We start from the raw sequence: 225505 nt of genomic DNA, 5'->3' as shown, positions 1-225505 counted from the left end.
GATCGGAGCCTTTTCTTTTTCCTGGACAGCACACCCCCACTCTGGGCTATCTTGTACCCCACACCAGAAAGACGGTCGGTCTTATGCTTCCCAAGGGGCAGTGGGGTACCTAGCATGAGAGCTGGCTCTAGCACCAGTTCAGTTTCCAACTGTCATTGGCAAGCCATACAGAGATCATTTTGATCATTCTGATTTATGGCACTAGTCAGCGCTTTAAGACCTTCAGATGACAAATAGGTGATGTTCATCCCCCATGTTCTGAACCAGCCAGAGAGGCTACAGTGGGCCTGGCACAGTGGACTTGTCCTGGCCTAGAGGCTCTCCACTTGGTTAGGGTACCTTCGGAGGGCAAGATCCCCATCTGGGACTCAGTTAACCCAGGTAATAAAGCTAGATGGTCCCTAAGGGTTATCTCTAAGAACCACTTTCAAAATGGGGCCTCAGCCCTGGATCTGCTACCTGTTCCTGGTCTGGACTTAGATGTCTCTTCACCTCTTTGAAGTCTCATTTGCTCCATCTGTGATGGGGGACAATAATCTCTCATTAAAAAAAAAAATTATTCTGAGACCAAAACGAATTATAGATGTACCTCCTGCCCTCAAGGGGTCCCAGTCCTGTGGGAGACTTAAAACACACCAGAGATCATTTTAGTTAGCATTCAGACTAGTATTTTTCTGTGTTAATTGCATATTTAGGCATTTAAGATGTCTCAAGAAAAACATAACACAAGAAGCAATCACAGAACTCATGGATACTATTGCTGAGAATAATACATTTTAAAAATGGGAATCAAAATCCAACTTAGAATGTTCACGTAAGAAAAAAAGCCAGAATAGCTAAAGCAATCCTCAGCAGAAAGAGCAAAGCAGGGGGTATCACAATACTAGATCTTCAACTATACTACAAAGCAATAGTAACAAAAACGGCATGGTATTGGTACCAAAATAGACAGGTAGATCAATGGTACAGAATAGAGGACACAGACACAAACCCAAATAAATACAATTTTCTCATACTAGACAAAGGTGCCAAAAATATGCAATGGAGAAAAGATAGCCTCTTCAACAAATGGTGCTAGGAAAACTGGAAAACCATATGTAACAGAATGAAATTCAACCCCTATCTCTCACCCTGCACAAAACTCAACTCAAAATGGATCAAGGACCTCGGAATCAGACCAGAGACCCTGCATCTTATAGAAGAAAAAGTAGGTCCAAATCTTCACGTTGTTGGCTTAGGATCAGACTTCTTAACAGGACTCCCATAGCACAAGAAATAAAAGCAAGAATCAACAACTGGGATAGATTCAAACTAAAAAGCTTTCTCTCAGCAAAGGAAACTATCAGTAATGTGAAGAGAGAACCTACAGAGTGGGAGAAAATCTTTGCCACTCATACTACAGATAGAGCACTAATTTCCAGAATATATAAAGAACTCAAAAAACTCTACACCAAGAATACAAATAATCCAATCAACAAATGGGCTAAGGAAGTGAACACACTTCACAGAAGATGTACAAGCAATCAACAGATATATGAAAGAGTTCACCATCTTTAGTAATAAGAGAAATGCAAATCAAAACTACCCTAAGATTCCATCTCACCCAAATTAGAATGGCGATTATCAAGAACCCAAGCAACAATAGGTGTTGGAGAGGATGTGGGGAAAAAGGTACACTCGTACATTGCTGGTGGGGCTGCAAATTAGTGCAGCCACTCTGGAAAGCAGTGTGGAGATTCCTCAGAAAGCTTGGAATGGAACCACCATTTGACCCAGCTATCCCTTGGCCTACACCCAAAGGACTTAAAATCAGCATGCTACAGAGATACAGCCACATCAATGTTCATTGCTGCTCAATTCACCATAGCCAGATTGTGGAACCAACCTAGATGCCCTTCAACTGATGAATGGATAAAGAAACTGTGGCATATATATATACAATGGAATATTACTGCGCCATAAAGAATGATAAAATTATGGCATTTGCAGGCAAATGGATGAAATTGGAGAATATCATGCTAAGTGAGATAAGCCAATCTCAAAAAAACCAAAGGACGAATGATCTCGCTGATAAGCAGATGATGACATATAATGGGGGGTGGGAGGGGTTAGTGTTAGGGTTAGGTTTGGGGTTAGGTTAGGGAGGGGGGCAAGAATGGAGGAAGGAAGGACTATAGAGGGAAAAGAGGGGTGGGGGGGAAGGGGGAAAAATGGCAGAATGAATCAAACAATATTGCCCTGTGTAAATTTATGATTACACAAATGGTATGCCTTTACTCCATGTACAGAGAATCAAAATGTATCCCATTTGTTTAAAATTTAAAAAAAAAAGTTAAAAAAAAATAAAGAAAAAAAAGATGGATATTATAGGGAAATCTCAAAAGTGAAGCTTTGTAAATGCTGAAAGCAGAAGTCCTCGAAGTGGAGGCTCCAGGCTCGTTCGACTGATCTGTGTAGAGTAGTGGGCAAACTTGAGCTTCACGCATTGAAGACCTGGACAGCAGTTCTCCCTGTCCACCAGGGAGGGGGCTGCAGGGAGGGGCTCTTGACAGAGTCGTGCTAGGTGCCACGAGATCAGTTAGCATGCTTTGGGCCGAAAGAAATGGCACTGTGGCTGAAAGTAGTTTAAACTGGCGCGATTTTATAGGCCTCATTCCTGGAAGCCCAGAGGCGGGGTGGGCCCCAGGGCTGCTTGTGTGATGGCCCCACAGTGTCTGTAGGTCCGCGTTCCCTTTGCTCTCTACTCTGCAGTGCAGTGTTGACCCCACCTAAGACTGGCTCCTCTCAGCCACCGAGGGATGGCTGCCTCTGGATTCCCTGCCTCCTCTGGCTACACGCCTGCCCCCTTCTTCATGAAAGGAAGAGAGACAGCCTCTTACAGCCATCAGACAAAAGTTCTTCCTTTCAGTCTGACCCAGATGATGTGGGTCCCCTGCCCACTCTGAGCCAATCACTGTTGCCAGGGGAAGGCCATTCTCCGCTTGCCTTAAGCCTGGGTTTCTGAAGCAGTCACCGGGAGGGGTCACCAAGGATGGCCTGGACCCAGCTGGGCTGCAGTACACTCCTTACAGTACTACTGCTGCTCCCCAGTGGAGGAGGGGCAGAACAGTGGAGGAACAACCTCATCGTCACCATCATTGCTGTGGCAGGTATTGCCAGATGATCACCAGGCTCATTTCCTCTGCTTCCCAGACACACAGCTGGACTACACTTCCCAGACCCCCTTGCTCTCAGAAGACAGCCACATGACAGTTTTAGCCAATGGCCAGAGGGAGGAAGCAGATCTGTGCCCCTCTGCTCTCCGGAGTAAAAATGTTCCTCAGGCGGGAGCTGGTAAACATTGTAATATTAAATTAATTAATTGATCAGTTTTTTGCAGGGCTGGGCATCAGTCCAGGTCTTCATGTATGCTAGACAATTGTTCTTCCACTAAGCGACTCCTGCAGCCGTCTGCCAATATTTCAGAATTTGCAGACCACATATGCTTGCTGTCACATTTCATTCCACAAATATAAAGATTAACTCAGAATGGATCATAGGACCTGGGGGTGTAGCTCAGTTATAGAGTGCCTTCCTAGCATGCATGAGGCCCTGGGTTTGATCCCCAGCAAGACACACACACACACACACACACACACACACACACACACACACGCTCAAAGAAAAAGAAGACCATATACCTAAATATAATACCTAAAATCATAAAATTTGTTGAGGAAAACAGTATAAAACCTTTGTAGGATATTTTTTCCCCCAACTGCAGCAGAAGACTTTTGTGACCTTGGATTAGTAATAAGATTTCTTAGTTACCACAACCACAATTCAATAAAGGGAAAATTGATAAATTGGGTTTCATAAAAATTAGAAACTTATATTCTTCAAAAAAGGTAATTTTAAAAATTTAGTTAATATTTGCAGAAACAGCTTACCAGCCCTTGCTTTAGAAACGTTTTTATTGCAGAGAGCTGAGTGGAACACATCAGTTCCACCTATATTACACTGGGTGGATGTGGCCCTTTAGAGAATAAAAAGACAAACTACAAAATCAAATACAATGTCTGCTGGTAATGAACCAAATAATAAAATACAAAAAGATAGAAGTAATAAAATAACATAAAATATAATAAAAACAGTTAAACACACAAAAAAGATACAAATGCAAAATACAAACAATATATTTACAAATCATTTGATAAGAGACTTTTGTTCAGAATAGATAAAGAACCCTTAAAACTCAGTAATATGAAAAGAGATATCTCAAGTTAAAAAATGGGCAAGAGATTTGATCTTTACCCAGTCAGATGGTACATGAAAAGATACTCACCAGCACATCATGGAAATCAACAGGACTGACTTTATCAAGTATTTCAAGGATGTGAACAACTGGAATTCTCATACACTGCTGGTAGCAATGTAAAATTATATAACGGTCTACATTAAAGTTTGCTATTTCCTTGAAAAGCTGAATATACCAGCCCTATCATTCAGCTCTTCCACTCCTAGGTTTTTACCCAAGAGAAAGGGAAGCTTATGTCCATTCAAAGACTTGTTCATGAATATTCATGGCGTCATTCTATGTCATAGTCCCAAACTGGAAATAATCTAAACATCCATCAGCTGACCCACAGATACAGTATGCTGTAGCCATCCACTTCAGCAACAGAAATCACAGAGCTATTGATGCATGCAGCTTCAGGACGGGTCTCAATATCACTGTGCTGGGAGAGAGAAGCCAGACAGAAGAGATTTCATTGATACAGAATGCAGGACATATAAACTAAACTATGGTGACAGAAAGCAGATCAGTCCCTGCCTAGTGATGGTGTGGCAAAAAGGGGTAGGAGAAAGGGACTTCCAAGGGGTTTCTAGAGGTGATAGTATCATTATCTTTATTTCGGTGATTTTTATAATTGTGTGTGTATTTATAATTGTGTGTGTGTGTGTGTGTGTGTGTGTGTGTGTCTGTGTGTGTCTTACAAAATCATATACTTCCAATAGGTACATTTATCATTTATCATTACCCCTTAAATGCTTTTAAACAAAAAAAATCAAGGTGCAAATATAGAATTGGTAGTGACAGGAAAGATAATCCAAATATGTTACACTCTAAAAATAAATAACCTTACAAGATAGCAAATATAATATGATCTCAATTTTATAAACCCACAAACACACAAGTCTTAAAGAATATTTTACAATTAAAAAGACTATTTGTACTATAGCTATCCTATTTGTCCCAACAGTCTTATTTTTAAGAATCCATCCAAGCAGTGGGAGGCTGGGGAGAAAGAGTGTAAAATGAGACTATCATGTACATATGTGTAGGTTGTTCACTGCACAAGAACATCAGGCAGAGGGACCTTGTGGCAATGGAGCCCAGCCTGCGCTCTGCTGTGTACTCTGTTGCAGGCTGGTGTGTAACTGGAAGGTGGTCTTATTCTGATGTGCAAAAAGCTTCTAGGTGGACTGGGCATAGCCCAGTTGTTAAAGGTGTAACTGTGTTGGGATGACCATTGTAACATCGTCTACAACAAATCAGAAACCACCTGGATGTATACCAGTGGGGGAAGGTGGTTGGGTGAAGTTCAACCCAGCACTACAATGAAAACACACAGTTATTATTAGAGTCGCAAGAGTCCACTAGAGAGGTGTCCTGAAAGAATGTGAACGGCGGGAAGCAAACCGCAGGGTGACTGGGCTCAGTGTCTGCCAGGTCTCTTGGAATTTGCTGGATGATCCTTCAGTTCCTTGCATATGTCTCCATTTTCCCTCTTGCTTCTCTGGACATTTTCCACGTTGCTGGTTGAAGACATTAAAGCAGCTGCCTGTCGGCCTCCATTGGCAGAAGACGTCCATCTCGGACACAGACTGTTGTGCGTGTAACGGAAGTTTTGACTTAAGGCGAGAGGGACGTGTTTGTGCAAATGCATATGCACGTGCCTGCTTGAGGGCTTGGAAGAGACTGGCGCGGGAGCTGAAGGGGAGCCAGACCCCGTGGCCCCTTCCCCTCCGCCAGCACCACTGAGTGCTGCAAAGATGCCTGCTACTTTTGTAGTTAATAAAACAAAACCGGGCATGGAATACCTTGCATTATTTGTGCAACTTCTTGTAAGTTTGAAATTAAAGCTTAAGATCAAATTTTAAAATTTAACCATTTAAAAATGAACAAAATTAAAGTCAGTTTGGGGTTTTTTTCATAATTTTAAAATTTGTTCTAATTAGTTATGCTTGACAGTAGAATGCATTTTGACATATCATACATAAATGGAGTGTAACTTCTCATTTTTCTGGTTGTACACGATGTAGAATTACATCACTCATGTAATCATATATGCACATAGGTGATAATATCCAACTCATTCTACTGTCCTTGCTACCCCTTTGCCCCCTCCCCTCCCTCCACTCCCCCTACCTTGTCCAAAGTACCTCTATTCTTCCCTAGCAGCCCGCTTATTGTACATTAGCATCTACATATCAGAGAAAACATTCACCCTTTGGTTCTTTGGGGTTGGCTTATTTTTGCTTAGCATGATGTTCTCTAGCCCCATCCATTTACCTGCAAATGCCATAATTTCATTTTTATTAAAGGCTAAGATTCCATCATGTGATATACCACAGTTTCTTTATCCATTCATCAGTTGAAGGGCATCTAGGTTGGTTCCACAATCTAGCTACTGTGAATTAAGCAGCTATGAACATTGATGTGGCTGCATCACTGTAGTGTGCTGATTTTAAGTTCTTTGGGTATAAACCAAGGAGTGGGATAGCTGGGTCAAATGGTGGTTCCATTCCAAGCTTTCTGAGGAATCTCCACACTGTTTTCCAGAGTGGCTGCACTAATTTGCAGCCCCACCAGCAATGTACGAGTGTACCTTTTTCCCCACATCCTCTCCAACACCTATTGTTGCTTGTGTTCTTGATAATCGCCATTCTAATTGGGGTGAGATGGAATCTTAGGGTAGTTTTGATTTGCATTTCTCTTATTACTAAAGATGCTGAGCATTTTTTCATATGTTTGTTGATTGCTTGTACATCTTCTTCTGTGAAGCGTCTGTTCATATCCTTAGCCCATTTGTTGATTGGATTATTTGTATTCTTGGTGTAGAGTTTTTTGAGTTCTTTATATATTCTGGAGATTAGTGCTCTATCTGAAGTATGAGTGGCAAAGATTTTCTCCCACTCTGTAGGTTCTCTCTTCACATTACTGATAGTTTCCTTTGCTGAGAGAAAGCTATTTAGTTTGAATCTATCCCAGTTATTGATTCTTGCTTTTATTTCTTGTGCTATGGGAGTCCTGTTAAGGAAGTCTGATCCTAAGCCAACAACGTGAAGATTTGGACCTACTTTTTCTTCTATAAGATGCAGGGTCTCTGGTCTGATTTCAAGGTCCTTGATCCATTGTGAGTTGATTTTTGTGCAGGGTGAGAGATAGGGGTTTAGTTTCATTCTGTTGCATATGGATTTCCAGTTTTCCTAGCACCATTTGTTGAAGAGGCTATCTTTTCTCCATTGCATATTTTTGGCACCTTTGTCTAGTATGAGAAAATTGTATTTATTTGGGTTTGTGTCTGTGTCCTCTATTCTGTACCACTGATCTACCTGTCTATTTTGGTGCCAATACCATGCTGTTTTTGTTACTATTGCTTTGTAGTATAGTTGAAGATCTGGTATTGTGATACCCCCTGTTTCATTCTTCCTGCTAAGGATTGCTTTAGCTATTCTGGGTTTCTTATTCTTCCAGATGAATTTCATGACTGCTTGCTCTATTTCTGTAAAGTACGTCATTGGGATTTTAATTGAAATTGCATTGAATCTGTATAGCACTTTTGGTAGTATGGCCATTTTAACAATATTAATTCTGCCTATCCAAGAACATGGGAGATCTTTCCATTTTCTAAGGTCTTCCTCAATTTCTTTCTTCAATGTTTTGTAGTTTTCATTGTAGAGATCTTATACCTCTTTGGTTAGATTGATTCCCAAGTATTTTTTTTGTTTGTTTGTTTGTTTGGTTTTTTTTTTTTTTTTTTTTTTTTTTGAGGCTATTGCAAATGGGGTTATTTTCCTCATTTCCCTTTCAGCTGTTTCATCACTTGTGTATAAAAATGCTTTAGATTTATGCGTGTTGACTTTATAGCCTGCTATTTTGCTGAATTCATTGATGAGGTCTAGAAGTTTTCTGAAGGAGGTTTTTGGATCCTCTAAATATAGAATCATGTCATCCGCAAATAGTGATAGCTTAAGTTCCTCTTTTCCTATTCATATCCCTTTAATTTCTTTATTCTGCCTAATTGCTCTGGCTAGAGTTTCAAGGACAATGTTGAATAGAAGTGGTGAAAGAGGACATCTCTGTCTTGTTCCCGTTTTTAAAGGGAATGGTTTCAGTTTTTCTCCATTAAGAATGATGTTGGCCATGGGCTTAGCATAAATAGCCTTTACAATGTTCAGGTATGTTCCTACTATCCCTATTTTTTCTAGTGTTTTGAGCATGAAGGGGTGTTGTATTTTGTCGAACACTTTTTCTGCGTCAATTAAAATAACCATATGATTCTTATCCTTAAGTCTATTGACATGATAGATTATGTTTATTGATTTACGAATGTTGAACCATCCTTGCATTCCAGGGATGAACCCCACTTGATCGTGGTGCACAATTTTCTTAATATGTTTTTGGATACGGTTTGCCAATATTTTGTTAAGGATCTTTGCATCTATATTCATCAAGGATATTGGTCTAAAATTTTCTTTCCTTGATGTGTCTTTTCCTGGTTTGGGTATGAGGGTGATATTAGCTTCATAGAATGAGTTCAGTAGGGTACCCTCCTTTTCTATTTCCTGGAATACTTTGAGAAGTATTGGAATGAGTTCTTCTTTGAAGGTCTTGTAGAACTCGGCTGAGAATCCGTGTGGTCCTGGGCTTTTCTTGGATGGTAGATTTTTAATGGCTTCTTCTATTTCATTGCTTGATATTGATCTGTTTAAATTGTGTATGTCCTCCTGGTTCAGTTTGGGAGGAGCATATGTCTCTAGAAATTTGTCAATGCCTTCGGTAGTTTCTATTTTGTTGGAATACAGATTTTCAAAGTAGCTTCTCATTATGTTCTATATCTCAGTGGTATCTGTCGTGATATTTCCTTTTGCATCATGTATTTTAGTAATTTGAGTCTTCTCTCTCCTTTGTTAGTGTGGCTAAGGGTTTGTCTATTTTGTTTACTTTCTCAAAGAACCAACTTTTTGTTTTGCCAATTTTTTGAATAGTTTCTTTTGTTTCAATTTCATTGATGTCAGCTCTGATTTTAATTATTTCCTGTCTTCTACTACTTTTGCTGTTATTCTGTTCTTCTTTTTCTAGGGCTTTGAGCTGTAATGTTAGGTCATTTAGTTGTTGACTTTTCATTCTTTTCTGGAATGCGCTCCATGCAATGATTTTTCCTCTCAGTACCGCTTTCATAGTGCCCCAGAGATTTTGATATGTTGTATCGTCATTCTCATTAACCTCTAAGAATTTTTTAATCTCCTCCTTGATGTTTTTTGTTATCCATGTTTCATTCAGTAGCATATTATTTAGTCTCCAGGTGTTGGAATAATTTCTCTTTTTTATTTTGTCATTGATTTCTACTCTCAGTCCATTATGATCTGATAGAACACAAGGCAGTGTCTCTATTTTTTTTGCATTTCCTAAGGGCTGCTTTGTGGCATAACATATAGTCTATTTTCGAGAAGGTTCCATGTGCTGCTGAGAAGCAAGTGAATCCTCTCGTTGATGGATGGCATGTTCTTTATATGTCTATTAAGTCTAGGTTATCGATTGTGTTATTGAGTTCTATGGTTTCTTTGGTTGGATTTTGTTTGGAAGATCTATCTAGTGGTGACACCAGTGCGTTACAGTCACCCAGAATTATTGTGTTGTGGTCTATGTGATTCCTGAAATTGAGAAGGATTTGTTTGATGTACAGGGATGCACCGTTGTTTGGGGCATAAATATTTACTATCGTTATGTCTTCCTGATTTATGGTTCCCTTAAGCAGTATGAAATGTCCTTCTTTATCCCTTCTGACTAACTTTGGCTTGAAGTCCACTTTATCTGATATAAGGATGGAAACCCCCGCTTTTTTACTGGGTCCATGTGCACGGTAGGTTTTTTCCCATCCTTTCACCTTTGTCTGTGGATGTCTTTTTCTATGAGATGAGTCTCTTGCAGGCAGCATATTGTTGGGTCTTTCTTTTTAATCCATTCTGCCAGTCTATGTCTTTTGATGGATGAGTTTAGGCCATTAATGTTCAGGGTTATTATTGAGAAATGATTTGTATTCCCAGTCATTTGGCTTATTTTTGGTTTTTAAGTTGGCTTGGTTTCTCCTTTGAGTGGTTTTCCTCTAAGGTAGTTCCTCCCTTTGCTGACCTCCATTGTTGTTTTTCATTTCCTCCTCATGGAATATTTTGTTGAGAACATTCTGTAGTGCAGGCTTTCTATTTGTAAATTCTTTTAACTTTTGTTTATCATGGAAGGATTTTATTTCATCTTCAAATCTGAAGGTTAGTTTTGCTGGGTATAGGATTCTTGGTTGGCAACAATGTTCTTTCAGAGCTTGAAATATGTTGTTCCAGGCCCTTCTAGCTTTTAGGGTCTGGGTTGAGAAGTCTGCTGCTATCCATATCGGTCTCCCCCTATATGTAATCTGATGCTTTTCTCTCGCGGCCTTCAAAATCCTATCTTTATTTTGAATGTTAGGCATTTTCATTATAACGTGCCTTGGTGTGAATCTGTTGTGATTCTGTGCTTTTGGTGTTGTGTAAGCCTCTTGTATTTGATTTTCCATTTCATTCTTCAGGTTTGGGAAATTTTCTGATATTATTTCATTGAATAGGTTGTTCATTCCTTTGGTTTGTATCTCTGTGCCTTCCTCAATCCCAATAATTCTTAAATTTGGTCTTTTCATGATGTCCCATAGTTCTTGGAGATTCTGTTCATGATTTCTTACCATCTTCTCTGTTTGGGCAACTTTATTTTGAAGATTAAATATTTTGTCTTCATTGTCTGAGGTTCTGTCTTCCAGGTGGTCTAGTCTTTTGGTGATGCTTTCCATTGCGTTTTTTATTTGGTTTATTGTCTCCTTCATTTCAAGGATTTCCGTTTGTTTTTTTGTTTGTTTGTTTGTTTTGTTTGTTTTGTTTTGTTTTTTGAGAATCTCTATCTCTTTGTTGAAATGATCTTTTTCTTCCTGCAGGTGCCCTTCCAGCTTATTGGTATTAACATTCATTGCCTGCATTTGCTCTCTTATCTCATCCTTTGCTTTGTGAATCATCTTAATCATGTATAATCTGAAGTCCTTTTCTGACATTTCTTCTAACATACTGTCATTGGATTCTATGAATATAGAATCTAGATTTGTTTGGATCATTTTCTTCCCTTGTTTTTCATGTTGTTCATGTATCTTCCCCTCCAGCAGTGCAGATCTGGGGTATTGCAGATTTCCCCCTATAGGCTTATAGTGGCCCTATAGGTTTCCAAAACCCTTTCTTTAAGGGGAGATCAAGATTAGCAATGCCCAAATCAGACACTAAGCAATCCAGACCAAATAGCCCCTATGGGGACAATAACAAAATTGTCATAGTAAACAAAATGAGTTCAAATATTATCTTCAGTAAAACAAACAGGTTTGCACTAAGGTCTGCAGTTTCTAATGGAGGACAAAGAGGATGCAGAGGGATGTAGAATGTGGTTGTTAATGGGATAAGAAAAGAATATACAGAAGTTCTAGAAAATAGAAAGGGTGAGAGTGTAATCAAAAGAAATCAGATGTTAGCATGCAAAAAAGGGAGAAAGACACTCTGAGGGAACAGGTAAACAAAAGGAAAAGAAAGCAAGAAAAGTAAAGAAATAAAAACTTAAATTTTTTAAAAAGGAGAAAAAAGAAAATCTACTGTATAACAGTCATATATTAATGAAACCTCCCAGTGTTCAGTAGCCTGATGCATGAGAGGTACCTGACAATGAGCTGCAAGCCTCCAGCAGGCGTCTCAGGATGGGATTTGCCCCACCCGAAGATCAGAGCTCCGGCTTCCAGGATTATCCAAGATGGCCGCTCTGGCTTCCAAATGTGTCGACAAATGGGGAGCTGCAGCTCAGGGGTGGGCGTGGTCAGCAGGAGGTCCTGGAGGCGGGATGCGGTTAGGTCAGGCAGGGGTCCTGGAGGTCGGGTATGTTTGGTGTGGTTGTGGGATCCAGGAGGCCGGGTGCAATCAGTTGGTCTGGGTTCCCGGTGATAGGGCACAGTCAGTTGGTCTGGGGGTCCTGGCGGCAGGGAGCAGTCAGTCGATGTGAGGGCCCCAGAGGCAGGGAATGATCGGTTAGGCTGAGGGATCCTGGAGACGGGGCTCAGTCAGTCTGGCCAGGGGTCTTACGGGGCCTGGCTGTTGTCTCAACATGGCGGCAGCCACGTATAATCAAACCTGCAGGTACTGTGACAGTGAACTTCCAGGCGACAGCAGGCAGCTGGTGCTCCACTGGTTGTCGGTGATCAGTTTACTGACTGTTGTCGGACGATCGGGAGGTGAACTTCGTGCGTTGGGTGATGGATATGGGCAAGGCAGGCGATGGACAGGTGAGAGGCAGGCAAATGGTGGATGATAGATGCCTGACAGCAATCTGCACTCAAAAAAGGTGTCGATATGCTGGCAGACTGCAGGTCACCGCAGCAGACAAATGGGGTAAACACCAGGGGATCGATAAGCAGCAAAAACTGCCTCACCGAGAAACAGATATCCTCTGCTTGAAACCGGAGTCACGGAGCGACAAGGAGACCATGCTGTTTTTGTCACTATGACTCTGTAGTATGATTTAAGGTCTGATATTGTGATGCCTCCTGCTTCACTTTTCTTACTAAGGATTGCTTCAGTTATTCTGGGTCTCTTATTTTTCCAAATAAATTTCAGGATTGCTTTTTCTAGTTCTATGAAGAATTTTTTTTTCAAGAAATAAAATATTGAACTAGTACAAACTGTGCTCCTGAGCAGCCAAGTACACTGCAGGGGCCTACAGAAAATATTCAGATGGAGGGGGTCGGGGGTGGGGGAGGTGCTGAATGTGACTGTCCTGCAGGCTTGAGGAATCCGAAGCCCTGTGTCCCCAGCTCAGACTCAGAGGGCCTGTGACCTAAAAGAAGTTAACATCCAACAAGTTTGCTCTACCTTTAAATTCTGTCATTGGATGACGTCAGTTAATCAGCCTACATCCTGAAAATGTGTCAGCAAGAGTGGCAGATGGATGTTTACGAATATATTTGTTATAACCAAATTCACAATTAAAAAGGGAACAACCTGGAGAGTCATGCCATCTGAGATTAGAACTTACTTCACACTTTCGTGCATTCCTACTCTTAATGTTACAGGGAACGTGGATTATTTTGCCAATAATAAAATGTTATTGTGAACACATCTATTATTATAAATATAAATATGCATATGAAACGGTGCTTGGACAAAAGGCTACCCGGAACCGCGCCCAAAGCACTCAGCAGTGTTTATGGGCTCCTGGGTTTCTACGCTCTATTCTTTGGGCTTATTGGGAGTTCCTGAATTTTCTTTATTACTGTGGAATAGGAGGAAAGTTATTTCAAAGCAATAAAAAACCACTTCCCTCCCCCGTTGCTCATCTAAGACCTTTTACTTCTGCCCCTGGAGTCGGCAGCTTCTGGCAGCTGCTCTCACCCCACACCCAGCGCCTTCTGGGGGAGGGGGAACGAGACAGGAAGGCCCGCCTGCCCGGGCATGCCAAGGCTGCCTCTCCTCAGAGGCCCTGCCCTGAGTCACGGGGGACCTCCAACACCTGTAGAGGCTTCCCTCTTCTCTCCAGCCTGCACTCTCTGGGGCAGTAAAAAGTTTGAGAGCCCTCTCTGCATTAGGGTAGGCAGGGCACTGACTGGCCAAAGGGAAACAGCCTCCCAGTTTCAACAGTTTCTACTCCAAGAGAAGCAGGGTGAGGTTGTGAGCTTGGGCTCTAATAGCAGGCTGCCTGAGTTCCAAGTTCAGCTCTCCTACTTACCAGCTGTGTGACCTCAGGTGGGTTTCTTAACCTCTCTGAGCCTCAGTTCTCTCATCTGCAAAATGGAGTAGTGATCGTATCAATAAGGAGGTCCTGTGATGCAAAGACAGATTAACAAAGCATCACACAAGATTCCAATAGTGTACCTGTTCCCTCCTAAGTGAAAAAGTCACCAAGAGGCACAAATTTCACAGCAGGCAGACAAGCAACCAGCAGTCTGTTCCAGCCCCAGCCACAGCCCCAGCCACAGGGATTACCACTGGGCTGGTAAACACATGAGCCCACTTTGAGGGATTATTCTTGAATGACATGAGTTGGGAATTGGGCAAGGTCCCCTCTGACTGCACTTCACCTTTACAAGTTGATCCCGTATCTCCCAGGATTGCAACATTCCAAGGAGACACTTTCTGTCCAGTGCCCAGGTGGTGCCACATGCCAAGAGCCCTCGGATTCAAACAGCTATTGGAAAAGACGGCTGGGGCTGGGGCTGCAGCCCGCGGCAGAGCACTCGCCTAGCATGCACAAGGCCCTGGGTTCCACCCCCAGCCCCCCAAACAAACAGAGTAAGAAGGGAGCTTGGCCCCCTGTCCCCTGGACCTGGCAGCTGGTGCAGACCCAGCCTCCACTTCGGGGAAGAGGCAGCTGTTCTCCCAGCGAGAGCGGCTGATCCTCACTCCACACCTAGAATGCGGGGGGCGGGGGGGGGGGGGGGAGTAGGGGGAGCTCGCGCTAGAAACCCTGAAACTCCTCCTGGGCCCAGAAGTGGCAGCAGGGTCCTCGGGTGCTCTTCCTCTAGTCCAGAACCATCCTCTTCCTCCTCACTGGGCCCACCCTGTCCCCTCTCCCCTCTCCAATGGGGCCTTCTCTGGCTCCCTCGTTCCCTGCTCACCCCAGCACAGCTCTTGGCCCGATAAATCCCAACCCCCGGCTTCTGGCTCCCCTGCTCGAAGCCCTGTGGCTGCACCCCCCCAAGGAGGCTGAGCGGCGGGGGCGTTTTATTGCTCCGCATCCCTGTCACCTGGCACGGGGCTTGGCAGGCCCTGGCCAGTCCAGCCCTGCAAATCCGTGTGTCCAGCTGACGGCAGGGCGGAGGCTGGACAACCCTAGCTGCCATCCCAGCGTCCCAGCGGACACGTCCTTTCCTGCCTGGACCTCGCTGGCCTCCTGGATACAATGAGAGAAGTCCCTCTCCCCGAGCTCGGGCCCCTGTGGGGCTCACACGCAGCAGGTGACAGGGAGTCTGCTCGGAGCCTCGCACACAGCAGGCGCTCCATGCGTGCTCTGTTACCTCAGTCCCCACAGGAGGGGCAGCTGGAACCCATGGCCCTGCTCCCAGAAGCATGGAGCCCAGGAAGGGGCTGGCCTGGGGGTGCAGGGAGCCTGGCCTCCTACAAGCCTCCTGACCCCGTTCCCAGCCCCTTCTCGGGGCCTCCACGGCTGGGGCGCCCTCTCTCCTTGCCAAAAATTAGCCTATCACATCCTGTGAAACTCAGGTGGGTGACGCAGAGACAGGCGGACCACCTTGATCACTGGTCCCAGGGCCGGGCTCCAGGGCAAAGCCAAGGTGTGGGCCCTCCCCACACGCCCACGCCGCCCGGGACCCCCAGGCTGCGGGAGCACCCCATTCCTCCCCCGCTCTGTCCTTTATTCCCACTTGTCAGGCTGGTGTTCTCTTGGCTGCAGTGAAACGTGAGATCTGTCACTGGGTAAGTCACCAGGACTGTTTAACCGAGGCTGAGGGGGGCGGGAGGGGGCTGCAGCGCTGGGCCCAGGCCACCAGCACTAGGTGGCTGCCCACCAGACCCTTCCCCACTGCCTTCCCTCCCCGCAAAGCAGGCAGATGTGTTCACGCCACAGCCCGCTGCTTGACCTGGAAGCAGTCCCCAGGGTCTTCCCAGAAGCCCTCAAAGAGGGGCCTGCGGACCCTTGGTGACGTGTGGGGGCGGGGTGGGGGCGGGGATGAGGCCAGGACTGTTGTCACAATCTTGTCTTCTTTACTCTCGCTTGCTCACAAGTATACGGCGGAGGTTTCCAAAGCTCCATGACGCGACATTGCAACGGACTGGGGAGCAGAGCCGGCTCCAGTCTTGGTTCTGGTTTCTGGCCATGCGGGGGATCAGACCAGGACCCTCCTGCATGCCAGGCAAGCACTCTACCGCTGAGCCAGACGCCAGCCCAGAACCCAGCTGTCCTCCAACGAAGCCAGGCATCAAAGAGAGCGGCAAACAGGTAAAGCAATGCCGCTTCTCTAAGTATTAAGTTCGGAAAATGCTACTACTTTTATCAATATATTAACATGTGGTAAGTTTATTATCCTTATTTTATTTTGTTACCCTCACCGGGTTTCTCAGCCTGTTGGCCTGTTGTGCTGGCTAATTCCATTTAGAGGGGCCTGTCGTGTGTTAGATGATCCGCAGCATCCCTGGCCTCTACCCACTAATGCCAGCAGCACCCCCGTCCCCAACTGTGATGAACAAAGAACATGTCTACCAAGTGCCTCGTGTCCCTGGGAGGCTGAATTAATCCCCCTCCCCTCCCCCATCAACAGCTACTGCTCTCAGGTAGGTGCAGTGGCGCATGCCTGTAACCCCAGCAACTGGGAGGCTGAGGCAGGAGGATGGCAAGTTCAAGGCCAGCCTCAACTATCTAGTGAGGTTCTAAAAGCAACTCAGTAAGACCCTATCTCAAAATAAAAAGGTATGGCGATTTAGCTCAGTGGTAAAGTGCCCTGGGTTCAATCCCCAGTACCCGGGGGCGGCGGAGGGGGGCTACGGCTTCACGTGACTTCATGCGTGCCCGCGATGAGGTCTTCTCAGTTCTAATCTCTGGGAGGACAGTTAGCAGCAGGTATAAGCCACGGAAAGTGCCACGGTCTTGAGCATCAAATGGTCCTGAGAGGAGAAGTCTGGGTCCCTGGCCCTGAGCCACCGCAGGCACCCCAGCTTGCAGACAGGCCGAGGGCGCCCGCCCGGTTCTCACGGGCCCACGTCGCAGCCCGGGCCTCTCCTCCCTTGTTCCCACGCGCGAATGGGAGCCCGCCTTTGTTTTGCACATTTATTTTGCTTTTTCTAAAAACCAAAAACCAACCCGTACTCAGGGTAGAAAACACGGGTGAGGAAGAACCTCCGACCCCGCCGAGGGCGCAGCTCCGTCCCTGTGGGTGTTTGTCCGGGCGTGGAGGGACTGAGGCTCCTCTGGCGCTTTCCCCAGCGGGCCCGCGCTGCAGCCCGGCCTGGCACCTGAGGCCCCGGCGTGGCCCGGAGCTCCCACCTGTCCCGGGCCACCCTGACCTCGCGGGGCTGAAGCTCGCCATCTGACTCTGCCCTTGACCTGGGGCCTCTCTCCCCGTCGGACCCCGAGGCACTTGCCCAGCGGGCCCCACTGGCTGCAGGTGGGAGTCCCTAGTGTCCGCACCCTCCCCTCCGTAAGAGTCTCCCTCCCGCGGGCTTGCTGTGTGCAGGGCACGGCGCCCCGAGCTTCGCGTCTCATTCACTTCATCTCATGACCTGCCAGAAGCCGGCATTGCCGCCCTATTTTACAGACGATGAAAACAAGGCACAGAGAGGCTAAGCAACATGCCCAAGGCCACACAGCCACTAAGTAGCAGGTTGAACCCACTTCCAAAATCTGTGCTCCTGATGCCACACTGCATGCACACGTGTCCCCGCTGGCCCCTGCTTGCTCCTCCAGCCTCTCCGCCCAGGAACATCAGCATGGCAGCTTTGGATACAAATGAATTCCAGCACTGACTTCATCTCAAACAGCTCTGTGGCCAGGGAGAGATCACTCAGCCTCTCTGGGCTTCCACTGCCCTGCCTGTTTACAGAGTGACAATGATAGCAACTTCAGAGGTCCGTGGCGAGGGCTCAGTGGTGTAAGGCCTGACGAGCCCTTAGCACTGAACTGGCCACTAATACACGTTCAATAGAAGGACCAGGTTCCTTCGCCCAGCCACACCGGAGCCTTGCTTTCCCAAACCTTTCCAGCTTCTCGGGCCACTCTGCCTTTGCGTCCTGTTCCCTCTGCCCGGATGCCCTCTGCTCTTTCACTTTTAACTCCTATTCATCCTTCAAAACCCCACTCATGTTCCATCTTTCCTCTGGTCTTTTTTTTTTTTCTTTTGAGACGAAGTCTCACTATGCAGTCCAGGTTGGCCTCAAACTCCTGGCTCGAGGACCCTCAAAGGCCCTCAGCCTCCCAGTGCCTGTGACTGCAGGCCCAGGCCACCGTGCTGGGCTCCCAAGTCTCCCTTGCCTTCTCGTGCACCCTCTGCCTCGCTAAGCACTCCTCCCTCAGACACCCACGACGGTGGTCCCAGACCCAGCTGCGCTTGGGAGCCAGTACCCCTGTGCACCCCTAGCCCCCAGCTGAGTCAGGACTCCGGGCGGGGCCTGGGTTCCCTGTTGGTGAGGACACTCCGCCAGTGCACACCCTGCAGGCCAGCAGCCCCAGCCTGTAATGACCTGTTTGCAGGGTGCTCAGCACGGTCTTCCGCAGAGGGTGGGGAGGACCGGGAAGGCAAAGGGTGGCCTCCTTGTCTTGCAGTCCCCAGCATTTGCTGAGAACTTACTCCGTCAGGCTCTGTCCTAAGTCGCTGCCGTGTTATCTCGTTAACCCTCAAATCACCCCAGGAAGCAGGTCCTGCTCTCAGGGCGACTTCTGCGGGTGATGGTGCCAACGCCCTCCCACCCCAGCAGCCACGGCCCGGCCCCACCCGCTCCTTCTGACAGGAGCTAATTCCCTAAAGGCCCCTGCGGCACTTTGAAATCCATCCTCCTGCGGGGGCCCAGCGATGACTGAGTAGAACAGGGACACGAGGTGGCGCAGACCCCTCCTGCAACTCCTCTGTCCACCAACGTTGGTTCCAGGCCTTGGGTGGCTTCATGGAAACCGCCCTAGTCCCCGTCCAGTGGCGCCTCCGCCCTGCCTTTCCTTGCCTGCCACCTGAGAGCGCTCTCAGCCTTACCCGCCGCCTCCCGCTTTCTCTTGGGTGGGCTTTTCCCCAACAAGACCCTCGCACGTGGAGTTCTGCCTGGGCATCTCCTTTGTCTAAGCGGACCTGACCTAGCCGCGGTGGCCCCACGCTCCTGGGCCTGGGTGTGAACCACGTCTGCCCCGAGAGGCTGCAGCCTGACGTCCCGGGTGGCAGAGGCAGAGCCTCACTCCCTCTCCTTGGTTTTCTCTGGCCAGCCACGTTGGAGAAGTCCGAGGCTTCCCTCTGGCAGATTCCAGCGCCAGGTGCACGGTGCCAGCAGGCGGTTGAAGTGGTGGCTCTCGTTCAGTCTTCCGGTCCCGACAGTGGTTAGGCTGTGAGTCTTGAGTACAGCCTCAGGGGTGTAGGTCAATTCTGGAGGGTCAATTCTGGACATGTTTCTGGAGGCCCAGTTTAAAGCCTGCTTCCTCGGCCCTTCTGAGGATTTTGTAAACCCCCAATTCCCTGCACTAAGTCCCTCCCGTTTAATATACCTTGAATGGCTTCTGTTTCCTGACTAATATTGCATTAATCCTTCTTATCTTTTTATAGATGAGAAAACTGAGCTCAGGTGTTTAAGAAACTTCCCCTAGTGATCCGTGGGAATTGGCAATAGACCCTGGAAGTCCAGCTTCAGAGCAGTGTCCCTAGCCTCTGCCCCCACCCTGTCCAGAACCCAGCTCAGCATTCCTCACACTCTGGGGACATCAGCAAAAATGAGATTGGAGGAAAACATATTTCCTCTTTCCAAATGTATTACACTTGGTATTTTTAATACAATCTTTTTTTTAACCCTGCCTAATTCCTTAAAAAAAGTCAAGTAGTTTTTACACACACATGCACAAACACACACAAAATAACTTCCCAAATACAAATCAAATCAAATTTTATTTAAGAATTGCCTTAAAGTATAAGATGAAAAGAAAAACTCAGCAAAAACCTATACCCTTCTAAAACCCAAAACATAATTGGCTTTTTCCTTATTCCAAAAATAATAATAAGAGTTTGTCAGATTATGAGGCAAAGATGCAAGCAACAGCAAAAGAGAAAGTCCTCAAGATTCTATTCTCCAGAGAAAAACCACTCCTAATGTAGTGTGGTGTGGCTTCTGAACTGAGAAAAAAATCTAAATTAATACCTTTTCATGCCCTGTCTGTCACCTCTCTGCCCTCACCTCCTCTATGCCTCCACCTATTCACTCTGATTCAGCTTCTGAATGTTCCCGAGATGAGGCAGACACAGTGCTGCCTCAGGGCCTTTGCACTTGCTGTTTCCGCTGCCTGTCATGCTTATTCCTCTGTATCTCACCTTCATTCCTTCAAATTTTACTCAATAATCACCTCCTCATCACCCTCTCCCCTGACTGGAGTGTTTAAAATTCCGCTTCTCCTCTCCTCTTCATTTTCCACCATAATGCTCATCACTATTTAATATATCTTTGTTTTACTTTTCGGCTCAGTCTTTCCCTGTCTCTGTCACCAGAGTGTGGACTACAGGAGGGGGGGTGTTGCTCATTCAGTTCACTGGTGTATGAAGACCGGTCTTGGCCCACGGATATGTTCCACTCATTGAATGAAATGATCTGTCACCTAGAAAATGTCCCTGCTGGCCACTGCTCCAGACCGTGATCACTTCACAGTGCAGAATGAGAACACTGGGCTCTTTGGAAGGGCTGCCCAGAAGCTCTCGGGCCTGTAGTTACCAAGCCCAGGAGCAGCGAGAAGGGTTCCCAGCAGACTTGATGTGTGTCTGGAGCCAGGCTTTTTCCAGCTGGGGACTGTTCTGCCCCAGGAGCATTGGACAGTGGTCTGGAGACATTTTTGCTTGTCATGATTTGAGGGAGGGGACGTCACTAGAATCCAGGGAACAGAGGCCAGTGCTCTGCAGGGGGGAAGGCCAGACTCGCCTCAGCAGCAACCGCGGGACTGCATGAGGCGTGCCACCCGTGGTAGGTAGGAAGTCCCCCACACGGGACACCACACCTCGCAAACCCCACCACAGCCGCCGGCCTGTGAAACGCAGCGTGTTAGTCAAGGCTGAGCCCGTGTTGCTAGCAGTGGCGACTTCCTGGGCACCCGGAGCCGAGGCTAAGGGCCCTTTGCCAGAATTTGCGTTGTCACAGGATGTGATTGAACTTTTACTCCTGTCGTCTGTGCGAAGCCCCACCCCCTGGGGAAGCCTTGCTGCCAGGGCTCCTTCAGCTCTGAGGCTGTGGTCACCCGCTGCCCCTGGACTGCAGGTGCCTGGGAAACCCCACGAGACCGTGTGTGAACCAGGAGCGACTCGGTCAAAGATGAGGGTCAGAGGACACTTCTAGAAGACGGGCTCCTGGTGTGTTCAGAGGCCTCTTGGGCCCACTTCCTGGTTCACGGGTCCCCAGAGCAGAGGCACAGTCACCCCCGGATGAATTCTATCTGCTTTGGAATGTGGTGCATGATTTTTTTTTTTTTTATTGTGCTTATAAACTACTTCCTTAAGTTGGACTGAGAAGAATTTTTTTCAGCAGATACACTGCAGTGACCACTTCACGCCAGGCACAGTGGAGACAGAATCAGTCAACCCTGTAGGATTAGACCTGGGGACACACCTGGACATGGCCAGCGGCCCTCCGCCATTCATTCCCTCAGTCACTCATTAAGAGATATTTGGCTGGATGCTGTAGCACACACATGTAATCCCAGTGACTCAGGTGGCTGAGGCAGGAGGATCACAAATTCGAGGCCAACCTGGACAATTTAGGGAGAACGTGTTTCAAAATAAAAATTAAAATGACTGTGGATGTAACTCAGTGGTAGAGCAAAATAATATTAAATGCCAATATGTGAGGAATAATTTTCTAATAATGTCACTAAATTAAACCCTTTATCCTCAATATCACCCTACAAGGGAAGTCCACTCGACAGATGAAACACTGGGGATCAGAAGGTGAAGCCCCTATTCAGGACCAGGGCTCCAGAAACAGGAAGAGCCGGGCGAGCCCCCCACCTGCTCCTCCCTCTGCCCCCCCACGGCAGGGCCTCCGCCACCCAGAGGCTCGTCCCCATCCTCTAGGAGCCCAGCCTGGCCCGGGAGCTGAGAGGCGCGTTTCATTCAGCTCTTCACAGACTGCGTGGTTCCACCCATGAGAGATACCTGAACGCCAGCCTCCCATGACAGAAGGGAAGCCCAGCAGCTCCGGGCCCTGGTGACGCTGGCCTGGTGCCAGCTGTCCCTAGTCCGCAGTACAGCCTACCGGGTTGTGAGGACGGAGGGCTGGCAACGAGGGAAGGCTAAGGGAGGGGCCGGCGATGCGTCAGGAGGGAAGAGACCTGGAAACCTGGGACAGGGGACAGTTTCACCTCGGAGGAAACACTGTTCTTGGCTGGTTTCATGAGAAAGTGTGGACTTGGGGCCACAGACCCTACTCTGGCCCCTCTCTGCTGAGGGAAGGGGCCTGCTACATGATCCCTCTGTTCCGCAGTCTGGGTTCTACAGTGAGGGTAGCAAGCCCCACCTCTGAAGGTTGAATGACTTCGTGCTCCACTGTCCTTGACACACAATGGCCAGGACTGTGGAGAGCGTAGCACAGGAGGCTCCTGACCCCCTGCCCTGGGCCACAGCAGACATCACCAGTAGCTCACAGAACCCTCCCCACCCAACAAACCCAGTCACACTTCCGACGCCTTCTGGCGATGGCGTCCGGGGCAGTTCCCCCAGGAGACCAGAGCTGACATGTGTCCTGGTGACCTATCACAAAGTTGGTGACTTAAAGCAGGCATCTTATCACATCTGGTGATTCTGTGGTTAGGAATTCAGGCAGCGCCAGCTGGCCGATGCTTTGGCTCCGTGTGGCCTTGGCCGAGGTTGCTCGGGTGGTACCAGCTGGCGGCTGGACGCCTCTAAATGGTCCCCCAGTTTCTCACACAGGACGGACGCCCTGGGCCGGCTGCTTCTCACGTGGCAGCTCAGGCCTCCAAGGCACAGGAGGTGGACCTGAGTGTCCTGGGCAGAGCCGGGACCTGGCCTGGTCCCTTGGGTCGTATTCCATTGGTCCAAGCAGTCACAGCCGCACCCCCAGGCTGACGGGGCTCTCGGGAGACCCCGAATGCCCTGGGCATTGTCCCCCCTCTGGGGCACCCGCGTCCCCTCTCCATTTATTCAGAGCCTTCTCCGCACCGTGCTCTGTGGGGGTGCAGATGTGGCAGGGCCTGTCCCCACCCTCGGGAGATGACCGTGGGCCGGTCCCCCTTGCGCAGGGGCAGGGACCGGTGACAGTGGCCGCTGGGAATGTGGACACTCGAGGTAGCTGGCATCAGGCTCCCACGGGGTCTTTACTGCATGCCTGCTCTGTGCCAGGCACGGTCTTTGGCCCCCAGGAAATGGCAGAGGGCAGGGCAGGGTCCCTGGCATGAGAGGCTGGCCACCGGTCAGTGGGGTGTCGCCAGGGGAGGAGGTGAGTGAACGCTGAGCGCAGTTCTGGATCTTGACAAAACCGTGAGCGGCACGGAGAGCCACCGGGTGGGGACACGGGGACGCGGGCAGGGCTCCCCAGGAGGTGGCAGGGAGCCAAGTCGGCATCCCCAAGTGCCAATGCCGCGAGGTGGCCGTGGTCACAGCTCCGTCAGAGGAGCAGGGCCAGCGGGGACAAGTGGAGTCTGCAGGGCCCGGGCAGGCGGAGGCCCGGCGAGGCGTGTGGGGCGGCAGTCCCGCGGGCGCCTGGAGGGGCAGTGTCGGGGGAGACATGGGGAGCGCCGGATGGGGTGCGTGGGAAGTAGCGCCGGACGCACTTGCGGATGTCCAGAGGCGAGGTGGTCATCGAGGAGGCCGCAGAGTTTGGGCTGGACAGAGAGGGTCCGGGCAAAGGGGCGCCATTCCTGAAGTGGGCAGCCCGGCCGGGTGCCTGGCCCGAGTCCGAGGCGGCGCTTCCCTGCGAGCTTTAGCTTCGGCTTTCCAGGCACCAATTCTAAGTTCGCCGTGGTACCTTAGGACAGCGTCCCCTGTAAGGCCATCGTGGCCGTCCTTCTTGTGCCCACTTTGCAGACAAGGAAACCAAGGCCCTGACTACTCCATGCAGTGTCACTGGAAGCAGAGCAGAGCCAGGTGTGAACCCAAGGTCAGCTGCTCCCTTCAGGGCACCGCTACCTGCCAGCCTCAGGGGCATGATAGGCAATGCCTGGAGACACCTTGCTGAAGAGGCTGCTGGTGAGCAGAAGCCAGGGGTGTTGCTGAAGACCCTACGGAGCGCGCACCGTCTCCCCAACAAAGAACGCTCTTGCCTCAAATGCAGGAGTACTGAGGCCGAGAGACTGGTGTGGACCATCCGAGAGAGGCAACACTCAGCGGGGGTGGGCGTGGGGTGGGGCTGTGCAAAGGCACTGGGGCCAGAAAGCCCACGTTGCGGTGGGAAGGAGATGTCCAGGCTGGCCAAGGGGTTAGGGAGCAAGTCCAGTGAGACGTGGGTTGAGACCCAGATGCCAGCTGAACTGCCCAGCCAGACCAAGACGCCTGGATTCCCCTCAGCCGGCAGGAGGAGGTCTTATGGAGCTGAGCCCAGGCGAGGGCTGTGCTGGCAGCCCATGCTTACGGCCAGTGAGCACCCTCACACAGAATGACAGACTGGACCATAACCCTTTCTGGGTTATCCGCAAGGTCTCAAGTCAAGGAAGTGGGGCAATCATGGTGGGGGCTCCAGCTTCACTGGGCTGAGTCTGGTCAGGTCTGCTAAGCACTCAGCCAGGGCTGAGGGGGCCAGAAGCCCAGGCAGGAATTCAGAAGCCCGGGTAGGGAGCGTGCAGCTCCTCATCCATCAGCACCCCAGTCCTGGGGCCTCTGCTTGGCAGAACCACCAGCCCCATGAACCCCTGCAAGGTGGCTTCTGCTGTAGGCCCAAGGAACTTGGGGTGGGGTGGTAAGAGGTGGCACTGTGCTCAGATCCCCTGGGGCTTTGGCCAAGCCCGGGAAATCCCAAGGACTGCCGCGGTTTATTAAGCACTTACTACGTGCTGCCTCTCACTCAGCTTCCACTCATCCCCTGCCACAAACGTGGCAGGCAGTGCTGTTATCATCCCCCTTTTACAGATTGGGAGACTGAGGCACAGAGAGGGCAGCGGAGTGCCTGCGGTCACATGCAGCTGAGTGGCCAGTCGGACTCAGATCTCTGCAGTCTCGTCCGGAGCCCACACAAGTCGCTGAGCCAGATGCCAAAAGCCCAGGGCCTCGTGGGAGGGCGGAGATTACAGCCCCCAGAGGCCCCAGCCTCTCCCGCGGCTCCCCAGCTCCGCTGTCTGGCTGGGAGATCAGCACCCGGGGAATCTCAGGCCCAGGGACGGGGTGGGCGTCAGGGAGGGACCAAGGACACATTCTTGGCTTGAGGCCAGTTGCAAAAGCTAAAGGAAAGACCAAGGGAGTTCTCCTGGGGGCCGGCGCCTCTTCCCTGAGTGCTGTGGGCTTTGCCGAGCGGACGCCTGGCTTTGTGAGGCACAGCAGCCTGGGGAGGGGGCAGGTCTGTGTCCCCGTCAGGCCCACCTGGGCTGGGGCCCTGGAGCAGCCAGAGCACAAGACAGGCGGGAAGAGCTGGGGCCTCGAGTCCCTGTCCCTTTCCCTGCTGATCGTTCCCAGCGGGGCTCTTTTTGGGCTTCCCTCCCTTCCAGCCTGGTTCGCAGCGTCCGCCCGCCCGCTCACCGCACCGCCTGGTTGTCTCATCAACGTCTCACACTTGACAAGAACCCCGACTGAGCTCGGGTCGTCACCTGCTCACCCCAACCTTCCTGTCCCCCAAAAGGTGGCTCCATGCCTCTGGTGCTCAGGTCCCAAACCCAGGCAAGGGTGGTCCTGGACACCTCTTGGCTCCTACAGGCCCCAACCGTCCATCGCAGCTTCTGTGGGGGACCGTCATGAAACATCCTGCATTGGACAACGCTCACCAGCGGGTCCACGTCATCCGTCGCTTCTAACCTGCTGTCCTGTCCACCTTGCCCCCGCACAGTCCTGCTGCACGTGGCAGCCACACTGGCCTTTAAAGAATGTGAATCAGATGGCCTGACCAGTGACCTTTCCACTGGCTTCCTGTCACACCAGCAATAAAAACCACTCCCCTCACGGTGGCCTCAAGCTCCTATCTGCTCTGGCCCTGCCACCAGCCCTGCTCGTAGGCACTGGGCCCTCGGGCCTTCTCTATCCTCGTCTCCTCCCCGGGAGCGCCCTCCCCCCAGAACATCCCGTGGCTCCCTCCTTCCCATCATTCGCATCTCAAACGTCCTCCTCAGGCCCTCTCTGACCACTTCTGTCAACTACTCCCTGTCCTTTTTCCTCTGCTGAAGGTTCCTTCATAACATATCATATTCTGAAATTATTGATTTTATGTACAATCTTCCTCCTGTACAATGTCAACTCATTGAGATCAAGAGCAGAGTCTGATTTTCCCTGTGTCCTCAGTGGTGAGGACTAGGTTCATGACTCTCAGGGGGACACTGAGAGCAAGGGTGGGCACACACGCCCTCATTAATATCCATTTAAGTTGTTTCTCATTTTTAGTGTTTGGCACTAGCATTTCTATGGGACTGAATCGCAGAGACAGAGCCGCCTGGCGGAGATGTCTGAACACCTACGGCTTCGCCTCGAGTTCCAGTCGGTCCTCAGAGGTGCCTCCTGGGTGGTTCATAAACAGGAAATCCATCGCTCACGGTTCCAGAGGCCCAGCAGTCCAAGACCAAGTTGCTGGCAGATTCGGTGCCTGGCGAGGGCTGCTTTCTGGTCCACAGATGGCGCCTTCTCCAGGTGTTTCCACACAGTGCAAGGAACAGGCAGCTCTCTGGGGCCTCCTTTCAAAAGGCACCGATCCTAGCCAGAGGACGGGCCTCATGATCTAACCACCGCCCAAACTCCACCACCTAACATCGTCACCTTGGTGATCAGGTTTCAGCTCATGAATTTGAGGGTAGACACTCAAATGGTTTCACCTACCAATTACTCCCTACCATCCCCCAGCCTCACCTCCACCACCATCACCACCTAACCACCTGGCAGTCTCCACCTGGAACACACCATCACCTCCATCACCTCCCCCATCACCACCTCTATCACCTCCTTCATCACCACCTCCACCTCCTTTATCACCTCCTCCATCACCTCCCCCATCACCTCCTCCATCACCACCTCCATCACCTCCCCCATCACCACCTCTATCACCTTCTTCATCACCACCTCCACCTTCTCCATCACCACCTCCACCTCCTTTATCACCTCCTCCATCACCACCCCCATCACCTCCTCCATCACCACCTCCATCACCTCCCCCATCACCACCTCTATCACCTTCTTCATCACCACCTCCACACCTCCTGAATCACCACTTCCACACCTCCCCCATCACCACCTCTATCACCTCCTTCATCAGCACCTCCACCTTCTCCATCACCACCTCCACCTCCTTTATCACCTCCTCCATCACCTCCCCCCATCACCACCTCCATCACCACCTCTATCACCTCCCCCATCACCACCTCCATCACCACCTCTTTCACCTCCTTCATCACTACCTCCACCTTCTCCATCACCACCTCCACCTCCTTTATCACCTCCTCCATCACCTCCCCCATCACCTCCTCCATCACCACCTCTATCACCTCCCCCATCACCTCCTCCATCACCACCTCTATCACCTCCTTCATCACTACCTCCACCTTCTCCATCACCACCTCCACCTCCTTTATCACCTCCTCCGTCACCTCCCCCATCACCTCCTCCATCACCACCTCTATCACCTCCCCCATCACCTCCTTCATCACCATCACAACCTCTAACATGTTCTCCACTCACCAAACAGGCAGTAAGCAGAGTGCTATCAACACAGATGTAGAAGAGCCCTGTGTAATAGAAAGGTAATATGAACCACATTTATATGATTTTAAACTCTCTTGTAGTTACATCAAAAAGTAAAAAGGCAAAAATGAAACTAATTTTAATAATGTATTTTATTCAACTTAATATATCTGAAATATCATTCTACCATATAGTCAACACATGGCAGCGCTACAGACGATTAGCTGCTGTTTTTTCTCCAGAAACGGGGAAGAGGGTCCACGGTTCTGGACTCACAGGTGGACGCCATCCAGAGGAAAGGGCTTCCCAAGGCCTGGCGAACCAGGAGGGGCTTTGGGCTTCATGGAGGAGGGAACGTAGCCAGGTCTGGCCTCTCAGCTATCACCGGCAGGGGAAGAAAAGTGGAGAGGGCTCTGGAGCGGGGCTGGTGGGGACCAGGACCAAAGGCCCGGGCCTGCCTAACGGAGGGGGTGCTGCTGAGGAGCAGAAGGGGCAGTCAGGCAGCAGCAGGGACGGAAAGCAGGGACCCTGCAGGACCCCGGCACTCAGTCCCCAGCACCCTCATCTGACACAGGGGCGCTGAAGCCAGGGAGGGAGAGTGACTTCCCCAGGAGCCTGGAGGCACAGTCTGGACCCCAGCCACATTTGCTACCCCCGGTCGGTGACAGGCTCCCCGTCTGTCCGTCCCCCTGCCTCTGAAGCTGGATCCCACCTCCAGCCAGCTGAGCTGGGCAAGCATCACTCTGCTTCCTCGGCCTGAGGAAGACGCCCTGTGATTCCCCAAAGCCCCGGCCCAGGGCCGGAACACCCCGGAGACCTGTAAGTCTTCCTTGAACTGAACCCAGATCCCTGCGGCCACAGTGGGTGAAGGTGCCTCTCTGCAGGGTGGGCAGAGAAACCGGCCTCCAGGCTGCAAGCTGCCTTGGGCCGTTCAGAGGCAGAAGTTGGTGCCTCTCTTCTTGGGACGGGAATTAAGCAGGTCACATCTGTGCAGTGACAAACAGGTTCGGTCTGTCTGCTGAGAGCAGTGGACACCATCCCTGTGGAGTAGGATCACCCCAGATGTTGGCTCCAGGCAGAGCAGCCGCCTGCACCACCTGGCCTTCTCCCCGGCGACTGGCCTCACAGCAGGTGCGTCTGGACAGAGGACCCAAGCCTCCTGTGGATGAGCCCTGGGCAGGAGGCCGAGGGGGCATTCGCCAACAGCTGAGGCCACGCCCTGAGACGGGGCAGGCGCAGCGGGCTGGTGAGGCCCCCTTGAGAGTCGGCCTGGGGTGCTGCCTACTTCCATCATTTGATAGCCTGCTCCAGTTTTCTGCTCAGTACCCATGCTTTCCAGAGCCCATCAATGGGCAAAGCCATTTCAAAAATTGCCTTTGTCAACGAAATACAAAACAATCTTTATTCTAAACAACACAAATGTTTTTATTATGAGTTCTTAATGTTGATTTACTTTTTTTTTTTTAAATCAGGGATTGAACCCAGGGGTGCTTAACCATTAAGCCACATTCCCTGCCCTTTTAATTTAATTTTTTTTTTTTTTTTTTTTTTTTTTTTTTTGAGACAAGGTCTCCACAAGTTGCTTAGGGCCTCACTAAATTGCTGAGGCTGGCTTTGAACTCAAACCCTCCTGCCTCAGCCTCCCAAGTCACTGGAATTACAGGTGTGCGCCATCACGAATGGCTTGATTTACTTTTAAATTTACGGTTTACGATTACGGATCACTTAGATTGTCTATGAATAAGGAGTTCCCATGAGCCCATGCTGGGGATGGAAGCCAGGGCCTCATACGTGCCAGGGAAGCACTCTACCACTGAGCTGCACCCCAGCTTCCCTTAATGCATGTGATAGCTTGTAGAGACCAAGCAGCGGCTCCGTATTGTGTGGCTCGGCCTGTGTAAGACAGACCCAAGTTCTTATTGGGCAGCCTCCACAGGCTCAGAACACTGCTGCGTTCTAATTGGATAAACGGCTGGGGATCTGGACACTGATCTGTTATTGATCGGGTAACAGCTGTGAAGTAGGAAACTGTAAAGTTCTGATTGGTTGACAAGTACAGATCAACACAGTGCTGAGCTACTATTGGACGACCTGTAGTGGAACAGCCCATTGCTAAATTCTGATTGGCTAACAGTATTTCTATGCAGGCATCCCAGGAGGTGCCCGTGCAGAACAGCTTGCTGCAGAGACCAATCGAAAAGCAACAGATTTCATTCAGGGCTTATATTCAGCACCCGTGCATCTAAAAGGCCGGCAAAGCACTGAAATCCCTACAAGTTGCTTGGTAAAAAGTTTGCATCCTAACCCGTCCCTGCCGGATCTCTCACCAACCTCCCTGACACCCCAAGGTTCCAATCCCCAATTCTCACATCTTGTACACCTCCCCAAAAGTCAATGAGTAAAGAGCAGTGCCCCGCTTTCTGGGGGACATCAGCACATTCCCATCTTCAATGACTGGTCCAGGCCTGGGCCACACGGGTTGATAACTATTTTGACTATCACTCTGACCTAGGCATTCTTCCTTGTTCCAGTTTTAAGAATTGGGAGAAATCTAGCATATAAAATCTGGCATAGAACAAGCCCTCAATCCATGGAAGTATGTGATGTTGCTTTAAGTCATCACTCAGCTGGATCTGTCCTTTCTAGAATAGTCTGTATTCCAGCATTTCCCAAAGATGCTAAATAGCACTCTATTTAAAAAAAAAAAAAAATCTAGCTGGGCGTGGTGGCACATGCCTATAATTCCAGCAACTTGGGAGGCTGAGGCAGAAGGATCACGAGTTCAAAGCCAGCCTCAGCACTTAGCAACTCAGCGAGACCCTGTCTCTAAACAAAATATTAAAAAGGGCTGGGGATGTGGCTCGGTGGTTAAGCATCCTGGGTTCGATCCTCAGCACCAAAAAAAAAAAAAAAATCTGAGGTGAAGTAAAGCCGGGAAACTGCAGATTTTTGGATATTCACAGTGTCCATTAACTTTTTTAGAGATCTGAGAAGTTCTGGGATAAAGAAATTGAATTAGCATCAGTGAAACCCTAAATCCTGCAGTCCCAGATCTACTTGACCACAGGATTCCCTTGTTTTGATGGGTCTGTTCAGTGACTGTGTAAATATTGATAGACTTCATCTGGAATTAACTTTGGAAACATCTATTCCTAGTCAAAACCAAGATAGGGACGCCAAATAATGATAGAGGTGTGTGTGTGTGTGTGTGGGTGTGTGTGTGTGTGTGTCACCTGCAGGGTGATTTCCAAAGAGGGTCTTGAGCACACGTAGGAACAGCACTTCTGCCTGCATGGGCTTGGGGAGTCCAACCCAGCCTCGTCTCCCTCCCTCCCTTGAAAGAGGATGTGACTTGGGACAGGACCTGTAGGTGGGGCCAACCCGAGAAGGCTTCCTGTAGGGGGAGCACGAAGTAGCCTAGAGGAGGGTAGGGCCTGGGTGGCAGAGCAGAGGGCGGGGTGAGACGCCCCACCCGGGACACTTGGCACTGCCACACCATGCCTGTCAGCGCCAGCTGCTGGCTCTGGCCCCGGCTTCCAGCTCACCTAGGTCACTGCTCCTTCCTGCCCCTCCCCCTCCCGGGTCTAGAACCATCTGCTGAGTCAGCTCGGGGCTTCCTGCTGGAAGGGGAGAGGGTCGGCCCTTCTTGTTCAGGGAAGGCAGGGCTGGCTTTAGGGGAGGACTGGAGTCTCAGGGAGCCTCAGTTTGCTCAGTCCTTGGGTTGGAGCTGAGGCTCAGCCAGGTCACCCACCACCTCTTCCTGACGTCAGGGCTGGGGAGGGCCCCAGGATGGGGACCTGACTCGTGTTAGAGGCAGGACCCTCCTTTCTCGGGCCCCACCAGAGGCCCCAGAGCCAGGCCTGGGAGCGCAAGGTGAGCCCAGAGAGTAGCAGGAGGTGGGAGAGGCGCAGGCACCCCCCCACCCCGCCCAGGGGAGCGTCCGTCCTCCCTCCCTCCCTCCCTCTCAGCTGACAGGGCAGGGCCCCAGGAGCATGCAGGGACCTGGAACCGAAACTCACCTCAAGGACCCTCGCCCATGCGAACCCCAGCAGGCCTTGAGCTACCCTGGAGCCTGCCCTGCCCAGGGCTGTGCCTCCCAGGAAGGGGGCCACTGTCCCCATCACTAAGCAGCCACAGAGCAGTGGAAGAGAGAAGTCCACGGGGCCGGCCAGACAGACATGTTTACTGGGTACCTGTTCGTTCCTGGGCCTGAGTTTGGTTCGAGAAATACAACGGAGACCCAGATCAGACTTGGTTTGATCCAGGCTGTGTGGCCTTGGCCAAGTCACTCCACCTCTCTGAGCCTCAGCTGCCTCATCTGTAACAGGAGGCTCCCAACAGTGGGGTCTGGGTTGCACTGAGAACTAACTCGCCTAAGCCTTGTGCTGTAAGGGTTGTGGTACCCTGAAAAGAGTTGGTGTGTGACAGATGCTGCGCTGGACTAAGTTCCTTTTGCAGAGGCCGGCTGGACTCAGGTTTGCCCTCAGAAGACTTCCAGATCTTAATCTCTGTGGGCCCGGGGACCCCAGCAGGGCCTGACCTGCACCTCTCCAGCCCTCAGCTCCTCCCTCTGCACTGGGGTCACAGCTGGCTGATTCCCTGGATTGAATAAAAAAAGGCTTCGGGCCCATTAAAATGGGCCTGTCCCGGCGGAGGTGCGCTCGGTGGTAGTTTGGCGTGCGAGGTCTCCGCCCCAGCACCCCAAAGGAAAGGACGGGGGTCTCCCTGGGCAGAGCGAAGGCACTGCACTTCCATTTCCCAAACTTCGGTCCAGCCCATCGTGAGTCTTGAAAGCAAAGTAGTGAGCGCAGCCAGCTCGCTTAGGGGCCGGGGATGGAGGAACTCGGGACGGGCAGTGAGGGGCGGGGAGGGGCGGGGAGGGGGAACGGCATGGACATCGGTCCCCAGGTCCTTGCGTGATCCCGCCAATGGCGGACTCCATCAGGTACAACCCGAGAGACGGATGCTGTGTCCATTCGTGCGCAACGAATCGGTGCGTTCTGCTGTCCCAGGTAACACGATATTAAGAGGACATCCAGGGCCGGGTGGGTGGCGCACGCCTGTCATCCCAGCAACTCCGGAGGCTGCGACAGGAGGATCTCCAGTTCAAAGCCAGCCTCAGCAACTTAGCGAGGCCCTGTCTCCAAGAAAAATCTAAAAAAGGGCTGGGGATGTGGCTTGCTGGTGAAGCGCCCCTGGGTTGGGTCCCTGGTACCAAAAGAGAGGAGCCAGGAGAAAGAGAGAGAAGGCGGGGGCGGGGACATCTGGGGCTGGGCTGCTCAGTGGCAGAGCACTTGCCCAGCACGTGTGAGGCACTGGGTTCAATCCTCAGCACCACAAAACAAATAAAATAAAGGCATGCTGTCCATCCACAACCACAAAAAAGAGTTAAAAAAAAAAAAAAAAAAAAGAGAGAGAACACCTCGTGCGGTGAGGGTGTGTTCATTTCATACAATTTTTATTCCATTTACATCTGGGTGTGTGTTTTCTGGGTCACCATGCAAAGGCACTCGCCGTGGGGGAGGCCACGCTGGGGACAGGAGGAACGCGGCCTCCTGGAGTGGCTGGAGGGGAGTTGGGGTCCCGGTTCTGCCCCCTACAGATGGAGAGAGCTGTGGCTGGCAAGTTGTTGAGCCCCGGGCCTCGGTTTCCTCGTCTGTAAAAGGGGATGGAAATAACATCAGCCTGGTCAGGGCTGTGGGAAGAGTCAAGGAAGAGCTTAGAACAGGGCCTGGCCGTCCCTGTGCCAGCCCCAGCCTCCGGGTGAGGAGAGGCCTCACAGGAGGGAGGCCCCCAGGGCGGGGCTCTTCTCCATCCCCATTTTACAGACGAAAAGAAGGAGGAGCGGCTCATCCAGCCACTGAGGAGGGCTGTGGCCTGGCAGCCAGCCTCCCAGGACAGGCTCTGTCCGACTTCGACCGCCTCTCGGGTCAAGAAGGCATTTTTCACTCAGATGTCCTCATATGTAAAATAGGGACAGTAAGTAATCAGTCCCGATAAAGGTCAGCTACTTTTACTCTTCCTATATAGTTTTCTATTCAAAAAGGGCAGGTTAGGGGGCTGGGATGTGCTCGGTGGCATGGAGCTTGCCTAGCAGGCTCGAAGTCCTGGGTTTGATCCCCAGCACCGCAAAAAAAAAAAAAAAAAGTAGAGTCCGCGGGCCCCTCCCAAGATGTCCCAAGGGCTGGCTTCCAGGTGGTGGGTGACAGGTACACCCTGGCTTCTTGTTTGCTGTAATTATTCCACAGCTAATGTGCATGGCTCTTTCCTGAAGGAAGAGAAGAGACGTTTCTATCCACATCAATAAGAGCCACTACCCACCTCACTGACTCATGCGACATCCGCAGGCCAGCGTGTGGGCTGACACCCGCCGCCTTCCCCCAAAACCACCAGGTGTGTCGCTGTGGTTCGGGGCCCTGGGGCACCAAGAGGCTGCTTTTCATCTTCTTTTTCTTCTTTGTTCCCAGTGACAGCAGATGACCTACTGGTGGCATTATTCTGCAAAACAAACATGCCAAAGATTGCAGATGTCACACAGGGAAGGGCGGGCGGGCGCGGCAGAGGCGTGCTCACCGGGAGGTGAGCTCTGGTGCCTCTCATCGCCACAACCTGGGCTGAGAGTGGAGGCTGGCGAGGCCGGGAGAGGGTCCTGGAGGCTGTGGATGCCAAACCAGCCAGCGGTGGAGAGCAGGGTGCATGGAAGAGGTGGTGGGCAGGGGGCTGGGAGAGAAGAGGTGTCCCCAGCTGAGTCCTCTGCCAGGGCCTTCCCTGAGGTCTCTTGCCCTAAGCAGCAGCGAGTGTGTGTTTCCAGGGAGGCAGAAGAGACATATTTGGCCAAGGAAGAAGTATCAAGACTTAGAGGGCAGAGGGAGCCCATGTTGAACAGGGTGTGGGCAAAGGTGGACCCTTTACAAAGGCACAATTTTCCTAGTGAGGCTGCAAGACCGCAGCACGTGGCAGGAGCCCAGAGTCCGTCTGCGGAGCCACACCCTGGCCTCCTGTCCTCTCATAGCACAGACAGAACCGCAGCTCCCACCCATTTGAGCAGCTTCTCGCCCTCCCAAGGGAAGCTCCTTGAGGCCCAGCACTGAGTCCCCCTCCCTCCTGGTCTAGCCCAAGCCCAGTGCTGGGCTAGCCCCGTGCTGAGAACAGAAAGTATGCAATAAATGTCAACTGAGTGCCCGAGCCTGGGGCGAGCGAGGTCTGACGGTGACGGCCTGCGTCCGGGACCCAGATTCGAGCTTCCCTGTAGCTGGTCTGCGCCCCGAGCGTGGGTGTTTAAGGGACACGTACCTCCCTTTAGCTGTGCACAGTGGGGTTAGTCACGGCCACCTCCATCTCTCAAGAGGAGGAACTGGGGAAGAGACTCAGAGTGGAGGCCAAAGAGGCAGGACGCAGGACCCGGAGTCCAAACAGGCACCGCCTGCAAAGGGAAGGTCACCCGCACATGCCTAGTCACTCTGGGGAAACTGGCAGCAGCTGGGAGGCAGGATGGGCCAACAGGTTGGCTGGATGCCTGGGGGACCAGATCAGGTGGCTTGGCTTGAGCTTATTAGCAGGAAGAGTCTGACCAAGAGTGGAGTCCAAGGAGAGAGGACCAGACCCAGGGAAGAAGCCGAGACTCTTGCTTGGGAGTCAGGGGCTCAGCTTGTTGCACCAGGAGGGGGCGCAGAGGCTGCTACCAGGACACTCCTGGGTCAGTCTTGCTGCGGGGAAGACTGCTTCCCACCTCCTGGACCCCTACAGGCAACAGGGAAGGAAATGACAACAGCACCTCCTGCTGGACACTCTCGGTATTACAACCGTGTTGGAGAAGTCCAAAAACGGCAAGGGAGATAAATTCTAGAATGTTCCATCTTGAATACCCCAGTTCAGCAACAACTATTATCGCTGCTGTTGCTTTCTTTGATTAAACAATTAGAATATCCCCAGAACTGTGCTAAGCACCTTTTTTGGATGATCTCATTTAATCCTCACAACATCCCTATGTGATAGGAGCCATTATTAATTCCTTTTTTTTTTTTTTTTTTTTTTATAAGGAAACTGAGACGGGAATAGTTTTTTCTCAGGTCTTAAGTTAGTTTTTCTTTGTTAGAAAAATTTGTCTCGGGCTGGGGAGATAGCTCAGTTGGTAGAGTGCTTGCCTTGCGATCCCCAGCACCACAAAAAAAAAAAAAAAAATTAATTAATTAAAAAAATAAAAATTAAAGAATTAAAAAATTAAAAAAAATTTGTCTCCTAGTCAAGGTCTCTCTGACTGAAAAGTCCCTGGTTCTAAGTATATTCTTGGGCCTCTCCCTTGGGTCACTTTCCTTTGGTGTGTGTCACCTTTGCAGGGCTAATGTCACAGCTGCCTAGCAGCCTTGTCACCTGTGCCCCTGCCCTTACAGGCCCAGCTCAGGCCCAGTCACCCTTAGGCTTTCTCGGGTTTTCAAAGCACCATTGCCTATGTTACTTACACACACGTAAAGCAGGGCAGGGAATTGTCACTCCCAGTGGACAGATAAAACTGAGGTTCAGAATAGTAATGTGATTGTCCCGCAGACACACAGCTCAGAAGCGGCTCTTACCCTTCCTCTCCCCAGCGTGCATCTCCCATGCCCAGAGCTTCCTGTGGGCATGTCTGAGGGCCCCCTGAAAGGCTGCGGGAGGTCAGGTAAGGAGGATGTCAAGGCAGCAGGGCGATGTCTTCCCCCCATCGGGAGCCCCCCAAAGGCTGATCGCCAGACCAACCTCAAACAGCCTGGTCACTTTCCTCTAGTGTGTGGCGCCCCCTGGCGTCCAGGCTTAGCAAATGCTGCTCTAAGGCTTCTTTAAGACGTTTTGGAGATGATGTGGGGGAGGGGGGCTCTTTTGACCACCTCTCTGGGATCTCCCTCCTAGCTGGGCTCTTCCATCCCCTAGCGACCAGCGTGTGTCCAATGGGTAAGGACCACACCGCTCCTTTCAAAGTTTACCCATCCACCCCTTCTGGTGGAAACCCAGCTGGGTACAAACTTTCTGGACACAGTCCTTAAAAAAATAAAAGCAAGGCTGGGTGTAGTGGCCCACAACCATAATCCAGCGATTTAGGAGGCTGAGGCAAGACGATGGCAAGTTCAAAGCCAGCCTCAACAACTTAGGGAGACCCTGTCTCAAAATAAAAAAATAAAAGGGCTGAAAGGTAGAGAGATCATGCATATGAGTGTACCCAGGACCAGAGAGGGCACTGGATATGCCTAGAGTCACACAGCGGACGGTAATACAATTGGGTCTAATGTTCAAGTCACCAAACTACAATTCCTGAGTTTTTTTTCCCTAACATCAGCAACTTGGAACTTCCAGAAAACACCCATATAAGTTTTAACACAAATTAACAGTGAGAAACTTCTATTGGTAAAATGTTTTAAATTTGATGAGATTAAAAGTCAACAAGGATGTTGGGAGGATATCTCGTTGTGTTCTACTGGTAGGAAATAAGTTGCTTCAGCCACAGGGGAGAGCAAAGTGCAATGTCTGTTAAATTTTAAAATATAACTGAGTGGGTGTTGCACATCTGTAATCCCAGCAGCTTGGGAGGCTGAGAGAGGAGGATTGAAAGTTCAAAGCTGGCCTCAGCAACTCAGTGAGACCCTGTCTCAAAAATAATACATAAGAAGGGCTGCAGGTGTGGCTCAGTGGCTAAGTGTCCCTGGGTTCAATCTCTGGTACCCCCTCCCAAAAATGTATTCAGGTATGATTTGTGTCACTAAAAAATCATTAATTAGCAAGACAGTGATAAACTAGGCATGGTGGGGCATGCCTGTAATCCCAGGGGCCGAGAAGGCGGAGGCAGGAAGATTACAAGCTCAAAGCCAGCCTCAGCAACTTAGTGAGACCCTGTTTTAAAATTAAAAAAAAAAAAGGTTGGGCTGGGCTGGGGATGTGGCTCAGTGGTTAAGCACCCCTTGGTTTAATCCCCAGTATTAAAGGAAGGAAGGAGGAAGGAAGGGAAGGAGGGAGGGGAGGTGGGAGGAAGGAAGGAAGAAAGAAAAGAAGAGGAAGACATACTAAAGGGAAGCAAGGGAGATCCCTGAGGATGCAGCACACAGTAGGCCCACAAGAACCAGCTGTTAGGACCCGAGCCCCCACCCCCACCCCATGCTGGCAGGGCCTGAGCTCGGGCCCCAGCTGCCAGTTCCCACAGGCCCCGCTTTCCCAGAAGGAGCCAGCGGGCCTCTGGGCCCCGGGCCATGTTGGCACCTTGCGGTGTCTGTCCCTGCACGCCTGCACGGGGCGGCCAGCGCACCTGGGAATGCTGTCAAGTGCCTGGGGCTTCCCAGGCCTGCAAGGAGCAGATAAGCTTTGCACAGAGCCTGGCTGTTCTTACGGAGAGGGGGAGGGGGTTCCGATGGGAATGGCCCTCCCCCTCCACTCCCATCCCCTCCACCCCCACCCGCCCCCACTGCACAGCAGGCTGAGGCCGAGAACTGAGAAGGAAGGCTGGCCAAGGTCAGGGGCTGAGCCCGGTGCGGCCGTGCGTGTCACCACCACCCGCCTTTAACGGAGACGTGAGTCACGTACGGCAAGATTCGCCCTTTAAAAGCATAGTTTTAATACATCTGCTTAACCATCTAGTTTGAGAGCACTGTCATGGCTCAGGAAGACCACATGCCCGCTGGCCCCCGCTGCCGGCCCTCCCGCCCGGCCTCCCCAGTGTCTCCGTGGACTTGCCCGTTCTGGACATTTCAGAAATTAAACCTGCACTGTGTGGTCTCTTGTTGGTTGTTTTTGTTTGTTTCGTATTTGAGGTACTGTTACCAAAAGCTTGGTCCTTGTCCCCAGTGCCAATCCAATCATGAGGACACAGTTTCGAGAAAAAGGAAAAAGAAGGTTTATTGCTTTGCTAGCAAAGGGGAGACACAGGAGACTCCCGCCCCAGAGGCTGTGGTTCTGCCCATCAGGGGGAACAGGGGGCTTTTAAAAGGGGACTCAAAGGCTACGTGCCTGCGTTCTATGTGGAGTCGTAATTCGCTTGTTAATATGGGAGCTGGTCATTTCTGAGGTCTTCTGGGACATCCCCTAAGTCTGGATTACTTGTTCCTGGGGTGGGTGTGTGCTCAGGGACAGAGGACTCCGTCTAGGATGGAGAAGAAAAGTAATCCTCTCTCCCCTGAGATCAGTTAGGGGAGAGACCAGGGAGGCGCAGGGAGAGAGAAGGAGAAAGAAACATGTCCATTCTAAAAGTAAGTTGCAATGGCAGAACAGCAAGGGCTACAGTCTCAGCATCAAGTGGACCAGGCTACAGCACTTGGGGATGGAACACAGGGGCCCACACACACTGAGCTCCCTCTCACTAAGTTACAGAGGCTGGCCTCGAACTCGCAATCCTCCTGCCTCAGCCTCCTGAGTTGCTGGATTGCAGATGTGCACCACTGCACCTGGCCACATGTGGCTCTTATCATCTGGCTTCTCCCGGTCAGGATAGTGTTCTCACATTCATCCAGGCGGTGGCGTCTACAGGTGTCCATTCCTTTCATGGCTGAAGAGTATCCATACCACAATCTGTTTATCCATTCTTCGGTGACGGAAGTTGGGTGGCTTCTACTTTGGGGCTACATGCTTAATGCTGTTATGAACATTCATATAGTTTTTGAGTGAATGCATATTTTCAAATCTCTCAAGAATACCTCTAAGAGTGGAACTGCTGGGCGGTGTGACAATTCTGTTTTGCCCCTTGAGGAACTGCGAAATGTTTTCCATAGCGGCTGTACAATCTTACATTCCCACCAGGTATATTTCTGACCCCTCTGGACCTCAGCTTCCCATTGGCAAAGCCTTGGTTATTGGTATCCACCTTACAGACGAACTGTAAGATTTAAATGAGATCCTATTGGAAAAGCAGCTAGGGCATAGCGGGAGGTCAGTAAACCAAGTCAGGACCTGTAAGACTCTAGGCTCGCTCCTCCGGTTTCCTTCCCATCTGAATGGGCAGCCACTCTTTATTCTTCTGTCGTTTGCCTCGTTCTTGAACTTCCTTTGATGGTTTGGATTAAGCTGACTGCGGACCTGTCACGGGAGAAGAGATGTCTCTGGAGAAGGGTCTGAGGAGTTCCCCGAGGAGAAGGGGGTCTCAGTTCTTGGTGTTTTTGAAAAGGAGTTCAGCAGGAGAGAGACAAAGGCAGAGGCAGGTTTATTTAGGAGGTAGATCCACATGCAAGGGAGGATGCGGGCAGACTTGGACTGGGGGTCCAGTATTTATAGAAGGGCAGGATCAGGGGCTGGGCTGGAGGTGGACCCGGGGTGCAGCCGCACAATTTCCCGCCAGTGTTCCCTGCGTGTGTTTCCCTCATTTTACAAGGGCCTGGCCAAGGGCTGGGTCACGGGCTGGGTCAAGGTTTACCACCGTACTTTCTGCATCTCAATGGCTACGGAGTTTCCTTTAAGAGTCAGCCCTTCTCTCTTTATCCTAAATCCCTATCTCAGAACAAAATGCCCGCTGCCTAGGCTCAGGCATCCGTGCGCGGGCACACACACACACCATTTAATAGAGGCCAAACTGAATGGAAAGGGAGAACCCCCTCACCCCCCACCATGCTCGGTACCTACGAGCTAGAATCCAATACCACAGTGATTCTCAGTGTGGAGCCCAGACTGGCTGGCAGCACGCCCACCAGTATCGCCATCAGGTCTGCCACCTTGCTGCCGCCACTTTATACCCAGGGCGCCAGCCTGCGCACCTCCTAGCCAGCCATTGGCCCACTGCACAGCACACGGATGTTCTCGGCAGTCATTGGTCCAGAGTGTTGGCCGCGAACTTCCTTCCTCGTCAGCCATTGGCCCGTTGTTCTTAGCCCGTGAAATTCCACTACTAAAGAATGGCTCCCCCCACCCCCACCCCCGTCATTCCCACTCATTCTCCTCTCCCCCTCCCCCTCTCTCCCTCCCCCTCTCTCCCTACCCCCACCCTCCCTGTGGGCAGACACTCTGCCTGTCTGCTTAATAAAATCTCTTGCGTGAGCTCCCTTGTCCCGAGTGGTTTCTGGGTGCTTTCAATGAGAATCACCCAGGAACTGGCTAAATGAACCCTCCGTTCCCACCTCAGAAAAACAAGGAATCAAGGACTCTGGTAAGGAGCCCCAGCAAGTCCGTGTTCCAGCACACCCCACAGGTGCTTCTAATGCAAACGAAAGTTCCCAAGTCACAGATGAGAAAGCTGAGGCCCAGAGAAAGGACAGAACTTGCTCAAGGCCATAAACAGTGGGAGCGTTGGAACCGTGTGCCCAGCTTCCCCAGCCCCACCTGTGTGACCTTGGTCGATGCCCTTCCCTTCCTTCTTTCGCCATTGCCCTCTGCAGCGGGGGAGCGGCCACCCTGCCTGCCTGCACCGAGTTCCAGGCAGCTGAGGGCTGGAGCCCCAACCTCCTGCTTCCCAGCCTGGTTCTCTTACTCCAGGAAGTCGGCGTCCTCTCTGCACCGCCTGAGAAGGTTCTGGGGAATCTCAACATCTGAGAGGCAGGCAGGAAGAGGAGAGCTTCGCTTCATTCTGAGGCCCCCAAAGGAGACAGAGGACCAGAGGGAGTTTCGGGAGGAAGGTCAGCCTGAAGCCGACATCCCAACCAGAACTGCTCAAAAGGAGGATCGGCAGCCCCCAGATGCAGAGAGCTGGTCGCTGGAGGGGCCCGGGCAGCATCGGATGCCTGTCTTCCCGGGTGGAGAGGAGAGACGGGAGGAAGCTGGTGTGGTCTCCTAGAGATCTGCTCACCTGCCACCCTCAGGGAGGCGAGAGCTGTTTGTCTTCACAGCTTCCCTGTCCCCAGGGGAGGGCAGTGGCAGCAGCCCATACCGCAGAGCGTTTCTCTGCTGGAGTTTCGCAGCACCACATCCACCTGGTGAGCGCCGGGAATTCCTCTTTCACTCAAGACTGGGGTCTCTGCCTTTGCAACTGGCAGATTCTTACCCCCACATACAAATGGGCCTGTCTCCCTCCAGCCTGAGAAGAGCGAGAAAAGCAACAGCCAAAACAGGAGCTTAAAACCTTTTAAAGTATTTAGTCTCTTGGGGGGAAAGTGCCCAGAGGAATTTCCGTTTTAACAGAGCCAAGTGTTCTGCAATCCGTTTCCTCCATCTTTTCATCCGTTTGTACCCAGGGCAACTGGACCCTACCCTTGGCCCTTTCTCCTCCAAAAGCCGTAGATTCTCCTTTCAAACCTCATCCCAGTGAGCTGTCACCTCCCCACCTCTGCCTTTTCCAATGACTATCACCCCAACCTGGCTGGACCCCCTGCAGCCTAGCGATAATCCACCCTCCGACCCCCTCTTTTTTTGGTTTGGCTTTGATTAGTTTTGCGCGGCAGATGGTAGAAGCCAGGGCCTCACTGGAAGGCTCCACCATGAGCCACACCCCAGCATCGCAGGATCCCCCCACTGCGCTGCAGGCCGCAGAGGGAGACTGAATGCTTCCGCCCGAGGTGGTCCGTGGTGGAAATCAGACAGGACACAGCACCCCGCGCTTCAAGAGCGGGGCGACTCCAGCTTTCACAGGCGGCCCCGAGAGCAGGCTGCGAACTCCGAGCTCAGCACCAGTTCTCACCACATCGATAGGCTGTCTGGTGCCATGACATTTCTAGTCTACAAGAGACATGGTCGCGCGGGGGGTCTGTAGCAAGAAGCGGGTTCAGAGAAGCAGAGTGGGATACGCGGAAGAACTGCTCCTCTGACAGGGCCTTTGACGAATCTCTACCTCAGGCCCAAAGCCTCCACCCGGGCGTCTACACTTCAAAGGGGAGTAGTTAGATACCTAGGGGGATCATTTACAATCCAAAAGGTAGGGGCCACAAGGGCTGACTGGAAAGGGGAGGAGACCGCTCCCTTTCCCAGGCACTAATTCAGATATGTAAAATTCTCTTCTAGTGTATTTTACCTCCAGGCCTTGTTCTGTCATCCAGTACAGTTCTATTTCCCCAATTACACTCTTTTTCTTCTGGGTAGTGGGGATTGAACCCAGGGGCATTTTATCACTGAGCCACATCACCAGCACTTTTTATTTTTTATTTTGAGTCAGGGTCTCACTAAGTTGCTTAGGGCCTCACCGAATTGCTGAGGCTGGCCTCAAATGTGTGATCCTCCTGCCTCAGCCTCCCGAGTTGCTGGGATTACAGGTGTGCACCACCATGTCTGGCTGTTCCATGGTATTTGTAAACATTCTTCTTGAGGTTGGTTAGTGGAAGATGGAAAAATTCCAACTATGGAGGGAAGCGTGATTATGAAGTCACACTTTCAGAAGAGATACTGAAGTCTTATGAGTCATATGAGAAGTCTAACTCTACCTGGTAAACATTCAGTGGCTACTGGGGCCCCTCTAAGAGTTTGGAGTAGTAGGGCTGAGTCATTTGGGGTCTATGGAATTGTGTTTGACTGAGCCCCAGACATTTAAGGCTTGCTTATGCCCCTTTCATTGAGATTTGTTTGTTTGTTTATTCATTTGTTGTTTATGTGGTGCTGGGGAATTGAGCCCAGGGTCTTGCCCATGCTAGCCAAGTGCTCTACCACTGAGCTACCCCCTCCAACCCTCACTGAGCACTTACTCTGTGCCAGTCCTTAAGTCACTGAGGATATATTCAGGAAGAAGGATAATAAATGCACTAATTTCTATGAAATTGTGATTACATACCACCAAAGAGACTTCTATGGCTAGAATGTGTCCCCAAACACGGTACGTTGGAAATGCAGCAGTGTTGGGCGGTGGGCTGATGGGAGGTGTGTGGGTCACCAGAGCCCTGCACTAAGGCTGCCATGGGAAGGGCCTCTGGAGGGGGCTGTCCCTCCCCTGCCTGGCTCTGTGCAAGGACAGGGTGCTTCTTCCCTCCAGAGGGTGCAGAGTTCAAGGCGCCATCTTGGAAGCACGGAGATGGGGCCCTCTTCTTTGGGCACATTGGCCTTGGACTCTCCAACCTCCAGAACTGTGAGAAATACATTTCCGCTGATCATAAACTACCTCATTTGTGGTATTCCATCACACCAGCACAAAGGGCTGAATCAGAAAGACACACAGGGATCGGGAGCAAACCCAAGCCCAGGTAAGGAGGGAACGCGACCTGAGGCTGAACCAAGAGCAGACTGCGATGGCAGACCGGACCTGGATGTGAGCTGGGATTACAAAAGGTTTAGGTAAGACGGCCAGGCCGGAAGCGGTGGGCGCTCCTCCCTCTCTCAGCCTTTCTCCAGGAAGCCTTAGTAACCCTGGGTCCCCACCTTTAGGATTGTAAATAACTGCCCTAGGCATGCACTCCTGAAAGGTACCAGATGCCTCTGAAAAGAGCGGTTTCTTCTGTCTCCGTGAGCGCGCTTTATGTCAGAGACCCTGCTCGAGGCCTTCAGCCGCATAGATTCAGAATTGTTTTAAAGAGGAAAAAGGTCAAGATGACACCAGATCACCCATAAATGTTGTGAGAAACTGTGGATCAGGGCTCAGAATTTGGAGTTTTGTTTCCTTCTGGGCCCCTGGGCGTAAAATGAAGTGCTCGACCAGCCTGTTTCCAGCAACAAGATGTTGTCTACAAGACCAGCGTCCGGAAAGGCCAGGAGGCAAGGGAGCCAGAGGACCTGCGGACTGTGTCTGGGGCACAGGCCCGGAGGGCAGCTTCACGGAGCAGGCGAAAGCCTCGGACTGCTACTTAGAGATCTTGGGCCCCGCTGGAGACGGAGAGCCCTGGCCGGGGCTCTAAATGGAAGAGCTTCAGTTATGTGGGCTCCTCTGCCACCCAGGGAAAGGGGCTTCTGCCACCCAGGGGCGTGTGGGAACAGCAGCAGGAGCCCACTCCTGTTCAAGGGCACGTGCTGCTGGCCTCCATCAGGATTCACACCTCCCTTGGAGGCTGCTGAACCCAACCAAGCAGGGCCCCCAGCCCAACTCCAACCACCACTTCTACCTACTATCCCATCCCAAATGGGAGGCTGGCACCGGAGTGCCCACTGTGCCAAGCGAAAAGACACCGACCACAGCGAATCAGGAAGTGATCAAGATCGGGGGACTTTCTTCTCACTTGCCCTTAACCATCTGAATAGCAGAAGTCTAAACCACAGTTTCGAGGACAGAAAGACCAGGGCCCAAGTGTCAGCCGTCACTATAATTAGCCACGTATCACAGGAAACATTGTAACCTTTCTGAGTTTCATCTATTAAAAGACAATATTAGCCAGGCAGGGAGGGGCAGGCCTGAGATCCCAGCAACTCAGGAGGCTGAGGCAGAAGGATCGTTAGTTAAAGGCCAGCCTCAGCAACTTAGCGAGGCCCTAAGCACTTAGTGAGACCCTGTCTCAAAAAATAAAAAGGGCAGGGATGTAGCTCAGTGGCAAAATGCCCCTGGGTTCCATCACCCTCTCCCCTGCAAAATCTTGTAAGTACTGCAGTATCCTGAGTGCCACTGTATAGCAAGGACTCAGTAAAAGTGCTATTGGCAGATCTCAGTAAAAAGATTTCAATAAAGATATAACCCCCCATGACTTTATTATCAGCACCTGAGATACCTGAAAGAAGCTAAAGCAGTTTACTGAGGACCAGGGTAGACACGAGGCTGTGCTAACGGCTGCAATTTCCCATTTGTATCTATGTGACATTTTTTAAAGGTTTTATGAGATCCAACTTGCCCAAGCCTGTGGTCACAAAATGTCCTTTCAAGGACCCAGGCATCCCAAATCAGTGTGCTAACTTGACATTCCAAGGTGGGGAGAGGGGCGAGCAGGCAGAACAAGCACGAGGCACGTTTTGTCTGAAAGAGCCAGGCCCAGAGGCGCAGCCCAGAGGGGGCTCCAGGGCCCAGCTGCTCCCGGCTCAGCCAGCCTGGCTCTGATGGAAGAGCAGCAGTTGCTGGGTGGAGACCAGGCCGACATTTCCAAGGACATCCCAAGACACCAAAGCCTTTCGCACTTCAGGTCTCTTCCTTCCCCAGGCTGCAAAGGCAGGTAACGCATCCAAACACACCTCTATGGGTCCCTTGTGACAGGCTGATTGAGCCAAAGGCATGCTGCAAATTCTAGAACCTTCCTTCAACTTCCAAATACCTGCCACCACCAAAGTCAACCTTAGAGCAGCTTCTGGACCTACCAAGCTCTGTGACAATCCATCTTCTCCCCAAGAACTGGGGGCACTCAAGCTGGGAGCCGGTATTTGACTTAAGTATCAGCTTTCTCTCTGCTTCGTGTCTCAACCCCATTCATGGCTTGGTCACACCTGACCAACTGTCACTGATACCCAAAGAGAACAGAGCAGCTACCCAGAGGCAGGGTGGCCACAGAGTCACACAAGCCTGCAGCTGGACCAAACCCCAGCACCTGCAAACTGCTCAAGTTGGTTGGGCTCTCAGATGACACTTTCCATATCTGTAAAGGGGAAGCAATATCTCCTTCAGGAACCGTGTAAGAGACAGGTGTGGTGGCACATGCCTGTACTCCCAGTGACTCCAGAAGCCGCGGCTGAGGATCGCAAGTTCAAAGCCAGCCTCAGCAACTTAGTGAAGCCCTAAGTAACTTAACGAGACCCTGTCTCAAACTAAAATATAAAAAGGGCTGGGCATGAGGCTCAGAGGTTAAAGTCCCTGGGTTCAATCCCCAGTACCCCCCCCCCCCCCAAAAAAAGAATTGCATAAGGACAGAAAATATCATAGTTCATAAATGACAGCTGACAAGAGAAAAATTCTAGCTGGGATTACAGACATGTACCACCATGCCCGGCTGGACTGTTAACCTCAAATAGTCTGGATGCACCCCCTCTTCTTATGGATTGCCCTCCCATTTACAGTCAATGTGGGTTCAATGTAAACAGCTTATAATTTCCTCCCCCAAATATTCATTATAAAAATGCTTTTCCACCTGCTTTCTGACCTTACTGCTGGTGTTTTCTGGAAGCTTCCCAGGAGCTGGTCCTTACCTGACTAGCATCTATAAAGTCCCAATGAACTTTTTATTTCGGAGATCCCTCAATCTTAAGAGTTTTTGATTAACACAGCTACAATTTTAGGATAAAAATAAATTTTCTTGTTGGGAAAACAATACATGTTAATTATTGAAAAACCTAAAAACTACACATGATCAGAAAAAGAAAACTTAAAAAGGAAATCGTAGCCTGGTGACGGCCTTCATCTGTAATCCCAATGACAGGAGGCTGAGGCAGGAGGATCGAAAGTTTGATATCAACCTGAGCAACTTAGCTAGGTCCTGTTTCAAAATATAAAGTGAAAATAGGCTGGGAATATTGCTCAGGGATAGAGCAACCCTGGGTTAAATCCCTAGAACCACAAAACAAAACAAAAACCCTAAAAGAAAAAACAAAAAAACTTACCACTCAGAGGTAGAAATAACACCATTAATTATCAATATATTAGACAGTATTTCATATTTGTATCTATGCAAGTTGACACACTTTTTTAACATGTTCAATTTTAGTATTTATTTTTCTGCAAACATCTCCCTACTGTTAAAAATGACAGGAGGCCATTGTTACATTGGACCTGAACAGAGGAGACTAAAACTCAAAATAGAGTCACCAAGGCTGAAGTTTCAGTCACCGAACTGAAACTAAATTGTTTATCTGACCTCAGAAATCAAGAGAAACGAAAGATAATAGCCAGATTCCCAAACAGGCCAGTTTTAGTTGGCATGATAATGAAGTTCCCACTGAATTATTCCTGACACACAAAATACTAACCTGATGTTTTAAGCCAACGAGTTATTTTTCTGTCTTCTTGTCTCCACCTTACAGGAAAAGTCACTTTGAAATGACCAATATGCTTTTAAATTTATATTTTTTTTAAATTCTGCTTTCTTCAGCCCTTCCCTGTCTATAAAACCCACTTGCTCTGCTTGGCTCATTGGAACACTTACTCTGTTTTGTGGAAAGATTCAAGAAGAAAAATGAAAGCCAATCAGGGTCTTTAAATTTGTTGTGATCGTGTTTTGTGACACTGCATAGCTTTGACAACATCCTTTTTAATGACTGCAGATCATCTGGAAGTGGCCTGTGTTTCTTGGAAGCCTTTACCATTCTGGTTAAACAGGCTTCGGTGGCAGTAGGGCACCCTGCCCCGCCCCCATCAAGTCCAGGAAGTTCTGGGTCCGACTCCCCGGAGCGAAGTCAGCGGCTCCTGCGGAGATTCGGGCAGAAAACGTGGGCGCAGCTGGCGGCTCAGCTCAGCGCGTCGGGGCTGCCGCGCTGGCCTTGAACTCTGCTCCCAGGCCCCGCTCTAACCCTGACCGTGGCGATCGGCCCATGCAGCTCTCCGCCCCCACCCACCCCCCGACCTCCCGCAACACGTCCTGTTTTCCACCCGACGCCCCGAAACAGCGGGCCGAGGCGGGGACCGCTGCGCGCCGCTCCCTCCTCGCGGGGCGTCCCCGGGGATCCCCGCCCGCCGCTCCGCCTCCGCCCGTCGCCGCCCGCGTCACCTGGCGGCCCTGGGCCCGAGGCGGGCGGCGGGGACCTGGGCCCGGCCCCGGCGGCCGGTGGGGCCGAGATGGCGGGGCCCGGCCGGTGGGCGCCCCTGCTCCTGTGCCTGCTGCTGGCCGCTCCAGGTAAGGGCGCGCGGCGGGGAGGGCGCGGGGCGCGAGTGTCCCCGACCGGGCCGGGGCCCAGGGCCCCGGGGAGGGGACCTGAGCTGTAGCCCGCTGAAGCCACGCCAGCTGGGGCAGCCGCCCTGCCCGCACGCCGGGTTCGCTGCTTCTTGGGACTAAGCTGCCCAGAGTCTTGGAATTCCCTTCCGGGAGGAGATGTTCCCAGCTCCAGCCCAGCTCCAGGTGAACGGGGACGGAGGCACAGGGCAGCTGAAGAGGCTTTTATTGCATTCTTCAAGTTTCCTGCCAGCTTGACCCTCACTAGCGACCGAAGCGGGGCAGAAGTGAACTGCCCTCCCTCTCCTCTGTGGCTGTTATGCCCCACGGTCGGGGGATGGCGCTCTGGCAGAGCCTGGGCCCTGCTGTGTGACTCTTCTGAGTCCCCACTGGTAACTGAGGTGGAAGGGTACAAAATACCTTGGGCTGGGTACCCCACTGAACCCACACCTTCCGCAGCTCCAACCAATCCAGGGAGGAGAAGGGCTAAAAGTTGCTCCCCACCCCCGAGTCTTTCTAGTTTTAGATACACAATTAAAAGAGCTGGAAGTGTCCTTGAACACAATCAACTCCAAGCCAACCTCTTCTGAGCCGTCTTTGTGCCCAACACTGCCTTGTCTTATTTTAAAAGCATTGCAACCCACGAGGCGGATATTCTCCTTTTTCACATGGGGAAACTGAGGCTCAGAGCACTCAAGGGTGATGCCCAGGAAGGACAGCAGAGGTGACAGACACAGAACAGGGACTCAGCCTGGGACGCTGGGGGGCAGCTGGAGCAGGGCATCCATTCTCTAGGTCACCTGCCAGCTCTGCAGCAGTGTGTTTGCAGCTAATGAGGGACAGTAAACCTGGGGATGGGGCAGTCCTGTGTTTTACACACACACTGGCTGTGTACTCTTAGTCAGTAATTTAATATTTGTCTCTGAGCCTAGTGCCGGTTCTAGAAGGGGGATGAAGGACACCTACCCTTAGGGTGGTTTGTCCTGAGGGTCACATGAGGTGTTGCATATGAAGTGCCAAACCAGTGCCTGTCACTTGTGTTGACTTTAGCTGTTGGTCTCCCCTGTGGACAAGCTCAGCCTTTGGGTCTGTCCTGCCCACAAACTACTCCACAAATGACTTGCAGACAGACTGGCCCTGCTGGGCACCTGCCAGAGCTAGGAGTTATGATAGCACCAGTATAACCATGATCCAGGTCCAGCTAGAGGACACAGGTCAGGGCGGATGCAGGCATCCACATTTGGATCAAATGTCAGGGGCAAGACAGCCCAGGCTGGGCAGCGGAGCTGAGGGCCATCAGGAGACCTGGGCCTTCCCTCCCGGAGGCCATTCTGCAGTGGGTATGGATTTCCATCATGGCCCATGTGGACATCCCATGTGGACACTTCAGGGTTCAGAACCCACCAGACTATGAGCTCCTTTAAGACGGGAAGTGGAACTGTGTTTCTGTTTGAAATGCTTGGCGTAAGTGGTCAACAGGTGCCATTGACTAAGAGTGGTCAGTAAGTAGAAGAAGAAGGCAGAAAGACGCAGGATCCCTGGAGGGGGCAAGCCGAGAGCTTCGACTCTGCAGGTGGCTAGGCCTGGATCTGAATCCTGATTCTACAGCTCACTACCTGAGGAGAACCTGGGTGCCCGCCTGCGGCGTGAGGACCATAATCAGTACCTACTCCCAAAGGTGGCAAGAGAGAACTCAGCTGAAGCGTTTGGCGCATCCTGTCTCTATGTGGCAGTACCATACACGTCAGCAGCTATTATCATCTTCATCCTCATCGTCAAAGCCACCACCTCTTAGAGATGTCAGGGAAGAAGAGGGACAGTCAGCCTAGCCAAGGAAACAAGATCGACGATTTGTTACTTGCACAGCCTGAGCAGGAAGGGCGCTTAGGACCAGGGGTCCCTCACACAGGAAACTTGACATTTGAATCATGACAACAGTCAGATTTCCTAAACAGGTCAGCTTTAATTAGCATACAGATGAAGTTGCCTCTGCATTAATGTGAATCAAGTCTTTCAAGAGTTAGATGGTGAACACCAGTCAGGTCAAGACGCCTGGGTCCAAAGACATCTAAAAGAAGGTGGTGGTTTGGAGACAGCAGGAAGGAGAATTGGCCACAGCCTAGTGAGCTTGTGCTGGGCATGTCAGGGAGACATCCACTGAATGGCCAAGCCAGGTCACACTGGGCAGGGCCTCCCATGCCTCGATAAGGAACGTGGACTTTATTCCAGCACATGAAACTGGAGAGTGGTGTAATCAGGGGCGTATTTCAGAAGAGAAAGGTGAACCTCGAGGAGGGAAGTAGAGGGCAGTTAAAGGTGGCCAGAGAACTTGGCACCAAGACAGGAACATCAAAGAGTGTGACAGAAGCCAGGTGGACATCTGGGGAGGACTAGCCATCCAAGCAGAGGGAACAGCACATGCAAAGGCCCCCAGGGCCCAGGAGGCGTGGGGGGACCCAGAGGAGGGAGCAAGGAGAGGGGGTGGGTCAGATTGGGTGGCTCCTGGGAGGTAACAGGGAAAACTTTGGAGTTTATTTGGAGTGAAATGGTTCAAGAGATGGATTAAGCAAAACAGGGACATGGCCCGAGTATTTCTTTTCCTGCTTTTTTTGTTTGTTTGTTTGTTTTTGTTTTTCCCATGGTGCTAGGAATCAAACCCAGGACCTAAGTGCTTTACCACTGAGCTGTACCCTTGACCTTGACTTTTATTTGAACCCTTGCTGCAACACGGAGGGTAGAATGAGGGGAAAAGTTGTTTTGAGAGCCCCCAGCTAAGTTGGGGTTCTACCATGAGAGCCCTAGCAGCCCGGTCCTCACAGGAAATGTAGGGGAGCTGGCCGTGAGAGCTGCCCACGTACTTTTTTGGGGCACTGGGGATTGAACCTAGGGGCCCTTAACCACTGAGCCACATCCTCAGCTCTTTTCTGTATTTTATTTAGAGACAGGGTCTCTCTCAATTGCTAAGTGCCTTGCTAGATTGCTGAGGCTGGCTTGGAACTCGCGATCCTCCTGCCTCAGCCTCCTGAGCCACTGGGATGACAGGTGTGTGCCACCACCCCCAGCCAGCTTCTCATGGGAGACTTCCTGTACCTGTCCACAACCTGAGGCCTACTAGTCCCGCCCATGACCAGAGGTCCCTCACATGTTTATACTGGAAGATGTCCTGCAGATCTTGTCTGAGCTGAGTTCAGCTTTTGCTTTCCTGATCATGCCCTGCACTGGGACCCCCACCTGGTTCTTCAGATGAGGACCCAGATCAACCCACTGCCACAGTAGGAAACAAGATCAAGGACTGGTTACTCACATGCCCTGGTTCAGTGAGTCAGGAGGGCAGTCCTCCGTCCCCAGGTCAGGAGAGACAGGAATGCAGAATCAGGCCCAGAAGCCACTGACGGTCTGTACAGGGCGGGGACCACTTTAAGTTCGTGGGCAAGTACCGAATGGTCCATTTACTGACATTGCAGGCAAGTGGAAAGTGGGGAGCCCAGTCTGCTAGTGGGAAAGATGCCTCTAAGTTCCTTTCTCTGCCTGCCCCCGGCATGGGTCACTTCGAGGTGGTGTTCTGCTTCTAATGTCTGGGAGGCATCCTTTGCTAGTTCAATCCAGTTACATCCAGTTGGAATTAGAGGGCAGGTCGGAAGTCTTTCTAGTGACCCAAGTCATCATAATATTCATCCACTCCGCAGGTACTTACTGTGCACCTACTGAGTGCAAGAGCATTCCAGGCGGGCCCTGGGGACTGCTGAGAAAAAGAGCCCCTGCCCCTGGAGCCCCTCAGGGCTGCTAGCCCCAGGAGTCCAGGAGAGGAGCAAGGCTATTAGATCGTTCCCACTCCACGGAGCTCTGCCGGGACCCTTGGGTCTGGAGTGGACAGAAGCCTCCTTTCGTGGCACAGATGGGACACTAAGGCGGGGGGGGTGTGGTCGGTGGCTTTTGGTTCCTCAAACTCCGTGAGCATCTGACACCTGTTGTGACACGCTTCAACCCTAAGCGGCCGAGAGCTCCAGGTCTCATGGCCTCTTCTCCCCGCAGGGAGCCCCTGCCTAGCCCCTCCTCGGAACGTGACACTGCTCTCCCAGAACTTCAGCGTGTACCTGACGTGGCTCCCTGGGCTTGGCAACCCCCAGAACGTGACCTATTTTGTGGCCTATCAAAGGTAAAGTGAGCAGTTGGTAGCGTGTTTGCCTCTTGTGCAGAAGGGCCCTGGGTTCAGTCCCCAGTACCACCAAGAAAAAAAAAAGTAAAGCCAGTCTCTGGGCTGCTGGCTGGGAGCCTGCGGAGCTGGGTAAGGAGAGAGGGACTTCCCTGGGGTGTCTGCATTGGGCGTGGCCGACATTCGGTGAGTCTCTGGGTCCCGTGGGAGATGGCACGTGCAGGTATGTGGGGAGGGGCTTTTGAGAAGGTGGGATGGTAGGAATGGTGTTGAATGAACTGCGTGCAGGTGACAGACCTGCGCAATGTGGTAGGTCTTGAGGAACTTTGGAGCAGATCGGGGCATGGGACAAGGTGCTTGAGTCCCACCCCCTCCCGGAAGAGGAGCTCCTGAGTTGTTCCAGCTGATTAGTGAGGGTGCACCAGACCTGCAGAGCCTGCAAAAGGCAACATTGTTAGAAATCCCAGTTTCCCCCAGGGGCCGAACAGGGCCTGGGTGCTTCTCAGTCTGGAAGCCCATACAGTCACTACAAATCTAAAGGAGCAGATGCACCAGCTTTGAACATAGATAGAAATTATGTGGAGTTTTTGTTTGTTGTTTGCTTGTTTGTTTACAGTGCTGGGGATTGAACTCCTGCATGCTTGGCAAGGGCTCTATCACTGAGCTTTGTCTCCAGCTCTTTTTATTTTCTATTCTGAGAAAAGGTCTAAGTTGCCCAGGCTGGCTTTGAACTTGAACTTGCAATCCTCCTGTCTCAGCCTCCCTAGTCACTGGAATTATAGGTGTGTGCCTCTGTGCCCGGCTCCTAGTGTTTTGTGAGATTTTTTTTTAAGCACTGGGGATTGAACCCAGGGGTGCTTAACCACTGACCCTCATCCCCAGCTCTTTTTATATTTTATTTAGAGACAGGATCTTAGTAAGTTGCTTAGGGCCTCATTAAATTGCTGAACCTGGCTTTGAACTCATGATCCTTCTGCCTCAGCCTCCGGAGCCACTGCAATTACAGGCGCGCACCACTGCGCCTGGCCTATAGAGTTTTTAGTGGACAGTAAGATGATAAAAGCGGATACATGGGAAGATTAATCTGGAACTGGTGGTGATGGAGTGAAGCAGGAAAGGCAAGGAGGACCATGTCCTCGGTCCCAACTGGGCCCTTGCTGAAGGCCTTCTGGGGAATATTTCTCTCCCAGGACCCCCAGGCAGGCACTATGCCCCCCCCCCATCACAGAGAGGTGCTGTAGAGGATGAACCCAACCCATCTGACCACAAAATGTGTGCCCTTCCTGTGCCATCATGATCCCTGCATCTGCAGCATCCAGCTGTGAAGAATGGGACCCGGGCTTGGGTGTGCACAGACTACAGGAGAGCTTGCAAAAGCAAGAGCCGCCCCAGCCGGCAGGGGCACCTTCCATTGGCTGTGCGTGCTGCGTGGCCGCAGCCTGTCAGGCCCTCACTGAAGTTTTTTCATTTGTTTGTTTTGATTTGGTTTTGCTGGTACCAGTGATGGAACCCAGGGCCTTGTGCATACGAGGCAAGTGCCTGAGCTGCACCCCAGCCCTGTGTCGGTACGTTAAATGTATTTAATTTCAGAGTAGCCCTAGGAGGATGGGCCCGCACCCCACTTTACAGATGAGGAGACTGAGGCGTTGCTGAAAGTGTCTTTTGCTCAAAATTCCACTGTGGAATATTGTGTAGCTGGAATGACTTTAGAAGGACTTGCAAGTCAGAGGAGTCTGGACCTTTGCAATAATTTCCTTCTTTATATGCTTTTTAAAATACCTGTGAGGCTTGCAAAATGGTAATACTCTAATTGTTACTTTTCCCTTGTGTTCATTGGAATCATTTCATAAAAAGCTATGTCCCCTCATCTAGTATTTGAAACACAGGTGTTCAGATAGGTAAGACGGAATAATTGGTTCCCTATCTTCCCCCAAAGGTGACTACTTCTTTTATTATTTTTATGAACTTCTATTATTATTAAGTATATCTGATGGTGTCAATTCATTTATTGTATTTAATTATTTTGGGTACCAGGGATTGAACTCAGTGGGTGTTTAACCCCTGAGCCACACCCTCAGCCTTTTGTATTTTTTATTTTGAGACAGGGCCTTGCTAAGTTCCATAGGGCCTCACTAAGTTGCTGAGGCTGGCTGACTTTGAACTTGTGATCCTCCTGCCTCAGGCTCCCATGTTGCTGGGATTACAGGTATGTGCCACCAGGCCCACTGACGGTGTCTAATCCACTGCAATTCATTCTGTACATTGACCTTGAATTGTCCCGTCTTTAGCCAGTGGGTTTCTTCTGAGACTTTTAACGTTAGCCAGGTGCAGTGGCGCACACCTGTGATCACAAGTACTCTGGAGGCTGAGGTTCAGGGCCAGCCTCGGCAACTTAGCAAAACCCTGTCTAAAACAAAACAAAAAACAAAACAAAACAAAAAAAGCCCTGAATCATTTTAACTTGACTCTGGTAATCTTTGCTATCTTTCTCACCATTTGTAATGACAAGGTGTCCCAGGCTCATCTTGTGGGGTTCCTGACCTAAGATCTGCAGTGAGCCACTTCTCTGTTTAGTAGGAAAAGGTTTTAAAGACCATAGTCTATGTGCTGGCTATGTGATCTTTATGTACCTATGACTTTTAATCTTCTCAGTGAACAGTGATTTATGTCATATAGACACACATTTGCTTCTCTCTCTCTCTCTCTCTCTCTCTCTCTCTCTCCCCCCCTCTCTCCCCTCTCTCTCTCTCTCTTTCCCCTCTCTCCTCTCTCTCTCTCCCTCTCTCTCTCTCTCTCTTTCCCTCTCTCTCTCTCTCTCTCCCTCTCTCTCTCTCTCTCTTTCCCTCTCTCCCTCTCTCTCTCCCCTCTCTCTTTCCCTCTCTCTCTCTCTTTCCCCTCTCTCTCTCTCTCTCTCTCTCTCTCACCCCTTCTGTACTGGGGACTGAACCCAGCAGCACTCCACCACTGAGCTACATCCCTAGCACTTCCCATTTTTTTATGTTGAGACAGGGTCTCACTATGCTGCCCGGTCTGGCCTTGAACTCCCCATCCTCCTGCCTCAGCCTCCGGAGTAGCTGGGATGAGAGGTGTGCACCACCACACCCAGCAGGACCCCACTTCTTAACACCACCACCTGTGCACTTTGGAGGGACATAAACATTCAGACCATGGCAGTGCCCCTACCCAGTCCCCAGCGGCTCGCCAGCACGCTCGAAGTAGATCCAGACTCCTCAGCAAGCCCGGGAGCACCACCTGACTGCCCACTCCCTTGCCCCTCGTCTCTGGTCCGTCTGGCCTCTCCCACCCTTGCCCACTGGGCTTCGACCATGCCGGCCTCCTTGCCATTTTCTGGACAGGTCAAGCTCCCCTTCCTATGACAGGGCTTCTGTCCCTGCTGTTCCTTCCCCCAGCCTTCAGCTGGCTCCTCCTCCTCCTCATGGAGGGCTCCTCCTTCGACACTGTCTTCCTGGCCTTTTCTGAGCCACTTTTGAAAGCAGTCACTCCATGCTGCCTGGTCCTGTCACTGCACTTACCAGCTTCTGGGTTTATCTTGTTGGTGTGATCCTTATCCTTTGTACCCCTCCCCCACATGTAGGTTCCCGGGCACAGACCTTGTCTGCCATGCATTGCCAATTCGCCAGTGCAGGAGCAATGCCAGGGTGTCGGTCTCTTCTAGACCTCAGTGTTCTCAGGAGGTTGGAGTCATGGACCTGCGTGTTTCCCCCTGAGATCCACACAGCACTGAGCACGGCATACAGCAGGTGGCTCATAAGTGCCTGAATAAACAAACATATGGAAAACATTCACCAGTACTAGCGATAGCTGCGGCTACATCAGCCCTGTGAGAGTCATGGCAGATGAGGAGACTGGCTCAGGGTCAGTGAGGTCCCAGAGCTGGTGAGAGGCAGAGCCAGGGATCCGTCCGCCTCTGTCTGAGCTCCCAAGCAGACTGTCCTGCCTCTGTCTCAGCCACTGGTGCCTGGCTGCCTGGACTGGTGGCTGAACGTGTGTGTGTGTGTGTGTGTGTGATGTTCTCTAAGTTCCCTGACCGAGGCTGAGTCCGCGTCTCACGCGCTCCTGTCTGCCCTCAGCTCTCCCATCCCCAGGAGGTGGCAAAAAGTGGGAAAGTGTGCAGGAACCCGGGCCCTGGAGTGTCCCCTGATGTGCCTGAAGAAACAGGACCTGTACAACAAGTTCAAGGCACGTGTGCAGGCGGCTTGTGCCAGTGCTCGGTCCCCCTGGGTGGAGTCCAGGTACCTGGATTACCTTTTTGAAGGTAGGTCTGCAGGGAAGGGACGTGGGGACTTCCCTCGGTGGCGCTGCCGTCCTAACGGGGTTAGTCAGGGTTCTCCAGAGAAAAGAACCAATAGACTCTGCAGTGATGGGAGAGGTCAGTTCCAAGTGGCTCCTACGATCGCAGAGGCTGAAGAATCCCACGGTGGCCGTCTGCAGGCTGGAGAGACCTGGGCACCAGTAGTGGCTCCGTCCAAGAAGCCTTAGAAAGACAGAAAGCCCGCCCTGCGCTGCGGACCGAAAGCCTCCCTCCCCAGCTGGGCCGGCCCTGGGCGAGGGGGGAGCAGGAGCCGGGGAGGGAGTTTCCCCTCCTCTTCCCCTTTTCCGTTTCGCTGGCTCCAGCCTGCCGGGCGGGGCGGCCACACCCGGGCGGATCTTCCCCGCAGTTCGCTGATGACACACCAGCCTGCCTCGGAGACACCCCTGAGACACACCCGGAAGTGTGCTTTGCCAGTTCCCTAGAGATCCCCCGATCCACTCAAGACGACCCTGTATGGACGTCACATCGCCTGCCCCCACTTCCCTGAAGCAGGGCACCTGAGGGAGGCGGCCCTCTGTGGCCCTGGCTCTGGAAGAAGCCTTGGGAAGGGCCAGGGGCCAGTGCGGCTGGAGCCATGGCTGTAGCCTGCCTTCTGTGGGAATTATGGGCTTGCAGGGAGGGCCAGGAAAGGGCTGGACTCCCCGACAGGGCCTCTCTCTTCAGCAGAGCGTCCCTTGGTACTTCACTCCCACTTTTGTTGACTCTAGAAAAAAAAATTTTTTTTTTTTTTTAAAAATGTAGTTGCCCAAGTATTTTTCTATACACTAGAAATTTGGGGAGGGGGGTGAAGAAATAAAACGGGGGAAATTCCCTCCCCACTCACTGCTGGCAGCCACAAGTGTTCACGCTGGGGGAGGAAGGCACTTTGTTTCCAATAGATTCTTATTTCTAATCCTCACAGCAAACTTATGCGGTTTGTTTGCATCAACTCATTTAAAAAAATAGTAGCAATCAAAGAGAGACTCAGAGATGCTGGGTGACTTGCCCAGAGGCCCTGTGAGCAGTTGGTGGAGATGAATGGGAGTCTGGATCTTGATCTTGGGCAAGGTGGAGAGATGGGTGGGAGGCACCAAGGGAGGGCGAACACCCAGACAGGAGCCCTTGAACCTTAGCTCTGTCCCCGGCGGTCCAGGGTTTCCAAAATGAGCGCAGAATAGGGTTCCAAGAGAGGAGGATGGGGTTGGAATGGAGAGGGGCGGAAAGGACAGGAGGGAAGGAAGACTAGAGGACTGGGGTGAGAATAGGCTGGGTGGGTGGGTGGATAAAAGGAGGGACAGGTCTGGGTAAGAAGGAAGGAAGGATGCACAGGGTAGAGGAGGAGGGATGGAAAATGGGACAGAATGAAGGGAGGAAGGAAGAAAGGGATCTGGGTGGAAGGCCAGGTGCTGATTAAGAAAGAAACAAGCAGAGAAGGGAAGATGGGCAGGAAGGCAGGTGTCCATCAAAGTTCTCCAGGGAAACCAAGCCACTGGGACAGCTCCAGGTGTGTAAGAGACTTATGGTGACGTGGGTCCCCATGGTATCCACAGGAGCTCCGTAGAGTTTGTGAAAACCTTATATCCATAGCTGGCAGTGCAGACTCGTGGGGTCGGAGAAGGTATGAAGTCACAAAAAGGGACTTCGCCATTTCTCCTGGGAGATGCAAACTGAAACAAACTGCTCGGGGCAGATACCTGCTGCCCTTAGTGAGGAAGGACGGGTGACTCGGAGGGTGGAGCCAGGAGCTCAAGGGCAGCACCAGGAGCCAAGGAGAAGGACTCCCAGACCTCACGGACTTCTGGTGGCTGGAATTCAAAGCCGCTTTGGACCAGTGACTCCATTTTATCTTTCCGGGCCCCTGTTTGAACGGGAAGGCCTGGAACTGCGTCCTGGGCCTATCCCACCATTTTATCCTTTAGTTTCACCGGCCCATAGACAGAGAAGCTCTGTGTCCCACCGATGGATTATACTGAGTCTCATCTGAGTCTGGTTTAGATTCTGTCAGTGAAACTTTGGAATTTGAATTGATACCGTAATGAGAGGTGAGCCCCGAGGATCTTGGATGGGGTGAATGTGTTTTGTATTTAAAAGGGACGTGATTTGGGGAGGCCGAGGAAAGACCATGATAGGCTGAATGACCCTCTGGAGAGGTTCTGGCCTCATCCCTGGAACCCACAAGTTTGTTGGATGTGTATATTGTGTGGCAAAAGGAATTTTAATTAAGGCTATGGGTCTTGAAAGAGTAAGATTATTCTGGATTGTCCGGATGGATCCACTCTCATTCCAAAGCCCTTAAAGCAGAGAACCTTATGCAGCACAAGGCAGAAGCCACAGAGCAGCAGGGAAGTCAGTGATTTGAAGGACGGAGAGGACTCAGGTGTGCCATTCCTGGTGTGGCGATGGGGGCAAGGCGAGGAGAAAGGCAGGTGCCTTCAGGAGCCGGGAGAGACTCTCGGCTGATGAGCAGGGACCTCCACGGGACAAGCTGAGTGAGCCTGAAGGGAACTCCACGAAAGGTCCATGTGTGAGACCTGGGGCAAAGGTGTGGTCATTTGTTATAGCAGCCAACAGGAAACTAATACGTTTGGGCAGGATTCTGATAGGCCAGTGGCACGTGAAGGGCACCCAGGTGGAGGAGACCATGAGTAAGGGCAGGTGCCCTGGGAGCTTGGCCAGAGACGCTCACCCTCCAAGCCCCAGTGTCCCTTCTACCAAAAGAGAATCGTGAACTTCCCTCCCAGGGTCAGAGCAAGGCCATGTGCGAGGTGCTTGGTGCACACAGGTGTCCACAGCAGCTAGCGTGCTTCTCCCTTCCCCAGAGGCCTCTCGGGGCGGGAGGAAGGCAGCATGGCCTCCAGAGGGTGCTGGCCCGTCCTGACCCTTCCTGCTGTTCCTTCCAGTGGAGCCGGCCTCACCCATCCTGGTGTTCACCCAGACCGAGAAGGTCCTGAGGGTCAACGCCACGTTCCAGCTGCCCCCTTGCATGCCCGCCCTGGACCTGAAGTACGAGGCGGAACTCTGGAAGGAGGGCACCAGAAACAAGGTGCGAAGTCCCGTCCCTGCCCCAGGCCGGTCTCCCCGCTCCGCAGCCCCTGCTTCTAGCCTCCCCTGCTCCCTGCTCGCTGCGCGCGTCTCCCCGAGGTCTTCTTTTTTATGAGCCCTTCCTTTTTTCTTTTTCCAATAAAATCTGATTAAAGTCTGATGGGCTATGGGAGGCTTACTTGACAGGCTAACAGCTTCATCACAGAACATACAAGAAGCCAAGAAGCCGCCAGTCCAGCAGGGCCCAGATGGCCACGAATACCCCGTGGGCGTAGACCCAGTTTCAGACCTGGCTTTGGCGCCTGCCTGTGAATGTGCCCTTATTGATTTACTTACGGCAGATGTCAGCAGACTTTCTCTGCACAGGGTCAGGGGGTGGCTATTTTTGACTTTGTGGGGTCTGTCAGGGGCTGAACTCCGCAGCCGGGGCTCACATGCAGCCACAGACAAAGTGGAGATGGTTCGCTGACCTCTGCTCTGGTTCATTCTTTCTCCCACAAAACCAGCCTTCACCCCGCTCATCCTCGGGATAAGACCTGGGTGCAGCGTGGTTCTGTCTTCCGGAAGCTCACACGATGCGGACACATCACACAGTACCTACGGCTATGGACGATTTTTATGGGTCAATTTCAAACTTTAAAAAAAAAACCTTATGAATTTTCTAGACCAGCACCATTCAAAAGACATAGAATACAATCACGTCTGTCATTTTAAGTGTTCCACATTAGATTTTTACTTTTTTTATTTTTAATCCTTTTGGCGGTGCTGGCATGGAACGCAGGACCCCATGCTTGCCAGGCAAGTGCTTTACCACAGGGCTGCAGCCCCCCAACCCCAACAGACTTCAGTTTCACTGACAGATTTTATTTCCTGCAGTGGAATGTTGTCATTTCAACATGAAGTTAATACATAAAAATTACCGAGCTGTTTCCCCTTTTATTCTTCACTGATTCTTTGGAAGTGGGTGTTTCATACGTGGAGCGTGTCCATTTGGGCCAGCTGCTTCAAGGGCTTGGTAGCCGCAGGTGACCACCGCCTACTGTATTGGACAGAGCAACTGGAGACTTTTCTGAGCTCAAAACTGCTGAACAACCCCATCCCCAAGAGGTTGGGAGGCCCACGGGAAGGAAGCCTGGGAATTGGCCTCTCAAAGTGGAGACTCACTGGCCCTGGTGGGGTGCACATGGGAGTGACCCCAAAGGACAGGCTGCTGTGGACCCCAGATGTCCCTACTTTGACATTCAGCCGAGAGGAAACAGTTAGTGTTGGAAGTGCACCCTTGACACTGAACTTCAATTTAGAAAAAGAAAAGAAGGTTTGGGGTCCCCTCCTACCCTGCTTGCCGGTGCCACCCCATCCTGACCGTGTGGAACAGGTCCCCCCAGCAGCTCCACTCATCTCTGTTCCTTTCTCCAAACAGACCCTATTTCCAGCCACCCCTTATGGCCAGCCAGTCCAGGTGCCCCTACAGCCAGGCACCAGCGGGTGCTACTGTCTCAGCGCCAGGACCATCTACACCTTTGTTTCCCTGAAATACAGCAACTTCTCCACCCCTGTCTGCTTCTTCCTGAATACCCCAGGTGAGTACAAAGTGGTGCTGTCCAGGGGACTTTCCTCTGGGGCCTCGAGAGTTTCATGTTGTAGTGGTTGAAAGTCTGAATCTGGGGACAGACTCACCTAGGTGAAAATCCCCGCTCTGCCACACTCACTGTGTGTCTTTGGGCAGCTTACATAACCTCTCTGAGCCTTGGTTTCCACAGTCTGTAGGAGGGGCTTATTCTCATGAGAACTGAACAGGACGGTGCATGTGAAGTGCCCCCACACTGGTAGAGGGGCACCGTTGTGTGTCTGAAACTAATGATATTTTTCCTCCCTAGAGACCATCTGGGCAGTCCTGGCCTGGCCGTCACTTCTGCCACTGCTATTAGTGATTGCCACGGGGGGTATGATCTGGAAGAGTCTTCAGGGCAACCTCTGGTTTCAGCAGGCAAATATGCCACAGGCCCTGGTACGGCAAATCTGGGGGTGTGCAGAGGTGGGGAGGGAGGGGTAGCGCAAGGCAGGAAGGGCTGGGGTTTGCGTAGTTCAGATGGAATATTGAGATGGCCCAGCCTCTCGTGTCTCCGTGTGGCGTTTCCACTAGCGATACGGTCCTTCAGCACCAAATACAGTAGCACATCTATCCATGCGGGAGAAGGGACTTCAGCGCCTTTTAGTTAGGTCACTTCACCTCTAGTAAGGATTTTTCAAGGGCAGAGAGCAGAGCCCTCAGCCCTGGGACTCTGGAGCGATGGCCAGAGGGGTTGGGGAGAGGAGCGCCCGCAGGGAGACTCAGAGGCTCTCCATGCTTGGTTCACAAGTTGACCAAGGCGAGCCTTGCCCAGGCCACCTTGGGGTGCCAGACCTCTCCCTGGGGGGGGTCAGGGCACCTGCTCAGACGAGGCCTGGCCGTGGGTGAGGCCCAGGGATAGGGGGGAGTGCTTTGAGGAAGGATTCCAAGTGTCCCTGTGCCACAGCTGGGTGGCAGCGGAGTCTTTTCAAAGTCCCAGGCTTCAGGTCCTGTGAGAAGTCCTGCCGACTGCCTGGGGTGGACGCCGGCCTGCCCCCCACCCAGCGCCAGCCCCCGGCAGGTTTTCTGTGCCAGCCCACCTGTCAGGGAGCCAGCACCACTGCCAGCCCTCATGTCCCTCAGTGGTGGCCGAGGGCTGGTGGACAAATACCCCAGGTGCCTCTGCCCTCTGAGGGGCAGCTCTGGGGTGCACGTCCCTGACTCCCTGGGTTCCAGGCAGGATGGAGGCCCAGATGCAATGTCCTGCGAGCACCTCCCAAGAAGCAGCAGTGTGTACTTGAACCCTGCCTCAGATCGGCTGCCAGGGGCCGTGCTCCGGAAAGCCGCCTCACCTTCTCCTCTCCCCCGTCCCTATCAGGACTTTTCTGGATACAGACGCTCCGTGGTGACCTTTCAGCACAGTGGACTCGAGTTCCCAGATGTCTTGTTCCTCTATCCCCAGAAGAAACTGACCAGAAAGGTCAGGCTGACCCCTCAGGTCAGGGCCCTGGACACCCTGCAGGCAGGGTCAGAGGAGGACATCACCGAGGACGAAGATGACAGTGCCAGCTTCCAGCCCTACATTGAACGAGCAACCTTTCTGGGACCAGAGCTCCGGGATTCAGGGCACTCTGAGGCAGGAGAGTCTGGCGTGGACTCAGGGCGACCCTGGACACCTGAGGTCCCTGGAGAAGACTCCTCTGCCTGGGATTCCTCAGACAGGAGCTGGTCCAGCACTATGTATTCCTCGCCCTGGGACAAGGCTGGGTCCTCCGGCTATTTGGCCAAGAATGGGCCGGGTCAAGGGCTTGGTGGGGACCGGCACCTGGAGCTCCTGTCACACCCGGAATTCTCTGAGGATATGGGCTTCCCGGAAGAAGCCCTGCAGGACAAGCTCTCCTCGTGGGCCACCTGGGGCTCCTTGTCCCCACAGCGGAATCTGCTCCCTGGGGAGCCCCAGGTGTCTCTTCGAACACTGACCTTCTCCTGGGACAGCAGCCCGGAGGAGGAGGAGGAGGAGGAGGAGAAGCAGGAAGAAGAGGAGGGGGAGAGGGAGGCAGAGGTGGAGAGCCTCGGCACCAGCAGCCAGGGGGTCAAGGGCTGTCTGAGGACCCAGGGCAGGAGTGGGGTGCTGGGGCACTACATGGCCAGGTGAGCTGGCCCTGGCTTCCTGCAAACTCGGTGCTGCAGCTGTGGCTGCCTGGCTTCCCAAGAACCAGGACACCGGAGACTGGAGAGCCCACCTCCTCACCGAAGCAGCAGAGGGTTCTCCCAGCATGTCAGGGGGTCCCAGCCAGAGGCTGGTTGTCGTCTGGGTTGAATGATAAGATGCCACCGCTTCCTATGAGCCACCAGCTTTGGGCTCAGCTGTAGGAGGGATGGAGACAAGAGCTGGCCACATGCAGAGGTCTGCTGGGGTCAGGTCAGTGCATTGTCCCTGGTGATGGGCAAGGTCAGGTCACTGCGGATGTCAAGGCCTGCACCATCCAGGGGCCATCTGGGACAGGGAAAGGATTGGCCCTGCTGGAGGGACATCTGCTGTGCCAGGGTCTCAGCTTTCCCAGCCCTGAGTTCCCTCCTCCTGAGTCTCAGCCTCCTGATTGGCGGATTGCGGGGCCCCTAGGGTGAGCCCCTGATCAAGATCCAGCTGGCCGAGGGAGCCGGAGGAAAGGGAAGCTGTCCTTCAGAGCCCAGTCTCTGGAGTCACGGCACTGCACACTTTTTCAGGTCAGACAGACCCGGGTTCGAATCCTGCTCTGCTGTGTACACGGTGTGTGGCAGGTGAGGCACCTCGCTCTCTACCTCAGTTTCTTCATGGGCAGCCACTGCTGGGGTGGTGAGGCTCGGGGGATCTCAGAGGGGTGTGGCACAGAACCCGCCACGTCCCTGGTGCTGCCTCCGTGCTGGCTGGCCAAATGCTCCTTCCACACAGGCTCCAAGGAGAAGCCAGGAATCCCCCACAGTGACCAGGTGCACCCCCTGCCGGCCTGTCGCACCTGTGGGTTCCTCCCTGCCCACTGCCATGCTCTCTGCCCCTGCTCACCCAGGTCAGGGGACTGAACCCGCAGGGGCCAGTGCCCAGCCGTGGGCAGCCCTGGGCCGCTCCTCTTCCCACAGTGGGAGCCCCATGACCGGCCTTGCAGAGGCCCGAGCAGGGACTGAACCCTTGTTGACTGCCGTGGTTGTAAAGGGGTCCCCGGTTCCTGCTGTTGTGAGAAACCAGTGTCTTCTGGGAACAGGCGACTGTCCTTTCCTGGGGAACCTCAGTTCACCTAACCCACCAGATGTGGGCAGGCAGAGCTGAGTTGCCTGAACAGCAGTGGCTATTCACTCCGCTATGAAGGAAGACCTGCACGGCCACTGTCCCCGGGGAGCTACGTTGGGCTGCAGCGGCTGAGGGCACAGGGATATGAAGTATGAGCAATTGGCTTTTAATTGAACACCTACCTTGTTTCAAAGAAGCTGAGGTTCAGAGTGGCAAAGGCACCCGCCAAGGTCACCCAGCAGTGTGTCCCTAATGACTTATGTGTTCCCAAGGGTGAAATCTATGGTCTCTGCCCAGCTGAGCCAACCCTTGACCCCGTGGCCATCTAAACAAAGTATGTAGATCTCTGCCAGAATTTCCAAAGGCCAGTAAGCTGGCAGGAGACCCTCACCAGCATACATGCACACGCACAAGCACGCACCTCCTCCCTGGGAGTTTTACCTTCAGTGAGACTTGTCCACATGGTTGAGCCCAGAGAGGAACAAATTGGAACATGGCTCCCTGGAAGGCCATGCTGAGGGCCAGGTCCCGGAAACACCCGTCCCAAGACTGAGGTTCTGTCTGGGCCTCACTGAGATGCTTCATGGAGGGAAGTTCAGAAAACTCAAGGTTGTCATGGCTGCGGTATTGTCTGTATGAAATACCCTCTTGATTTCCATTCTTCAGTCCTGATATTTTTAAAAGGGTTTTTTTTTCTCAAAGTTGAATTTCTGAAATTTTTGGTAATTCTAAATTCCAACACCTTTCCAGTCGTTAGCCAAAAAACTTGGGAGACATGAGGAAAGGACAAACCCTGCAGGAAGGTGTCATGTGTATGAGCAGCGACAGTTTACAAGGCCCTGTCACCGCCACAGCGGCTGGGGGGTGCGGGTGGGGTGGGGCCCTACTGAAGGGCGTTAGGGGAAGAGTGTGTCGCCTCAGGTTAAGGTGACACGTATCATTCTTTAGAGTGCTGAGAAGATTATGTATTTTTTTATGTATTTGTATTTATATCTAATTTTATTGTACATTTATGTCCTATTTAAATAACACCCGAATGGTCTAGTACCCCAAACTGTTTAAATAAAGAGCCCTATTTTTAGAGCAGAAAGTGTAATTGAGTGGAAATGTGTGTGCGCGCACCTTTCCTTGCCTCTCAAGACGCAGGGGTCGTGGGCTGGGTCACCGGAAGCAGACCCCAGACCTGGGGTGCAGAGCAGCACGTGATTCCAGGTGACCCCAGGAAGTAGAGTGCGGCAGGGGAGGGGAGGCTGGCACATCCCAGGGGGCACCTGGGCTCTTGTCCCTGCAGAAGGCGGTGTCAGGCCCTCTTCCAGGACAGGAGTTGGGGGATTGGTCCACCAAGAGCCTCGTGCTGTGTGGGGGCTTCCCTGTCCCCACCCCAGCTGGGCAGAGCCAGGATCGTCACACCGACGAGAGAAGCGAGCCACAGGGCCGGTGGGAGTCTCCATGGCCTGTGCCACAGCGCGGCTGCCTCAGCCAGGGCAGCTGGGGCCCGTGGGAGGACGTGGAACAGGCTCTGCGTGGCCCTCAAACCCACTCACTCCTCCTTCCCGCCTCCAGCCACGCTCCCAGCATCACACGGCAACGGTCCAACATCGTGCCTGCAGTGGTCACCATTCACCGGCTGCAGGTGGGCACCAGCCTCAGCTGAGCTGACCCGACAAGTCCCTCCCTGGGCTTCGGAAGCCTTCCCGGCTGGCTGGCCTGTACCTTCCTCCCTGTGGTGGCCATGTCTTGCCCTCAGGAACAGGGAGGCCATCAGCAGAGGTGTCAAGAACGAGGCCATCACATGGGCTGCAGGTTGACAAGTGGCAAGCCCTGGTTGCGGTCCATCCCTGAGGTCCAGGGAACCCTGGCCTTTGCTCCCTGGAATCCTCATTTTAAGCCAGTGTCCTGCTACCCATGACCAAATGTCCTCACCGACTCATGAAGAGCCAGTGAACATCCCAATGTGTGGCCAGGTTCAGGTACCTGCCCCCTTGACCGCATGTGCAGTAAGGCCTTGCCAGGAGATCAGGCAGCGCTTCCTCTCCAGGGGGCCCCACCGACTCCCAGCCGGGCCCTTCTGCCAAGCCTCCTTTCAGGCGTCTCTTGGCCTGTGTGCTGCCCCCTTCTGGACAGCAGTGGGATGGCATGAGTGTTCTCAGGAGTGCTGGGGCCCTGGGTGAGGAGGGGAGAGGCTGATGTTATCTCCTGAGAACCCCATTAAGGGAGGGGCTCTTTCCACCTGGCACAGCACCTGGCAAAGGGTAGAATCTTGGCACTGGATAAGTGAATGAAACAATAAAGGAGTGAATTGTGTATGAGCTGGGGTCAGTAAGCCGCTAGGAGAGGCTGGCTTGCATACAGGGTGGTCAGAGACCCCAAAGTCCTGCCACACGGTGACTGTCCTGCCTCCCCCAGCATCTGCTCTAAGTGGGCGACAAGCCAGGACCTTAGTTCCCTGACTGTGACTTACTGTTCCTAACTTCTTCTTGCCCACGTGATCCAGGACTTGATGCTGCTTCGCCAACCGAGTCTTCCATGAGCTCATTCCTGTGGACATAGAGTGGGGCTAATGTCATGAAGGTTAAAGGTTAAAAACAAAGAAAAACAAACCAGAAGTTCTATCTATATCTAAACAAAGTGAGTCAGTTCCATGAGTCAGTTACTCAAAAGACACTGGTCAGTGCTGGGACCCATCCAGCCCAGACAGCCCCGCCCCTGGGCCACCACGGTGCAGGACAGGGAGGGGCTGTGACTTTTCAGAAGCACTTCCTTTCTTCTCCCCCTTACGGCCTCTTCAGGTGCGTTAGGAGGAGAAGGTGGAGGTCCCCAGGAGCCCTGTCCCCAGGGGCAAAGCCATCAGCCGGAGTCCTAGGGGCCTCTGGGCATGGGGGTCTCTGGAATGAGATATGCCCCCCGGCTCTTTAAGCCTCGGTGTCTCTGGACACTCATGGGCCAACTGCAAAGCCAGATTTCAAAAGGGGCTTGGAGCCCCCACCCTCCCATCTCTGAGCCCCAGGCCCTTTCCTGGACCTTCCTCCTCTAAACAACCCTAACTCCTAGGGGCTGAGCCACAGGTGCAGCTGGCACTTCCCATCCCTGGAATTGGCCTCAGGAACTGCTGCCAACCCGAACATCTAAGGGAACACACGTCCTCGTTGCCGCCTCCCCCGGCCCCACACCTGCACACCCAGGTGATTTTGCAAAACCTCACTGGAACCTCAGTGTCTCATTTTGTAACAGAGGCCACCTGCTGCAGGAGACCTCTCCGTTAACTGTCCAGAGAGGGCAACGCTGAGCAGTGGATACCATGACTTCCATTTTGCAGAGAAGAAAGCTGAGGGCGTGGGGTAAGTGACCAGCGTGGCAGAGCTGGGACCTGTGCCCCCTCTGCCTGCCCACAGCTCATTTCCATTCCCTTCCCCCGGCCCCAGGGACAGCCGGAGCTCTTCCTCCAGTCCTGGCATGAGATGCAGGATGTTCTTCCTGTGCTTGTGACGGAGCCTGTCCTCAGAAGCATCCAAGGGGCTGCTGGGATTCCAAACAGCTCAGGGAGAGCTGAAATGACAAGCAGCATCAATAAACGCTCAGACGAATCCGTGCTTCAGCGACAACAGTCATGAAAGGCATTCTGGGATGTCGGGAGATTTCCAGCCCCAAAGTAGAATAGAAACAGAGATCGTTCATTCGAGCTCCAAGGGCCCTGGAGGACTTCTAGACCACCAGCCTTCACACACAGAGAAAACGAAGCTAGAAAGGAGGCAGGACTCCTTCACGGAATCCAACTCAGGGACCATCCCCAGGTCCTGATCTGGGACCTCTGTGTCAAAGTTCCTGATTGACACAGCTCATGCCTTGTGCTCAGATGACCTTTGGGTCAGACTCCAAAGTGTCTGATTCTCTAAGAAGAGGCAGCAGGGAGGGGTAACCAAAATCTTATTCCTTGCTCCTCTTATCCAGGAGCGGCTGGGAACCCCAGCAGGCTCTCCTGCTGCTGAGTCTGTTGCCGCAAAGTCAGCGCTCTGCCCTCCCCCAAGGACTTCAGGTAAACACCAGCTAGCTTTCGATGTTGTTGCCTCTGCAGAAAAACTGCCAGCATCCCTGGGTGTTGAGAGAAGGGACGGGAGCAGGTCACAGATCTAAGTAACCGTCATTTCAGGATATGCTTTTTCTACAGCTTCGGGATGTTTCAGGTTGTATTAAGACCTTGGCCTGCGTCCCCACCTCGGACACTCAGTCCATCAGCAAACATTAGGGGAGTCTGTTCTGCATCCGCCCATGCCAGACATGCAAGGCCAAGGAGAGCAAGTTAGAAGCCTTGTCCGCACCCACAGCAATATAGGGACAAGGAGGACACAGTGAGATGCCTGTTAGTTTTAACCAGGCGTGGACAGCACCTGGGATGTTCAATCTGCTTTTCATTTGGCAATATTTGGTGAGTCTTTACCAGGTCACAAAACATTTTTCTCCAGCATTATTTCAAAGGCTGAATTTGTCGCACTTTGGGTGAACGTTCCATTGTTCATTTAACCAAAGCCCTGGTGTTGAACGTGGAAGCTGTGCCCGCCACCACCGCCACCACCCTATGAGAAACGAATCCAGATGTTCTCAAGTTCTAACAATCCAGTAACCGTAGACCATCACAACTGTAGGACTGGCGGGTTGCAGCTTACACCCCCCGGCCTGCCGACTTAGTCCACAGCTGACTCAGATCCCTGTGGTCCCTTCTGTGACATATTCCTCTGGGGGCAGCCTCCCTGCTCCACCTCGTTCCTAAAGTTATCAAACACTGTTTCCCATCGTGGACCCTTCAGGTGCATGGAAGCCTCTCAGGTCTTTCCAAGCAAGGGACCTTAATACGACGGAGTTGGTTACCACAAAGGGGAAAGGAGATCCCAGCAGGACTGGGAAGAAGTCAGAAGCTGCTCCAACCCGCCAGCTACAGGGTCAGACGCAGGAGGCAGTTACCTGAGTTACCAGCCTCCAGACAAGGCCAGGAAGAAGTGGAGCTGCCTCACTGGAGGGCCCACCCAGGGAGAGCTTGTGCCCCCATGGAGACGAAGCAGAGAAATGCCCCGACTTCTCCAGCCTTTTAACCTTCATGACTCAGTCTATCAGGAAACAGCTGACAAAGGAGTCTGGGAAATGTAGTTCTCCGCCATAACAGGAAATGATTGGCACGGGCCCTACCTTGAGTCCCCCGAAGCATAGCTTGGTTTTGATTGCTTGGTCAAATAAACTTCAGCCAAGGTTCAGAGTTGATAGCAAACAATGACAACACAGATAAGGAAACTGAAGCTTAGATCCCTGGATATCACGATCCACTGTATCCAAAAGCCAAGCGCAGGGCTGGGGTGCAGCTCAGTGGCAGAGCAATTGCCTGGCATTCCCCAGGCCCTGGGTTAGATCCCCAGCACCACACGTGCAAAATAAAATAAAGCCAGGCCCTCCCGGGATCCCTGTGGGTCTGACAGTGAAGTGGGGCCCAGTAAACCCACCCCAGGGGCAGGTCCCTAACCTGAGTCCATGTCCCTTTGACCTTCTCTGGTCAAGAAGGGAAAACACTTTCCTAAGCACCTTCATCACCAGGAAGTTCTCGTTCGTCTCTGCAGATGCTGCTCTTCATGGCAGAATCACAGCTCGGGAGCAGTTTCTAGCTTCACTGCCCCCATCCAGGGACCCACTCCTGCGTTTCCAGAACCCTCTCTAACACAGCAGGAAGAATCGTGAAGTGTGAGATCCATTTTTCTCTAACTTTTTGCAGATACCAGCCCCAAAGGCTCAAGGGAAGTGTCTGAGCATCTCGCCCCAGCTGCCTTGCCAGCAGGAAAGCTGTCCCCAAGCCCACTGTCCAGCCTGGGGGTCCGGATCTGGGCACAAGGACAGGCATCAGACACCCATATCTTCTCCTGCCAGAACAAAGCCAAGGAGTCAGGGCTTCTCCTTTGCTGCAAGAAACATTCTGGATTTTTTTCTTCTGTCTTGCCCGTTATTTCCTCAGGGTAAATCCCCTAGGAATAGAATTACCCAGGCAAAAGGTACCCTCGCGATGTGGGCTTCGATACGGCGCCAGTTGCTCTCAGATAAGACTGCTTGTTGGGGGTCATTTTTGCCTCTTCTGCCTCTCAGCTCCTGATAAACCACTGAAGAGTCTTGGGATGAATCAGCCAACCAGACCAGATAAACAAGCCAGCCGGCCCTGGTCGCTGTTCTCTGCAACAGGGAAGGGAACTCCCTTGGATCCCACCCAGGACCTGGAATTCCAGAGCACCGGGCCAGGCACCTTTGTACCCCTGCCCCCACTGGCCCAGGGCCTCCCCTCCCCTCCCTCGCCTCCCCTGGCTTCCCCGCCTCCCTTCCCGGGTGGAGCCAGCTGCCAGGGCGCCAAGACTTCACAGCCTGCCCTCTGTGCAGGGCCCGGAGTGGGGCCCCAAGGGGTCCCAGGCAGGGCCGATGAGGACGCTACTGACCATGCTGGTGGTGGGATCCCTGGCCGGTGAGTGTCCCTGCCCTGTGGGAGCCCTGGCCACCCAGGCCAGCCGTCAGGGCTGTCTCCCTGTGCCCTGGGCAGCTCCATCCGGGCGCTTTCATTTTCTCCTCTGCTTGGGTTTGACCGGGTGCCGGGTTTTCCTGGAGATACAGGTGGCCAGCCCAGGTGGCTGGGGAGGACAAGAGGGTGCCCCAGAGCCTGACCTGCAGGTCTTAGGGGACGTGGCCAGCAGTTTCAACCGGGGTGCTAGACACCCCCATCCCAGTGGGTAGAGGCCCGGGCTGGGGAGCAGACCCCCTTTGCCCACTCGAAGGGTTCTGGCAGAATTGAGCTCCTCTTCCTCTCCTGGCACCAGAGGGGACGAGGGACCAGTGGGTCAAAGCTGAGTTGGGCCATCGCCTCTCTCCATGTCCCTGTGGGGCCTCTTCTGGCCCCTCTGCTGGACCTGAAAGAGCATGTCCTCCCAGAGTGGCCAGGTGGGCTGCACTGACAGGTCTTCAGACACTAGTTTAAGTCTTAAGCCAGGACAAAGGGGCATTGGTCTCAGACCCAAGAAAGCGGACTTGGGACTCGTCACTGGGGAGAAGCTTACGTGAGGCCCAGGTTGCCTCTCTTCTCCTGAGGTGATCACGGGGGATCTGTCAGGAAGTGGGCGCACAGTCCTGGTGGAAGAGAGATGTGTGACCTCTGCAGGTCCTGCTCCTCTGATGCAGGGTGAGGCCCACAAAGGCACAGGCCCTGGCCAGCTCTGACCGAGTCCTTGCTGCTTCCAGTCTGTTCTCCCCTGGCGTCAGGGGGGATTCCTCATGCTCTGGGTCTGTGATGGACCAGGGAGGCTTCCTGCAGCCTCAGAGGCTCCAAAACACATCCCTTTAGACCCTCCTATTCTGGTCGGAAGCCCCGGAGCTCCTGGCCCCTGAAGACGGGGACCCACAGGAGATGGTTAAGGGCTGGTGGCATCTCTGCGGACCTGGCCCCTCGCCCTGTGCTCTCGGCGGATTCCAGAGCCTGTGGCACCGCTGTTTGTGTGTTTCCTTAGCTTCCCTGCTGGTTGACATATTGTTTTTCCACACAAATGTGAAAACTTGCCTTTTATAAAGTCTACTCGGCAGCCAGGCTGCACACAGCATATGTCTTCCAGCTGTCACAAGGCAGACTGTCAGCCAGGAGGGCAGAGACGACACCGGCTGGGGAGAGCAGGACGGACTTGGGGAGGAGAAGGAGTGGGGAGGCTGGGAGAGGGGCAAGGCCTCATCAGCCCCTGGCACCCCCTCCAAGAGGGGTCCGGCGGTGCCCCCCACCACTTCAGGAAGCCAGCCTCGGTTTCCTCTCGAAAAGTGGTGTCAGCCAGGCACAGTGACACGTTGATCCCAGCAACTCAGGAGACTAAGTAGGAGGATCACAAGTTCAAGCCAGCCTCAGCAATTGAGCAAGGCCCTAAGCCACTCTGCAGGAACTTGTCTCTAAATAAAAAATGAAAAGGGATGGAGATGCAGCTAAGATGAAGCATCAGGGTTCAATCTCCAGCACTCCCACTGCCCAGGACCCTTCACCAGCTTCAGCCACCTGCCCCTGGCACAGGTAGCCCACACAGGACACTGTCCCCAACCAGCAAGCTTCCCACTGCAGCTTCCAACCTGCCCCTGGGGGTGCTACCCCGCCCCCAGACTGACCGACCGTGGCTACCTCTCAAACCTCAGCCTCTCCCCTCTGCCCTAGACCCCACCAGTAGCCACTCTTCAGGCTAACTTCCACTGCACTCCTTCCACCCCTTTAGACCCAGCCCTGAGTCTAGGACCCTCCCTCCAGACACCAGTGCTGCCCAGACTGGGATCCACGCGGGACGTGAGCCACATCTGGGGTTCAGCGGTGTAGCTATCACCCGGGGTAGGGGCAACGAGAGGCCCCACGCTACCCCTAAAGCCCCAGGTTCAGAGAGCAGGGGATGTGCAAGACTCTTCCCACCCACAAGGGCCTCCCCAAGCCCGGGCCCCCTCTCACAGAAATTCTGTGTGTAACTTGGGAATAAATAACTCTGCCCCCTCGTGCCCCAGACCTGCTGGTGGTCGTGGTCATGTCCAGGGGAAAGGAGGCCCATACCCAGTAAAGAGGCCTTGGGGACTGGGGAGATAGCTCAGTTGGTAGAGTGCTTGCCTCATAACACAAGGCCCTGGGTTCAATCCCCAGCACCGCAAAAATAAATAAATAAATAAATAAAAAATATACAGAGGCCTTGGTGCAGCTGAGTCTGCACCTGCGCATTTCTCAGCCCACCAGCCGGGTGGTTCTGTGCCAGCTCAGAGCCAGTAGCCACCTTCCTGCACCCTCTTCCCCTCCACTGGCCAAGCGTGGAGGGCCGAGGGACGGGCTTTGCAAGTCAAGGTTTGCAGTGAAGATTCAGAGCAGCGGCCCCTCGCCAGCCCCGTCCTGGGGCTCAGGCCTTTGCTGTTCTTCCCCGTCATAAGCGGCAGTAGACGGGCAAAGGCCTGGACGAGAAGAGAGGGCCTTAGACGCTGCTCTTTGTACTGGGGTTGAACCCAGGGCCTGGGGCACGCTAAGCACGTGCTCCACCACTGAGCCCCATCCCCAGCCTCTACTGTGGACTCACTAAGGGCCATCTTCTCCCCTCCTCTCTCTGTCCCTCTTCCAGGGCTCAGATCACTAGAGCCCCACCTCCTAATAAAGGGTGAACAGCAGGGCAGCCCCCTTCCACACACGAGTCTCTTGCTTTCCAGGTCCCCGCCCCTCAGACTCCACCCAGGACCTGTTCCATGCTGAGCATGCCCACAGACATCCCCCTGCGGAACCCACCCCGCAACCTGTTACCCACAACCTGTCCAGCCTGGGCGAATGCTGCAGGCTGTCACAGAGCTGACTGTGACACTGTGTCAGCCTTCATGGGCCTCAGTTTTTCTCATCTGTCAAATGGGAGAGCAATAGAAACGCTCTCAGCAGGTCGTCTTGGGAAGTGAGGGACTGAGGCCAATACCGGGCACCTGCTGTGGCCTATATGTCAGCTGCTGCTGTGGCCATTTTTGTTTGTTGCTAGGTGAGTCCAATCATGCCCACTTTAAGATGAGGAAATTGAAATTTGCTTAAAGAGTTTCCCCAAGGTCACCCTGCCCACATGGCCTCAGTCTGCATCCCGCCCCATCACGAAGCCTGTGTGCAGAAGGTGCCCTTGTCTTTGAAGAAGGCGACATGGGGGTGGGCAGAATTCACAGACAGCTCCTCCGCCCTTCTGTGAGGGAACGACTTTGGGCAAGTTACTTCTTGGGTATTTTAGCTGAAGCTCTTCAAAATGAGTAAAGACACCAACCTCAGGTGGCATTAAACAGTGAGGGAAGGAGAGGCAAGGAGAAGCAGGGCCAGGGCGAGAGAAAAACTCCTCAGATGCTACTGGGCTTAAGAAGGCACGGCCACTTTGAAAAACAGTTTGGCAATTCTTCAAAAGTTTAATGTAAGGGTTGGGGCTGTAGCTCAGTGGTGGAGTGCTGGCCGGTCATGAGCCCCTGGGTTCCATACCAAGCAGAGAGTTACCCAGAAATCCCACCTGAATATACAACCAAGGCAACTGCAAACTATGCACTTAAATTTTTTTGCACCAATGTTCGCAGCAGCATTACTCAAAATAACCAAAAAGTGGCTATCCCTGAATGGATACACAAAATATGGTCTATCATTCCAGTGGAATATTACACAGCCATTAAGAGGAAATAAGTGCTGCTTCAGGCTACTGTATGAATAGAACTTGAAAACTTTGCATCTGGAAGAGCCAGACACAAAAAGAGGGCAAGATAGACTGTAATAAAAGGTCCGGAATAGGCAAATCCATAGGACAGAAAATAGGTTTGCCAGGGACCTGAGGCAGAGGGAAGGGGACTGGCCGCCATGGGGGTGATGGGAGTGTTCTGCACTTAGGTAGGGGTGATGGCTGCACAGCTGTGAGTCTTCCGAGTAGTCACTGGGTGGAATTCCTTAAAATGGTGACCGCGATGCCACGTGGCTTACGGCTCAGTGGGAAGGAAGAGAGCAGCTGAGCGCAGGGACGGTCGGGTGGCCGGCTGGCGCGTTGGAGGCTGGGGTCCGGCCTGCGAGCCCACCTGCTCACCCTGCTCCCGCCCTCCAGCAGCTCCCATGGCTGAGGACGCCGCCCATCTTCTTCAACACGTGAAATTCCAGTCCATCAACTTCGAAAACATCCTGACGTGGGACAGCGGGCCGGGGAGCGCCGGCGACACCGTCTACAGCGTGGAGTATAAGACGTAGGCGTCCTGCCCGCCCCGCTCTGCGGGGCAGCCCCTTACCGCGCATCCCCGGTCCTGCACGTCCCCGGGCCCCACTGGGCTGCCGTCCCTGGCCCGCTGGACGAGTTGTGCGTTTCTTCTGCAGAGGGACGATTAGTAAGGATTAATACTCCAGGTCAGACTGACCAGCTCCCACCCACGTCACCCTGGTCAGTCGGGCAGCTCGCCGTGACTCAGTTTCCCCATCTGTGCGGGGAGGGTGACCTAGCTCCTTCCTGATCAGGTCGTCAGTAGGTTAACTAAGACCAAGTCATTAGGACCCATGCCCACAGTCAGGTACTGAGGACTGGTCGTTTACTGTTGGCGAGAAAGATCGTGGGCGATGTGCGCCCCCGGCTCCAACCTGTCCCCCCAGCTCTTCTCTCTCACTCCGGGTGAGAGTGACATCAGAACGTGGACTCAGACTAGTTGGGTTCATATCCAGGTCGTCATGGGCACCATTGGGTGCATTTTACTCCTTTGAACCTCGGCTTCCTTGTTTGAACAAGAGGGAGAATAATGTCCACAGCCCCCCAGGGTCGCGGTGAGAGCCACCCGCGGGCCTGAGCTACAGCGCCAGCTGAGTACACAGGAGAAACCGTTATATGAATAAGCCACAGGCCCGGCACTGCGGGCACTGCGGTTCCCTAACGGCCTCCCTCCTCCACAGGTACGGGCAGAGCCAGTGGCTGGCAAAGGCGGGCTGCCAGCGAATCACTGGGAAATCCTGCAACCTGACCCTGGAGACAGGCAACCTCACCGAGCTCTACTATGCCAGGGTCACGGCCGTCAGCCCTGGAGGCCGGTCAGCCACCAAGATGACCGACCGGTTCAGCTCTCTGCAACACAGTGAGTGGGGTCCCCAGCTCAGGCCTGGAGGCACCAACGCATGGGGGCCTCCTCCCCTCTGGCATGGGCGGAGGGCCAGGAGCGGGCTGCACCAGGGCCAGAGGGGGAAGGCAGCCCCACCGGAGCATGTGCCCCAGGGACCTCTTCCTCTTCCCCAAGCCGCACTGCCCTCCTCTGCAGCCAGGGCCTCCCAAAGTCCCTGTCCCTCTCCCAGCCCCTCCTATCCCCAGACCATTCCTTCTCAACACCTAAACCCCACCTTCCCATCGTCCCCTGCTGAAAACTCTCCAGCATTTTCTCATGATTCTGAAAATAAGACCCAGCTCTTTGCTGTGACCTGTGAGGCACTGTCTGTCCCAGCAGCTCTGTCTACTGCTCCAGTCCAGCCTCTGAAAGCCCCAGCCCAGGGCCTTGCTGCCCAGCTCCATGGAGGCTCTTCCTGGCTCCTCCCCCATGGCTCTTTCCAGTCCTCGGGGCTCAGCTCAGCGTGGACTCCTGAGTGAGTGTCCCCACCCCAGCCCTGACTACTTGATCTCGGTCAGTGGTCACCGGTTACCCTCCCTCACAACACAACTGGTCCTCAGCATCTGCAGGACCCATATCTGCAGATTGAACCAAATGCTGGTGGGAAATATTTGAAACAAAATTGCATCTATACTTGAACATGCAAAAGCACACTTTTTTCTTGTCACTGTCCCTAAATGATACAGTCTAACATTTACCTAGCACTTACTTTGTATCCAGTATTAGAAGCCACCCAGAGAGGATTTAAGGTGTACCGAAGAATGTGCGCGGGTTATACACAGACACTATGCCATTTCCCGGAAGGGACTTGGGCACCTGGAGATTGTGGTATCTACGTGGTGTCCCAGCATCTCTCCCCATGGATACCGAGGATCCACCGTCCACTGAGCTTTGTCCTCAGAGCTCAGGTCTCAGAGGGCAGCTATGGTGCTTGCTCACAGGTGCATCATCTGCCTCGTCCATTACCACGTGCACTCCAGCAATGGCTCCCTCCGAATTCTCAGCCCTTAGCAGGGTGCTCGGCAGACAGAAGAGGCTCCATCTATAAGGGACAAATAAACCAGCAAATCCCAGCTGCCCGACTCCCACACAAGCCAAGCACGTGGTGACGTTCGCTAACTGGCCTTACGACCACACGTGACTTCTTAAGAAAACAAAAAATAAAATTAAGGAAGTGACTGGTTTTCTTCCTGGCTTGTTCACTTGCAGAAAACTTGGGAAATACAGAAATAGGCAAAATAGAGGAAAATCTATGTTAACGTACAGAAAATCTGGAAAACACAGAAATATGCAAAGACAAAAAAATGTCACCCACCCCCTGATCATTCCAACAAGCCCTCACTAGCAACTGAGTCTTATTTTTTTTTCTTTTTTAATCTAGCGTTGTTTACTTATTTTTGAGCTTCACCCTCTGTATAAAAAACTTTTACCCATATTATTCAGTGTTTTTCCACAATGTGATATTTCCTAGCTGAAGATGACCCATTCTTTAGAGGGGCTCTAATTTATTTATCTAATTCCCTTTCTGAGGCTGTTCTGCTCAGTTTTTCAATTTTATAAACAGCACCCAAATGCGCATGCTTCTGTCTCGAGTGTTCTGAATTTCAGAGGTCTCCGGACCCCTGGGAGATTTCCATAAGCCAGATTCAGGGTGACTGGGTGCCTGAACCCCTGGAATCGGAGATGCGAGGTTTTTGTATACCTACATTTTGGGAGAGAGAAGGGCACTCATCAGATTCTCGAAGGAGTCTGTATTCATTTCGTTATTTGGAAAATTCCATCTTCAGAGGGACTGAAGTCCTGGGCCTGGCCTTGTCACCGGATGGGTGATATCAGCCCCTGGTGCTGTTTAGGACACATGGCTGAAACACTGTGTTGACATGCCCTGAGCTGTCACTGCCTATGGACCAGGGGATGGGTGTCCCCGGCAGACGCAAGCTGGGACGCCTGGGAGCAGGGTCCGGGCTTGAGTAGCCCCTCGCCCTGGGTTCCTCCTCTTCACCTTCGCCAGCCCCACACCTGGACACCAGCGGAGTTCAGGGCTGTTTTCACCAGGTTTGGCTGATGCATTGGGAAGCATTCTGGGCTCAGCCGGGGGCTGGTGGGGGAGCAGCCACCTCCCGCCTTCCGGGCAGCCCAGACACCAGCCGCGTCTGACTTGCTCTTCTTTTTTCTCCCCTTTATCCCAGCTACCATCAAACCACCTGATGTGACTTGTGTCCCCAAAGTGAGATCCATTCAGATGATTGTCCATCCCAGCCCCACGCCCATCTACGCAGGAGACGGCCACCAGCTAACCCTGGAGGAGATCTTCTATGACCTGTTCTACCGCTTAGAGCTCCAGGTCAACCAGACCTACCACATGGTAAGTGCGGGCTGCACCCTGGGAAATGCCTTCCTTCCATTAGATCTGTGCTGCTCCAGACAGAGAGGGGACATGTTGTGTGAGGCAGAACTCCCCGAACGTGTCCCTCCCGGAGTCGGGGGGCAGGGGCTTGAGTCCTAACTAATGTCACAAGCCACAACCTCCCTTTTGTAGACTCACACACACAGTAGCTTGTTAAAGGCTCTGACAAGTCCTGCAGGGCCAAAATTCCAGTTCCTATTTGTTTCATACAACTTTTCTCAAATTTATTTGGCCACAAAACTTTTTTTGCATAGTACAGATTTTGTCATCTAATACTTTGTAACATCCTGGAGGACAGCCTATTAACATCCTCAGGTGTTGACTTTAGAAAATGCTAGAGGCCTTTCTAGCAGGTCTCTACGGCTGCATTTCTTTCAACTGATTCCCCACTACATACAGTTTCAGGAACTATCTACAGGGAGTGTCCTAAGATCAGTAATAATGAAATGTGTCAGGCAACTGACAAATGGTACACAAATTATTTCCTTTTGCTTTCAGAAAAGATGTGGTATCCCCCCCACTACCACCCAGCACGTGCCATTAACCCATAATTCAGTTGAATGAATGTTATTTCCTACTATGGTTCTCAGAATCAAGGGGCTTATACTCTAGTGGGTGGGGAAGGAGTTGAAAGAATTCCAACAGGCAGAGGAAAATAAGCATATTACAAGGTGGAGCAGATTGTCAGTTCAGCAAGCTCTAAAAGATTTCCAGCAAAACTTTCATTTGCCAATGCCAGTCTCTGAGGTATACCAGGTCATATATAGATATTACATCATTTAACCCTGAACACAGCTCTGTGAGGTAGGAGCCACTGTCTCCCTTTTCCAGATGAGAAAACAGAGGCTCAGAGAGGTTAAGTCACTTGCTCATGATTGTTCAGCAAATTAAAAGCACAGACAGGATTCAAATCCAGTTCAGTTCAAAGCCCACCTTTCTCCCCTACTGGCCTACATAGCCCCACCATGATCAGAAAGAGAAGTAAAACGAGGGCATTTTTGAAAAGCACAAAACCGCCCACTTTGACTGGAGCAGTTTCTCAAAAGATGGCCCCAGATCAACGGCAGGAGAGTCACCTGTGGCACTTCAAAGTGCAGGTCCTTGGGCCGCCTACCACCTTCGGGTCCACTCAGTCCAATGCTTGCGTTCCTGCCCTGGGATGTGAACCTCAGAGAACAATACCGGTGTCTCTCCCTCACCTTGCAGTTTGAGAACCTCCACTGTGGGGGCCCCAGCGGGGGTGGGGGGGTGAACCAGGGGGGCCTGGGGGGGCCTTGCAGGAGAGGCGGGGGTGGGACGGAGGGCTTTGTTTGCCACCGTCCAGTGAGTCCAGCAGTGAGAGCTTATTGAACAGGCAGGGTCCTTATCACAGCTATTTTTGGTAAATATTTGGTGTTTGACTAAATATTTTATCACCATTGATTTCTAATCTAATTCATTTCATGGTCAGAGAACATACTGGACATGATTCAGGTCCTTTCAAAGTCACTGAGGTATTTTATGGCGCGGCATATGGCCTGCCTGGTGAAAGTCCCACGTGTAAACTTGGAGAGAACATGTGTCTGCCGCTCTCTGGTGGAGGGAGAGCTCTGTAGAGATCAATCAGTCAGGCGGCTGACGGTGGTGACAGGTCCTCGCCTTTCCTGATTTGGGGGAGGTGATCTAGTGCTCTTTCAGTTGCGCAGAGTGCTCAGCTGATTGTGGGCTTGCCTATTCTCCCTTTAATTCTGTGTGGTTTTCTCCCACGCGTTTTGAAACACTATTAGGCATGCCTTTATGATTGTTAGTTACAGCTTCGGCATAAATTGACCATTTGATGATTTGAGGTGTCGCCTTCATCCCTAGTAATACTCTGATTTTTCTCATAACTGCACCCAGCTCCTTACATCCATTTACGTATTTGTTTATTTTGGAACTGCTGATTGAATCCAGAGATGCTTAACCACTGAGCCACATCCTCAGCCCTTTTTATTTTTTTATTTCAAGACAGGGTCTCACTAAGTGGTTTAGGGCCTTGCTAGGTTGCAGAGGCTGGCCTTGAACTTGAGATTCTCCTGCCTCAGCCTCCTGAGTCTCTGGGATGACAGGTGTGGGCCACTGTGTCTGACTCTAGTGATCTATCTTCAAATTCTCTATTTCTTTTGTCATTTCCAATCTGTTGCTAAGATCATTTTATGCCTTTTTGTGCAAATATTGTACTGTTCAGTTCCAAGGTTCCCAGCGTTTGTGGTTCATATATTCCATTGGCAGGTTCTTATTTCCACTGGAGAGTTCTTATTCACTCATTCATTGTGGAGATATTTTCTTTCACTTCTTTGAGCAAAGTTTTACAACTGCTTTAAAATGAGTGTCCAACAACTGGTCATCTTGAGGTCAGATGCTATTAAGAGTCTTTTCTCCTGAAGATGGGTCCTAATTTTCTCTCTACATGCCTGACAATTTTGTAACGTGCCCTGGACACTAAGAATGATACGATGAAATGAGTCTGGATTCCATTCCATCAGGCAGAGGGTGTTGATTTTTTTTTTTTTTTTATAGTGTTTTCATGGATGGTTAACTTGGCTGAATTCCAGACTTCAGAATCTCAGCTCACTTTATTTTTTTAACTCTCCCTGTGCCATTTGGAGGCTGCGCATTGGTGCACGCCCGGAGCTGGCCCGGGCTTGGCACAGAGTTCACACACGGAGGCTGGCGTCCCTCTCTACGCCCACTCCTGTCTCTGGTTTTCCCCTCGTTTTCCAGTCACTGTGATCACATCAAATTCTGCCCTCTGGTTTTTCAAGCCAGCAAGAGGACAGAGCTCCTGTGTAGGTTTTAGTCACCCCAAGAGGTGTGGACTGGGGTCTTCCTTCAGGATGAAAGACAAAAAAAAAAAAAAAATCACCTGATGCCGTCCTTCTTCCTTTCTCCGTTATCTACTGCTCTGTTCTCTCTCTAATACTTTCACAGAGTTGTTTTCCATTTTGGTCGTGATTCATAGTTGTTTTGGGAGGTTGGTCCAATAGAAGGTACGAAGCACCAGAATCGGGGTGAGAAGAGGTCAAGTGTGGAACCGGGGAGGGCAGGCGGTGCCCGTGTGATGGCCAACGTGAGCAATCTCAACTGGACAGTCCACCCGGCGACCCAGTGGAGTGTGTCGATGTGCTCCGCCCAGTCTCCACACACACCTTCCCAGCTACCCCTGCAAAAAAACAGAACAAAACAGTTACCCTAAACCTCGGCTTCTCTGTCCCTCAAAAAGGGAAGGCAGGGTCAAAATGCTGAGAGAAGCAGAAGAAAATTCTTGGCTTTTGAACTCCCAAGGACACAGGCTCCAGCCCTTTAATGGAAGATGTGGGGATCGTTTCAGGGCAACAAGGTCTCAAGGATGTGAGAGGGCCTTTGTGGAGGGTGGCTGTAAGGTTCAGACTTTGGAGATGAGAGGAGGAATGATGCTCTTAACAGAATCCAAGAATCAGAAAGAGGTTTGGGCTCGGGATGGGGCAGCAGAGGAGGCGGGTACGCAGGATGCTGTGATCACAGGAGCCCAGGGGCCAGAGAGGACCTGGGAGAGAAAAAGAAACAGAGCAGAACGTGCAGAACAGCAAACTCAGGGCCTGAAACCAGGCAGGAAGCTGTCAGAGGCCGGAGAAGCAGGAGGCATGGGCAGCCCAGGGAGGAGTTCCAAGGGACAAGGTCAGAGGCAGTGGGAGGCTGAGAAGGGAGGACCGGTCACAGCAGATGGGCAGATGTAAAGCCACAAGGGCAGCAAGCAGGTGGCGATCGTCACCCAGAACAGGAACTACTCTGCATTGTGGGAACCAAAGGACCAGGTGGGCTGCAGAGAGAGAGGGGTCTGAACGGGAGACAGGTGCCAGGATTTCATCCTGGGTCATCCAAGATGGAAAGCTGAGTCCTTGTCCCCAAGGCCAATTCAATCATGAGGACATGGTTTTGAGAAAAAGGAAAAAGAAGGTTTATTGTTTTGCTAGCAAAGGAGAAGCACAGGGGACTGTTGCCCCCGCGGCTAAGGTTCTGCCATCAGAGGGAGCAGGGGACTTTTCAAGAGGTGATTCCGAGGCCACATTCCACCTATTCTCGATTCTCCTGTTGGGTCGGGAGATCATCATTTCTGAGATCTTCGGGTGCCATCCCTGAAGTCTGAATTACTTTGTTCAAAGATTGACAACTCTGCCTAGGATGGGGAAGGAAGGTAATTCTGTTTCCCCTGAGATGAGAGAGAGGGAGAGATTAGGGAGCAGCAGGGAGAGAGGAAAGGAAAAGAACGCATCCATTTTTAAAGTAAGTCGCAGCGGCAGAGCAGCAAGGGCCAGATCCAAAGCATAAAGTGGACCACGGTTACACAGGATTTGGAAAAAAGGGGCGTGTCATTATATTGATCTTTTAGAAAGATGGTGGCAGCACTGAGATGAATATGGGAAATGGAGAGTGGGGGCGGGGAGGGCAAAACCAAAGACAAGCGACAAGTACAAGAGCCACAGCCGTTGTCCAGCTGGAGGCTAGAGGCTAGAGGCTGGAGGCTGGAGGCCCAGTCCAGACAAAAGCAAAGAGGCAGGCAGGGGAGGGTGGATACTGAAAGGTGTCTGCTGTTTGATAGAGAAGGAAGAGAACCGGAAGGTGGTGGAGGAGGGAGCAGGGACCTAGGTGATGTGGTCTCACAGCAGAGCTTGCAAGGTGCCAGTCGGGTCCTAAGCGAAAGGTATGCAGAGCGTGGCGACCGGTTGGATTTGAGGATGAAGCGCGAGGAGAAAGGAATGGGGAGCTGCAGGCGGATCCTCTGGTTCCTGGTCCCGGCAGCTGTTGGGACCATTTTACTACATATGGCAGGTAACCCAGGAGGTCTGCGTGGAGGAGGACTCACTCCGGGTTCTCTGTCCTTCTCAGCACCTTGGAGGGAAGCGGAGAGAATACGAGTTCCTTGGCCTGACCCCCGACACGGAGTTCCTGGGGACCATCACGATTTTGGTTCCAACCTGGTCCAAGGAGAGCGCCCCCTACGTGTGTCGGGTGAAGACGCTGCCGGGTGAGTGCCCCAGAGGAGGGGTCCCGAACCCGGCTCTTAACCCCACTCCTCCCTCCCTGCAAGCACAGCCAGGCTGGGCAGCGCTCTGGCCCGGGAAGGGTGACGAGTGTACCATGAAGGCCCGTTGTTCACCCTCAACGGAGCGAACGGCTGGGTTGTCACCACGAACACTGAACCCTTCCCTCAGCCTGGGTCTGAATTTCCTCTCGGCCGGCTTGTGTGCACCCTGGCCACCACACTCACCCCACTACCAACCCCAGGGATGACACTGGGCCAAAATCTGCAGGGAGAGAACAGAGAAGACAAAAGGATCCCCCAGTATCTCCCCAAAACACAGAATAATGACAATGATGATGGCTAGCATTTCTGCAGCATTAACAAGGGACCAGGCACTAGTAAGCACAGTCCTCCTGAGCAGTCTGAAGCAGGTAATGTTATCATCCTCATTGTATAGAAGAGGAAACTGAGGTTCAGAGTGGTTAAGTAACTGGCCCAAAGTCACACAGGTAGTGAGGGGTGGGGAAGCAGAGCGTTGCTTCAAGCTGCAAGGTTAGATGGTGAGAGGGAGAGCAGTGGATTGGACGGACCGGGAAAAACCGTCCCCTCCTGACCATCGTGTTCAGATTAGTGATAGGAGGGGATCTCCATTCCAACTGTGCCAACCTCCAGAGCAGGGTTTAGTTTGGGAGCTGGACAGAGCGCTTGGCCCTGGGAGGCAACGGCTCCCATCCTCAGCTGCATTTGGAAGCTGCCCTCAGCAGTTTCCCTGAGAGCCTGTGGAGACTGGTTTCTCCACCTGAACCCCAGTGTGTTCCTTTGCAGAGGAGATATGCCCAGAGGCTCAGCCAGCTCTGACCACTTACATGGGGCACGTCCTTCCTGGGCAAGGGTCCCAGGGAGACCAGAATAGAACTTGGCAAGAGGGACCTAGAAAAAGGAAGCCAGCTTTATGGGCACCAAGCTGGGGTGTATGTACGACGGAGACTCTCTCCCCAACTGTGCTAGACACACCACACCCACTCCTGGCCCACCCCGCCCTGCCCTGGTTTCCCTTTCTGTCAGCCTGTCCTTACATGATCTCACTCATGGTGTGACACCAATTTTTTTTCTAAGACGGTAGTGGATGGGGGGTACAGATCAGTGACATTTATTGTTACCCAGTGTTATGTCAAATGCTTTGCATATATTATTTAATCTTTAAAATAACCCTGCAAGTTGGGCAGTACGGTTCCCATTTTATAGAGGAAGGACTCTGGCTCAGAGAGGCGCAGTGGCTGGTCCAAGACCACACAGCTGCTCAGTAAACCTAGGTAGGTTCATCAGAAGCCTGGGATCTAACCCTAACCTTGAACTTGGTTTATGGGTCGTCCCCTAAACACTTATTCCCCTTACTTCCACTTCAAAGTGATAGACCGACCTTGCTTTTAACCTGGTGTTCTAGAGTCTGCTTAACCCCAGAGCCCAGAATCTCCACTTCATTTCTTCTCAGGATGTCTGGGAGGGTCACAGAGCATGGTCCCAGCATTTTGGTGCTGGAAAGTGGTCTCAGGTTCATGTCACCCCAGCTCTTAATTTTACAGGTGAGGAAACGGAGGCATGATTGAGTAATGGCTGTGAGGGTGAGCTTTGCAGTCCTACATGCCAGTCTTGGCTTCTCCACTGAGGAGCTGTGTGGCCTTGGGCAAGTCACTTAATCTCTCTGAGATTCAGTTTGTTATCTGTAAGAAGCACCTGAATCCCTCTGTGTGGCTTTAACGATTTCCTGACATAACACGGAGAGCACCCAGCACACTGCATGGCTCATGGGAAGTGTTACACTGCCACTGGCAACTGCAATGAGTAAATGGAAGACCAGAGAGGGTCATGTTGCAGGAAGGAAGCTCAGCATATCAAAATTCCCCACACTCCTTACTCTCAACCTGGTGTTATTAATCCGTCCTGCCTCCCCCTGGGTGAAACAGCACGTGGAAAGTGTATCAGGCCAGGGAATGTTCCAAGGCCCTCTACTGTCCCGGGACAAGAAGCAGGGGTTTCCAATGACATTAGGTATGTCACGTAGGGACATCCAGGTCATGTCTCCTCCCAGCAGCAATGGGGGTATCATGTGACAGGTGACAGGGCATCAGCTATGGGAGGCTGACCCAGAGGCCGAGCCACACCGGCTGGAGGAGCGAGGAGTGGCTGCAGTGGAGGCTCAGAGATTCCCAGGGGCTCCTGGCGATGAACAGCCCAAGCCAAGGCCACAGGGCTCGGGAAGGAAAGGAGGGTGGCTTGGAGGTCAGACCCTGGGGAGAGCAAATCTGGTGTTCAAAACCCTCCCACCACCTCTTCTTCCCCGGGTGCTTCACGAGTCCCAGGTCTGTTGACGGGCAGTGTCACACCGCGAGCTGGCTGTGCCTGTCCCAAAGACACCGGGCCACAGAGAGAGCCACCAGAGCCCCAGCTGTCCCTGTCCTTGCCTTTTAGAAGGGGCGATGCTTTCCCAGGCCCCCTCCCGGAGCAGGCAGAGAGGACAGGCCCTCCTGCTGTCCTTTCTTACCTCCCTCCTCCTCTGGTTCCTGCTGGCAGGGGCGGGGGGGGGGGGGGAGGACTGCCCTAGACCCAGGCGGGAGGGGCCCCTGCACCCTGCCCTGTAGGTGGCCCTGCTCTGATGCCCACCCCCAGCCATGCCCCTCCCACCAGAGAAAGAGGCCATGCAGCCAAAGGGTCAGGTCCACCTGGAGCCCATGGTCTCCCTTCTGGACCCCATCCTGAGTCCCGGGCCCTGAACTTCCTGTACGTGCGCCCAGCCTGCATGCTGCCTCGGCGGGAGCCCTCTTCCTTGGGTCCTTCCTTGGGGGCAGACACTTGCTCATGTGCAGACCTTTGGCCTAAAGGTGGCTATTTGTGGGGGCACGGAGGCACTTGGCCTCCAATGCCAGGCTGGGGCCATGGGGGGCTTTTGCCCCTGCCTCAGACGTTGTCCTCAAGAGCCAAGGACTCTGAATTCAAACCTGGCTTGGTGGGAGCGAAGGACACTTTTTTTTTCCTGATGTAAAGACATATTTGTAGAGTCCAGCTACCTGGATGTGGCCTTCGCCTGTGAGCTGGCCCCAGCCCTGTGGATACGGAAGGTAGCAGAGGCCGTGCCCGCCTGGCCGCAGTCTGGCCTGGCTGGATCCCAGCCTCACTTCCCTCTCTGGCTGCTCTCTCACCAGATCGGACGTGGGCCTACTCCTTCTCTGGCGCCATCCTGTTCTCCATGGGCTTCTTGGTGGCTGTGCTCTGCTACCTGAGCTACCGATATGTCACCAAGCTGCCTGTGCCTCCCAACTCCCTGGTGAGTTGGTCCTCCTGGGGCAGGAAAGAGGTGGGGGGGGGTCCTAGGTCTCCAGAGGGCATGGCAGGCATGGCAGGCATGGCGACCCTGGTTCTCTCCACGGAGTCCCTGGAGCAGAGCCAGCCCCACCCACTGTAGCTAAGGCAGGGTGGATGGAGGTCTGGGAGGCGGGGAGAGGGCAGCAGGGGCCGGGAATGGCGGACACAGACTGGGAAAGCCCTTGGGCTTGAAAGCATCCAGGCCTGGGGGGGACCCAAGAAAGGGAGCAGCAGGGGCCGAGCAATGGCCGCCCGAGGGGGCTGTGGAGCTCTGGCCCCTGGAAGTGGGCAGCCACACACTGTCCCTGGGCTCCTATGGCCCATCTTCGCTGTTTTTTGTTTGTTTGTTTGTTTTTGAGAAGTCAGTATTTCCGATTATAATATGAAATCTCCCCAGTTTTCAAATACTGTCAACGAATTTTAAAAACATGCAGCACCACGTGAGTCAGATCACGGGTCACGTCTGCAGCCCCAGCGGCCCCTCTGCTGTAACGGCAAGGGCATTTTGCTTCATGTCAAAGTCCACATGGGCCATTGTCCCCAAGACTCTCCTGGCCTCCCGCTTCCATCCTGCCCTGACCCTGCCGATGGCCCCAAGAGCCGGGCGGCACGGCACAACCACCTCCCGCAAGCTATCTGGCCCTCCACCTCCTGGATGAGCTACCCCTGGGGAGGCCAGAGCCCGACTGTCCCTCCTGGAGATAACCTGGACTTCAGGCGTGGCCCTCACCAGGCTGGGAGCCCGGGCCTCCTTGGAGGCCTCACCCCAGAAACTCTGGGGTCTCTGGAAAGTGGGGCTGGGAGGGGGGCATATGCAACTAGAAAGGGCCCCAGCTGACCCCCATCCCTCTGCCACCTGGAGGCCCTCGGCCACCCCGTCGGCTTCAGGGGCAGAGGCCCTGCCCTAAGAGGTGGACTGTCCTTGTCCCACACAGAACGTCCAGCGCGTCCTGACGTTCCAGCCACTGCGTTTCATCCAGGAGCGCGTGCTGATCCCCGTCTTTGAGCTCAGTGGGCCCAGCGGTCTGTCACAGCCCGTCCAGTACTCCCAGGTGGTGGTCTCCGGGCCCAGGGAGCCCCCAGGAGTCGCACAGCTGCACGGCCCGCCCGAGATCACCTACGTGGGGCAGCCAGACATCTCCGTTCTCCAGCCCGCGAGCGCGACGGCTCACCAGACACTCTCCCCACCGTCCTACACCCCGGAGGCCACCCCCGAGGTCAGGCCCCCGTCCTATGCTCCTCAGGTAGCCTCTGAAGCTAAAGCCCCATGCTACGCTCCGCAGGCCATCTCTAAGGTCCAGCCTCTCTCCTACACCCTGCAGACCACTCCAGACAACTTGTCTGCTTCCTACGGGGTGTGTATGAACGGCTCTGGAAAAGACTCCCCGCCGGGGACACTCTCGAGTCCCAAACACCCCAGGCCTAAAGGACAGTTCCAGAAAGAGGCACCAGCTGGGAGCTGCCTCCCGGGTGACCTCGCTCTGCAGGGAGTGGCCTCCGCGGCCCTGGAGGAGCCCCAAGGAGCAAAGACATTCCACCAGCCTCTGGGCGTCTGCGCTGACGAAGGACCTGACCTGAGGGGGGAGCCAGGGACACCAGAGTACCTAAGGGGCCAGCTCTCCCTCCTCTCCTCTGTCCAGATCGAGGGCCACCCCATGTCCCTCCCTTTGCACACTTCTACCCTCTCCTGCTCCCCTTCAGATCAGGGACCCAGTCCCTTTGGCCTGCTGGACTCCCTTGTGTGTCCCAAGGATGAGGGTCTGGTGTCCAAGGCTGAGGCCAAGAGCCCAGCCCCTGGGGCCTCAGAGCAGGACCTGCCCACTGAGCTGGGCTCACTTTTCGAGGCGCTGGCCCTGACCGTGCAGTGGGAGCCCTGAGGGGAGGTGGCGGCCTGGGATTCCTTCCCTCCCCCCGTGCCGCCCCTCAGCCGTGGACCCCCACTCAGCCCTGCTGCAGCCGCCCAGGTGGGCGCCCTGGAAAGAACCAGAGATGGAGGCAGGGCCCCCATGGGAGCAGGAGATCATGCTGAGGACGCCGGCCAGAGCAGCCCAGGGCGCAAAGAGGCGTCTGCTCCTCTGTGATCGCCCAAGGGGGAGAGGGCCACACCGAGTCTGGGTGGAACCGGAATAACTTATACTTCTGCCAAGAGCGGAGGCGGCACAGTGGCAAGACTACAGGGAAGGGCGTGGCCTGGGGCTCATCCCCCCGGGCCCCCACCCAGAACTGCACCATTCCAGCTTCATTTCCCCTGCTGGAGGTTTTACCCCAGTGAACTGCAGGTCCAACAGGGAGGAAGCCACAGAAACCTTTCCTGCAGGCAGGAGTTCCACACTCTGTCCTGAGAACAGGGTTTGAAAGGAACGTGGGGCCATCTGGACCCTGAAGAGGACACGAAGCAAGTGATACTTACTTCTCAACTTTGGAGACTCAGCTTTGGGTTCAGCCCATCCGGGTTCAAACTCCAGCCTCACCACTTAGCAACAGGGTAACTTTAAGTTAACCAACCATTGCTCAGAACCTCAGTTTCCTCATCTGTAAAATGGGGACACCACCACCTACCCACAGGGTTGTGGTGAGGACGTTGATGTCTGTAGTAGTAGTGCCTGGCATGTGGACTGGGCCTAATGAATGGTAGCCATCTCCTATTGTGATTTTTAAAATACCTGGTGGCACAAGAGTGACTCCCTCCGTTCAAGTTGACTTCAGATCACCTGGAATTTTGTCAAGGGTTCAGAGGATCCAGATTGCCCCAGGGTTGCTCTGGGCCAGGCTAGAGGGCTGGACTCTCCAGAGTGGACCACGGGCAGCCTACAGGGCCTTCTGGAAACAGCCCAGAGATAAAAGCTGCAGAACCATCTTCCTGAGGCTACAGGCAGGGTGGTTTCTGCAGCAGTAAATTCCAAGGGCCTCCTCTGCGCCCCGTTGCCAGTCTCCTTCTGCCTGGCTCCCAACACGGCCCCCAAGAGCCCAGGCTGCCGGCTGTGGGCTCCTGGCCCTGCAGCAGCTCCCAGGAAGGGAGAGCACCATCTGTGCTCCAGGAAGGTGCCAGGGCCTCACTCATCTCAGACACCCTTACGATGAGGAAACCGAGGTCCAGAGAGGGGAAGGGACCCACGCAGGGTCCCCCGCCCAAGACCCCACCGTGGGGGCGCGACAGAGCCAGTGTCAAGGCTAGGGCTTTTTGCCTCATCAGGAGAAACTTGTCTGGATGCTTGGAGGATGAAACTAATGGGCTGTAGGGAAGGAAGGACTCGCTAAAGGTCCCGGAGGAACAAGCAACCTGCTGGCCACCCTCCTGCCCCAAGCTTTAGGGAAATAGGCCTAAGGTCCAGTTCCCCGGGTGTGACCCTTCCCAGGGTGCCCAGTGTCTCTGCCACCCTCTCTTCCTGTCCCTCTCCCTGCCTGGGACAAGGTGACAGACAGAATTATTCTTATCTATGTGAAATTAATATTTAACATCGCTGCAGAGTCACTGGCTGGCTATCTCTGTAACAGAGGGGGCGAGTTGCCCTCCTGAGAGACTCAGCCCCAACACTGCAAATAAGTCTACTTCCTGTCCCTCAAGGCACCCGTGGCCTAAGGTCAGCTGTCTTTACCTTGTTTACTAGTGAAAAACAAGGGAGCAGCAGCTGGCCATTCTCACCAGGTCAGTGGGGGGACAGGGAGCCATGGAGATGCTTTCTGGTGTGGTCGGAGTTGAGGGTTTCATCTTGTTTTTGGGGGACTGGGGATGGAACCCAGGGCCTTGCACCTGATGGGAAAGTGCTCTACCCCTGAGCAACACCCCTGGTCCTCAGAGAGGTTTTTAAATGAAGAGCCACAAGCACCTCTTCCTACTCACAGGACATGTGGGGTGAAAATGGTTCTCGGAGGGAGGAGTCCAGCCATCTGGGGAAAGAGGTGGATGTCTCCCATCTGTGGCTCTCCTCAGGCTAACACAGTCCCCACCGAGGGGGAAAGTTCCAGGATACGCCCCGAGGTTCCAGGCCCCAGGCAGCCCAGGGCTATAGAGGAGCTGGAACCAGCAAGAGGACAGGGTGTTCGTGTACCTCAGCAGCTGGCCGGGGCCTCGGCATTTCTGGGAGAACTGGGCTCTGACCCCATTACCCCAAAGCTCCACAGCCCTGCCCTGCCCATTTTCTAAGGTGTCACCTACCTACAGTCATGGCAAAGCCAAGCCCAGGAGTAAATGAGTAGTAATACAGAGTTCCTCCTAGCCCCTCGGGGAAACGCCCCAGGATCACTAGAGTATTACAGTACTGACCCTAGAGATACTTCTCCCCCATATTTACATACCCAGGGTAAAGTTTAATTTATAAATTAGTCACAGTAAGAGACTAACAAAAACTAATGATAAAATATAATAATTACTGCATTAAGTAAAATAGGGTTTACTTGAACACAAGCCTCCCATGATAGTCAATCTGATAACTAACAGGACTAAGTAACTAGCGGGTAGGTAGCATATACAGCATGGATACATTGGATAATGGAATGATTCACACCGGGGGTATATGGAGCAGGAGGGCATGAGATGTTATCACACTATCCAGAACAGTAAGCAACTTAACACCTCTAATCCCAGCTCCTCAGGAGACTGAGGCTGGAGAATTGCAAGTTTGAACCAGCCTGGAAAACATAGTGAGATACTGTCTCAAAAAACTAAAAATAGGGCTGGGGATGTAGCTCAGTTGGTAAAGTGCTTGCCTCAGAAGCACAAAGCCCTGGGTTCAAATCCCCAGCACTGCAAAAAAAATTAAAAATTAAAAAAAAAAAAACTTGTGAATTGTTTATTTATGGAATTTTCCGTTGAAGAATTTTGGACCATCACTGACCAGAGGTAATAGAAACCACAGAAAGTCAAACCACTGATGAAGGGGAATCCCCATAGCAGCAGCCTTAGTGTTAATAAGAAAGAACAGGAAGAATCCAACCCTGTCACCTAGCAGTTTCCATCTAGATCACATCCTCCTGCCCACCTCCCTTCCATCATAGGTTGTATGTATTAGTAATATTTTGCAAAGGAGGGAAATATAGCTCAGAAGGGTGACTTACCCCCGTCAGTTTCCCAAAACAGCTTCATCGTGAAAATCCCCAACCCCCGCCCAGCCCAGCTAAATCCACTGCTGCTAGAGAATCTAGATTTCCAACAAACTCTTCCAGACAGGGAAACTGAGGGGACTGTACCCTCATACCAACAGTGTCTGTATCTACAAGTCACAGCCCTAGAGTCGGCCCATCACCCCTTGGACGGGGTGGGAGGCCTACAAATGCCACCCCCAAGCCCCAGCTCCAGGAACGCACAGGGGCTGCCCCGAGTTTCCACCCAGAGAACGGGGCTGAACTCCTCCAGGGTTCACAGAGGGCCAGGTCCGTCTGTGTCCCTCCCTCGTCTAAGTGACAGCCTGGGCAAGGAGGCTACCACCTGATCTCACGCTGAGCCTTGTCCCCTGTTGCTGTCCCCGCCCTACCTTCCAGACAGCGGGACAATGAAGCAGGCAGGGCCAGAGAGGAGAGACTGTCCCTGCCTCCCCAATCACGCTGATGCTGGGGGACACAGCTCGGAGACCTCAGCCTCCTGCTCAGCCCCTTGGCTGCCTGAACCCATTTTCCCTTCCCATGGTATGGAGGAGAAGCACAGGGAAGGTAGGGCGGGGACAGCAACAGGGGACATACACATGAGGAGAACAGTAACTGGAATAAACTGGCGAGTGAGAGCCACAGAGCAGGAATCTGGGTGGAGCGGGCTCAGTTCTCCATTTATGCCACCAGGTGGAGCCATGAGCCAAGGACAGTTTGGTCGCTCTCTTGGTAGATGAAGCAGGGTTGGGTCCTAAGAGCAGGAAAAAGAAGGAAGGAAGGAGGGAGGGTGGGAAGGAGGGAGGGAAGAAGGAAGGGAGGAAAGAGGGAGGGAGGAGAGAGTTAAGGAAGGAAAGAAGGAGGGACAGAGGGAGGGAGGGAGGGAAGGGAAAGGAGGGAGGGAGGGAGGGAGGAAGGAAGGAAGGAAGGAAGGAAGGAAGGAAGGAAGGAAGGAAGGAAAGAGGGAGGGAGGAAGGGAGGGGGGGAGGGAGGAAGGAAGGAAGGAAGAAAGGAAGGAAGGAGGGAGGAAGGGAGCCAGGCACTATACCAGTATTCTTACACATTTTTTATTGCATTTGAGTCTCACAACCATTTTGGAAGGTTAGTTGCCATGGTCTAAATGTTGGTTCCCAAATTCCCATGTGGAAGTCTAATCCCCAACACAATAAGGTTAAGAGGTGGGGACTTTGGGAGGCGATTGCCTTGTGAGGGCTGCTCCCTCCACAGTGGGACGATTGCCCCTATAAAAGAGGTTGAGGGGAACGCCCTATCTCTTGTGCCTCTTCCGTCACGTGAGGATGCAGCAAGGGGTCCCAGCTATGAAGCAGAGCCAGCCTTCACCAGACACTGAGTCTGCAGGTGCCTTGATCATCACCTTCCCAGGCTCCAAACCATGAGAAACATATTCCTGTTATTTACAAACTACCCATTCTAAGGCATTTTGTTATAGCAGCCTGAATGAGGTTAGGTCAGTGTTTGTTCATCCTTCATTTCTAAGTAGGTTTTGATTCACTGCTGTGCTGGGGATTGATCTCAGTACCTCACACGTGTGAGGCAAGTGCTCTACCACCGAGCAACACCCCACCCCCCTGCTTCATTCATTTTCAAACAAACCCAGATCAAGGGCCCAGTTGTACACCAGGCACTGTTCTTGGGGCTGAGGATAGAGTAGACAAGACAGGCAGGCTAGTTCCCCACCATCTTGGAACTTATCCCAATTCACAGATGAAGAAACTGAGGCCCAGAAGGCCAAGGTGCCCCCTCATTAAAACAGGTAGAGGTTTGACGTTGTGCACAAAGTTTGTGCAGCTCCAAATCATCTTGTCTCAGCCTCATGAAGGAGATCAGCTGCATTTACAGAGGTCCCAGTGATGAGTGGGTACATCACAGGTGTGTGGCTGGCCAGGGGGTACCGGGGAACCCCACCGTTGGGCAGACATCTATTGGACGTATGTGATGGAGACTCTGTTCAGTCAGACAGTAAGCAGGCTTAATTGTTCCCCCTGTGCAGATAATCAAGCCAAAATGGCTATTGCCCAAGGTCATACAGCTAAGAAGAGGGGGACAGGTTGGGAGCACAGGCCAGTCAGACTTGGGGTGCCCCTGACCCTGGTGCGCACCTGGTTCATCCCAGCAGGATGCCTTGGAGGGGAAGGGGCTAGAGGACCAGCGTAGCTGTCCTGCTGGACAGAGGAAGTCTTAGCTGAGCAGATTCCCGCTCAGCTTTCATGGGGGGTGCATCCTGGAACCCTGTCCTTGCTGGGACAGTGGAAGATGGGCAGGACACACCCGTGTTCCCATGAGATGCTGTTAACACTGAGGTCAGAGGGAGGACAGAAGCAGGGGCGTTTAGAAGGCTTTTCACTGGGACACGGAGGTAAGACGGGCTGAAGAGCTCTCTGGTGCTTCCTCTCTCCAGGGTGTAGCCCTGAGGCCCAGAAGAGCAACAGGCCCTGCTGTAGGTGGCCACCTGTGGCCAGCGGGGGTCGGAGCAGGTGCAGCCTTCCCAGACCCACTCACCCTCTGGACGGGGCCCAGGTGTACCTTCCTGATGGCTCCCAACTCCTCTCCAGCCTCCTCCCACACAGGACCATGACAGGGGGCAGGCTGATGCTGGGGTGGTGGAGGGCGGAGAAGCCACATGCCTCCTCCACAGCCAGGGATCACCCACGAGCATGGCAGACTAATGTTTAGGTCACCTTCCCTCCACTGTCTCCCACCACTGTGTCTCAATTTCAGAAGGGGGATCAGATCAGAGAGGCTGAGCCCCATTCCCAGGGTGCCCAGCCAGCCGAAGGTTGAGTTCTTTCTGATCAGGACTTCCACAGCTGGGAAGAGCCGGGGAAACCAGCCGCTGCCACCTTCCATGCGACCGGCCAGAGCCCTTGCTCTTCCCACTAGAATAGGGGCTAGAGCTGGGCACAGCCAGAGGAGGAGCGGCATGTGGGGTGGGGCCGCTCCACCTGTTGCTGCCACCCCGCAGGGCTGGATGGACAGCCCTCCCCCCGCCTCCCGCCCTCCCCCGTCCCCAGCTCCCACCCATTGTCACCACAGTGTCCCAGCCCTGCTATATTTAAGATCGGGCGCGCTCCAGATCACATTCTTCTCCCAGTCCTTGCTGAGCCGAGGGCAAGAAGAGACAAAAACCCTCTCACCCTCTGGAATTTTCTCCCCAGAGACTCCTGAGTGGACACAGCTGCCTCTGTGAGTCACTTTTAGAGATCAGGGTTAGGAGGGACAGCTCTGGGAAGCCAGACCCCAGCTTCCCACGGGGGCGTCGGGTGTGTGTGTGTGTGTGTGTGTGTGTGTGTGTGTTGGAACGAGCTGGGAGACTGGTGCTCAGGCAGCACCCCGTGAAAACGGGAGAAGAGGGATCCCAGAAACCTTCGCCCCATCCCACCTTCCTGTGGCCTGGTCACCTGAGCCAAGTCCTCTGTGATGTGAAAGGGCCACATAAAAGGCCCTTCGGGGATGCCCTGGGACTGGAGTCAGCCTCAGGATGGCTGGCAAGTCCCACAGAGTTGCTGGCCCAGCGAGCCCTGCTGGGCTGAGCCCACAGGCAGAAAAAGAGAGGGAGTCCTGGGACCCCCATCTCAGGGCTGTGGGGGTCAGCCTCAGGGCCTGGGTTGACTGGCAGGAAACGGGCCAGCTCATCAGGCCAGGCCATTGTAGCCTCTGGGAAGCCAGTGGCCACAGCATGTCCCAGCTAAACAGCCCACAGGGCAGGACGTGTCCGCCTCTGTGCTCAGCTCTCTGAGGGGCCCGCCAGCCACGTCTCTGTCCCTCTTGGGGAAGGGGAGGGGTCTCCTGGGGCATCTGCAGGAGAGCCAGGACCCTTCCCTGCCAGGCCCACACAACACTCTGGGAAGAGGGCGTCTGGTCCTGTGGGAAAAGGGCAGCGCAGGCCACAGACTTGTGCCCGCTTAATCCCACGCAGCAGTCAGTGCTTTAAAAAGCATCAGTGGCTCATCCGCTAAAGCGGGGGTCTGATTGCTGGAGGCCCCGGAGGTCAGGGATGAGCACTTGGCCCAGTCCCACCACTGTGCTAATCAGGACAGCGCAGCCCCCGGGAAGGGAGCCAGGGCTGAGGCCAGGGACAGTTAACCCTTGGCTGCTGGGGCCAGGGCCACATGTCCCCGGAGAGCAACGGGACACAGGGCTCACGCAGGGTGGGGTCCAGCAGTCTCCTCGTGGCTTGCGAGGACGACAGTGGGGATGAGCAGGTTGGCGACTTCTCGGGGTGCAGAGTCCTCTTCCATTGGGAGGAGCCAGGCAGGAAGCCAAAGGGGTAACTGTCAGCTGTGTTGTGCTGAGATTCTCAGCAGGAGCCAAGGGATCTTTAGGGACAGGTCTCGGTGGTGGCTGACTCTGTCATCGCTCACTCTCGTCACCCACTCTCCACCCTGATGGCCACGGCTGTAGACACCCAAAGGGAGCATGTTTAGGAACTGGAAGGAGCACGTGCCCACGAAGACCGGCCCAAGGCAGCCGGAGCCCCTGACACCCTAGGCTGCTTCCAGGCCAAGGGATGTCCAAGGAGGCCACTGGACTCAAGTCCCCTGTCATGGACCCAGAGAAAGGGTCCCCTGGTGCTTTGTTCACACCCAGGTTAGAGGATAGTCTGCACACACGGCCACCTGCAGTGCGCCCCTCAGGAGGTAAGGACAGGGCAGCAGGAAGGCTGAGGGGTGGTCTCCTCCTCCACCTCCTTCTGAAGTCCAGGCAGGCTGTCCCAGCAGAGGCCTGCCCACCAGAATCCCCACCTGGAGAGGGGGTGGGAGCCTTCCAGGGAGGCCACCAGGTGACCCGGAGCTTGGCTTCGGAGGGACCTCAGGGACACGTGTGGTCGTGGCTCAGCCCCAGGCCTCACCCAACCTTTACAGCCAGTGGGGAGGGGGCCCGTCTGTGGTGGAGGAAACCAAGTCACGGAGTCCCGGCCACACGCTGGTAAGCTGTGTAAGGGGCGAGGATCAGAGGGTCGTGCCCTGCAGGCTGGCCCTGGAGTTCCTGCCATGAACCGAGGTGCCGCTAACACCCTCAGGTCAGACCGGAGAGCAGGAGACGGGGACGGCCCTCCAGGGGAGGAAGCCGTGGGGCAGCAGGGCGCCTGACGGTCCTGTGTCCTGGACGGCCTTGGGAGTGCCAGTCACTCCCAGCGCTGCCCTCCTCTGCCACCACGGCAGGTCCCTCTCCCTCACAGGCCTCGGGTCCCCTGCTGGTCCCCAGAGAGAGACCCTCACCCTGCAGCCCTCACAGAGGCGTGGGCAGATGCCGGTGGGATGACCGTGCTCCTTGGCCTTGGCAGGTCGTCGCTCCCGTGGCCATGACTCTGCCCCACAGCCCCGGAAGCGTGGGGGAGCCGGCCCCGCAGGCCGTGCAGGTGCACAGGCTGGAACGGCGGCAGGAGGAGGAGCACAAGGAGGAGCGACAGCACAGCCTGCACATGGGCTCCTCCGTGAGCAGGAGGACCTTCCGCAGCAGGTGGGCAGAGGGACCCCCAGGCTGAGGGGGACCCGCCTCTGGAGGGCCCCACCCCAAGGGGCGGCACAGCCCCACCTTCTCCTGGGGCTTGGCCTTTCCCTCTAGAGGCCTCAGTCTGACGGGGAGGCCCAGCCCTGCCCTCTGAGGACCCCCATCTAATGGGGAGGCACAGCCCTGCCCCCTGCCCTCCGAGGACCCCAGTCTGATGGGGAGGCCCAGCCCTGCCCTCCGAGGAACCCCATCTAATGGGGAGGCAGAGCCCTGCCCTCCGAAGACCCCCATCTAATGGGGAGGCACGGCCCTGCCCTCCGAGGACCCCAGTCTGATGGGGGAGGCACAGCCCTGCTCCCTGCCCTCTGAGGACCCCAGTCTGATGGGGAGGCACAGCCTTCCTTTCTGAGATCCCAGCCTGAGGAGGGAGGCCCAGGCCTGCCCCCCCCGGAGGCCCCTGTCTGAGGAGGGGGCTTGGCTGTGCCTCTGGTGCCCTGGGGTACAGCAGAGTCCCAGGCGCCCCCAGCCAGTGCTCAGGAGTCATGAGCCCCCTCCCCTGGTGCAGTGAGGAGGAGCATCAGTTCAGCGCCGCTGACTACGCCCTGGCCGCCGCCTTGGCCCTGACGGCCTCCTCAGAGGTGTCCTGGTAAGTCACATGACCTTCCCAGGGAGCCCTGGCCGAGGAGGGTCCATCCTGTCCAGTCCCCTGCCTCCCACACAGAGCTTACAGAACCCGCCCAAAGTTACAGGTCAAGAAAAGGGCTAGGCAGGAGTTTAAGGCCAGAGCCGTCTCAGCCCCAAACCCACACACTGCCCTGCAGAAGGGTCCCGCAACGGGAAGGGGCCAGCCCATCACGACGGTGAGGGTGGGGCTGAGCCCCGAGTCACAGACGGGTTGTCCCCAGGGGGGAAGGTCTCCGAGGGTGACACCCCAGAGGCAGCCTCTGGCTTTGGGCAGGGTCCTGGGTTGGGAGGTCTCGGCCACCACCTTGCTGGCCTGAAGCAGGTCACTAAGCCTAAGTTCCTATCTAATGGGGAGACTAAGGGCTGTGCACTCGGCCGCAGGGAACACAGGCCAACAGAGGTTTGTATAGGCGCCTTACAAACTCTAACCACAGCCAAGCTTTCGTTAAGCACCGGCTGCAAGCAGGGCCCTTCCGGGGTGTTTGGAGGCAGGACCAGAAGCAAAGTGGTCCTTTTCCTCAAGACGTGTGACGTGCCGCTGGCATTGCCGGCCTTGGGGACAGAACTGGTCAGGACACCCCGGGCCCCGCCGGCCTCCTCTGAGACCTACTGGCCTTCGCCACGGCAGGGAAGCCCAGCTGAGGCGCCAGACCTCGGCCGTGGAGCTGGAGGAGCGCGGGCAGAAGCGGGTGGGCTTCGGCAACGACTGGGAGAAGACAGAGGTGGCCTTCCTGCGGACCCAGCGGCTGCTGCGCCAGCGTCGGGACAGGAAGGCACTGAGGCTGCGGGTGAGGCTGTGGGCTGCGAGCCCCGCTGCTCCTGTGACCCACCACCTGGCACCTGCACTGTCCCCTTGTCCGGAGGCACACGGGGAAGGACCCAGGCCCTGAGCCTGAACCCTGGCGTCTCCACCCCCTCGCTGTGTGACCTGGGGCAAGTGGCTTGCTATTCCTGAGCCTCGGTTTCTAGACTGGTGGAGAAGACTCTCAGTGTCGAGGCGGAAGAGCGGGTCACGTTCCCAGTGTTTAGAACACAGACGAGCCCCAGGGAACACCTTCCTGACAGGCGGCATCTGAAGCCACGCCCCGGGCCCCTCAGGTCACACCTCCAAGGGGTTTTGCACGTACGTCACATATTCAGCTCTAAATCCCATGGGGTTAAACAAATAGTATCGTCACGCACACTTTTCAGGTAAGGAAACAGGCCCTGCCTGTGGCCACAGCTAGTGGGGGACAGAGTCAGGCCCCATCCCAGGCCAGGCGGCTCCAGAGTCCATGCCCTACCCGCTGGCAGCACTGCCCCTCCACTGGAGGCCTAGCCCCAGAGGGCAGCAGGGAGGGGGTTATGGCAAAGATGGGGCAGGTGGTCGCAGCTCTCAGGAGTCACACACGTCCCGCCCCCTCCAGACGGAGGAGAAGGTCCAGGAGGCCAAGGAGCTGAGGGAGCTGTGCTCTGGCCGGGGACCCTGGTTCTGGATCCCACTGCGCTCCCACGCCGTCTGGGAACACGCCACCGTGCTGCTGACCTGCACCATCCAGGCCTCTCCGCCACCCCAGGTCACCTGGTAAGCCGCCCAGGCCCCAGAGCACCCCAGAGTCCAAGGCCTCCCCGGGGGCTTTTAGCAAAGCCGCACACCCACAGACACTGCGCTCTGCCCACCCCCCAGTAGCAACAGCTGCCGGGGAGCCGCAGACCCGGGTTATTCTTAGCTGCCTCCCTCCAGCCCAGCAGGAAGACTGGGCCTCTGAGAGCCAGACTTGTAAAAATATGATTCCAGTGGCAGGAGAAGGCAGCTGCTCCCCATCTCAGGGGTTGGAGGAAGATGGCAGGAGGCAGGACAGTGGCCAGGGGAGCAGGCAGGGCCCCAACAGGGAAGGAACGCAGGCCTCGGGCAGACGTCTGGGTTCCAGGCTTGACTCCCTCTCCTCGCTCGAGGATGGTCTCGGCCTGTGTCTTCACCTTCCTGGTCCTGCCTCGGTTTCCTACTCTGTAGAATGGGCTGAAGACCTGTCCCACTTGCCTGCAGTAAAAGGGCTGGGGAAGCGGGAGGTACCCATTGCTGGGAGACCGATCATGGCAGAACCCCAGAGCCAGGCCCAGGATTGCGGGGAGGGGTTCCCTGCACAGGCGTGGTGAGGAGGGGTGGCACCTCCCAGAAGGAGACATGTCATCACACAGTGGAGCCACGGATACCGAGCTCTCCTGCACCTGAGGCCCTCTGCCAGGCACCTCGGGGCAAAGAAGGGGGTTTGACAAATATGTGCCCAGAGTGTCACCACCTCAGGGCCGGAATGGGACACTGGACGCAGGGAAGACCCAGAGTCTCACCCTCAGGGGTGCTCAGCCCCGAGAGAGAAGACACAGAGAGGGGCACTCGTGGGTCACATTTTAGATCAAAGAGGTGAAGGGCAGAATTGGCTGCCTCGGATGGAAGGCTCCTCGGAGGCTATGGCATAGGGGCCAGATCTCGAGGGTGAACAGAGAACGCAAGGAAAAAAGCGGCCTTTTGTGCTCGGGCTCACTTGACGTTGACCCAGCACTTTTCTCGCATTTGAGCCTCAGAGCTATTCACAGGGTGAGACTGCTGCCCTCCCACAGGTGAGGAGATCCAGGACCAGAGAGGTAATGTGAGTTGCCTAAGGTCACACAGCCAGGATTCAAACTCAGGGCTCCTGCCTCCAAGCCCGTAGCTCCCCCCACTGGCCTAGAGAGCCAGACAGCAGCCATTATGCCGTCATTTCTCATAAAGAGCACAGAACGCTCAGGAAGAGAAAGTGGCTTAGGCCAGGAGCAACCAAGGGAGGCTTCTCCAGGGAGTCGGCACTGGGCCTCGTCACTGGCAGCCAGCTGGGCACTGGGCCGGGAGCTGGGGTTCCAAGGGCCCAAGGAAGTCCCTACATGCATCCTAGTCCGCATAGTAGGACAGCGTCCAACACCAGCGTGGGCTAAGCGGAGGTCAGAGCCTCAGCTGTCCGGCCCCGCAGCCAAGCCCGGAGGCCCCCGTCTCAGGCATTCTGTGGCAGCCTCTGGTGTCCGGGAAAGGGGGAAATAGCTTCCACTCCTGCCAACAAGGTTGCCACACAGAGCCAGGCATTCCTGAAGAGGGTGGAAGCCGGCGCGGCCCCTCCTGCCCAGGCTCGGGTGCCCCACAGCTCCTGGCCCCACACGCTTCCACCCCCACCCCTGGGCAGGGAGGGCCTCCAGAGGCTCCGTCCAGGCCCTGCTGGAACCCAGCCCCAGGTCGGAGGATCCCAGCTTGTCAAGCGATCCTTTCACTCAGTGAGGACAGGAAGGGATCTGCTCCTGAGGGGCTTAGGGAAGGACCCCGGGGCGGCTCCCAGCGTCCTGCTGGAGCCCCAGGGGAGCAGGCGGAGCCCAGGTCAGGGCATCAGGGAGCCCCACACCCCGAGGGCACCCAGGGCACAGGAGGCGAGAGGAGAGGAGAGGAAGGCAGGGCTGGGCGGTGGGCTGGCGCCCTAGGGACCCCTGACCGCCTAGCCACGGATCCCTGGAGTGTGAGAGCCAGGGACACTGGGACACTAGGGACCCTGACCACCTAGCCACGGATCCTGGAGTGTGAGAGCCGGGGACACTGGGACACTAGGGACCCTGACCGCCTAGCCACGGATCCCTGGAGTGTGAGAGCCGGGGACACTGGGACACTAGGGACCCTGACCGCCGAGCCACGGATCCTGGAGTGTGCAGAGCTGGGGAGGGCGCCAGTGCCCCCATGCTGGCCACAGGGTCAGAACGAGGTGAGGCGTCCACAGCACACCCAGAGACGACCCTCGGACGATGCTGGGCCAGCATGCTGAAAGCCCCAGGCTCTGGGGTTCTGGCCGTCTGTAGCTGAGGCAGTTAGAATCTCCCTCTCAGACCAAGCATCCTTAAAAGTAAAATCCAACATCAAAATACGTGCCAAAATATAAACTTAGATAAATGGTAGAAATCTCGCTCTTTCACCAGGGCCTCTCTGAGCCAGGTTCTGGGCGGGTCTCCTCTCCTCAGTGGTCTCAGTTAATGTCGTTCTATTATGGGATGCCACTTTGGACAGTCAGCAGAGCCTGGGCCTTCACAGGCCTGGGGGTACAGGGGAGACGGAGGCCCAGGGGCAGGGCGGGCTGAGGATGTGTCCAGAACTGCAGCTGCTACCATCTTCTCAGCCAAGCCAGCCTGGGGTGTCTGGAATGTTCCCGACAGGTGTGGGGTGGGGTCTAACCCTGGCCCAGGGACCTGTAAGAGCCAGAGGGATGGGGTGCGCTGAGTAGGCCCCGCCTTCCCCATAGAAGTCTTAGTTGGGCCTCTTTCCTAAGAGGGCACAGCCAGGCGACTGTGTGGGTGTGGCTCTGTTTGGTTGCCATGAAGACAAACAGCCTGACCAGATCAAGGAAAGCAGCACCCTGAGGCTGGGGCGCCCTCTCTTGGCAACGAGGAGCACCCTCCTCTTCAACCTTAACCACCAGCACTGGGTCAGAGAGAGAAGCCTCACACAGTCGCCTCAGGAGATTGTCCATACAATGACCTCTGGGACACAGAGACCCAGAGAGGGGCACCGATTTTTCCAATGTCGCACAGTATGCGGCGTCAAGAACCCAGGCTTCCTAACTTTTATTGACATCTACCCTCTTCACAGCCTGAAACCCTTATGCCCCCAGACCCCCGCCACTGTCCTGTCCATACATCAGGGAGAATGAAACCTCAGAGGTCACAGAAAACAGAGGTAGTGTCCAGGGCAGGGTGATCTGCTTGACCACCCCGGGGAGTTCACAAGGTACAGATGCCCATGTCCCACCTCTGATGTTCCGGCCTCATCGATCTGCGTATGTCCTGCATGGGCTTCTCTGTGTCTTAAAGGTAGGAGGTTATTTTTCTCTCCTGTGAGCATCTGGGCTCAGGGGTGCCCCTTCCCAATCCCGCTCGGGTGCAGCCCTGGCCTTCAGGGTGCTGCAGGGCAGTGTGCCAGTCATGAGAAGTGCCCCGTGCCACTCATCCTCACCCGCTGTCCTCAACGCTGGCACGTGGCCACGCCTCCCAGGACAGGGGCGAGGAGCCATGCTGCAGGCCGGGTGGCCAGGGTGAAGTCCACGTCTTCAGGGAGAAGTGGGGAGCCATCAGCAACGCCAGATGCGAGTCCCCGAGGCTCCTGCTCGGGTTTTTGTCTGGTTGGGGTGCTGGGGTGGAACCCAGAGCTCGCAGTAGGCCTTCCACTGAGCCTGTGTGGAGGTTTTGCCTCCCCCGTGATTCAAAGGAGAGCCAACATTTAGACGGCTTGGAAAAGCTAACCTGAGGAGCTGGCCAGGGAGACAGGGGCAGGGCAGCTTCCCTGCAAGGCCCCTCGGAGAGGAGGGAAGAGCCGGACAGGGTCCCTGGGGCACCCCTGAGGTGCGCCTGGGGTGAGCAAGTGCCCAGTTGTGGGCTGAGCGTCTCTGGCCCCAGAAGGGGGCGAAGGTCTGAGCGTCTGCAGCCCGCTTTCCACACGCCCTCGCTTCAGCCTCGGGTGCCCTGTGGGGCCGGGGCTGTTCCACTCCCATTCCACAGGCCAGGACAACTGAGGCCGGGAGCAGTGAAGCCCCTTGGAGGCCCAGGTGTGAGCAGCACCAGGCTGAGGCTGGAATCCGGCCGGAGGGGCTCAGAACCACCCAGCCTGCCACAGCCCCCACGTCTCCACAGGTACAAAGATGACGTGCGCATCGATCCCCGGCTGTTTCCCGCGGGGAAGTACCGAATCGCCAACAACTACGGGCTGCTGACCCTGGAGATCAGGAGGTGAGGCTGCGAAACCAGGAGAGACCCTGACCCCGGGGTCCAGGAGCAACCACGCCCGAGCAGGACCCCGAACCCTTCTTCCAGCCGTTCCCCACGTTCACATGTTGGGTGCTGTGAACATAATGATCCCCAAGATGGGCCTCCCCTGCCCCCAGATACAGCCTAAGTGGGTCTGAGGGGACCAGGAACCAGAAACACACACACACACACACACACACAGCCTGCCGTGGGACACAAGAGGAGACAAGGGGACGCAGCAGCAAGGACCGAGGGCCGAGCCCAGCTCGCAAAAGCTCCTTCCCCCAGAGGGAAAGCACTGTGCGTCTGCGCACACCTGCACAGACCTGTGCATATGCGCACACCTGCACACACCTGTGCATATGCGCACACCTGCACACACCTGTGCATATGCGCACACCTGCACACACCTGTGCATATGCGCACACCTGCACACACCTGTGCATGTGTGCACACCTGCACACACCCACAAGGGAAGCAGTTGGGGGGAGCGGCCTTGCAGGACGCAGTAAGTCTTGAGCAGGATTCTGAAGGAAGAGGCAGGTGCTTGGAGGGAGCGCCACGGGACAGGCAGGCGGGACTGTCCCACATAGGTACGGTTGCATTTCTCCCTGGGCGAGGAGCTTTGCACCCACGATCCCTGATCCCCTCCACCAAGCACTGCTGTCCCATTCACAGGTGAGGGAACAGGCGAGGATCCTGCCCTCCAGAAGCAGAGTGGGTGTCAGGACAAAAACACCCGAGCAGACAAGGCTACGACAGGGAGGTGTACCCCGGCCCGCGCAGCCAGGGAGGGCAGGCAGGGACAGGGGCCTCAGGGCCAGGCGAGACTGGCCCACAAAGCAAGAGGGATCTCCACCCTGGGCGGTGGGGGATGAGGAGGCACCGGGGAGCCTCTCAGCTTGCTGATGGGGCCACATGTTCACATCCTACCACCTACTGCCAGGGTCACCAGGTGCCCTGGGGTAGAGCCCACACTTCCTCTGGGAACATGACAGAGTTGGACTGCTAGTGAGATCCAGGCTGAGACTGAGAACACCTGGGCATCTGGCCCGGCTCTAACAGATTAGCATAGGCCTTGGGCACATCTGTCTGCTGCTGTTAAGAAGGGAGGAGGCCTGGGCAGGCGGCAGTGCCAGGAGAGGGCTTATCACCTTGAAGCCTGGTTGAATTCCAGTTGCTGTGTGACTCTGGGCAAGTCAATGCACCTCTCTGATCCTCCAGAGTCACTAACAACCATGCAATGTAGCACATGATATTTTCAAAGCACTTTCCCCTGGGGAGGCTGAGGCTGGTGTGTGTCCCCAGTGCTTCAGAGGCCATCAGAGCATGGAGAAGGCACTTTTCCTTCTCTCCTTTTCAGGTGTACCATCGAGGACTCCGCCACCTACACCGTGATGGTAAAAAATGCCTACGGCCAGGCTTCCTCCTTCGCCAAAGTCCTCGTCCGCAGTAAGTCTGCCGCCCGTGGCCCACGAGTGCAGCAGACACCCACAGGCAGAGGAGTCTGGGGGCCTCTGGCCACCCGGGGTCAAGCTGGACCCCCAGGGGTCGACCTGCTTCCCTGGAGGCCTTTGGAGCACGTGGGCGCCTCCTCCCTCAGACTGGCATGGGCAGCAGGGCCTGTGTGGCGGGCTGATGGTGGCAGGCATGGCCAGGCAGGATCCTCTGCCCCGGACTGGTGTCAAGGAAATCAGGAGGAGAGGGGAGGCGGTGACCTGCCCTGACCTCGCGCTCGGCACCAGCACTGTCCCCAGCGACTCCTCCATCCTGAGCTGCCTGCAGGGTCATCTGGGGCACGGATGGCAGCTTGGTGTGAACTGGGAGAATGAATCAGAAAAGGGGGCTTTCCTCCAGGTGGGTGCTGCCCCACACCAGGCCACATGACATGGCAAGTGGATTTCGGCCCCACCTGCCCCGGCAGGAGACACCTTTGTGCAGAGCACAACCCTGCGACTGTTTAGGGCCACTTGCCTGCCTGTCTCCCAAGAGCATTCTTGTCCCGCCAACTTGGACTCGGGTCCAGATCCAGCTGAGGGCATGGTGGTCTGGCCCTGCCAACCCTGCCGAGGGGGTCTTCAGGGGCAAAGACCAAGCCTCCCCACCTCCACCTGACCCCGCTGGCCTTCTTGGCTTCTGATGTACATTTCCCAGTTGAACTTGGACCTAGAGGTCTACCCTGTGGGCATTGGAAATCACAGCTCAAAGCAGGGCACCCAGGAGTTTGCTAAACCCGAGTTTCCATCCTGGCCGTGCCGCTGACCGACTGTGTGACTGCCTCTCTGAGCTACAGTTTGCTCACCTGTGCAAGGGGAGCCTCCTACCTGGCTCAGGTGCTCCTGTGGATTAAATGAGATGATGCAGATAAAGCCTGGCACCCAGTAGGCCTTTGGGAAAGGATAGCTCCGTCCCTCTGTGCAACCAGGGCCGAGCACTGCCCAGGGGTCACACCTGTGGACCTTACCCTCAGGGCCCCTAGAAGTAAGAAGCCTCCGCCCCCAACCCAGGGCGACTGTCCTGGGCAGCTGACAGGCGGGGGCCAGCCCCACCCGCCCCACAGCTCACAAACCTTGTTAACTGTCCTTCACAGTCTCCCCGCCCTCTGCCCTGTTCCTCAAATAGCTCTTGGAAGGCAACTGTCCCTGCTGCCAGGCCAGGCTCTCTGCGAGGAAATCTGAGCTGCCCTATAGGCCTTGGCCAGAGCCAAGTCCAAGGTCAGACATCAGAGCCAGTGTCTCTGTCCACCCGTTCTTCCCCTCACTCCATCCAGATCCTGTCCTTCCCTCCGTCAGGGCCGACAGCTCCAGGGGCCACAAGGCCAGACTCCAGCCAGCCCCTGCTGAGGACATCCTCTCACCCCCATTACTGCCCACCCTCATCTGCCCGGTGACTTCGGGGTCTGAGTGGAAGGCCCAGGCTGGGGGGCAGGAGCCCTGGTCTTCCTCCTTGGGTTCCTCTATACCATCTGGGGTACCTTCTGCCCCTCTGGACCTCACTCAGGAAGGACCTTTCCAGGGGCCAGATGGCATCATGGCTTCTGGGGTTAGCTGGGTGACTCTGCTCCAGGTTCCTCCTCTCTACGGGGACAATGGCAGCAACCAACAGGGCTGCTGTGAGGAGTAATCAAATTAGTGTGCCGTGCTTGGTAAGCACTGTGTGCGCCATGGCGGCTCTTGCCCTTCCCTGGTGGTCACGTGGACGGTACCCTTAAGCCTCTGGTCGGCTGTCAGTGCTGATCCCACCAGAAATCCCAGAGTCCCTGACCGGGCTCCACCTCTGTGAAGACACTGTGATCCTGGAGCAAGTTGGGACAGAAGAGGGAAACCAGCATTTACTAAGCACCTACTGTGTGTCAGGCTCTGGCTGAAGACTTGACTCACATGATCTCATTCATTCCTAACCCAACCCACCACCATCAGGTAGGAATTACTGACCCCGAGCCACTGACAGAAACTGCCACAGGGGCCACTAACCGCCCAGGACCTGAACCCACATCAGGGCCCATGCCCCCACATCTGGTAGGAATGTGGGGTCTGGACGCTCCCCAACTCTGTTTGTGTTGAATTTTCAGCCTACCTGGGGAAGGACGCTGGCTTCGATTCAGAGATCTTTAAAAGTAAGTGGGCAACTCCGGAGGCCACAATGGCAAGCTCCAGGCCACCCTTGGCAACTTAGCGAGACCCTCAAAATAAAAAATAAAAAGGGCTGGGGATGTGGTTCAGTGGGGGAGTGCCCCTGGGTTCAATCTCCAGTACGGAAAAAAGTTTTTTCTTAAGGAAGTGGGCTGAGTGGGGTGGGCCTTCACCAGGGGCGGGCGTCTGGGACCCCTTGTTCAGGCTTCGGTCTCCCTGTGGTCCTTTCCAGAACAGAGCCATCCACTGTCCACTAGGAAGGACACCCACGACCACCCCCACAGAGGCCCCAGATGCTGAGCTGTCCTCTGCCCAAACCTGGGTCACAAAGGCAAAACCAAAAGCCCCGAACTCAGCCTTTGAATATTGCTGTTTGGACTTGTCTGATCCCTACCTAGACCAGACCCTCCCCACGGCCCAGGACCAGGTCCCGTGCCTCATCATACTGTGTTGGGAGCTGAGTCCTGACCCAGAGGAGCAGGGATGCCCAGGGCCCTCACTCCCATCTGGGCCCCAGGTCAGGATGGCATCTCAGAAAACTTCTGCCCCAAATTTCTGTCCCCACCCCAGGATGGATGTCTGGCCCCTGCGTGGAGTTCACGTCAGTGCTGAAGCCCGTCTTCGCCCGTGAGAAGGAGCCTTTCTCCCTGTCCTGCCTGTTTTCTGAGGACATGTTAGACGCTGAGCAGAACATTCAGTGGTTCCGAGATGGTGAGGACCCCTGGCCTTCGGAGGCACCCCAGAGAGGCCCCAAGCCAGAGAAGGACAGAGCCTGGCTCCGCCCCGGGACCCCCCCACCAGACTCAGCTGTGCCCCTCCCCCATCCAGCACCAGCTGCCTTGTGGGTGCCAAAGAGGCCAGGGAGGACAGGAGCACAGCCAGGTGGGTCCCCAAGCACCGGTGGGTACCAGGCCTGAGCCGGGGCCTGGGCAGGCAGTGGGTTTAGATGAGCGATCTCGGGAACCAGGGAGGAAGCCCCCAGCACAACTGCGGCCACGGCCCGGCCACGCCCACCAGGCACTGGCTCCTCCCTCCGCGTGCCCCAAGACCACCCAGGGCCAGCGATGGCATTTGCAGCGATCCGACCAGCAGCCAAGGTCAGGAGGCAGGACAGCCCCACACTGCTCGAGCTGCTGTGGCTTGTTCAGGACTCCTCAGAGTCAGGGCGTGAGTGCCAGGCAAATGACCATTGGGAGGACTCTGGGATGTCACAGGCCAGGGCTGTGACAAGGACTCCACTAAGCAGAAAAATGTGACCCAGCGAGGGCAGAGGACAGCTGGGCTTCCTGCCCCATCAGTGACAGGCCTGCAGCCAAAGGTCAAGGAACTCAGCTCTGCCCCTCCCCCCAGCACCCTCGGCTGCACCTGCTAGGGGGAGGGGGAGGGGTGCAGAAGCCACTGGAGTCCTGAGGAACAAGGCCAGGTGTCCCCCAAACCTGTCGTCCAGAATAGAGGTACTGCCAGAAAGAGGAGCCTCTGCTTACAGCAGAGAAGGGATGGCTCCCCAGGGGCCAGGCTGGCCACTCCTGGGTCCCACAGAGCCTCTGAGAGTCCCCATCAGCCCACTGACATCCGCCCAAGGAGCCCAATCTCTTCACTGACCCACAGCCCCTCAACTGGCCCTCTGCCCTCCTCACCCAGAGACCTCCGCGCGCTCCATGGGACCCTGGCCCCTTTACAGAGCCCCCTCAGCAAGCCTTACTTCCTTCCTTAAGCCCCAGGTCCTGCCCCTGAGCCCCCCTCGTTTTCAACAAGCCCCCCTTCTTTGGACCCCATCTCTCTTCCTCACAGAACCCTCAATTCCTCCCCTGGCTAACCATTTCTCTGGACCACCACTCTCTCCTGGAGCCCACCCCGGCCATGCCCACCAAGCCTTGCCCCTCTCCCCCACCTTCTGCAGAGTCCAGCTGCTGCCTTGGCAGAGTCCTGAAGTCCCCACCCCTATCCTGAGCTGATCCTCACACTAGTCATGCCAGCCAGCCAGCCCTGCAGTGCTGGTAAAGCCAGGATTCCCCCGAGCTCGTGCTGGACCCTCTTCCCCTCCACAGGCAGGCTACTGAGGTCCTCAGGACGTCGGCAGATCCTCTATGCAGACCGAAAGGCATCCCTGCAGGTGTCCTGCGCCTATAAGGAGGACGAGGGACTCTACACCGTCAGGGTGCCCTCCCCCTTCGGCCCCCGGGAGCAGAGCACCTATGTGTTCGTGAGAGGTGAGGCATGGGGTGGGAGGGTCAATGGGACCCAGAGACCAAGGCTCCGCCCTGGACTTGCTGGCTGTGGCCAAACCCCGGGGCTCTTGGGGCCTCAGTTCCTCTGCTATAAAATGGGAACGTTGGGTTAGATCCTGTCTAAGGATCCCTATGGCTGCCTGGGACTCTCCAGAAGGACACAGCCAGAGAGGCGGACTTGGTGGGGCTGGGAAGGTGGGCTGCAGGGTGGTTGGACTATTCTTGTCACCTGTGATTCTGCCGCCTAGACCCTCCCCACTGGGCTTGAATGCTGGCGTGGCCACCTCTCTAGCCGGGTGAACTTGGCTACGTTACTTAACTTCTGGGAGACTCCGTATCCTCACCTCCAAAGTAGAAGTTTGCTGTGGAGCTCAGGGGTTAATTCTGCCACTGACAGAGCCTTCTGCTGTCCCCCTCCGTGTCAGATGCCGCAGCTGAGAACCCAGGGGCCCCAGGCTCCCCCCTGAACGTGAAGTGCCTGCATGTGAACAGAGACTGTCTCATCCTGACCTGGACCCCGCCCAGCGACACTAGGGGCAACCCCATCACGGGCTACGCCATCGAGAGGTGAGCTGGTCTCTGGGGAGGCCGTGTCCCCAGGGTGGAATTCTGCCTGCGAGTGAGAACCAGAGCAGCAGCCACTAGAAAAAGCAGACCGTGCCCGGCCCCCAGGAACCCTGCCCCTGCTGCCTGGACCAGGGCAGGAGGTTGACCGTGTTGTATGATTTAGGGGCAGAAGAGGGGCGTCCATGCTTCAAGTCTCTGTCACACTGATGCCTGGAATTCTGGCCAACACCCTGGGTGCTGGAAAGCCTGAGCCCGTGTGAACCTGCTGGCCATCCCCTGGGTCAGGCCCTGCAGGGCGGGGGCGCGCTAGGAAGCGGAGGACAGGCCGGGGACAGGAAGCTCCACCTCCTTCATACGCTGCCAGCCCCGAGGCCCCAGCTGGACAGAAACCTGCCTAATTCTACCCCTTTAAGGCAGTGGCCAGCCATGTGTCCCTGGGGCTGCGCCAGAACTGTGACTTGCCTCACAGTAACCTCTACGTAAGGGGCAGGGGGACTTCCTAATGTCTCTCCAGGTGTGCAGAAACCAAGGTATCTGGAGAGATGACGGTGCCTGGGTCACGTTGCTCATCCATGGTGGAGGCAGGACGTGGATCCACACGTGACCACTGCCCCATCCAGCCTGTGACAGCCACACATGCTGCCCCACCGGGCCCAGGGGTCCACTTGGAAGGCGCCAACTTAGGGAGTGGCCAGTGCTCAGTGGAGTCCTGCCTCTGCTGCTCAGGAGCGGGTGACCCAGGGCCAGCGCTACTGCTCTCTGAGGGGATACCCCATGGGTGGAGTGGCGGTGCTCACACCTCGCTTGCAGGACGGTCGAGAGCAGGAGGTGAGGGTGGCATGGGAGGCACGGCACAGCCCCGGGCTCACAGCAGACTCCAGGAGAGGCTCGAACTGGGACAGTCTAAGGTGTGGGCAGGGCTGAGCGCCCGGGCCTGTCTCCCACAGGTGCCAGGGTGACTCCAGCGAATGGGTGCCCTGCCACAAGGCCCCAGGGGGGACCTGTCGGTGCCCAGTCCAAGGCCTCGAGGAAGGCCAGTGCTACCGGTTCCGGGTGAGAGCCATCAGCAGGGCCGGCAGCAGCCTCCCCTCTAAGGCCTCAGAAGTGGTCATCACGGGTGACCGTGATGCAGCCCAGAGGAAGACAGGTAAGTACAGAGGCCCTGAAGGCCGCTCTAGAGCATGCATCAGGTGACACAGCCTCACTCTAGGTCCTCAGGAAGCCCTAGTCTAGTGGGGGAGGCCCAGCCAGTCTGATGGAAGGAACGGCACCTGTCCACAGGCGGCACCTGTCTGAGGGAGGACCGTGGCCTCTTCAGATGTCCTCAGTCTGATGGAGGAGAATGAGCTGGTCCTCAGGACCACCACCTGGGGGTGTGTGGGGACAGGCCCTCTCAGCCTTGGGTGTCACCCTGACCTAGGTTTGCCTCCTCTTGTCCCCACTTGCCTCAAGAGACAGAGCATCTCAGCCTGAGAGCAGCAGGGCTCCGTTTTGGGCTCCAGGGAAATCTGGGCCCAGAGAGCACCTGCCTGGGGTCACACGGCCAGGACCGCCTGGCCAGGACCAGGCTGGATTCAGATCCTGGGGTGGGGCAGGCCCTGGCTGATGCCTGACCCCACCCCACATGCTCCCTCCTCTCTCCTAGAGATCCCCTTTGACCTGGGCAGCAAGATCACGGTCAGCCTGGATGACTTTGAAGGTATGAGTACCCCTCCCGAGCTCAGTGTCTCCAGACAGCCTCCTGCAGTCCTGGACCCTCTGGGGCGTAGGCTGGCAAAGCGCAGAAGCTGTCAATGCTCAGGGGCCGGGGACGTGAGGGTCGAGGGTCCAGTCGAAGGAGGCGCGGGGCAGGAGGCACTGTGGCCTGCCTGGCTCTGCCTCTCCTGGAGGAAGTGGTCCCTGGGGCAGAGCCTGAACAGGGCACCAGGAGACCAAGGTTCAGGCATCAGCTTGGCCTGGCCTTGCTGGGTGGCCTGGAGCAAATTCCTGCCCCTCTCTGGGCCCCAGTTCACCCCTCTGTGGAATGAGGAACTGAGATTTGGGGTCTCTGCGAGCCCACCCATCTCTGCCCTGGCTCCAATTCCAGATGCTGTGACCATTCCTTCACCCCCAACCAACGTCCACGCCAGCGAGATCCGAGAGGCCTACGTGGTTCTGGGCTGGGAGGAGCCACAACCCCGGGGCAAAGCCCCGCTGACATACTCCCTAGAGAAGGTAGGAGCTGGAGGACTCAACCTGAGACAGGAACGCGGGGTGCGAGGAGTACGGGGTGCTCAGCAACCCCAGGCAGTGTCTCTTCAGAGAAGAGAAAAGAATTCCCTGCCTAGTACAGAGGCAGGGGGATGGATTAAATGGCCTTTACCACTAACACCGAGAAATCAGTACTCACTGATAGCGGTCCCTACGGCTGTTCATGAGATACACAAAATTAAGAGGGCGGACGACAATATCCCCATTCCCTGAGCCCCTCCCTGCCCCCCCCATCACTGGGATCAGGTCACACTTGGGTCAGGTGCCCCTTCTTGCCAGGGCCATGTTGAGGGGGAAGCCAGGCTTTTGCCCACCAGCCAGTGACATGGGGAGTGTCCAGCACAAGAGGACAGTCCTTACTGGGGACAGGGCACACCACGATGAAGGTGGAGCCGCTCTTCCGGAGTGGATTCAGTGCCGTGGAGTCAACATGGCAGAGTGGAAGACAGCAGGGTGTTAAGACCCATTCAGATCCAGGTTTCCACTGTGTGATCCTGAGCCAGTTTCCTGACTCCTCTGAGCCTCAGTTTCCTGCATCCCAAAATGGAAAAACCTGCCAAGTGAGAGGAAATAAGACACCGCACACAGAGGCAGCAGCCCCCAGGCTGTGAGTGCTTCCTGAGAGGCGTTCTTGACTGCTCTCCCGAAGGAAGAGACTGAGTTTCTCTTCCCTTGACTCAGTGTGCCCAGAACAGTGCCTGGTACACAGTAGGTGACAGTAAAGGCTTTCCAGGGAGGAGCCCCTAGCCCTGCCTATCCGAATGGGCCATGTCACTTGCAGGTCACCGTCCTGATTCTTAGAAGCCGTAGGTGATTAAGATTGGTGTTATAAGCCGTAGACTGAGACAGTGAGACCTGGAAGCCAGACTGCCCGGGTTCAAGCCTGTCTCTGCTCTTCCTAGCCATGTGAACTTGGGCAATTTCTTCAGTCTCCTGCTGCCTCAGTTTCTTTATGGGCAAAACCACGCACAACTTACAGAGTGCGTGGGAGGGCCAGACAGCCAGCGCCCCGTGCTCAGCAGGGCTCCTCGAAGCTGCTTTCTGGGCCTAGCTGAGTTCTAGGCCCAGAGAAGAAAGACTGGTGAGGCAGGGACAGGCTCCCCTGGTGCTCCTGGGCCCCAACACTCAGGTCCAGAGTCAGCAGAAGCCATCTCCCCCGGCCTCACTCGCCCATGTCACGTCATCCCAGGCTCTTCACCCTCCACTGCCCAGAGGCTCAGTAATCATGGATGCCTGTTGGGTCCCGGGGGTTGTGGAGAGTGAGCAGGTTTCAAGACCACATCCACCATATGCACAAAATTTCAAGCAAGTTACCAAAAAGTCTCTGAACCTGAGTTCCCCCATTGGCGGGAAAATTAACACCTATCTGGCAAGGCCGTTGTGAGAACTCGTCCATTCGTTCAATGATTCATCCCAGGCACCGGGCTATTCTTAGCCCCGGCCACACAGTGGGTAGGAAAGCCTGATCAACGAGATAAAGCAGACAGACATCAAGCACTTCAGTTCCTCAGTTGGTAGAAACACTAAGGAGAAAGACAGACCTGGGAGGACCAAGGCTGAAAGATCTCCCTGGGAAGGCGAGTTTTCAGTAAAGGGAATGAGGAGCCAGCCAAGAGATTTATAGGGAAAGAACATTCCAGGCAGAGGGTCCAGCAAGTGCAAAGGCCCAGAGGTGGGACCTGGGCCATTGAGAAGCAGCAGGGAAGCCCAGGGCTGTGGCTGGTGGACAAAGAGAGGACTGGATCATGGCCAGACAGGCAGCCGAGCTCAGGTCATGGGGAAGCATTTTCTCTGGGGTCAATGGGGGCTTTGGAAGGTTCTGAGCAGACGGGCCTGATCAGGCTTGTACCATAAAGGATGCTTTTGATGACCATATGAGAAAATATGGAGAGGAGTTAAAGGTAGAAACAGGCCAGATAAGGGACTAGTTGAATAAGTAAGGCGACAGACGATGCTGGTCTGGCTCAAGGTTCTGGTGGGGAGCGTGAGGTGGCGAGCCATTGCTGAACTCTGGGGAGGTTTTGAAAGTGGAGCCGGATGGATCTGTGGATGGAGCGCGTTTGGGTGTGAGGGCCTGAGCCACGAAGGACTCCAAGCATTTGGGCCCAAGTCACCGGAAGGGTGGGTGCCTCTAGCACAAGGTGAATGTCCCGGTTGGAGAACCCCAGGTTGAGCGCTGGACATGCGAGAGCTGAGGGCTCCATAGGCATCCAGGTGGGGAGATGGAGGGGGCAGGCGGACCAGAGCTCTGGGGTGCTCAGGGCAGCCCCCGCCGGGGAGGAAAGCTCCTGAGAACGTGTGTGGGAAGGTCCCGGCCCAGCGCCAGGCCCCAGCCACCGCTAACCAACGCCGCTCCTTCTCTTCAGTCAGTCATAGGGAGTGGCACCTGGGAGGCCATCAGGTCAGAAACACCTGTGAAGTCCCCAAGATTCGCCCTTCTCGACCTGGAGAAGGGCAAGTCCTACGTCTTCAGAGTGCGGGCGATGAACCAGTACGGCATGAGCGACCCCTCGGAGCCCAGCGAGCCCATCACCCTGCGGGGCAAGTCAGGTACCGTGTGATGCAGCGGGAGGCAGCAGAGGCAGGCTGGCTGTCGGCCTCCGGGACAGAGGACCCAGTGGTGCAGGGTGGGAGCCTTCCCTGATCACGAGGCTGAAAAGCAATATGATCTCAGGCCTGTAGTCTCACCACGTCAGAAATCCCATTCTCCTCAGGCTCGGTGGCCCACGCCTGTAATCCCAGCAGCTCGGAGGCTGAGGCAGAAGGATGGCGAGGTCTAAGCCAGCCTCAGCAACGCAGCGAGGCCCTAAGCAACTTAACGAGACCCTGTCTCTAAATAAAATATTACAGAAGGGCTGAGGCGTGGCTCAGTGGTTAAGCATCCCTGGGTTCAATCCCCAGTACCAAGAAAAAAAGAAAAGAAGAGAAATTCCATTCTCTGAAGAGCAAGCTCAGGGAGGCGAGGACATTTTTTTTTCAGATCAACGATTTACAGGTGATAGAGCCCAGCGGGGTCCAGCACAGGAGCTGAATGTGAACAAGTGTCCCTCAGATCTAAAGGTCTCTGACCTGCCCCCTAGATCCTGCCTGCAGGAGGGGACCTCCCGAGCAGGCCCCTGCTCCCTCCTCCAAAGGGCGGAGCTGTCCCACCTGAGCCCTGACCCCCCCAGCAGGACACCGCTCAACATCCAGGCTCAGGGTCCTGGGCACGTCTCGTCCCAGCCTTGAGCCTTGCCTTCCTCACCTGCCAAATCTATTACTCTGAAGGTCCTGGCTACTGCTCCCCTTCAGCTCCTCCCAGTCCCCCAGCTGCAGCTCCAGCCTGGCCCCCACTTCCCAAAGCCCCTCCCTCAGAGGCCCCTGGAGGCCCCTGGATTGTGAGGGTCTTTGCTCTTTGCTCAGTCAGACCAGAGGGTTCTCTGCAGCAGCCATCGCCAACTAGTTCTTTAAGGAACTAGCTACAGCAGCAGCCATCCCAGATCCTAGAAAGGCCCCAGGCCCGTGTGGGATGATTTCAAAGCCTAGATGTGCTCTGCTGTAACAGGTGTGTGTGTGTGTGTGTGTGTGTGTTTTATGTGTGTGGTTTGTGGTGTGTGTGTATGGTGTGTGTGTGGTGTGTGTGTGTGTGTGTGGTATGTGTGTGGTTTGTGGTGTGTGTGTGTGGTGTGTGTGTGTGTGTTGTGTGTGTGGGGTATGCGTGTGTGTGTGGTATGTGTGTGTGTGGTGTCTGTGTGGTGTGTGTGTGGTGCATGTGTGTGTGTTGTGTGTGTTGTGTGTGTGGTGTGTGTGTTGTGTGTGTGGGGTATGTGTGTGTGTGTGTGGTATGTGTGTGTTGTGCATGTGTGGTAGGTGTATGTGTTCTGTGTGTGTTTTTTTGTGTGTGTGGTGTGTGTGTATCTTGTGGTGTGTGTGTGTGTGTGTGTGTGTGTGTGTGTACATGGCATCTGTGAATGGTTGGTTGTTAGGTGGGCACTCGGTGTTTTTCTTTCATTCTGATCCTGGGGCACACGAGGTCTCTGAGTGGCCTCCTCCTCCAGCCTCTCCCCTCCACTCAGCTGCATCCACCACCACACTCTTCAATCCCAGAGGCTGAATTGATGGCAGGACCTTCCTGCACCTCGGACCTCGAGTCTGCTTCTCAGTAGGGCCAGCGTGGTGGCGGGGCTGGGAGATCATACTCAACACAAGCGGCAATTATGCTGGATAGGTGCTGAGTTCAGCCCTTTTCTGTTGCCTCTGAGGCACCGCCAGAGCACAAAAGAGATGTCTGAGGAAAAAGGAAGACAAGGCTCTGCAGTTCAGGGGCGGGAGGGCTAGAGGTGAGGCGTGCAGAGGCGAGGGCTGAAGCGTTGGAGGGGCGGGAGCCTTAGGGACGAAGAGAAAAGAAAAACGGAATAGGTTAAAAAAAAGAAGGGGGAGGAAACTCACATTTGGGGCAAAGGAAGAGAAGGAGCCACCAAAGGATGTGTAAGGACTTTGAGAAGTGAAGAGAGAGCTAGGAAGATCGTGTACCTGCTCTCTGTCCATCCATGCAACCATCCAACCATACATCCATCTATTCATTCATCATCCATGCAACCATCCATCCATCTGGCCATCCATCCATCCATCCAATCATCCAACCATCCATCCAACTATCCATCCAACCATCCATCTATCCATTCATCCATCCATGCAACCATCCATCCATCTGGCCATCCATCCATCCATCCAATCATCCAACCATCCATCCAACTATCCATCCAACCATCCATCTATCCATTCATCCAACCATCCAACCATCCATCCATCCAATTATCCATCCATCCATCCATCCATCCAATCATCCAACCATCCATCCAACTATCTATCCATCCATCCATCCATCCATCCATCCATCCATCCATCCAATCATCCAAATGTCCATCCATGTATCCAACCAACCATCCATCCAACTATCTATCCATCCATCCAACCATCATCCATGCATCCATCCATCTATCCATTTATATCTGTCCCTTTAATAAATCATAGCAGCCCCAACTTAAGAAACTTAGTCTCAGAAAGTCATGAAACTCAGTAGAGAAATTTCAAGGAAAGAAAATCAAAGTTTCTTGAGATTGAAGATAAGGACAAAGGGAAGTATCAGATTTGGTGCCATCTGAAAGAGAGATCACAAGGATCAATGAATGAGGGTCTTAATGCTTGAATGAGGAAGCAGAGATGCTCGGGGTCAGAGGAGAGGGGACTTTTAGGACAGGAAAGTCTCAGGCACACTTCTGGGACTGGGAAATTTTGAACCTATGCCTTATCAGAGCCATAACCCAGTGTCTTCTCTCTGCCCATGTGTCTGTTTTACAGCCACTCTCCCTCCCCCCGCTCAAGTTCAAGCTTTCCGAGACACGCAGACCTCTGTCTCCCTGGTCTGGGATCCTGTGAACGGGGGCACGGAGCTCCTGGGTTATTACATTTACTCCCGGGAGGTGGGGTCATCTGAGTGGGAAACCGTTAACAACAAACCCATCCAGGACAGCAGGTAAGTGTCCCTCACCCCTCCTGCACCAGGACATCCTCAAAGGAGGGGCCACAGCGATAAGGAAGCCCACCATTTCACAGGATGGACCTGGACCCTGTTCCCAGCTCTTTCATATTTTAGGTCCCTAGTCTAATTGCGACCCTGAGTTTCGGACAATGATTTTTATTGTCATTTTACAGATGACATTTTATAGATGGAGAAACTGAGGCACAGAGAGATTAAGTAACTTGCCATGATTCCCATAGCTAGTAAGTGCAGGAATGGGGACAAGGACCCAGGTGGCCTCTTTTTTGACAAACACTGGCTGAGGGCATGCCGTTTGTGGGAGACCAGGGACAGAGGTGACCACTGGCTTAGAGGAGCCCCTACAGAACAAGATGTACTACAGGAAAATATGGCCAAGGGAAAAAGAGGTCTAGGAAAGGAGGTTCTATCAAGCCGGGACGGAATGAGGACAGTTTTCTCTAAGCCTGGGTGTTCTGTTTGTCCCTGGATGACAGTTCGGTTGGGGTGGGGTCTTTGAGAGGACTCTGTGGTTTCGAGTTACAGCATTAGTACAGATAGTGACAGACACTCTCCCTTTCCAAGGCCAAGGCCCAGGTCCCTGAATATGCACAGGTAGCGCTGGGTCAGGGTGCTGCCTTGGCCTTAGCTGGGTACCTTTCTCTGTGCATTTGCGCCTTCACGGAGGCCTCGAGTGGAGCAGCGGTGCTTTACCACCTCCAGGACAACGTCCTCCGGGCTACCATTTCAGGCATCACTCTGGGAACAAGAAGACCTGGCCCAGAACCCTCAAACTTGTTGCTCATTTATCTCACAAGGGTGTTCTAGAAAGTTCAGAAAGTCCCGGGCTGTTTCACCATCCCTGAGGCCACACTCTTCTCTCCCAGGTTCACGGTTCCCGGGCTGCGGACGGGCAGGGAGTACGAGTTTTGCGTCAGGTCGGTCAGCGAGGCAGGTGTGGGGGAGAGCTCAGCCTCCACCGGGCCCATCAGGGTGAAGCAGGCACTGGGTGAGTCCAACGGCAGGTTCAGCCCGGAGGCCTCTAGGCAGCCTGAGCTGGGTGGGCTGACCCCAGCCACCAGTGGAGCTGGTGTCCCATGAGGGAAACTCTTAACCACCTTTGCCTCTGGGGAGAAGTAACGACGGCCTGGGCACAGAGTGAGGCTGATCCTGATCATCTCTAGGGGGTGGGGAGCCCCAGGTCTAGAAATCTGAGGCCCCAGCTCTGGGAGGAGGGGTAGATGCTGCGGGCCCAGGGAGCAGCCCCTGCAGCAGGTGCCCCCAGGGATGCTCAGGGCTCCCTCAGGCTCCCCCGCCCAGTCCAGCACCCCTGAGGAGCAGCTACCCTCACCTCCCACAGCCACCCCTTCGGCCCCCTATGATTTTGCCCTCCTGAATTGTGGGAAGAATGAAATGGTCATCGGGTGGAAGCCCCCCGCACGTCGGGGAGGCGGCAAGATCCTGGGCTACTTCCTGGACCAGCACGACTCAGAGGAGCCGGACTGGCACCCGGTCAACCAGCAGCTTCTCCCGAGCCGGGTCTGCAAGGTGAGGCTGGGGGATGGCTGGTCCCCTGCTGTGCAGAGGGCGAGGCTCCAACTCCGAAGGAGGCCTGGAGTTCCCCTGCCTCCCCTCCAGCCGAGGTCACTAGCAGACCTCTCCAACCACCTCTTTAAAGCCCCCTCAGCCCTCCTGCTCTGGATCCCACCCCCTCTTCCCTTCCCCAGCCCTGCCCTCCACGGCTCTTTCTGCTCCCCCAGGTCAGCAACCTTCGTGAAGGTCACTTCTATGAGTTCCGTGGCCGAGCAGCCAACTGGGCAGGTGTTGGCGAGCTGTCAGCACCCAGCAGCCTGTTCGAGTGCAAAGAGTGGACGATGCCCCAGCCAGGTGAGGAGTCCGGAGGCCCGAAGTCCAGCAGGTGCCCTCCCCGCCCTCCCCACAGGGAACCAACCAGGGGAGTGCCACCCGTTCTTGGGGTCTGTCGTCCCAGACCCCAGCCCTGACCTCTCCGGTGCAGACCAGCTTAGGCCAGCCTGCCTGAGGGGACCCTCGGCGGGTCCTGTACCCCAGCACACGCCACCCCGATTCAGCACACCATCGGAACTCAATTCTGGCCACAGACCAAGGCCACACTTGCAGGGTGACCAGTTTGCCCATGACCTTCTCAGTCGACCACTGGAAGTCAGGAATCCCCTCCCTCCTGGTCCAGTGGGAACAGCTGGCCGCCCTACACACTGCCCCCGTATCCCCCATTAGCATTCCCACAAAGAGCCCTCCGCTCCCGCTAGGAAGCCGCCATCGTGGCCTCCACCACTGCTCAGCTCAGTACTGGTTCCCACCTAAACCCTTACCTGGTGGCAGTAATCGCAGTGTGGGGCACTTTCAGAGGTAACAGTTAATTAAAGTCCTTGCAATGTCCCAGACACTTGTCCACGAATTGTCCCACCAGCTCTGTAGCATGAGAACATAATCATCCCCATTTTACAGATAGATAAGGAGACAGGAACATGGAGGTTAAACCACTCACCCAGGGTCTCCATCGCTGGCTCTGGAGGTCACACCTTTTGCCTCTCTACTGAACACAGAAATGACAGGGACTTTAGAAGGATTCACTCTGTCTGCGACGGTCGAGGAGCTTCCTGAAGGGGTCAATTCTGACTACATTTGCCAGAGTCAAACTCTGGCATGAAGCGAAGGCTGTCCAGGTCCCCACTCTACCCTTCCAGGCTTGGTTGTGACTGACAAACTGACCACTTGGCTCACTGCCCACCTGGCTGCCCAACCCCCACATCTCTGCACCGCCTCCCATCTCCCACAGGTCCCCCGTATGACGTGCAGGTGTCCGAGGTGCGGGCCACCTCCCTCATGCTGCAGTGGGAGCCCCCGCTGTACACAGGGGCTGGGCCGGTCACAGGCTACCGCATCAGCATCCAGGAGGAAGGCTCTGAGGAGTGGAAGCCCATCACGGCAGACCCCATCTCTGGCACCCACTTCAGGGTGAGTTCCTGCCCCTTCGTGGAACCCAGGGCCTCCTGTGCGCTAGGCGAGCACTCTACCACTGAGCTGTGCCCCCAGCCCCGTCCCTCACCGTCCAGCCGGCCTGAGCCTGTTCTGCCCCTGGAGGTGCAGCACCATGGAACACCCAGGCTGGAACTTCCCTCGCTCATCAGGCAGCACTTCCCTCGCTCGGTGGCCACAGAGGACCAGAAGGAGAGGGTGGGTCACCCAGGGTCACACAGCAAGTGACCTTGTAGTAGTTAAGACTGGTTGGCCAGTGGCCTTACCCTGCTCCACGCGGGACAGACTCCTCCCTAAAAACTCACTTGAGAGTCAGCCAGTTACATCAGCAGTTAGATGTGCTTAGCCCTGGCCCCAGGAATCCTGCTTCTAGGACTAGGTTCGTAACAAATGAGGCGAGTGTAGGAAGACCTGGCCGTCTGGGGTTGCTGACATACAGCACGGGGTGTCCTTCAAGTGGAACCCTGTGCTGGGCGGCGTAAAGAACAGGGCATATAAGGAGTGGGATAGTATAAAGAGTGGAGCAGACGGCACGTGACCTTGACATGAAAATACAGGTGTCTGCTGCAGCTAGGAAAGAGAAAGCAGGAGCTGGCAGAGGCTACTTATATATGTAGGTAGCATACAATGAATCAATCATGTCAGATAGATGATAGACAGACAGACAGATGACAGTCAGACAGACAGACCCAGGTATGTAATATACATAGATAATCATGTGTTTCTTCATGTAAGTAAGAAACAAGCTCTAAACTCTCTGGATAAGTAAGAAATCTGGCAAGACTCCTGGTTTTGTTCCTTGGAGTTGTGGTTGTTTCAACTTCCACACATGTAGGAGGCAAGGGAAGCCCAAGGTGGTTTCCCGCACAATAAAGGCAAGGAAACGAAGAGGTCCCCACAGCAGCAGACACGGTCACCACCCGAGGCCATCAATAGGAACTGCAGACTCCGGGTCATTGGCAGCTACTTCCACAGGCCATAATGTCCGTCCCCTGAAGCCAGCGGTTCTTGGGGGCCTCCTTCATCAAAGGAACACCTGTCAGGGCTGTTCTGTGAGGTGAACCAGGTTCTGTGACATGCAGCTCTAGGGAAACATGGCCTGTGTCCCCCATCCCCTTGTTTCCCAGGGCAGGAAGGTGCTCAGTCGCCAGGACCATTCTTTAGCCTTCCAGCCCAAACAGAAAACAGGGCGCCCGGCCCCGGAGGCCCCAAAACAGTGTGGAACAGAAAAGATACTAAAGAACATGGCCATGGCCATTTCTGAGAAATCTAGAATGATGTTTACCAAGTTGTCCACCCTGATCCTCTCCTGCGTGGGGTTGCCAGGGAAACTTTCCCTTTTTCTTCTACATTCTTCTCTATTGCTTCAAAATTTTCCGAATCAGCATACATTTCTTTTATAATCAGAAAGCACTAAAAATGCTTTAATTTTATAAGACTGAGAATTAAGGCCATCTGAGACGGCGCCAGGAAGGACACGCCTCACCCGTGGAATCCTGGGAGGGGCTACAGTCTCCCTTCCCTGGGGACCATTCTCTGCAGCAGAGTCGGCCAGTGCTGGGTTGGCCCTGGCCAAGGCAGACAGCCTCAGGGACTTGACCTGGTTTCCGTGTGGGGATGCTTGGCTGCCACTCACTGGCTCAGTCATTCTCTAACCACTTTTTGGCACCTACTCCATGCCAGGCCTGGACCGTTTCCTAGACATAAAAAGCTGAACATGTCACAGTGGTTGGGTAACGGGCACTTCCAATACTAAGTGATAAATGCTCAGAGATCGAGATGGATCTGAGAAATCCCAGGAGCTCAGAGTGGGAATCTCATTGCTGCTTCCTGGGATTCCAGTGGGGAAGCTTGAGCTGGAACCGGTTCTATCCAGAAGGAGGGAGGGTACTCCCGACAGAGAACTCAGCAGGGCAAAGTTGGAGAGGCCTAAAGTGACGCTATGACTATGGGGACCCTGGGCGGCCTTGGCGTGAAGGGGTCTCTACAGGCGCAAGAAGACAGAGGGCTAAAGCAGATTGGAACACTTGAGGTCCTACATGCAAATTCTGAACTTGACCCTGAAGGCCACTGAAAGATTTGAGCATAATCAGATTGGCAGAGGGAAAGACGGACTGGAGAAGAAGCGTCCGGGGACAGAGATGCCATTTAGGTGGTGGGACATGAAGCCGCAGTCAAGGTGTGGCTGGGCCACCTTCACGGAATGTTAGAGAAAGAAAATGGGGGGGAACTGGGTGATTGCATGGGGAGGGCTCAGGGAAAGGACGTCACAGATGTTCCCAGGCCTGTCCCTGGGCCACGGGTGGAAGGCGGCATCTGTGGAGAGACGTGGAACATAGGAAGGAAGAGGGCTTTCTGGGCAGGAGGCGCACACCTCAGCAGAGGGAGGTGCTCTTTGCCTGTCCCCAGGCCCAGGACAGCCCGTGTCCTCCTCAGGGTTTCACCGAGTGTTCTCTGCACCCCCAGCCAGTGTTCCAGGAGGTCAGCTTCACTGTCCTCAGTGTTGGCTCTTGTCCCCACCTCCAGGTTTGTGACTTGCAGCCAGGAAAGAGGTACATGTTCCAGGCCCAGGCCATAAATTCAGCTGGCCTGGGGCAACCATCGCTGCCCACTGACCCTGTGCTCCTGGAGGAGAAGCCAGGTAGGGACAGGCAAGGGTACTGGCGCTACGCGGCTAGGCAGTCCTGGGGGACGGTGAAGGTCAGCAGGGAGTGGGGAGTACAGAGGGTGGCAGCAGGACAGGGTCACCGGCCCCTGGGCACCTACAGGCCCTTCTCTCCTTGCCTGCTCCCCTCGCCCTCCCCGCCGCCCTCCATTTCTGTGGGATCCAAGACGGGATCGACCTTGTCCACAGGTTGGACAGTGTCTTCCAGTCTTTATAGGCCACGTGCATAAACTCCCGCCACTCCCTGTGGGTCTTTTAAACAACACCCAGCTCCCTTTCAGTGTCCACGAGTGGCTTTGCCCGTGGTGGTCGCAGTGCCTGAGGTCCCTCCTGTGACACAAGCCAAAGGCCATGCTAGGTCCTGGCACTTTAGAATCGACTTTGTTATAGCTGGGGAGACTAACCACCAGGGCACACAGCTAGAAAGTGACAGAGTCCCTTGGCTCTCAGAACCACAAACCACATTCTCTTTCCACTTTTTAATTATTCATTCATCCAACAGATATTTGGGGACGCCCCCATGGCACTGGGGACCCAGAAGTTCATGAGAAAGCAGGTCCCTGTGCAGGGAGGGGGAGGGGCAGGCAGGGAGTGGGGGACAGTAAACGAGGGCTCTCTTCTACGAGGAAGGAGATTGAGGTGGTGTTGAGTGTCACAGAGGAAGTAGAACGTGGCCTCTGGTGGGGGGCCACGTTAGCCGGGGCAGTCGGGGAGGCCTCTGAGAGGAGGGGACATCTGAGCTGAGAAGGAGCCATTGAGCACGGCTTTGGAGGGCTCTTTATGCCACTCAAGTACGATGGCTGCCACTCGAGGGCCCGATTAGGGAGGGGAGTGGCCTGGTTTACCATCATAAGCACCCAGTGCCCTCGCCGGACCTCCCCTCAGATGCCCACGAGATCGAGGTGGGTGTGGACGAAGAGGGCCGCGTCTACTTGGCCTTTGAAGCCCCAGAGGCCCCCGACTCCTCCGAGTTTCAATGGTCCAAAGACTACAAGGGTCCACCGGACCCCCAGCGGGTTGAGGTCAAGGATGAAGTCAACAGGTAAGTGAGGGAGAGCGGAGGAGCCGTGCTGGGGGTGGGGCGTGGAAGGGCTGAAACGGCGACATCACTTTGGAGGGTCTTTCTCACGAAGGACCTGCAGGAGCCTCGGCCTCAGTGCCTCCACAGAGAGGCCCAGGCCCTGGTTTCAGCCTGGGCGCCAGCTCCTGGCTCTGGCAGGGCCACTGGACTCAGCATTCTCACTGCTAAGTGCAGGTTGGATCAGATGACCACGAGGGCGTCTGTCGGTGCCCCTGGGGCTCACTCCTCCCCCAGCTACTCAGGGCCCTGTCCCTCCGGAGGCCACGCTCATGCCTTGAGCCCTGGGGGCCGACGGGGCAACGCAGCCAGTAAGCAGGCTGTACCACTGAAGGTGCCAGGCCCCAGGGGCCCCGAGGAGCGGCAGGGAGGCAGCTGCCCCTGCTTCCTGGATTGCTCAGGGTCTTGCCTGGAGCACTGGTCACTAGAACCAAGATTCTCCAGCTCTCAGGCCCCCAATGCACAAGACCAGTGACCCCACCCCAGAGTCTCATTCCCCTGTCTGCCAGGTCCAAGGTCATCCTGAAAGAACCTGACCTTGAGGATCTGGGCACCTACTCGGTGGTAGTCACTGATGCTGACGAAGACATCTCTGCAAGCCATACATTGACCGAGGAAGGTAATTGCCCTGCTCCCTACCCCCTCCCTGGGAGACAGACCCTATCTAGAGTCCAACACAAACACAGCAAAACTGAGTACAGCAGCCCTCACCCACCCACACACTTCCCAGTCAGTCAGTCAGTCAATCCCTATTGAACATCCGCCATATGGCAGGTACCGTCCTAGGCCCTCAACTCAAAAATCCCTGCCTGATAGAATTCACATTCTCCTTGTCTCTCTCATTTTCCCACTTCTGATGGGGCAAATGTTCCAGAATTATTTTGCCTCCTTCAATAGCATAAGAAAAACAAGAATGCAAGGGTGATCATCAACGGCAAGCAGTTGTTGTTCTGTGGAGTGAGGAGGACAATAGGGAGCAGTAAGGACTGTGGCTAACCAGAATGTGGAAGCCATGTCTGAAGGTCTAGCCACACCTGATGGAACCAGTGCTCGTGGCTGATGAGACTCACTCACTACTGTCTTTAGAGCAACTGGGACACCCGTGCCCACTGTCCTAAGAAGCAAAACCCAGAGGGACTGGGTTGCAATTTCAGTTCCTTGATTTGCTGGCTATTTGACCTTGGACAAATTATATCACCTCTCCGACCTCAGTTTCCTCATCTGCAAAGGGGGATTATAACCCCTAACTGCCCCATGAAACAATGTTCTTATGCAGATACAATTAGATGTTTCCGTGCAAACGAAAGCCATCCACAGTAGTGGGTTTTTTTTGTTTTGTAGACTGGGTGCTTGCCAGAGTCCTAACTCAGCATGCTAAGGACCCTGGAGTTTATTAGGGAAAATGAGGCATGGGCTCTGACCCTGCCAATTCATCCCTACAGTACACACTTATTGAGCACTTATTGTGTTCCACACACTCATGTAGGTCCAGAGTTCAGCTCAGCACTAGAGACAAAGCTAACTCAAAGGAGCAGTTGGCATACATGCCAGCTCGCTGCAGACCCGCTGTGGAGACTTCGAGGGCTGGGGGTGGGGTCCAGACCCTCAGGCACAAGGACGGCACATCACAGTGGGTTAACAATAAGCCTCAGGAGCCTGCGGGCCAGGAGTGGCCTGCGGGTGGCGGTAACGCTCAGCCCACCACAGCAGGAAACTACTGAGACCAAGCAGGGCCTGGCAGAGCCCGTGGCTTCCAGGGAGGTGGGCTCGATGCAGGCTGTGAAGGAGAGAGCAGGAGAGCTCGGGGCACCCAGCAGCAGCCCCAGCCTCTTCCTCTGTGCCCCTGGGCCAAAGCCCACAGTGCCCCAAGTCACCGATGGTGAGGGCATGTCTCAGGACTTCACCTGGCATGGGACACAGGATGGCTCTGGAGTCCTCTGGCCAGACGTTTCATCCTCTCCATTCTCTTCCTTGCCCCTCCCTATCCCAGAGCTGAACAGGCTGAAGAAGTTGAGTCACGAGATCCGAAACCCAGGTAAGCACCCCAGGGGACAGGGCGCGTCCTAAGCAGAGCTGAGTCCACCAGAGAGCCAGGAAGGAACACAGATCAGAGGATGGGGAGCCACAGGGCCGGAGGTCAGAGACCAGGGAGGCCCTGAAAGAGGCGGGGGCCGAGGAGGTGCGAGGGAAGGACGGGTGATGGTCCCTTCTCACATCCGCTCCTCAGTCATTTGGATCTGGGATCATCCATACCTCCGCTTCTCTCCATTGGCCAGGGATGGTGCACGCTGTCCTGGGGCCAGGGTTGCTGTCCTGGGGCCAGGGTCGCAAACTTGGCTGCACATTGAAATCGCCTCCAGGAGCTTTTCAAAATCCCAATGCCTCTGAGCATGGTGGTGCACAACTGTAATCCCAGTGGCTTGGGAGGCTGAGGCAGGAGGATTGCAAGTTCAAAGCCAGCCTCAGCAAAAGCAAGGCTCTAAGTAGCTCAGTGAGACCCTGTCTCTAAATAAATACAAAATAGGGCTGAGGAAGTGGCTCAGTGGTTAAGTGCCTGTGAGTTCAATCCCCAGTACCCAAAAGAACCCCGCAAAGCCCAGGCCAAACCCCAGGCAAATCAGAATTTCCAGGGTGGAGTCCAGACACCAGTGTTATCGAAAGCCCTCAGGATCCTGTGCCCAGCCAGGTGGTGAACCATGAGCCCGTGAAGGGGAAAAGTCAAGATGAGGGCAAACCAGAGCGGGAGAGAAGCTCCTCAGACCCCGCAGTCCAGGCTCCTTCAGGCCTCCAAGCCCATCGCACATCAGATGCCAACTGGATCCAGGCAGGGCTGGCGGGGAGGGGGAGGGGAGCATGCCCCACCCACGCCCTTCCGGACCTGTGCCCCCAGTGATCAAGCTGATCTCCGGCTGGAACATTGACATCCTGGAGCAAGGAGAGGTGCGACTGTGGCTGGAAGTGGAAAAGCTGTCCCCCGCTGCTGAGCTGCACCTCATCTTTAACCAGAAGGAGATCTTCAGCTCACCGGTAATTGGCCCTCAGTCCCTGCATGAGGCTCCGCGACTGAGGTGACTCACCTGGCTTTGGGTCTCCACAGGCCGGAACCTCCCCGTGGTGGGCCTTTCAAAGATGGCTATGTGTTTGGCTGTCACCAAGATGGAGTGGGGATGGGGACACTTGGCAAATTTTAGTACATGGGAGGTGGGAAGGGGAGGCAGGAGGTGTCAGGGACACTTGCCCAACAGAATTTTCTACACCTCCTACAACTCTTAAAGGCCCCAGCAGACGTCCTGCCAGCGGAACACCTTTTCATGCAGATAATTATCCAAGCCCAGACCCTAAGCCTGTTTTAGGGACAAGTACAAAGTCCTTCTGCTCGAGTTTAGTACGTAGAGTGGAGCGTTTCTGTTCTGTCGGTCACTTGTGCTCATTGACTCGGACTCGTTTCCTGTTCTTGTACACGACAGCTCCTGATCATCTTGCTTTTCTTCTCTTAAATTCAAACTAGGTTGTCATTAACTCAGTGCAGCAGGAAACATCAGCGCTCAGATGTGCCTGAGCATCTACAAAACACATGTTGAGGGCTGGGGATTCAGCTCAGTTGGTAGGATGCTTGCCTGCAAGCACAAGGCCCTGGGTTCAATTCCCAGCACCGCCAAAAAAAAAAAAAAAAAAAAGAATACATGTTGGTTCATTTTAAATGAGTTTTATGGCTCCTTCATGTTACAGTGAAAGTGCTACATTGTTTTTATTTTAATTCATAGGTACATAGGCCAAGTTAGATTGAGCCATATACATTGCTGATCTTCCACCGTATTTACCTGCCGACACGGAAATTTCCATCTCAGGAAAGATTCAGGCTCATGATGTGATCTCACATTATCTGTGAGTCTCATCTGCAGGTGGCAAAGCAGCCATCAGGACACAAGTGTTGGGGCTGGTTGGATTGCTGTGTAGCCTGGGCAGGACACTGGGTTAAATCCCCAACAGAAAGGAAGGAAGGGAGGGAGAGAAAGAAACACAGCATGTGATTATCACAGAGGAGTGGATGCTGGTTCTGACCCAAGGGAATGCGCTCTGGGGTGGATGTCAGAAAACTCACATCCAGTCCCATGGGCTGTCTGACCTAACTGTGGCAGGTGTCCACCTCTCTGTGCCTCTGTTTTTGCATCTGTACAATGGGCAGGCTGTCCCAGGATCGAGAGGAGCAAATGAGGAAACCGACTGGAAAGCCCCAGTCGCTGACCTTGCCACATGTAAAGGTGTATTAATTCTAGATGCAAGTGCCTTGGTAGCTTTTATTTATTTTTTGGCCAGGGAGGGTACCAAGGATTGTACTCAGGGGCATCAACCACTGAGCCACATCCCCAGCCCTATTTTGTATTTTATTTAGAGTCAGGATCTCACTGAGTTGCTTAGTGCCTCGCCATTGCTGAGGCTGGCCTTGAACTCACGATTCTCCTGCCTCAGCCTCCCAAGCTGCTGGGATTACAGGCATGTGCCACCATGTCCGGCACTGGTGTCTTTTGATATCATCCTTTATATTCTTTTAGAGAGTCCTATTAAATTGTAAAAGAAGTAGAAAATAACCAAAAATGAGGCATAGGAGGGGTGAGGTGCTTACTATTAAATTGTAATTAATTCAAGCATCCAGAGGGTGTTCCCAGCACTGAGTGCTGGGGGAGCCCCCGACTATACAAGCAGGAAAGGGCTGCCCAGGGCCCCTCCCCCCAGTCTCATCACCCCCAAGTCACTACTCCCTGCGGTCTGCCCCACAGCAGAGCCCCCAGGATGGGAAAGGCGACTTGGGGGTTTGTTCTCCCCAGAACCGCAAAATCAACTTTGACCGAGAGAAGGGGCTGGTGGAAGTGATCATCCAGCACCTGTCTGAGGAAGATAAGGGGTCGTACACTGCTCAGCTCCAAGATGGAAAAGCCAAGAACCAGATCACCCTGGCCCTGGTGGACGACGGTCAGCCCCACCCTGCCCCACACACCCCGCTCTCCCTGCAGGCTCTTGGCTCCCAGCTCTGGGGCCTGTCCATCCAATGTCCCCTCTGGAGTCCTGTGCCACTCTGGGCTCATGCCAGCTCCTCCCTGTGTGTTCACAGATTTTGACAAACTTCTGAGGAAGGCAGATGCTAAGAGAAGAGACTGGAAGAGGAAACAAGGTAAGAGCTGCTGTAGTGAAGTCCAGAAGCCTCCGCCACTGGTCTGTGCTGGAGAACAGATAGATTGGGGTGTTAATGGGAGCCCCATCCCCACCCCAGAGGAGCCCATTGAGGTTCAGTCCAGTTCTGTCGTAGCAGCAGAACAAAACAGCACTCTCCCAACCCAAGTGAGTTCCTCCTTAAAGTCTGCACCCCAGGCCTCTCTCTTACTCCACCCCAGTCCCGCCCTGTGCCCGGAGCTTCTTAGGGGCCGGTGGTCTTCTGCTGCTTCTGCCCAGCTGCCTTCTCCTGTATGGCCACCAGGTGGCGCCAGCCTAGCCAGTGTGGATGAGTTGGTGTGTCTGCTGTGTGCCCTGCAGGTCCCTATTTCCAGGATCCTTTGCAGTGGAAGATCACCGAGGACTGCCAAGTGCTGCTGACATGCAAGGCAAGTCCTTGCCTGCCTGGTGGGGAGGGACCTGCAGCTTATCCCCTAGTCCACTGGCTGTCCCTGCCCACCCCAACCCATAAATTCCATTCCCCATAAATTCCATTCCCTATGTTTGGCTGACCCCATACCTGGGAAGTGGCCCCTGGGAGACCACACTTAACCTTAAAACAAGTCATCTTCCCAGAGTGCAGGCAGGGGGACACGTAAGGTGGGTTAACCCCAAGCTAGCTCTCCCAGTGACTCCAGGCCAGGTCCCATCGGGCCAGTGGATCTGGGAGCCAGACACTCTGTCACCCACCTGACAATCATCCCCACCTCACAGAGAAAACCCTGGGGAAGTATCTCCAGAGCACAGGGTTAGTGGTGGAGTCCAGGGTCTATCAGAGACTGCCTGACTCCAAAGGCCTCTTCAGTAACCAGAGAGGGACAGGGTGGGTGGGTGCTCCTCCAGAAGCATGCTCATTCGGGAAACTGAAGCACCTACTAGGTGCCAGGTGCTCTGCAAGGCACGAGGCACATGAGGATGAAGACGGGGTCTCTCGGGCCTCTGGGAGCCCACAGTTCAGGAACCCTGGAAAGCAGCTCGCCTCCTGCTTGATCAGACCTGTGCAGGGAATTATTAGTCACGATGGGGGCGTGCCGTGCTTCTGGGAAGGTTCCCTGGAGGAAGTGACATCTAACTGAGCCTATAAAACGTGTAGGCATGGTTCAGGGGTGTAGCTCAAGTGTAGAGCATTTGTGCACCATGCATGAGGCCCTGGGTTCGATCCTCAGCATGCAGGCACATGTGTGCACGCACACACTGCACGTGCACACACACAACACACACATGCATGTGCACACACAAAAGCCTAGGCATTTACAACAGAGAAGGGAAAGGACCTAGAGGCGGAGAGAACGCCTTGGGCGATTCCAGAAGCCGGCAGAGGAGACCGATGGGCGAGGAAGGGCCCCCTGGGATTTGGCCAAGTCTGTGGGATTGGCCACGGGGAGGAAGTCTTGCTTGTGGAACAATTCTGAGGGGCTGAGTGGTCACTTGAGAAAACCGATGGCGTCCCCTCGTGCCCCACCCTCCCCAGGTGACCAACACCAAGAAGGAGACTCGCTTCCAGTGGTTCTTCCGGAAGAGGGAGATGCCAGACGGTCAGTACGACCCGCAGACCGGAGAAGGATATATCCTCATTGAAGAGGCGAGTGCCAGCTGCTCCTGGCCCCGCCCCTCCGTCAGCCGCAAGTGGGCGGAGTCCCCGCAGGGCTGGGGCCAAGGCGAGGCGAGGGAGGCCCTTGTCGTAGGGGCAGATTTTAAGGGGTACCAAAAACTCAATAACCAAAGTGAGTTACAATTCATGCAACATCTTAAAATCACAATTAACGAAAGACCGTGAAGGAGAAAACTAGCAAACTGCTCAATAGGGGCAGGACCAGTGCTACTGATTTCCCTTTGCCTGGGTGCCAGGCTTGGCCATGCTGCTGACTGTGCCTCCTCAGGCTAGTAGCTGTCCTTCTCTCTGATCTCGCCTGAGATCAGAGCAGGTTGGAAGGGATGTTCTCTCCATGATCCTTCCTGCCGCGACAGTCCAGGATTGAGGACAGGGAGGAAGTCTTCGTCTGGGCAGAGCAGAGCAGGCCTGGAGTTCGACTCTCCCACCCGTCTTCCCCCACACGGTGGCCTGGTTGCGGTCTGCATTTCTCTGTCCTGCTGCTGATTCCTGTGTCCTTGCTGAGTGGCAAGTAGGACTAGAGAAATCACAGGTTGCCTGCTAAAGAGAAAATAATGATTTCCAGGTCTTCTAAATCCTAGCCAGGACAATGCCACATTAGCCTTGGCCACCATCTTGCTGATGGGTAAACTGAGGCCAGAGGAGTTAAGTTCAAGGACACAAGGCTGGAGCGTGGGTTCAGAAATCCCTCCAGTCCCTGCTCCCAATTTGGCTGTAACTTTGGAGCCTTCAGTGCATGAAGGGAAGGAAGGGGAGTGTAGGAAAGAATTGTTGGGGTTCAGTCTCTCAAATCCCAGGTTAAGGGCTGGCCTCTGCCCTGGACCCTGACCCCAAGCCCACTACACAGGCACGTCCTGGGTGTTCGCGTCTGACCTCTGATGGTGCCTGAAAAGCCAAACCCCTGGGTGGGAGCTGGAGCTGGTGGCAGAGAGATTGCCTAGCACAGGAAAGCCCTGGGTTCCGTCCCCAGCACCATCAAAAGAAATGCCCCAAGCCCTTGCTTTGCCGGCTGTTGGCGCTGACAACGTGCCAGAAGGGCTTGTCCCAGGCCAAAGCAAGTACAGCCACACTTCTTCTGGAAGGTGCAGACTGGTCCCTCCATCCAGGGGCGCCCAGGAAGGGGCAGCGTGGCAGGGCTGAGCGTGCTCCAGCAAGCTCTGCAAGAGGGCTCTCTGCCCTCAACCCAAAGGCAGGTCACCACACCACCCCGGCTCTACTCGGGCTCAGACAAGCCCTGAGCCAGGAACCGCCAGTTACCGGAGCCACCTGGGAGACCACCAGCCCAATGAGTGAACTGGGCCCCAGAGAGAGAGGGTCTTGCCTGAGGTCCCACAGAGTTAGGGGCAGGCCTGCAGCCCAGGCCTCCCGGTTGCTGCCCACGTCTCCTCTGGACCCAAGCTGACCCACCATCTCTCATCCTTCCAGTTGTCCAAAGAGGACCAGGGGATTTACAGAGCAGTGGTCTCTGATGAGCGAGGGGAAGACGACACCATACTGGACCTCACAGGTGAAGGTAGGAGCTGGTGACCTTGGAGATGGGCCAGGAGGGCTGGGGAGTCACACTGGAGCAAGAGACTGTGAAATGACCTGTGAGGTAAGATAGATGGGAATCCATGTGTCACTGGGGGAAATTAAGACAGAGAGGTTAAGTCACTTGCCCAAGTTGGCACAGCTCATCAGTGGTAGAGGGCTCATGTGTGACTCTGATGCCTGCGACCACCATGAGCCCAGGCTTGGAGACCAAAGCCTGAGTTCACTCCTCTGCCCCACCAAAGACCCAGGCTTCTCTTTAATCTGGTTGCTTCCACCAATGAGAAAATCACAGTTTGTCCTATATGTCCTCCAAACAGGGCCTCTGCCCTGCCCACCTCTGCAAACCCCCTTCACCCCCAAGTCATCCTGCAGATCTCCCTGTGTCCAGAGAGCAGCTCCGCCAGCCTTTTCCAAGGACATCCCCATCCCGGACATGCCCATCCCAGACATCCCTAGAGAGCCCCACACAGCTGACCGTTCTGTCTCCCTCCAGCTCTGGACGCTGTCTTCACTGAGCTGGGCAGGATCGGAGGTAAGTTAGCCCAACACTATGCCCAGCCCTGCCCTGGTGCCATAAAACCTCCAAGGGCCTCCCACCAGCCGCTGCCAGGGGTAGGGGAAGGGTCCAACGCAGCCAGGGAGAGAAGCTGCTTCCTCCTCACAGTACTGTGTTCACACTGCCCTCAGGGCAGAGCAAGCAGGCTGTCCCCAGCACACACTGCCCAGAGGTCCTTGGGGAAGACGTCCTCCTCCTCTGTCTCTCCAGCCCTCTCGGCAACCCCACTGAAAATCCAGGGAACTGAGGAGGGGATCCGCATCTTCAGCAAGGTCAAGTACTACAACGTGGACTACATGAAAACCACCTGGTTCCACAAGTAGGTTGGCCTGGCCCCAGAGCTCTTGCCAGGCTGCATGGGGCCCAGCACCTGTCCCTCAAGGGCTTCCCTTCCGTCCCCCTGCCTGGTTCTCCCAGCAGAGCCCAATGCTAGGAGGTTGGATGAGACATGGGTTCACACCATCCTGCTGTCCTCAGATGCAGTTGGGGATAGCGATCAGCAGTCAGAGGAGTAGGTCTCCCAGAGTGCATTGGAATTATGATAATGGGACCATTTTTCTGGAGTATCCATGGCCATGAAAGGACCATGGTCTCCAGGCAGCATCTGGGAACTGGAGGAGAGAGAAATGTAGGAAAGAGGATGAATCAGAGGGTAGTGGGTCACAGTGCCCTTGTGGATCTCTGCAGCCTTAGCAAACTCGGGCAGCCAAGTTAGGGGAGAGGCGCAGGCAGAGGGACCTGTGCAGCTAAAAGCTCACTGTGGGTCGGGGCTTGAAGGAGGGATAGATATCCACAGAGATGCTGCCAAAAGCTAAGTCACCCCAGACAGTCTGAGAGCAGAATTTTCCGGTGCGTCTGATCATGTGCCTGCCTCAGCCTTGTGGAGGCTAGACTGACTTGCTCAAGCTCATCAAATGAGAGCCAGAACAATGGACCCCTTCCCTGGGCATGGAGCAGCAGGCAAGAGGCTTAGGCCAGAGAACACCGGGAACACCGGCCAGCTGTCTCCAGGAACGAAATTTAAATAAAGAAAGGAAGGAGCATAACCTTCTGTGGCTCCAGGGTGAGAGGGAGCGATTGTGGGAAGAGACCCTTAAACCCTTGGAGGGCTTAAGATGAGAACAAAGAGGAGAGAAACTGGCCCTTGAGGACGGAGAAGTAGTGGTCACTACCCTGGAGCAACATTTCCTCGGCGCCCAGCCTACGGGATTTAATACAGATTTGGGCTCAGCACTTGCACATGGTGATGAATGAGCTGATAGTTGGATGGTGAAGGTAAAGGATAAATGAGAAACAATGCCAGAGAGGGCTTTAGGGACAACACCACAGAGAGGCTCTGGGGAAGGGGTGCTTAGGGACGTGTGGACAGCCAGCCTTCACCACTTCTCTACGGTCACACTCAGGGACAAGCGGCTGGAGAGTGGCGATCGGATACGGGCAGGCACCACTCTGGATGAGATCTGGCTCCACATCCTGGACCCCAAAGATTCAGACAAGGGCAAATATAGCCTGGAAATAGCTGCGGGGAAGGAAGTCCGGCAGCTGTCGGTGGATCTCTCGGGACAAGGTGAGCCTGTCCACAGAGAAACCCGTTTGGAAAACCCCACGGTCTTTTGGGGGCAGTACCACCTCTGTACCCCATCGTGTCACTGCCCCCAAGAGAAGACTGGAATGGGGAGAAAAGTGGGGGACAGTCAGGGCTAAGCCCTGTCCCTGAGGGTCCACGGCGGAGGCCCTGAGGCACCCTCGACCTTTGTCCTTCTTGCAGCTTTTGACGATGCCCTGGCTGAGCACCAGAGACTGAAGTGAGTGTCTCCCATGCTTCTCCGTGGGAGCCGGGGCCCCTCTGGGGTGTGGCATGAACTGGGCTCAGGACCTGGGGGCCCGCACCAGCTCCACCTTCCCTCACTGCCCCTTCCCCCCGACCCGGCAGGGCTGCCCTTAAGCGAGCCCACACCTTGCTCCTGTTCTGTTTTCCAGGGCCTTGGCCATCATCGAGAAGAGTAAGTCCCCCGTGTTTCTGTCCAGTTTGCTTCTGAGTTTGGTGGGCTTCCCTGGCAGGCGGCTGGAGTCCTAGCTCCCTGGCAGGATCAGCAGGACTCCGGGGTCTCCCAGGGAGACCTGGGCAGCAGCAGCGCCGACAGATAAGGAGCCCCTGAGACAGCAGGTGTGGACGTGCCCAGTACGGGCCTGGTGCCCACAGGGTGCACAGCAACACCAGTGAGATCCAAAGGAAGGGGACAGAGAGGAACAGGCTGGGGAGAGGGGACGGCTGAGGCTGTTGGGCACTGGGGTCTCTTCTAATCCAGGACACAGCCCCAAGGCAGGGGGACATGGCACAGCTTCTGATCTGCCAGGGGAACTCCCGCCAAGTCCCCGAGCTTAAGCATCAGGTCCCAGGGCCGGCCAGCTCTAAACGGCCGGTGTTAGGAGTCTGCCCCGCTGGTCTCCCTGGGCCAGGGGTGGGAAGTAGGGACGTCCACGAGGGCAGAGCTGGGCGGCAGAGCACCATAGCCCGCCAGCCTGACAAGGAGGCATGCTAGAAAGACCGCCAGCGTGGGGACGTCTGTGTACCTCCCTGCTCGGCACCACTGTCCCCATGCCACCGCTGGACAGGAAGTGCAGGCCTTGAGATCACGACTAGATACTCACGAGGGCTAAGTGGCCAGGCAGCGCGAGGCCCTGCAGGCAGCCTCCTCGGGCAAGCACAGCGGAGCCCAGCCTCACCCGCTCAGGCCGAGGGGACTCTCACGCCACCAGCCTGTTTCCCAGCGCGAACCTCCCCTCCCGTCCTGGAATGTCATGTCCCTGGATGAGATGCCCCGACCAGGACGCAAGCCAGACTCAGCGTGTGTGGTCACCGGGGTGTAGAACTGGCGTCCGGGCCCAGGGCCTGGGAAGATCCCGCCTCCGTGGTGCCCGCCGGGAAGGCCCAGCTCCCACTCCCTTTTGCCCTCTGCGCTTCCCCAATGTAGGGCCCAGCGGCCACCCCTTCTCTTCCCAGCGTCCACTACACCCCACAGAACACCCCTGGCTCTCTCCCGCCTTGTCATTTACAGCCACACTCTCTTCCTGCCCACCCACAATAGCCACCAGGTCCGTCCAGGGACCACAGTCAGGGTGTCCCAAAACCTCTATCCCACGTCCCCTGCGGGCTCTCAGTTCACACCCCAGCTGGCGGTCACACCACTGTGCAGATGTCACCAGCCTCTCACTCGCCCTCTGGCCAGTCCTTGAGGGTAGGGCACCTCGCCGTCACCCCCTGGTGCCGCCTCTCCTCAGGACAATGGCAGAAATACACCAAGTCCCACACCTTCTACTGGTGAGGACGAGAAAGCACCTAACAGGGTTCAAAGATTTCCATCCAACACGTGGAAAACAGAAGGAGGAGCCTCCCTTAGAAACCAACCCCAGCCCTGAGAGGCAGCTGGCAGGACATTCACCACGGCAGCCTCTCGTTTCCCTTTCAGATCGAGCCAAAGTGGTGCGGGGCCTGCCGGACGTGGCCACCATCATGGAAGATAAGGTACCACCCTCGGCCCTCAGCGGGTCCCATCCCGGACCGCGACCCCCTGCAGCTCTAGATTCAAGAGCCAGGGGGCAACTGGCCGGCCAGAGAGGCCAGACTGCAGCAGTCAGCCACATGACCTCACTCACTGACCCCGTGTGTTCAGGGAAAGCCACCACCCTGGCATCTTTCTTTGGCAGTACTGGGGATGAACCCCGGGGCGCTCTACTCGTGACCTACACTCCCAGCTCCTTTTATTTTTCATTCTGAAATAGGATCTCACTATACAGGGCCTCACTAAGTGGCTGAGTTTGGCCTCAAACTTGTGATCCTCCTGTCTCAGCCTCCCAAGTGGCTGGGATTACAGGCATGCACCACTGCACCTGGCTTCCCATCTCTGGTGTCACGGACTGCCCTCTGTGGTTTCCATTTCCACAAGATTTCGACTGGACAATCCCTAAAAGCCCTTTAGAACTAGAATTACCCAAGTCTAGTGTTTTCAAAAATCCTGGCTACCACTTTCAAATGGTGCTTTGTTTGTGCCAGGGTCCATTCCACTTGGGTTACCTATTTTAACTGACTTCACGGTCAAGACAACCGCATGAAATGGGGCATTATTACTAGCAACACTTGATAGCTGAGGAAACTGAGACCCAGAGTGGTCAAGAAACTTATCTAAGGTCACACAGCCTGAAGGAGTAGAGCTGAGATTCATACTCGGGCAGTCCAAGTCCAGAGCCTCAGTGTGTTTAACCATTACACTCTAGTGCTCTGCTTTAGATCTGGCTCAAGAATTTTCCAATTCAATTCATAAATCTTTGTGCTAATGCAATATAATCTTACATGGTAAAATCATGACATATATATGACAGAAAAGCTAAAATCAAGGGCAGGCCATTCTGGGGCAGTTAATTAGTGGAATGGTAGAAATGTCAGCTGGTAAGCATTCTTACAGAAAGGCTGACGATGGAGGACATGGGGTTAAAATAAAATGTCTCTTACCTTTAAGGGTTACAATAAAACACACACAATTAATTTATCCCAAGGAGCTACCTGTCCTAGGAGTTGTCTGGGGACATGAAGCTGAACACCAAGTTCAAGTTACAAGGAGGTGAGATTCTTCTCTTCCTCTCTGTTGAAACAGACCCTGTGCCTGACCTGTGTCATCTCAGGAGACCCGGCTCCGGAAATCTCCTGGCTGAAAAACGACCAGCCCGTCACCTTCCTTGACCGCTACCGCATGGAGGTAAAGGGGGCGGAGGTCACCATTACCATTGAGAAGGTCAACAGCGAGGACAGTGGGCGCTATGGCGTCTTTGTCAAGAACAAGTACGGCTCAGAGACAGGCCAGGTCACCATCAGCGTGTTCAAACATGGGGACGAGCCCAAGGAGCTGAAGAAGATGTGACGCGCCTGAGATCCAGCCTGCAAGGACGAGCAGGGCCACCAGAGGGTCACAGCCTGGTGCAGACCACAGGGTGGGGCGGAGGGAAGGGGACGGGTGGAACCAAGGACGTGAGGGTGGGGGTCGTGGACACACCGAAGAGGAGAAGCGAAGCTCTTCCTAGGGTCTTTGAGAGAACCCCAAGATGGCAGGGTGAGCACTGGACTTGGAACAGAAGACGTCGATGCGAGACTCGGCTTGAACCCCACTCTTCCTGAGCCTCGCCGTTCTCATCTCCAAACGGGCATTCCTACCCATCCCAGGACTGTTCGTGAAGACCCCTGATAAGCCATATGCCAGTGGTTCTCGACAGGAGGCCACTTTGCTCTGCGGGGACATTTGGCCGTGTGGTATTTTGCGTTGCCGCAGCTGGAGGTGTCCAGTGGGATCTCGCAGGCGAGGCTGAGTACGCTGCTCACACTGCAGCTCGCCCGCAGAGGAGCACCCGACTCCAGGCATAAACCGGGTGGAGGCTGACGCACGTTGCCGAAAACCAGCGTATCACGATCCTCTTTCTGGGGATGCGATCATAGCCTCCAGAAGGTCAGCACACGCGCATTTGGAATGGAGCGTGTGCCAGGCTGACAGTGACGCCCAGGTCCCACCCGTGAGGAGGTCTCTGTCTAGTGCACAGACCTGGTTGCAAATGACTCCAGGAGAAGGCCGGAGATGATAGAGATTAGAAACGAGTCCAAATAAAGTGCCACCCGTGGCCAGAGGAGGGACAGAGAGGGTTGTCCCGACTGGGGCGGGTTAGGGTTTTAAGTACATTATCACAATGGGCAAAATTGCTCTCAGGCCCTGAAAAACAAGTCCCGTTTTTGCCGTGGGGTGAGAGAAGGTTGCTTCCGGAGCGGGCATGTGGGGGGGCAAAGGTGAGAAGAAGTGACGCTGCCTCGGCGACCGTGGGCGCCAGGCTTTCCAGGAGGGGCCTCTGCCCTGTGTGGCTGATGCTGGTTGGCCTTGCTCGCTAGATCTCAGTACAGACCTGCGCAGACCCCTGCCCTGCACTTCCCTTCTTTTAAAAAATAAGATGGCAGGGGAAGAAGTTACAAAGTCACAGATGTTTGTCGTAAACTTTTAGAAAACCCTAGAAATTATAAAGGAGAAAATAAAAATCATCTGTACTCTCATCACCAGGAAGTGACACCCGTCTCCAATTTCTGAAACGACTTCCAAATGGAAGGGAATAACGAATCACTCCTACACCCTCCAGCTACACGTGTGACAGGGCCCGGTGGGTAACCGGGAGACCCTGTGACATGCATTTGGGGCCACATGATGCTCAATGAGACCTCTTCTTAGAAGAGAGGGTCCAGCCAGGACCTCATGGGAATTTGGGGAACCCTGAGGGTCTTAAAGGCCAGCACCCCTAGGCTTGCAACACCCTCCCACCGCCCACTCACCCTGCGATCTTGCGCAGTCCTTTCCCTTCTTCTGGACCTCAGTTTCTCATCTATATAATGAGAAGACTGAAAGGTCATATTGAGGACTCTTCCTGCTGACGCTAGATTTTTCATTACTTCCCACAACTCGATTTTCCTTTGCTTCTCCTTCCCCGGGAAGATGGGGTAAAGAAAGAAAGAACCCCATCCTAGCCCACCTCCCCCTGGCAGTCTTGCAATCTCCAGGGAGAGTCTTGGCTTCTTTCCTGTGTCAGTGAAAAATGTTTCCACCACGTTGGAAAACCTATTGGCAGGCTGGGGAGATAGCTCAGTCAGTAGAGTGCTTGCCTTGCAAGCACAAGGCCCTGGGTTCGATCCCCAGCACCGGAAAAAAAAAAAACTATTGGCAGTGATGGAGTATGGTGTGGACGCCCCCTGTTGGCGAGGATTGTGTTTACACTCTAACAAGAGCAGCAGGAAGCCCCTCCCGGAGGGGCTGAGGATACTGGGGGCTTCATGCGGCGTGGCGAACTAGTTTGGGAGCAGGACTGGTCCCTGTCCTTTTGCATTGCAGCCTACAGCATTTTGATCATAGTGTTTTTGTTTTTTTTTTTTTTTTTTAATTCCTCGTCTGACAATTCCAACATTCCCCGTGTACCTGAGCCTGGTGCAGATGCTTGCTCTCTCTTCAAACTGTGTTTTTACCTTTTAGTATGCCTTGTAGCCTTTGGTTGAAGGATCAGCATGACATGTCAGGTCAAAGGAACTGCGATCAATGGGTCTAAATGCTGCAGTTGCAAGGCAAGAGAGGGGAAGCATTCTAGAGCCTGTGATTAGGTCTCAGGTTTTAGCAAAACCGTGTCCTAGACCATGAACTCAACAAATGCCTCTCAGAGTTTTATTTTCCCACACCCTCAGTGGGACAGGATGACTATGGAGGCCAAGCTCAGGTGGCTTTCCTTCCCCCCGTAGGATTAGGCTCTAGAAAACCTTAGCAGATTGGGCTCTGGTAAAACAGTGTCCCTAGACATCAGGCCTTCTTCTTAAGGAGACTAGTAATGGTTTCAAAATGGCTTATTTTCCTCCTCCCCCTGCTGGAACCCAGCGGGTGTTTTTCTCTGATCTTCACTGTGAGCACTTGATACAACTCCTGGAGGCAGAACTCACAGACGCGGGTGGCGGGCACTCCTGATGATGGATCCCAAGTGGAAGCACTTTTCTGCACTGAACCTCCGGCGAGTCCTCAGTCACAGCTCAGGTTTCCTGACCTCTGCACTGGTGTGAGCTTCCGCTCCGGGCAGTTGTGATTCTCTGAACCCGCCCGTCTGTCTCTCTGATTTTGGAGATAGCAGTGTGCCCTATGACCTCACTTCTCCAGCAGATGGATCTAAGAATTGTTGATTTCTCAGTTTGTTCAGCTCTTTACTTGTTGGGACAGTGACAGCTTCTGAACTCCTTATATGCCAGACCAGAAATTAGAAGGCCCTGCTGTGCAGGACAAGAACCGCTTCTCCTGGTGCTGTTTCCTGGACGGAGTCCCCAGGCACACCTTGGCGCATCCTTCCCAAAGACCAGGGGTCCATCACTGGGCTGTCTCAGCTCTTTCCCTTGGTCCTGCCTCACAGAGCCCAGGTCTGGCGGGTTTGCCCTCAGTGCCCGACGTAGGAGGTCCTGGGGTGGAGCAGGATGATGAAGGTCCCTGAGATCTTTCATCGTTGTCTCTCTCAGTTCTTCCTACTTAATCCCAAATGCCAGTGGGAGAGGGTGGGGGAAGGGGGCCGCCTTGCCAAAGGATATGAATCAGCAACCTCCGAAAGGCCTTTTCCATCTTTATTAGCCCCTAGTTCTTGAGCCCAGGTCGGTACCAGGTCCAGTGAAGCCAGCCTCCCCAGTCTCACCTCATTTCCCACTGGGCAGGCTGATATCCAGCCCTCACTTTACTCTCTCCTTCCCAACTTGTCCCCTAAGGGCCTCCATTGCTGACCCCAGCCTAGTCCACTCTTCCAGCATCCAGCTTGCTGAAGCCACTGTTTCCATAGTGGCTACAAATCCCATTTGCTGCTTTTTCTGGCTCATCCTGGGAAGCATCTCACTTGGGTCCAGCTGGATCCTTGCTGCCCTGCGTGCCCCACCAAAGTCAGGAAGTGTTCCCCTCTTCTCTGGCAGAACCCCTTAGCAGACACGGGATGCCAGCTCTCTCCAGGGACCTCCCAGCGCACTGGCCTTCCAGAGAGCCCAGGGCACGTGCAGACTGGAGGAAGGCCAGTCAGCCAGTAGGAATCCCCATCTCCCATGCCCGGGCCACTCCTCCTCCACACCTGCTGGGCCACCTCCCACAGCCCAACCCCAGTGTCAACCAGGGCCAAAGCATTCAAAGCATTAGGAAGAGTAGAGGGAGCAGCAACCCCGATGGGAAATGATTGGCCCTCATAATAACTAGCTCCACCCTCTTGGCCTCCGCTGGGGCTCCCGTCAGGGGCTTTCGATGCTTAAAAAATCCCAAAGAGCTTCAAGCAACTTGAGTGACATTTATTACACCAAAAATAGTTTCCGAAGCAACACTTCCCAGATGTCTCTAGCTGGGGGAAGGCAGATCCTCGATTTTAGCACTCGGAGAAGTCTTAACTGCGGAGGCTGGAGGCGGTTCCGTGGAGGAGTGTCCCCAGCCCAGAGCAAAACAAATGGCGCAGCCTGGGAGGAGGGCCCCCCACCCGCCCCGGGGCCTCCCAGAAACCCCCGCACCCGGGGCTGATATTTAGATCGCTGCTTCCTGTACTAGCAGGTCTCAAGAAAGAGACGGGGCCACCCAAAAGCCTTTCCATTCCAATTATAGAAAGGCTCAGGGGCAAATGAGTCTGTGGGTTAAGGCTTTAAATTCTCCAGTTTTTTGAAAAGTGGCAGGAAGATAAGTGGGAAAGGTAACATTCTTAAAATGGGGTGATGGGTACCTGGGGCTTCATGCTACCACTCTAAGTTTTGTATATTTTGGAAATTTTTTCATGTTAAAAAGTTGTAAGGACCCAAGAGACACAAATCGGTTGCGTCCGCGGTGGAGCCCCGTTGGTCATTTTTATCTGAAGGCCCCTAGGTCACTCCATCCAGGCAAGTGAACACAGAATTCCCGCGGGCAGGCCATGCCTGGGGCGCCTTATTGTCCGGTTGTACTCATTAAAATTAGTAGACGCTTTATAAGAAATAATTACCAAGTAATAACTGTAGTTGAAAAAAAAATCTTGTGCATTCAAATGATTCATGGCCTCCACTCCCTTCAATACGACCTCCAGGAAATGAAGCCTCGCGTGACCCATTTAACCTGCCTGCCTCGCCTCAGTGAAAGGAAGTCTGCTGTGGGATAACTAGTGCTGCGCCTCAGAGGTGCTGAACAGATAAGAGATTGCCCCGCCCACCCCTTTCCTGGGGTGGGTGTCCTGCTCCCACGGAATTCAACAGTTCCTTCCTTTTGCACTTTTTTTCTTTTTCGTGCTGGGGATTGAACCCAGGGCCTTGTGCTTGCAAGGCAAGCACTCTACTGACTGAGCTATCTCCCCAGCCCACTGCACATTTTTGACTGATGACAGTTAAGAATGCTTCAGTCTCACTAGGAACTTTTGAAGTAGTCTCTGTTTTATTTTTTTAATAGAAATGATAAATGCACCTAGAAAAAAATTAGGCAGGATAGAAAAAAAAGAAAGAGGAAAGTAAAAACATAAGCCCACGGTAGTAAACTTTTCATCACTGTAACAAAATACCTGAGATAATTAACATATAAGAGAAAAAGGTTGCTGGCAAGGTGGTGCACACCTGTAATCCCAGCGACTGTGGAGACTGAGGCAGGAGGATCGCAAGTTCAAGGCCATCCTCAGCAACTTAGCAAGATCTGGTCTCAAAATAAAAAATAAAAAGGACTGGGGATGTGGCTTCATGGTTAAGCACCACCGGGTTCAATCCCCGATACCAAAAAACATAAATATGTATATGAAGAGGCATCTCATGGCTCGCAGACTGGAAGGTTCCAGTCCAAGATTGAGCAGATCCTCCTTTGGAGCCTCTGGCAGGTGTTGCTGGGTGACGACATGGTGGGAAGCAGGTGGCACAGCAATTGTCCACCTTGTGGTCAGGAAGAGAAGAGTAGGAGCAGAAGAACAGGAACAAGTGGGCAAGCTTTGGTTTTGGTCTGTTTTCCTCCTTTTCAACCTTTGTGAGTGGAAATCTCAGGTCACATTGGGCTCATGAAACTAATTTGATTAAAAATAAAACAATATATTCAAAATAGCTGAAGAGAGGATTTATAAAGTTTTCTTCACCAAGAATTGAAAAATGTTCAAGATGGTGGCTAGCCTGAATATTCTGAATGGATCTATACCCAATCTATAAATATACCAAAGTATCACAGTGTACCCCACATACAGGTTCAATCATCATCCATCAACTAGAAAAAGAAAAAGAAAAACACCAGCCGATTCACTGCATGGACATATCCTCCAGTTTCTGCTTTTAAGGTCATGTCCTGAATTCGATGAGATAATAAATTGCTCAAGAACAGGGACAGGATCTCAATCATTTTGATACTTGATATTCTCTAGACATTGGGTAAATTGCAAAATGTCAAAAAAAAATGTTTGTTGGCAGCAGAGATTTAGACAGAAACCAAAACAGCAGTTACCAACTTGAGGAACGTGGGCTACGTGAAATGTCCCTTTAGGGATGTCAGATGTGTTGCCGTCCTACCTGGTCCTACTTGGAGCCAGGGCTCCATGCTGGGCATGGGTGATTCCATTTAATCCTTGAACAGCTCTACGAGGGCGGTTATGATTATAATGCTCCACACAGTTTGTGAGAATTTCATTCGTTCAAAAAATGTGCACTCAGCTCCTACTGCCAGTCAGGCACTGTTCTAGGCACTGGAGTCTGTATTCTTGGAGGGGAGAGATAATCACCAAGGGAACAGGGAAATAATGTCAGCAATTCCACCTCTAGAAACACACTCAAAAGAATTGAAATAGGGACCCAAACAGACATGGCTGCACCAAGGTTCACAGCAGCCTTATTCACAATACCAAAAAGCAAGAACAACCCAAGTGCCCATTGGCAGTAACAGATTGGCCCAGGTGTGGTATGAACACGCCATGCAATGATATCCAGCCTTTAAAAGGGACGCGGTTCCTCCGGCCGAGTCTTGAAAGGCAGACACAGAAGGACAAATTTGGGACCCCATTTAAATGAGATATACCTAGACTATTCTAGGTCCCTAATTCATAGACAGAAAGTAGAATTGAGGTCACCAGAGCCTGGGGTGGGTGAGAATGGAGAATTACTGTTTAATGGGTAGAGAGTTTGGGATAATTTTTAAAAAGTGCCAGAAATGGGCAGAGGTGATGACCAGACAACATTGTGTCTGTCCTTCAGGCCACTGAACTGCACACTTAGAAATAATTCAAACGGGAGCTGGGGGTGTAGCTCAGGTAGAAGAAGAAGAGGAAGGGAAAGGGAAAAAGGAAACAATGAAAGAAGGAAGAAAGAAGCTGGGCTCGGTGGTACATGCCTGTAATCCCTGTGGTTCAGGAGGCTGAGGCAGGAGGATTGTGAGTTCAAAGCCATCCTCAGCAAAAGTGAGGCCCTAAGCAACTCAGTGAGACTCTGACTCTAAATAAAACACAAAATGGGGCTGGGACGTGCCTCAGGGGTTGAGTAGCATCTGAATTCAATCTCTGGTACCTGCCCCCCTCCCCAAAATATGGACTGGGGATATGGCTCAGTGGTTGAGCACCCATTCAATCACTGGTATCAAAAAGAAGAAAAAAGAATTCAACCATACAGAAATATCTAAAAAGCAAAGTTTCTCTCCTTACTTTCTTCTCCCTAGTGAATCTCGTGGTGTCTGACCTCCCTTTCCAGAGGTAACCACTGTTGACAGTTTGGAGTTTATCCTTCCAATCTTTTTTGTGTGTGTGTGGATTTATATACACATAAAGATATATAGGGCTGGGGTTGTGGCTCAGTGGTAGCACGCTTGCCTAGCACGTGTGAGGTCCTGGATTCAATTCTCAGCACCTTGTAAAAAAATAAAGATATTGTGTCCATCTACAATGAAAAACATTTTGTAAAAAAGATATGCAGTCATGTAGCACATAATGATGTTTCAGTCATCGACAGACCACATGTACACCGTGGTCCTGTAAGATTATATCACCTAGTGACGTGATAGTGATCTTAGTTTGTGTAAGTCCTCTGTGATGTTATTACACAACAACAAAAAAAATTGCTTAATGATGCATTCCTTCAAAAGGTGTCCCCATCACTAAGTGATGAGTAACTGAATATTAAAAATATATCCATATGTATGTTTGGTTTGATGTAAATAGAATCATGCTATGTATATCATTATAAGGTTGAGCATCCCTTAATTTGAAAATCTAAAAAGCTCCAAAATCTGAAACTTCTTGAGAACAGACATGAGCCCCAGATGGAAAATTCCACACCCGACCTCATGTGACAGAGTCAAAATGCAGGCGCACTAAACACATCGTATAAAATAGCCTTGAGGCTATGTGTGTATGAAATATAAATGAATTTCATGTTTTGACTTAGGTCCCCTGTTGGAGGCCGCTGCCCTGTAGGGCCTGCAGTGGTGGCTGGCCTCGCCCTATGGCACCGAGAAGCCCAGCTGCAAGTGCTTTCTATTGGCTGACTGATCTCCTCCGCATCCGTGCTTAGCTCGTGATCAGTACATGTCCTCATTACCCACCATTAAGTCTCCACGAGCCAAACGCCTGACCCGTTAAGGTGATTGGCTGTTATAGCCCATAAAGCTGCGTACTTTGCGCGGCGGAGAGAGCAAGCAAGGCGGAGCAAGCAAGGCAAGGAGGGCAGGCAGCAGCTGCGGGACGAGAGAAGAGGAGAGGCGGCCGCGGCGCCATGACAGAGGAAGAAGAGAGAAGTGGCAGCTGCACGAGAGAAAAGAAGGAGAGAGAGAGCTACGCGACAAGAGAAGAAAAAGAAGGCGGCGGCGGTGGAGGAGGAGGAAGAACCAGGCACTCGGCTCAGAAGCTCTCCCATAAAAATAAAGACCTTAAAACTTCATTTGAGAGCCGAGTCTTCATTGTACTCGCTGGACGAGACAGTCCCCTCCCCAGGATATCTCATTATATCCAGGCAAATATTTTAAAATTCCCAAATCTCCAAAACACATCTGGTCCCAAGCGTTGCATATAAGGAATCCCCAATCTGTACTTGCTTTTTGAACATAATAAGAACTGAAGATTCTTCATGACAATTCTCCTCCTTTTTAACAGATGTACCATGTTATGGGGCGCAACTTAAGAACAGACCAATCACCACTGAGAAGTCCAAATTTGAGAGTCTTTATTAAGCCGGTCAGCTGACTGTCTCACACAACGCCGCAAAAAATGGCTATTGGGAGAACAGCCCCGACCACAGGGTTGTAGGGGATTTTATACCAAAAATCACATCAATCATAAGTGTCTGTTGCTATGATTCAAAATTACAAACTAACATCATGAGATCATCAACAGAGGGGGAAGAGGGTCAAAATGACCCTTACCTAGGTACACACTAAAGAATGGTTACTAACATCCACACAATCACGGTTCGCATTGTTTAGGAGCGATAGGAATCAAAAGAGCAATTTTTCTTTACATAGGAATTGTCATTCTGTGTTGTTAAACATGTCACACTAAGTAACGGATGATGGGCAGAGAGGCGGGGTGTTCCCATGGGAGAAGCTTATTTCCTACATAACATGGAGTCTCAGAGCAAAATGGAGTCTGTTTAGTCATTTCCCTTAGAGTCTGGCCTGTAACATTCTCATGGAGCCAGATCTGTCAGCCCATCATATGCCGTATTTATACCATGTGCGATTCAGGCAGTTTCCTGTTCTTCACGGTTGCAAGCAATCATGGACATTGCATGTACCCCTGCTCAGGTACCTTTAATCTCAGGAATAGAGTAATCCCCAGGAATAGAGTATTTCTGCAGGATGAAGTATTTCTTTGGGATGAATAATTAAAAGTGGAACTGCTGTGTTGAATGGTAGGCACATTTAAACTTTTGGTAGAGATCCCCAAAGGACCCCCAAGAAAGACTGCTAATTTATACCCCACAGCAGTACATAAAACACCTATATCCTTACACCAATGATGAGCTGCAGCTATTTGAAAGTCTGCGTTCCTCCAAAATTCACCTGTTGAAACTCTAACCTCTGCCAAATGTGGTGATGCACACCTGTAATCCCAGCCCCTTGGGAGGCTGAAGCAGGAGGATTGCAAGCTCGAGGCCGGCCTCAGCAACTTTGAGAAGCCCCAAGCAAATTAGCCAGATCATGTCTCAAATTAAAAAATAAAAGGGGGCTGGGGATATAGCTCGGTTGGTAGAGTGCTTGCCTCCTAAGCACAAGGCCCTGGGTTCAATCCCCAGCACTGCAAAAAATAAAAATAAAATAAAAGGGGACTGGATTCAATCACTGAAGAGAGAGAGAGGAGGGAGGAATCCTAACCTCCAAGGTGAAGGTATTAGGAGTGGAGTCTTTGGGTGATTAAATCATGGTGTCAGAGCCCTTATACATGGGATAAGTGCCCTTAAAACAGTCAGAGAACCCTCATCCCTTCCACTATGTGAGGATCCAGGGAAGGTGTCTGGATGCTAGAAAGCAGGCCCTGGCAGACAATGAATCTGCCTTGACCTTGAACTTCCCAGACTCATTTCTCTTCTTTATAACCGATTCCGTTGATGGTATCTGGTGATAACAGCCTGAAGAGACTAAGACTCCAACCCTTGTTACTATCAAACGTTACAATAGCTCGACGGTCTAGTGAGCACACAATGACACCTCGATCATCAACTAATTTGTTCTACAAATATTTCCCAGCTCCCACCGTGTGCTCGTCTCGGGGGAGCTGCGATAGGCAGAGGGAGAAGGGCAATAACCAAAAGACAGGTGAGGAGGACAAGAGACAGACCCGGGGCACAGAGATGGGTAAGGACACGGCAGGCGCCTGGGTCAGTGAAGAGACCGTGACCGCCGAAATCGAGAACGGGGTCGGGGCACTAGGAGAAGAGCCGGTGCCAGTTCCAAAGCGCATCCAATGCCAAGGAGCAGACTTAGGCTTCTCGCTGGGCAGCAAGGAGTCAGCTCAGCATCTTGGGTGGCAGAGTGACAAGATCGAAGCTGTGTCTGTTATAGTTTGAGTTCCCCCAAAGCCATGCCCTGAGACGAGGACTTGGGTACAAGTGGTTTTTTCGGGAGGTGACTCCAGAAGTCACCTGCAAGTAAGCAGGAAGGTAAGGAAGCCAATAAAGAGCACATTGATGAGCAGGTTACTCATCAACGGGGACCACCTATGAGGGACCCTCTGAGAGGCTGCAAGGAACACAGTCCCACCTGCAAGGTGAGGAAGCAGGGGACTTAGCCCACAACCCCAACCCTCCCTGGGGAGGGCACCAGGGACCATCGACTCCAACATGTCCAGTATCCCTGTGCACAAGGGAAGCGAGTCCCTGTGGCCAGCGCCCTGGAGGCAGGGAGAAGCAGGCAGGCTTGGTCCTGCAGGGAGCAGACACTATCTGCAGGTGGTCTCCAGGGAGGGCCTCTGAAACTTGGGTTGGACACCCACAGAGTCTGTCACTGGCCTTAGAAGTACTTAGCACCATGAGTACAAGTGGATCATGGGTAACGGCAAGTCTGCTGCAGAGGAAATGGCTAAGAATGCACTGTGGTCAATCTGGCAGCAACTGCATATCCAAAGTCTGTGCCTCCAACTAACCATAAACCGTGGCGGTTAAGACAGGCTAACGGGGAGTATGTTGGGATTAAAAGTCAAGACTCCTCGATGGCATAGCTTACTTGGTTCATGACCAGGAGGAAGTCACTTAATTTATTCATCCATTATTTCATTCCTACATTCAAAATTTATTTCTCTTGGCATCCACTCCATGCCAGGCCCCCAAAGCAGCAGGATTGGGGAGGGATTAGACAATCATCTCAACAGATGCAGAAAATGCAGTTGATAAAAGTGAAAAAAAAAAAAAAAAAAACCTTAGCAGACTATCATGGAAGGAACTCATTTAATCTGATCATGGATTTTTATTTTTAAAAAATTAAAATTTGGGTGGCTCCAAGATGGCGGTCTAGAGGGGGGCTGCGTTCCTTGTCGCTCCACAACGCCGGATTCAAGCAGAGGATATCTGTTTCTCAGTGAGACAGTTTTTGCTGCTTATCGATCCCCTGCTCTTTACCCCATTTGTCTGCTGTGATCACCTGCAATCTGCCAACATATCGACGCCTTTTTTGAGAGCAGATTGCTCACTGTCAGGCGTTTGTCATCCGCCATTTGCCTACCTCTTGCCTGTCCATCGCCTGCCTTGCCCATATCCATCACCCAACGCTCGAGGTTCACCTCCCGATCGTCCGACAGCAGCCATCAGATTGACCGCAGACCGCCAGTGGAGAACCAGCTGCCTGCTGCTGCCTGGAAGTTCACTGTTACAGTACCTGCAGGTTTTGTTACATGTGGCTGCCGCCATTTTGAGACAACAGCCGGGCCCTGTAGGACCCCTGGCTGGACTGACTGAGTCCCGTCTCCAGGATCCCTCAGCCCAACCGATCACTCCCTGCCTCTGGGGCCCTCACATCAACTGACTGCTCCCTGCCGCCAGGACCCCCAGACCAACTGACTGTGCCCTATCACCGGGAACCCAGACCAACTGATTGCACCCGGCCTCCTGGATCCCACAACCACACCAAACACACCCGACCTCCAGGACCACTGCCGGACCAACTGCATCCTGTCTCCAGTACCTCCAGCTGACCACGTCCACCCCTGAGCTGCAGCTCCCCATGTGCCAACACATTTGGAAGCCAGAGCAGCCATCTTGGATAATCCTGGAAGCAGCAGCTCCGATCTTCGGGTGGGGCAAATCCCATCCTGAGACACCTGCTGGAGGCTTGAAGCTCATTGTCAGGTACCTCTCATACATCAGGCTACTGAACACTAGGAGGTTTCATTAGTATATGACTATTATACAGTAGATTTTCTTTTTTCTCCTTTTTTAAAAAAAATATTTGTTTTTATTTCTTTACATTTCTTGCTTTCTTTTCCTTCTGTTTACCTGTTCCCTCAGAGTCGCTTTCTCCCTTATTTACATGATGTTATTGTCCCCATAGGGGCTATTTGGTTTAGGATTGCATAGTGTCTGATTTGGGTACTGCTAATATTGATCTCCCCTTAAAGAAAGGGTTTTGGACACCTATAGGGCCACTATAAGCCTATAGGGGAAAATCTGCAATACCCCAGATCTGCACTGCTAGAGGGGAAGATACATGAACAACATGAAAAAACAAGGGAAGAAAATGATCCAAACAAATCTAGATTCTATATTCATAGAATCCAATGACAGTATGTTAGAAGAAATGTCAGAAAAGGACTTCAGATTATACATGATTAAGATGATTCGCGAAGCAAAGGATGAGATAAGAGAGCAAATGCAGGCAATGAATGATAATACCAGTAAGCTGAAAGAGCACCTGCAAGAAGCAAAAGATCATTTCAACAAAGAGATAGAGATTCTCAAAAAAAAAAAACAAACGGAAATCCTTGAAATGAAGGAGACAATAAACCAAATAAAAAACTCAATGGAAAGCATCACCAAAAGACTAGACCACTTGGAAGACAGAACCTCAGACAATGAAGACAAAATATTTAATCTTGAAAATAAAATCGCCCAAACAGAGAAGATGGTAAGAAATAATGAACAGAATCTCCAAGAACTATGGGACATCATGAAAAGACCAAATTTAAGAATTATTGGGATTGAGGAAGGCACAGAGATACAAACCAAAGGAATGAACAACCTATTCAATGAAATAATATCAGAAAATTTCCCAAACCTGAAGAATGAAATGGAAAATCAAATACAAGAGGCTTACAGAACACCAAATGCACAGAATCACAACAGATCCACACCAAGGCACATTATAATGAAAATGCCTAACATTCAAAATAAAGATAGGATTTTGAAGGCCGCGAGAGAAAAGCATCAGATTACATATAGGGGGAGACCAATACTGATAGCAGCCGACTTCTCAACCCAGACTCTAAAAGCTAGAAGGGCCTGGACCAACATATTTCAAGCTCTGAAAGAACATGGTTGCCAACCAAGAATCCTATACCCAGCAAAACTAACCTTCAGATCTGAAGATGAAATAAAATCCTTCCATGATAAACAAAAGTTAAAAGAATTTACAAATAGAAAGCCTGCACTACAGAATGTTCTCAACAAAATATTCCATGAGGAGGAAATGAAAAACAACAATGGAGGTCAGCAAAGGGAGGAACTACCTTAGAGGAAAACCACTCAAAGGAGAAACCAAGCCAACTTAAAAACCAAAAATAAGCCAAATGACTGGGAATACAAATCATTTCTCAATAATAACCCTGAACATTAATGGCCTAAACTCATCAATCAAAAGACATAGACTGGCATAATAGATTAAAAAGATAGACCCAACAATATGCTGCCTGCAAGAGACTCATCTCATAGAAAAAGACATCCACAGACAAAGGTGAAAGGATGGGAAAAAACCTACCGTGCACATGGACCCAGTAAAAAAGCGGGGGTTTCCATCCTTATATCAGATAAAGTGGACTTCAAGCCAAAGTTAGTCAGAAGGGATAAAGAAGGACATTTCATACTGCTTAAGGGAACCATAAATCAGGAAGACATAACGATAGTAAATATTTATGCCCCAAACAATGGTGCATCCCTGTACATCAAACAAATCCTTCTCAATTTCAAGAATCACATAGACCACAACACAATAATTCTGGGTGACTTTAACGCACCACTGTCACCACTAGATAGATCTTCCAAACAAAATTCAACCAAAGAAACCATAGAACTCAATAACACAATCTATAACCTAGACTTAATAGACATATATAGAATATTCCATCCATCAACGAGCAGATACACTTTCTTCTCAGCAGCACATGGTACCTTCTCGAAAATACACCATATGTTATGCCACAAAGCAGCCCTTAGGAAATGCAAAAAAATAGAGATACTGCCTAGTGTTCTATCAGATCATAATGGACTGAGAGTAGAAATCAATGACAAAGTAAAAAAAGGAAATTACTCCAACACTTGGAGACTAAATAATATGCTATTGAATGAAACATGGATAACAAAAAACATCAGGGAGGAGATTAAAAAATTCTGAGAGATCAATGAGAATGATGATACAACATATCAAAATCTCTGGGACACTGTGAAAGTGGTACTTAGAGGAAAATTCATTGCATGCAGCGCATTCCAGAAGAGAATGAAAAGTCAACAATTAAATGACCTAACATTACAGCTCAAAGCCCTAGAAAAAGAAGAACAGAATAACAGCAAAAGTAGTAGAAGACAGGAAATAATTAAAATCAGAGCTGACATCAATGAAATTGAAACAAAAGAAACTATTCAAAAAATTGACATAACAAAAAGTTGGTTCTTTGAGAAAGTAAACAAAATAGATAAACCCTTAGCCACACTAACAAAGAGAAGGAGAGAGAAGACTCAAATTACTAAAATACATGATGCAAAAGGAAATATCACAACAGACACCACTGAGATCCAGAACATAATGAGAAGCTACTTGGAAAATCTGTATTCCAACAAAATAGAAACTACCGAAGACATTGACAAATTTCTAGAGACATATGCTCCTCCCAAACTGAACCAGGAGGACATACACAATTTAAACAGATCAATATCAAGCAATGAAATAGAAGAAGCCATTAAAAATCTACCATCCAAGAAAAGCCCAGGACCACACAGATTCTCAGCCGAGTTCTACAAGACCTTCAAAGAAGAACTCATTCCAATACTTCTCAAAGTATTCCAGGAAATAGAAAAGGAGGGTACCCTACCGAACTCATTCTATGAAGCTAATATCACCCTCATACCCAAACCAGGAAAAGACACATCAAGGAAAGAAAATTTTAGACCAATATCCTTGATGAGTATAGATGCTAAGATCCTTAACAAAATATTGGCAAACCGTATCCAAAAACATATTAAGAAAATTGTGCACCATGATCAAGTGGGGTTCATTCCTGGAATGCAAGGATGGTTTAACATCCGTAAATCAATAAACGTAATCCATCATGTCAATAGACTTAAGGATAAGAATCATATGGTTATTTCAATTGATGCAGAAAAAGCATTGACAATATACAACACCCCTTCATGCTGAAAACACTAGAAAAAATAGGGATAGTAGGAACATACCTGAACATTGTAAAGGCTATTTATGCTAAGCCCATGGCCAACATCATTCTTAATGGAGAAAAACTGAAACCATTCCCTTTAAAAACGGGAACAAGACAGGGATGTCCTCTTTCGCCACTTCTATTCAACATTGTCCTCGAAACTCTAGCCAGAGCAATTAGGCAGACTAAAGAAATTAAAGGGATATGAATAGGAAAAGAGGAACTTAAGCTGTCACTATTTGCTGATGACATGATTCTATATTTAGAGGATCCAAAAACCTCCTCCAGAAAACTTCTAGACCTCATCAATGAATTCAGCAAAATAGCAGGCTATAAAATCAACATGCATAAATCTACAGCATTTTTATATGCAAGCGATGAAACAGCTGAAAGGGAAATGAGGAAAACAACTCCATTTGCAATAGCCTCAAAAAAAAAATAAAATACTTGGGTATCAATCTAACCAAAGAGGTAAAAAATCTCTACAATTAAAACTACAAAACACTGAAGAAAGAAATTAAGGAAGACCTTAGAAGATGGAAAGATCTTCCATGTTCTTGGATAGGCAGAATTAATATTGTCAAAATGGCCATACTATCAAAAGTGCTATACAGATTCAATGCAATTCCAATTAAAATCCCAATGATGTACCTCTCAGAAATAGAGCAAGCAATCATGAAATTCATCTGGAACAATAAGAATCCCAGAATAGCTAAAGCAATCCTTAGCAGGAAGAGTGAAACAGGGGGTATCGCAATACCAGAACTTCAACTATACTACAAAGCAATAGTAACAAAAACAGCATGGTATTGGCACCAAAATAGACAGGTAGATCAATGGTACAGAATAGAGGACACGGACACAAACCCAAATAAATACAATTTTCTAATACTAGACAAAGGTGCCAAAAATATGCAATGGAGAAAAGATAGCCTCTTCAATAAATGGTGCTGGGAAAACTGGAAATCCATATGCAACAGAATGAAACTAAATCCCTATCTCTCACCCTGCACAAAACTCAACTCACAATGGATCAAGGACCTTGAAATCAGACCAGAGACCCTGCATCTTATAGAAGAAAAAGTAGGTCCAAATCTTCACATTGTTGGCTTAGGATCAGACTTCTTAACAGGACTCCCATAGCACAAGAAATAAAAGCAAGAATCAATAACTGGGATAGATTCAAACTAAATAGCTTTCTCTCAGCAAAGGAAACTATCAGCAATGCGAAGAGTGATCCTACAGAGTGGGAGAATATCTTTGCCTCTCAACTTCAGATAGAGCACTAATTTCCTGAATATATAAAGAACTCAAAAAACTCTACACCAAGAATGCAAATAACCCAATCAACAAATGGGCTAAGGATATGAACAGACGCTTCACAGAAGAAGATGTACAAGCAATCAACAGATATATGAAAAAATGTTCAACATCTTTAGTAATAAGAGAAATGCAAATCAAAACCACCCTAAGATTCCATCTCACCCCAATTAGAATGGCGATTATCAAGAACACAAGCAACAATAGGTGTTGGAGAGGATGTGGGGGAAAAGGTACACTCATACATTGCTGGTGGGACTGCAAATTAGTGCAGCCACTCTGGAAAGCAGTGTGGAGATTCCTTAGAAAACTTGGAATGGACCCACCATTTGACCCAGCTATCCCACTCCTCGGCCTATACCCAAAGGACTTAAAATCAGCACACTACAGAGATACAGCCACATTAATGTTCAAAGCGGCTCAATTCACAATAGCCAGACTATGGAACCAACCTAGATGCCCTTCAATTGATGAATGGATAAAGAAACTGTGGTATATATATACAATGGAATATTACTCAGCTATAAAGAATAATAAAATTATGGCATTTGCTGGCAAATGGATGAAATTGGAGAATATCATGTTAAGTGAGATAAGCCAATCTCAAAAATCCAAAAGAGGAATGATCTCACTGATAAGCGGATGATGACACTTAATGGGGGGTGGGAGGGGGACAAGAATGGAGGAAGGAGGGACTGTATAGAGGGAAAAGAGTGGTGGGAGGGGTGGGGGGAAGGAAAAAAATAATGGAATGAATCAAACATCATTACTCTATGTAAATTTATGAATATGCAAATGGTATGCTGTTACTCATGTACAAACAGAAACAATATGTATCCCATTTGTTTACAATAAAAATAAATTTTAAAAAAAATTAAAATTTGGGGGATCAGGGAAGGATGTAGCTTAGTGATAAAACGTCTCTGGGTTCGATATCCAGTACCATAAGAAAAGAAAGGGGGTAGGGTATGAGGCTGTTGATTGGTTCAGAGTGCTTCCAGAGTGACCTTGCTAAATGCTCGGTTGCCTGGGGGAGAGTACAGTCAAATGTCCCTCAGTGTTCTGGGCGAATTGGTTCCAGATCCCCCTCAGATACTCAAATCCACAGACACCCAAGTCCCTCACATAAACGGTGTTGTATTAGCATATAGGTTAACTGTCAATGATCTAAAAATGTGTGGGACCGGAAGTTTCAGATGATTTTTAGCTTTTGGAATATTTGCATAGCCTTTATTGGTTGAGAGTCCCTAATCCAAAATGCTCAGAAATCCTCAACTTGTTAACCATTGATGTGGTTCAACCTGGATCACCCATGTGTATCCTCCTGGATGTTTTAAATCATCTCTAGGGTACTTTCAATACCCAATACAATGTCAGCATTATGTAAATAGTTGTTGTAGGTGTTATGTAAATAGCATTGTGTAGGGATACTGACAAAGAAAAAGGTTTTACACGCTTAGTACGGACACAATTGTTTTTCAAAGTTTTCCGTCCACGGTTGGTTGAAGCCACATGTAAAACTCACACATATGAAGTCCCCGCTATTATTCAAACCCTTACCCTGCTTTTCTATCTCCCACTTTAGGGAGCTCCCCAAAAGTTCACTAGATGAACCTCAAGTCTGGGTCCCACCTCTATCTTTAAAAAAAATATCTAATTTACCTATAAAAAAGAGTTGACTAGGTAGGAAATTCCCAAGGGAACCGAAAGGGTAAAAGCAGAATACCAGAGCTGGGGACGTGGCCCTGGGGGGGACACTCGCTTGCCTACCATGCACAAGGCCTGGGTTCTATTCCCAGCACTGCAAAAAAAGGAAAAGAAAAAAAAAATGGAATAAAGAGGAAGAATGAATTAAAAACAGAGAATGCTAAAGGTGTCACGGAGGGAGCTACTGCAGGAAGCAGCCACCCCCACCAGGGCCAGGGACACAGGAGGGATTGGTTGAGACTGTGGGACCTGAGACCCTCAGAGGAGGGGGAGTTGGGAAGGATGCATCTAGAGTGGAGGCCCTGCTCATTGGTACCAGTGTCTCCGGGGGAAGCAAGGAAGCTGCCTCTGTGAGGCTTAACTGCAGAGAGGATCAGCTGCCGGTCCAGGAAGGAACTGCCTCTCCTGGGTGAAGAGCTGCGGCTCAGGTTGTGCCCACAGGGGCAGGAAGCAAACGAGAAGCAGCAAATCCTTTCCCCGTGCTCTCCATAGTCAACTGTGTGTGCACGCTTGGCTAGGCCGCAGGACCCAGGAACATGGTCCAACACCAGTCTAATGTCCCAGGGAAAGTAGTGTTTTAGACAAGATTAACATTCAAATCAGCAGACTCGGGGTAAAGCAGATTACTCTCCATAGTGTGGGTGGGCCTCGTCCAATCAGTTGAAGATCTTAAGAGGAAAAAAGACAGATCTCCCCCTTGAAGAAGAGGGAATTTTGCCTCCAGATAGACCTGGGACATGAGCTGCAGCATCAGCTCTTCCTTGGGTCCCCAGCCTGTCAACCTCTCCTGCAGACTGTGGATGTCTCTGTCCCCATAATGGCATGAGCCAATTCCTTAAACTCGGCCTCTCTCAAATGTACCCATATTCTACTGGTTTTGTTTCTCCGGAGGATGCTGACTAACACACTCCTCCATCCTCACAGCTTCTCTCTGACATCACCCACCGGCAGAATGGAACAAGGAACCAGCTGGCAAAGAAGAAATATGGTTATCGGAATCTCATCCCCAGCAAGAAGGGTACAGTTGGGTGTGTTGGAACTAAAAGACCATAATGTGTAACTGGCACAAAAATAGATAGATTATGCTAGAAAGTGAGGAGGGCTACAGGGAAAAATTGGAGCAGGGTACAGATGATCAAGAATGTGACAGTGTGTTCCAGTTTTAAATAGGATGATCAAGGTGGGCCACAGTGAGGCGATTTTGAGCTGTAACTTAAAAGGAAGTGAGAAAGTTAGCCAAGCTGCTATCCGGAACCTTACACACCCTCCATAACACCCCTCATCTCAGCGGGGACAAGAGGGCTTCCACTTTACCTTGATTCACCCTTTTGCCTGTCTGACAATCAGTCCAGTTCATTCAACAATTATTTATTGAGTACCTACTAGGCGCTACCCTTGTTCTAGGTGCTCAGAAAACAGACGTTGACAGAGATCAAAATCCTACACACAGGGAGCTTAGAATTTAGTGGAGAGCAACAGTTTAACAACAATTGTACACAGTTTGTCCTGAAGTGAAAAGTTCCGGAGAGGAAAATAAAGGAAAGGAGGAGGGCAGAGGGCACGAGTCAAACCCCTGCCCTGGTCAACCTCACGCTGTAACAGAGGGACGTAGTGAAGGCAGGTACCTGCGGCTGGCTCACTGTCCAGAGAGGTATTCGGGACCGGAGGCTCCACCTGTCCCTGGAGGTCACTGAAGTCATCGGGGATGTGGGGCACCGTTGGTCTAAGGGTCGCAATCCAGTAACTGTGGCGAAACTGGGAGTGTTGGGGTGGTGGGTTTTGCCAGGATCCCACAGGATTCTGGGCCTCTCCACTCCCACCAATGATGGTCTTGGGCAGCCAAGCCGCGGAACCCTCCTGGATCCCAGCTGGCAGCCACCCACTTGCACAGGAAATAAGCCAATGATGTAAAAAGGAAACATGAATTTAATGCAGTTTGATCCAACTGGGGGACGCAGCGAGACTGTTTCTCCGCCTGTCCTCTGGAAGCAGCCGCAATTTATAGAAGCAAAGCCAGGAAGTAGACATTGTAGAGGCAGCCAGGCTGTGCCAGCCGGGAGCAGGCCAGTGTCGGCTTCCTTGGTGCCCACCCAGCCAGTGGGTAGCTTTTCAGTTTGCATTCTCAGCAGGGGAAACTCTGGATGCAGAAACGCAGTTGTCAGGGAGTTTCTTGATTTTAAAGGGACTCTGTCTCGCCATCACATACAAGAAGGGAAGACTAATGGCCCTGGGAGCAGCCAAGAGCTCCAGGGTGCTCTCCTGCACCCAGGTTGAGCCCACGCCCCTCAGCAGCCTCCAGCCAGGCCACACCTCTGAGCCCAGACGACCAGAGGTTTCCTAACTTGTTTAACATAAAATACCCCCTTATAGTATGTCCATGCACAGTGGCAGTCTCATCCTGAGAACAGCATCCACATTTGGTGTGCACGGCTGTGGCGTCCTGAGGGCAGATTTAAGGGTTCTTATTGCTTAATCTATTCCAGGGTCAGTGACAGGGTTTTATCATTAAAAAAAAAAAAAAAAAAAAAAAAAATCAGAAATCCCAGAGACTTGGGAATCTGAGACAAGGGGATCATAAGTTCAAGACCAGCCTCAGCAACTTAGCAAGACCCTGTCTCAAAACCAAAAATAAAAAGGGCTGGGATTGTGGCTCAGTGGTAAAGTCCCCTTGGATTCAATCCCCAGGACCAAAATAAATAAATAATTTTTAAATTCTTTTTTAAAAACTTTTGCAAAATACTCTTCTACACTCCAGCTCTCGAACTTGACTTTTTAGAATGATGAGATTTACCACTCATCCAACAATGACCCTATCCAAGGTGCCCATGAGGCAGGTCCTTACTGCACTGCCATTGTCTAACTACCCAGGGCTGGTGAAACCCTCTCCTTCCAGCTTAGCTTGTCCAGGTTTATGTTTAAGAGACGGACTAGTCAAACCCTTCCACATTTCCCTTCTTAACTGTATGTAAACAGGCTCTGGGATCTGGGCTCAAAAAGTTCTTTCCTGAAACTGAAAAGATATCTGAGCTGAAGAATCAGTCACATATGGAATCACCTGGCATGACTCCACATGCTAAGAACATTTTAGAAAAACCTTCTCTGATACAGAGACCTACCAGGTACACACACACACACACACACACACACACACACACACACACTTTTTATTTTTAGTACTGGTGATTGAACCCAGTTGTGGGGATGGGTGGTATTTTGAAAAAAGTTCTCGCTAAGTTGCTTCGGGCCTTGCTAAGTTGCTGAGGTTGGCCTCCCACTTGTGATCTGCCTCAGCCCCCCAAGTTGCTGGGATTACTGGGATTACTGCACCCAGCAAAACTAGACATTCTTAAGGCTCTCACAATACCTATCTATGTCAAGGCTGGAAAAAAGCAAACTGGTAAAAGCTGTCCAGTCATCTCAACAACTATTTTAAACCTTGGCCTATTCCACTACAAAAAAAAAATAAGGCATTTCCAACAAAAGGTAAAAGGTGGGGTACAGTGACCCATAAAATCAAATAACCTTGAAATCCAAATTAAAACCACAGGGAAATATACCTATTGGAAAGGTTAAATTTAAAGACAAAACCCATATGTGTTCCCAGGTCCTGGAGCAACCGGAACACTCGGATCTTGCTGGAAGGAGTTCAATTATACAACCTCTCTGGGAATTTGTTTAGCAGATTTTTCTAAAGCTAAATATATACATACCTTCTCACTCAGCAGTGCCAATCCTAAGAATACACCCAAGAGAAATGACTGCCCTTTAAAAATGTTCAAAAATGTTCCTAGTCGCTTTATGATTGTTATTATGACAAAGACTGAAACCAAGTCAGGTTCATCAACGGGTGGATGGATCAATAAACTGTGGTATTGTAGATGTGCAGAGATGGGTTTGCTGAGGGTGAGGATGGATGATGCCTACCCTACCCTACCCAGCCTTACCCAGCGCGCTTACCCAGGCATCAGAGACCGAGCTCTGAATGCACAGATCTAATTTTATTTAGGGTTGCACAGGACATATATAGGCACATTATCCAATCAGGTTAACACACTTTTAAAGTATAACAGAGTCAGCCTATAGGTGAACTATACGCCCAGGGTCCAGGTAGTGTAAACAAACCATGCATGCCTAAGCAATTCTGCCCAGCAACAGGTCTGAGACAAAGGACTGGGGGAATGGCAAGCTCCTGCACACAGCATGAGGCAAGGCAGCAGGGGCGAGCTCACATCCCAGCTTTCTGGGATGCATGTCAGAACGAGGCCTCCCCTCAGTTCAAACTCAGCCTTAGCAACTGTAGAGACCTTCATTCCATGGCGAGTCTTTACCATTACCTCGGTTTCTCTGTCCAGACTGTTTGGCTTACTTAGACTATGGTGTCAGCGACTGCTGTCAGATAAGCTTGAGGAATGTTCCCTACATGGTATGAAGGAAAACTGCACAACCATATCGGCGGCAGAATGTTCTTTGTAGAGTCAACAACACGAATGACTTCCAGAAACACAGTCTGCCAATCCAAAGGAGCCGCACCCAAAAACACGTTCTGGATGTAGAGGAACAGAGAACACTGATGATCGCAGAGATCAGAACTGCAGCTCCGGGCTGGGAGATAGCTCAGTCGGTAGAGTGCTCGCCTTGCAAGCTCCATGCCCTGGGTTCTAATCCCCAGCACAAAAAAAAAAAAAAAAAAAAAAAAAAAAACCCTACAGCTCCCTCCAGCAGGGGAATGGGAAGGGCATAGGGAACCTTCCAGCTTGCTGAATCGTTCTCTCTCTTGGTGATGGGCACCTAGATGTGCACATGTGAAAATCCATCAAACAGTTAGGATTGGAACATGCGGACGGGAGGGGGGAGGGGGGTGTAGCTCAGTGGTTGTTTTTTAGCACACGTGAGATCCTGGGTTCAATCCCCAGCACCAAAAAAAAAAAAGGAGGAGGAAGGAGGAGGGGGAGGGGAGGAGAATTAGTTCAGGTGATGAATTTGTGGCCGGGATGTTTCCGCCATGCCACCATTCCAGGAAACTGTCGCTGTCATCTCTCCTAGGAATCTGGTGTTTTCTTGTAATTATCATACTTATAACTATGCAACTGCAAATCATAGTCCCTGGATTGTTGTGATAAGAATTTAACCTCAATGAGTCTGCAGAGCTTGGAGGAGCATGAGGAGTGCTTTAAAAAATGTACCAATATAGTATAGTTTGAGGACTTCTTCAGAAAACCACGGTTACAGGAATCGCATGTTCCTATGCTGACCACACCTGCCCCAGTTAATGCTTTACCAGTAAGTAGCCTGACAGAACAGGAGACTTGTTGTCCCCACAGTACCAGGACCATACTACTTAGCTTACAGGATTGGGGGACATTGTGGTATCTACCTAGAGGGAAACAAGCAGATAAGTATAAGGACCCACCTCCCACAGACCCACCTCTTCCCTATACAGGAGTGTACAATGAAAATGGTGAATGAATAATTAATATTAATGGTAAATGGACAAAGGTCCAATGTTTGTCCTTCCTTCAAAGACTTGGACGTCAAGGGCCACCCTGGAACTATAGGACTAAAGAACAAAGAAACAGCATACGCAAACAACTAGAAAAATACTATCTTCGGATCAAATTCCCTCATCGAATGTTAACTAGTTATGAGTAGTTTATGCTGGTTTAGGTCTCACGTATGTATTGCAACAGGTAGAGGATAAATCAATAACATAAAGAATATTAGGGTAAAAATTAAGCACTTGCACTGATTGGCAGTAAATAACCTACCTTGGTTTTAACTGAGCTTGTTGAGGTACTAGAGCAGACCTTTAAGGTTAAGTCAAAAACATATAACTTGTATCTTGTTTAATCCTGCTCTACTTAATACTCTAAAAGAAGAGCTAAAATAAATCTGAGCAGCACTTGCTTCAAGTTGCTGCAGGGGTTCGGGTCCCTCCTCTGCGCCCACTCCACCCATCCTTGCGGGGGAGCCCGCGGAGGGCTCAAAGTTCACCGGCTGTGCAGCATCTCCGTCAATCAAGACCGACACATCAGAACCGATTACGAACAGAATTCAAGCTACTATAAAATCTTCAAAGTTTATCCTCCTGAGCTTCACAGACTGGACAACCCTTTTTTTATCATCAGTAATCGATGGACGCTGAGAACAAAAAAATCCTTACAGTACCTGTGGGAAGCCTTCCTTATTTAGCAGAAACAGACCAGGTGGCTGAGCCGTGGGACACAGAGGCCTGGCTTCTAGGAACTGCCAGAAGTCCGTGGCACTGCGTGGGAGTGGTTCCCTGTCTCCTTCTGGAATTTTCCCCGAGGAGGATGGCTCCCCTAACTCCACCCTGTTCTGTCCATCACAGAAGCTCCTCCAGGTCCCAGCCCCCTTTACCCGTGTGTCTATAAATAAAAGAGAGTTGGGCGACTCTAGGTCGAATATTGAAAAGAGGCCAGAGCTGGTATGGCCAGACGGTCACACCCCCTATCTCATAAAGAGTATTGACTCTGTTGTGATTATTGAGGTAAGTTTTTTGGGTAATAGAGAAAAACAGCCAACATCCTCCTCTGGCAATTGGCCCTTTCCTCCTCCATGCGGGAGTGGCCGAGAGGACCCCAACAAGTACCAAAACGTCTGTCCTGTTGGTTTCGTGCCTGTATTTAAGCTCTTTCTGACAGGCAGTGATGCCCTACGTCCTCCTGCGGACAAATAAAACAGACCCTGATCTAGAAGGCAGTTACCCAAATACATAATTATTTTTTTAAAAAGGGAACAAAATAGTTCTGATATAAAGCTTATCCAACGATTATTTTATTACTAGCCTTTAGAATAATAAAGGCGAATGTGGAAGTTTGACTGTCTCACTCCCCATTTCTACAATAAAATATGAATATCTGAAACAGCCTAACCAGGTTGATGACAAATGTCAACTCATTAACCTTAAAACATTTTCTTTCTTTCTTTCTTTCTTTCTTTCTTTCTTTCTTTCTTTCTTTCTTTCTTTCTTTCTTTCTTTCTTTCTTTCTCCTCTCTCTCTCTCTCTCTCTCTCTCTCTCTCTCTCTCTCTCCATATCAGGGATTAAACTCAGGGGCACTCGACCACTGAGCCACATCCCCAGCCCTATTTTGTGTCTTATTTAGAGACAGGGTCTCACAGAGTTGCTTAGCACCTCGCTCTTGCTGAGGCTGGCTTTGAACTCATGATCCTCATGTCTCAGCCTCCCAACCGCTGGAATTACCGGTGTGCACTACCGCACCTGGTTTAAGACATTTTCAAACCACTGGTTGGGTAGATAATTTTCCCCACCTTAATTTAACCAGAGAAATAGGCCTAGTTCACAAAATCTTGAAGCTGTGTGATCAGTGAAGCTATGAAACCAGAAGAGGTTGGCAATTATATGGAACTGAACGGTGTCCCAGCTGCAGACAGAGGACGTTTCTCAGGGCTGATCCAGGGATGGGCTCACTCCTGCCACCATGGTGCAAACTTGACCGAGGGCCTGGGGGTGTGGCTGTGTTAGAGCGCTTGCCTCGCTCAGGCAAGACCCTGGTTCAATCCCCAGCACCACAAAAAAAAAAAATTAAAAATCCTAAAAGATATGTAATTTCTGAGATGTGCACCAAAAAAGAAAAATTAAATCTGGTATCAACTAAAGTGTCTGTCAGTTAGGGAATGGTTGACTGAATTATAGTGTACTCAGATTATGCACTATTTCTATGAGAGAAAAAGAACAGTTGCCGGGTGTGGTGGCTCACGCCTGTGATCCCAGTGGCTCTGGAGTCTGAGTCAGGAGAATCATGAGTTCAAAGCCAGCCTCAGCAACAGAGAGGCCCTAAACAACTCAGTGAGACCCTGTCTCTAAATAAAATACAAAATTGGGCTGGGGATGTGGCTCAGTGGTCGAGTGCCCCTGAGTTCAATCCCTGGCACCCTCCCCAACCCACCCCAAAAAAGAACAAAGTAGATCTCTATGTTCTATTACATATAATGAATTACATTTAAAGTCACAGAATCTACGTATAGAGAAGTTTTTCCCCTTCCATTTAGGAGAAAGAAAAAAAAAAAATTCAGGAAAAAAGAATGTCAACCCTTTCTTCCACCAACAGATGGCATTAGCTCCAGTGCATGGTCATCGTGATCTACAGACATACACATAGTGCTTCACTCTTTTGTGAACCCCATAACTGTCAGCTGGCACTAAGCCAAAGAGAATCCTAAACATGCCAACAAAGTAAATAATCATCTTTAAAAATACAAGCATAGAAATAACATTTACTTTAGAAGTAGTGAGAAAACAAAGAACATTAACGTTGCATGTGTTGAGCGGGAGAAAAAACCTGTAACAGTTGGGCACAGTTTTAAAGGACAAAAGATAAATAAAACATATAACACAGGAAAAGAACCGTGCCAATCAAAAATAGACGGGGGGGGGGGGGGGGGCAAAAGAGCGAGCAAAGAAGGAAAAATGATACTGATAATATAGAAAAAATGCTCAGCCCGTGGCTAATAAGTCAGACTGGAATCATATCTATCAACTAATCTGTGTGGAAGCAGTAGAGATTCAGATTTATGTCAGGTCTCAGAATTTAAGAGAAGAAAGGGCATAAGCCCCAGACTCCACCCCAGGTGACCCCAGGGAGCTGTGCATGTCTCACATCACTGCTCAGGATGCCCTGAACCCCTTAGAGGGAAGGCAGGCAGCCTCCCTAACCTGATTCCACAGCCGTGGAGGCTGCAGGAAGAAAAGAAACAGCTCCTGCATGCTGAACCCCTGCAGGGCTTTTATATCACCAGTTGGCCAATGTCACCCACAGACACTTGCTGTAACAAAGGTGAAGAGTTGTCATAAGGTTACTGAGGCGAAAGGTAATGCAGAACCGAACCAAACCAAACAGGTCCTGAGCAAACAGGCCGTTATTCAAATATATGCATAAGTTTTTTTAAAAAAGGAAGCAGAATTGTTTCCCTCCAGAACCCCACCATGCCCACCACAACCCTCCCCAGGCTGGGGCCACCCGTCTCCCAGAGACGGGAGCCAGGAGGTGGGCAGAGAGGAGAAGGGTGGCCCTGCTTTGTCCCCTGTTGGTGCAGGAACCTGTGTTTCCCTCTGTCTACTTTAGTTTCTCCGGGGTTGATGTTAAAGAAAGCAGCCAGAATCCCAGCCAGCTTTGCATCAGGGACCAGCCGCTTCTGCGGTGCTGGGGATCGAACCCAGGGCCTATGTGCTTGTGAGGCAAGCACTCTACCAACTAAGCTATATCCCCAGCCCCCGTCGCTTCTTTTACAAGTATTGTTGAAGCGTAATTTACGTGCAGAAAAATACCCAGGTTGTAAGCATACAGTTTGATGAGCCTTAACAAATACATACAGCAGTAAAACCAGTATCCCAGACAAGATGAGGGACACACCAGAACTTTCGGGCCACTTGCCAGGCAACCCCCTTTGGAGGGGCCTGTGTTCTGATTTTTGCAGTTATTTATAGCTGGCCCTCCTCATTCACAGGTTCCCATCTGCAGATTCAAGCAACTGTGGATTGAAAAGATTTGAAAAATGAAATTGCACTTACACTGAACGTGTATTGATGGTTTTTTCTTGTCACTATTCCCTAAACCATACAATATAACAACGATTTACATAGAATTTACATTGTATTATGGATTATAAGTAACCTAGAGATGACTTAAAATATACTACAGGATGCAAGTAGGTCATGTGGAAATACAACACCATTTTATATAAAGGACTTGATTTTGGTGTCTGCACGGGGTCCTGGGTGAATCAATCTCCTATGGACATTGGGAAAGGCTATCTTTATTCCTACTTGTTCTTGAACTTCATATTAAGAAAATCATATTCTTTATTTTGTTTTCCTCTCTGAATCCTAACAAGTTTTACTTTTTATTGTTGTTGTTTTTGGTTACTCAAAGGATTGAACCCAGGGGCTCTTAATCTCTGAACCACATCCCCAGACCTTTCTTATATTTAGAGACAGGGTCTCACTGAGTTACTTAGGACCTCGCTAAGTTTCTGAGGCTGGCCTTGAACTTATGAACCTCCTGCCTCAGTCTCCAGAGCTGCTGGGATTATACACTTCACAGGAATGGCCTTCAGGTCCCCGAAGACACACTGTAGGAGATACACATCTCAGAGGGACAAAGGACAGATTCTCAGTTGGAAGCTCTCTTCACACATGTTCTAAAGGAAGTCAGGGCCTCCTTTAGGTCCTGATTGGGACAAGCATTCAATTCTTTTGACAACCTTGAGCTTTTCCAGACAGGAACTCAAAAGGAGGCTGGCTCTTCCTAGGGATGCCCCCTTGGCTGCTGGAAGCCATTCTGAGAACAAACGGTTAGTGCCAAGCGTTCTTGCAGTTCTTAGTACCATCACCCCAGGCCCCCGCCCTTGGGCTATTGAACTTGCCCTTGCTACCTGCCTGCCCATGCCAACTCCTGTTCTTGCCATGAGCATCTCCAGCCCTGCCACTTCTGCGTCTGACTGCTCATCCCGTCCGCTGCTGGCGGGCATGGGCTCGGCTTTCTTCATGGCCTCGTGCTGCAGCTCCGCCAGCTTTCACCCCACCATTTTCCTCCCCCAGTGCAACCGGGAGCCACCACCAAGGGCTCTGGGTCACCAGCACACCCTGTGCCCAGAGCCACAGCTCACATCCCACCCAAGACCCCTGTCAGAGCCCAGCTGGGCAAGTTCCTTCTTCCCCATTGTCCTCTCTCCCCCTGGAACCCAATCCTGCCGCAGCTGAGCTTCAGTGGATCCATCTCCTGCCAAACAGGCCCAGCAAATTCGAACCCCAAGAGAGAGCCACGTTCACACCTTCCCTCTGCGTGAATGAGCGCCTCTGGCTTGCAGGGTGTCCTGTATAAGTGTTGTTCCCGAGTCCTTCCGCGCATTGGAGGAGCAGCCGGGCGTCAGAAGCTAGCTTCCTCCAGAAGTGACAGCAGATCCAGCTGCAACGAAGGGTCCGTTCTTAGCTTCCAGTTTCGAATAGACCTTTGACATTTATGGCAGTGGCCAAATTTGAGGGGAAAAGGGGGCGGGGATTGAGTTTTAAAATCTAAAGCCTAAAAGATTCAGGACCTACAATTAAAGTCTCAGTGTCCCTTTCCAACTTGAGCCGGGCAGAATGGCTCCCGCAAAGAAGGGTGGCGAGAAGAAAAAGGGCCGCTCTGCCATCAACGAGGTCGTGACCCGGGAATACACCATCAACATTCACAAGCGCATCCATGGAGTGGGCTTCAAGAAGCGTGCTCCGCGGGCACTCAAAGAGATCCGGAAATTTGCCATGAAGGAGATGGGAACTCCAGATGTGCGCATCGATACCAGGCTCAACAAAGCTGTCTGGGCCAAAGGAATAAGGAATGTCCCATATCGTATTCGTGTGCGATTGTCCAGAAAACGTAATGAGGATGAAGATTCGCCCAACAAACTTTATACTTTGGTAACCTACGTCCCTGTTACCACGTTCAAAAATCTACAGACAGTCAATGTGGATGAGAACTAACTGCTGATTGTCCAATAAAGTCATAAAATCAAAAAAATAAAAAATAAAAAAAATAAAGTCTCAGTGAATTCAGAAGAATGAGGGTCTAAGTGAGAGCGGTGTTCGCAGCCTCAGCCGAGGCAGCAAAGGGCAGGAAACTTGGGTGTAGGTCGCTGAGAAGGAGCCCTGCTCCTGGCCATTCCAGAGAATAAGAATGACAAGAGAACCCTTAAAGGCTCACAGAGGGTCCAAGAGCAGAGGGGGCCAGATGTGCTGGAGCCCTGAAGCTCCAGCTGTACGCCCCTCAACGCGTGGGCCTCTTTCAAGGCCCTCATTCATGATGTGTGTGTGTGTGTGTGTGTGTGTGTGTGTGTGTGTGTGTGTTGCTGAGGACCAAACCCAGGATTGGTGCCACTGAGGTACATCCCCAGCTCTTTTTATTTTTTATTTTGAGACAGGGTCTCATTAAGTGGCTTAGGGCCTCACTAAATTGCAGAGGCTGACCTCAAATTTGCAATCCTCCTCCCTCAGCCTCCTGAATCCCACAATGCCCAACAACAGTTTTATATTTTTTAGTCTTTTGGAGAAGTCCCCTAGAACTACATGTACTTTAGGATCTGTCCTTAAAGAGGCCCAGAGCCTCAGAGAAGCCCAGGCTAGCCTGTGGAAAATAAGACCACATGGGGCAAAAACTCATCCTAGCTGAGGCTCCAGATGAGTAAGTCCCCACTGACTGCAGCTGTGTGTGTGTGATCCCAGGCAAGACCAGCAGAAGAGCCACCCCACCCACCGTGCATGGCTGATGTACAGAATCCTGAGCAAATAAAGTGGTGGCTGTCGTAAGCCACCAATGAGAGGGCTTCATTGTACAGAAGTCGGTAACTGATACAAAGAATTTGAACAAGTCACCTTATTCACTCAAAATAAGATTCACTGGGAAAGAGAAATGACAACAGAGAACATCTCCCCTCCCCCCACCCCAGAAAAAAGATATTTTGCCATCAGATTATTTTGAGTTGAAGGCATTTGACAAAGAACAGGCACGGGCAGGGCGCTCTCTGACCCTTTTTCTTCCTGAAAGCAGATGCAGCGCCCGTGTGAAAGTTGCCCCCACACAGCATTCCAGAAGGAAAGAAACATTCTTATCACCAGAAACAGGGAGCTGAGGTGGGAGGGAGCTGTACAGACAGACCTCGTCTGGCCGACCCTCCTCTCGCTCTCCGATCACACCTCAGCCCAAGCCCTTCTGTCTCCCCACGGTTTTCGACCATTCCTCTTTGTTCAATTTAAAGAAATTTAAAGAAGACTACTTCTTTGAATCTTCGTTTTCATGGACGGAGGATCTGAACCCTTTTCTCCTGTTAAATTGTCTTATGTTGATTTAATTTCCAGGCCTTGTTAGAGACCCTGAGAAGGTAAAGTTTTCCCTCCCTGACAGAAGCAAATAACAGAATCATTTCCGTAGCAGGAGTCTGACGTTTGCAAAGATAGGTACAGTTACAAATGCTTTGCATGTACAGAGAAAAATCCGGAAGGTCACACAAGAGACTGAAGAGGAGGTGGAAAGGGAGCCCTAAAGAGGGAGATGATGTTTTTTATGTGTTGAATGTTTACAGATGTGCATTACATTCGTAAAACAATTCAATTGGCACTTGGCTATGTGCCCTGCACTGTGCTGAAGACTGGGATCAAAACTGAGCCAGGTCTTTTCACCAAGATGGCGCTGAAAGCAAGAAGGAAGCTCCCGGCACTCCCGAGGCCAAAGTGAAAGCCAAGGCTTTGGCAGCCAAAAAGGCAGTGTTGGAAGTCCTCCCCGGCCACTGAAAGAGCTGCATGTCACCCCTCTTCTGGTGGCCACCCTTCTACTGTGGCTCTGGAGGAGCCCAAGTACCCTCAGAAGAGCAGCCCCAGGAGAAACAAGCTAGATCACCATGCCACCACCAAGATCCCCCTGGCTGCCGGGTGCAGTGACACACACCTGTAATCCCAGCAGCTTGGGAGGCTGAGGCAGGAGGATTACAAATTCAAAGCCGACCTCAGCAATTTAGTGAGGCCCTAAGCACCTTAGCGAGACCCGATCTCAAAAAATAAAAAGAGCTAAGAATGTGACTCGGTGGATAAGTGCCCTGGGTTCAATCTGGGATAAAGATCCCCCTGACCTCCAAATCAGCCATAAGAAGACAGAAGGCGAAACCCACGTGTGTTCACCCACTTGTGTGGATGTCAAGGCCAACAAGCAGCAGATCAGACAGACTGAGAAGAAGCTGAATGACATTGAAGTGGCTAAGCTCAACACCCCATCAGCCCGATGAAGAGAAGACATATATTCACGTGGCTCCTGACCATAAAACTTTAGATGTCGCCAGCAGAACTGGGATCATCCAAACTGAGCCCAGCTGCCTAACTCTAAATATACTCTTCTTTAACCATTAAAACAAACAAAAAAAAAATAATGATAGGCATTGTCCCTGTCCTCAGAAAGCTATGTATACAAAACAGGCCACATTACAGATGGTTCTGAAAGTCACCTGAGCTGGGGACTAAGAAGGAGCAAACAGAAAAATCCAGAGGTAGGATATATGGGGCAAGTTCATATAGGAGACTTGGAAATACATAGACGCCAATAATAAAATGGATCTGGGACCAGGGGTGGAAGGGGCGGCACTGTCCCTAAGAGATGAGGGACTTGGCCTAACTTATCTGGGGCCACTTCCAGTTCTGAAGCCTAGGACTGTGGTTCACCTCCTCTCTCCCCATCCACGTGAAAATTATAAAACTACCACCATACCCAGAGGGAGCTCACCAGACAGACTAGATAAAACAGCACTCAGCGATGTCAATGCCACCCCCTCCACACCACAGTAAGGAAGAGTAGGGATTGAACCCAAGAGTGCTGTACCACTGAGCTATACCCTCAGCTTTTGTGTCTTATTCTGAGACAGAGTGTTACTAAATTACCCATGCTGGCCTTGGACTTGAGGTCCTCCTGTTCAGCCTCCCTGGAATCACAAGCTTGTGCCACCACATGCAGCTTGGGGATTCTATAATATAAAGCTGATCCCCCGCCCTTTACCCCACAGCCATTTCTCCCCCTCCCATCTTACAACCTAGATCGGCAGTCTGGGAACATCCTAGTCAGTTATTGGTCCACTAGTCCGCCTGCGAGCCCCCTTCTCAGCAATGGGTCTGATAGTTGTTAGCATGCGAAATTCCACTACTTAGGAGAAGCTCCTGGCCATTCTCTCTCTCTCCCTCTCTCTCCCAGCCCCGAGAGTGGACACTCTGGTCATCCACCTAACAAAATCTCTGGTGTGCGTTCCCGTGTCCGGAGTGGCTTTCTGGGTGTGGTCGCTGGACCAGGATTCAGACCGGGCACCCCAGAGTGCTTGCTCCCCTGGATTCAAGGGTCTGGGCTGCCTTGGGACCTGAGCTGAGCTGCACTTTTCTTCCGGATTCTGATTTCTTTAGCAGACTTCTGCAGGCTCCGAGAGTTGTCAGGTTCAACAGGGTTTGTCACCTGTGTCAGACCCCAGCCAAATGCAGTTGGCAGAGGAAGAGAGGTCCCCTTGCAGATGATTTGCCTGCTACCAGGCGCTATCGCAAGACAGCTGGTTGTTGGTGCAGGGCACCTGCCCATCGCTGTCTCGCTATCCCTACCTAACAGTAGGTTTTAAGATTCAGAGTTTTACTTAGTGACTGACCACACTTATGGAGCTTCTCTCTCTCCCAGTAAAATTCCATGACCTTTATTCTCCTGGCGTACATACCGCAGGCCATCCAGCTTACGCGTTTCCCAAATTGCAATTCTATTTTCATGTTTTATTCCCAGATAAAAGTTCCTTTATTGAATATATTTTTCTTGGATGCTGACAAGGCACATATTTTCAGGGTCTTACCCAGCACCCAGGGCCAGTCCCCAGAACCCCAAGAGTGAGATGAGAGAAGACACTGGAGTCCAGAAATGGAGTTCAAATCCAGATCTGGCTGTGTGACTTTGTGCAGATCAGTTGTTCTGTGTGTGCTGTGCGTGTGTGCGTGTGCATGTGTGTGAGTGCATGTGTGTGCGTGCATGTGCGTGCGTGCATGTGCGTGCGTGTGTGCGCGCATGTTGCCAACACCCACCCCCAGGCTCCCCTCCAGGTACAGTCGCCCTTTCTCCTGAATAGCAGCCTTTTCAGATGATTATCTATAGAGAATCCAAAAAATACCTTTCTGTCTCCAATACTGAAGGAAGAACAGGGGCCTCAGCAAGCGCTCGTGAGGATTCAGTGAGCTGAGTGTATCAAATGAAGAGGAGCAGAAGGTGCCATTCTGAATAGCAAGCGCCACGTTCACACAGGATCACTCCCAGCTACAGGCCACTGAGAGGTGGCAGAAGCAGAAGAGCCCTCTGCCCTCCCGTGTTGGCCTAGAGCAGGACCTAAACTTTCGCTGGCTCCTCCTTTCCCTCCACTTGAGGAGCAGAAGCCAACTGCTGACGTCACTCCAGACCCTCATGGGCCCAGAGACAGGATCAGAGGAAATGTACAGGACAAACTTAATGCCCTCACCTTCCTCTGGCTCCCCAGAGGGGTCCCTTCCTACAGAATTCCTTCCTTTGGTTGCTTCTCTACACCGCATTTTCTCTAAGGCCAGTCGTAACTGCCTCTCTGAGCCGCTCTTCTCCAGAGCTCCCTGGGGTGCCCAAGGCACATGCTAATGAACTGGTTGGGTTTTCCCTTGTTAATCTGTCTTTTGTTATTCTAATTGCTGTGTTTGCTTCCTTTCTCCTGGACCAGAGTGGGTATAGAAAAGTGAAGAACGAGACAGAGGAGCCAGCCGCCCTGGAAGCCTGTTGATCATGGGAAACTGTTTTGAAAACTGGGTCCTTCCCCTGATGCCAATCCTGTGACAATGACGGGGCTTTGAAACAAAGCGAGAAGAAGTTTTATTGCTTTGCTAGCAAAGGAGAAACACAGGGGACTCCTGTCACAGAGGCTGTGATTCTCCCCATTGGGGGGAACACAGGGCTTTTAAAAGCTTATCCCTCCCCCAACCTGACCGCCCCCCACCCCACCGAGACCAGGGAGGAGAGATCAGGGAGGAGGAGAGATCAGGGAGGAGGAGAGATTAGGGAGGAGAAGAGGGAGAAGAGAAACACACACTCCCAGTTTAGAGCAGCAAGGGCTGTGTTCAAAACATGAGGGACCAGTTACAAAACCAGACTCAGTGTTGAAATTTTGGGGTCTGTGACCCTGAGTCCTGTCCCTCCATTCCCCCGAAGTCTCCATGCCACACCTTCCTATGGTCAGGTCCCCACCTGACTCTCACCTCACCTGTTTCCTTAGCTGCCAGTAGGTGTGATACCACAGATTACCAGTGACGAGTTCTGCTTCCCCAGATGTTGAAGTTTGAACACTAGAGAAGCATGCCAAGACAAGCATATTAAGCAGGTTTTTGTTTAAAAGTAGTAATAATACAGACTTCTCCCGGGAGGGAGAAGAGGGCCATGGCTGATGTTCCAGAATCCCAAGAAGTGAGCGCACCTTACATCTTTTATGGGTTAAGGTCTCTTTTGTTCTATTCTCTCCCCGGCTTATCTCTCCTTCCTGCCTACATGACTAGGCCCAGGAGTTGCCAGTGACATAGCAAAAAAGGTGAGCAGCAGATGGCAGGGGGAAGGCCAAAGTGATTCAGGCAGGTCAGGGCCCAGGGGGCATTAATTAGCAGCTCCTTGCCTGTACTCCTTGACGAGGACAGGTAAATTTGGTAATCAATGGGCTCTGGAGATCCTTGACATTCCACTCTCCCAGGGGCGGTCTCCAACTTCCGGATGCAGATGGCTTTCATGGCCTCCATTTCCTTGATTTGACTGGATCCCCTATTTCTACACTGCCTGTCACCAGTTCTGGCTTCAGGTGTTCCAGGTCTTTCCCAAACAAGCAGGCAGTACTCACTGGTAAAGGGTCCCACTCTCCTCTTTGCCTTGAAACTATAGTTCCCGTCCCTCAAAAGCCAACTGCAGCCGGGCACCCTGGTGTGTACCTGTAATCCCAGCAATTCAGGAGCCTGAGGCAGGAGGATTGCAAGTTCAAGATAAGCCTAAGCAATTTAGCCAGGCCCTGTCTCAAAATAAAAAATAAAAAGGGCTGGAGATATGGCTCAGTAGCAAAGCATTCCTAGATTCAATCTCTGGCACACACACACAAAAAAAAAATTACAAAGTTGACCAAGTTATGCTACGTGCATGCGCGTACCACAATGCATTTCAACCATCTATATAAAACACTATAATGCATCAATTATAAATAAATAGAGGACCAAGAGAGTAAGAAAGGGGATGGAGGAGGGAGGAGAGGAGAGAAAGTGGTAACACTAGGGATTGAAATGGAGAAATGCATATGTTATATGCATTTGTGACTATGTCAAAATGAGCCCCACTATTATATATAACTATAATGCACTATAAAATTTTTTAAAGAAGAAAATAATTGCAACCAATGCCGCCTTTGAATATGCTGTTTGACAGTTTCTGATAAAACTAAGCTTATCATATGACCCAGCCATTCTATTCCTGGTATAACCCAAGAGAAAGGAAAAGCTATGTTTACACAAGATTTACATACAAATGTACACAGTAGCTTTACTTCTACCAAAGGACAAAATTGCAACAGTTTAGTTTAAGGATCTTAAGGGACTGTATTTTCAATTCTATATGCAGGTAACACCTCATTCCAGAAAACAGTGTTTAAGTGTTCCAATAAGCTGCGCAGAGGATGTTGGTTTTGTAGACAGGCTGAAAAAAAGCAGAGACCAAGAACAAAAATCAGATTGGTCGTTTTAAAGTTGCTTTCTTTGTAAGGCAGGGACAGGGAGACAGAACTATAGAAAAATAACTTTTTAATTAACGTCAGGTTACTTCAGGTTGCCTTTTGGTGTAAAGATGAAGGCAGAGAGAATTTCATTATGGCACCAATTGAAACTGCCCTGTTTTGGAAATTTGGTTATTATCTCTCTAATCCTGATTTCTCAGGAGCTCAGACAAGCAGCTTGGTTTCGGTTTAGTGGAAGCTGGCCACAAGTGACTCCATTTTTATTTTTAGCCCAGTCTGTGGGGCCTAGTCCCAACAATGACCTCCTGTCATTTTTATTTAACATTTGTAATAACCAAACCTGGAAATAGCCCAAATGCCCATCAATAAAAGAACAAGGAAAAACACTTTCTTTGCTCCACAGTAGATCCAGACACAAAAAGGAATGAACTAAAGGCTGGGGATGTGGCTCAGTGGCAGAGCTCTTGCCTGACGTGCATGAGGCCCTGGGTTCAACCCCCAGCACCAAAAAGAAAAAAAAAAGAATGAACTAATACAAGCAGCCACACAGATGAATCTCAAAAACATGCCAAGCAAAAGAAGCCCGCCCAGAAGGGCATATGCTAGATGGTTCCATTTGCACGAACTTCTAGAAAAGCTGAAACTAATCTGTGGTGACAGATGGCAGATCAGGGGTTGCCTAGGAGTGGGGGAGGGGAATTAGCCCTAAACCGACAGGAATAATGGGGGACCAGGTGGGGTAATGGAAGAGTTACATATCTTGACAGTAGTGGTCATTGCCCACATTACACAGTGTCAAAGCTCATCAAACCTTGCACTTGAAGTGGGTATTTTATCATAGATATGCATCAATGAAGTTGAGATTTTGAAAAACATTGTTTTAACAGGCTCTCTAAGGCAAGCTCTGAATAGAACAACCAAAATATAATCATTGAAAGAAGTTCTCCCCCGCATCTAAGCAAAACCATCTCCACTCTGAGGTGGGGAGGGCAGGCGGAAGCATGCATCCCAGAAATTTTCTCGCCCAGCCTGCAGTCTGTGCTAACGTAGAGACTGAGAGGCCCAGTGGGTTTCCTATCCTCCTTCCCTTCACCATGCCAGAGTCCACCCTCCGTCCGGCTGTGGCAGGCAGGCCAGAACTATTTCAGGCCCAAGGGCAACATCCTTGAAAAGTTATCTGGAAAGAGTGGGGAGATCACCATGGCAACCTGTCCCAGGCCCAGGCCTGGCAGCGTTCCAAGGCACACAAATAAAGCCACTGGAATGTGGTGCAGGGCTCAGGGTGAAGTGACTGGAAAAGCTGCCAAGTTTCCATGAAAACCAACAATGCGAGGCCTCAGCCCCTGCAAGGTGTCGTAGGGAAGCTTGGGTCCTCACAGCGCAGGCCCAGGGAAATACAGCGCAGTCCTAGACAAGAAGAAGCCCCCTGTGGGGCCTGCATACGAGTGCACACCACACGCACACACCCTGGCGGAAATCAGTGGCACCGCTTCTTGAAAACGAGGTTTGGGCTGGGGGTGTAGCTCGTGGTAAAGCAGTTGCTGAGAGAGAGAGAGAGAGAGAGAGAGAGAGAGAGAGAGAGAGAGAGAGAGAGAGAGAGAGAGGCTTGCTGAAATGACAGCATTTGCTTTAAAGTCGGTAACTCCAGTGCCCACCCAACAGTTCCTGGTGACTCCAGGCAAGTGTCTGAAGGAATTACCCACAAGGCCCACTTCCAGATGGCCACCACGTCTTGCTCCCTAGTTCCTCCTCTACTTGATTTTTCTCCAGGCACTAAGGGCCACCTCACATACTCTATATCTTTTTACATCTTGCTTATTGCCTTGTTGCCTGTGGCTCTTCCAGGGCTGTGATTTTTGTCTGTTTCACTCACGCTCCACTGTAGCACCTAGAATAGCATCTGGCACATCGTAGCGGCTCAAGGAACATTGCAGAGTGAATGCATAGACTTCTCTGAACATCAACTTTCCCTTCAGTAGAATGGGAATAGTTCCACCCCACAAGCTCATTGTGAGGATCCAAGAAGATTCTGTGGGTCAAATGCCCAGTCTGTAGGCTAGGGCCCTAATGTCATTCTGGTTATAGCCTTAAACATGAGCAGACCCCTCATTATCTCCCTTTAGCACCTTGGTCCACATTCCTGAATGGGACTTGCCTAGAATCTTGCCTTCTACCTGGATAGAGGGCCTAACTGAGCCCTGAGCTCAAGTCCTGCAAAACCACTGTATATTAGAGACAATTGAGTTAGATAGTCAGTCCACAGAAAAACTTCCTGTTTCTAAATATTCCTTAGGACACTGAGTAAATGAATTTTTTCATTAATACTGTAAGGAAATCCTACGAAACCACGTCAGACACGGGAAATCACATAAGGGAATTTATTAAGCAAACAGAGTGTCTCCCTGCAGGGTAAGAGAGAAAATGAGACGAAAAGCGAAAGGAAAAGAAAGGGCGTGCTCTAGAGAGAGTGGAAAGCGAGGAGGATAGAGAAAAGCGAGGAGGACAGACAGAAGGAAAGGAAAAGATGGTGGGAAGCTATAGTAAACAGTTGAATTCGGCCGGGCTAACAGGGGACCAATATCAGAGGATACATGCAAGCTGACTGATGAACCAATAGCTAGCCAGGATGTTCACAGATTGACAAGTGGTTGGGAGGCGGGGGAAAATGGCTGCACCCGATGGCGGGGGAGCAGCTTTATACATTACAAATACAAAAGCAAGATCTTCAAACATGTAAAGAAGAGCTGGGGGGTGGGGTGGCACACACCTGTAACCCTAGCAATTTGGGAGGCTGAGGCAGGAGCATTGCAAGTTTAAGTCCAGCCTGAGCAACTTAGCAAAATCCTGTCTTGAAATAAAAATCAAAAGGGGGGGCTGGGGAGATAGCCCAGTTGGTAGAGTGCTTGCCTTGCAAGCACAAGGCCCTGGGTTCGATCCCCAGCACCCAAAAAAAAAAAAAAAAAAAATCAAAAGGGCCTGGGGTATAGCTCAGTACTGCAAAAAAAAAAAAAGTAAAGAAGATTTGAACAGCAGGAAATGTTCAACCCATAAAAGTAGAGCACAAGTACTTCTTGCATCCTTAACATGGCCAGGTGGTGTGGTGGGCCCCTTATAGATCCTTTGTCATTCCATGCTATATCCACCTTCTAAGGAAGGCTTTTAAGAATGAAGAAAGGGGGCTGGGGAGATAGCTCAGCGGGTAGAGTGCTTGCCTCGCACACGCCTGTGATTCCCAGGAACTTGGGAAACTGAGGCTAGAGGATCACAAGTTCAAAGTCAGCCTCAGCAACTTAGCAAAATAAAAAGTAAAAAGAAGGGCTAAGGATGCGGCTCAGTGGTTAAGCGTCCCTGGTTTCAATTCCTGGTAATTGGGGCTGTGGCTCAGTGGTAGAGCGCTTGCCTAGCATGTGTGAGGCACTGGGTTCGATTCTCAGCACCACATGTAAATAAATAAATGAGTAAAATAAAGGTCCATCGACACCTAAAAAAAAGTTCATAAAAAAAGAAAACTATTAAAAAAAAAAAAAAAAAAGAGTGAAGAAACAGGCTGAGAGATTCAGAAACTGGCCTGAGGCCTCCCAGCATTGAGAGGGGAGGTTGGGTATATTCTACAGGCGACACTAAAAAATACAGAATCAACTGAAGGTAGGTATGTGGGATCTACGGAGAAAGGAGGAATTACTTCTTCCTGAAGTAAATCAGGAAAGCTACAGAAAGCTGGGCCTGCTGGGTGCTTTGGGGACTCGCTTCTGTTCCATTAACTCGCGCCTGCAGAGGTTGTCCCTGGCTTTGGGTCCCAACACATGAGAACGAACAGCACTTTCTACTCCGATTTTTCCGCGCCGTCACATTTTCAACAGGGTGTTCCTGTGAGATATTTTCATTTTATTTTTAGCCTTTTGCACGATCGCATCCCCTGAGTTTGGCTTCTCCTGGCACCAGCTACTTTCTGAGGGGCGGGAGCCTCCAGCATCACCTTTAGGAAGAGATGATGGAAGTCTCCTGAGAATATGAACTCACAACACCCAAGTTTAGGGCTGCGCCGAGCGGCATGGCGGAGTCAGCTTGAACCGGTGCTTATGTTCAGAGGCTTCGTTTGCACAGGGAGCCAGACCAGCCAAGAGTTAATGACATCACAGAGACCAGCAATGCTGCCGATCCAGGCCTTTCCCTTCCCCCCGGATGGCCAGGTGTCCACACTCACTGCAGGCCATACCTGACCTCTTGAAGTCTCACCTGCTGTGAAAGAACAAGAGGAATCCTGGAGGAGAAGTTAGAAATGAATTTTGGCCTGGTGCTGCTACAGGCTTCCTGTAAACCTTCAACAGGTTATGTCAACCTCTCTTGGCCTCAGTTTCCTTATCTAGATTCAAAAACCAGGATTTCCAAGTCCTCGGTTACTGCCCTCAAAGAGAACAGCTTGGAGAGTTTCCCAACTATTTTCAATTTAAAAACAAACACATTTGTTTCTCTGATGAGTTCACAAAAGTTAATTTAATAGATTGTGGTCAGTTCCAATGGTACACTAGGGATCCCGGGTATTCAATGTTTTTTATTTTTGCTTTTGTTCTTGTTTTGGTGCTGGGAATTGAGATGTTTACCACTGAACTACATTCCTGGCCCTTTTTCTTTTTTCATTTTGAAACAAATTCTTGCTAAGTTGCTGAGGTTGGCCTTGAATTTGTGATTCTCCTGCCTCAGCCTCCCCAGTTGCTGGAATTTTAGGAGTGCATCATGTGCTGGGCCCCAGATATTCAAGAGATAAGAGGATCACAAGTTTGAGACCAGCCTGGGCAATTTAGACCCTGTTTCAAATAAAATTTTTAAAAGCAGCTTGAGAGGCTGAGGCAAGAGGATCGCAAGTTCCAGGTCATCCCCAGCAATTTAGTGAGGTCTTAAGCAACTTAGCAAGACCTTGTCTCAAAATAAAATATAAAAAGGGATGTGGCTCAGTGGTAATGCACTTGCTTATCACGTGCAAAGCCCTAGGTTTAATCCCCAATGCTACAAAAAAAGAAAAGAATAAATAAATAACTTGTGTTTGACAGTTAAAATCTTTCAAAATGTAAAACCAATGGAGAATGCTATAGTTTGGATCTTGAATGTGCCCCAAAGCCTCATGTGTTGAAGACTTGGTCCCCAAGGTGTTTCTACTGGCAGATGGTGGGGCCTAGAGGGGTGTCCTTGGGTCACTGGGGACTTGCCCTTGAAGCACACTGTAGGACCAGTCCTCTTCCTTTTCTTGTTTTGTTTCCTGGCCATGAGGTGAGTGGTTTTGCTCCACCATGAGCTCCCACCATGATGTGCTGTCTGACACAGGCCCAAAGCAACAGCACTATGGATCATGTACTGGACCCTCCAAAACTGTGAGGCAAAATAAACCTTTCTTCTTTATAAGTCGATTATCTTGGGAATTTGTCATAGTGATGGAAAGCTGGCTAACACAGAGAAGACAATAAAAGAAAGCAGTCCTCTATTTCCCTCAATCAATGAATTGAGCACCTGAAATGAGTGAGTCATGACCAGGCACTGATGTCATGTGCTCAGAAGACCCAGTCCTTCTTGTGGGCAGCTCAAAGACTAGTGAAGCAGACAGACGAGCAAGTGCACATCATAGTAAGTGGAATCGGTGCTCTGAGGGGGCAAGAACCAGGCTTCACAGAAGCATTCAGCAGGGACACTTATGTGAGGAGTTGAGGACAGCTTCTTGGGAGAAGGAACATCCAGTGGGAATTAAAGCCCGAGGTCAGCCAGTAGGAACAATGAGGCATTGCCATCACCAAGTAACAGAAAGGTCTGGGACAGGTCAAGGTCATGGGGCATATGGGGCCATGTGTATGGGGTAGGAGACTTCAGAACCCACCTTTAGAGTACTGAGAAGCCCCTGGAAGGTGTGTAAACAGGGGAGAAACTGGAGCCCAAGAAAGCTCATTCTGACTGCTGATGGAGAAGGAATGGAAAGGAAACAACCCAGGATGCTGGGAGACCATTCTGGAAGCTCCTGCAGGAACACAAGAGCCTGGTGACTAGGGAGAGAGCCAGGGGACTAGAGAGCGTGCTACTCTCCTTGAGCTGCCGTAACCAAGTGCCACAGACCAAGCACCTTAAACAACAGAAAGGTATTCTCTCCCTGTTCTGGAGGTCACAGTCCCAAGTCAAGGTGTCAATAGGGCCATGCTCCCTCAGGACTGTGGGAAGAACCCTTCCTCCCCTCTTGGTGGCTCCTCATGGGAGCCATCATCCTTGGTGTTACCTGACTTTCATCCACTTTCACTCCAGTGTTGCCTTTGGTCACGTGGCTTTCTCCTGCGTCTTCACGTGGTCTGATAAAGACACCAGTCATACTGGATTTTGGATCCAGCGTACTCCAGTATTGAAGTCAGACCATTTGGGCTACTGTAACAAAATACCATAGAGACTGGATGGCTTATAAACAACAGGAGTTTTTTTTTTTTTTTTTTTCCTCAGGCTGCGAAGTTCAGGATCAAGGTATAAACAGATTTGGTGTCTGGGGAGGGTCCAGCTTCTTATAGTACCTCCTCACTGTGTCCTCAAGTGCAGAGGGCCTCTTTTAGAAGGTCACTCACCTATTCCTAAGGGCTTCACTCTCATGACCCAGTGACTTCCCGAAGTCCCTACCTCGTAAGCTCATCACCTTGTGGGGGATTTCCAACATATGAATTTGGGGGGCTATAAACATTCAGACAATACCAATGACCTCAACTAATTATACCAGCAACCCTACTTCCAAATAAAATTATATTGTGAAGTACTGGGATTTAGGATTTCAACATAACAACCGGGAGCCAAAATTCACCTCATAACAGAGAAAGAGTTAAGAGATAGAATCGAGAAGACTCGGAGATGGGTTATGTTGGGGGACGGGGGACAATTCAAGGTGAGAGGTCAACATTCCCAGAAACTCTAAGCTGATGTGTCACTTGGCCACCTCTGACTTCAAAGGAGGCTGAGACACATTATTTTTAGCTTCTTAGAGAAGACACTCCAATTTCCGAGTAGGTGGAGGTCAAACACACTGACCAGGAAGCACTGGAAGAGAAGGAGATTTCAGGAGATGCATTTTGTTTTTGGTTTGTTTGTTTGTTTCCAAGCCAAACTGTATCCAGCTTTATTAAAGATACTTTTCATAAACAATCATGGTATTTCAGGCAGGACGTGGGCAGACAATCGTTAACAGTACACAACAATTTTCAAACTCCCTTCTTCGATGGACTACCAAAATCAGAAAGCCACTATAAAACCCAATGAAATCTTCATCTGATGCTCTGCATAGGGAAAGTTTAGAGTGAGGGTTGACATTTCACATTTAGCATGTTGTTTAACGACTTTTCACAAGCCGACCCTGACTTTCAGGGAAAGAAATGAAAATGGCAAAAATTATTAATCTGAAGATCCACAATCTAGAAAAGGAACTGTTGCTCTTCTGAGGGACAATATCTCAATGTCACTGGGAAGTCCAGATTGCCGACACACTGGTAAAACCAATTGTTGGGAGACAGGTCCCAACAGGTCTGAGTGTAGGGGAGTTAAGTCTATGCCGATGGCAGAGAGGGAGAAGAGGACATAAGATGAATTTGAGTTTTTCCATACCACAAAGCGTTTGTGCCAAGGTGGCTATGTGTGCCAATGTCAGGGAATCCCTCCTCTCGGGAGCCAAGAGGAAGTCTCTCAAAACTAGCAGGGGAAGGTGTTTTCCCCCACAGCAATCCAGCTTTGGAGACATTCTACTAGTGACGTATGCGCCTTCCCCTGAAAACAATAATGAAGTGTTCTGTGTGCTAACAACATAGCTTAAAAAAAAAAAGGAAAACAAAATTCTGCATTTTTGTAAAACTTGATAAAAAATAGTATTTCAAACTGTACAAAAGCACACAGTTATCAAAAATGCACACACTTCACTTGGCACCTCCAGCACCGTCAGCTTTCTGTGCCTGGTCTGTTTTGGCATCTCCATTTTCTGCGGGGTCATTCCCATCCTTGCCAGCATCGGCTTTTCCCTTTCCCCTTTGGGTACCTTCTCTCCCTTCTTTGCAGGGGCCCTTTTAGGCCTGGGCTCTGGCTTTGGAGGAGCAGGTTCAGCAGACAACCTTGCTGACTTCTCTGTGGTTCGTCCTTCACCTTGGCTTTATCTCCTTTAGCATCCCCTTTGGCCTTTCTCTTGGGCATGGTGGCGACGGCGGTGGGACGCAGGCGCTGGACGCGGGGACGCAGCGGCACGCGGCTTTGGTTGGTCCGGGGGTCGTTCTTGCCTCTTCTTCTTCACGCTGCTCCAGGAGATGCATTTTGGATGTGCAGACTCAGGAATTTGTTCAGTTGCAAAAACCAGCGGCCCAAGACTCAAACAGATATGGACTGATTCGTGCACCCCCAAAATTCAGGCATTGACAGTCTAACCCTCACTACCTTAGCATGTGACAGCAGGGTGGCAGGTGCCACCTCAAAATATGTCACTTTGGCCTCAGGATTATTTTGAGCTGAACATACTTCTCTTTTTTTTCCCCTCCCGGGTATTCGAACGGGGGCCCTCGCACATGCTAGGCGGACGCTCTCCAGAGTTATTTCTTCAGCTCTGAACATACTTCTTGAGAAACAGCAGATGCCACAGGGGAGCTCCCAACTCCCTTTTCTTCTTGAGAGCAGGAGATCAAATTCCCACAAATGCTTCTCTTTGTTCAGCCCAGTGCATGAGAACATAGGTCTGGCCACTCCCCGGGTCTGCATTTCACAAGGTCCCCCCGTGTGCATGTCAAGCCTGTGTGCTTGTCTCCTGCTGAACTGCAGCAAGCTCCTCTTGTGGCCCTGCCCTTCGCTTTACCTTTGTTCCAATGGCCCTCAAGGTTCAGGATATGCATGGTGAGAGGTGACATGAAGCAGAAGTTGGAATCATTATAATTAACCTAGCATGTGGGAGCCATAGGAGAGGCTGAATGTTATTATACACAACCCGCGAGTCAGAGTGAGCGACAGAACACAGCTGAGTTACGTGTTGCAATCAGGCAACAAGGTTTGGGCAGAACCGTCTCCAAATATTCCAAATAACCAATACCTGGTGGATGGGTAGTAGCTACCATGCCAAAACCCCAGGTTTCCCCCTCCAGGATTTTGACCCAGGGGGCAGGGACAAATTATTCAATTTCTCCTAGGGATATTATAGTGTGGATTATATCCCCTTCAAATGTATATGTTGTGCTCAAACCTCCAGTGACCTGGATATGAAATAAGGTCTTTTTTTTTTTTTTTTTGGTACCGGGGTTTGAACCCAGGTGCTTAATCACTGAGCCACATCCCCAACCCTTTTTTAGATTTTATTTAGAGACAGGGTCTTGCTGAGTGATGTAGGGCCTCGCTAAGTTGTTCAAGCCAGCTGCCTCAGCCTCCTGAGTCACTGGGACTTCAGGTGTGTGCCACGGCCCTCAGGTGGAAATGAGGGCTTCACAGAAATATTTGGTTAAAATGAATTTGTTATTGTGGGGCCTCATTCAATATGACCAGTGTCCTTATAATAAGGGAAAGCTTGGACTCAGACACACACGCAGGGAGAATGTCACATGAAGACAATGGCAGAGATCTACAAGTGAGAGAATGCCAGAGATTGCAGCAGAACACCAGAAGCTTAGAGTGAGTAATGGAACAGATTTTCTTTTACACTCTTTGGAAGGAACCAACTCTCTGACATCTTAATCTTGGATTTCTAGCCTCCGGAACTGCCAGGCAATCAATTTCTATTTAAGCCACTCAGTCTGTGTGATTTTGTTAAGCAATCATAGGAAACTAATGCAGATGGCACATGCAGCCATGGGATTGATGAGATTGCCTAGGAAGACCATGTTGATGCAGAGAGAAGGGAGGGAGGGAGGGAGAAGGCTGGTACCTGGGTCATGGATTGAAGGGAAATTGTCTCTTCTACAGTAGAAGAAATGAGGCAGACCTGGGTGTTGATTGTAGAGATTGGGTTTCTCAGAAGCCATCTCTTAGATGTGCATTCCTGTACAGTGAGATATTAGAAGGTATCCCAGGAGCTGGGCGTGGTGGTGCATGCCTGTAATCCCAGCAATTTGGGAGGCTGAGGCAGGAGTATTCTAAGTCCCAGGCCAGCCTCAGCAACTTAGTAAGACTGTGTCTCAAAATAAAAAATAAAAAGGGCGGGGGTTGTGACTCAGTGGTTAAACACTTTTGGTTTCAATCTTCAGTACCAAAAAAAAAAAAAAAAATGCAGGTGAATGGGGGTTGGCAGGACACTAGGTTAATACACAAGAGGCCATATGTCCCCTTCTATCCTATACAGGGGACATCTGAGGAGAACAAAGAAGGTTTAAAGTATGAAAGAGAAAGTCGATTGGAAGAACACAGAAAGATCCCCTGGCAACACTGAAGACCCAAAGGAGAGACTGGCCGTGACCTTGTGACCACAAACACCAACAGCATCCAGGCAAAACAGAACGATGGAACAAAAGATGGGTGATCAGCCCAGAAGCAAGGAAGGCCTTCCCTCTTGCTGGGCAGGAAAGGAACGCACTCCTGAGAAAGTGCAGAGAGACAGGCAGGAGCAGGCCGCTGGCAGTTCCCCAAGTCTGAAGCACTGGTGGAGAGGGAGCAAGTGGGCGGGGTTGAGATTGAGAAATGAGGGGGCTCTAGATGATGCAAGACCCAGGTGTGGTCATGACGTGGGTGCCTGTGGCAGAGCAGAGGTGAAGGTCAGGGAGTCAAGTAGATGAAAGAACTAACTGGCTGCTTGTGAGTTGGGTCTTCTGCACAGGTACTAGAGACTCACAGGAGGCGCAGAGCCAGGAGCTGGGCAGGTGTTTGTCTCATTTAATCCTCCTTCTCTTCCTTCAGTTTACATGGCACGTCCTCCCCGGACCTCCTCCCCAGTGTTGCCCCCTGTAATCTGGATCCCAGTCCACAGGACACCTGTCAGTGTGGAATGATTTTCTCCCACTTGCTTTTTAGCTGAATGAGTGTCAAATGCCAACAAACCACTTTCTGGGTGATCACTCTGATTATCCCATTTTACATCGAAGAAAACCTTAGCCCAGAGATGACATGATTTGCCCAAGATCATAGCTGGTAAGTGGCATAGCCAGGACTTGAACCCAGGAACACCTGACTCCAAAGCCCACGTCCTTAATGATGCCACCTCCAAAAAACCTTCGGTGACTAGAGGAGGGGTCAGGAAGTTGGGAGAGGGCAGGACAGAGAGGGGCATAGCTGGGGCACTGCAGAGGTGAAGAACCAAGGGGGTCTATTTAGAAATGGTTCAGAAGTGTCGCCAAAAAGAACTCCGACCTCAGGCATTTGAGAAGTGGGCAACTAGAAGCATCCTCATGAGAGAGCTGTTGAGAAAACTCAGAGGAGGCCTGGGTGTCTGTCAGTAGGACAAGGAGGTAGAGGGAAGCTTCCATGAAAAGCTCGCATTGGAGGGATGTGCTTGACCTGGGGTGAGGCTGCAGCAGGTGCAGTGGACACTTCAGAGGAGCAAAGCAACAGGAAGCAGCAACACGGAGAGAAATGCAGAGGAGGGGGTGGAAGAAGGTGGGTGGCAGGGGGCCTGCATTTGGGGGATTAAGGCGAGGATCTGAGGGTCACGGGGGAAGACAGATTCAACTGGCCACAAAGCTTCCACAGAATCCAGGAAGTATGCCAATGGGAAGGGGAGAGGTTCAGAACATTCTGGAAGAAGTCAGTCTTGTCCTAAGTTGGAGTGCTTTGGAAGATGCTTTCATCAAGGTAAACGGACCAGTGATCATCCTATCTAGTGACACCACCGTTTACCAGTGACGAGTTCTGCTCCCTCTAATGTTGAAGTTTGAACACTAGAGAAGCACGCCAAGGCAAGCGTATTAAGCAGGTTTTATTTAAAAGTAGTAATAATACAGACTTCTCCTGGGAGGGAGAAGGGGGCCATGGCTGATGTTCTAGAATCCCAAGAAGCGAGCGCACCCTACGTCTTTTATAGGTTAAAGTCTCTTTTGTTCTCCAGTTCTCTCCCCACTTACCTCTCCTTCCTGCCTACTCAACTAGGCCTGGTTTTGCAGGTGAGATGTAAAAAGTAAGAAGTGGATGGGGCAGGGGGAGGGCCAAAGTGATTCAGGCAGGTAAGGGCCCAGGGAGCATTAATTAGCAGCGCCTTGCCTCCAGTCCTTGATAAGGGCAGGGAAATTTGGTAATCAATGAGCTTCGGAAATCCTTACAATCCATTCTCCCAGGGGCAGCCTCTAACTTCCAAAGGCAGATGGCTTTCATGGCCTTCATTTCCTCGATTTGACCCGATTCCCTATTTCTACACTAACTGCCTGTCCCCAATTCTGGCTTCACTAGTCTCCAGGACTCTACTGGCAGTTGGATACAACATAGGAAGCTGAGAAAAGCAAGTGGATATGACCCAGCCCCCCAGGAACATGCCAGCCATGGCCTACAAGGATTGTTTTCTAGTGGAATCGCCCAGCACAACAGGGGTAGGCCAGGAAGTCCCTGGACAGGAGAAACCACATTTATTCAGCTCAGAAACTGAGCTGAACATATCAGGTTCCTACTGCACATACTAGAATATTTTTTGATATTTAATATTTGTTGATGGAATAAATGAATAAGTGATAGACATGCTCTATATCATTTGTGATGGCATTTAGCACAGCCATGTAGCAATGTGGAGTATTAGAGAGTGATCAAATTCAAGATTAAATTTGCCTTAAGTCTGATCCATAGTCTCCCCCACGTCCCCCAAAAGTCCCTGAAATAAACCTATTTCTTACTACAGTGAAAATAGCTAAGAGATCACAAATATATTTACTGTTGGGAAGAAGTGAAGACTGTTTACATTATCGGAAAATATTCAAGATAAACTGACGTTTTCAGAGAAAAACTTCTTTATTTGGTGTGTTAGGTTGGAACTCAGCCTGCAATTACTCTAGACTACATTTCCCAAGGGGCTCAGTGCAATACTAGACCTTCTGTTTAGCAGTGAAGCAAATGCTACAGAAGGTGAAGACATTATCATTAAGCAAAAGTATTAAGCAAAACCAGTAATAGCAGTAGTTTAAAAGTTGCCATCTGAATCATGCAGCTATTATACATGTTAATTAAATCCTTTAGAGATGCGATAAGATGCTTTGTAAGTAATGCTAAAAGAAAAATAAAGAAAAGTCAGATTTTAGAAATTGTATAAAAGTCTGTTCTAGTACTGGGGAATGATGTTGATCAAATTATGTTATGTGCATGTATGAATAGGGCATAATGAATCCAATATTACGTATAATTATAATGTACCAATAAAAATATTTTTAAGTATATTCTTTTTGGGGGGTTACTAGGGATTGAACTCAGGAATGTTTTCCCACTGAACTACATCCCAGCCCTTTTTACTTTTTTATTATGAAACAGGGTCTCCCTAAGTTGTCAAGGGCCTCACTAAGTTGCTGAGGCTGGTCTCAAACCTGCAATCCTCCTGCCTGCCTCAACTTCTCAAATCATAAAGTGTATTCTTAAATTTTATGAACCATGTGTAATACCTCAATTCTGAAAACTCCAACAGAACACTGTTAAGAGAAATAAAAGAAGACGTAAATAAATGGAGATATATACCATACTTATGGATATAAATAATATTGTTGGAGTTTTTTAGTTACCTTAAAACCACAAATACCCTTTCTCAGTAATTTATTGTTTCAAATGGTAGTTTACATTTTATTTTAACATCTGAAAAGTGTAAACATTTTACTGGACATTCTTGAATTTGATTTAGATAGGCTCACAAAAAAGTCATTTTTGAACCTGCAAAGATAACAAGAGTCTCAACTGTGAGGCTTTTATTGAGGTAATATCCCAGCAGTGAGCAAAACTCTTGGGCTCCCTTTAGCTATAACAGTCTCAGCTAAAGCCTCTACCTCAGAGGTAAAATCAACATGTGAAATCACCTCCCAAGATAGCATTAATTGCCAGGTAAGGTGGTGCACACCTGGAACCCCAGCAGCTTGGGAGGCTGAGGCAGGAGGATGGCTTTGAGTTCAAAGTCAGCCTCAGCAATTTAGTGAGACCCTAAGCAGCTCAGCAAAACCTTGTCTCTAATAAAATAAAATGTTTTAAAAAATGGGCTGGGGATGTGGCTCAGTGGTTAGGTGCCCCTGGGTTCAATTACCACTACTACTAATAATAATAATAAAGATAGCATTAATGGGTTGAGCCTGATGGCACATACTCAGGAGGCTGAGACAGGAGGACCACAAGTTTGAGGTCAGACTGGACAACTTAATAAGGTCCTATCTCAAAATAAAAAGTAAAAAGGACTGGGAATATAGTTCAGTGGTAAAGCATCCCTAGGTTCAGTCCCCAGTACACCCCTGCCCCCACCACACACACACACACACACACACGCACACGTGCACACACACACACAAAGAGCACTAAAGAGGAGCTGGGACTGTTGCTCAGTGGCAGAATACTTACCTAGCATGCGCAAGGCCCTGGGTTTGAGTACCAGCACGGAAAAGGAAAAAATGATAGGATTAATAAAATAATCTCTAGGGTAAAAAAATCTTCAATTTTCCCACATGTAAAATGAGATTAATTCCTGTGTGCCTGGATAACAGGGCTGTATTACAGATAAGGCTAGAATTTAGATCACTGACAAGTTAACTAACCTTAATGTGAAAAAAATCACTAACAGTATTCATGCCCAGTATTTGGAGTCAGGCTGAAGAGGGGGATCTAGCAAGAGACTGCAAAGGGATGTCTATATGGAAGGAAAACCTGGTAGTGTTCTAGAAGCCAAAGGAAGAAAGTCTGGTAGGTTCCAGACTAACCAGGATCAAGAAAAGAAAAAGTGTAGCTATTTCAGACAGAACAGATTAATAATGGAACTGGCAACAAGAGTTTTAGAAGGAACCAAAGAGGGGAGGCAAAATTATAGAAAAATTAGTAACTTCAGGAAATCACTATCAACCTAGGACAGAAAAGCAAAAATGTTTCCAAAAGCTCAGAAGCACAGTGTCCCTAGGGTTTCTGTGGGTCATAGGAGCTCAGTTGTCCAAGCAAGAATCTAGGAACCTATACTTGCAAGTCGCGGCTCCTGTCCCTGTGGCCACCACCCAGATCCACTAGAGCCAATGCTGTCACCATCATTTACTTTTACTGCCAAAGAGGACACCAAAACCCAGAGGCAGAAAGGGAGTCGATTCTCTTCTCCCTGCATTTTTTAGTTATGGCACCAATGACTTTGGTGTGGACCTTAACAAAAGTCAGCTAACAAGGCAAGCTAGAAAATATAATGTGTCTCTCTGATGCACAGCAGAGTGTGAGAGGGCGGCCGGGGCTGAGAGCAACTGGCGAATGAGTAGCACGGTCCACCCCCTGGCTCCCCAGACTCCTCTGTCGTCCTCTCTGTACATCCAGCCTTCCCACGACAACTATAGCAACTTCCTGCTTTCCTCTCTGAGGACAGGCAATAATCCCTCCCACGAGGACCCATTCTCTTCCCCTAAAAAAGTGCGAAACAGAATCCATGCAGTGTTTATCTCTGGATGACTTAAATCCTCCTTAGCCCCATCTCAATCCCATCCGGATAGTCCTTCACTCAGGATCTAAATTGGAGTCAGATACCAACACCGCCTCCATTTTATAATGTTCTGACTCATACACCTTTCATGTCTCCCCATTTTCTTCAGAGTAAAGGTTAAACCCCTGCTCTAATTTGGTCCCTAGCCTGTGGCACTATGGAAAGGTGGTGGACCCTTTAAGAGGTGGGGCCTAATTGAAAGTTAGGTCACTGGGGGCGTGCCCGTGAAGGGGATGTGGAACCCTAGCCCCTTCCTTCTCTTTTGGCTTCCTAGCCGCCCTGAGGTGTCGGGGGTCCTTGCCACGATGTCCTTTGCTGCCACAGACCCAAAGGCAACTGGACCAAGGACATGGGTTGAAACATCTTAAACCATGAGCCCCAATGAACCTATCCTCTTTAAAAATTGACGGTCTCAGGCATTTTGTCACAGAAACAGAAAGCTGACTAACACAACTCGTTGGAGACTTAGGAACCTACTAAGCTAGACTGAATTTCTTTTCATAACTTCTCACTACTGAAATGACGTGGCTCCATATTTTGTTTCTCAAACACACCTCGTATATTTCTTCCTCTAAGCCTTTAGGTTTCCTCATTGTCTTCACCCCAAAGGCATTCCCCATCTCCTCGGTTTGACTTCCTCTGTTCCAAATCTCCATTGTCCAAGGCGTGGCTCAGGTTAGATTCCTTCACACAGCCCTCTCAACGAGACCGCCCTGGATCGGCTTCTTCCTGGTTCCCCACAGCACCCTGGGGCACGTCCTCTCCCACACATCCATCCACTGACCGCGGTCTGGCTGTGGAGGCTAGGGAAAATGAATTGGCAATACACAGCTGGCTATTAATTTGAAGCCCAAGGCACTTAATTCCCAGCCTCGGTTTCCTGTGGCCTCCCATAGTACCCTCGCAGGCTCTGCTTGATTCCGAATTATAATTTGAAGCAATATGTCAGTTGACCATTGCAGACTTCAAAGGACTTCAGCAGGCCTCCAGAGACACTGTTCTCAGATTACTACCAAGCTGACAACCCGGCTAAAACACAGCTTGCCAGCTAATGTTAGGACAGAAGCAAACAAAGTGCTTTCAAGGGAAAGCATTTGCCCTCCAATAGGAATCGTTCACCCTGAGAAAACTCGAGATGCTAAAGAGCAAAGACCCAGAACTAAACGAATTTCTATGTAGGCTTCCTGGGATTGTTCCTGACAAAGATTAGAGGAAGCAAAATAGTTGTAAATCTTCCTTTTCTATAGAGGCTTTACGATGTGATTTGCAGGGCTGGGGTGTAGCTCAGTGGTAGAGCACTGGCCTGGCATGTGAGAGGCCCTGGGTTTGACCCTAAGCAAAAAAAAAAAAAAAAGAAATTTGCAGTGCTAACTCCTGCCAGCAATGAATATTGAATATTGTTCTTAAACTAAAAAGGAAATTAGCAAAGGGTCTATAAGCATGGGAGTTTTATTTGGTTCTGAATGAATCATGTCATTTTCTCTCACTAGATCTTAGTTTTTCTATGTGAAAAATGAGAGGTTTGAACTAGATAGATAATCTCTAAGGGACCTTCTATCATAAAATCCAAAAGCATCTTTAATTTTTTTCTGCTTTCCCTACTAAAAACATCCAACTATTCACTGAAGACCATGTATTGCCTATCATATTAGGGGCCACCACATACGACTATTAGAGTTGTGCACTGAACGAATCCAGAGGGTCCCATTCACATCTCTGGTACCAAAAAAGGAAAAAAAGAAAAGAAAAGAACCACCTTCTACAAGATTTTAAAGCAAACTACAAGCCAGCAAAATGAATTTGCCATGAAAATAACTGGAATAGTTATCCTTACCATAAAAAGAAATCTTCAAAATCCTAAGAAAAACATTAACAGCCCAATGAAAAATGAGCAAAATAAGAAATAGAAATGGTTGATATGCACAAGAAAAGCCTTCATATTCATGAGCGATCATGTAAACAGATTTTTGTTGTTGTTGTTTTATTCTGTTTGTTTGTTTGTTTGGTACTGGGAATTGAACCCAGGGGCGCTTTACCACTGAGCCACACCCCCAGGCCTTTTATTTTTTATTTTGAGATGGAGTCTTGCTAAGTTGCTTAGGGAATCACTAAATGACTAAGGTTGGCTTTGAACTTTCAATCCTCCTGGCTTCAGCCCCCCAAATTGCTGGGATGACAGGCGTGTGCCCCTGCATCCACATCAAGGTTACTTATAATAATGAAAGTTATAAACAGTCAAGTCTTGAACATTTGGTAACAGAATAACTTTTTTTCGATATTTATAGCTTTTTTTAAAAATTGTGGTAAAAATACACACAACACACACTTTACCATTCCAGCCTTCCTAAAGCATGCTGCAAGGTGGCCCCCCTCTTCACAGTACCACACAGACGTCACCGCCGTCTGGTCAGAACCTTCCTGTCACCCCAAAGGAACACTTTGTGCCCAGGAGCAGTTGCGCCCTGCTTTGCTCTCTCCCCAGCCCCTGGCGACCACTGACTGTCTCTGTGGATTTTCCTATTCTGGCTACTTCGTAGGAATGAGATCACACACCCGTGGCCCTGGGTGTCTGGCTTTTCTTCCCCTAGGATGGCGTTTTCAAATTCCCTGTTATACACGTGTGGGTTCTTCATGTCCTTTATGGATGAATGGTGTTTTGTGTACGAGGACACCGTGATTTATTTAACCATCCACTAATTGATGGCCCTCTGGCAGGTTTTCACCTTTTGACCATTGTGCTTAGTGTTGTTATAAACATTATGTCCAAGTTTTTATTCAAACCCGTTTTCACCCCTCGGGGTACACACCCAGGCGTGGAACGCCTCGACCTAGAGAATTCTGTGCCTTACTTACTGAGGCAACTGTCTTACTGTCCAACCGTCTTCAAGACCTGCCTGGCCCCGTCACACTCCTGTCATCCACGCAGAAGGTTCTACAGACTATTGTGACATACCCAGTGTGACGATTTGTGCCTGTAGTCCCTTCACTTAGGAGGCTGAGGTAGGAGGGTCCTTGAGCCCAGGGGTTAGAGACCAACCTGGACAACATAGCAAGATTAAAAAAAAAAAAAAAAAAAATGTTCTCACATACGTTCGCTGGGCCAGAATGTCGCATTATGAATCAACGAAGTCCCTGCTGCTGCTGAACTTGCTTTACGGAGGACTTGCATCCCCAGCACCACCAAAGAAGAGAAAGAAACTTACATTCAGCAGAGGGAGTCAGGTAACCAACAACAAATAAAGAAGTATTCATCTTTTGATTTGTTTCCACCACTTCAAAGATGCAAAACCCGCTCTTAACATGAAAACCATAGGACAGTGGGCTGCCTTCAGACTGGCCTGGCTGTGCTTCCCTGGCTCCTGGTCTAGACTCCCACTGAGCCAAGACTGATCCAGCTGCAACTGACCTTCAGGTACTGAAATCGAGGCCGAGCCCCCTGCGATTCCTCATAACCGGTCACAGCTGGCCCTCGTCCGCAGGAAGAGGTGGAGTCATTGTTCTGTAATGGAGGCAGAATGTGTGTGAGCCAGGTGACCCCAATGGTCCCTCTTAGCCAACTGTGGAGCAGACGGATGAGGACTGAAACCCTGGCCTGAGGACAGAAGGCAAGCAGAACTTCTCTCTCAGTGTCTCCAGCAGGTTCTAAAAACCAAATTGACATGAGACAGATAAATAAGAGGAAAAAGCACACTTTTTTTTTTTTTTAATAAACAGGCGCCTGCGCAGTACAGATCTCTCCTGCCCTTGACCCCAGCTCGGTGAGAAGAATGCCCCTTTCCTCTGGGTGCAGGAAGCCATCTATCACACCCGAGTTTCCCCTCTGGCTTGAGGGGAGGTCAGAGAGCCCACCTGCACCTGCCATTTTTCAAGCGCCTTTAGCTCAAAATAAAAGAGACATTTGGGGGTGCCATATTCTACCACCTCCAAGGGCATAGTGACCAGGAGCTCCCTCAACTACCAAGTAAGACATTAAGATCCACGGGAGTGACAGGAGGTAGTGAGGGTCATGGAGACAGGGACCAAGGGCAGCTGTGGGGACTGCAGTTCAGCCCACTGACTTCCCGCTTCCAGGGGAGACTCACGGGATCCATGGAGGGGCTGCTCCCAATCATAAAGAGGAGCGGATCTGAGCGGATCTACAGGGGCATGGCGTGGATTCTGGGCAGCCGGCACTTAGATCTCCCTTCAACAAGCGCCCGGCCAGGAGTGCCTAGTTAGCTAAGGGCACTGCTGCAGCATCTTCAGGGTCCACTGGCATTTGAACTGGGGCTGTGCTCCTCCCAGGCAACCCCAGCCAAGGGGGTACTGGGCCTGGCATTCCTGCCCAGCCCAGGATCCTCACTGGGCGAGCTGTGCTGGGGCTCCCTCGGAGTTGGTGAAACTTCCTCAGAGCTGTACCAAAGCATGAGGTGCCTGCAGTCTTCCTTCTTCCCCTCCTTTCACTGGTTACATCTGGTCTAAGACCTGCCCTGCTTTCTCCTGCTCCCTTTCCCCTTTTTATTTCATGGGCATTAACCTCAGGAAATCTGCATTTCTTGTTCCATCCTGGTAACTGCTTCCCAGAGGACTCACCATATAACGTAACTCCACTCCTAGATATTTACCCATGAGGAAGGAAGACAGATATTCACAAAAAGACCACATGAATGTATGCAGAAGCTTCATTCACAATGGCCCCAAATTGCAGACAACCCAAATGTCCAGCAGTAGGTGATAAACAAGCCTGAGCAAAGCCGTATGTTATCAGTCAGGGTTCCCCCAGAGAAACACAACCAGCAGGATGTGTTTACCTATCTAGAGATAAACATAAAGAGATTTATTATAAAAACAGGTCCAGTGGTGCACACCTGTATTCGAGGAAACTTGGGAGGCTAAGGCAAGAGGATTATGAGTTAGAGGCCAGCCTCAGTAACTTAATGAGACCCTTAGCAACTTAATCAGAAATAAAATATTAGGATTGATGATGTAGTTCAGTGGTAAAGTGGTCCTGAGTTCAATCCCCAACACCAGAAGAAAAAAAGAGAAAGGAAGAGATTTATAATAAGAAAATTGGCTCATGCAGTTATGGAGACTGAGAATTCCCAAGATCTGAAGACAGACCCAGGGGAGCGATGGTGTTGTTCTAGTCTAAGGACAGAAGACGATGCCTCAGTTCAAACAGTCAAGGTGAGGCGAGACCCCTTATCCAGCTCTTTTGTTCTATTAGGGTCTTGACTGATTCAAAGAGGGTGACTCTCCTCCACTCCGTCTACTGCTTCAAATGTTAATCTCCTCCAGAAACACCCTCAAAGACACAGAAGAATGTTTCACCCAATGTCTGAGAACCCAGGGCCAGCCACGTTGATGCATGTAATTAGCCATGTCACTCTACAGTGGACAACCACTTGGCCACGGAATGAATTAAATGAATTACAGATATGTGCAAATCCATGGATGAATCTTAAGCACACGCTGAGCAAGACTCAAAAGAACAAAAACACTGTACAATGCCATGCATACGAAATGTCGGGAAAGATAAAAACATAATAATGGAAGCAGACTTGTGGTTCCTTAGGGCCACAGGTAGAAGGGAAATTGGGACAGAACGCAAAGGAACTTCTGGGACGATAGAAATATCCCCCATTGCAGTTGGCTTGGTGGTCCTGTTTTGTAATCCCAGTTGCTGGGGAGACTGAGGCTGGAGGATCACAAATTGGAGGCCAGTTTGTCCAACTTAGAACCGAAGGTATAACTCCATGGTAGAGTGCCTGCCTAGCATGCTCGAGGCCCTAGGCTCAATCCCAGCACAGGAAAAATAAAAATAAAAAATCTTATTTTGATCATGATAGCTCTTACCCAGGTATAGAAATTTCAAAACTTATTGAAAGATATGCTTGAAATATGTGCATGTTGTCATACGCAAACTATCATTCGATAAACTTCATGTTAACATATATAATTTTAACTAAACTCATCACAAAATGTTGAAGAGACTTCACAAATTTTCTTCAAAGAAATTATAGTCTGCAGTCAATATTAACATGCAGTTCCAACAACTGGTGCCTATTGTCCCAGAACAAACTCTCCCATGCACTGGTGTATAGCTGGGGTGTGTCCCTCCCTTCTCTGGGATCCAATTTCTTTGCCTCTATAGGGGGGCTACTGAACTATATCTGTGGCCACTTGGACTACAGGGGATCCCAAACGGGTAGGGGTAGAGCCTCCCAGGAATGGCTTATATATTCAGTTCCTGATAAGAATTTATATAAACCAGAAGTTCAATAGCTTAGAAAATGACTAATCAGGGTGACCTCCAAAGCTACTTTCTGCCACTTCTTGGGCGGTTTACTTGGTCTTTTATTGGACAATACAAGTTGTTACATGTTACATAAGCAGCCTCAAAAGAATAGTACCCGGCGCCACGTGGCACACGCCTGTGATCCTAGTGGCTCCGGAGGCTGAGGCAGGAGGATCCCGAGTTCAAAGCCAGCCTCAGCAAAATTGAGGCTGCTAAGCAACTCAGTGAGACCCTGTCTCTAAACAAAATACAAAATGGGGCTTGGAATGCAGCTCTGTGGCCCAGTGCCCCTGAGTTCAATCCCCATACCAAAAACTAAAATAAAATTAAAAAAAAAAAAAAAAAAAACAGTATACCTTGGCGATTCTGTAATTCCCTTTAGGACAGAAGTTCTTACACTCTTTACCAGCTCCCACCCATCCTCCAAGCGCTCCTTGGTTAACCATGGCTCCATGATCCACTTTTTAGGAAGACCAGGGAGACGTTTCAGGGCAAGTCAGAATCAAGCTTGGAAATCAGCCTCAGAGCTGGCGTTCCCTCAGGGGGGCTGTGGCTGCGTGCTTCTGTGCTCAAGGAAAGGACCCAGAAGAGACGGGGAACTGATGATGCAGGAGAAAGAGCAGCTTGAGGGGCACAGTGCCGGGTGGTGGGGGGCGCAGCTGGCCCTACATGGGGGCGGGCAGCCCCTCACTGCAGGAAAAGGACAGGCCCAGAAGAGGGGCTTCGCCCTGGTGGTGCAGTTGGGGGCAGCAACATGAGCTGGGCTCTTCTTCTTTCTGCTTTTTTTTTTTTTTTTTTTCAGTGCTGGGGATTGAACCCAGGGCCTTGTGCATGCCAGGCAAGCACTCTGCCAACTGGGCTATATCCCCAGCCCCTTTCTGCTTTCTCGATGAACTTAGCTGAGCATGAAGAGGGTGCAGAGAGTGTTGGAGCCGGAGCACTTGAGTTGACTTTGTCCTTACCTGCTCGTGCTGCCCGTGAAGGGGGACATCAGTGAAGCCTGAATGTTTGTGTTTGTTTATCTGTGTTTGTTTCCAACAGTCTCTGACTACGGGCCCAGCGGCACATGCCTTTAAGTAAACCGAAGACAATCCTTTGTACTTGGCGTCCAAATCCGTCCTCTGGGACTGGATTCTAATCACCATGTGCAGTTTAGCTGTTACAAACCTAGCCATATTAAAATTGGCATGAGCTGAGCACAGGGGCCTCCGCCTGTAATTCCAGCAACTCAGGAAGCTGAGGCAGGAGGATTGCCGGCTTGAGGCCAGTCTCAGCTACTCACCAAGAACCTCAGCAACTTAGTGAGCGCCCGTCTCAAGATAAATAAAATATCAAAAGCACTGGGCTGTACCTCCATGGAAGAGCATACCTGGGTTCAATTTCAAGTACTGGGAAAAAAACAGCAAGTGAACATGAACTATATAAAACTAACTAAAATAATGTGTTTACAAAAACATGCTCTTTGCTGGTTCAAACACACCTTGAAAACACAGGAACTCTCATCTTTTACCCCCTGAACCTTACATATTATCAGAAAGCTTTATAGTGTCTTGAAGACTTTTCTTCTTTACAATGGAGTTATCGTTTCTACCTCATAGTAGTGAAGATAATGAGATAATGCAGATAAGGTAGTCAACACAGTATTTCATATGTAGTTAGTTCTTATTTAATGTTACCTTTTATCACCCATCATCACCATTTCTACATAAGTCAATTATATAAGCATGCAATGAAATGTACCCTTTTAGTCTATCCAAAATATTCCTCCCTTCTTTCTTCCTCCTTATAAACAGAACTCTGATTTTGTTGAGGGTGACAGTGGTTAACCTTCCTTGAAAATAAACTTGGTCTTGAGACTCAGTTCTAGCCAATTAAGGATAAGCAGGAATTGTTGGTGTTTGTTACATATAAGGGGTGAGTGGTAACTGAGCTACCATGTATCTTCTGTACTCTGTTTCTATTCTTTCTCTTTTCCTGGGATGTAGATGTGATACCTGCAGCTCCAGCAGCTATCTTGTGACAATAAGGCCATCTGAATATAAAAGCCAGAACTGAGCATAAAGAAGACAAAAGAGAAGTCGGGCTGCAGACTGGATACTTATGATATACTAGAGCAACCATTCCGATCATGAACTCTACTTCTGATCTTTCATTGTTCAAAAATAAATAAATAAGTCTCCTAAATTTTATTTAGGCCCATTTTCCCATCTACAAAATAAAAATAATAGCAATAACCTAGCTTATAAATTTGGGGTGTAGATTAAATGGGTTAATATGTTACTTAAAAAAAAAAAAAAAAAGAAAGGGGCTGGGGAGATAGCTCAGTTGGTAGAGTGCTTGCCTTGCAAGCACAAGGCCCTGGATTCGACCCCCAGCACCCCCCCAAAAAAGAAAAAACAACCTAGGCCATGCAGGATCGTGCACACTTGTAATCCCAGCAACTCAGGAGGCTGAGGCAGGAGGATCTCAAGTTTGAGGCCAGCCTCTGCAACTTAGTGAGGCTCTAGACAACTTAGGGAGGAAAAAAAAAAAAAAAAAAAAATATATATATATATATATGTAAAAGGTTGAGCATGTAGCTCAGTGGTAAAGCATCCCTGGGTTCAACCCCCAATACCAAATATATAAGTCCATAAGGAAGGTCAGGCACAGTGGTACTTGTCTATAGTTTCAGTTACCTGGAAGGCTGAGGCAGGAGGATCACTTGAGTCAAACCCAGGCTGGGCAGCATAGCAAGATACTCTCCTTATTTTTTGCGGTGCTGAGAATGGAAGCCAGGGCCTCGTGCATGCTAGACAAGTGCCCTAGCAGTGGGCTGCAACCACAGCCCTTAAGAGTCTTTGTCTCTTAGAATAATAATAGCTGAAAGCTATCACCTTCAAGCCACAGCCTCCTACCGCACCCCTGATGGCATCCCATTCTCTGCATAGAAGAGTACCTGGCATTGCTGTTACCCACTGGATGGCTTTGGAGTTCTCCACCAGAAGAACCAGATTAAGGCCCAGCTTTGGTGGGACACCTGCATTGGGATTTCCTGTTAGAGCAGAGACACAGCACGGATCCTGAACGTGTCTAGACGACCCTGGACAAAGAAGGGCGCTGGTTTTTCTTGCTGTGGGAGGACTGCAGGGCTGGGCACCTTTGGGCACGTTTTCCAAGGTGTTTTCTGAGCAGGTCCTGGGCAAGCACCCAACCTGGAGAGAGAGGTGGTGGATCTGGAGGTAGACGGTCCCTCCTGGCCCTGCGATAAGCACGTGGGGCGCTGCTGAGGACTGAGGCTGGGGAGTGGGAGCAAACGCACGGGGTGCCACCAGGAGCGAGGGGCCCCGGAATGTGCCCTTTTGGCGACTCCGCAGCAGTCTTGTCCTTTGTGTTGTTTGTTGGAGGGTCACGGCCAGGGCATCCTGGCCTCAATGGTGCACCTGGCTCCTGAGACGCATGGGCCATCTGAGGAGAGTGAGGGGGTAGTGAGGGCATCGCTCTTAGTAGCTGGCAGCGACGAGCTAAGGGCCTGGGGCGCACTTGCCCTTGGCGAGGGGCTGTCTCATTGACTGCTCAGTTAGCCAACAGGATAGAGACTATTATTATTCCAGGGCTTTCTGCTAGAAATTGAACTCGATTTATAGCTGACACAGCAATGATGAACCCCATTATGTCCCCTAGTCCCATTTAAGGAACACCTAAAAACTAAATTGAGCATCACATATACCACTTATGGTTACTTTGAAGTAAATGTGGTTTTAGAGTTTTGTTGTTTTGAGAGAAAATAATAGGTAAAAATTAGTGAGAATAATATAAACAATATTGACAATCAAAATCATATTAATAATCGTAATAATTAATGGTTACTTAATATTTATATCAATGATCATTACATCATTAATATTTAGTGATGACTAATTATATAATAAGCTGCAGGTTATGCTTTCCAATGTATTTTAATGCACAATTTAACTGAAATATTCACAGAATTTAAAACTGGGACTGGAGGATTAAAAATTATATTTGTTAAAACTATTAAATGGCCAGGGGAGATATTTTTCTTTCCATCTTTTTATTGAAAAATATGGAACACTTCCAGAACATGCATATCATTCTTAGGTAGAAGCCATGCTAATCTTCTCTGTATCGTCCAATGTTTGTATGTGTGCTGCTGAAGCGAGCACAAGAAGATACTTTTAATAAACATGGTTGGGGGGAAATGACAAAACTGTATGCGTAGTACGATTTGAATTTTAACATTTATGTAAGCGTACAGAAATACATCAAATTTTAATAGTAATTAACTGTGCAATATGATCAGTGGTGATTTTTTTTCTTTAAATTTTTAATTCCCGCTGGGCATAGTGGTGCACATCTGTAATGCCAGCAACTCATGTGACCGAGGCAGGATTACAAATTCAAAGCCAGCCCTCAGCAACTTAGCCTAAGCCCTCAGCAATTTATTGAGACCCTGCCTAAAAAAATAAAAAGGGCTGGGGATGTAGTTCTGGGGTAAAGCACCCCTGGGTTCAATTACTAGTACAAAAAAAAAATTTTTTTTAAATCCCCCAAATCTTAACAATAACCATATAATATTTATAACTAGGGAAAATGTTATTTTGAGACTTTTTTCACTAAGTTGCTTAGGGCCTCACTAAGTTGCTGAGGCTGGCTTTGAACTTGTGATCATCCTGCCTCAGCCTCCCCAGGCCCTGGGATAACAGGTGTGCACCACCTCATCCAGCTCCAAGTCTGTTTTCTTGCCACTAGAAAATAAATAACTGAGAGTACAAGCTCTTCCTGGACAGCCCTGTTTGAGGAGTTAAAAACAAAACAAAGAAATGCTACCACATTACTGTTTCCTTCATATTCCAAATCTGCAACTACTTTAGTTGTTTACCTACTTATTTTCAATTACCCACTCCCTGGAGACACAAGTTGCATGCTGTTTATGACTGAATTTCTGGAGTCTAACATAACATCTGAAAATTAATAGCTAATCAATAAACATTTTAATAAATTATGTGCCCAAAGCTTCTGGGGAAACGTAAACGTAGAAACAATAGCTCTGCTACAGAGCGCTATCCTATCACCACCTGTGTCAGGTCAACTGCCTGGATACTGGTTGATGCAAAAATAATTCTTTCATGGACTTTACCTAAAATAAAAAGACCATTTGGTTAAAACTTGATTCCCTGCTATCTGCTTGGCCCTGGAGGACATGCCAGGGGTTTTCTAACAGGAGTAGGGAATGGTTCTCAGGAGTTCTCCAAAGTGAAAAGCAGACTAAATATTATTTGCCTTTTCATGCTCATACTCTCCACAAATGCAGAATGGGAGTTTTCCAGAGGCTGCATATGATGTTTGAGGAATGGTAGTGGAATGTGTGTGTTACTATGTCTTAAAACATTCATTTCAAATTCAAAAGAGTATTACAGACATAGCACACATTAAAATGGGGTGCGCGTGCTGGGGCAGAGCTAACAGTAGAACCCTTGCCTGGAGTTCAAGCCCCAGAACAAAAACAATCAACCACCAAAAAAACAAAAACAAAAAAAGAAACCTCTCTGGGGTCTTCCAGGTGTGAAGGGGTAATGAGCCCAACAAGCTTGAGGAACCACTACAGCACAGGAACTTGGCACACCCAGGAAGCCATTAGCAACAAATACAGTACACATGTGAGAGATTAAAACGTCAGGCCTGGTCGGCCTTTCATCTGGAGGAAGCTGCGGGGACAGGAGGGGGCTGCGTGCCATCCGGCCCGGGGAGTATGCCCAAGCCTGCCGACAGCACTAGGGCGACAGGCCCGGCTCCCTGTAACGGCAGACGCCTCCTTAGTTTGCAAACTCGGTGCAAGCCGTAAATTTCTCCTCTTGGTTGTCTGGGCTCCAATAAAAGCCTAGGCAACACACGGCAGTCTCTCCGAATTATAATGCCGAAACCTCGGTCCATTTAGTATTAACTGTAAAATGTGGCCTAGGGGCCAAGACGTTTGCTTCCTGGGGGAGGGGGAGGAGGTGCAATCCAGCAAAGGCGGGAAAAAGAAGCACTAAAGAAAGAAAGAGGCCTGGGAGGGGAGGGGAAGAGCCAGCGCGAAAAGCCAATGAATGAGACCGAGGCTGCGGCTCGTGCTCCAGCCCTCCACGTGCGCAGGCGCACGCCTGGTAATCTCGCGGGAAAGAACCGTTGCCCGGCCCGGCGTTGCGCCGAGGTAGAAGCGGGGAGTGGAGGCGGGAGTGAAGTCTCGCGAGAAGAGGGTGGTTGCCGTAGCGGAGTCCTCTGGCTGTGTGCGTGTGTGCCTGTGTCTGAGGAGCCGCTGCCGGAGTCGCGGACGGTTTGCCGAGCCCGTTACTGCCCCTGGCCGAGACTCGCGCCGCCGTCATGTCCCGCTACCTGCGCCCCCCCAACACGTCTCTGTTCGTCAGGAACGTGGCCGACGACACCAGGTAGGTTCAGGGCAGGTACCCGGGGCCTGCGCGAGGAGGCCGCGGGCGCACGCAGAGGACCGAGCGGCGGCGGGCCGGGGGAAGGGCGGGGTGAAGATGGCGGGTTTCGCGCCCGCCTTGGCGCCCGCACTAGGCCGCGCCGGAGCGAGGCGGCGCCTGGCCGCCGGGCCGGGCCGGGCCGGGCTGGGTCGGGCCGGGCGGCCCGCGGGGTGCGCGGGCCCGCGTGGCGGCGCGGCCCCTCCCCCGCCGCGGCGGGCCTTCTGCCCGCGCCCTCGGCGCGGCCTGCCCGCCGCCCGCTGCCATGAGCGCCTTCCCGGTTCGGCGGGGTGCACGCCCCCTCGCCCCGCAGCGGGGCGGGCGGCTTGGTTGGTTTTTAGTTAAAAAAGAAAAAAAGATTGCAGTGCAATCACGGGGTCGAGGGGGAGGAGCGCGGAAGAGCATGTGCTGTCCTTGCCTTTCGCCGCGGCTGTGTGCATATTCGTATGGTTAATCCGCAGGAGACGTAGGGGGGAAAGCGGGTGCCGAGGTTTCAGAAGTAAAAATCTTCCCGTTACTGGTGTAGTGTCCTTTTTCGCGGAGAATCTGGTGACCCTTTGGAAAGGGAGGTTGAGGAGGTCTCCACCTTGATAGCTAATTGAGATTGCTTGAGACTGTACTCAAATAGGCTTTGTTTTCAGCAGTCCCCTTAATTGCTGCGAATTGCCTAAAATAATTTTTTGGAAGAGATCTTGTCACATGACGATGCTTAAATATTTAACAAATAACCTCCAACAAGCCTTTTTCGGTTGGCGTTGTGTGATTTACTTCCTTCTGTTCTTAATCTTGTAAGGAAGAAGCAATAATTCGAAGCATCTCAAAGAATCTCTCCTTTGTTGTTTTGACAGTGTTTAAGGAGTTAATTTTATGTGAGGCTTTTTTTCCCCGCCAGACTTTATTTACCGCTAATTAATTGTCTAACTCACTACGATTTGGGGGCGATTTTGTTCTGGTATTTTCCAGAGTGCTAGAGTTAATTTGATACTGTTAAAAATAACCCAGAGCAGTGCTGCTCTCCCTTTTATGAAAAATGAGGCTGTAGATTTAAAAATTGTGATCGTTTCCTTACATGTCTTTTCTGTGTAAAATAATAAATGGACTCAAACTGCATTTTAATCTTTCAAATTCTTGGATCCTGGCTTTCCTTTATCAAAAAGGTATTGCTACTACATTTTTTGTATTGACAATTGGCTCAATGTCAAAATTTAGAAAGCTTTTCTGTTTCAGGTCAGTTAGGGCAAGGATACAGCCGAGACCGTAGGGTCATAGTGTTACTAATCACCACCCCTTCTGTTAAGATTATTGGCAAATAATTATTACTTATAAAACTCTTTTAAGGGAATGAACCATAAAAATTTGAGTTCTTTTCATGATGTTTTAGGTCTGAAGATTTACGGCGTGAATTTGGTCGTTATGGTCCTATAGTCGATGTGTATGTTCCACTTGATTTCTACACTCGACGCCCAAGAGGATTTGCTTATGTTCAATATCCTTTCTTCAGATGCTGATTAGTGAGGGGTGTTGAAGTTTGAAATTCAAGTTTATGTAAGTGGTAACATCTAAAAAGTAGTTTATTTTTGTCCTCTAATGTCTTATGTCTCCAAATTTTTGAAAATTAATTCTGACTCACATTGCTCTTACTATTTTCTTAAAGTTAATCCAAAAATAGTTAAATATTAAATTCCCATTCATGATGCTGAAACCTCAAATCAGTGATTATAATATGTGATTTAAATTTGAATACACTCTGGTTTCTGCCACCTTTAATGTAAGTCAGATTAAAAGTTAATATGTTCTTGTGCTTAGCAATTAAAGTTTAGTATTCTTGTTTGTTAATTTGAATCACTTGATCAAAAACAAATTGTATAAAATGAGGGTAAACTTCTTTAATACTGTCCCCTAATTTGCTGTCCTCTGTTGTTACCTCAGAATGTAAAGCTGTACAGTTATGGCGGACCCAAAGAGAAAGCATGAAAGAACCTTTAGAGTAGAATTCAACACTAAGGCAAGTAGACAAGCCAAAAGACCTCTAAGGATCCGGCTTGAAGAGAAGGGAGAGTTTGGGAAAAGAAAAAATAAGAAAAGCTGGAAGAAGGACAAGCCTAATTGGAGACAAGCCTCGCTTTATCTCAAAGGGGGAAAAGGGTGTTTTTCAAAGTTAAAGATAAGCCATCTGTCATATTTGGCCAAGCATCTCATGACAAGTCCCTCTGACAAGCACTTAAAGAGTTAACGGTCAAGATGAAGTTGAATGATGGCCAAGATTAAAGGAGTCATACCTGATGTATCCTACAGAATAACTATTTTCCTTTTTTTTTTTTTTTTTTTTTTTTTAATGTTTTATAAGCAGTTATTTTCAAAGTTATTTTGGTTTGGTCTAGTGACCAAAACCTGTAACTTGATTTGTGTGGGCCTTTGATGTTGTGATTGTGGTCTTGTATAAAATGCACTCTTTAGCTTATCAAGTTAAAGTATAACCAGATGTAACATTGTTAAGCTTAAATTCGGCATATTTTGGTTTTGGGACCATGTGGTCAGAGGCTCTTAAAGTAGCATGAAGTTCTGGGCTCAGCCACAGAGCCCTGCTTGAAAGGGAGACAAGTGCATGCACTGGGGGCTACTTAGAAACAGCTCTGGTGGACATGTAGTGTCAGATCCACTAGAAATACCATATAAATTTTAAATGGCTTCTGGGAACACACACAAATTCCTAACTTCTGGAGCTTAACTCTGAAGCTTTCTGGCCCTGCACTGCTTTAGCACATATGATCAGTTGGCCTTGAATGGGTTGCAGAAGGCCTTCTCCCTAGTATGGATACCTAATCAGGATGTGTGGGAATTCTATCCTTGACCCAGAGTTTCAGGTGACCTTGCTTCTTCCCTTCAGTGAGATCATCTCCCTGCAAAAACAAAGGTTTGGGCTGTGGACTTGAGGTCAGGAAGAATTCTTACTACTTAAATATTCAGTAAGTCCCTCAGAACTTTCTAGTTAGTAGAGTCCTAGTAAGAATTAATAAGGAAAGGCCAAAGCTGCTACTGCAGGACCAGCAATCAAAGACAGTTGTGGGAACTTAGTTGCAAAACTTTTACAGAGAAGATATATCTACATATGGCTTGGTAAATAAAGGTAGTGATGCATTCTGACTTATAATGTTGATCTGATTTTAACTAGTTTGGGATGGTGTGGAAGTCAAGAACAGAAATTTTGACTCATGGTGGTATTCGAGCCTTTAGAAAAGGGTGGTTACACAAAGGAATCCAAAAGAGTGATAAAAATACATGTTCAGTAGGTCTTGACTGTGGTGTTAAAATAGTTAAAAAAAAAAAAAAAAAGAAATACATAACAGTAAGAATATATAACAGGCTTACCAGTTCCACTTTTGCAAAGACCCTGAAGTACAAATTTGTCCACAACTGGCATCAGAGTGATACTTGGCTGCCCCTCCTGCTGCTCTCTGGCCTGACTCTTCCCAGTTAGCCTTCTCTTCCTATCTGTATCTTAACAGGAACGTTGTAGAACCTTAACATCCAGCCCATAATTTTTTTTATAGCCCTTGATGTAAATCCTTTTTAAGTTATTATATTCTCTGTTGGGGTGACAAAGTAGTTACCCATTAGTGAACTTATCTCCTCTTAATTAGCTTGGAGCCCAACTGCATCAACTTTCAGGGATGTTCACTTATAGTATTCAAGGTCCTGAATCCCTCCATCAGCATTTTCATTTTGGAATGCTGGGTTATTTAAGAATTGAACAAGAGCAAACCTCCTTCCATTTAACCTACTCACAGTGGCCTCAGGAAAAGAGTTGGGGACCCACTGCAGTCCTTAATTCCTTTCATAACACAGGAAATCTAGTAAGACTGAGGCAGACCATCGCATTTGTAATTAAAGAACACTTACATCAGTCTTGAATGAGTCACTGCAGGGATGTTTTATAAATCAGCTCTCCTAATCTCGTGTTGTTCTGTTTTCAAATCTGAGAACTAGAAATGGGCAAACTAGAATAGTGATTTATTTATTTATTTGTTTATTTTTAGTAGGATAGAATGAAAATTCATACTTGGCTCCCTTTCCAAACCTTTTATATCAGACACTACCTTGAATGTATATTTGACTTCTGTTGGAATGATGATTTTAGAAAAGGAGCTACATTTGGACAGAATAACTAAACCCCAAGGTTCTCATAATATTACTGCTGACTCGAGTGGGAGTCATAGCAACTTAGCTTCTCAAATCAAAAATGAATACCAAAAGATACTAGTTAATGCTGGTAAATGTTATCTTGAAATTCTCAAGTTGGAAACCAGTCCCAAAACTACTTTGCAGAAAGCTTTATATTTAGTATCATGGCTGGGGCTTTCCAGTCTCAGGATCCTTATGATGCTCTGTTTTTTTCTTGATAGTATGCTTTTTGTCTGCATGGATGTAATATGCATTTGGTATAGTGATTGAGTATTGCTTAACTGTCTTAATACCCACAAGTGCTAGCAGCCTATCTTTGGTGCGGTGCAAGGAAGACAAATATAAAATAATAGTATATTAGATATATCTGGAGAAAAAATAGCAAATACATTTGGAGTTAATGCTTTCACCTTTTCTAAGATAAGGCATATACTGCTTGCTTACACAAGAACTATTCCTTTTTTTCCATTTAAAACAAATGTATGAAAACAGTATTTGGGTTTTAAGAAATTTTTGGCACCCCGCATAGAATTGACTGGCTTGTTTTTCTTTCTTGTTTATAAAGTTAACTTTTTAAAACTCGGGGAAATTTTTTAATAGGATAACTTGATGATTTAGCTCTAACAGATCTGATAACGTGTTCATGTGTTTTCTAAAACATTTGCCTTAGAAAATCACACGTACTTTTTTGTTGTGAAGCGTTATGTTGGCTGAATCAACCCAAGTAACAAGTAGGATTTGGTTGATTTTTTTAGAATATTAGGACTTTGTGAATTGTTCCAGCCTTACCAACTGAACTTTGATTCATTATCAAAGTTTGCAAAATTTCCCAAGCCCCCTTAACATTTAGCACATTTGAGGATGTTCGTGATGCTGAAGATGCTTTACATAATTTGGACAGAAAATGGATTTGTGGACGTCAAATCGAAATACAGTTTGCACAGGGGGATCGAAAGAGTAAGTACCATTACCCTAGCATAAGTTTAAATTAATTTTAGAAAATTTTTCCAGATTGATTTTTGGAAGCATTGTTGCAATATGTGTACTCTGTTCAGATCCCAGAAGATTGTTTTAAGAACATAGTATCTTGAATACTTTGTATTTTACAAAGTTTTGGGGTAGGTGTAGGTAGGGCATGGAGAATGCTTGAAATGTATTTCAACTCTTTTTAGAAAGTTGATCAGTACTATCAGCTGTGACATGTTTCATATACTGGGAGGGGAATTGAAAGGGATATAAATTTATAACATTTTGGGTCTCTTGAGCCATTTTTCTTCCTCATAGAGATCTTCAGAGTGGGGTCGGTGTTGTTGCCTAGCATGAGTTAGGCTCTGGGTTTAATCCTCAGCATCACATAAAAAAAGGTATTTTTTAAAAGGAAGCTTTAAAAAAAAAAAAACCTTCAAAGTTTATGTGGCTGCATGACTATGGAAGTGAACTGATATACCTGGAAGGGCTATCCAGATTAAACCTAGACTAGATCTTATTTTAGTACTCTTTTAATTATTATGCAAGGTATACACCAGATTTTAGCTATATTTCAATGAGGCAGGAGTATAGACTTTAGGGTAAAGTAGACCTCAGTTTGAATTGTGGCTCAACCATTATTTTACCCTGGAAAAATACTAGAAGATAGAAATTAAGATAACTGCTAAAGAGTAAGAGCACTTAGGTAGATATAGTTGTTAATTCTCTTGTTCTGGAATTGGATGATGGGTTCCTAGGTAGTCACTGTTTTTTATATATACATACACATTCATACATAAAGTATCTGTAGAATTGAGTGAGATGAGTCGAGAACCAAAGGTGTAGGTGTATATAAGGCATAAATCAAGGAAATTGTAGTTTTTACATAAAGCAGTCTTGTGATACACATCTTTGAAGATAAATAAATGCCCAAGATGAATATTTACAACCTTGACCCAACCCATGAAAAAAGACTAAATCATCTTCTAGATCTGCATCTTACCAAAACTAAAGGCATGTCTAAGACAGATTGTAAAACACATTATTCCTCTGCCTTGGTGTTAGAGAAGGGAATGTGGGGATTTTTTTTCCCTACAATTTAAGGATGTAAATACTAAATTTCAAATGTTTCTGAATACTTGTGTTCTGTGTATATATCCTAGCTCCAAATCAAATGAAAGCCAAGGAAGGGAGGAATGTGTACAGTTCTTCACGCTATGATGATTATGATAGATACAGACGTTCTAGAAGCCGAAGTTACGAAAGGAGGAGATCAAGAAGTCGGTCTTTTGATTACAACTATAGAAGATCTTATAGCCCTAGAAAGTAAGTTTGATGTACAGTGATCTGTTTTTAAATAAAAAATATATGTTCGTGATCAGGAGTGGGGGCGTGGACTTATAATCCCACCTACTGGGGAGGCTGAAGCAGTAGGGTTGCTTAAATACAGAAGTTCAAGGCCAGCCTGGGCAACATAGTGAGATTCTGTCTCAAAAACAAAAAGGATGTGTTTGTTAGCATTGTATTTTTACCTTTTTGTATATTTATATGTGTTGAATACTTTGTTGAGACTAAAAGTAGTGTTTTGTTTGAAAAGTTTTAAGACCTATAAATAGACATTTGTCACTGTTTGCTTTTTCTGATATGCTTTTTAGCAGTAGACCGACTGGAAGACCACGGCGTAGCAGAAGCCATTCCGACAATGATAGGTAAATAACTTTGCTTTGAAACAAGACTCATGTTTTTCAATTCAGAGTGAACTTTTGCTCTAAAAATAACAAATTTGATTAATATAGAATCTAATTTTTACTCTAATTGTATCTCTCCTCTGTTTTGAAAGATTCAAACACCGAAATCGATCTTTTTCAAGATCTAAATCCAATTCAAGATCACGGTCCAAGTCCCAGCCCAAGAAAGAAATGAAGGCTAAATCACGTTCTAGGTCTGCATCTCACACCAAAACTAGAGGCACCTCTAAAACAGATTCCAAAACACATTATAAGTCTGGCCAGCCAAGAGTTAATGACTCACAGAGACCAGCAATGCTGCGATCCAGGCCTTTCCCTTCCCCCCGATGGCCAGGTGTCCCACTCACTGCAGGCCATACCTGACCTCTGAAGTCTCACCTGCTGTGAAAGAACAAGAGGAATCCTGGAGGAGAAGTTAGAAATGAATTTTGGCCTGGTGCTGCTACAGGCTTCCTGTAAACCTTCAACAGGTTATGTCAACTCTCTTGGCCTCAGTTTCCTTATCTAGATTCAAAAACCAGGATTTCCAAGTCCTCGGTTACTGCCCTCAAAGAAACAGCTTGGAGAGTTTCCCAACTATTTTCAATTTAAAAACAAACACATTTGTTTCTCTGATGAGTTCACAAAAGTTAATTTAATAGATTGTGGTCAGTTCCAATGGTACACTAGGGATCCCGGGTATTCAATGTTTTTTATTTTGCTTTTGTTCTTGTTTTGGTGCTGGGAATTGAGATGTTTACCACTGAACTACATTCCTGGCCCTTTTTCTTTTTTCATTTTGAAACAAATTCTTGCTAAGTTGCTGAGGTTGGCCTTGAATTTGTGATTCTCCTGCCTCAGCCTCCCCAGTTGCTGGAATTTTAGGAGTGCATCATGTGCTGGGCCCCAGATATTCAAGAGATAAGAGGATCACAAGTTTGAGACCAGCCTGGGCAATTTAGACCCTGTTTCAAAATAAAATTTTTAAAAGCAGCTTGAGAGGCTGAGGCAAGAGGATCGCAAGTTCCAGGTCATCCCCAGCAATTTCGTGAGGTCTTAAGCAACTTAGCAAGACCTTGTCTCAAAATAAAATATAAAAAGGGATGTGGCTCAGTGGTAATGCACTTGCTTATCACGTGCAAAGCCCTAGGTTTAATCCCCAATGCTACAAAAAAAGAAAAGAATAAATAAATAACTTGTGTTTGACAGTTAAAATCTTTCAAAATGTAAAACCAATGGAGAATGCTATAGTTTGGATCTTGAATGTGCCCCAAAGCCTCATGTGTTGAAGACTTGGTCCCCAAGGTGTTTCTACTGGCAGATGGTGGGGCCTAGAGGGGTGTCCTTGGGTCACTGGGGACTTGCCCTTGAAGCACACTGTAGGACCAGTCCTCTTCCTTTTCTTGTTTTGTTTCCTGGCCATGAGGTGAGTGGTTTTGCTCCACCATGAGCTCCCACCATGATGTGCTGTCTGACACAGGCCCAAAGCAACAGCACTATGGATCATGTACTGGACCCTCCAAAACTGTGAGCCAAATAAACCTTTCTTCTTTATAAGTCGATTATCTTGGGAATTTGTCATAGTGATGGAAAGCTGGCTAACACAGAGAAGACAATAAAAGAAAGCAGTCCTCTATTTCCCTCAATCAATGAATTGAGCACCTGAAATGAGTGAGTCATGACCAGGCACTGATGTCATGTGCTCAGAAGACCCAGTCCTTCTTGTGGGCAGCTCAAAGACTAGTGAAGCAGACAGACGAGCAAGTGCACATCATAGTAAGTGGAATCGGTGCTCTGAGGGGGCAAGAACCAGGCTTCACAGAAGCATTCAGCAGGGACACTTATGTGAGGAGTTGAGGACAGCTTCTTGGGAGAAGGAACATCCAGTGGGAATTAAAGCCCGAGGTCAGCCAGTAGGAACAATGAGGCATTGCCATCACCAAGTAACAGAAAGGTCTGGGACAGGTCAAGGTCATGGGGCATATGGGGCCATGTGTATGGGGTAGGAGACTTCAGAACCCACCTTTAGAGTACTGAGAAGCCCCTGGAAGGTGTGTAAACAGGGGAGAAACTGGAGCCCAAGAAAGCTCATTCTGACTGCTGATGGAGAAGGAATGGAAAGGAAACAACCCAGGATGCTGGGAGACCATTCTGGAAGCTCCTGCAGGAACACAAGAGCCTGGTGACTAGGGAGAGAGCCAGGGGACTAGAGAGCGTGCTACTCTCCTTGAGCTGCCGTAACCAAGTGCCACAGACCAAGCACCTTAAACAACAGAAAGGTATTCTCTCCCTGTTCTGGAGGTCACAGTCCCAAGTCAAGGTGTCAATAGGGCCATGCTCCCTCAGGACTGTGGGAAGAACCCTTCCTCCCTCTTGGTGGCTCCTCATGGGAGCCATCATCCTTGGTGTTACCTGACTTTCATCCACTTTCACTCCAGTGTTGCCTTTGGTCACGTGGCTTTCTCCTGCGTCTTCACGTGGTCTGATAAAGACACCAGTCATACTGGATTTTGGATCCAGCGTACTCCAGTATTGAAGTCAGACCATTTGGGCTACTGTAACAAAATACCATAGAGACTGGATGGCTTATAAACAACAGGAGTTTTTTTTTTTTTTTTTTCCTCAGGCTGCGAAGTTCAGGATCAAGGTATAAACAGATTTGGTGTCTGGGGAGGGTCCAGCTTCTTATAGTACCTCCTCACTGTGTCCTCAAGTGCAGAGGGCCTCTTTTAGAAGGTCACTCACCTATTCCTAAGGGCTTCACTCTCATGACCCAGTGACTTCCCGAAGTCCCTACCTCGTAAGCTCATCACCTTGTGGGGGATTTCCAACATATGAATTTGGGGGGCTATAAACATTCAGACAATACCAATGACCTCAACTAATTATACCAGCAACCCTACTTCCAAATAAAATTATATTGTGAAGTACTGGGATTTAGGATTTCAACATAACAACCGGGAGCCAAAATTCACCTCATAACAGAGAAAGAGTTAAGAGATAGAATCGAGAAGACTCGGAGATGGGTTATGTTGGGGGACGGGGGACAATTCAAGGTGAGAGGTCAACATTCCCAGAAACTCTAAGCTGATGTGTCACTTGGCCACCTCTGACTTCAAAGGAGGCTGAGACACATTATTTTTAGCTTCTTAGAGAAGACACTCCAATTTCCGAGTAGGTGGAGGTCAAACACACTGACCAGGAAGCACTGGAAGAGAAGGAGATTTCAGGAGATGCATTTTGTTTTTGGTTTGTTTGTTTGTTTCCAAGCCAAACTGTATCCAGCTTTATTAAAGATACTTTTCATAAACAATCATGGTATTTCAGGCAGGACGTGGGCAGACAATCGTTAACAGTACACAACAATTTTCAAACTCCCTTCTTCGATGGACTACAAAATCAGAAAGCCACTATAAAACCCAATGAAATCTTCATCTGATGCTCTGCATAGGGAAAGTTTAGAGTGAGGGTTGACATTTCACATTTAGCATGTTGTTTAACGACTTTTCACAAGCCGACCCTGACTTTCAGGGAAAGAAATGAAAATGGCAAAAATTATTAATCTGAAGATCCACAATCTAGAAAAGGAACTGTTGCTCTTCTGAGGGACAATATCTCAATGTCACTGGGAAGTCCAGATTGCCGACACACTGGTAAAACCAATTGTTGGGAGACAGGTCCCAACAGGTCTGAGTGTAGGGGAGTTAAGTCTATGCCGATGGCAGGGAGGGAGAAGAGGACATAAGATGAATTTGAGTTTTTCCATACCACAAAGCGTTTGTGCCAAGGTGGCTATGTGTGCCAACATCAGGGAATCCCTCCTCTCGGGAGCCAAGAGGAAGTCTCTCAAAACTAGCAGGGGAAGGTGTTTTCCCCCACAGCAATCCAGCTTTGGAGACATTCTACTAGTGACGTATGCGCCTTCCCCTGAAAACAATAATGAAGTGTTCTGTGTGCTAACAACATAGCTTTAAAAAAAAAAGGAAAACAAAATTCTGCATTTTTGTAAAACTTGATAAAAAATAGTATTTCAAACTGTACAAAAGCACACAGTTATCAAAAATGCACACACTTCACTTGGCACCTCCAGCACCGTCAGCTTTCTGTGCCTGGTCTGTTTTGGCATCTCCATTTTCTGCAGGGTTATTCCCATCCTTGCCAGCATCGGCTTTTCCCTTTCCCCTTTGGGTACCTTCTCTCCCTTCTTTGCTGGGGCCTTTTTAGGCCTGGGCTCTGGCTTTGGAGGAGCAGGTTTAGCAGACAACCTTGCTGACTTCTCTGTGGTTCGTCCTTCGCCTTGGCTTTATCTCCTTTAGTATCCCCTTTGGCCTTTCTCTTGGGCATGGTGGCGACGGCGGTGGGACGCAGGCGCTGGACGCGGGGACGCAGCGGCACGCGGCTTTGGTTGGTCCGGGGGTCGTTCTTGCCTCTTCTTCTTCACGCTGCTCCAGGAGATGCATTTTGGATGTGCAGACTCAGGAATTTGTTCAGTTGCAAAAACCAGCGGCCCAAGACTCAAACAGATATGGACTGATTCGTGCACCCCCAAAATTCAGGCATTGACAGTCTAACCCTCACTACCTTAGCATGTGACAGCAGGGTGGCAGGTGCCACCTCAAAATATGTCACTTTGGCCTCAGGATTATTTTGAGCTGAACATACTTCTCTTTTTTTTCCCCTCCCGGGGATTCGAACGGGGCCCTCGCACATGCTAGGCGGACGCTCTCCAAAGTGAGTTATTTCTTCAGCTCTGAACATACTTCTTGAGAAACAGCAGATGCCACAGGGGAGCTCCCAACTCCCTTTTCTTCTTGAGAGCAGGAGATCAAATTCCCACAAATGCTTCTCTTTGTTCAGCCCAGTGCATGAGAACATAGGTCTGGCCACTCCCCGGGTCTGCATTTCACAAGGTCCCCCCGTGTGCATGTCAAGCCTGTGTGCTTGTCTCCTGCTGAACTGCAGCAAGCTCCTCTTGTGGCCCTGCCCTTCGCTTTACCTTTGTTCCAATGGCCCTCAAGGTTCAGGATATGCATGGTGAGAGGTGACATGAAGCAGAAGTTGGAATCATTATAATTAACCTAGCATGTGGGAGCCATAGGAGAGGCTGAATGTTATTATACACAACCCGCGAGTCAGAGTGAGCGACAGAACACAGCTGAGTTACGTGTTGCAATCAGGCAACAAGGTTTGGGCAGAACCGTCTCCAAATATTCCAAATAACCAATACCTGGTGGATGGGTAGTAGCTACCATGCCAAAACCCCAGGTTTCCCCCTCCAGGATTTTGACCCAGGGGGCAGGGACAAAGTATTCAATTTCTCCTAGGGATATTATAGTGTGGATTATATCCCCTTCAAATGTATATGTTGTGCTCAAACCTCCAGTGACCTGGATATGAAATAAGGTCTTTTTTTTTTTTTTTGGTACCGGGGTTTGAACCCAGGTGCTTAATCACTGAGCCACATCCCCAACCCTTTTTTAGATTTTATTTAGAGATAGGGTCTTGCTGAGTGATGTAGGGCCTCGCTAAGTTGTTCAAGCCAGCTGCCTCAGCCTCCTGAGTCACTGGGACTTCAGGTGTGTGCCACGGCCCTCAGGTGGAAATGAGGGCTTCACAGAAATATTTGGTTAAAATGAATTTGTTATTGTGGGGCCTCATTCAATATGACCAGTGTCCTTATAATAAGGGAAAGCTTGGACTCAGACACACACGCAGGGAGAATGTCACATGAAGACAATGGCAGAGATCTACAAGTGAGAGAATGCCAGAGATTGCCAGCAGAACACCAGAAGCTTAGAGTGAGTAATGGAACAGATTTTCTTTTACACTCTTTGGAAGGAACCAACTCTCTGACATCTTAATCTTGGATTTCTAGCCTCCGGAACTGCCAGGCAATCAATTTCTATTTAAGCCACTCGGTCTGTGTGATTTTGTTAAGCAATCATAGGAAACTAATGCAGATGGCACATGCAGCCATGGGATTGATGAGATTGCCTAGGAAGACCATGTTGATGCAGAGAGAAGGGAGGGAGGGAGGGAGAAGGCTGGTACCTGGGTCATGGATTGAAGGGAAATTGTCTCTTCTACAGTAGAAGAAATGAGGCAGACCTGGGTGTTGATTGTAGAGATTGGGTTTCTCAGAAGCCATCTCTTAGATGTGCATTCCTGTACAGTGAGATATTAGAAGGTATCCCAGGAGCTGGGCGTGGTGGTGCATGCCTGTAATCCCAGCAATTTGGGAGGCTGAGGCAGGAGTATTCTAAGTCCCAGGCCAGCCTCAGCAACTTAGTAAGACTGTGTCTCAAAATAAAAAATAAAAAGGGCGGGGGTTGTGACTCAGTGGTTAAACACTTTTGGTTTCAATCTTCAGTACCAAAAAAAAAAAAAAAATGCAGGTGAATGGGGGTTGGCAGGACACTAGGTTAATACACAAGAGGCCATATGTCCCCTTCTATCCTATACAGGGGACATCTGAGGAGAACAAAGAAGGTTTAAAGTATGAAAGAGAAAGTCGATTGGAAGAACACAGAAAGATCCCCTGGCAACACTGAAGACCCAAAGGAGAGACTGGCCGTGACCTTGTGACCACAAACACCAACAGCATCCAGGCAAAACAGAACGATGGAACAAAGATGGGTGATCAGCCCAGAAGCAAGGAAGGCCTTCCCTCTTGCTGGGCAGGAAAGGAACGCACTCCTGAGAAAGTGCAGAGAGACAGGCAGGAGCAGGCCGCTGGCAGTTCCCCAAGTCTGAAGCACTGGTGGAGAGGGAGCAAGTGGGCGGGGTTGAGATTGAGAAATGAGGGGGCTCTAGATGATGCAAGACCCAGGTGTGGTCATGACGTGGGTGCCTGTGGCAGAGCAGAGGTGAAGGTCAGGGAGTCAAGTAGATGAAAGAACTAACTGGCTGCTTGTGAGTTGGGTCTTCTGCACAGGTACTAGAGACTCACAGGAGGCGCAGAGCCAGGAGCTGGGCAGGTGTTTGTCTCATTTAATCCTCCTTCTCTTCCTTCAGTTTACATGGCACGTCCTCCCCGGACCTCCTCCCCAGTGTTGCCCCCTGTAATCTGGATCCCAGTCCACAGGACACCTGTCAGTGTGGAATGATTTTCTCCCACTTGCTTTTTAGCTGAATGAGTGTCAAATGCCAACAAACCACTTTCTGGGTGATCACTCTGATTATCCCATTTTACATCGAAGAAAACCTTAGCCCAGAGATGACATGATTTGCCCAAGATCATAGCTGGTAAGTGGCATAGCCAGGACTTGAACCCAGGAACACCTGACTCCAAAGCCCACGTCCTTAATGATGCCACCTCCAAAAAACCTTCGGTGACTAGAGGAGGGGTCAGGAAGTTGGGAGAGGGCAGGACAGAGAGGGGCATAGCTGGGGCACTGCAGAGGTGAAGAACCAAGGGGGTCTATTTAGAAATGGTTCAGAAGTGTCGCCAAAAAGAACTCCGACCTCAGGCATTTGAGAAGTGGGCAACTAGAAGCATCCTCATGAGAGAGCTGTTGAGAAAACTCAGAGGAGGCCTGGGTGTCTGTCAGTAGGACAAGGAGGTAGAGGGAAGCTTCCATGAAAAGCTCGCATTGGAGGGATGTGCTTGGCCTGGGGTGAGGCTGCAGCAGGTGCAGTGGACACTTCAGAGGAGCAAAGCAACAGGAAGCAGCAACACGGAGAGAAATGCAGAGGAGGGCGTGGAAGAAGGTGGGTGGCAGGGGGCCTGCATTTGGGGGATTAAGGCGAGGATCTGAGGGTCACGGGGGAAGACAGATTCAACTGGCCACAAAGCTTCCACAGAATCCAGGAAGTATGCCGATGGGAAGGGGAGAGGTTCAGAACATTCTGGAAGAAGTCAGTCTTGTCCTAAGTTGGAGTGCTTTGGAAGATGCTTTCATCAAGGTAAACGGACCAGTGATCATCCTATCTAGTGACACCACCGTTTACCAGTGACGAGTTCTGCTCCCTCTAATGTTGAAGTTTGAACACTAGAGAAGCATGCCAAGGCAAGCGTATTAAGCAGGTTTTATTTAAAAGTAGTAATAATACAGACTTCTCCTGGGATGGAGAAGGGGGCCATGGCTGATGTTCTAGAATCCCAAGAAGCGAGCGCACCCTACGTCTTTTATAGGTTAAAGTCTCTTTTGTTCTCCAGTTCTCTCCCCCCTTACCTCTCCTTCCTGCCTACTCAACTAGGCCTGGTTTTGCAGGTGAGATGTAAAAAGTAAGAAGTGGATGGGGTAGGGGGAGGGCCAAAGTGATTCAGGCAGGTAAGGGCCCAGGGAGCATTAATTAGCAGCGCCTTGCCTCCAGTCCTTGATAAGGGCAGGGAAATTTGGTAATCAATGAGCTTCGGAAATCCTTACAATCCATTCTCCCAGGGGCAGCCTCTAACTTCCAAAGGCAGATGGCTTTCATGGCCTTCATTTCCTCGATTTGACCCGATTCCCTATTTCTACACTAACTGCCTGTCCCCAATTCTGGCTTCACTAGTCTCCAGGACTCTACTGGCAGTTGGATACAACATAGGAAGCTGAGAAAAGCAAGTGGATATGACCCAGTCCCCCAGGAACATGCCAGCCATGGCCTACAAGGATTGTTTTCTAGTGGAATCGCCCAGCACAACAGGGGTAGGCCAGGAAGTCCCTGGACAGGAGAAACCACATTTATTCAGCTCAGAAACTGAGCTGAACATATCAGGTTCCTACTGCACATACTAGAATATTTTTTGATATTTAATATTTGTTGATGGAATAAATGAATAAGTGATAGACATGCTCTATATCATTTGTGATGGCATTTAGCACAGCCATGTAGCAATGTGGAGTATTATAGAGTGATCAAATTCAAGATTAAATTTGCCTTAAGTCTGATCCATAGTCTCCCCCACGTCCCCCAAAAGTCCCTGAAATAAACCTATTTCTTACTACAGTGAAAATAGCTAAGAGATCACAAATATATTTACTGTTGGGAAGAAGTGAAGACTGTTTACATTATCGGAAAATATTCAAGATAAACTGACGTTTTCAGAGAAAAACTTCTTTATTTGGTGTGTTAGGTTGGAACTCAGCCTGCAATTACTCTAGACTACATTTCCCAAGGGGCTCAGTGCAATACTAGACCTTCTGTTTAGCAGTGAAGCAAATGCTACAGAAGGTGAAGACATTATCATTAAGCAAAAGTATTAAGCAAAACCAGTAATAGCAGTAGTTTAAAAGTTGCCATCTGAATTATGCAGCTATTATACATGTTAATTAAATCCTTTAGAGATGCGATAAGATGCTTTGTAAGTAATGCTAAAAGAAAAATAAAGAAAAGTCAGATTTTAGAAATTGTATAAAAGTCTGTTCTAGTACTGGGGAATGATGTTGATCAAATTATGTTATGTGCATGTATGAATAGGGCATAATGAATCCAATATTACGTATAATTATAATGCACCAATAAAAATATTTTTAAGTATATTCTTTTTTGGGGGTTACTAGGGATTGAACTCAGGAATGTTTTCCCACTGAACTACATCCCAGCCCTTTTTACTTTTTTATTATGAAACAGGGTCTCCCTAAGTTGTCAAGGGCCTCACTAAGTTGCTGAGGCTGGTCTCAAACCTGCAATCCTCCTGCCTGCCTCAACTTCTCAAATCATAAAGTGTATTCTTAAATTTTATGAACCATGTGTAATACCTCAATTCTGAAAACTCCAACAGAACACTGTTAAGAGAAATAAAAGAAGACGTAAATAAATGGAGATATATACCATACTTATGGATATAAATAATATTGTTGGAGTTTTTTAGTTACCTTAAAACCACAAATACCCTTTCTCAGTAATTTATTGTTTCAAATGGTAGTTTACATTTTATTTTAACATCTGAAAAGTGTAAACATTTTACTGGACATTCTTGAATTTGATTTAGATAGGCTCACAAAAAAGTCATTTTTGAACCTGCAAAGATAACAAGAGTCTCAACTGTGAGGCTTTTATTGAGGTAATATCCCAGCAGTGAGCAAAACTCTTGGGCTCCCTTTAGCTATAACAGTCTCAGCTAAAGCCTCTACCTCAGAGGTAAAATCAACATGTGAAATCACCTCCCAAGATAGCATTAATTGCCAGGTAAGGTGGTGCACACCTGGAACCCCAGCAGCTTGGGAGGCTGAGGCAGGAGGATGGCTTTGAGTTCAAAGTCAGCCTCAGCAATTTAGTGAGACCCTAAGCAGCTCAGCAAAACCTTGTCTCTAATAAAATAAAATGTTTTAAAAAATGGGCTGGGGATGTGGCTCAGTGGTTAGGTGCCCCTGGGTTCAATTACCACTACTACTACTAATAATAATAAAGATAGCATTAATGGGTTGAGCCTGATGGCACATACTCAGGAGGCTGAGACAGGAGGACCACAAGTTTGAGGTCAGACTGGACAACTTAATAAGGTCCTATCTCAAAATAAAAAGTAAAAAGGACTGGGAATATAGTTCAGTGGTAAAGCATCCCTAGGTTCAGTCCCCAGTACACCCCTGCCCCCACCACACACACACACACACACACACACACACACGCACACGTGCACACACACACACAAAGAGCACTAAAGAGGAGCTGGGACTGTTGCTCAGTGGCAGAATACTTACCTAGCATGCGCAAGGCCCTGGGTTTGAGTACCAGCACGGAAAAGGAAAAAATGATAGGATTAATAAAATAATCTCTAGGGTAAAAAAATCTTCAATTTTCCCACATGTAAAATGAGATTAATTCCTGTGTGCCTGGATAACAGGGCTGTATTATAGATAAGGCTAGAATTTAGATCACTGACAAGTTAACTAACCTTAATGTGAAAAAAATCACTAACAGTATTCATGCCCAGTATTTGGAGTCAGGCTGAAGAGGGGGATCTAGCAAGAGACTGCAAAGGGATGTCTATATGGAAGGAAAACCTGGTAGTGTTCTAGAAGCCAAAGGAAGAAAGTCTGGTAGGTTCCAGACTAACCAGGATCAAGAAAAGAAAAAGTGTAGCTATTTCAGACAGAACAGATTAATAATGGAACTGGCAACAAGAGTTTTAGAAGGAACCAAAGAGGGGAGGCAAAATTATAGAAAAATTAGTAACTTCAGGAAATCACTATCAACCTAGGACAGAAAAGCAAAAATGTTTCCAAAAGCTCAGAAGCACAGTGTCCCTAGGGTTCTGTGGGTCATAGGAGCTCAGTTGTCCAAGCAAGAATCTAGGAACCTATACTTGCAAGTCGCGGCTCCTGTCCCTGTGGCCACCACCCAGATCCACTAGAGCCAATGCTGTCACCATCATTTACTTTTACTGCCAAAGAGGACACCAAAACCCAGAGGCAGAAAGGGAGTCGATTCTCTTCTCCTGCATTTTTTAGTTATGGCACCAATGACTTTGGTGTGGACCTTAACAAAAGTCAGCTAACAAGGCAAGCTAGAAAATATAATGTGTCTCTCTGATGCACAGCAGAGTGTGAGAGGCGGCCGGGGCTGAGAGCAACTGGCGAATGAGTAGCACGGTCCACCCCCTGGCTCCCCAGACTCCTCTGTCGTCCTCTCTGTACATCCAGCCTTCCCACGACAACTATAGCAACTTCCTGCTTTCCTCTCTGAGGACAGGCAATAATCCCTCCCACGAGGACCCCTTCTCTTCCCCTAAAAAAGTGCGAAACAGAATCCATGCAGTGTTTATCTCTGGATGACTTAAATCCTCCTTAGCCCCATCTCAATCCCATCCGGATAGTCCTTCACTCAGGATCTAATTGGAGTCAGATACCAACACCGCCTCCATTTTATAATGTTCTGACTCATACACCTTTCATGTCTCCCCATTTTCTCAGAGTAAAGGTTAAACCCCTGCTCTAATTTGGTCCCTAGCCTGTGGCACTATGGAAGGTGGTGGACCCTTTAGAGGGTGGGGCCTAATTGAAAGTTAGGTCACTGGGGGCGTGCCCGTGAAGTGGGATGTGGAACCCTAGCCCCTTCCTTCTCTTTTGGCTTCCTAGCCGCCCTGAGGTGTCGGGGGTCCTTGCCACGATTGTCCTTTGCTGCCACAGACCCAAAGGCAACTGGACCAAGGACATGGGTTGAAACATCTTAACCATGAGCCCCAATGAACCTATCCTCTTTAAAAATTGACGGTCTCAGGCATTTTGTCACAGAAACAGAAAGCTGACTAACACAACTCGTTGGAGGACTTAGGAACCTACTAAGCTAGACTGAATTTCTTTTCATAACTTCTCACTACTGAAATGACGTGGCTCCATATTTTGTTTCTCAAACACACCTCGTATATTTCTTCCTCTAAGCCTTTAGGTTTCCTCATTGTCTTCACCCCAAAGGCATTCCCCATCTCCTCGGTTTGACTTCCTCTGTTCCAAATCTCCATTGTCCAAGGCGTGGCTCAGGTTAGATTCCTTCACACAGCCCTCTCAACGAGACCGCCCTGGATCGGCTTCTTCCTGGTTCCCCACAGCACCCTGGGGCACGTCCTCTCCCACACATCCATCCACTGACCGCGGTCTGGCTGTGGAGGCTAGGGAAAATGAATTGGCAATACACAGCTGGCTATTAATTTGAAGCCCAAGGCACTTAATTCCCAGCCTCGGTTTCCTGTGGCCTCCCATAGTACCCTCGCAGGCTCTGCTTGATTCCGAATTATAATTTGAAGCAATATGTCAGTTGACATTGCAGACTTCAAGGACTTCAGCAGGCCTCCAGAGACACTGTTCTCAGATTACTACCAAGCTGACAACCCGGCTAAAACACAGCTTGCCAGCTAATGTTAGGACAGAAGCAAACAAAGTGCTTTCAAGGGAAAGCATTTGCCCTCCAATAGGAATCGTTCACCCTGAGAAAACTCGAGAGGCTAAAGAGCAAAGACCCGAACTAAACGAATTTCTATGTAGGCTTCCTGGGATTGTTCCTGACAAAGATTAGAGGAAGCAAAATAGTTGTAAATCTTCCTTTTCTATAGAGGCTTTACGATGTGATTTGCAGGGCTGGGGTGTAGCTCAGTGGTAGAGCACTGGCCTGGCATGTGAGAGGCCCTGGGTTTGACCCCTAAGCAAAAAAAAAAAAAAAAGAAATTTGCAGTGCTAACTCCTGCCAGCAATGAATATTGAATATTGTTCTTAAACTAAAAGGAAATTAGCAAAGGGTCTATAAGCATGGGAGTTTTATTTGGTTCTGAATGAATCATGTCATTTTCTCTCACTAGATCTTAGTTTTTCTATGTGAAAAATGAGAGGTTTGAACTAGATAGATAATCTCTAAGGGACCTTCTATCATAAAATCCAAAAGCATCTTTAATTTTTTCTGCTTTCCCTACTAAAAACATCCAACTATTCACTGAAGACCATGTATTGCCTATCATATTAGGGCCACCACATACGACTATTAGAGTTGTGCACTGAACGAATCCAGAGGGTCCCATTCCATCTCTGGTACCAAAAAAGGAAAAAAAGAAAAGAAAAGAACCACCTTCTACAAGATTTTAAAGCAAACTACAAGCCAGCAAAATGAATTTGCCATGAAAATAACTGGAATAGTTATCCTTACCATAAAAAGAAATCTTCAAAATCCTAAGAAAAACATTAACAGCCCAATGAAAAATGAGCAAAATAAGAAATAGAAATGGTTGATATGCACAAGAAAAGCCTTCATATTCATGAGCGATCATGTAAACAGATTTTTGTTGTTGTTGTTTTATTCTGTTTGTTTGTTTGTTTGGTACTGGGAATTGAACCCAGGGGCGCTTTACCACTGAGCCACACCCCCAGGCCTTTTATTTTTATTTTGAGATGGAGTCTTGCTAAGTTGCTTAGGGAATCACTAAATGACTAAGGTTGGCTTTGAACTTTCAATCCTCCTGGCTTCAGCCCCCCAAATTGCTGGGATGACAGGCGTGTGCCCCTGCATCCACATCAAGGTTACTTATAATAATGAAAGTTATAACAGTCAAGTCTTGAACATTTGGTAACAGAATAACTTTTTTTCGATATTTATAGCTTTTTTTAAAAATTGTGGTAAAAATACACACAACACACACTTTACCATTCCAGCCTTCCTAAAGCATGCTGCAAGGTGGCCCCCCTCTTCACAGTACCACACAGACGTCACCGCCGTCTGGTCAGAACCTTCCTGTCACCCCAAAGGAACACTTTGTGCCCAGGAGCAGTTGCGCCCCTGCTTTGCTCTCTCCCCAGCCCCTGGCGACCACTGACTGTCTCTGTGGATTTTCCTATTCTGGCTACTTCGTAGGAATGAGATCACACACCCGTGGCCCTGGGTGTCTGGCTTTTCTTCCCCTAGGATGGCGTTTTCAAATTCCCTGTTATACACGTGTGGGTTCTTCATGTCCTTTATGGATGAATGGTGTTTTGTGTACG

At 50.9% G+C, this 225505-nt stretch overlaps 6 protein-coding genes, 1 long non-coding RNA gene and 2 pseudogenes across 18 annotated transcripts; 5 read left to right on the top strand and 4 right to left on the bottom strand.

Moving 5' to 3' along the window:
- Window positions 1-26573: 26573 nt before the first annotated feature.
- LOC306638479 (uncharacterized protein) lies at window positions 26574-27929 on the bottom strand. 6 transcript variants are annotated; one of them, XM_079101735.1, is made up of 4 exons: window positions 27743-27929; window positions 27515-27694; window positions 27367-27441; window positions 26574-27281 (listed from the first exon to the last, which is right to left on the bottom strand). In XM_079101735.1, the coding sequence occupies exons 1-4, from the start codon at window positions 27794-27796 to the stop codon at window positions 27003-27005; spliced, it is 588 nt and encodes a 195-aa protein (XP_078957861.1). In that variant the 5' UTR covers window positions 27797-27929; the 3' UTR covers window positions 26574-27002. The 6 variants fall into 6 exon arrangements, with proteins under 6 accessions (XP_078957861.1, XP_078957862.1, XP_078957863.1 ...); XM_079101736.1 differs by having other exon boundaries at window positions 27515-27673; window positions 27767-27929; XM_079101737.1 differs by lacking the exon at window positions 27743-27929 and having other exon boundaries at window positions 27515-27628; window positions 27668-27740.
- Window positions 27930-33258: 5329 nt separating this feature from the next.
- Window positions 33259-35247, bottom strand: LOC306660243. Its single transcript, XR_013763588.1, has 3 exons — window positions 35106-35247; window positions 34134-34310; window positions 33259-33468 (listed from the first exon to the last, which is right to left on the bottom strand). It is a non-coding gene; the product is annotated as an uncharacterized lncRNA (long non-coding RNA).
- Window positions 35248-38099: 2852 nt separating this feature from the next.
- On the top strand, window positions 38100-64733 carry IFNLR1 (interferon lambda receptor 1). Of its 3 annotated transcripts, none has more exons than XM_079138325.1 (8): window positions 38100-38341; window positions 52406-52529; window positions 56618-56802; window positions 59739-59881; window positions 61301-61460; window positions 61758-61888; window positions 62808-63851; window positions 63887-64733. In XM_079138325.1, exons 3-7 carry the CDS (start codon window positions 56688-56690, stop codon window positions 63582-63584), a joined length of 1326 nt encoding a protein of 441 aa, XP_078994451.1. In that variant the 5' UTR covers window positions 38100-38341; window positions 52406-52529; window positions 56618-56687; the 3' UTR covers window positions 63585-63851; window positions 63887-64733. The 3 variants fall into 3 exon arrangements, with proteins under 3 accessions (XP_078994451.1, XP_078994449.1, XP_078994450.1); XM_079138323.1 differs by lacking the exon at window positions 38100-38341 and adding an exon at window positions 48110-48337; XM_079138324.1 differs by lacking the exon at window positions 38100-38341 and adding an exon at window positions 48110-48337 and having other exon boundaries at window positions 62808-63869; window positions 63920-64733.
- Window positions 64734-71038: 6305 nt separating this feature from the next.
- IL22RA1 (interleukin 22 receptor subunit alpha 1) lies at window positions 71039-91682 on the top strand. The gene is made up of 7 exons (XM_079138309.1): window positions 71039-71178; window positions 75305-75437; window positions 76129-76307; window positions 78521-78696; window positions 83623-83761; window positions 86959-87080; window positions 88054-91682. Exons 1-7 carry the CDS (start codon window positions 71136-71138, stop codon window positions 88993-88995), a joined length of 1734 nt encoding a protein of 577 aa, XP_078994435.1. The 5' UTR covers window positions 71039-71135; the 3' UTR covers window positions 88996-91682.
- Window positions 91683-97518: 5836 nt separating this feature from the next.
- On the top strand, window positions 97519-163991 carry MYOM3 (myomesin 3). 2 transcript variants are annotated; one of them, XM_079153544.1, is made up of 36 exons: window positions 97519-97678; window positions 98235-98315; window positions 98982-99141; window positions 99760-99917; window positions 104024-104119; window positions 105501-105589; window positions 107709-107753; window positions 108340-108480; window positions 109818-109979; window positions 110423-110564; window positions 111512-111711; window positions 112210-112263; window positions 112651-112778; window positions 115181-115364; window positions 118155-118329; window positions 119220-119341; window positions 119693-119880; window positions 120093-120219; window positions 121151-121329; window positions 123877-123991; window positions 124901-125057; window positions 125603-125712; window positions 127084-127128; window positions 127984-128120; window positions 129920-130064; window positions 130204-130263; window positions 130623-130690; window positions 131773-131883; window positions 133339-133426; window positions 133940-133978; window positions 134213-134321; window positions 135406-135569; window positions 135771-135807; window positions 135983-136005; window positions 137473-137528; window positions 138655-140087. In XM_079153544.1, the coding sequence occupies exons 1-36, from the start codon at window positions 97521-97523 to the stop codon at window positions 138916-138918; spliced, it is 4317 nt and encodes a 1438-aa protein (XP_079009670.1). In that variant the 5' UTR covers window positions 97519-97520; the 3' UTR covers window positions 138919-140087. The 2 variants fall into 2 exon arrangements, 1 of the variants encoding a protein (XP_079009670.1); XR_013766146.1 differs by lacking the exons at window positions 133940-133978; window positions 134213-134321; window positions 135406-135569; ... (2 more) ...; window positions 137473-137528; window positions 138655-140087 and adding an exon at window positions 163829-163991 and having other exon boundaries at window positions 133339-133507.
- A 4749-nt stretch (window positions 163992-168740) lies between these two features.
- Window positions 168741-169187, top strand: LOC306655339 (large ribosomal subunit protein eL31). Its single transcript, XM_079129703.1, has one exon. The coding sequence runs from the start codon at window positions 168760-168762 to the stop codon at window positions 169135-169137; it is 378 nt and encodes a 125-aa protein (XP_078985829.1). The 5' UTR covers window positions 168741-168759; the 3' UTR covers window positions 169138-169187.
- Window positions 169188-183039: 13852 nt separating this feature from the next.
- Window positions 183040-184279, bottom strand: LOC306658186 (non-histone chromosomal protein HMG-17-like; annotated as a pseudogene). The gene has a single exon. The product of its transcript is annotated as a non-histone chromosomal protein HMG-17-like (transcript).
- Window positions 184280-203979: 19700 nt separating this feature from the next.
- On the top strand, window positions 203980-211101 carry LOC306639778 (serine/arginine-rich splicing factor 10-like; the record flags this gene model as incomplete). 2 transcript variants are annotated; one of them, XM_079103519.1, is made up of 5 exons in its annotated part: window positions 203980-204204; window positions 205622-205728; window positions 209278-209379; window positions 210552-210714; window positions 211047-211101. In XM_079103519.1, exons 1-5 carry the CDS (start codon window positions 204140-204142, stop codon window positions 211099-211101), a joined length of 492 nt encoding a protein of 163 aa, XP_078959645.1. In that variant the 5' UTR covers window positions 203980-204139. The 2 variants fall into 2 exon arrangements, with proteins under 2 accessions (XP_078959645.1, XP_078959644.1); XM_079103518.1 differs by having other exon boundaries at window positions 203984-204204; window positions 211044-211101.
- A 4038-nt stretch (window positions 211102-215139) lies between these two features.
- LOC306670264 (non-histone chromosomal protein HMG-17-like) lies at window positions 215140-215750 on the bottom strand (annotated as a pseudogene). Its single transcript has one exon. The product of its transcript is annotated as a non-histone chromosomal protein HMG-17-like (transcript).
- Between the last annotated feature and the right edge of the window lie 9755 nt (window positions 215751-225505).

Source organism: Sciurus vulgaris (genome assembly GCF_902686455.1).
Source record: "Sciurus vulgaris genome assembly, chromosome: 1".
Classification (NCBI taxonomy): Eukaryota; Metazoa; Chordata; class Mammalia; order Rodentia; family Sciuridae; genus Sciurus; species Sciurus vulgaris.
The sequence above is the reverse complement of the archived record's forward strand: the minus strand, read 5'-3'. Positions and strand labels throughout refer to the sequence as shown.

What these genes read in the sequence shown, in the direction of transcription:
- LOC306638479 (XM_079101732.1), bottom strand. Translation starts at nt 27,796, where the DNA reads ATGTTAGAGGTTGTGATGGTGATGAAGGAGGTGATGGGGGAGGTGATA. An exon ending in TGGAGGTAGTGATGAAGGAG is followed by an intron (nt 27,442 to 27,514) that starts GTGAAAGAGGTG and finishes TGATGGGGGGAG; the next exon opens with GTGATGGAGGAGGTGATAAA. An exon ending in TGATGAAGGAGGTGATAGAG is followed by an intron (nt 27,282 to 27,366) that starts GTGGTGATGGGG and finishes GTGATGGGGGAG; the next exon opens with GTGATGGAGGTGGTGATGGA.
- IFNLR1 (XM_079138323.1), top strand. Translation starts at nt 48,280, where the DNA reads ATGGCGGGGCCCGGCCGGTGGGCGCCCCTGCTCCTGTGCCTGCTGCTG. An exon ending in CCTGGATTACCTTTTTGAAG is followed by an intron (nt 56,803 to 59,738) that starts GTAGGTCTGCAG and finishes TGTTCCTTCCAG; the next exon opens with TGGAGCCGGCCTCACCCATC. An exon ending in CTTCTTCCTGAATACCCCAG is followed by an intron (nt 61,461 to 61,757) that starts GTGAGTACAAAG and finishes TTTCCTCCCTAG; the next exon opens with AGACCATCTGGGCAGTCCTG.
- IL22RA1 (XM_079138309.1), top strand. Translation starts at nt 71,136, where the DNA reads ATGAGGACGCTACTGACCATGCTGGTGGTGGGATCCCTGGCCG. An exon ending in TCGGGTGAAGACGCTGCCGG is followed by an intron (nt 83,762 to 86,958) that starts GTGAGTGCCCCA and finishes CTCTCTCACCAG; the next exon opens with ATCGGACGTGGGCCTACTCC. An exon ending in CTGTGCCTCCCAACTCCCTG is followed by an intron (nt 87,081 to 88,053) that starts GTGAGTTGGTCC and finishes TGTCCCACACAG; the next exon opens with AACGTCCAGCGCGTCCTGAC.
- MYOM3 (XM_079153544.1), top strand. Translation starts at nt 97,521, where the DNA reads ATGACTCTGCCCCACAGCCCCGGAAGCGTGGGGGAGCCGGCCCCGCAG. An exon ending in CTGACCCTGGAGATCAGGAG is followed by an intron (nt 104,120 to 105,500) that starts GTGAGGCTGCGA and finishes TCTCCTTTTCAG; the next exon opens with GTGTACCATCGAGGACTCCG. An exon ending in CGCCAAAGTCCTCGTCCGCA is followed by an intron (nt 105,590 to 107,708) that starts GTAAGTCTGCCG and finishes TTGAATTTTCAG; the next exon opens with CCTACCTGGGGAAGGACGCT.
- LOC306655339 (XM_079129703.1), top strand. Translation starts at nt 168,760, where the DNA reads ATGGCTCCCGCAAAGAAGGGTGGCGAGAAGAAAAAGGGCCGCTCTGCC.